The sequence below is a fragment of the Heteronotia binoei genome, chromosome 11 (assembly GCF_032191835.1).
Source record: "Heteronotia binoei isolate CCM8104 ecotype False Entrance Well chromosome 11, APGP_CSIRO_Hbin_v1, whole genome shotgun sequence".
Classification (NCBI taxonomy): Eukaryota; Metazoa; Chordata; class Lepidosauria; order Squamata; family Gekkonidae; genus Heteronotia; species Heteronotia binoei.
This window is the reverse complement of record NC_083233.1, coordinates 57,608,542-57,896,899: the sequence shown is the minus strand read 5'-3', so window position 1 is coordinate 57,896,899 and position 288,358 is coordinate 57,608,542. Positions and strand designations below refer to the sequence as shown.

The 288,358-nt window shown below is 44.3% G+C and overlaps 1 protein-coding gene across 1 annotated transcript; it reads left to right on the top strand.

The window, feature by feature from the left end:
- The first annotated feature begins 126,735 nt into the window (after positions 1-126,735).
- On the top strand, positions 126,736-266,362 carry TBX5 (T-box transcription factor 5). Its single transcript, XM_060250066.1, has 9 exons — positions 126,736-127,286; positions 189,966-190,139; positions 194,416-194,510; positions 207,336-207,455; positions 208,685-208,832; positions 235,127-235,279; positions 238,320-238,411; positions 252,159-252,385; positions 265,340-266,362. The coding sequence occupies exons 2-9, from the start codon at positions 189,993-189,995 to the stop codon at positions 265,924-265,926; spliced, it is 1,569 nt and encodes a 522-aa protein (XP_060106049.1). The 5' UTR covers positions 126,736-127,286; positions 189,966-189,992; the 3' UTR covers positions 265,927-266,362.
- The last annotated feature ends 21,996 nt before the right edge of the window (positions 266,363-288,358 follow it).

Here is a 288,358-nt window from a genome sequence, read left to right as displayed (position 1 = left end):
AGAAGCGTTCACACCGCCAAATCTTATAAAACCAGACCATAATTATAAATATGAAGACCTGTTGAAAAGAGATGACCACCTGAAGTCTAAGGAAGAACTAGAAGGTATCGATATTAAACTGAGCTGGTGATTGAGAGCACAAATAGAATCTAGATATGCCAAAGACAAGATAATAGGTGTCAGTTTGGAGCAATATCCATTTGACAAAATATTTTTGGGACCTCAAGAGAAACTGATATCGAATTTATACTCTTACTTCAGATGAAGATGCAAGATGAAATTGTAAAGAACTGTATGCTTCAGTGGGCTAAAAATGTAGGCCGCAACATTATGTTAGAGGATTGGGAATTAACCAGATCAGTAGCTTTTAAAGCAAACTTATATAAAATGTTTTATAGATGGTACGTAACTCCACAAAAACTTTCTAAAATGTACTCTAATGTGCCTAATAACTGTTGGAAATGTACAAAGCAAGTGGGGTCGTTTTATCATATGTGGTGGATATGCGAGGTGGTAAAAGATTTTTGGAAGATGGTTCATGAACTCTTACAGAAAATACTGAAGAGACAGATTCAATTCAAACCAGAACTATTTTTATTGAATATATAACCCAGTGACTATACAAAAGAGACAAGACATTTGTTGGCGCATATCAAGACAGCAGCCAGAATTTTGCTTGCACCGAAATGGAAACTTCAAGAGGTGCCTACGAAATCAGACTTGATCGGCAAAATAATGGATGCTGCAGAGATGAACTATTTATCCCAAATACGAGTGGGGAAGAAGAAGCAAAGAAATATTGGGAAAAGTTATATGTGTGGCTAGATACTTAAAAATTATATGGAGTGAATTTTTGATCTCCAGCTCCTATAGTAGATATTTAAAATGCTGTAAATATCAGAAATATAATTAAAACATGATGGTTTATAGGAGAACCTACAATCTTTATTATAAATTTTATAATCTGAGAAGTTATGGGGCATAATTGACTATACTGTATGTAATAATACTTTATGTTATGGAGTATGTTCATTCAGGACGGACTAATATTGTATTGTAAATGATAATGTTTTTTTCTTTATTCTCCCTTTTCCCTACCCTTTTTCTTTTCCTTTTTAAAACTAATAAAAACTTTATACCATTAACTAGAAATACTACATGTTCTTATATATCCAAAAACTAAAACAATGAATGTTAATAACATTACCTTATGAAAGTAGTTTTGAGCAACAATTAACTATAAGCTTGTTAAATGGGAGGTAGAAATAACAAAAATGGAACTACAGAAGAGACATAATGTCATAACCAGTGTTCCCTCTAAGCTGAGTTGGTGTGAGCTAGTTCACAGCTTTTTAGTCTCCAGCTCACACATTTTTTGTCTTAGCTGAGGAAGGATGGCCCCAGAACAAACTAATTTATTCAGTGGCCAAATAACTCACTCAAAACTTTTTTGCCAGTAGCTCACAAAGTAGAATTTTTGCTCACAAGACTCTGCAGCTTAGAAAAGTAATGATCATAACATCAAGAATTAACTAAGTAGCTTTTGTAGATGATATTGTCTGCTGTATATTCCAAAAATAGGAATCATTTGTCTAATAAAGAAGACTGTGTCTCTGAGTCGGCTATAAAATCAGCTATCTTGTCCATCAAAAATATTCCCATATCTTAGTATACCAATAATCAGCAGAGGGTAAAGAAACCTTTTTCCAGTAAGTTGCAATTAGCCATTTGGCTGCTATAAGCAAAATTATAATGAGGTCTTGCCTAATTTTAGGAATCTCTGGATTATGCCATAGATCAATTAAAATGATTTCAGGTTTTTTAGGGACCTGATAACCTGTAATGAGCTTGATTTGGTGAAGAATATCTTTCCAGAATTTGTGAACAAATCTACAAGTCCACCAACTTTCCACAACCCTTCCAGCATGTGGGGAAAATCTGAGAATTTATAGGATGAATCCATGAAGGAGTTGTATACCAATATGTCAATATCTTATATGCGAGGAGTTGTATTTTAAAAGATTTAGAATGATATGTAGGAGCTTGCAATATTTTATCCCATTGGGAATCACTAATAGTAATATTACAATCTCTGATCCACACTATTTGATAGTTTAAAGTGGTGACCTAATCTACATTTAGGGTTGTCAGCCCCCAGGTAGGCAGGGCCATAGCCAGGATTTTAAAAGTTAGGGGGCTTTTTTAAAAGTTGGGGGGCACCTTTTCCCATCCATTGCAGGGCTTGCCACTTCTCAGAAGCTTTCTCAGGTAGGGGCAAAAGCTGGAGGCTCTGAATGTGGCCAAGATGAGGCAGCCAACCCAAAAATTCTGGAGTCAAGAAGGGACTGTACATTGTGTGCAAGCAGTGGGTTTTCCTTCCACCTCCTCACACCCCCCTGGCACTTTGCAGCCAGCAGCTTCATCTGTTCCCCTTCCCTGGTCCATTTCATGCAGCTTCCTCCCCCTCCTAGGGTTGACAAGTCCAATTCAATAAATATCTGGGGACTTTGGGGGTGGGGCCAGGAGAATTTGGGGGTGGGGCCAGGAGAACAAGTACAATTGAATTCCAAAGGGAGTTCTGGCCATCACATTGAAAGGGACTGCACACCTTTTCAGTGCCTTCCCTCCACTGGAAATAATGAAGGATAGGGACACCTTCTTTTGGGGCTCATAGAATTAGACCCCCTAGTCCAATCCTTTTGAAACTTGGAGGGTGTTTTGAGGAGAGGCATCAGATGCTTTGAGGAAAATGTAGTGCCTCTACCTCAAAAACCACCCCCCTCCTCTGCCTCCCTCTTCTCTGCCTGCTGCTTTTGCTGCTGCAGTGCACTGTGCTCTGCTCAGCTCTCCTGGCTCCAGCTGCCACTGATAATGCCTCACTGGCTATGGCAAAAAGAAAAAGGGGAAAGCAGGCTATATCCCAGAGGTTCCCCTGGAAGTCAGGAGGCAGTGCCTCCACAGGTTCCCCCTGAGGCTACAGGCCTGTAGGTGGGACCTGGAGATCTAGGGTTGCCAAGTCCCCTGCCAAAGGCCACAGAGTTTTCCTTTGTGGTACCTATGGTACAATAGAATTTTCCTCCCAAATTACTAGAGCGTTTGGGAAAACCATAGAGTTTTCTCGGACACTCCTAGAGCATCCGGTGCACAATGTCACTGGCACGATGATGTAACTTCCAAGTGATGTCATCATGCTGGTGATGTCAGGGGAGGATCCCCCCACTGGCCTAATGTGGGCTGGCGGGTTGGGAACCTCCAGGGTGGGAGAACCCCCACCTGGAACTTGGCAGCCCTATGGAGATCTCCTGCTTTTACAACTGATCTCCAGATGACAGAGATCAGCTTCCCTGGAGAAAATGGCTGCTTTGAAAGGTGGATTCTATGGTATTATACCATGCTGAGGCCCCTCCCCTCCCCAAACCCCACCCTCTCCTGGATCCATCTCTAAAGTCTCCAGGTATTTTCCAACACAGATCTGGCAACCCTTTCTACATTGCAATGAAACAATGCACAACCTGAAAAATAATCCTTTTTGAATGGATTAATATTGATTTATAAATCTCTCAAATTTGGTAAGAGGTCTATTATATGTGTGAAATCAATTTGTGTGGAATCAATCATATTGTATATGTGTAGAATCAATCGATCTTCTTTAGCATGATGCTTCAAAGAGCCGCAGTAGATCTAGATGAGGACGATGGTGTCTACATCCGCTATCGCACCGATGGCAGCCTGTTCAACCTGAGGCGACTAAAGGCACACTCCAAGACAATGGAAAAACTCATCCGAGAGCTACTGTTTGCTGATGATGCTGCACTCGTCTCCCACTCGGTATCAGCTCTGCAGCATATGACGTCCTGCTTTGCAGAGGCTGCCAAGCTATTCGGCCTAGAAGTTAGTCTGAAGAAGACAGAAGTTCTCCACCAGCCTGCACCCCAGGAAGATTATCACCCTCCCTGCATCACTGTGGGTGAATCAGTTCTGAAGACAGTCCAGCAGTTCAGCTACCTGGGGTGCATCATCTCCTCAGATGCCAAGATCGACAAGGAGATTGACAACAGGCTGGCAAAGGCAAACCGTGCATTTGGCCGACTGCACAAAAGAGTGTGGAGCAACAAGCATCTGAAAAAAGGCACAAAGATCAATGTTTACAAAGCGGTTGTGATGACAACCCTCATCTATGGCTCCGAATCGTGGGTTTTATACCGTCATCACCTGCGACTCCTTGAGCGCTTTCATCAGCGCTGCCTTCGCACCATCCTCAACATCCACTGGAGTGACTTTGTGACCAACACTGAAGTCCTCAAGCGGGCAGAGGTTACCAGCATCGAGGCACTGCTGTTGAAGACGCAGCTGCGCTGGGCAGGGCATATTTCTAGGATGGAAAACCACCGCCTTCCCAAGATTGCCCTGTATGGCGAACTCTCCACCGGCCATCGAAATAGAGGGGCACCAAAGAAGAGATACAAGGACTCCTTGAAGAAATCCCTTAGCACCTGTCACATCAACCATCACCAGTGGTCTGACCTAGCCTCAGATCGCAAAGCATGGAGGCACACCATCCACCAGGCTGTCTCTTCCTTTGAGAACACACGCATAGCTGGTCTTGAGGACAAAAGGAGATTGAGGAAGAATCGCACTGCTACAGGACCAACCCTAAATCAGACTTTTCCCTGCAGCCGCTGTGGCCGGACCTGCCTGTCCCACATTGGTCTTGTCAGCCACCAGCGAGCCTGCAGCAAACGTGGACTATTGCACCCTTCTTAAATCTTCGTTCGCGAAGCCAAGCCGAGAGAGAGAGAGAATCAATCATATATGTGTGGAATCAATCAAGTGCTTTAACTGAAGGTCTTCAAACCATGGAATAGTAACTTTCAATTTCTATTCTAATTTCAATTTATCCAGTACACTACCATTGAACAAAAATGAATCTGGACAGAGAGGATTGTCTCCATACCAAGAAGGACTGTTTCTGGGAGCGAACCAGATTTGATCTAAAAAACTGGAAACTGGAGAAGTAAAGGGAATAAATCTGTCTCAGGTCTGGAATAATGGGATTAAGAAATCATTAATTTGGATTTCTTTAGTGTGCTCATTAGGTTTATACCATAGTAGACTTTTGTTATTTTGGGGGTAAATCAAGCTTTTCTCTGTAATTTTCAAGTCGTCCTGGTATTCAGAATTATATAGTTCTAGCAGAAAATATAGAATTGAAGCCTCAAAGTAAAGTTGTATATCAGGAAAAGTTATGCCACCTTTATGGATTGGACAATGAAGAGTGTTAAAATTGACCCTCAGACTAGTATTGTGCCATACAAACCAGTTCAAGGAACATTGTCATTTTTAAGTCATTCCAATTTGTGATGAATGGGGAGTGTTCTAAAAAGAAAAATCATTTTTGGAAGGATAAAGGTTTTAGTTATGTTAATTCTGTCTAAGACAAGGGCAGGCCATTCAATTTCTTTGAAATATCAGAGAAAGTTTTATTCTACTCTAAAAAATTATATTTAATTGGGTCTTGAGGATTCAATGGTATATTTATCCCAAGATATTTCCAACAAGATTTAACCCACTAATAAGAATAATGCTCTTTAATAGATGAGATTTGATCTTTTGGTAAATTTATCAGGTAAATTAGAGATTTTTCTTGATTGACCATCAATCCTGAACACCTACTAAAATCTGCCAAGGTACAATTGTTGCCTGGGAGAGATTGCATTGCATTAGTTATAGCATATCCTGTCCTGGATAGCCCAGCTAGCCTGACCTTGTCAGATCTTGAAAGCTAAGCATGGCCAGTTCTGGCTAGTATTTGGTTGGGAGTCCTCCAAGGAATATCAGAGTTGTGATACAGAGGCAAGCAATTGCAAGCCACCTTTGAACATCTCTGCCTTGAAAAGCCTACAGGGTTGCCATAAATCAGCTATGACTTGACAGCACTTTCTACCGCCAACTAGTGTAATGCCCTCTGTGATATCCTGCACAGGGCACACTGGATAAAATCCCTTATCATCCTTCATCCCCAGTTTTCTCTCAATACAAGCACCAGCCATGCTTGGTTCAGGGGTGGGTCAGAGTGGGGCCTGGAAGCGTACAGTAAAAACTAAGATGGAGGAGGGGCAAATAAAATGGTTCCTAGCAGCTAAGCACAAATCTGACTTGCAATTTTGGGAGGTGGCTGTAGAGCATCTCCAAGCTAATGGTTTCCCCCCCCCCCCGCATCTAAAAACAAAGAGGTATTTTTCTGCATTATGGAGCCCACAGGAAAGAAGAGATTCCTCCTTATCACAAAAAAACCCCTTCTGGAACCTCCCTTCCTGAGGATATCTTCTTAATCAATGGGCCACCCCCACAACTGGGTAGCCTTTTCAGCAATCAAGGATCATCAGTGGTTCATTAAGCTCTCACATTCCTAGCCACATCCCAACAGAAACGTTAATAGTCCTTTTTACACCTAGAAACCCCTCCATTTACATAGATGCATGCAAATATGACATCTTTGCCTTTCCCCTGAGAACTCCATTCAGCATTTCCCAGCACATTGTCTTACTCCTTGTTAATCCCTTCACTACGTATCGCTCTGCCTTGGGACACATTTTTTTCTATAAAAATAGCACTCAGAGCTTAGTCTCTGTGTGTTTTTCTGGATACTGGTCATTTCGCCCTCCTCCTGGGACCTGAGGCCTCTTCTGGAAAGGTAGCTATAATTCCCCCAACCCCCTATTATAATCCCTCTCACCCCTGTTGCTTCTACAACTGGTGTGTTTGTTTTTCTGTGTGCATTATTTTATTGCTTTCTATTAATAAAACAAGCTTCCCTGTTTAAACAACAGTCTGGATCATTTTGGGAGTTCTCTAGGGAAAGATCCCTATAAACTTTGGTGGAAAGATCTAACTACTACTGTCTCTCTCTACGCCTAAGGTCTCCTTTAAGAGCCAATATTCCCCAAAATATTAGGAGACCCCTCCACTTCCAGTAACACTAGAACTTTGGAGTAAATCACAGTGGAATCCTACACAGAGGACCTTTAGACCTTTCTAAATCCTTCTGAAGTCAATGAAGTCAGAGAGAGATGAAACTGGAAATGCATGCAGGGGGTTTACCTTTGTTAATCTTCCTATCTCTATTTTTGTTCCCACACTCTGCAACAAACCCTGCCCCAAATCACAAAGCCATTTTGCAATGGTGGCAGCCATGTCAGTGGGCATGGCCATTGGTCCTTTTTCCCTAAGAGCAGCAAGCCCCATGATTATTTGTGAGCCACAAATGCAGCCCAAAGTTTGGTGATGCATTTTAGGGTTGCCATGGTATTACAGCTGATCTCCAGATGACAAGCCTCAGTTCCTCTGGAGAAAATACCTACCTTGGAGGGTGGACTCTAGGGCATTACCTACTGCTGAGTCCTCCCCTAGCCCAGCCCTTTCCAGACTGCCCTCCCAAATCTGCAGGAATTTCCCAAGTCAAAGTTGGCAGCCCTATGGATTATCAATTTCAGCAGTCACCCTAAACCCATACACAGCTGCGTGCTGGCTGAAACACTACGAAGACACAGAATTTCTCTCTCTCTGGATCCGTGGAGTAACAGATCTATTATTCTGTAGAATTTAGGTTGCCAGATTGCCCCTAGCCACAGGTGGGGGATTGATAGGTAAGGTTGCCAGATCCAGATTGGGAAACTCCTGGGGATTTAGGGATGGAACCCAGATAGAACAAGGACCTCAGCAAGTTACATTGCCATAGAGTCCACTCTCCAAAGCATCCACTTTCTTCAGAGGAACTAATGTCAGAAGTCTGGAGATGAGCTGTAATCCTGGGGGATCTCCAGGTCCCACCTGGAGGCTGGCATCACTAGTAGAAGTGCCCCTTCACCTACAATCAAGGTTCATGTGTATATCTGTAAATAAAGCAAATATTGTGTAACACTGTAAGTTTTTAGTGCTCCCTTCTCAAAATGGAATCAACCCTTCTGATCATTATCTTGGAATTTCCCTCCATTTGGAGAAGTGGGGGAATATGCTATTGCATGCTTACAGGAATTTTCTTTTTTTTGGGGGGGGGGGTAGAAAAAGCCTAGCATGAACTCATTTGTGTATTAGGCCACACCCCCTGACACCAAGCCAGCAGGAACTGAATTCCTGTGCATTCCTGCTAAAAAAAAAAAAAACCCCTGTATGCTTAAAGCAGACACGCTGTGCAATCCTAAATGGAATTACACCCCTTTAACCCCATCACCAGGAGGGGATTCAGAAAGCTGCAACTCATTTAAAGATTGCATTGTTGACTGCATCAGCCTCCCACCAAAAATAGGGGGGTGGAAATAGGGCAACATAAATCCGGTGGATAACTCCACATTGCGTGCCTGCCTTAACTAAGATCGCTGAGAGATGAGGGCCAAGTGGGCGTTGGCAGTCAGACATTTAAAGTAATATGCTGTTTTGCCCTCCAAACTGGGCTTGTTTGCATGAGAGAGAGGAATGCAATAGTGAACTTGGACTGCAGGAAATCCAGAATTGCTTTGCAATGTATACACCCCATTCATGTATGGTTCTGAGCCTGTATTGAAGCTCTTGCTTGTTTGGACTTGATTTTAATGAAGATGGCAGTGATATTTAATTTCCTAAGGCAGCTCTTCTCCATGCAGTGTCTCACACCCTGATTCTTGTTCTCACATTTAATTTGTGAATGAATTGCTGTTTGTTAAAATCTTTGGAAAATATACCATTTTCTGCTTCCACTCCCCCCTGTTCCCCCCTCAAATTTTGGCAACAAGACAGAAGCAAAGAAAGATGCCTCCAAAGAAGAAGAATGGAATTAGAGATCTTTTGATTGTCCCCTTTTGGGGCTACTAAAACGTGAGCCTACATGCTCCAAGCAGGTGTACAATACTTTTGGGTAACCCTGATAACCTTGGACTTCCAGCACACTTGCCTACCAACTTGATTAATTGCATCTGGTTCTATAATCTTTTTGGGTGCCCACAGATGTTTGTAATTCGAAAGCAAGGGAAGCACATTCATTGTATTTGACTGCACCATCTTCTCTTGCGAGCTGAGTTCAGGGGAAACTAGTTTTGCATGTTTGTGGCAAGAGCCACCTGTGCATAGCTCTTATTTGTTGGAATCAAAGATGTCATGAAACTTTCTTCTAATAGGAGCATTTTTTTTTTTTACAAATATGTTTAAAATGATTGTGCTTTCTACCAAAAACAAACACACACACGCACAAAAAGAAAGAAAAAATAACCAACAGTTGTTTTTAGAAGTTTATTGTTGTAAGTGAAATCTGTGCTGGAAGTATTGCAAAATGAACTAAATAATAAAAAAATATTTGGGAGTGGAGCCAGGAGCAAGGTTGTGACTAGCATGATTGAACTCCAAAGGGAGTTTTGGCCATTACATTTAAAGGGACTGAGCACCTTTTAAATGCCTTCCCACCATTTGAAATAATGGATAGGGGCACCTTCTTTTGGGACTCATAGAATTGGATCCCCTGGTCCAATGATTTTGAAACTTGGAGGGTGTTTTGAGGAAAGGCATCAGATGCTGTGCTGCAAATTTGGTGCCTCTACCTCAAAAAACAGCTCCCCCCAGAGCCCCAGGTAGCCACTGATCAATTCTCCATTATACCCTATGGGAATCCATCTTCATAGGGAATAATGGAGTGCCCAGAAAAACAACATGGCGAAATGCAGTCGGCTACAACGTTGGCTCTGACAAATTTGGCTTTTAAAGACATTTTAAGATATTCTTAGCAGCAGACGGTGTGGCTTTTATCTGGTATTTGTTTTATTTATATTTTTTTTATCAGAACAGTGCCAATTGCCATCCAACAGAACCCTCCTAATGGCCTCGGGCAAGCGGCCAAGAGAAGTGGAGGAGGATTCTGCTTCTTTGCCAGTTTGCAAACAGTTTAGGATAGAGGACTTTTTTACCTTAAACAAGAAGTCCAAATCTGCTCTGCCGTCATTTGCTATTAAAACATCAAATTGCTTCTCCCCTCTAGAAGACGAGTTGGAGCCAGGAGAAAAGGAGGAACTAACTAATAAGTCTGACCACGAAGATGTCGTAGACTCTCAACTCCAGTCTGGGGTGGGGGCTTCAAAGGTGTAGCAGAGACAGCATGAGTTACAAATATGCTGTGATAATGAAGAAAGATCAATGTTTTCTGATGAGCTCACCCCAATTACCCTGATTGCAAGCACAGTGGAATGTATCTTTAAAAAGTTAAAGGGATTAGAAGATCAAATTCTTGACCTTCCTTTGGAAATAAATAGACTACCAGTGTCAATGGATCACTTAGCCCAGCTGGATGATATCTCTATTGGAGCTTTAGCCCCTTTAAAGCGGTGTCTGCCTGCAACACAGGATGTGGATCCCCAGAGCTCCTTTATGGAATCTAAGGTCAGTGTGGGCCATGAAAGGAACGTGCAACAATTGGTTCTACAGCCCAATAAGGTATACATCACAGTTTGTCCTTATGGCGGGAAGACCCCATGCTGGAGAAGTAAACCTTTAGTTAAATCTCATCTCTGTGAACTTCTTCATCTGAATTATCACAAAATTGACTTGATTACCAAGTCAATTAATGATTGGTCTCAAATGCAGAGGATTCTGCTTACCTTTCATTCCCCCAACATTCCTTCACTAATTTTGAGGTGAAAGAATTACTTGTAGTCGAAAGGGGTTTTCCCTGTGCGGTCCTTTATTTATTTATTTATTTTTAAACTTTTATTTATACCCCGCCCTCCCCGCCTAGGCAGGCTCAGGGCAGCTAACAAGACATGGTAAAACCATGATACAATAAAACAGTATATAATATAATTAATAATTTAAACAGTAAAACCAATAAAACAGTATAACATTATGGTACAATCAAATTATGTATAAGATGGCTCAGTGTTATTGATATTATCAGGAGTTCCATCTTAAAAAGCTAGCTGGAAGAGGGCAGTTTTGCAGGCCCTACGGAACTGGTTAAGATTCTGTAGAGCCCGCACCTCTTCTGGCAGTTGATTCCACCACTGGGGGGCTTTTGTAGAGAACGCCTGTTCTCTGGTAGTTTTTAATTTGGTTTCTTTTGGCCCAGGGATTTCGAGAAGATTTTTTGAGCTTGATCGCAGTGCTCTCTGGGGAACATATGGAGAGAGGTGGTCCCTAAGGTAGGCAGGTCCTCGACCATATAGGGCTTTAAAGGTAATGACCAGCACCTTGTAACGAACCCGGTAAACAATTATTAACTCTCAGTCTAATGCTCTGCTGCCTAACCTGTCCTTAGGGGACAGTACGCGAAGTAATTCTTATCTTTTGAAGAAGACATCAACTTCAGCGGCAAAACATCAGACTTCGATGTGTTTTAAGGTATCCAGAGCATACTCTGGACAGTCCCAATCAAACCCCGAGTTGGATAATGAGTCATCAGTACAGCCCAATATGGATGTGATGCATAGTCCTCTTAATGTTTCAATAGAAGATGACCTTCTGCAGTCATTTGGGAGCCTTCCAGCAAAAGAACAACAGGCGATCCTCGTAAGACTTGAATATACTAAGCGGCAGCTGCAAAGGTCTTTAGAACCAGATCAATCAACCTGGATCCTGCAGGCAACCCCCTGTCCCCTCGTCCCCCATCGGCTGACTTAATTGATCTGACTACAGAAGCCTCTCTAACTGGCTCAAGGGCGCCCCAACGTAATGGCTGTATTTTCACTGATGATGCCAGGGTGCTATAAAGGATATCCATTACCGATTGACTACCAGCTAGGGAAGCCACAAGGAATATCCACATTGTCTCCTGGTACATAGCTGGGTGGAAGAGTAAAGTGAATGACTCAGATTTTTTGGACTTTTTGAAATCCTTTGACTGTGTCTTCCTTCAGGAAACATGGGTGGAAGACAGTTTTAGACTGATGGATTTTAAAGTTTTTAATCTCCCTGCTTATAGAACTCATTCTAAAGGTCACAGTAAAGCAGGCTTGGCTGCTTTGGTGAAATCCAACTTACCATTTATGGTGGTCCTCTTGGATCCTTGCCCACCATTTGCCCAGGCTTTATTGTTGTCCTCTCCAGCACTGACTCTAATCATGATTAATGTTTATTTAGCCCCTTCTAATGGAGAGCTGGAGTTTGATGCTGTTTGGGAGAAATTTTCTGATTATGTGATGTCTTTGTCTAGGAAATTCCATACTGCTCAGCTCATGATTTTTGGTGATTTTAATGCTCGGATAGGCAGTAATAATCAGAAATGGATCTCTAATTTTGGCTTTGAAGCGGCTGAATCCCTTCCATTACAATTATGTTTGCCCCATTGTTCTAAAGATACTTTAACCAATAAGGTAGGTCTTAGATTAATTGAATTCTGCATAGCATACAATGGTATAATATTTAATGGTCTCTCCAAATTTCTGGCTGCAACTGATTTTACTTTTTTTTCCATACGAGCTTGCAGTGTGATAGATTTTTGTTTGGGTTCACCCAACTTTCTATCATCTATTGATAACTTTTACATTGATTCACGCACGGAAAGTGACCACTTGCCCCTAACTCTATCTTTAAGATTGGATCTGGAGGTTAATATGGTATCATCTTCCCAATCTGTGAAGGCCTCTGAGAATGTTCTTCAAAAAAATCAAGTGGTCCCTGGCCCTAAAAAGGGAGTTTTCTTCCCTCTTTGGCTCTGAAGCACTGTGCAGATTAAGGGATTCAATCATAAATTCCAATTCAGATGATACAAGATTCTCATTATTAATTGATTACTGTAGTGCTAAAGCTAAACCTGTGATTTTGTCTAGCTCCAGTTTCTCTACCTGGTTCAATACAGACTGCTTAGCTCGGAAACAAAAACTGAGAGCACTATTTAAAGAGGCCTGTCACTCCAAAGACTCAACAAAAATTAAGGCCTATATTGCTTGTAAGACAGCCTACCTGGAGCTTATTACATCCAAAAAGAAAGTTTTCTTTCAAAATAAATGGGACCAACTTTACCACTCGATAAAATCTCTATTTTCAAAAAGTTTTATTAGTTTCAGAAGAAAAAAGATATGGATAGGGGATTAGAGAATAGAAAACACAATACATTCCGGTATTATTTTACCTAGAAATTCTTTCAAAAATTATAATTCTACAGTAACTTCATATCATAAATTGTCCTCTACTACACCAACTCAACTACACCAACTCCATTTCACATTTTATAGTATGCTCCTTTTGTTAAAATTTACCAATAATTTTGACAATTCAAATAGAGACAAATTTTATACTATAGAGTACCAGGAAAAAAGAAAAAATAAGTTCACATCAGAGAATCTTAAGTCTTGTTTATCTAACCAGGCATAGAATTTAATCCAATATTTCCTTGCTTCTTTAGATTTCGCAGTTAACAACTGGGATAAGAAATCCAACTTTGCTGTTTCCAAAACCTTTCCCACTACATCCATTTTTGTGGGAATCTCCTGAGATTTCCATTTTTGCGCCAAAAAGATCCTAACTGCTGTGTTGAAATGCACCAACAAATGTCTCATCTCAGATTGGCAGTTATATTATAAAGCATCTGCACTGTTATGGGTAAGAGACTGGATACTTCTGAATGGCAGGAGACAACTGTTATTATAAGGACATGATTTGACTATGGGGTGGCATGCATATTTGTGGTATCAAAGACTTGAAGGACACTCTTATTTTAAAAACCATTGGTTTTGAAAATCTTTGTATCATACCTAGTCATGGCTGAAGATGAGAATTTATCAAAAAATTCCAAGATGGGTCTTGCCAGTAGAAGCATTTACCCATCTAAATCTTTTAAAAACAAACCAGAACTATAAGTATGATGACTTGTTGGGAAAAGACAATCAACTGAAAACCAAAGAAGAATTGGAAAACATAGATATCAAAATGAACTGGTGGTTGAGAAAGCGAGTTGAATCGAGATATGCCAAAGACAAGATGATAAGTTTTAATACAGAACAATATGTATTTGATAAAATTTTGTTGGGTCCACAAGAAAGGTTAATTTCTAAATTATATGCATATCTACTTCAAATGAAGACACAAGACAAAGTTGTAAAGAACTGTATGGTTCAATGGGCAAATTTTTTTGGATATAATATTGTATTAGAAGACTGGGAGAGACTTTGGAAATTTAATGTTAATTTAACTAGGTCAGTAACTTTTAAAGCAAAGATGTTCTATAGATGATATCTGACACCACAGAAATTGTGTAAGATCTATACTAATATGTCCAACAAATGTTGGAAATGTACCAAACAGACCGGTTCCTTTTTTCATATGTGGTGTGTGAAAGGCTATTGGAAAATGGTCCATGAAATGTTACAGAAGATCACCAAGACACAGATTCATTTTAAACCAGAATTATTTTTATTGAACATATTTCCTGAGGACCACTCGATAAAATCTAATGATAATAAGGCTTTCTGGAGAATCATTTCGGGTAATCTAAAAAACAATTCTGTTACTGACCCAAATATTTCTGCGCAAACAGGGGTTGATAACTTCTCTAACATTTTTGCTGCTCCATGTGTATCCCCTCCTATCTTAGCAGACCCCACAGTTACTGATATGCCGGTCTGGCCTCCAGTAACTCTAGAGGAAATCAGTGATTTATTGAAGAATTTAAAAGTGGGTAAAGCACCAGGCCCTGATGACCTTCCCGCTGAGGTATTCACAAAGTTTGCCGATTGGTGGCTCTTGTCCCTTGCAAAATTGTTCTCTTTCATTGATCTGCATGGCTCCATCCCAGACTCTTGGCTTGATTCTATAATTATCCCAATTTACAAAAAGGGGGGGTGGAGTTACCAGAAAATTTCCACCCCATTAGTTTATTATCTATAGTGGGCAAATTGTATGCCAAGCATTTAAAACTCCGATTAACTGACTGGATGCGCCTAGGCAACATCATAGGTCCTGAACAAATTGACTTCTCCAAAGGCAAATTTGCTATGGACCATTGCTGCACTCTGACCTTCCTTGCTGAAAAATATATGCATACCAGGACAAAAAAATTATATGCTACCTTCATCAACTTGAAGGGTGCATTTGATTCAACAGATAGAGCCCAACTTTGAATTAAGCTAGGTTACCTGGGGATGGACCCTCATTTGCTGTTTCTCTTGAGGAAACTTCATTCTAATACTTTTTGCCGTGAAATTTTCTTCTAGTGGTGACCTGATTAGCAAAATCCCAGTGTTAAAGGGGGTTAAACAAGGTTGTGTGCTGGTCCCGCATCTTTTAAATTTATTTTTAACTGACCTGGTACAATTTTTGAACCCTGTTAATGGTCATCCGCCTAAACTAGCAGGTCGAGAGGTCCTCTTATTACTTTATGCCGATGATAGTACCATCCTCTCTTGCACAAGAGTGGGCCTGCAAAAGTATTTGAATGCCTCCTATGATTACTGTAATTGTAATTCACTCTCTATCAATTATGTCAAATCTAAAGTAGTTGTCTTTTCAAATTGCTGGTGCCCACAGAGATGGTTTATTGGCAACTCAACAACTTAGCAAACAAAAAAATTGAAATACTTGGAGATCACTTTTAACCACAAGTTAAGCTGGGTTTCACATCGTAACAACACCGTCAACTTGGCTAAATGTTCAGTTGCTCAAATTAAACAATTTTTCTTTGCAAGGGGCAACCAATTAGTTCCGGCAGCAATTAAGGTGTTCGAAGCTAAAACGCTAGCCCAAATTCTCTATGGTATCCCTATATGGATCTCAGCATTTATCAGGAAAGTGGAGGGCATTCAAGCCTCATTTTTAGACAAATTCTTGGTATGCCAAAATGTGTGTCCTACTTTGCTCTCTGCTCTGAAGTGGGTCAGTCTTTGGTGGAGACAAAAGCCTGGATTGCAGTGTTTAAATTCTAGCTCAAAATTCACTTTAGAACAGATCCTAGCAGCCTTCTTGGTTGTATAAAAAGAGACCCATATATTTCATCTTGGTCAGTAGTTCTTATGTCCAAACTTAACCAGTAAGGGATAGAGGTTGATGATTTTTTTTTACTTCTGATGCATCATATATCTTCAGATGTATCAAACTGAGATTGTTGGAGTTGGAGGAAACGAAACTACATCCAACAGACCCTTATATTTGCTCCCCAGCTTTCTTAGGTCTTTATGCTTTCTGCAGCAAAATGCTCCATTATCTATCAGACTTAACCATTCCAAGTCATCACAGGGCATTTATGTTGGCTAGATTAAATGCGTTTCCCTCCATAGTTTTACAAGGGAGATATCATCAAGTCCCTTTAGGCGGCAGACTCTGTTCCTGTGGAGTGAATATTCCCGATTCAATTCAGCATATATTGCTTGATTGTTCCTTTTATCATAATCTCCGTAAAGATTTATTTTACAAGCTTTCTTTCTCCCCAGATTTGTCTATTCTGCCTTCCTGTTATTATTTATTGAACGATACTGAGGGGGAGGTTAGTGAGGCTGTGGCAAAATTTTTGGCTGACATCCTTAAATTTAAATCTGACCATGTATGAATGTATCTGTAAGCTCGGTTTCGTTTTGATTTTATCTCCAATGTTTAAATTTTATATTCTGTGTATTTTTATTCGCAACTGTTATGCCATTAAAGGTTTGGTATGGAACTCCCCATCACATTGTGAGTGCCCAGAAGATATATCCCTCCCTCCCCCACTTTATGATGACCCTGAGGTGGGGGGAGGGCCTCCAAACTGGGGGCTTCCCTGCCCTCACCTGGGGATTGGCAACCCTAGTTTTTATCCAGCATAATGATAACAGATATAGGAACCCACAGTTTAACAGTCAAGCTCCATACAATACATAACCATGTGGCATCAAAATGTTAAATAGAAATGTCTCTTTTTCAACATTTATATATAATAAATGATTCCATAATAAACAACAGTGACAGGGAGAAGCTATCCCACCCAGGAGAGTTTCAGAACATTGGTCAACTTTAATTTGGACAGATGCTTCCAAGAATAATACTATAAAATTCAGGCTGTGATGCCATAGCTGAAGAAGGTCTTAGGACTGAAACCGGTTCCTCTTGCATCGGCATTTCTGTGCACACACCGGAGAGCTTCCAGTGGTGAACTACAGCTGACTTGTGGACTTTACAAAAGGATTTTTGAACTTTGACCACAATAATTATATAGCGTTTTGTGCTTAGGAAAATACTAGACAAAGACAAATCAGTGTGTTCTGTGTAACTTGTTTATTATGGAATCATTTCTTATATATAAATGTTGACAAAGGTACATTTATATTTAATTTTTGATACCACATGGTTCTCTATTGTATTGAGCTTATTCATGTCATGTAACTATGGCCCATTATGCATGCACAGCATACCATAAATTTTCACAGTAATTGAGTCATGAAGCTTCCATTTGGATTCTGTGCTAGCATTTCAAGCCATTTTTTTTTTCCATTTTTTATTTTTGAGTTGCAGTGTATTTATTCTGCAGTCAAAACAAACAAAAAAATGGAGTTTTCCTAATTAGGGCGGGGATATAATTTGTGGCATTGTATTGTGCGACACAGCTTTAGCTAGGGAGGCCACAAGCCTGCAGAAGCAACATCTTCAAGAATTAACACTCAGGTTCGGATGAAAAAGACAGAAGAGCTAGTCTCGCAGCCAGAGCTTTTTTTGAGCAGGAACGCACAGGAACACAGTTCTGGCTGACTTGATGTCAAGGGGTGTGGTCTAATATGCATATGAGTTCCTGCTGGGCTTTTTCTACAAAAAACTCTGTGTGAAACAATGGTGATGTCAGGGGGTGTGACCTAATATGCAGATGAGTTTCTGCTGGGCTTTTTCTACAAAAAAAAAGCCTTAGCTTCAGTCAAGGCAAAGTTGACACCTGTCTTTACAGTAGACACAAAGATGGAAGACAGACATTTACCCTGACCTATGTTGACGATTATTTGCCATGAAAATCCAAATGACAATGCTGAGATTATATCCCAGCTAAATGAGGAAGTAGAAGTCAAACACCTAGGCAATGCTAACTTTTTCTTGGGAATTCAGATTGAAAAGGAACCAGATGAAAGTTGTCTGCTTAGTCAAAAGCAGAAGATACAGGAAGAATTGTAGTCTGGGCTTGAAAGGTGTCAATCCATTGCCCATAGCAATGGCATCAGGTATTTAGAAAGAAAAGGTACCCAGTGAGCCACTGCCAGACAAAAGTAACTGCAGAGCTTCCATAGGCAAGCTTCTGTACTTAGTGATGACATTGCAAAAGCTGTAAGTATATTATCCAAAAGGGTTAGCATACCAACCACAAAAGATTGCAGGTAAGTGATGAGGTACTTAAAGGGTATTGCATATTTTAAACTGAGATGCCAGCAGTTAACAATCCCATAGTGCTGGGATATGCTGATGCATCCTGGGCTGGAGAAAGATCAGACCTAAGATCCACTAGCAGTTATGTATTTTTCTGTGGGGGTGGTGCTACCAGTTGGGCAAGCTGTAAACAAGGAATTGCTGCCAACTCATTACTGGAGCAGAATTTGTTTTGCTTCCCAAGCGTGCAGAGAATCAGAGTGGCTTATAACATTGCTAGGGGATTTTGGCATTAAGGAACCTCTGCTAGTTCAAATGCTAGAGGATAACCAGAGGGGTATAGCCCTCTCTCTAGCAGAGAAGAACAGCGGATGGACAAAGCACATTGAAATCAGGAACCAGCAGGGAAGGGCCTTGCAGGGGCAAGAATAGGGGGGGGGGGTTGAGCAGGAATGCACAGGAACATAGTTCTGGCTGTCTTGGTGTCAGACGGTGTGATCTAGAATGCAAATGAGTTCCTGCTGGGCTTTTTCTACAAAAAAAGCCCTAGGCAAGAAGTTGCGACTGTCTCACTGAGAAATTGATAGTGGACATATTTACCAAAGTGCTACTAAGAAACCAAGACCAAGGCCTGCAGAGCAACCTGAATATTGTGAACGTATAGAGTCAAGAGGGACTGTTGGAGTGAGCAACTCAGCTTTCCTGGATATTGGGGAGTGGGGGGGCACTTCATCACTCTAAGTGTGTACAGGTGTCATCTTCTTGAATGGGGTGCCTCTCTTTGTCTTAGTCTGGGAGCTGCCCTCTGACTCCTCATCTCTCTCCCTCGCTTTGTCCTCTTACTCTCTGCACATGGCCTTCCATGGAGACACATCTCTGCAGGTCTCTCCTGTAGAGACAATGCCCTCATACTTCCACACACATGATGCCAGACAAGCTGGCCATTTATAATAGGGAAAGTATTCTTTAGATGAGGCTTCTTTCTCTTCTTCTTTTTTTTTTTTTACAATTTAAATTTTTTATTAACATTTTAAATAACATTTCAACAACTACAACACACCCCAACACGGGGTCCAAGACATAACCTTACATGAGCCGTCACATTCGTTGTTGTTAAACAGCTTTTACAGAAAAGAGAAATCTCTCGCAAGTGCAAATATAATAGAAAGTTAGTGATCAATGGGTTGTGTCCAATTCAGTGTTAATAGATCGTGAAGTTCACATATTTTGCCGGCATTTTCCCGAACATAGTGTCTGCGCTATTCACGTGTTCAAGGAAGTCAAACCATTTTTGTAGAAACCAATCTCCCTCTTTGGTATTGTCTAGCATAGCGATAGCCATTGTCAGTTTATCCTGTATCAAGATATCCCACACCTTTTTGCACCAGTTCTGGAGTGGTGGACTATCAGGTTGTTTCCAGTATGAGGCTATAGTTATTTTGCCTGCTAGGAAAAGCAATGCAACTAGTTCCTGTTTCAAGGTCGGGAGCTTCTGATCCGGCCATAGGTTTAACAGGACTACTGCGGGTGTGCAAGGGATACTAACCCCTATTATTTTTGATGTCGTTTCCAGGATAGACTTCCAGAATTTATGTATTTTTGGGCACTCCCACCAACAGTGGATAAATGAGCCTGGTAGCCCACACCCCCTCCAGCATAGAGAGTCGGCTTTCACCCTGGCCTTAAACAGTTTCAGAAAAGTCGTGTACCACCTTGCAAATATCTTATAGTTTTGGAGTCGAAAGTAAAGTGATTTGGATTTAAATAAAGGCGATATCCAAAGCCGATTCCATTGGTCGTCACTGATTGAGACTGAGCAGTCTTTTTGCCAGTTATTTTGCTGGGTAGACGGGCTTTTCCACATTTTTTGGATTAAGAGAGTATAGATCATAGATATAACTCCTTTTATAGAGGTGTTACCTTTACTGATTAGCTTCTCTACTGGGTTCAGTGGTCTATTATGCATCACGATGGGTATTACTTGGTGTAATGCATGGTGGATTTGTGCGTATTGGTACCATGGGATAGTGGTCTTAAATTTATTTTCCAGTTGGGAGTGAGAGCACAATTTTCCATTCATCGTGATGTCAGTTAGTTTGAAAATGTTTTTCTCCCTCCAGGCTCTGAATTGGGACTCTGAATTGGGGGAACCAGGATTGACCCAGAAACGCCATAACCGGGGATGACGCTGGTGCTATGGTGTTTCTCCATTGGTCCCAGAGTTGTATAGTAAATTTTAGAAATGGGTTTGAAATTGGATACTCCCTTCTGTCTGCCCTCGGGGACCAGATAAACTCGTGTAGATGTAGGGTGGGTAGATTTGCCTTTTCAATTTGGACCCACGTGGGTTGGGGATGTGGCGAGGCGTATAAGACAATGACTCTCAATTGTGCAGCCAGAAAGTACTTGTCTACTAAAGGGGCGGCCAGCCCTCCCAAGTTATATGGTCTAGTCAATAGTGATAGAGCAATTCTAGGTTTCCGGTGGTTCCAGAGGAAGGCTGACCACTGTGATTGCCATTTGGAGAGCTCCTTCTTGGGGATTGGGATTGGTAGGTTTTGAAATAAGAACAGTAGACGTGGTAGCAGGAAAGACTTGAGGAGGTCTATTTTTTCTAATAGGGCGAAGTTGTGTTTAGCCCAGGCAGATAAGGACGCGGTCATAGAGCTGGCTAAGGGGCCATAGTTGGCTCGGAATAGCTCCTCTATTTTCAATGGGATTTGGATGCCCAGATGTCTCCATGACTTTGATACCCATTTGAAAGGCTGGGAGGATTTGATTGTTGATTGGAGGTTTGCAGGGATGTTTATAGGATAAATTTCTGATTTAGTGTAATTTATAGAGAATCCAGAGTGTTTGCCGAATTCATCCAGGCTAGTTTTGAGGTGACGCAACGAGGTGCAGGAGTTGGTTAGGTAGAACACCATATCGTCTGCGAAGAGGCTTGTTTTATATTCGTGCTCGTCGACTTGGATGCCTGAGATTTCTCTGGAGGTTCTGGTAAGGTGGGCTAAAGGCTCTACCGAGAGAGCAAACAATAGGGGCGATAGGGGGCAGCCCTGTCTGGTACCTCTACCTAGGTACAGGTTCTCAGATCTAAAGGAGTTGGTAAGTATTTGCGTCGATGGGGCACTGTATATCGCAGATATAGCTTTACGAAAGCTTGGGCCAAAGTTCATAAATTGTAGTAGGGTCTTTAGGTAGTTGACCTCCACTTTGTCAAAGGCTTTCTCAGTGTCTAACGAGAGAATCAGAGCAGGGGATGAGGACAGCTTTGCCATGTGTATCAGATTTAGTGTTTTGCGGATATTATCCGTGATGGAGTGGCCAGGCATAAAGCCAGCTTGGTCAGGATGAATGTAGTGTGTGATGATTTTTTTAACCGCTCTGCCAGCATGGAGGAAAAGATTTTGAAGTCGTGATTTAAAATTGAGATGGGTCTATAAGATGCGGGGTTGAGCTTGTCCTTGCCTTGTTTAGGAATGAGAATCGTACGTGACTCCGCCCAGCTAGAGGGGAGCTGGCCCTCCCTCAGTACTGTGTTACAAGTCTCAAGAAGGGGATTTGATAAAGCCGTTTTAAATAGCTTATAAAATTCCGAAAGAAAGCCGTCCCTGCCAGTGGCTTTGTTGTTTTTAATTTTGGAGAGGGCCGTAGTTAACTCTGTAAGGTTGAACGGCCTATCTAGGAAGTCTGCATGTTCTGCTGAGACGGTTGAGTTGAAATTGATTGATCGTAGATAGTTTTCAATGTTCTGACTATTAGGTTTCCCAGATTCATAAAGCTTTTTATAGTATTCAAGAAAGGCCCTTGAGATCTCCTTGGAGGATGAGTGAAGGGTTCCGTTTGCATCTCGTATGGCATGGATAGAGTTAGTTGGATTTTTTTGGGCGATACGGAATTTCAGATATCTTATTGATTTTGAAGTTTTGGTTACATACCTATGCTTGAGGTATAGGGATGACTTCTGTATGGAGGAAGACTCCAGAAGTTCTAGTTGCTTTCTAGCTTGGTCTAGTTTTCTTAAAGTTTTTTCCCCCCCATAGTTTTGATGTCTATGTTGGAGTTCTGCAATGTGTAAGTTTAAGTCTACTATGGCTTTTTTGCGAGCTTTGTTGCAGGCAGCTGAGATAGATATAAGATTGCCTCTCATAACCGCTTTGAAGGCGTCCCATACGACCGCTTGAGGGGCCCCGCAGTTGGTGTTAAGCTCGAAGTATGTCTGTATTTGTTGTTCTATCTTTTGGCTTGCCTGTTCATTGGACAGTAGAAGCTTGTTTAGAGACCAACTAGGGCCCTTTCCATCAGTAGCCTGGGTGGATAATTTGCATTCCACCATAGAGTGGTCTGAAATATTTCTAATATCATGGTCTGCGTATGTTATGCTGTTGATTAGGGACTGGGATACGAGTATAAAGTCAATTCTTGAGTAGGAGTTATGTACTGGCGAGAAGAAAGAATAGTCTCTAGCTTTGGGGTGTAGATTACGCCATGTGTCTAGTAAGTTAAAGTTGTTAAGGATCGTGCCCAGTTTTGAGGTGGAGGTTTGGTCCTTTAATGCTCTATGGTGGTTTGATTTATCTAGCATGGTGTCAGCTACCATATTAAGGTCTCCTCCGATTAGTACATTGCCTTCTTAGAAGTTTTGCAATTCTAAGAGTGTTTTTTCGAGGAACTCAATCTGCCCAGAATTAGGGGCGTAGATTGAGGCGATTGTGGTAGGTGTCCCGTCTAATGTGCCTTTGATGAACAGGAATCTACCCATTGGGTCATGTTTGGTTTGAGAGCAGACAAAGGGAGTATTTTTAGAGATAAGAATAGCTACCCCTCTTGCTTTGGAGGTACCAAGAGCCTGGAATGTTTGCACAAACCACCGTGATTTGAGGACGCTGATATGTTTCTCTTTAATGTGAGTTTCCTGCAAGCACACGATATTGAGTTTCTTCTTTTCCAGGTAATTAGAAATACGTTTGCGTTTTATAGGGTTTTGAAATCCCCTGCAATTCCAGGAGGCTATTTTAATGTGTTCGGCCATGTATCTATATTGAGCTTACCAGGGCCTAGGTGCCCAGGTATTAAACGGTCAATAACAAACAACTAAACTCTAACTAACTAACTAACTCTATGCCCCCCTTTGGTTGTGGAGGGGTGAGGAGTATGTTACTAAGTTGGGGATTGTCTGTCTTTACTCTCCCCCCTTACACTAGGGTCCAGTACTCTGCCCCCTAAACTTGGAGGCAGCCGGGTCGGGGGTCTGCTAAAAAGGTTACTATACCACTTTTCGTAGCTAGTGCAAATAATCACAACCACCCCCCTTCAGGGGAGAAGTTTCACCACTCCCTGAGCTGGGAGGCCAAGGGAGAAGTACTCCGTGTACTCCCTTAAAGTGAAACTGTTTCGCTCTTATTGGGGAACAACAATCAAATTCGAATAGGTGTACACAGTCCAATCTTTTTGAAACTTGGGAGGTATTTTGGGGAGAGGGACTAGATGCTATACTGAAAATTTGGTGCCTCTACCTCAAAAAACAGCCCCCCCCCCAGAGCCCCCGATACCCGAGGATCAATTCCCTATCATTCCCTATGGGAATCGTTCATGGAGGTGCATGGTGGTTGTGGGGGTGGGGCTTCCCCTGCCGGCCAGCTGGCTGCGGGAGGGGGGAAGCTTGTAAAACCGGGGGATTTCCCACTGGGACCTGGGGTTGGGAAGCCTAATCTGTAACCAGCCCAAACAGGTCTCGCATGCCTAGAGCTCTTCTTTCTTGCATGGCGGGTAGGGGGGCAGCATATGCTAATGAGTTATGTTAATGAGCTCCACCACCTATTTTTCTACAAAACAACCCCTGCAAATGACACATTACAATTAGAGGCACCAAATTTTCAGTATAGCATCTAGTGCCCTGCCCTTACTTTTGCTTGAGATGGCCACAAATCAGCTGTGAGGGACCCCATTTCCCAAACCCCTGATTCAGATTGGGACCAGGACATAGCTGTACTTAATTGATGATGTTCTTGTGGGTTCTTGTCTGGAGCATGCCATCTACTGCCTGTTTGGACCATTATCCAGCCTGATTCCCAACATTCTTTTAAAAACAAATAATTTGATCTCTTCCAGTGCAGTTCTAAGCAGGGTTACACCTTCCTAATTCCACTGAAGTCAATGGGTTCAGAAAGGGGTAACTCTGCTAAGGATGGTGCTGATGATTTCATAGATCCAAACATTCTCATAGATCCAAAGACTTCAGTTGATTTAGGAAGATGTAATTCTGTTTAGGATTGCACTGCAAATGTGTATACAATGAGAAACAAGCCAGCTCCTAATCTTCTATTGTTTTAGCCAGTGACAGAAGTCACACTGGGTGCTTTCACACAGCGACTGTTTGCAAGTGGATTTTGCTATTCTTACACAGTAAAAATCCAGTTGCAAAGCATGTTATTTAGTGGGTGTGAACACCCCCCCTGCCGATTATTTGACTTGCTTGTTACATCACTCAGTGGCAAGCTTTACCTTCTTAAAAAGATGACCAAAATTTGGCATAAGCAAAATATGCAGGTAAATATATATATATTCCTCTGATCTTCCTCCCAGCTGTTTATGGTATCAAGAGCACAACTTGTACGTAATCTGACAATAGATGTGCTTCATTTGCATAATGAACAAATATGCAGATAGACTGCCCAGATATGAGGAACCAGAAAATGGTAATCACTGATACGGTCCTGATGACTCCTTGGGAAAAGGAATACAATTCTGAAAGCAGCAGTGTTCAAAGACACTGGAGACAAATTCCTGACTGCTTACACATTGCTGTCTTCTCTTTTTAACAACAGAGCAAGTTGAAGATCACAGCCTGGGGGGAAATCTGACAGTTCTGGAAGGATCCTGCAGGCTTCTCAGGAGGCGGCCTGCATGGGAGGGAAATTCACTTCTGTCTGAAGCCTGTCACTGTGGAGCTTGATGCTCTTTCTTTTGGCAGACGGTTTCAAGAATTGTCAGAGTTCATGAACCTGGTTTCCCCTTGTAATTTAGAGCAGGGAGAGGCCATTACGTGTCTTACTAGGCCTCTTCTCCAGGTTGTCATGTCGCATCTGACAGAAAAGCCTCTGATAAAATGGAGACAGGGTGGAGCTAAAACGTACTTTAAACTTCTCATAATTGCCACATTTGGGGAGTTACAGTACTCGCTTGTAACTGAGCCATTGACCACTAAATAGAATTCAAACAACAACAACAACAACAACGTGTGTGTTATATGCTAGGGTTGCCAATCCCCAAGTGGGGGCAGGGGATCCCCTGGTTTGGAGGCCCTCCCCCCACTTCAGGGTCACCAGAAAGCAGGGGGGGGGAAATGTCTGCTGGGCACTCCATTATTCCCTATGGAGACCAATTCCCATAGGGTATAATGGAGAATTGAGCTGCAGGTATCTGGGGCTCTGAGGGGGGTGGTTTTTGAGGTAGAGGCACTACATTTTCAGCAAAGCATCTAATGCCTCTCCTCAAAACACCCTCCAAGTTTCAAAAGAATTGGACTAGGGGATCCAATTCTATGAGCCCCAAAAGAAGGTGCCCCTATCCTTCATTATTTCCAATGGAGGGAAAGCATTTAAAAGGTGTTCAGTCCCTTTAAATGTGATGGCCAAAACTCCCTTTGGAGTTCAATTATGCTTGTCACAACCTTGCTCCTGGCTCCACCACCAATGTCTCCTGGCTCCACCCCCAAAGTCCCCAGATATTTCTTGAATTGGACTTGGCAACCCTACTATATGTGCTCAAGTCACTTCTCACTTATGGTGATCCTGTGAATTAATTACCACCAAAATGTCCTATTGTTAACAGCCCTGCTCAGGTCTTGCAAACTGAAGGCTGTGCCATCCTTGCTGGAATATTAAGTCCATCTCATGTTGAGTCTTTCTCTGTTCCTACTGCCTTCTTACTATTTTTCCTGCTGCCTTCAACTTTTCTACTGCATTCAACTTTTCCTAGCGCTGTTGTCTTTTCTAGTGAGTATTATCTTCCTGTGATGTGACCAAAGTAGAATAGCCTCAGTTTAGTTGTTTTTGCTTCTAGGGAGCGTTCAAGCATTATTTGATCTGATTGAGGGCTATGACTTCCTTGACTGAGTCAATCCATCTCATGCTAGATCTTCCTTCCCTGCTGCCTTCAACGCTTCCTAGCATCCTCTCTGTGTAAAGTAGTATTTCCCTTTGTCCATCCTGAACCTACTGCCCAGCAGTTTCATTGGATGCCCCTGAGTTCTAGTATCTCCTCTTCTGCACTGCCACTGTCCAGGTCTGAATGAAGCAACCCCTGCAGCAGTGGCTGGTAATGACTGAAGCAACATCTCATCCCAGACACTGCCAGCCAGCTCGGAGCTGAGCCTTTTATGGCCCTCTGCTGGGTTTGCAGGATTGCTCTGTTTCAAAAGGTTTCTCTTGAAGGACACATGGAGACAGCTTTTTTATATATAAGGTGCAATAGATTTGTATCAGATCTTTTTTGAAACCTATGGTTCTATAATGAGGTTGTTTGCATTAACCTGTATTTTCTTGGCTTTGCGGTCGTGTTTTGTAAAACACCTCAAACTGAACAGGAAAGGCAGGATATGAACAAATAGCACTGCAATTACTAATGAAAGCAACTCTTGCCTAGCTTCCATTAATATCAATGAGGCTTAGATGGTAAAGCCTCTCAGGGGATTTTGACCCAAGTAGGAGGCAGGTGGAAAAATTGAGGTTTTTACCTCTGGCACCAAAATGCTTCAGGCCAGCTCAGAGCAGAGCATCTCACAGCAGTTGCAAAAGTCAACACTTGCTGGGTTTGCCTGCTCCTTGGAGACAGAGTTTATTTTTGCCTTTGTATGTTTACTAGCATATTTAACTCTGCAATGTGTCATGTACACTGATAACGTTGAGTGTATTGATCAATCAGTCCATCAATATTTCTGTCTCATTTTTTCCATCTTCCAGGATCCTAAGGCAGCTTAACAATGTCATAAAAATCATACAAGTAAAAGCAGAATGAAAACAACAATATCTTTTTTTGGGGGGGGGGATTGCTATATTGTATGTAATGCAAGAAGAACTGAGATGAAAGAAAGAAACAGACATAATTCACAAAGCCTTCTGAAGTTTAACCTGCTTTCTTAGCTGCATTAATTAAACAGCAGGCAAGTCTCCTGGACAAGGCTTTTTTTTTGTAGAAAAAGCCCAGCAGGAACTCATTTGCATTTTAGATCACACCCCCTGACACCAAGCCAGCCAGAACTGTGTTCCTGTGCATTCCTGCTTAAAAAAAAAGCCCTGTTCCTGGAGAAGGGAAACCAAAATTTAAGACAACACTGTTAAGATATCCCCATATTGCACAGATATCTGCTGTATATCAAATGAAGGAAGGCTAGAAAGCAAGGCTTTGGATGGTGAAGGAGCAGGCAGGTGTCCGATCAGAATTGGCATCAGGGCTGACCTTCCCAGGGCTCCTGCAAGCTCACCATAAAGCTCTGTTTGATGGGTCTTAACTGAATGCCAAGAGTCATAAGAACATAAGAGAAGCAATGTTGGATCAGGCCAATGGCCCATCCAGTCCAACACTCTGTGTCACACAGTGGCCAAAAAAACTAAGTGCCATCAGGAGGTCCACCAGTGGGGCTAGAAGCCCCCCCACAAGCACCAAGAATACAGAGCATCACTGCCCCAGACAGAGAGTTCCAACAATAGGTTGTGGCTAATAGCCACTGATTGAACTCTGCTCCATATGCTTATCTATTCCTGTCTTGAAGCTGTCTATGCTTGTGGCCACCACCATGTCCTGTGGCAGTGAATTCCATGTGTTAATCACCCTTTGGGTGAAGAAGTACTTCCTTTTATCCATTCTAACCTGACTGTTCAGCAATTTCATTTAATGTCCACGAGTTCTTATATTGTGAGAAAGGGAGAAAAGTATTTCTTTCTCTACCTTCTCTATCCCATATATAATCTTGTAAACCTCGATCATGTTTCTCCACGCTGCTTCTTCATACAGGAAACAAGTGACACAAATGTCAAGAGGGAAGGGAGCAGAGGTTCAGAATTCCCCAGTTGTTGGTTGCTCATGGTCAGTCCACTTCCTTCCTGTGGATCTCATGTCAGAGCAAGGGAACAACCAGTACAATGTCTGCTAGTTTGGTTGAATAGTTTTATTTTAATGCAAATTAAGATTTCATTGTATAAACCAACAGAGTTCCATAGATAACCATAAAAAGAGATATGGCAAAGTTAGCACATTGTGGTAAAATAACCATTAAATATGTAACAACACTAATTTAAAAATAGTTAAAAGAGAGAAGCTAGAAAGGGGGAAACAAATTGTACTGTACATATTAGATTCATTGTATCTGAGCATGTTTGTATCTTTCACAACCATTTTTGAGGTTGAGATAGACCAATCACATGGGATTACCTGTTGATGGGATAGATATTCTAACAATGAAAACCATTTTTCATTAAAATTAGAAATCCTAGGGAAGTTTAAAGATGTATTAACTCTATCTGTGATATTCTCCATGATGTATTGGTCCCAGAGTTTGCAAAAGAGTAGGTGCCGATTTATTCTTCCAAAATGACGCTATTGTTCTCCTGGCTGCTACAATAATTGAATCTATCAGTAATTTGCAGGGATCATTTTGTAGGAAAAGAGGTACTGGAGCTCATTAGCATAACTCATTTGCATATGCCACACACCCCTGATATCACTGGAAGGTGTACTAAATTATATCAGCTCAGCACCTACCTTAAAATGCTTCTTGAGTTATAATTGTCATAATAAAACCTAACTCCCATCATACTTTTTAAATAACTTTCTCCTATGTGGCCACAGTGGCATGATAAAGATTTCCATCTGTCTGCTTTATTTGTTTTGGTTATTTCCCCATTTTTTGTAGGGGGGTGGGGTGAAATTAGAAGTTTGTCAAGAGTTCAGCAAAATTCTCATGTAAGTTTGAACAATGGAGCCCAGAAGCAAGTATTTGGTAGGGGCAGGGTGTGGTAAGAAAGAAAGAGGACAATTAAATTCAGAGGTTCCAGAGCTCCACTTCTGTGAGCTTCTGCCCAAAATGAGGCCTGGTAATTTGTGTCCTAAATAAGGTACATCATGTGGCCAATAATTTAGAAACATAGTTTCTAATAGTTTAACTGGCAAGGCTTCAATGAGAATCAGCTATTTCTCTAGGAATCTAAAAATTGCTCCCTTTTCCTATCTCTGATCTCTTATTTTTCTTTGACTTATCCTGTAAGGTAGGTTGGGCTGAGGATGAATGGCCAGTGCTGGACTGCTAGGGTTCAGCTCAGACCCAGGCTCTGATGGTGTAGATCTAGGAGATGATGGGCACAGTCTTCTACATCTATTGCCTCCTGTATTGCCAGTGACCAGGAGTGAGCTGATCCCTCATGGTACTGCTTGCAAGTCCAGAGGCTTAGATCAACCCAAGGCAGTAGAGGCATGGGTCCAGGAGATTACTGACATAGGTCACTCTGCTTGTCACCTCCTAGGCTGCTGGGTCTTAATTTGGCCAAAGAACTTGGTTGTCTTGGTTAGATAACCTTAGCAGTCAGAAAGCTGAGCTTATCTGAGGATGGAGTGGTCAGGCGGGAAGAACCAAGACAGATCCATCTCCTTTCCTTTGCCTGATGCCGAGAAGCTGAGCCATCTTCCTCCTCTCCCAGTCTTCCCTGCTCCTCTTCCTCCTTCCTCCTGCTCATGCAACCCACCTGCAAGAGAGATGACACATTCTGGGGTCCCAACCCAACATTTGTTTCAGGCATAAACCCCATTTCTGGTGTTGATTTCTGATATTTCTTAACTGGAGACACCAACTTTTTTGGGGGGCAGGGATATGATTGACTACTGTAGTAAGCTGTGCCAGACCAGTTCCTAAGTCCTATCAGACAAACATCTAAAACCTGACCACTTGACAAAGATTTGTTAGAATATAATGAAAGAAGGCATTCTTCATTAGCATTTTCTTAGAATCTGTGAATCACTTCAAGGGGCTAAAGTAACTGAGAAAGCAGATTTGTAAACAGATACTGTTGTTGTTGTTGTTGTTGTTCTCACAGTCAGATATTTGACTGGTAAAAGGTGTTCTGCAATCTGAGATCTAGCCATGTTCTTGGAAATTGTAGAAGTATTGCTAAGGTGTCACTAAGGAATGCCCTCAGTCTTATTCTGGTTTATTGCCATCATGTTTACAGTGTGTGTGCTTAGTGCAGATCACTGAGTCTTTTAACTTGATTTTAATATGACTTTATTGTTTATATCCAATTCATGTAAGCCACCCCAAGGCCTTTTTGGGAAAGGGCAGAATATGAACCTAATGAAATAAACATCTTCACAGGATTCTTGCTGTTCCAAACAATGCTATCTCCTGGAGCTGAGCTGATGTTATTGCTCAATGCCCAGCATATCCAGGTGTTTCTTGAGACTTCAAGGGCTCCAATGACAATTGGCACAATGGTCAACTTCTTCTCCCAGAGATGCTCTAGCTCTGTTTGTAGGTCTTGGCATTTTATGGTCTTCTCCTGTTCTTTCTTTTCTATTCTGCTGTCTCCTGAGATTGTAGCATCAATTATTCAAAACCCACTTCTCAATCCCCCTCAACTGTTATATCAGGGGTGTTATGCTCCAGGTGTTTATCTGTTTGCAATTGCAAGTCCCAAAGAATTTTTGTTTCATTCTCCATCTTGTCTGGTTTGTGCTCCCAAGAATTTCTAGCTGATGGTAAGCCATACTTTTTCTTGCAGGAGGCTGTAAATTTGATCCAAAGAAACAAGTTTTAAAACTCTTCCCCCTTTTTTTCTCTGATCTAAATCACATGTACTCACAATTAAGCTGCTGTTAGTCCTCAAAGGTGAAGGAGAAAGGTACCCCAACAGTACAATTAAACCAGAAGCACTGACTGAGAAAAAAATCTGCTTAACATGGGCTACAGTACTCCCATCTGGTGGCCACTTTTGAGTGTACAGCCAGCATGTTTTCTTGGCTTCCTTGGCCATTGGGATTGTTGGAAATTGATCTCCCTCTAGAAAAGAGTTCTACTACCATTTAAAAAACAAAGTTTCCCAAACAGAATCAGTTTCTTGGCCTGCCAAAAGGCCATTATGATTTTAAGATAGCATTTAAATTCTTAAATGAGAAAAAAATGGTCTGTGATTCTTTTTTGCTCCCTCTTTTTCCTTAGGACAGTGGTCCCCAGCCCTTTTGGCACTGGGGACCAGTTTTGTGGAAGACAATTTTTCCATGGACCAGGGGGGAGGGGGGCAATGGTTTCAGGATGATACAATTGTGCACTTTATTTCTCTTATTACATTATAATATATAATGGAATAATTATACAACTCACCATAATGCAGAATCGATGGGAGCCCTGAGCTTGTTTTCTTGCAACTAGACTGTCCCATCAGGGGGTGATAGGAGACAGTGACACTCAAAGTGTGTTCCTTATGTCCAATCTATTCCATAATCTCGTTTTGGTTGCTGTCACTGCAGAAAACCCTGTGTGGCTCGGATGCTAACAGGCCACGGACTGGTCCCTGTCCTTGGCCCGGGGGTTGGGGACCCCTACCTTAGGAGATGAGGGTGGGATGAGAGTAAATGGGAAGGGGAGAACAATTCACAACAACCCTGTGAAATAGATTAGGCTGAGAGAGGGTAGCTGGCCCATGATCAGCTTTATGGCTGAAAGGGAATTTGATCCTAGGTCAGTAGTAGTAGTAGTAGCAGTAGTAGCGGTAGTAGTAGTTTGACACCCTGCTGTTCTTTCATTTTAGTTTTATGCATCATGTATTGCAGTGACTGCCATTATTTGCACTGCATGAAATAAATTAATTTCAAAAGCCTTCCTTTGTAGATGGGCCAAGGCTGGAGTGAAATGGTCCCTAAGTGTTTGCATTTGCACAGCTGGCAGCACTGCTTATCCCCTAGACAGCTGCACAGTAGTGTGCTCTGAACTTATTCATTCAATTCACTAGGCCATGAAAATAATAATGTCCATCCAAGGAGGGGTTGTGGTGGCTCAGTGGCAGAGCATCTGCTTGGCATGCAGAAGGTCCCAGGTTCCGTCCAGCTATCTCCAGTATAAAAGATCCAGTAGTAGGTCATGAAAGAGTTCTGCCTAAGGCACCTGGAGAGCCACTGCCAGTGTGAGCAGACAGCACTGACCTTGATGGACCAAGGGTCTGATTCAGTATGAGACAGCTCCGCATATTCATGAACCTGTACAGAAGTCATGGCAGGGAAAGTAATTTACAGAAAAGATGGATCCCTCCCAGCAGAGGCCTGTTTTGAAGCCTGGCCTCTGGTAGCAATCCATTTGCCTTCCTTTCTAAAGGCAGGCCTCAGATTCAGCAGGAGCTCACAGGAGCACAGCTTCTGAACCTTTGTGAGGGTTCCCCCTCCTCCTCCCAACCTACCTTGTCCATTGAATAGTAGGTGCAGCTGCATAATAATCCTTGAATTAGGAGAGCAGCCAGCCAGCCACCAGGGGCACACCTCCAGCAGCCCTCATTAACCCCAGGAGAAGCCTGTGCCACCCTTTCTCTACTTATGTGATTTTGGGTGGTGGGTGGCTTGCTGGCTTTTTGACTGTAGAGGGGGAGTGGCCCAGAAGAGCCTCAGACAAGCGAGCCCTGCTTGGGCTGGCTGGATCTCTAGTCAGCCCAAGCAGGCATCGCTCGCCCAGGGCTCTCCTTTCTTGCATCCAGTTGCTTTTGGCTGGGGGCAGTGGCATATGCTAATGAGTTATGCTAATGAGCTCCGCCACCTATTTGTCTACAAAACGACCCCTGTCTAAAGGTAAGGAAAAATGGCAGGGAGGCACATGTTTTGCCGTGTGTGCAGGCACACATTTCATGAGCATCCCGTTTGCCTGTAACTCACCCCCATCAAGCCTTGACAGGGATGCTTGCAAAAGTGTTCTCAGTTTTCAGTCAAGCACAAAGCGATGCAGTCAAAGCTGTTTCTCCTAAATCAACCTGTCAACTTCCCTGGCTGCATCTGATGATTTGCTAGTCTTTAAGGCGCCCCGGCATTCGCTGTTATTTTTGCAGCAAGGGACTGATATAGTAATTCTCCCAAGATTAACATCAGTATGAACCATACCGGGAACTTCAATATGCCTTACCCATGTAGCCTCTGCACCACCTTACTTTGCAAAAAAGGAGCTCATATAATTCCACCAAATAAGCATGTTGCCTGTTGTAAAACAGGCACAATTAAGACCTGGATCTCTGTGCAAACAGATCATGATCGCTTCGAGATTCATTTGGGCTCCACCTAATAATTTAGTGTAAGCTGCACTTGAGACTTCACCATATTGCAATTTGAAAGGAAGGTGTTGAAACATTAACACAACCAACAGGTGGATTTCACAGCATTTCCCACACTTGTGAGTCCAGGCACTTCTCAGCTACTTGACTTAAAAGACGGAAGTATGCTTTGCTCTTATACCCACTGTGTGCACTGTCCCAGGTTTTTTTAGATCATATAAGTGTATGCATATTCAGCCAGATTTGAGATTCCTGCACTTATTCTCAACATAGGAAACATAAAAGCATGCCTGTGTGGTTAGACCATCAGACAAAGAAGATCCGGGTTCAAATCCTTACACAGCCACAGAACTCACTGACTAATCTGAAAGCTAGATAGTCTCTCAGCCTAACCTGCCTCACAGATAAGGTCACCAGTTCTGGGTTAGGAAATTCCTGGCGATTCAAGGGGTGGAACCTGGGGAGATCAGCATTTGGGGAGGAGATGAAGCTCAGAAGGGTACAATGCCATAAATTCCACCCTCCAAATCAGCCATTTTCTCCAGGGGAACTGACCTCTGTTGTCAGGGGATAAGTTAAAATTCCAAGAGCTCTCCAGCCCCACCTGGAGGCTGGCAACACTAGTTGTTGTAGGGGGATACAGCAAAGGAATGGAAAAGTACATATGCTACCTGGAGCTCTTTGCAAGAAGGTGGGATAAAAATATGGCAGCTAGACAACAATAAGTATAAAGCCTTTTGTGAACTGAGACCCCCTACAGCTGAAGTGACTCCTTTTCTCATCATATGAGCCTGCATGCCAATATTGACCACTCAACAGGTCCTGCTGACTGTTCAGCAGATCTACATGGTGATGGTCAGAGGAAGAAGCAGTTGCAAAAACGTTTCTCCTTGCCCTGGATGTGCCTCTGCATGGGAAGGAAGCAAACAGATGCTCACACAGATGTGACTTCCTCCTCTGCTGTGTCTTGGTAAAGGGAGTGATTGAACCATCTGGTCTCGCTTGTGGGGACTCTGTAGAATTGATCATTCTCAATGGAAGCTCTAATGCATGAATTTCTCACTTGTCCAACACATTGGGTACATTCACACAAACACTAAATAACATGTTTTGCAACTGGTTTTTTGCTGTTCCTACACAGTAAAAATCTAGTTGCAAAACGCATTATTTAGCATAGCGTGAATGTACCAGTGTGTATGTTTAAAGCGCATCAAGTCACTGCTGAGGTATGGTGACCCCAGCAAGGTGTTCTCTAGGCAAGTGATGAAGTAGAGGTCATTTGCTATGGCTTTCCTCTGCAGAGTCTTCCTTGATGGTCTCCTATGCAAGGAGACTGTAATTCCTGGAATGCATGTGGGAAGAAGAATGTGCCACCTGGTCACAATTGATTCATGGTGACCCCAGCCTGTGGTGCTCTAAGCAAGAGAGAAGCAGCAGAGGTAGTTTGCCATCCCAGCCTTCTGCATAGCAATCCCCGCCTTCTGCATAGCAATCTCAGTCTTTCTTGGTGGTCTCACATCCAAATACTGACCAGGATGAGTTTCAGCCATGATGAGCTTGGGCCAAACTGGGCTATTTAGGCTGCCAGTGTGTTGGATAGGAAGGGAAGGAGATATGGTATAGCCAATCTTGGAAGCTAGAAAACTTTCTATCAAGGCTGGCACCAGCATATGCTGAGTGCCAGCCTTCCCAGGACTTCCAGTGAGCCCAGGACTTCCAGTGGGGTCCGCTACCACTGCCTTCTTGCCAATGTGCCTGCCCTGCCATTTGCCTGTGTTCCCTTCCCCACTCCCTGCCTGCTTGGGGCTCCCCCACAGGTAGAGTTGCCAGGTCTATGTTGGAAAATACCTGGAGGGGTGGATCTAGAAGAGGGTGGGGCTTGGGGAGGGGAGGGGCCTCAGGATGGTACAATACCATAGCAGCCATTTTCTCCAGGGGTAAAAAAACTGTATAGAAGTAACAATTGCTAATATTCTATATTTTGCTATTCTATATTTTGAAACAAACTATTTAATCAGTGTTATTAACAAAAAATAGAGCCCCGTGGTACAGAGTGGTAAAGTTGCTGTATTGCAGTCCAAGCTCTCTGCTCACAGCCTGAGTTCAATCCTGACGGAAGCTGGGTTCAGATAGCTGGCTCAAGGTTGACAGCCTTCGGTCGGTAAAATGAGTACCCAGCTTGCTGGGGGGAGGCGTGTAGATGACTGGGGACGGCAATGGCAAACCACCCTGTGAAAAAGTCTGCCGTGAAAACATCGTGATGCAATGTCACCCCAAAGTCAAGACATGATTGGTGCTTGCACAGGGGACTACCTTTACGAGTAACAAAAAACACTTGATGCCAGAATTTAACAATTGGCGTTACAGCAGCAGTAATAGATTGCCTGGGTCAGGGATGTCAAACATGCGGCCCAGGGGCTGAATGAGGGCTCCTATCAGGCCCCCAAACAACTAGCTGTCATCTGCTTCCTTCTCCCCCTCTCTTGCTTCCTTCTGCATCTCAGCTTTCTTTAGAAGGCTTGCTCAACTGCACAGGAGCTACAGAGCAAAATCTCTATTTTCTCCATTGTCTGAGGCTCCTCCCCATCCTGGTCCCCTGGGGAGGGAGGGAAAGCTTCCTTTGCCCAATTCCGTTGATCCTATGGGAGAAATACAAAGAAGACCTACAAGCTAATGTTTTAAGTATGTTTTAAGTTTTTGGATTTTTTTTTTAAATCTTTAATCGTGTTTGTCTATGTCCTTTAAAAAGTTTATATCTCTGCTACCTAATCTTAAATAGGTACACACATGACCCAGCCCAACACAGCCCAGCCCAACAAGGTCTTATTTATGTCAGATCTGGCCCTCATAACAAATGAGTTTAACACCCCTGGCCTAGGTAACTATCCATTTCATTCTTCTTCTTCAGACTGCAGTACACTGAGTTCAATGACTGAATAACCCAGTATTTCCTTCAAATGTGTACTTAGGACACTCTCCAGCTTTTACAATTGTTGTGCAGATAGTTGGAGTTGGAGCCTCAGAGATCAACAGCCTTTCATTAGGGGCTACCCTTTGTCAGATTCAAAATGTCTCTGTGTTCTAGTACTCCTAGGGATTCTTAGGCAGGTGGCTGAGAAAGGAGGTCCTCAGAGGGATGGGGGGGAAAATCAAGAGGAGAAAAATCAAGAAGATGAGAAGAGATGAGTTATCGGTGAGTCATGTTGATTGGTAAAATATCATTGGTCATAGTGTATTCTAAAAATGGAAACCATTTTTCAGTAAAAGAAGTAGCAAATAACTGCTTTTTAGTAATTGTGTGGCAATCACTTATGCCGCAAACGTGGAAATGCACCTTTCAGTCACTTTCTACTTCTCTCTTGACTGTTGTTATTGTATGCAGTTTTCTTAGTGTTTCGCTTTGTGTGTGCATGTTTTAGCAAACATCCCCTCCCCAATGAAAGCATTGGTGATTAATTCAGGGTTCCTTCAAGGTAGAAGCTGCTGGGCCTAGATCCTGGAACCCTCTGTCCTCAACTGGGGATTGGCAACCCTACCTATCCTTTTGGCTGGAGATGGTAAGGACTGAAGTTGAGCCATTCTACACACAACTGCTTCAGCCTAGAAGCCTAAGAAGCTGCCTCACTCTGTCAGACAGTTTCTCCTACCAGGTCTTCACATCCTTCCATTCCTGCTACCTCTTGTGGAGAGAAGTCAGAACTGCAAGCCAGAGTGACCAGAGGCCTCTGGTTCTCAAACTCATGGGTTTCATGTCTAACCTTACTGCACAACTTGAGACCCACTTGCAAGGCAACTATTTACCACTCTTCAACATAAAATGTAGATATCTCACATCAGCTAAGGCTGCACACATCTGTATTTTTTTTCAAATGTGTACTAGTTATACATATATAACACAGCATTCCCAATGGATGCTCCGCTCCCCACCGGCATGTTCCCTCATGCCCACGGACTACAACTCTTTAACAGGTCTAGAATAACAGCAACAAAAGAACAGATGGGTTCATCTTAGTCCCTGCCAACAGACTGTCTAGCAAAACACTGAGCTCCTTCCGGACAGGCACATTGCAGCTATGTGCCCTTGGCTTAGCATAGATTTGTTTATTTATGTCATTTAGGAGAGCCAGTTTGGTGTAGTGGTTAAGTGTGCGGACTCTTATCTGGGAGAACCGGGTTTGATTCCCCACTCCTCCACTTGCACCTGCTGGAATGGCACTGGGTCAGCCATAGCTCTGGCAGAGGTTGTCCTTGAAAGGGCAGCTGCTGTGAGAGCCCTCTCCAGCCCCACCCACCTCACAGGGTGTCTGTTGTGGGGGAGGAAGGTAAAGGAGATTGTGAGCCGCTCTGAGACTCTTCGGAGTGGAGGGCGGGATATAAATCCAATATCATCATCATCTTCTTCTTCTTCTTCTTCTTCTTCTTCTTCTTCTTCTTCTTCTTCTTCTTCTTCTTCTTCTTCTTCTTCTTCTTCTTCTTCTTCTTCTTCTTCTTCTTCTTCTTCTTCTTCTTCTTCCCCATCATTGTCTCCAATGTGGTCCCAGAGTAGCCTACATCATTCTCCTCTCTTCCATTTTATCCTCCTAACAACTCTATGAGGTAGGCTAAGCAGAAGGAGAATGAAGGACCCAAAGTCACCCAGCGAACCTCCATGGCATGAGTGGGGATTCAACACTGGTTCCCCTAGATCCTAGCCTAGAATTAAGTTGGAGTCTAGTAGCACCTTTAAGACCAACAAAATTTTATTTAGAATGTTAGCTTTTATGTGCATGCATACTTCATCACACAATGAAATGGGGTACAGTGAGCAGTACTACATATAGCTGGTGGACAGTGGTTAAGCATGCAAAGTAGTACAGAATTAGAATCCAATGGCAAAATAGTGAAATTAACAAATTGAAATAACAATTGAAAGTGAAATTAACAAATTGAAAGAAGTTTGGTCTGGCACTCTTAACGTGGTCTGACACTCTTAACCACCGCACCACATTGCCTCTTTTACTTTCTTGCATCTCTGAGCTTGGTAACTTCTCCTAATGGCAGAATAGGCAGCAAATGTTCCCCCTTTGGAAATGAAAACCAAACAGCATCTTTACCCCCAAACAAGGATCAGATAAGGGGTTTCTTCTGACTCCAGTGTGGTTTGTAAGTAATTGACCAGCAACTTGGTGTGTATTCTATGGAGCACTGGTTCCAGGTTTGTGTTAAAACAGTTTTATTTGGTAACATATGGTAACAAATTATATTTCTTGCATCATTAATAACTTCTTTTATCTATCCCATATATTACTTTCTACCCATCCCTCCCCCCGTTACTTGACCCCGCCGGTGTTATTTACTTAAAGTACTAATGTTTAAAGGTACCCTTAACTAATAAAAACAAAAATTAATATTCTTCTTTTTTTCTAAGACTTAATCATTATCAAAAATTGTCCAATGTCCTTTTATTTTCCACTCTTTTTCTACATATCTTCTGAACTTTTTCCACTCCATCTTAAAAACTTCTAAATCATAGTCTTTTAAAATTCTTGTTAATTTGTCCATTTCACTCTATGTCATAACTTTTACAATCCAATCCCATTTTTCTGGTATTTTTTCTTGCTTCCACAACTGCGCATATAATGTCCTAGCAGCTGAAAGCAAGTACCAAATTATAGTTCTATCTTCTTTTGGAAATTTTTCCATTTGTAATCCCAACAGAAAAGTCTCTACAACTTTCTTAAATTCATATCCCAAGATCCTAGAAATTTCTTGTTGAATCATCTGCCAATACTTTTTTGCTCTTTCACAAGTCCACCACATATGGTAGAAAGAACCATGTTTTTTACATTTCCAACATCTGTCTGGCATCTTATTATTCATCTTTGCCAATTTCTTAGGAGTCATATACCATCTATACATCATTTTAAAACAGTTCTCTTTAATACTATGACACGTCGAAAGCTTCATAGAGTTCTTCCACAAATATTCCCAAGTTTCCATCTGTATTTCTTTATTTACATTAATTGCCCACTTAATCATTTGAGATTTCACTACTTCATCTTCCGTAGACCATTTTAAAAGTAATTTATATAATTTTGAAATTAATTTTTCGTTGTTTCCAAGCAGAACCTTTTCCATTTCTGTTTGCTCTTTTCTTATTCCTTCAGTTTTGATATCATTATCCACTAAGCTCTTTATTTGTTGCATTTGGAACAATCATATTTATTATTCAACTCTTCAGCAGTTTTCAATTCTATTTTGCCACTTTGTATTTTTAATAATTGATTATATGACAACCACTTTTCTTCACCTATCTCAGCCGTTATTTTTATTACTTCAGCTGGCACTATCCATAACGGTTTTCTCTCATCTCCATATTTCTTATATTTCATCCATGTATTTAGCAAATTATTTCTTATGTAATGATGAGAGAAAAAACCATCCATTTTCTTTTTCCCATAATACAAATACGCGTGCCAGCCAAATTTATTTCCGTGACCTTCCAGCACTAAGAGTTTTTTGTTTAACAGTGTTATCCATTCTTTTATCCACACTAAACAAACTGCTTCCTGATATAATTTTAAATTCGGTAGTTGAAATCCACCTCTCTCTTTTGCATCTGTCAAAATTTTCATTTTAATGCTTGGTTTCTTTCCAGCCCACACAAATTCTGAAATTTTTCTTTGCCATTTATCAGATTGTTTACTATCTTTCACAATGGGAATAGTTTGAAACAAATACATTATTCTTGGTAGAATATTCATTTTAATTGCAGCTGTTCTACCCAACAGTGACAAATTAAGTTTATTCCATTTTAACATATCTTCATCCATTCTACGCCATAGCTTCTCATAATTATTTTTTAAACAAATCAATATTCTTCATTGTTATCTCCACACCTAAATATTTTACCTTGGAGGTGACTTCACAGACCGTTAATCTCTGCAATTCTTGTTGCTTATTTATTTGCATATTTTTACATAAAAGTTTTGATTTTTCTTTATTAATACAAAGTCCCGCCAACTCCCCATATTCTTGTATTTTGGCTAACAACAAAGGTGTGACTTGTATGGGGTTTTCATTTATAAACATTATATCATCATTTTCATTTATAAACATTATATTTGTAAGGAAATCCTTTTGTTTTTAATCCCTCTATTTCTTTTTCTTCTTGGATCTGCATCATTGGCTGGTGTACCGACCGCCTAACGCACCGGCCAGCGCCTTACCGTCCCTGGTGGAGGCCGCGGCGGGCTGGGCGTTGGAGCACCCAAGGCTTTTGGTCTTGGGTGACTTCAATGTCCATGCTGACGACGCGGCCTCCAGCCAGGCGACGGACCTGGTGTCTTCCATGGCGACACTAGGACTCTCCCAGGTTATTACAACGCCCACTCATCAGGCGGGACACATGTTAGACCTGGTCTTTGCGGCCGGAATACCAGTGACCGATATTGCAATGGAAGCAGTGCCATGGTCAGATCACTTTGCCCTTAAGGCTCGTGTGGGAGTGTCACCCAAAACCTGTTTAGGCGGAGAGCGTATTTTAGCTCACCCGCGGAGCCAGATGGACCCGGAACGGTTCCTAACGGCTCTTCGGGACACCTGGCCTGCTGGCGACTCCCTGGATGATCTGGTAGAGTCCTGGAATGATGGGCTCTCCAGGGCCATCGAGGAGGTCGCACCCAAGCGCCCTCTGCGTTCCCGCCCGAAGCCATCGCCCTGGTTCAACCAGGGGCTGCGGCAACAAAAGCGGGGACTCAGACGGCTAGAGAGGCAATGGCGGCGTACTCGAGACGAAGCGACCCGAACATCTTATAGAGAGAATTTGAAGGCCTATGAGATGGCAATCAAAGCCGCAAAGAAAGCGTTCTTTGCGGCTAAGATTGCGTCCGCAACTTCGCGCCCGGCCCAATTGTTCGACATAATTAGAGGACTTACAACACTGCCGCAAGGCAGACCAAATTCTACTGAATTGGAAATAGGCTGTGAGGCTTTTGCGAAATTTTTTGTGGATAAAATCGCGTCACTCCGCCCCGACTCCTCTGCCAATTTTGAGACAGTTAGTGAACCCGAGGCTCCGAGCCTGTCTTCGGATTATACGCTGGATGACTTCGACCCCCTCAGCCTGGAGGAAGTTGACAGGATACTCTCAGCTGCTCGCCCAACTACCTGTAAATTGGACCCATGCCCTTCCTGGCTTATTAAATCTTGCCAGGGTGACCTTAGATATCCTATACGGGATATCATAAATAGATCCCTGAGGGAAGGGCACTTTCCAACGCCACTTAAAGAGGCCGTGGTCCGTCCCCTCTTAAAGAAACCATCTTTAGACCCGGCCCAATTGGCACACTATCGGCCGGTCTCAAATTTGCCCTTTTTGGGCAAACTTATTGAGAGGGCAGTGGCGATGCAGCTGCAGACCTTCCTGGAGGATGCTTCCATCCTTGACCCATTTCAGTCCGGCTTTCGCCCGGGACATGGGACAGAGACGGTGCTGGTCGCCCTAATGGATGACCTTCAACGGCATCTGGATCGGGGCGGCTCGGCGGTGCTGATGTTGCTGGACCTGTCGGCGGCGTTCGACACGGTCGACCATCGGCTACTGAAGGGTCGCCTCGCCGACGCAGGGATTCAGGGGTTGGCTTTACAGTGGCTTTCCTCTTTCCTTGAAGGTCGGGGACAAAGGGTCGCAGTTGGGGGGGAGCTGTCCCGGAGGTGCACACTTGACTGTGGTGTGCCCCAAGGGGCGGTTCTCTCCCCGATGTTATTTAACATCTATATGCGACCTCTTGCCCAGATTGCCCGAAGGTACGGGCTAGGGTGTCATCAGTATGCTGATGACACCCAGCTCTATCTATTGATGGACGGCCAGCCGACCTGCGTCCCGGAAAATCTAGACCGGGCATTATATGCCGTGGCTGAATGGCTCAGACTGAGCGGGCTGAAGCTTAATCCTGCGAAGACAGAGGTCCTTTGCTTGGGTCGCCGTGGTCCGGAAGGGGGAATCCCCCTACCAGCCTTTGACGGTGCGCCGCTGATAGCGGCGGACAGGGTCAGGAGCTTGGGGGTGCTGTTGGAGCCTTCCCTAAAGATGGAGGCTCAGATAGCAGCCGCTGCCAAGTCCGCGTTTTTTCATCTTAGGCGGGCAAGGCAGTTGGCCCCCTTTTTGGAGCGCGACGACCTAGCAACAGTGATCCATGCCACGGTCACCTCGAGGTTAGACTACTGTAATGCCCTCTACATGGGGCTGCCCCTGTCCCGAACTCGGAAATTGCAGCTGGTGCAGAATGCCGCGGCCCGGCTGCTATTAGGGCTCCCAAAGCGGGAGCACATTCAGCCGGGTCTTCGGACCCTGCACTGGCTTCCAGTAATATACCGAGTCCGGTACAAGGTGCTGGTTATCACCTTTAAAGCCCTATATGGCTTGGGACCTGTCTACCTGAAGGACCGTCTTTCCCCGCACGTTCCCCAGAGAGTACTGAGGTCGGGAACACAAAATCTCCTTACCATCCCTGGGCCGAAGGAAGCCCGCTTGAAGTCCACCAGAGAAAGGGCTTTCTCTGTTATGGCCCCTACATGGTGGAATCAGCTGCCGGAAGAGGTGAGGGCCCTGCGGGACCTTGTTCAGTTCTGCAGGGCCTGTAAGACGACCCTCTTCCGGCTAGCCTATAACTAGCTTGAGAATTTTAATGTAACTTGCTGGATCTCTTTTATATACAGTTGCAATATTTATTAATGAGTATTAATAACTAAGGTTTTATCTGTTTTATCTGTTTTATCTGTTTTAAATACGGATCCCTTTATATGTTTAACTATTGTAATTTTGTTGGATCTACTAGTGGAAGCCGCCCTGAGCCACTTGTGGGAAGGGCGGGATACAAATCTTAAATAAATAAATAAATAAATAAATCAGTAATATTTCAAGAGTCATTATAAACAACAATGGGGAAAGCAGACAACCTTGTCTTGTACCTTTGCTAATTATCATATCTTCTGTAAGATCTGCATTTATACAAGAGAGAAAATAAAATTATTAATAAAATTGTGGTAGATGGAAGAGAGGTGGTTACCCAAGAGGGAATAAAAAGAGAATTTTAAGTACTATGCCAAGTTGTTTAAAGGTGTTAAAATAAAGAAGGAAAAGATGGGTGAGTATTTACAAAAGATAAAAATAGAACCCTTAACTGAAAATATGCAAAAAGTTTTGAATGATCCAATTGAAAAAATAGAAGTTGAAGCAGCAATTAATGCAATGGAAAATGGAAAAGCACCTGGGCCAGATGGATATACAGCTAAATATTTTAAAACCTTTAAAGATGAGTTAACACCAAAATTGCAGAAGTTGATGAACGTGATAAGAATAAAAGGGAAAATACCAAACACATGGAAGGAAGCTGTTATTTCATTGATACCTAAGCTGATACCTGATAGAGATGCCACGAATGTAAAAAATTACAGACCAATTTCGCTATTAAATAATGACTATAAAATATATACAAGAATCTTGGCAGAATGGCTTAAACAACATTTGATAAATTTTATAAAGGAAGATCAAGCGGGGTTTCTTCCCAAAAGGCAAATAAGAGACAATATCAGAACTGTTGTAAATATTGTAGAATATTATGAAAGACATCCAGAAAAGGAAGTAGCATTATTCTTTGCGGATGCAGAGAAAGCATTTGACAATTTAAACTGGGACTTTATGTTTGCAGTAATGGAGAAAATGGAGCTGGGAGAAAGCTTTATAAGAATGATAAAAGCAATATACACTGAACAACGTGCAAGGCTATGTATAAAAATGGGACTGGGTCTTAAAAGTACTAAACTGGAGTGAAATGGACAAACTTACTAGAATCTTAAAAGACTGTAATTTGGAGAAATTCAAAGAAGACTGGGAGAAGTTTCAAAACTATGTGGAGATACAATGGAAAGTGAAGAGACATTTAGTGGTTTTTGATAACAATAACTGAACTTTTAAAGAGAAAAGAACTGTGATTATTGATATTTGATTTAATATGTAAGTTAGATGAATAAGAATTAAGTAGAGGATAAAGCATAATAACCATCTTTGAGTTAAGATAATGGTAATTTTTAGAGAAGATTCTATAACTGTGATTTTTTTCCTTTAGAATGTTTTTTATATGTTTTAGATACTCACGGAGGTCATCAATTAGAGGTATGGGGGGGAGGTAAATTTGTAATGTATTAGCTGATTATCTTTGGGTTTTGATAGGAGTATACTTTTCAATATATTGCAAAAATAATAAAATTTGGTTTACAACAAAGGCTGAGCTCTGAACCTAGTTTTCACAGTGCTAATTTCAGCAGCTGCATTTTTAAAAATTGACAGAGGTGTGTGTGGGGGGGGACGCCAAGCTGTTTATTGGAGGGGAGGTTATGGGAAAAGAAGCTTGCACAATTTTTTTAAAAAGCCGCCACATCAAAACAAGCATTTTTAATTAAGTCTTCCAATATATAGGCATCCAGTAATAACTCCGAAGCCTGTCAGCAACAGCTTTGGAATAATTTTATAGTGTTATTACAAGGATCACTGTGACCTGCATATTCACATTCTCTCTCATGCCCCAGCACAAGGAGAGAAAGTATAAGATGTGCATCTGAGTGGGCTTGAGAACAGGCAAAATGAATTCTAAGAAGGGCAATTATTAATAATATTAATAATACACCCTAGAGGTGATTTTTAAAATGTTTAAAGTTGGGTTTTTTTTCATTTGAATTGAATTTTGCATTGAAATGCTGTGATTTTTTTAGACTCTGTACAAGCCGGTTAGTCTGACTTCTGTTGCTGGAAAGATATCTGAGCAGATTTTAAATGGGTCAGTCTATGAGCATCTGAACGATAACTTGGTGATTTGAGGAAGTCAGCATGGATTTGTCTCCAACAGGCCTTCCTAGACCAATCTGGTTTCCTTTTTTAATCGAGTAACAAGCTTACTGGATTGTGGGAACTCTGTTGATATGGTTTACCTGGATTTCAGTTGGGCTTTTCATAAGGTTCCCCATGACATTCTGATGGGCAAACTGGAAGACTGTGGATTGGGCTATAGGACAGTTCAGTGGATAGGAAACTAGTTAGAGGAGCATACCCAAAGAGTGGTTGTCAATGGAATTTCATCAGGTTGGAGAGAGGTGTCCAGTAGGGTGCCACAGGGCTCAGTTTTGGGCCAGGTTCTTTTTAACATTTTTATCAATGATCTGGATGAAGGGTTGGAAGGACTGCTCATAAAATTTGCTGATGATACCGAATTGGGAGGAGTAGCAAACACTCAGGAGGATAGAGTTAAAATTCAACAAGATCTGAATAATCTGGAGAAAGGAATTGACTAGATGAAGTAATGTATTGTTTTGTATTAATGCATTTAATCAGGAATCATTTTGTAGAAAAATAGGTGGTGGAGCTCATCCAGGGATTGTTATGCAGCTGCACCTACTATTCAATAGACAAGGTGGAAAGGAGGAGGTGGAACTGTCAGAAAGGTTCAGGAGCTGTGCTCCTGTGAGCTTCCGCTGAATCTGAGGCCTGCATTTAAAACTTAATAAGTGTGGTGAAATGCTTTATATCTCAGGATCAGTGCCAAAATTTACAGCCCAAAGGGATAATAATTGGATTTGCATTCTGTACTTGCTCAGAGTTTGTAAGTATCTTTTACTGACTAGCAGAAAGAATGTGAAGTTTGCAGGGTTTGCTTCAAAGCCATCCAGTTGCATACAGGGCCAGCCCTAGACTGTCTGGCACCTAGGCACTGTCTGGCACCTAGGCAAGGCTAATTTCTCCCCCACCCCCACACTGATAATGTCACCACGTCACATGAGGGATGCCCAATTTGTCATCCCCAGAAGGCTGGCACCCTAGGCAATTGCCTAGTTTGCCAAGTGGCAGGTCAGCCCTGGTAACATAGAAATGGCTAGAGAAGAACAGAGTCAGACTGAAGTATGGACAAGAATTTCCTGCAGACTAGGAAAGAAAGAGGGTCTGCAAACTGTGGGGAGGGGGAGAAGCAGGACAGATTATAAAACCCCTGAGCACGAGGGGGGAAAGTGTCCATTCTCTCTTGGCCATTTTTAGATACCAAGGAGAAGAAAGGAATTCAACTTGTCTCCAGAAGGTAGATCACACAGGGGGGAACCCCAGATGCTGAAACTAAGTAGTGGATGATTTTGAAATGTCTGCATTGGCAAGAATTATATTGCCTATCTCTAATTACCAGCTGTAGGGATATGTATAGAGTTAGGGATCAGACGATTGTGTTCTATCGCTTAAAACAACAAAAACAACAACTTTGCTTAGTCTATTGAGCTTGCATATGACATGGGGAGTCCCAAAACTTGAACTCCATATATGTATTTTAATTTTAAAAAGGAGTGGGGATGGGTCTGGATTGCCATTGCTGTATGTTCTGTTTACGTGATTAGAAATACTATCCAGGCTAACTGAGGCTCTGGCTGGCCCCTACATTGCATTTCTTCCCTCTCCCCATCAAGTCTTTTAACTAGGGCTTTTTTTGAGCAGGAACACACAGGAAAGCAGTTGCGGCTGGCTTGGTGGCAGGGGTGTGGCCTAATATGCAAATGAGTCTGCAGTTTATTATTATTACAGTGCATGGCCAGCAGAGATAAAAACTGTTGGGTTTTGATGCAATTTCACTTCCTGTTGCCATGAGTTAATTTCGTGTTTGTATATGTATGCTGATGTTTAGCCAGTGAGATTGGTAGAGCCAATGAGAATGTACTTCCAGCCAGAGGCTAGGTGTTAATATGCATAGTGACCATTGAGGTAGAGCCTTAATAGGCTAATCCATATATTTGGATGGTGATCTGAGGTAGAGCATATGGTAACTTTTATTGCCCTTTGTGTTAAGCCCTTAGATCTCCATGCAGTTGAAGTTAAGACTCGAGAGAGTGAAGATGTAGTTTAAAAGCTAGATAGGATATTGAATCCTTTCTTTGTTTTCTAGAAATCCCAGTCATCCCTTTCCTCATTAGTAAAGTAAAGTACTTTATTCTTAAGCTAAACCATGTGCCTGGCTGTTATTTTGTGGTTCTCTCCACGTTACTCTGCTAATCGTATCTCTAAATCCTAACAAAAACAAACAAGTTTGTGTCCTCGTAAGGAATATCTTTATACCTGGCATAAAAGACTGGGACACAGGAATGTGAGATCTGTTAAGAAGTTGCTGACTGCATGTGAAGTAAAGTTTACTGAATGTGGCCAAGAGTTGCAAGCTTGTGATGTGTGTGTAAAGGGGAAAGGCACAGCGCCACTCTATGGCAAGAGAAAGCCATTGAGCAATGAGAAGTTTCTAGAGACCATAAGAAGCGACATTATGGGCCCCATAAAGGAAAGCACAGGCAGAAACAAGTATGTGCTGACCTTCCAAGAGGGGAAAACTCATTTTGTGTATGCATACCTGTTGAAATCAAAGACTGAAGTCTTAGAGAAGTTCAAAGTGTATGTGGCTGCAGTGAAAAATAAGTTTGGAAAAGCTCCAGAGACACTCTTTACTGACAAAGGGTCAGAGTACTGCAACCATGAATTTCAGAGTTTTCTAGAGCAGGAAGGAATTCAGCATAAGACAACTGTAGGTTACAGCCCACAGCAGAATGGCTCTGCAGAGCATTTAAACAGGATTTTGCTGAATATGACTACATGTCTGCTGATGCAAGCAAACCTGCCAGAGCAATGCTGGGGTGAAGCTCTGATTACTGCTGTATATCTGCACAATAGAGGTCCTTCAACAGTCACAGATAAATCGCCTTTGGAGGACTGGCATGATAGAAAGCCATCCTTAAAACACCTGAAATGTTTTGGATCCAAAGTGTTTGCACACATTCCTGAGAAGAGAACGGGAAAGCTAGATGCTAGAGCAGAAATGGGCATCCTGGTTGGCTACGCTCAAGGAGGCAAAGGCTACAGAGTGATGGATCCAAAGACTCTGTTATCTAAAGAATGCAGTGTTGTGCATATTGATGAGAGCAGTGTACCCCTGATACCTGAGATAGCAAAGTCCACAGTGCAGGAAGATCAGGAAACTGATGCAGGAATGTCCCTCACTGAAATAGTCAATTGGCTGACTGCCAGTAGTGCCGACCCTCAAGGTAGGCCAGAAAGCACCCCAGAAGCAGAAGGGGAGGCAGATCAAGCTGGACCAGAAGGGGAGACAGGCAGTACTGTGAGGCAATCACAGAGGAGCAACAAGGGAGTACCACCTGCCAGATATGGACTTTGTAATGTTCTGCAAACTGCAGAAGAATCCTCAGACAAGGGAACTGATTGTAAAATATGCCATTCTCAGAACCCTACTGAGTGTAGCAGCACAGAAAGGAGTGCATGTGCAGCACCTTGAGACTGAAAAGGCAAACCTCAAGGAAAACTTATCTAATAAAGGACTGAGTGAAGTGCTAACTGCTTTTCTGCAGAAGCAATGGTTCCAGCAAGGGAAAATAGAACCCAGCCTGTTCTTCAAACTGAAGAATGATAAATGCCAGTACGTACTGATGTCAACTGATGGACTGTTGTTATGCTGTCAATAAGAATCTGATGTGCAAGAAATAGTTGGCAAGCTGAATGCAGAAGTGGAAGTAAAACGTTTTGGGACTTTGAACCACTATCTTGGAATACAGATAGAAAGAACAGAGAACGGAGGTTTTTTTCTGAATCAAAGAACCAAAATCCTGAATCTTGCTAAGGCACTGAGCCTGGAAGATATCAAGAGAGCAAGTTTCCCACTTAACCTATCTTACCTCAAGCTGGAAGATGGAGTGCCTCTCAAGGACAATCGTCTGTACACAGAAACTATTGGGAAACTACTGTATCTAGCTCAACTCACCCGACCTGACGTAAGTGCAGCTGTTGGAATCTTGAGCAGAAAGACAAGCTAATCACCACGACTGGAATGCGGTGAAGAGACTTGTTAAGTACCTTACTGGAACAGCTGATCTGAAACTGAAGATTACAGCTGATGACGACCCAAGACTGGTTGGATACATGGATGCAAATTGGGCCAAAGACACTGCTGACCGCAAATCAGTAAGTGGGCATCTGTTCTTCTACGGAAGCAACCTGATCAACTGGACATGTCACAAGCAGAGTTTAGTAGCTATGTCCAAAACGGAAGCTGAGTTTGATTCTGCAGCAGGTGCCTGCAATGAGCTTGAATGGATCATACACCTGCTGAGAGATTTTGGAATAGAAGAGCCTATTCCAGTAACCCTGTTTGAAGATAACAGACCTTGCCTAAGTTTGATCAAGAGTGAAAGTGTCAAAGGCAAGACCAAGCACATTTATGTGCAATACCACAAGGTGAGAGTGCTGCAGCAACAAGAAATGATTGAAGTAAAGTTTTGTCCTTTGGAAGAAATGATTGCTGACATCCTGACCAAGCCGCTCACCAAGAAGAAGTTTAAGCTGAAAGAGAAGCTGAAACTTCATGACTTCAGTTCGTGAACTTGAGAAGGGGATTGTTGGATTTTTGATGCAATTTCACTTCCTGTTGTCATTAGTTAATTGAGTGTTTGTATATGCATGCTGATGTTTAGCCAGTGAGATTGGCAGAGCCAATGAGAATGTTTGCACTTACTTCCCGCCAGAGGCTAGGTGTCAATATTCATAGTAACCACTGAGGGAGAGCCCTAATAGGCTAATCCACTGTTTCCCATTTGCAAGGTCGGGACCCAGTACCGGGCCACGGAAGCCTCACTACCGGGTCACAAGCCAAAGCTAGCCCCGCCCCCAGCAAAGCATGACCTCTGCTTTGCTTCCTTCCTTCCGCCACCTCTCTGTTGTGCAGAGAAAAGCTAGCCTTGAAGACTGACACAGGCTGCAAAGACTGAGCTCCATCTGGCTTCCTTCCTTCCCCCATCTCTGTGTTGTGCAGAGAAAAGCTAGCCTTGCAGACTGACACAGGCTGCAAAGCCTGAGCTCTGTTTGGCTTCCTTCCTTCCTTCCTTCCTTCCTTCCTTCCTTCCTTCCTTCCTTCCTTCCTTCCTTCCTTCCTTCCTTCCTTCCTTCCTTCCTTCCTTTCTTCCTTCCTTCCTTCCTCCATCTCTGTGTTGTGCAGAGAGGAGCTGGGCTGCCTCTCCTTCCTTCTCCCCCGCTCCCAGTGTTTGAAAGAAAAGCTGGTGTCCACTGGCACTTTAGATCCATGAAGTGTTCTTCAAGAAATGAGCTTTCATGTGTCTTGCAGTATGTTCTTTTGGGGAGATTTCCTGGGAGGCCTGAGCAGCAAAGAAGGGGTGTGTATTTTTTTTTCAGCTGGGAGGGGCAGGGTTAGGGCATTCCAGTAGCTATTTTTTTTACCAAACGACCCCTGGGCAGAATTGTTGCTGGCTGGGGTAATCTGATGGTCAATAAGGCTTTTTTCCCCTTTGTCCCCCCTTCTTTCTTTTTCCATCTGCAAGGGATGCTCTGTCTGTATTCTTGCTGCTGAGGGTGGGGGGAAGCAACAGTGGGAGGGCTTCTAGTGCCCTGGCCCCACTGATGGACATTCTGGTGCTTTTGGGGCATTGTATGAGAGAATTTTGGACTGGATGGTCCACTAGTCTGATCCAACATGGCTTCTCTTATGTTCTTTAGTTCCATGTATTTCTTTTCTTTTCTTTTCCTTTCCTTTCCTTTCTTTCCATTTCATTCTTTCCCTTTCTTTCTTTCCTTCCATTTTTACTGGATGAAACTTTTCTGTTCATCATACTGTTGTTGCAAACAAAGGAGCTCTGTCAATGAAAAATTGGCACCCACAGTTGTAGCCAGCTGGCCTTTCTATGAGATTTCTGTGTGAGTGAGTGAGAGTTAGAGGTGTGGGGCAGAAAGAGATTATTGGATATTACTTCTGTATATCAAAACAGCACTGGAATGATGGTACTATGAAGTTGGCACCATTTTATTGGTCCTGCTTTTAACAGCTGTCTGACACCAAAATTAAACTCCTCCTGTAGATATTAAAAAGGATGAAAAAAGTTCACTGGCTAAATATCTGCACAACAGATTGCTTTTAAAGGCATGCGAAACACAGCCAGTAAAAAGCTGCAAGCCCCTCATAAATATCCTTTTTAGGATAACTGCATAAAAGCTTGTATGAACTTCATATAACTTGACATGAATTCATTAATCACAGTACAATTCTCTGCTACCTTTCATAGCAATTTCCTTGGCCGTTTTCGCACTTAGCGTTTGCTCCCCTTTTTCCGCGGCGCAATTATGTCTGGATCATTTTTCTCGTTTTCCCACTAGTGACTCTTTGCGGAGTCGCCTTCCCTGAAGCCCCGGCTCAAATCGTTTTCCCACTGGCATCGGCTTGAGTCCGATGCCCTGTCAATCATTTTTTTTTTAAGCGCAAGTCTGGTTGCGTAATGACGTACTAACGTACTAACGTAACATCGAGCTGTTCTCTCCCCTTCTTTTCTTGGACAAACCGCATCACGTGTGCTGCTGCTGCTTATGGATTGGCTGCAGCTGTAGAATCCTCCACAGCCCTTTATGTATTAACGGAAGCATTCACAGTGGAGAATCCTAGCACTAGATTCCCCCCCCCCAAATTCTGAAGCACTAGATCCCCCCCCCAAATTTCCTCCGCTCTCTTTCCCCTCCCCGGCTGGCGCTTGCAACGGGGACCTGACTGATTCCTGCTGCCAGAGCTCCCCCCCCCCCCGCTCCATTCTCTCCTTCCCCTTCTGTGGCACGTGTGAGGAGCTCGCTCGCGTCTACTTTCTAACCGAGCGGAATGTAGCCCGGGAGAAGAATGCAGGACTCCAACTTCCCATTTTATACATGGCGATTTTGTGCAGGTCCAGAAATCCTGGTGGCACAGCTGAGGGAGGCATTCCCTTCTTAAAACACACACACATGGACGCTTTGGCCCGCACCGGCACTACATCCCCCCCCCCCCCAGCAATGGTCGTTTTCGCATTATCGAGATAACGCAACAGCGGAATAACGCAACTAAAGTCAATAATAAAAAAAAATTGTAACGAAACCAATTGAAGTGCCAATTGAGGCTATTCCAGGAGGGTTTTTTTTTTCTATTTGTTAATTTCGAAATATCGCTATTACGCAAAACTGTGAAGTTTTAAAAAAAAAATGGCCGTGCCGGCACTTTGGGGAAGCGCCGCGAAAGGCTGATGATTGGCCAAGCGGGTGGATGGGGTGGGAGGACGGAAAGGGAGAGGGTGACGCCCCCAAAGCAGTCGATCCGGCGTGGATGGATTTCGCACAGGAAACTCCGCTGAGTGGATCCGGAGTGGATCCGGAGGTTTTCGGAAACTCCGGCAACTTGCTGAAAAACATACTCCGGCGTAAAATCCCTGAAGCGCCGGAGCAAAGCGCAGCGCCGGAGCAACATGTGCACACACTGGCCACTGCTGTTGAGGAAGGGGTGTGTAGGTGGTGCAGGCAATTGAACATGGGAATTAGGAGTGCTTGCAAGCTGGAGAAGAACACAGATAGGTGCATGCAGATGTGAGGGTGGAAAGAGAGGACCCCGGGAATGTATGAAAAAGTTGCAGACCACCCACTTTCCACCCCCATTTTGGCTCAGCATGAGTTTCAGAGAGATTTTTTTTTTTAAAACAAAGTTACTTCAGAAGAAGAGGCAGGTTTGGGGGAGTGCCCTGGAAGTGAAATAACAGGAAAAGGTGGAGTTTTTGTTTTGGTGGAGTTTTGGTTCAGTGTGCCTGGAAGTGACATCACTTGGCCCTTGACCTGGAAGTGACACCACAGGAAATGACATAATTCCTGTCTCCACCCCCAAAGTCTCCTGGCTCCACTCCAGAATTTTAGTGGGCCATGAAGGAGAAGTGTAAAAATAACCGGGCCACAGGAAAGAAAAGTTTGGGAAACCCTGGGCTAATCCATATATTTGGGTGGTGGTTTGAGGGAGAGCATATGGTAACTTTTATTGCCCTTTGTGTTATGCCCTTAGATCTCCATGCAGTTGAAGTTAAGACTCGAGAGAGTGAAGATGTAGTTTAAAAGCTAGATAGGATATTGAATCCTTTCTTTGTTTTCTAGAAATCCCAGTCATCCCTTTCCTCATTAGTAAAGTAAAGTACTTATTCTTAAGCTAAACCATGTGCCTGGCTGTTATTTTGTGGTTCTCTCCACGTTACTCTGCTAATCGTATCTCTAAACCCTAACAAAAACAAACTAATTTACATAAAATACAGAAAGTGCACAATGAGAGTATTATAGCATAATATACAAGAACTTAAGAAGGAGGTATTTAAGGGGAGAGGGGACCTTATAGCATTCTTGACTGGGGGGGGCACAAATGAGTTCCTGATGGAACTACTGAGTTCCTGTGTGAAACAATGGTAACATCAGGGCGTGTGGACTAATATGCAAATGAGTTCCTGCTGGGTTTTTCTACAAAAAAGCCCTGCTTTTAACAAAATCTGATGAAATGACTCTTAACTGGATAACCCAAACAAGCCTGATTTCGTCAGATCTCGGAAGCTAAGCAGGTTTGACCCTGGCAATGGGAGATCTCCAAGGGATGCTAGGACTGTGATGCAGGGGCAGGCAATAGCAAGCCACCTCTCTCAGTGTTCAAGCCCCACGAGGGGTCACTAGACGTCAACCATGACTTCCAGGCGTGTAAGCACGTGTGTGTGCACACAATCGCACACACCCACACAAAATGCTCACAAAAAAAATCTGATAAAATGGTAAAGGATGAGGGATTAGTATTCCCCAGGGCTTTTTTTGAGCAGGAACACTCAGGAATGCAGTTCTGGCTGGCTTGGCATCAGGGGGTGTAGCCTAATAGGCAAATGAGTTCCTGCTGGGCTTTAAACAAAAAAAAGCCCTGGTGATCCCCATTCCCTAGCACTACAACCTTGACCCAAATTGTTCTGTCTTCATGGTTAATTTTGAGGGCCAAATGACATGTGGATTTACAGCCAGGGAATTGTACTGTCCTGAGTAGTTGGGGCATCTAAAAGACCACAAAGGGAAACAGGATACTGGCCAAGATAGACTGTTAATAACCTATCAGGACTCTTCTTATGTTCTTCTATGAGAGAAGGCCTTTCTCCTGGAACCACTTAGGACTTTTTAAACATCAAAACCAGCATCTTGAGTTGCACACAGAAGCAAACATAAATAATAGCAAACTGATTTAAAGCCACTGATCAGTTCTTTATATGGATGAAAAACAGAACTTTTTAAAAGGGTCAGCCCTGTATACTAATGGCATGTTCTACAGACATACGATTTGAAGATTCACTGTACTTTGCACAGCAATCTCAACACCAGTTTGTGAAGAGCTTGGAAGTGTGTATGGATCCCCCCTCCTTCCTAGCTAGAGAAGGGAATCCATTAATTGATTGAGTCTGTTGCAGTGGCTTGAACTTAGGACAACTGGCTCCAAAGATGGTCTTTCTTACCACTTGACCCAAAGGGAAATTTCCATTAAGTCACATTTGTTAGCTTGTTTCCAAGGCCTCTAGAGGACAATGCAATTACCTGCAGCCCACATTCAAACCAAACGCATGAGCCTGCAAGAAACAAAAAATGGTTCTCGGGTTATGAATGCAACACCACTGAGGCTGCATTGAAATATAGCACCAGACTGAAAGAGACAGAGCTCAAATCAGGCCAAAGAATGAAGAACACGAATGACAAGCTTTTGTGGCTCAAGATTTGGGGTGACTGGTGATGTCATTGGAATGAATTGTCTGCCTGGGGCAATTGCAGGGTGGGGTGGGGTGGAAAAAAATGTGTTCCTTTTTTCCCCCTGGAGTGCTACCTATGAACTATTCCAGAGCATAACCACACTTTTCACACTAGAAACAAAACAAAACCAGCACAGTTTTTAAAGATAACAAAATCAGTGTGGTGGTGGAATGTGCCATAAAGTCAGTCAACTTATGGTGGCCCCACAGGGTTGGAACACAGGAACATAAGAGAAGCCATGTTGGATCAGGCCAATGGTCCATCCAGTCCAACACTCTGTCACACAGTGGGGAAAAAAAAAAGTGCCATCAAGAGGTCCACCAGTGGGGCTAGAAGCCCTTCCACTGTGCCCCCCCCCCCAGCACCAAGAATTCAGAGCATCATTGCCCCAGACAGAAAGTTCCAACGATAAGGTGTGGCTAATAGCCACTGATGGACCTCTGCTCCATATACTTATCCATTCCTGTGTTGAAGCTGTCTATGCTTGTAGCCGCCACCACCTCCTGTGGCAGTGAATTCCACATGTTAATCACCCTTTGGGTGAAGAAGTACTTCCTTTTATCAGTTCTAACCCGACTGCTGAGCAATTTCATTGAATGCCCACAAGTGCTTGTATTGTGAGAAAGGGAGAAAAGTATTTCTTTCTCTACCTTCTCTGTCCCATGCATAATCTTGTAAACCTCTATCATGTCCCCCGCAGACAACAGAAGCAACTTGCTGTTCCCTGCCTATTGTGGAGCAACTCTGAACTTCCTTGATGGTCTCTCAGTCCATCCAAGTACTAATCAGGGTTGACTCTGTTAGCTTCTGAGATCTGATGAGATCAAGCTAAGTTTGGGCTCTTGAGGTCAGGGCAGATTGGTCTAGTGGGCTAGCCTGGGCCGTCTAAAACTCAGTATAAGCAAGAGGCAATCCCTCTGCTTCCTGAAACCTCTCTCAAGCAGAAAAATAGCAGATTGTCTTATAGGGTTGCCAGCCTCCAGGTGGGGCCTGGAGACATTCCCACTTCTACAACTGATCTGACAGAGATCAACTCCCCTGGAGAACATGACTGTTTGAAGGGTAGACTCTATGGCACTTACCATACTGAGGCCCTACCGCACCCCACCCCAAACCTTGCCTTTTCTTAGATCCCAAAGTATCCAGGTATTTTCCAACACAGACCTGGCAACCCCATCTCTGTGACAATCTCCCATTCACTGCTGGCTGGAATGATGGAGGGGACTTTATTTTTTCCAGCACGGACAGGCATAAAGGACAAGAATAGATTTGCTTTGTATTCCCTCTTTATCAAAAAATGAGATATGACTCCTGAGAGGACCTTGTGACTGCAGAAGTCACTGCGGTATTTTTCCCCCTTTTGCAGGTAGGAGGGGGATCAAGATGAGTGGCCATGTTCATCTGTTTGTAGCAGCAGAAAAGGGCAAGAGTCCAGGAGCACCTTAAAGACTAACAACGTTTGTGGCAGGGGAGGAGCTTTTTTCCTGCTAGGTAGGAGAGGATACCCAGGAACACAGATGAAGCTGCCTTCTGAATCAAGCCATCAGCCCCATCTAGAAGTCATCCCAGACAGCATCCCAGTCAGAATAGCCAGTACAGAACTAGTAGACCCAGTGCGTCGAGTAAATATCAGACAACTTCCTGTACTTGGTTTATAAAACAAATTAAAGCAATGGGAGTAAAAACATATATTATCAAGGGTAAAGCAAAACTAAACTTACATACTGGGGTCCTAATGAGGAATTGCAGGAGATGGGGGACAGTTTAGAAAGGATCTCCATCCACAAAGTCACCTCCTCCAGGATTTTATGCCCTCCCAAACTCTCGAGCCAGCTAATTTTCCCCTCTCCTCTCTGGCCTTTGCACTGCTCTGAACTGCTCTCAGCATTCCATGACTCCAGGAGCATGCTCAGTCCTCTTTAGGCTGTTTTATGTGAGTTTCCTGGTTAATTTATATTGGGATATGTGGTTAATGTGACAGGATTCACCCCGTCACCGAAGCATGATATTACAAGCAGAAAACAAATCTCCCAAGAAGCATGTTGCAAAAATAGAACTTACATTTATTCAAGTAGATTCAGTTTACATTCAGGCTGCAGTTGAAAGGGAGAGGGAGAAGCTTAATCTAAAGAATACTTTCCCTATCACAAGAGGCCAGATAATCTGGCATCATGCGTATGAAAGTCCGAGGGCATTGTTTCTATGGGACAGACCTGTAGAGACTGCTGAGTCCACCAACAGCCATGCAGAAAACAGGGGAGAACAAAGCACACACGGAGAGAGGAGTGGCCAGAAGGCAGTTCCCAGAAAAAGTTCTGTACTGACAGAGAAAGGGAGAGAGAGAGAAATCCCAATCAAAGACGGAACACTTATCCACACTTAAAGTGATGTAGTGCCACACACACCCCCACCACCATGTCAAGGCATGATGAGTCTCTCGCTGCAGTAATTTACCAAGCCATTTTTTCTTTTGCATGTCTATGAACTTCCCTGAGTATGTAGAGAAGAAGTTATTGGATTTATATCCCACCCTGTACTCTGAATCTCAGAGTCTCAGAGTGACTCACAATCTCCTTTACCTTCCAGCAGCTTTGAGTGGAGGAGTGGGGAATCAAACCCAGTTCTCCCAGATAAGAGTCCATGCACTTAACTACTATACCAAACTGGCTTTCTGTTGTAGCCTGGAGAGACCCCTTCCTGGTGTGTGAGTTTCCTAGTTTTTGCTGCATTCATGATCATCACTGGGATCATGATACGGGTAGCAGATAAATCAAGAGCTAGAACTGTTGATTATCAGCCAAGTGCCTTGCAGGGTTTAGAAAATTGTTCTGATATACAGAAGGCCAGAACTGGTAATAAGTATTTATTGGGGAAGAGACTTCCTAAGCCCTAAGCACTATGTTAGAACTGACCTGTCCCTGATTTCAAAAGGCTTTGCATTAAAAGTGCGTTTGAACTCAGAATTCCCATCTACATTCTGAGTATTAGCATCTGAAAAGGGCTGTACTACATGCTACAGCTGAATCAGTTTTAATTATCTGTTTACTACATGTAAATGATGGACTTAATAAATCTGCCCCCCACAAGCACATAAAAAGTACAATGTCAGATCAAGGTTGTATTCTTTCGCTCAATTCATGCCACCATTTTTAATAGAACCCAGGGACTGGGACACATTCTTGCCCAGGGCAACAAAGATGGTGAGGATTCTGGAGACCAAGTCCTGTGATGAAAGGCTGAAGGAGCTGGGTATGTTAGCCTGGAGAGGAGGCAACTTAGAGGTGATGTTACCCATCCTCAAGTATTTGAAAAGCTATCCTATAGTGGATTTAGTGGATTCACTTTCTGTTGTCCCAGAAGGTCATACCAGAACCATATGGAGCAGAGGTCCAGCAGTGGCTATTATCCACAGCGTATTGTTGGAACTCTCTCTCTGGGGCAAGTGATGCTCTGTATTCTTGGTGGTTTGGAGGGACAACAGAATGAGGACTTCTAGTGTCCTGGCCCCACTGATGGACCTCCTGATGGTATCTGGGGGGGTTTTGGCCACTGTGTGACACAGAGTGTTGGACTGGATAGCCTGATCTAGCATGGCTTCCCTTATGTTCTTAACCAGTGGACTGAAATTAAGTCAAAAGAATTTCTGGCTAAAGATTAGGAAGAAATTTCAGACAGAACAGTTCCTCGGTGGAAAAGGCTTCCTCGGGAGGTGGTGGGCTCTCTATCTCTGGATGTTTTTAAGGAGAGGCTAGATGGCCATCTGACAGCAATGCTGATCCTGTGTACCTAGACAGTTCATGAGAGGGAGAGCAGGAAGGGATGAGCCTGTGCTTGGCTCTTGGGAACCTTTCTTACATGCCCAAGGTAATGGCCATCACTACTTTAGGATCTGGAAGAAATCTTCCTCCCAACCAGATTGGCCATGGATCCTGGAGGTTTGTTTTTTGTCCCCCCCCCCCTTCCTATGCATATAGTGAAGGGGGGAATGGCTCAGTGGGTGGGAAAGGTAGTTGTGAATATCCTGCGTTGTACAGGGCGTTGGACTAGGTGACCTTTGAGATCCCTTCCAGATTTCTGTTTCTAACCCAGCATGATTCTTATCCATGATCTCATCAGGGTTCTCAAAACAGACTGTTCTGTTCATAGGAACAATTTTCTATCCAGGATCAAGATTGGGGAGGGGAGCTTCAGAGGATTCTCTGAAGAATTCAACTGTGCATAACATTGATTGGCTGGTCTTTGTGTCAGCCTTAAACCCCTCCCTGCCCTCTCCAGAGTTATCCAACTTTTGAAACTTGAGTGTGCTTTTTTTTAAAAGTCAGCAAATGTGCATTTAAGGTATGCATGCCCTTGAACAAGGTGGTCTAAAAGCCCTCTTGAAGCATGTGAGGAAGGACAAGACTGGGAGCTAAACCAGCACTGAATTTCTTGATATGTACATTTGTCATTTGCACTGGAAAGGCAACAGGGAGCTGGGTTCATGTCCAAAGAGCAAAATCTGCTGCAAGTCCTGTTTTAATGTTAAATCTCCATTCATAATTGTTTTGCTTTCTGAACAGCAGAAGCTCCATTTTCAGTTTCCTAGGAGGAAAATACAAAAGTTCCTCCACCAGAGGGCACTAAAACCTCATATATGTCTTCATTTTCTGTAAAGGAATTTCTGTTACCTGTCATATGTTAACTGTTTGTATCCTGAAATTGTTTTTAAAGTACCGTAAATCAGACCACAGAATTCTAACCTCGGGTTCAGGTCTATTCTTCCACCTGCATACTTTATAGACATTAAAGAATTTATATGACATTTTGCTCGAGTTATTTGTTCACTATTTTGCATCCTGTGTGCTGGTTTTACTAGTTGGGGATGGTCAACAAACCATGCAGTACACCAAAGCCCCATTGCCAGCCACTGGAAATTTCATTCACCCACTCCTCCGGTTTTTGAGTTTTCATCTTACATGACGCACCTGAGTTTGAGCATGTTTTCTCTGCAACTAGAACGAAAGACTTGCCGACGTTCTCAGGAAGCTGTGCTGCTATGGAAATATGACATGCTCACAACCTTTTGGTTGCCATCATGTTTGCCCACAATACCACTGGTCTGCTTTCATTTTTTTTATTTCAGCCAAAATGAACTCTCCGAATGGCTCACAGTGATATTCAGTACAAATGTTCTTAGGGGAGGGGACGTACAACTGAGAAGGGCTGTCAACATAACATACATTGGTGCTTCTCCCTTTAATATCAGGTTGATCTGCGATAATTAGCAGGTATTGTTTAGCTCCATAAAAAAACAAAGAAGGGAAAGCTCCATGCCATGAAAAGTTTCAGCTTAACATTTCTGCACATTAAAGGGATGAGACACTTAGTGTACGCCCCCCCCCCCCCGCCTGTTGGCAACCTTAGGATCTAAGCTTGATGAAGGAATACCTGACATTTCCGTCCTCCCTCTGCTACTGCTCCCCCATACTCTGTTTTTTTTTTAAAGGGGGAGCCTAACCAATGGACCCTGACAACACATTATCCCCATAATGCAGGCAAGGGGTTGAGGAAAGCAGCTTTCTAGTGGGTTGCTAGCAGGTTCCAGGCAGAAACAGAATTTGAACTGGAAGCTTCTTGGTTCATTGCTTAGAAGAAGACCATAGATTTATACCCTGCCCTTCTCTCTGAATCAGAGTCTCTGAGCAATCTCCACGATGAACACCCTGTGTGGTAGGTGGGGCTGAGAGAGCTCTCACAGCAGCTGCCCTTTCAAAGACAACTCCTGTGAAAGCTATGGCTGACCCAAGGCCATTGCAGCAGGTGCAAGTGGAGGAGTGGGGAATCAAACCTGGTTCTCCCAGATAAGAGTCCGTACACTTAACCACTACACCAAACTGGCTTAGATTCTTAACTATCTGCAACCCAAATTTACAGGTGAATATATGATGACCCATCCCTCCTACCCCTTTTTTTTAATAGCATGCCTGGAGGGGGGAATTAGTCTTGCATTTTAGTAAGTACTATGCTGTCTCATTTTAGGGCCTCTTCTGATTCATTCACAGGCTCGCTCATAGATAGATTCAGGTGAGTAGTTGTATTGGTCTGAAAAGATAGAACAAAATTCGAGTCCAGTGGAACCTTTAAGACCAACGAAGTTTTATTCTTGGTATAAGTTTCTGTGTGCATGCACACTTCTTCAGATGCACGCAAAATCATATACTTTGTTTGTTGGTCTTAAAGGTACCAAAGAACACAGGCTCTTTTGTAGAAGCATTATGTAGTTCTCCGCAGTGTCCAAGAGGTGGCAGTATTCTCATTTCAAAACGCCGCTCTTTGTCGGGTTGAAAGATAACAGTCAACTCAAAGGAGGTACTTAGGCTTCCATTCCCGCTCTTTCCCCGCCCCCCATCCACTCCATAATCAAAGTAATTAAAGACACTGATTGATTGCCGCACCGTTTGGGAGTCGGACATTAGCAGAGTTGCTGATAACAGCTCTAGAAGGAGGTATGGATGGAGGAAATGGAAGAAATAAAACATGAAGGTCTCATATATTAGACAGTGGAGCTCTTTGATCCTGGATATCCTGCAGTAGTATCAGTTGTTTGGTTGGTTGAAAACAGGAAAATTAACCCAGCAGCTTTAGCTGAATTTGAGTTTTAATTGGAGGATTTTTTTTAAAAAAAAAAATTGTTCAGTTCTCTCTCTGCCTGTCTCTGGATTTGCTGGTGTTCTTTAAGTACTGCTATAAGTTGAAATTGGAGATAAATCTTTCAAATGAATATATCCATCATACAGATATTTACTTGATGATAAAGAGATGGTAAGAACTTTTTCCAAGCTGCAGCCAGTTTCAGCAGAACAACTTCAGCGGAGGGGGCAAGTTTTGAAAATGAGTCTGTGTCAGGAAAGATTGTCTTCAGTCCACTCCACAGGTTTTAACCACGGATACATATATTGGCTGTAATGCTAAGAACTACTTTCCTGAGTAACCTAGGGCTTATTTGTGAGCAGACCTACTTACAATTATTCTCTTCTATTAATACTGACACTTTTTCAAGGGGAAATGTTTATATATGATGATTTTGTCTGGTATTATTCTCCTATCAATATTAGATGCCAGGAGGCAGTATAGACATCCCAGTATCACTGCTGAGGAAGGGGCAATATTAAATGCCGACAATACCCTTCAATTCTCTACATAGGACAAACAGGTCAAAACCTATGCCAAGGGATAAATGCACACAAATCTAACATCAAGAATTACAAAATTGAGAAACCTGTAGGAGTACATTTCATCCTCCCAAGGCACTCTGTGAGGGACCTCAAAGTAGGTGGGGTTTTTTTGTTTTGTTTTTTTTTTCAAAAGAATTTCAGAACAGACTGCAATGGGAGATTGCTGAATTACAAATTATTACAACACTCAGGACAATAGAACCCCCTGGGCTTAACAGAGATAGTGGTTTCTAATTTCACTACACATGCTAAGTCGCTAAGTTCTTACTGATACCCAGAAATTAAACTTTGTTGGTCTTAAAGGTGCCACTGGACTCAAACAGTTCTCACATCTGTTGTTAGTTCCTTTATTATCTGTATGGCAATTTACTGCTATTCACATGTCTTACCAAATTAGTCCAATCTTAGCTATATTTTATGTATACTTTATGCTTCTTGACTCTATGTACTTTATGCTTCTTGACTCTAATTCCAGACAACTAACCCCCGCTACCTATATGCAGGGGTGGAATTCTAGCAGGAGCTCATTTGCACACACCTCTGATGTAGCCAATCCTCCAAGACCTTACAAGGCTGTTTTTGTAAGCTCTTGGAGGATTGGCTACAGCAGGGGTATGTAGCCTAATATGCAAAGGAGCTCCTGCTAGAATTCCACCCCTGCCTATATGTAACAGTTGAGGAAATCTATTTCAGTGGATCTGAAGAAGTGTGTATCAGCGCATGCTAAGTCTCTCAGTTCTTTGAGACTCACTGTAAATTCAGAGGACCTGGGCTTTGTTTGTAGCAGGAACTTCTTTGCATATTAGGCCACACACCCCTGATGTAGCCAATCCTCCAAGAGCTTACAGTAGGCCCTGTAATAACAGCCCTGTAAGCTCTTGGAGGATTGGCTGCTTAAGAGGGGTGTGGCCTATTATGCAAAGATGTACCTGTTACAAAAAAAGCCCTGAACTATGAACAAAGACTTGGGGGTACTGGGGGTACAAGCCTTCTCTTTATCAAGAAGCTGACAGCGTGACCCTGGGTTAGTCACCACATCTCAGCCTAACCTGTCTCACAGGTTGGTTGTGAGGATCAAACAGGGGAAAGGATCATGTTGACTGCCATTATCTGTTTTGGAAAAATGGAAGGATAACAACATAATTTTACCCTCCCCCCCCCCCAAAAAAAAACAACAGCCAACATCCTCCAATGTAAAGAGTAGATAAAGACATCAATATATCTAATTCTCAAAATGGCCCCATCTGTGAATACTTATACTTCAGTACAGAGACTGGAGCCATGAACAGACAAGACGGATCTTTCTACAAACCTGAGGAAAGCCCAAAGGTTGCAGAAAAATCCGAAACATTTTAAAAAATCAGGAAATAAGTATTTATTGAAAATGTTTCTAGGCTGTGCTTCTACACAAATTGGTGTGCTATGTGAAGCTGTGGTGAGTTTTGCGGCTGTTATTCTGGTTGCACTGGCTCTGATGTTTCCTTGCACAGCAAAGAAGCCATAACCTAAAGATTTGGGTTGCTCACCTCATGCTGTTGCCGGCGACTTTGTTGCTGCTGGGCCAAATATCTCGATTTGCTTCTGAACTCAATTCAGAGTGCTGGTATTGACCTTCAAAGCCTTATATGGCTTGAAGCCAGCATACTACTGCCTTTTCCCATATGAACTTCCTTGTCCACTCCAGTCATCTTCAGGGGCCTTGCTTTGGGTGCTCCTGCCAGCTGAAGCTAGATTGGGGGTAGGATATGGAGCCACAGCCAGGATTCAATAGAGGGGGAGAAACCTGCAGGAGCCACTGGGTAGGGTTGCCAAGCCCAACTCAAGAAATATCTGGGAACTTTGGGGGTGGAGCCAGGAGACTTTGGGGGAGGATCTGGGAGGAAGGGTGTGACAGGCACGATGGAACTCCAAAGGGAGTTCTGGCCATCACATTTAAAGGGACCCCACACCTTTTAAATGCCTTACCTCCATTGGAAATAATTAAGGATTGGGGCACCTTCTTTTGGGGCTCATAGAATTGGACCCCCTGGTTCAATCTTTTTGAAACAGAGGTTGTTTAGGGGAGAGACACCAAATGCTATGCTGAAAATTTGGTTCATCTACCTCAAAAAACAGCCCCCCGGAGCTCCAGATACCCACAGATCAATTCTCCATTATACCCTAAGGGAATCAGTTTCCATAGTGTATAATGGAATGCCCAGCAGACATTTCCCTCTGCCCACTCCGCTTCCTGATGACCCTGAAGTGGGGGAGGGCCTCCAAACTGGGGGAGGGTTCCCGCTTTCCCAGCCATTTCTCCAAGATCATCAGGAAGGAGTGTGGTTCTTGTCTAGCATCTTTTATGTGTTTCATTTGTTATAGAAGAGAACCTGGCTTTGGGGGGAAAGTCATCCATAGCAGTCCTGTAGCCTGCATCCTTTGCCCATGAAAACCAGGGACGTTCCACCAGGGTAATCAATGTGAATGGGGAATACAACCTGTCATATGTCTTCAGTTTCTCAGCTTATCCCCCAAAGCCTTCATTGCATCAGACAGTTTGCTGATCCCCTCTGGATCCAAAGACCGCAGGGGGGCGGTGGTCTCTGGAGGGAGAGGAATTCCTGGTAGCTCACTGCATGTCTTCATAATGAGCCACAGTGATAAAACACTTTGGGAAAAGATAAACAACTGGGATTCTAATGCCCTCCCTGCCATTCATCTTTAAATAACCCAAACCAGTTTGTGAGGATTAAAAAATGTGGTACTGAGGTTAGACACAAATTCCTCAAAGGTGATCACTCTGTGGAAAAGCAAAGAGACAGATTGTCTCATCAGAGAGATGGTCATGGCTTGGACCTTTGAACTCCCTTTGTGCAGAACTTTGATCAGTGATTGAAAGGTTTCTCCTTATTTTTGTTACTAGGATCAATTTATTAAAGCTGCACACAAACACACTTCTTTTAAAGAGTTGTGCAGCCTAAACCCAAAGGGAGAGACTAGAGAAAGTAGTTACCCACCAAATGTCTGTGGGATCAGCTAGTCTAGGCCTGTAGCTCACAGAAATCAGTGATGGATTCATTAAGAACTTTATATCAAAGAACTTTGGTTCATGCACTATATGTAAGTATATGCGGCTGGCTTTGACATTTTCATTGTTTTAGACTGACCTATGGGGGTTTTATTGAGAACGAAGGTAACATTAAACAGCTTCTGTATATGCCCTAACTTCAGATATCGGGCATCTTGGCAGCTTTGGGCATTTGATTTCATAAACATAAATTAGGGTTGTCAGCCTCCAGGTGGGGCCTGGAGATCTCCCACTGGCAGAGATCGGCTCCCCAGGAGAAAATGGCTGCTTAGAAGAGTGGACTCTAGGGCATTGTACCATGCTGTGGCCCCTCCCCTCTGGATCCTACCCTCTCCTGGATCCACTCCCAAAGTCTCCAGGTATTTTCCAACACTGACCTGGAAACCCTATCCTGGACTGGATCTAGACTGTCTGGCATCTTAGGCAAGACTAACTTCTGCCTGCCTCCCCCGCACTGCTAACATCACCAAGTTACATAGGGGTGCCCAATTCAGTGCCCCCAGAAGGCTGGCACCCTAGGCAATTGCCTAGTTTGCCAGTGGCAGGGTCAGCCCTGACCGTATCATGTATCAAAAGTGTAGAACACAGGAGGCATGGGGCAGGATTCAATTTCTCAGGAAACTGGACCTTAGTGTGCATTTTATTTTATTTACTTCATTGATATTTCATCCTTCTTCCCAGTCAGGACCCAGAGTAAAAAAAAAGAAAGTAAAGTGGCTCACATAATTCTTGTCTCCTCCATTTTATTCTCACAACAACCCTTTGAAGTAGGTGAGGCTGACAGTGAGTGACAGGCCTAAAGCCTCCCAGCGAGCTCACATGGCAGAGTGGAGATTCAAACCTTGGTCTCTCAGATCCTAGTCCAACACTCTAACCACTACACTATGTTGCTCAAACTTCTGCACTGAACCAATGTGTTTCTTGAACCAGGGAAGTATAAACTGGCAGCCTGAATAGCCCAAATTAGCTTGAGTGCTTCAGAGTATAGAAGCTCAGCTGGGCTGGCCAAGGTCAGCACTTGGATGGGAGACCACCACAAATGACCAGGGTTGTTTGCTATGCAGAGGGAGGCAATGAAAAACCACCTCTGTTCATCTCTTGCCTTAAAAAGCACATGTGGTCGCCATTAGTACATTGCCTCTTCATAGCACTTCATTATTGCTATTAACTGGGAACTTTGTCAATATTGATAATATCAGAATATGGCCTTTCAGGATGTTAAAAAAGGTAAAGGTAGTTCTCTGCGCAAGCACCAGTCATTTCCGACTCTGGGATGATGTTGCTTTCACAATGTTTTCACGGCAGACTTTTACAGGGTGGTTTGCCATTGCCTTCCCCAGTCATCTACACTTTACCCCCAGCAAGCTGGGTACTCATTTTACCGATCTTGGAAGAATGGAAGGCTGAGTCAACCTGGAGCTGGTTACCTGAACCCAGCTTCCGCCAGGAGTGGTTTACCACTCTGAGCCACGGGGCTCTTATTAGGATGTTAGCCTTCTCCTATTTCTTCCCCATGTTCTCATCAGGGACCTTTTTGGAGGCCCTATGCAGCTTCCTGTCAATCTCTGAAATCCTGTCTATTTTTATTCCGTTCCATGCTTGCAAATTTCTGGCCTTGCAATGTCTATAGCTGCCACAAAGTGCTGTCCATCTGGAGGACATCCAGAATGATCTAGAGAGGAAAACGCAGCTGAAATGGAGGTCCATGGGAAAGCAAGGCTGAGAGCTTGCATAGCCAAGTTTTTAATCGATTGGCAGTCCTAACTGGGGTTTTAAAATCAAAATTGTGACCCTTTGCGTGTTTTTATAATTGTTTTATTTATATTGGTTTAATGCATATTTATCTTTGCTATATTGTAAGCAACCTCGAGTTCTGCAAGGGAAAAAAGTGGCTAATATTTGTTAAAAATAAACAAATAAATAGATGTCTATCTTTGAGGGTTTGTGCTCCACTTCAAGTTGCATCTCTCCTCCATATTTCTGTGGGGTTTTTTAATCTTGTGCAACAAATGAATGGTCCAGAGTAGAAAGATGGTTGAGAAAAGACCTGGTGAGGATTTTAATGTGAGTTCCTGTATGGGTTAATAAAGAAAAGGAAAATAAATTGCAGAAGACACAATGTCCAGTGTAAATATTATAAAGGACCTAATCTAATAATGTGTGGGAACGTCTGTTATTCCATTGCAAGTTAACACACATTTCCCTCAATATAATAAAAGCAGCCTATATCGAGGCTTTGGCAATATGCAGGTGCATTTAAATTAATCAAAGATACAGTTTTTTGTTCAGTTGGCAACCCTATTATACTACATAGAGTTAGCTAGCAAAGGTTAAATGTCTTCATCCTCTTTTCCTGGCCCTGTCTAGTGATGCTGCAAATTTTGCAAATAATGGATTGGAAAGTTAAAGAAAAAATGCCTGGTGCCAATTTCATTTTTTCCCTCAAGGCAAGTGCTCTGGATGCTACCATTAACAGTGAGTGGTACAGTGCTTGGAGTCAATGTTCCCTCTAATCTGCAGTCTTGTGAGCAAAAATTCTACTTTGTGAGCTACTGGCATTAAAGTTGTGAGCTACTGCATAAATTAGTGTGCTCTGAGGTCATCTTTCCTGAGCTAAGACAAAAATGTGTGAGCTAGAGGCTAAAGATCTGTGAGCTAGCTCATGCTAACTCAGCTTAGAGGGAACACTGCTTGGAGTGTGTTGACTGGGAGACCTGGATTCAAATCCATCTGGAACAGCAGAATAGTAAAACATGATATAAAAACAGACTAGGCAGCTATCCATCTTATCAAACAAACGGATATCTAAAGATTAATATAGCACTTGAAATGTTTTGATTTTTATGATTTTATGTTTTTATGTCTTAATGTACTTTTATATTGATTGATTGATTGATTGATTGATTTGGTTGATTTATATTCCGCCCTACCCCAAATGGGCTCAGGGAGGATCACATACAGGTAAAATCAAACAGATACAGTAAATGGAACCAATAAAATCTGTAAAATCAATAAAATCAATAAATATAGTTAAAACAACGACATAGCCCAATACAGTATGACTTAGGCTGTGGACTCATAGTACAGGTTAGGGTATAGTTAGAGGCTCAGATACCATAGTAGGTATAGCCGATGGTATAGGCCACTGTTTCCCAAAGTGGGCAATATTGCCCCCTGGGGGGTGCTGGAATGATCCAGGGGGGGCAGTAGTAGCCTTGGGTGCAATGGTGGGGTGGTGAATAAAAATAAGTGGGCGGTGGAAGCATAAAAGAAGAAGAAGAAAGGAGAGGAGAGCGTGGTATGTGTCAAAACATCACGTTTCTGAGAGGTATCCAGAATTTCTAATGTAGAGAAAAATTTCCATTAACAAAGATAGTGTTCCTTTTTGTCTGCTACTTAGTGCAAATTCACCTAATTTGACTAGTAATGAGGACCAGAACTCCTTCCACTTAAAATATAAGAAAGATGCAGTTTATTTACAAGACAGAATTTAAAAATAGAGGTGTACAGACAAACAAGAAATACAGAAACAAAAAACCTTGCAAGCCTATCCTAGCCAATACTTGCTACAGCTAACAGCTTTGGTATCTAGGCCTCTAACTATACACTATATATGGGAAGGTGCCAGCCACTTTGAAACAGTAAAGTGGGATGCTCTTCAGAGACTTCCTTTGAAGCCTCTGAGAAGCTCAGACAATGTTTGCCCTGTGAAGAAAAGTGGTGGTGCGGCAGCACTTGTGTGCACGGCCCGGGGCTCTCGGCTTGCCTGCTGGCTGGCACGATGATGTCATCACTGGTACACAAAGAATATCCCCCCCCCCTTAGGAGCACACAGGGAGTCATGCCTCAGGCAGCAGAACCCCTAGCGCCAGCACTGATCTTCTGCTCCTCTTCTTGAGTTTTGATATTTTACTAATCCACTTGTATCCACTGGTTGTCAAAGTGCTAGAATTGTGCAACCAATCATTGGTACAAAACAACCAATTTAGCTGGGCCCATCTAGATCTTCTCCTGTCAAATACCTGTCAAACTAGATGGCCTCCTGTCAGTTGGAATTGACAGTTCACAGGTGTTTACTATTTTACAAGTGTTTACCATTAAGAACATGGTCTCTAAGCTTACTTGAGCTGATAGCAACGCACACAAACACTTGGAAGTCAAGTATTGTCATTTTCCAGGTAATGGTGCAGACAAACACACACATGGTTGATGAAACACTCAATTTATTGACAGGAGGCTTCTGCAACTTGTGGATGGGGCACCATGGCAGTCTAGTCTGCCCTCCCAACCCAATCCTGTAGCTATGATACAGTCATTAAAAAACTAAGCAAAGACCAACTGGCATTACATCAAAGAAACCTCTCTCTCTCTCTCTCTCTCTCTCTCTCTCTCTAGTAGTAAAGCCTCTTCAAAGAAACTTCCATATTCTTTCATGTCATTCCGGAAGCTAAGTGTTTCCTGAATTGCCTGAAGCCAGGAGCCCACTGCTGACTGCCTGCTTCATTAATTACTTCATGTTTCCCATGCTCTGACTTTACTTCCCACAGAACTGACTGAGATAAACAGCTGCTGCTTCAAATACTACTCTGTACCGCTGATGGGAAGTAATGATTTCAAAATTTAAAAAATTGCAAAGGTGGCTGTTCCCCAACTATTCATGTGGGGGTAGAGTTCCCAAGTCTGACTCAATGAATATCTGGAGATTTTGGGGTTAGAGCCAGGAAACCTTGGGGTGGAGCCAGGAGCAAGGTTGTGAGAAGCACAATTGAACTCTGAAGGAAGTTCTGGCAATCACATTTAGTGACTGCATATTGTTTAAATGCCTTCCTTCCATTTGAAACAATCAAGGATAGGGGCTCCTTCTTTGGGGCCTCATAGAAATGGACCCCCTGGTCCGACTGTTTTGAAACTTGGTGTTTTGAGTAGCGGCACTGGATGCTATGCTGAACATTTGGTGCCTCTACCTCAAAAAACAGCCCTCCCAGAGCCCCAGATACCCATGGATCAATTCTCCTTTATACCCTATTTTTATTTTAATATTATCCTTTGTTATCTTAATTTTCTGTGTGTATATCTTTCAAGTTGGAGACCTCAGGGCTGCCAATTTGTTGGAACTGAATCTATTTGAAAGAGAAGTGGATGAGCAAAACTGAGAAATAGGACTTAACTGACCACAACGTTTTGCAAGCCAGAACTAATTGGTGAATTGAACTCAGACTGCCTGTTGCTTTTCCTTTTTACTGCTACATGCATATTTTATCTCCATTGGTTTTGTTGCATTATTCTGTATGATGGAAGTGATGCATTGTATACTATATTTCAATTGTTGTTACTTGCCCTGAGCCCACTTTCAAAGAGGGTGGGATAATAATTATAAAGAAATTTCAAAAATTCTCTGTGTATGCAAATGTTATTGTGGTTGATTTTATAAAATAATTTTAGAATTTCAAGCTTCAAAGTGTCTTGTTAACAACATCCTTGTTTACCCTGTGTACAAATATGTCACTGCATCTTTTAGTCCACTTCTTGAAGGTTGATTTTCAAGGGGGGGGGGGGCGCTGATTAATTTTTTTTTCTGAAAAGGGGGCATTAGGCCAAATAAATTTGGGAACCTCCGGTATAGGCAATAGGGCAAAGGGCATCCACCCGCCTCAGCCACGCCTGGCAGAATAGCTCCATCTTACAGGCCCTCCGGAAAGGTAACAAATCTGGTAGGGCCCATATCTCTACCGGGAGCTGATTCCACCAGGTTAGGGCCAAGGCCGAAAAAGCCCTGGCCCTGGTCGAGGCAAGATGGATGTCCCTTGGGCCAGGGATAATCAGAAGATGTTGGTTTGCAGATCGTAACTGCCTTCAGGGCTCATATACATGAACATGTAAACCGCCCTGAGCCTGCTCTGGTGGGGAGGGTGGGATATAAATCGAACAAAATTAATAAATTCATACTTGCCATGAAACGGACTGGGTGATCTTGAGTCAGTCATTATTTCTCAGCCTAACTTTCAGGGTTGTTGTGGTGATGCCCAAATCTGTGCAACAGGGAGAATCAGGGATGCTTCTCTGAGCTCCTGGCTAACCATGGGGAAAGGCCTTTCAGCCTCCCATGAGCAGCTGGTTGGAAACCATTTTTGATACACTCCAGGAGCTACAGAGGAATTGATAAGGTATTTATACTTTCTTCTTTATTTCTGTTTTTATACCTCCTGGTTTTTATTATGTTTTGGTTAGATATGCTTCATTGCTTCATTTTGCCCATGATTCTTATGTTTCTTTTCTTAGCATTAGGCAGGGCAGGAGCCAGGGCTCAGTGGAAAAACATTGACTCACCATGCAGAAGCTCACAGGTCCAATTGCTGGCATCTCCAGTTTAAAAGAACCAGGCAGGAGCAGTGTGGGATTCAGCAGGTTCGCACCAGTTCTATGGAACCGTTACCTAATGCGCTATCGGTTCTATAGAACCGTTTGTTGGTCGGGCACCCTCGGATCAACGGGGACTTTCCCCTCTAAGTGCCTAAAACTCACCAGTTTCTTTTCCGCACCAGACTGCAAAAAAGCCCAAGCGAACAAGTTAGACGCGCGCCCTGCCAGGAATTGCGTCTCACTCCCTCCAGCCCCTTCCAGCTTCACCACTCCCACGTGGTATATCTTTTGATTTAGTTAAAATGGTCATTAGGACATAGAACCTGCTGTTAATTTATTTGAATCCCACCACTGGGCAGGAGGTGATGTGAAAGACCTCCAGCTGAAACCCTGGAGAGCTGCTGCCAGTCTGAGTAGTCAATACTGTCCTTGATGGGCAAAGGGTATGATAGAAGGTATCTTCCTAGAGTGCATTGCACTAGGACTGGGAAGAGCCAAGTTCAGACCCACTGAGAGGACTGGAACAAAATAGGAGTCCAGTATCACCTTTAAGACCAACAAAGTTTTATTCAGAATGTAAACTTTATTGGTCTTAAAGGCAGGGCTTTTTTTTTTTTAAGCAGGAATGCACAGGAACACAGTTCTGGCTGGCTTGGCATTAGGAGGTTTGGCCTAATATGCAAATGAGTTCCTGCTGGGCTTTTTCTATTAAAAAACCCTGAAACAATGGCAAGGTCAGGAGGTGTGGCCTAATATGCAAATATACAAAAAGCCCTGCTTAAAAGTGCTACTGGACACCTACTTTGTTCTGTTGCTTCAGGCCAACACGGCTGCCCACCTGGATCTACTGAGAGGACTGTGAGCCAGTTATCTGGGCAGAGAACTAGTCTTGCATGCTGAGCAAAATGTCCTGGTTTGTCTCTGTTGAGGATGTGTGCCGGAGTCTTCCAGGGGATGGAAAATGGAGAGCTGAACTGCCTCTCATAAGGGAGGCAGCTGGAACCTCTGTGTGGGGGGTAGAGAAGGCAATCTAATGCCTACTACCTACTTTTCTCATTCAGAGAATAGTCCAAGACACGCTTAAACTTGGAGGAGATTTACTTTGGCGGAAAGGGAGCTCCAGAGGGGGCTCCTTTGAAGCTTTGAAGAGTCTCTGGCGATGAGTGCATTACATTGTCTGCAGAGGGTCTCCAGAGTCATTAAATTGACTTAAACTCACCAGGATCCAGGATCTCTATACTACAAATAACATCTGGATTACTATCAGGATGGTGTCTACTTGGATAGCCACTGCAGAAGGTATTGATTTTTATCTTTCATTCTAGGACTAAAATAAGGATTTACAAAAATAATTAAAAGGTGGCAAAAAGACTATAACATGCTTATATAAAGAAGAGGAGGAGGGATTAATTTGGAACTATTTAATGTTAAAGAACAGAGTTTAAAAGTGAAAAAAACAAGAATGTTTTGAATACTTGTGGTTTCTGAAAAACACCCCCATCGTCACAGCATTGCTGGTCAGTAGAATTCCACAGGAAGTGACGTTTTGTACCATCGCGTGATTTGACTACCAGTGAGAACGGGACTTGGAGGCAAGAAAAGCAGGAAGTAACCATTGGAAGAAGGTCAAATTGCAAGTCAGCCAGACTACTCTAGGACTGAAAAACCATAGAAAAACATTGGCAGCCATTAAACGAGGGGCAAAATAAAATATTTTTTTAAGTGCTTGGAACTTTAAAAATTGGTGGAACTGGTATATTTGGACATTATAAAGTTAATCCTACTGGACAGTACTGTTGAAAGCAACTACAGAGGCCTAAAAAGGAAGAAGGCTATGGAAGCAAGGCTGATGAAAGGAATGAAGGAGCTCAAGAAAGAAATTAAAAAGGACATTGAAGCTAGTACAGTAGCTCTAGAGAAAAAATTTGAAGACCTTAAAAATGAAACTATAGTAACATCAAAAAAAGTGGATGAGGTGGTGAAAAAAGTAAAAGAATATGATTCCACCTTAAAAAGTGTGCAAGAGAACGCTGTATTGCAGGACTGTAAATTGATGGAAAACCTGGTACGTCTGAGAGGGGTACCTGAAAATGAACATAATCTGAAGGACTATATAATAAAAATTATTGTGGATTTTTTGAAAGATGATTTAGAAACATCAAAATACCAATATGACTATGTGTACAGAGTCAATTGCCTTTATGCCAAGAAGAATAAATTACCAAGAGACGTAGTAGTAAAATTTGTGACACTGGACATGGTGGGAAGAATTATAGCCAAAAGCTTTAAAACAAGAATGTTTTGAATACTTGCGGTTTCTGAAAAACACCCCCATCGTCACAGCATTGCTGGTCAGTAAAATTCCACAGGAAGTTTGTGGTGGAAGGCAGCGTAGTGAGGATTATGAGAGAGCTGCCAAAGAAAGTACTGTCTGATAGAGAGACTTATAAAAAATTAACAGGGAAATTACGGGACAATGATATAAGGTATAGATGGATTTTACCAGAAGGTTTGAGTTTTGAGCTCCAAGGCAGAAGGATTACAATTACAAGTGTACAAGAACTGAGAAGATTTTTGGAAGAACATAAAGAATTTGGTGACACAGTTTAAAGAAGAAAACATAATGGATTACAAATTATTATCTTGGAATGTAAATGGACTAAATTCACCTCAAAAAAGAAAAGCAACATTTCAGTGGATTACAAAACAAAAATGCAACATAATTTGTCTACAAGAAGTTCACATTAAACAATTGGACTATAAATTTTTATGGAATAAGCAATTGGGTTTGAAATTTCATTCATTGGCTAAACAAAAAAAGAGAGGTGTACTTTTTTATATTAAACAAGAATTGGAGCCAAATTCTTTTTTTTTGCATTTAATGTTACTTCCACTGCTAAATATCTCCCATCATTGTCTTTAAAAATGGTCTACTGAAGATAAAGTAGTAAAATCTCAAATGATAAAATGGGCAATTAATGTTAATAAAGAAATACAGATGGAAACATGGGAATATTTGTGAATATTTCAGAGATCCAAAGTGCAACTGGTAAAATGCTAAGCAACAACAGTTTCATTCAACAAAGAATGAAATTTAAGTTTAAGGAATAAGTCATGACCGACATGGAAACAAATTTGGGTGGCACGCATATATGTATTATGGTAAAAGTAAAATGGACGGCTTCTTCTCATACCATTATATAAGGAGAAATCTGTTAAATACGTGGATAAAATATAAAAAAATATGGAGATGAGAGAAAGCCGTTGTGGATAGTGCCAATGGAAGTAATAAAAATATATGCTGAAGGTGAAGGAAAGTGGCTATCATATGGTCAAATATTGAAAATCCAAGGTGGTAAAATCGAGTTAAAGATGGAAGAATTAAGTAACAAATATGATTGGTTTCAAATTCAACAAATTAAGAACTTGGTGGAAAGACATTAAAAGTGAAGGAATAAGAAAAGAGCAAATCGAATTGGAAAAAGGTCTGCTTGGAGACAATGAAAAGTTGATTTCAAAACTATATAAACTATTACTGAAATGATCTACTGAAGATGAAGTAGTAAAATCTCAAATGATAAAATGGGCAATTAATGTTAATAAAGATATACAGATGGAAACATGGGAATATTTGTGGAAGAACTCTGAAAATTTCGACATGTTATAGTATCAAAGAAAACTGTTATAAAATGATGTACAGGTGGTATATGACTCCTAAAAAGCTAGCAAAAATGAACAATAAGATGCCAGACAGATGTTGGAAATGTAAAGAGCATGAAGGTTCTATCATATGTGGTGGACTTGTGAAAGAGTGAAACATTTTTGGCAAATGATTCAACAAGAAATTTCAAGAATCTTGGGATATGAATTTAAGAGAACTTCAGAGACTTTCCTATTGGGATTACAAATGGAGAAATTTCCAAAAGAAGATAGAACTGTTATTTGGTACTTGCTTTCAGCTGCTAGGACATTATATGCGCAGCTATGGAAGCAAGATAAAATACCAGAAAAATGGGACTGGATTGTAAAAGTTATGTCATGGAGTGAAATGGACAAACTGACAAGAATCTTGAGAGACTGTGAGTTAGGGGGATTTAAAAGGGATTGGGATAAATTTAGAAAGTACATAGAAAAAGAATGGAAAATAAAAGGACACTGGGTGATTTTTGAGAATACCACTTAGGTTTTCAGAAGAAAGAAGATGAATTATAACAACTGGGTGGGACTTTATAAAGAATAAAAAATGGTGTTTTTTAATTTCATTGCAAAATTATATATATATATATATATATATATATATATATATATATATATATATATATATATATATATATATATATATTCTTTTTATTTCTTATTATTAAGCTTCTTTTAAAATTAAAGATACCTTTTGATATTAGAAGTTTAGGTAACTGACACCGGCGGAAGTCAAGATTTGGGGGGAGGGGAGGAGGGGAAAGTGTAATGTATGGGGAGGGTAGTAAGTGTTAATATTTTATTAGAACTGGATATAATTACCATATATTACCAAATAAAATTGTGTTTAAATCAGGATGTGTGCTGGAGTTGCCCACTCCTATCCTGGGCTTTTTCTATTAGGGTTCCATCAGGGATTTAATCAGAAAGTGAAGTGGGACCTATTTTACTTAGTCTCTATGGCAATTTTGGCTTGAGAATATGGGGAGGCGGGAACCCCTCCTCCCTCTGTGCTGCAGACCCAAGCCAAATAGGGCTCCTGCAGAAATTCACATGGATGTTTCCTGAAGCAAATGCAGAGGAAAAAAATGGACCCAGGGACCCAACTTGTGAAAAAATGTGTTTGGCCCTAAGTCAATGGGCTTAGGAAAATATAACAAGGATTGTGCTATTAGATTCCTGGCTTTTCTGATCCTGATTAGGGTCTTCTGCCCAAATGCATGTCAGGCGCCATCTCGGTCTGCACTTTGTTCTGGCTCCAACCCAAGCTCCTAGCTTCACCTCAGCTGCCCCTACCAGCATGTGACTCAGTGGCAGCATAAATATTAAGCAAAGAAATGATCTTATGTTGAGTAGAAGGGCTGGCCATGGCCTGGGTAGATCATGCTTGCCTGATCTTGTCAAATCTTGGAAGCTAAGCAAGGTCAGCCCTGATTAGTGCTTGGATGGGAGACCACCAAGGAAGTCCAAGGGTGCTATGCAGAGAAAGGCAATGGCAAACCACCCTCTGTTCTTCCCTTGTCTTGAAAACTCAATGAAGTTGCCATAAGTGATTTGACAACACTTTACATACACAGAGATAGAGACATAGAAGGACCAAGCAAAGCTACTTTCTCCCCAAGGATTTGCTTTCCCACTGCCATTCAAGGTAGGTAGCACTGAGCTAGGCAGACAGATGTGCTGACTGGGTATAAAACAGGCTCATACCATTGTCCTGAATGTTTGGTGGAGGGGCTCTGGCTCAGTTTTAAAGCAGCTGTCTTCCATACATAACTGTCTTTTTACAATCCTTGGCATGTCCAGTCAACAGACGACATCAAGTAACAGGTGTTGGGAAAGCTGTTTCTCTGAGAATTATGAACAGGGCTTTTTTTGTAGAAAAAGCCCAGCAGGAACTCATTTACATATTAGGCCACACCCCTGACATCACCATTGTTTCACATGGGACTTTTTAAAGAGAAAGCCCAGCAGGAACTCATTTGCATATTAGGACACACCCCCTACAACAAGCCAGCCAGAACTGTGTTCCTGTGTGTTCCTACTTAAAAAAAAAGAAGCCCTGGTTACAAGTCAGAGTATACATTACAGAGTAAGAAGGTCTGTTGAAGTAGATTCCTATTGGCAAATTCCTGGTGTGGTTTTGTATAGGGAAGGTGGTATAGAGAGCTTGATGCTTGTGCCTCTATAATTCCATCTATTGAAACTGGCCTCTTCCCCCTCCCCCAACATATGCACAGGCAACAGATAGGCAAAAGATGTGTCCATTATTTGATGTGCCCACCACCCCCTACTTTCAGGGGTATCAGCAGTGCAGAGAAGGTAATTTGTTTCAATATGCAGCATCAAGAGATCAAGGCTGCAAATTCCTGAAATTCACTTTTAAAGGACAGAGGACACCCATGTCCACAACTTCAGGAGCCCTGAGAGACGACATTCTTACTGTTCTTCAGATCTTTCCAAATGTCACTCTTGAAATTCAGCTTTCTGAGAAGATTTTTTTTTTAAATACACTTGTTAATTACTAAAGGTGATGGCCTTAAATGCCAGCTAGCTTAAATATTCCCCTTAAAATCCTGAAATGCAACAATACCCATAACGTTGGGGAAAGGAAAGGTCCCCTGTGCAAGCACCAGTCATTTCCGACTCTGGGGTGACGTTGCTTTCACAACATTTTCACGGCAGACTTTTTACGGGGTGGTTTGCCATTGCCTTCCTCAGTCATCTACACTTTCCCCCCCAGCAAGTTGGATGCTCATTTTACTGACCTCAGAAGGATGGAAGGCTGAGTCAACCTCAAGTTGGCTACCTGAAAACCCGGCTTCTGCCGGGGATCGATCTCAGGTCGTGAGCAGAGCTTAGGACTGCCGTACTGCAGCTTTAACACTCTGCGCCATGGGGCTCTTATAACAGAGAGAAAGGCAAATTAGATTATGAACTGAGGACCTTTGAAAGGAAATTTAACCTAGGGATATTAACTGCAGCATTTCATCCTACATTCAGTTTGTTCTAAATACAGACTAGAATATGACAGAAGTTTATCATTTAATGGCCATTTTTTTAACACTGTTTTTGGCTGTTTCATCTAAAAGTATGCCTTATGATCCCCTGGTGCTCTGCCTGTCTTCAGATTTCATAGACCCCATTACCGAAGCACAAGCTCCTAAACTTGTCACCTCTGAAAACATGAACTGCCTCTGTTATGCCCCCCCCCCAAAAAAGCCTCCCCAAAATGGCCATTCTTCTCAGCCTGTTGTATTGTTTTGAGACCGTGGCCTCTGAACTTTTGTCCTGACATTATTTTAATTTTTTTTAAATGTGAGATTTACTGTCAACCCCCTCCCCAAAAAAACTAGAACCCAAATATCGAGCTGGTTTTTGAAAGAGCCAATTGTTTGTTTCCCCTGGTACTGTGACCTGACCTGCTAATCTCTTTTTCTTCCCTTAAAGTTGTCTTCTAAATCTGAACATTAAAGGTGATTAGATACCAAAGGGACTTCCCATGTCATTAGTTAATGCTTGAAGAGCTTGCTTTGGTTCCAGCGAGCAGCAGTTGCAGGCCAATATATCACCCTCCTTCTCTACGCCTGCACAGTCTCCAGATGATACGAGCCACCAGTCTCTGCCTCTGTGAGGCTCACAGGTTGGAGGGGGCTGGAGATGAGTTTAATTTAAAGATGAGCCGCCCTTGGGCTGCCAAAGGAAATGGCGTGTCAGCTACGTCAAAAAATAGATACTGTTGTGCAGATATATGGAGGGAGAGATGGACGCTGCCAGGGCTATTCATTACCCAGATTGCCTTTAAATGTCAGTGCAAATCCTCACCCATTCCTTCTTCAAAACTTAAATCACCAAGAAAGACAAGGTCAGCCAAGTAGACTGGAAGGCTGTAAAAAAATATACATGATGCTGCTATTCAGCGTATATACATGAGCAAACATGTAAGCAAGGCTTTCTCTACTGGTGTGTTACGTCACCCTGTAAATGCTGAATTTGTTCCTTTAAAAAATCCCATGAGAATTACCCTCTGCAAACTCAAAGGTTCTCCAGAATGCTCAAATAATTCACCAAAGTTTTGATATCCTATAATATTAATTTTCAAGATTCGGTCATCATGGCTGCCACGCAACATATTTAATAGTTTACTGCATGTGGTAACTGACATGTAATTAATATTCTGTATTTGTCAGCTAAGAGGCAGTGAGATTTCATTATCTCAGACCTGTCAAAAGCAATCGAGAGAGGAGGAAGAGGAGAAAGAAGAAGAAGGTGATGGTGGTGATATTGGATTTGTATCCTGCCCTATACTCTGAATCTCAGAGTCTCAGAGAGGTGATTATCTCCTTTACCTTCCCCCCCCCCCACAACAGACACCTTGCGAGGTAGGTGGGGCTGAGAGAGCTCTCACAGCAGCTGCCCTTTCAAGGACAACTCCTATGAGAGCTATGGCTGACCCAAGGCCATTCCAGCAGCTGCAAGTGGAGGAGTGGGGAATCAAACCCGGTTCTCCCAGATAAGAGTCTGTGCACTTAACCACTACACCAAACTGGCTACACCAAGAGGGTAACAAATCCAAGCCATTTGAACACAGAGGTAAAATTTCACATCCAAAATTGCAAATTTGAGTTTTCATGTTTAGGAATTGGATGGCTGAACTGGGCACTCTGGCAGATGTTGAACATTTACCATGACTTCCGGCTATACTTGATGTGTTAAGACTTAGTACATGATCCAACTTGCTTTTCTTCCACTGGTGAAAAAAATGGGGGGGGGAGAGTCCCCCATGACTACAAAAAAAAAGGAGAAGCTATGCTGGGGATCATGAAACATGCATGGATAAGATCCATGTAAGATAGGGGGCTGTAGTAAAAAGTGGATTTAGGTGAGATTAAGAGAAAAAGTTAGATCTATCCAACACATAAAAACATTCATTATAGAACAAGTTAAGAGTCCCATTTAAAAGTTATAGAAGTTTTTGACACTGAAAAGCAATAACTCATCTGTTTCAGATGGTAGCCATGTTGGTCTGCAGTAGAAGAACTAAATTTGAAAGCAGTTGCACCTTAGAAACCAGGAGTGGCCAAACTGCAGCTCAGGAGCAACATATGGCTCTTTCACACACATTGTGTGACTCTCAGAGCCCCCACCACCCTGTTGGCCGGCTTGGAGAAGATATTGTTCTCTTTAAATCACTTCTCCAAGCAAGCCAGGTGGCAACTTGGATAATGCATTTAAGATTAAAGTTGCTTTCTTTCCACCTCCCCCTCTCTCCTCTCCCATCTATTCTTCCTTCCTTGGTCCCCACCACTGTGGGGAGAGACTGTCCTTTCCCTAGGTGGATGCTGCAGGGAGGGGGGAGGCAATGGAAAGCTAAAGTCAGAGGGGCAGATAAATCAACTTGCCAATTCCAGGTTAGGAAAGTCCTGGAGTTTTAAGGGGTGGGGTCTGGAGAAGGTGGGGTTTGAGGAAGGGTGGGACCTCAGACAGGTACAATGTCATACACTATTCCCTCCAAACCAGCCATTTCCTCCTGGGAACCACTGTTGCCAATGTCCGGGTGATGGCTAGAGATCACTCAGAATTACAACTGCTCTCCAAATGGCAGAGATCAGCTCCTCTTGAGGTGGTTGGGGGGAATGAATGCCTTCACTTGGGTGGGTGGGAAGATAGCAAGGGATGGGCACTTGCCCAGAGCCTCCATTTCTAGAGGGTCTCAGGTTTTTTTTTTTCAGGTTGATTTGAGATGGAGATGCTTGAAGGCCCAGTGGAGATAATAAGACCCAAGAATGCCAACTGACTTGCATGGGCTCCATTGAAATATATTACAGTACATAAAAAGTTGCAAAGAAAATGCAGAATGGATTTTCCATTAAGGTCTCTGGGTTCAGATAGACCACGCAGGGAATGGAATATCCATTCCACATTTTGTTCAAGGCGGGATCTGGGAGGAGCAGAGGGGGCACTTGCCTTGGGCACCAACAGAGGGGAGCACCAAATTGGGTATGGAGTCCATTGTATTCTATGGGCCTATAAGATAGAATGGGCCCAAAAGGGGGCATCTTTTTTAAATTTTGCCTCCCCTCCAAAAACATGTAGATCCGATCCTGATTTTGTTTGCAACTTTTTGTGTGTTGCAGTGTATTTCAATGGAACTCAGAGGAGCTTCCAGCCAGAGAAGAAGCCAGCAAAGACTGGCAGCCCTGCTCTCTGCTCCTTGTGCTCAGTGGCAGCTCGAGCTTGAGGACAGGTAGGGGAGGGGTGGAGGGAGTAGAGAACTGTGTGATGGATTAAAGTTCTGGGAGAATCAGTTCTGGCCTGCAGGCAGTAGGTTTACACCCCTGGCCTAAATGGTATTGCAAATGTTTTCACATGTGTTATTTTCACACTATTTTCCTGCAGCTGATCCTGTCATCCTCCCCAAATCACATTCTGCCCAACAACAACAACAAATTATTTTGCCAAAAAAGATGTATTCCTTAATTGTCTGTATCCTGCAAGTGTGGTGATGGGTTACCTCTGTGGTATCCTGGCCTTGCTTGTTTAGCTTGACCCCCAAAGCTAAGGTTGTTCACATTAACCAAGCATTCTAAATTGGATCACAAATACTTTTTGCATTCTTATGCTGCCCCTTGAAAACTAGCAGTTCAGTAAATTCTGATCAAGTGCCAGCACTGTCTGGTAGAAATGCCACCAACTGCACAGGTCCTAAAGCAGTATGTACACTAGAAAGGCAGCTGATTTTAAATGAAGCATGACCTCACCATACCAACCTTGAGGCAGAATCCAAACAAGCTGGAGTAAATCATGAGCATTGGCCAATAGTGGTTTGCCACGACTATCAAATGCCAGTGCCAAATGTGACTGTCAAATGTGCAGATGCAAAATCACCTGCAATATTGCTGGGTTTTTTTTTACTGAAGAGGGAAAAAATGGGAAGTATAAGCCAGATAAATTGAGGTTTTGAATGGCTTACTTGTAAAAATCAAAACATCACAAGTTTCCATTGGTTAGGAGGAAGTAAGTGATTTTTGTAAAATTGGAAGTATGACAGTTTTACCTTGCAAACCTGTATCCAGCATTTTTTTTTTTTTAGCAGGAACACACAGGAATGCAGTTTCGGCTGGCTGGGCATCAGGGGGTGTGGCTCTGAGTGTATCTGACGTTAAAGTAAATGGAGAAACACTGACACAGTGAGGAAAGTGGGTGCACCCATACAAAAAACCCATGGAGGTTCCAACAGAATGAGGATATAGCAGGAAGAATAAATTAACCAATAGTGTAACCACCAAACTCTACCCTGGGTGCTGCCAAAGGGTGGATGTTCAGATTGGATTATGGAAATGGATCTAAATTTTGCCATCCTCTTCAGAATATGGAATTTGAGATGGAGGAAGGTGGACCCATCTGTTAAAATGCTTCAGTGGCTCACAATAACAGCTAGTCTCTTGGAGAAGTTCTTGGTGTTTGTCTGATGCTATCAAGAGAAGTCCCTGCCCTGAGGACCTTACAGTTTGTGCAGAAATCAAAAGTAAGGAGGGAAGCAAAGGCTTAGATAAACAGGAATAATGGGTGTTCATTCCATATATTTGCTCATTTAAAAATTGCTTGAGGGAGTGTCTTACACAGCACATAACACCACAACATACAATGATATAATAAAAGATCACTGACCACGTAAAACAAGCATCACAAGAGCACTACCTATCATCATCAGTTAACACCATAAATTGAATATATTTCCAAAGCAGCAGCAGATAATTTGGTTTCTATAACCTTTAAGGTCGAAAATGCTGCTTTTGAAACAGCAGAAAAAGAACAACCCAACTTAGTGGTTTACAAAGGGCCAGGTAAATAAGAAATGTTGGGCCTGGTAACAATAAATTCAAACAACACAAGCACAAACAGGGGACATAAAACAAAGCAGTAGATAAGTGCACCTTTAAGACCAACTAAGTTTTATTCAGAATGTAAGCTTTTGTATACTCTTAAGCAGACTTCATCAGACAAAACGCTCCTCACCTTTGAGGATGGGGTAGACAGAGGAAGGCATCTGCTACATTTGCATTTGCTGGGATCTGTAGACTGGAAGAATGCTCCAGGAAGAATATTTTTGTAAAAAAAACCCCAAAAACAAAACCTTACTTCACAAAAAGAAAACCATTGTAATAAAATCATGAGTTACACACAATGAAAACAGCACCTTGGGGGCATAAGCTGCATTTCAGGGCTGTGATGACATCACGGGCCCTTCTCATCTCATATGTTAAGGCACCACTGTACTGATGGATTTATAGCTTTGTTGTTCACAGTTCCTAAGAATGTATTCTCCTTGAATAAACATCTTTGAGTGGCCTCCGATGACCTCACAGTAAACCACAAGAGTGAAGCCTGAGGAGTTTATGTTTGCACCAGGGCCTTGGGCTTTCATGATAGTGTAGCTGGCAACTTTCCATACATTATACATTGTGATTCGAGAAACATGAGTGCTCTCGCCGAGAGATGCCAACAGGGCTCAAGCAAGGAGTGAAGGAAGCTTTGAAAGGCATTCCTGGATGCTTTAATTAAGGGGTTTTGCATGGTGAATGTTAAGCAACAGTCCTATGCACAGTTAAATGGAAATAAACACTGTCCAGAGAGCAATGGGACTTGTTGGCTGTTTGTATAACCACCTCAAAGGAAGCACATGGCATTGGTGGTACAGTCTACCATTTAGTGCCATTCTTCAACCAACTAGAGCTCGTGGGGCACCATGCATTCTGTTTGTGTCACAATGTAACCTCCAAAGGAAAATGTATATTTTCCCCCTTTTAGGAGATAAGAGGAGGAGGATTTGGCATGGTCACCACCCCCCACCCCCACACACATACATACTGGTACTCTGTTCCTGATTCATTTCCCATAGCTGTTTTTTATTCAAAATACCATGGAACTGCACATCACAGGTGGCTGAGTTCTTAGTGAGTCCTCCAACCATCAGACCTTTGAACAGGGAGAAAAGCTACAAAATTGTTCTTCATGGCCTCTCTGCAGTTGTCAAACACACACTTGAGTACCACAACAAAAATCTATTCGAGTGAGCTTTTCATGGTTAAAGATGAACATAAGTCCAGAAATGTAGGGATGATTGCTTAAATTGATGTTGCATGAGAAAGCCCTCTGCTCCTTCAAAAGTTAAATAAAGCAGAATGTGCAGTTTCTTAGAAGGAGGTTCTGTCTCTACACCTACTGGCTCGGCTTTCACCAATGAGAGACATCCTTAAGGTTTGGGGGAAGGTTTGGATTCAGCCTCAATAGCCCAGTTTGACCCAAGCTCCTCAGGGAGCTAAGCAGGACTGATCACAGTCAATACTTGGATGGAAGATCACCAAAGAAGACTGGATTGCCATACAGAGAAAGGCAAAGGCAAACAACTTACAATCATCTCTTGCTTGTAAATGGAGCTGCTTAATGGGGTAGTCATGAATTGATTGATGCTTGATGGTATGCTCTTCTTCTTGGCTACTGAATGTTTCTTGGCCTCCAGATTGCTTTGGGAACACATGAGCTCATGAAGGTGCCTCATATCAAAGCAGACCAATGGTCTATCAAGGTCAGCATTGTCTGCTCAGACTGGCAGCAGCTCCCTGGGGTCTCAGCAGCAACATTAAGTTCAAACTTAAATGCTACATGAATAACATGTCAATTAAATGCTACAAACAAACAGAACTGTCAGAAAGAAAACAATATTTTCAAGACAAGGAAGAGAAAATTAACAAAAGGCTGGCTGAGTTTTTCTGGCATCTAAAACCCAGTAGAATTAGCATTCAGAAGGAGTTCTAGAGCTCAGGTGCCACAGCAAACGTGACTGAGAGGATGAGTGGCCCAAATCCACTTAATTGGCTTTATGGCCGAATGCTCCTAGGCTAATATATAGTACCTGCATTACACTTTACTGGATTTCTAGAGCCAACATGAATACCAATATCAAACCACTTAACAACAGGAGATGCACATGCCTATCTGCCTCTTTTTAACATTTTTGCTTGGTTTTAATATGGAATGTGAGGGGAGGAACCAAGATTAATGAAAGATCTTATTCAAAGTAATCAAAAGCTCTTTCCCCATCTTCTTCACCACCAACAATGCCTCTTTGGATCCTCTTTGTTAAATAAAGTAAATAAAAGCAGCAATAATGCCATATTCATGCCCACCTTTTCTCCAAAAATTATTGTATTGTAAATAACATTTTTTAAACAAATAACAGCATATGTACTTGCTTCCTTAACCAGATCAAGCATGCAGTATTTCTCCAGCTCCTCAATTTTCCTTAGCCAATATTGTGCCTCTAAGTAGAATTGCCAGCTCTGGGCTGGGAAATATCTGAAGACTTTGGAGGTGGATCCAGGAGAGGGTGGGGTTTGGGGAGGGAAGGGAAAGGAAAGGAAAGGAAAGGAAAGGAAAGGAAAGGAAAGGAAAGGAAAGGAAAGGAAAGGAAAGGAAAGGAAAGGAGTTCAGCAGGGTATAATACAAAAGAATCCACCCTCCAAGACACACATCCAGAGTTCAAGTCCCAGAAATCTAACATTGCATGATTTGGCTCTGAAATCTGTATTACAACCATTTGCTTTAGATACTATTGCCTACTCTGACCCGGCTGATGCTTTGAGATGTTCAGTGATCATCAGCATGGAGATTGGTGGAATCTCTATGTAGCCAGCAGGTGTCAGGTATGATAACTCAGCATATAGAACGGGTACTATAATATAGTGGGTTCTATGCATGGCAGAGTCTCGGCATAGTGATAACAAGCTCTTTATTAGGCATCACATAGTAAAGGGTTACAATACAAGACTGAGGATGGGGCCTGCAGGCCCAGCTTATATGCATCTCTAGGTTCCTGCGCTAGCACATCATTGGGTCATTCAAACTGTGGGGCTTGTGGTTGGTCTAGGGCTGCAGGGATTTGGATCCTGAAGCCCTTTGTTCCCATGTCCCCAAACTCAGTTTGCCTGGCTCCAATGAGCCGGGTGGGAATATCCAAGTCTTCTCTTGAGTCTACATAACAGGTACACTTGAAGAACACTTCCTAGTTGTGTTTCCCACTTTGTGGAATGGCCTTTCTGAGGAAGCACCCACACACACACACACTTCTGGCATTCTGCAAACTGACATATGGAGGCAGGCAACAGCAAACCACCTCAGAACTTCTCTTGCCATGAAGACCCCATGGAGTCACCATAAATCAGCTATGACTTGACAGCACTCAGAAAAAGACACATTGTGTGTGTGTGTGTTTGCACAGTTTCTATGTTTGTGATCTTAGTCCTACTGCATTGTTTGTTGGGTGTCTCATAGTACTCAATTGCATTGTCTTAAACTGTGTAATTTGCCTTCAGCGTCAGCAAGAAAGATGGGTTATACACAAAGTAAATAAATAAAACTTGACTTGACTAAAATAAAACTGAAAAATGTAATTGATTGTGATTTTTTGTGGGCTCTAGGCGGCCCCTTTGCTGAGGAAATTAAGAATGCAGAGCCAGTTCCATTTTAAACTGGAAGTGCCAATATGGTCTGCAGTGGTGAGTCTCTGCTCCAGCTCCAGTTGTATTTAAAAAAACAAAAAGGTATTCATGAAGCTGCCCTATACTGAATCAAAACCTTAGTCCATCGAAGTCAGTATTGTCTACTCAGACTGGTCTCTTGGGTTTCAGGCAGAGGTTTTTTACATCAGCCACTGCCTGGTCAGCATTGTCTTTAGTAATGAGATGCCGGGGATTGAACCTGGGACCTTCTGCATGCAAAGCACATGCTGTTCCCCTGAGCCACAGCCCTCCCAGACTATGCATGTTGGCTATTCCACAATAATGCAAAAGAAGATATACATCAATATGCACCCCGCTGAAAGCCATGCAGTATGGATGAATAACATGCACACACAACACTTGATCTTGGCCAAAAGGCCGAGAAGCAATGAATAGCATACATATTCAGATGTGATGTGCAACAGATGTTGGTCCATGTTTCCTGATCCAGCAAGTGATAAACACAGAAAAGACTGTTTTCACATATGCGGCCCCTTATGTAGATTGGAATGACAGCCTGGAAGCATTTCTTAGGTTGCCTTCCACAGTGGATAATCTGTTGCAAGAGTAACCAGTATATACCAGAACTAAAATCATTTGCATCCAAAACTACTTCTGTGCATGTTCTAACTTTAAACATTTACTGAATATTCTCTGAAAATTCACATTTGCCAGATTTGAGTCAACACTCATGGAATCTCTTTCATTAGCACTTTTTTGGTATAAAAAGTCCAGCAGGAACTCATTTGCACATTAGGCCACACTCCTGATGTCACCATTATTACACATAGAATAGTGGGAGCTCATTTGCACATTAGGCCACACCCCCTGGCACCAAGCCAGCAGAAAATGCATTTCTGTGCATTCCTTCTCTTAAAAAAAACCCCTGTCTTTCATTATGACTGAGATATGCTGGGGGGAGGGGGGAGAATCCCAACAGGGTTCACCAAGGGTGGAACTAGATGGTGCAGCATTCCCAGAGGTACCTGTCTCATCAAGTTTGAGTATTTGCAATTTCTGTGATATCTGACAGGTATTGTTAGCAGAAACTCTTACCAATGAGGCTCAGCTGAGCCACTCAGTATCCAGGCTAGATCATGTTGTTCCTACTGCAATCTCAGTTTGGTGACTGACATGGTGCTCCCCTCCTCCACTTGATCCTTGTAAAGGTAAAGGTAGTCCCCTGTGCAAGCACCAGTCGTTTTCGACTCTGGGATGACGTTGCTTTCACAACATTTTCACAGCAGACTTTTTACGGGGTGGTTTGCCATTGCCTTCGCCAGTCATCTACACTTTCCCCCCAGCAAGCTGGGTACTCATTTTACCGACCTCAGAAGAATGGAAGGCTGAGTCAACCTGGAGCCGGCTACCTGAACCAGTTTTTGCTGAGATCGAATTCAGGTCGTGAGCAGAGGGCTCCGACTGCAGTACTGCAACTTTACCACTCTGCGCCATGGGGCTTGTAGCAACCCTGCAAAGTAGGTTAGGCTGAGAGAGAGCAACTGGCCCAGTGAACTTCATGGCTGAACCCAAGTCTCCCCAGCCCCACCTTGACACTTTAACCACAACACACACTGCTTGTTCCTGGTTAGCTAATAGTAGATTATCTCAGCTGTATTAGACAGTGATGATGACAACTATAAGATGGAACGGAATATCAGGAAATGGCTTTTATGTGTATAGGTTATACAATGAGTATACAATGTTCAGTAAATGATTTGAACCGCCTTTTCTTAAGTGTCATATATAATACTACTATGAATTAGATCTGGCCATGGCGAAAGGAGAGGATGAAGAAGGGGGGCTGATTCTTTACACTGGCTTTTGAGGTGTCCTATTTCTGGGTAGGATGTTATAGGACAGGATGGACTAGTGAATCTTCCTGGCTCTCTTTTGCTATTCTAGCATGCCAGCCACATGTATATTGCTGTGCTCACATAGGTGGGGAGAGGAGCAACTAAAGCAGAGGAGAATGAAATGGTGTTGTACTGGTTGCTTAAGGAGAGGACCACTGCAGAGCATTTTGCCAAGGACCAAAGAAGAGATTAGATTTACTACCCAAAGGAGTCTCAGAGCAGCTAATAATCTCCTTTCTCTTCCCCTCCCCATAACAGACACCTTGTAAGGTAGGTGGAGCTGTGAGAGCTCTGACAGAAACTGCTCTTGAGCTGAACAGCTCTGTAAGAACTTGTGACTGACTCAAGGTCACAACAGCAGGTGCATGTAGAGGAGTGAGGAATCAAACCTGGTTCTCCCAGATAAGAATGCACACACTTGATCACTACACCAAACTGTCTACACCAAAGCTGTCCCTGGGACAAGCTCCACCAGCTTTCTCCCAGCCTTGGGAGTCTTCTGCACTCGCAAGACTTCCCCAGGTTTTCAGAGCCCTTTCTTCAATTAATTCTATTCTGCCTCCAGTGCAGAGGATGGTGAGACATGTCTCCTGGGTTTATTGTAGCATGTTTCAAGAGGCTCTCCCTTCTTCAAATCACTCAAACTTGAATTGGAACTGTAAAATAATTATTCAAAGCAGTTCTAATACATGCACACAAGCACCATAAATTTAATAAAGAATTCGTGAGAATCCTATGTCACTCACCCACTGCTCCTGATTTTCTTGGTCATCAGGAGCAGTGGGTGAATGACATAGGATTCTCACGAATTCTTTATTAAATTTATGGTGCTTGTGTCCATGTATTAGAACTGCTTTGAATAATTATTTTACAGTTCCAATTCAAGTTTGAGTGATTTGAAGAAGGAAGAGTCTCTTGAAATATGCTACAGTAACCCCAGGAGGCATGTCTCACCATTCGACACACAAGCACTTCAGGAACTATTGAACTGGAATTTGACTAGTCACTATTCAATGCACAAGCACTTGAGAAACTATTGAATTCAAAATTGACTAGCATTTGTAAGTCATATATTTTCTCTTATCAGAGTTCAGGAAGCGTTTCACAGCTAATGACTGTATTTAAAGGGGTTAAGTGTGTATTTAAGGGGGTTAAGAGTTAACATTTGCAATTTGACATTAATATGTAAAGCATAAGCAATATATACAGTTTTTTATTCTGTGTTTGCTCAACCTGTACACCATAATTTCTTGTTGGTCCAGCACAAGGAGGCATATTGTAGGGTGCAGTGGTTAGAGCAGCAGACTAGAATCTAGGACACCCAGGATCAAATTCCCACTCTACCATGGAAGCTTGCCATGTGACCTTGTGCCAGTCACTCTCTCTGTGCTTAACAATAGTTATTTTATCAAAGATTTCAGGTTTTCACGGCTGGCATCATCATTAGGGTTGGTAGAATCTTTCGGGCTCAAGTGCCGTGTTCTACTGGAGAAAGTTTTTCTTCCAGACGTTTCGTTCTCAGCTGCGGAGAACATCCTCAGTGGCGTTGCAGCCAGAGCAGGCGCTCAATGCACAGCAGCCAAGAAGGTCAGAGCGCCTGCTCTGGCTGCAACGCCACTGAGGATGTGCTCCGCAGCTGAGAACGGAACGTCTGGAAGAAAAACTTTCTCCAGTAGAACACGGCACTTGAGCCCGAAAGATTCTACAAACCCTAATAGTTATTTTGAGAATAAAATGGAGGACAATATTGTAAGCTGCTTTGGTCTCCTATTGGGGAAAGAAGTGGAATATCTAAATATCTAAACACATCTAGTATTAAATATCTAAATTTAATATTGGATATCTAAAATTAAATATCTAAACATAAAGCATAAATATATTCCACATTCTTCAAACCAACCACTTTAACCATCACAATCACAAGCTGTTTTACGAAGTACCTCAGTTGCTTGGGTGCAAACTTTGATGTCTTTGGATTGCCTTGGAGAGTTAAGGGCTCCAGAAATCCCAAACCTGAAAAAACTGAGATAGACTGCACTAGAAACTCATACTAGCAAAACTTGAACAAGGGAGAAAAAGGTGGGCAGTGACCAGGAACAAGAAAATAGAGACCCCCCCCCCCATGGTAAATAGGATCACTTGGAGCACATGCTAGGAAATATTAATTTTAAGTTTTTTTAAAAAAACCCAAAAACCTGGAACTTTCATACAGAGAGCTACAGATGAATATACATAAAAGGTAGTTGCAATCATTCTTAGGTCCCCTTTATAGCTGCAGCCAAAATAGAGCACAGATTAGATGCCACTGAAATAGGAAAAAAAGTTTTATGCCGCATGTACAAAGCATAGGGGCTGGGAGGGGGGAGAGACTTCTCTAGAGCCACTGATGAGAACCACAAGTCTAAGTAACTGTGCAGCAAGCAAACCATTCTCTCCCTCTTTCTGTTGGCATCTTCCCTCATAATCATTCATTCTCTCTATAAACAGATTTCCTCGTAATGGTTTTCATTTTCTTTGAAGTGTCCCATTCATTCTGTTTCTCTCTCCATTCATGTGTTCAGAATTCCTTGAAAGGAAGTCAGTGGGGGAAAAAAAAACTTCTAAAGAGCTTGAAGGATGGTGTTGGGGGAAGGGAAGGGGGAGACTTCTCTTGAAAAACTCGATTAATCAGTGTTTTTATTCCTTTTTGCAACTGAGTGCTGAGCAACTGTGAATGATTATTAACATCTCTAGACAGAGCAAAGGCCTTCAAGGCACATACTTAACTCCATCTCTGCTCAGCGAGAGCAGAAGGAAACACGCTTAGTTTTAACCACAACTTCGTTTCTGTCAACAGTTGCCATCCATAACACATTTACACCAGAGCAGTCTTATAAAAGGCCAATGGGATTTGACAGTAGTTGGGGATTGGGGCCAGGGATACAGCACTTTTTCATAGGAGTAAATTCTACTGAACACAGCTCACTTCTGAGTAGGTTGATTTTGCGCAGCACATGTCTAAGAGGATGCATCAGAACATAGGAAGAACTCTGGGGGATCCGACCAAAGTCCATTCTAGACTAGAATTAGCTTACCAGATACCCATGCAAGTTCTACAAACAGGCTTGCTGCTCAAAGTTTCCCTGTGCTGTTGTATGAGTAGGTGGTATTCTGGGGTACAATTATCATGTGCTTGGAAACTTCATTTACAGTGCAATCCTAAAGAAACTTAGCCATCATACCTAATAAACATTGACATGAGCAAAATTTAAGCTAATTGTGTCAAATCTAAACAAATTGTAACCTCTTGTTTCAGTGCTATGCATTGGAGTTAAGCATTCAAACACACTCCGCTTTCTGAAGAGCATCTGGGTTTATTTTTATTCTCTTATATCAAAAACAAATTAATTAATTATTCATTCATTCAATTTATACCCCACTCTCCCTGCCAAAGCAGGCTCAGAGCAGCACCTTAATTCTTAGGCACCTTAAAGACTATTGGATTTCCCATGGACAAGGCTTGTGCATATTAGATTAAATGGGTTCTTCGCCATAAAAGTTATGTCACATTAAATCCAGTAGTTTTTAAGGTGTCACACAACCCTCCAAATTATCATTTTGTTTATTCTAAAGCTACATCCAGGCACCAGAAACTGATTCTGGGGTTAAATGCTTGTTCAGACTAACCCTTGGCTCTTTATTCTGCCATAGAGAGCCAGTTTGGTGTAGTGGTTAAGTGTGTGGACTCTAATCTGGAACCACTGGGTTTGATTCCCCTCTCCTCCACATGCAGTTGCTGGGTGACCTTAGGTCAACCACAGCTCTCGCAGAACTGTTATCTCAAGAACAGCTCTCTGAGAGCTCTCTCAGCTCCATCTGCTTCACAGGGTATCTGTTGTGGGGAAAGGAAACGAAGGAGATTGTAAGATGCTCTGACACTCTGAGTGAAGGACAGGGTATAAATCCAATCTTCTTCTCTTTCTCCTCCTCCTTTTCTTCTCATAGCTTGCTTCACATGTAAGCACTGCTGGAGATCATCAGCATGGCCGGCATGTAGGTGGCTGCCTAAGGCACCACATGGCCTACAGGGTGCCACTAGGTGCTCCCTCCCCACACACCAGCTGGCGCCACACCACCTCTTTCCCCCACCCGAGACTCAGGTGGAGGAAAGAAGCCGCTTGGCCTCACACCCAGGCTACCTCCCCTGTGAAGGAAGGCGGCCTGAGAGCAAGGCAGAGGCCCTGTGCCACTTCTTTCCCCTGCTTGAGACATGGGCGGAGGAAAGAGACAGCGTGATTGGTAGGAGTCTTTAAATGAGAGAAGGAGGCAGATAAGCTGCTTCTGGCACTTCTCCACCTAAAGTGAGGTGGCAGAAGCAGCACCACCTCCCCCCTTTTAAAGACCCCCCACGGGGGAAAGGGGTGGGGAGGCGGCCTGGGCCAGCAAGAACCCCAATGCCACCCCTGATCATCTGTGAAAAGATCTGTGTCCTATTCATATATGACCCACTGAATAGCCCTAGATGGGATTTATATCAAACAAACTTATATCAAACAAGGCTTTCATGGCCACCAGCAATGAGACAATATCACCAGGTACCATCTAGTAGATCTCTATGATTATGAGGATGCTTTCAAACTGGCATTAGGAAGAGAGGCAGTGACATGGGAAATACCCACAATGTTAATCACAGAGGAGCTGTTTTGCAGTGACAGCAATGCTATAGAGCAATGGTCCCCAACCTTTTTGGCACCAGGGACCAGTTTCGTGGAATAGAATTTTTCCACAGACCGGGAGGGGGGGGGATGTTTTGGGATGATACAATTCTGCACTTTATTTCTATTATTACATTGTAAGATATGATGAAATAATTATACAACTCACAGCCCGGTTGCAAACAGGCCATGGAGCGGCACTGGTCTGTGGCCCAAGGGTTGGGGACCCCTGCTATAGAGGTAACACTGATATTAGCCCTGAGTATGCAGTGATAAGGATAGCCATTCTCATGTTAGCAGAACTGGCACCTGCCATCAGTGAACCAAACTGGGAAATGCCAGGGCCCAAAGACCAGAAATGGAGTCTCTGCCACCGAACTGGCACCACCCTTCTCACCTTGCAAATGGCATAAGATCAATGACACCTTCCACACTAGAATTTCTCTGGCTTAAAGATGCTTTGCTCAAGGGCCTTCAGATTCCTGGCTCCAGCCCTGTAGCTCCAAGACCGTGCCAACCATGAGGACTGGACTACTACAACCCCTGGCTTCTTCAGCATGACCTAGTTCTATTATATGTCTTTGCTTTTGATCCAAAATGGACCTGTTATCCTATTACTGTAAATCCCTATCAGCCGTTGACTATTTGGCATGTGATGGAAGTCATTACCAGGGCTCTTATTGCTACTCTTCATGCCAATAAAGGCTGCTGGAGAATTTCAGGTTCCAGACCAAGCATAACCACAAGCTCCCCCTTTGGGCCTGGTGAGATCCCTTCACGACAGGTGGGGCGAGGGGGGGGACTGGGGTGAACAAATGAGCGCAGGCCTCTGAATGTGGAATGAGGCTTGGGATTTCACTGGAGCAGAAGCAAGCAAATGCCAGAAACTGCTAAGTGAGGCAGAGCGATACTAGTCCTTTCGTACAAACCCAAAATGTGTTTTACATTGTGCTGGCAAGACTCTAGCCTCTCCTTACAGGTAATAAAGTGGCCTCTCTCTCTCTCTGTCTCTCTGTCTCTCTCTCTCTCTTTCTCTCTCTCTCTCTCTCTCTCTCTCTTTTACAAAAAGGATCTCATCTCTTTTATATATGTTTATTAGACATATGGAAAAAAAGAAAACATGTGGAGTGCAGATAACAGAGTTCCTACCAAATCTACCTCCCTCTCACCATCCTCTTTTCATTTTGGCCGTTGAGTAATGGAAATGGGGGTGGGGGGCTTCTTATTGCATCTGGGAATGGAATTGCAAGCCAAAGTCTGGAAGAAGAGGGTTCTCAGAGAAGTTTTAAGAGTGCATTCCCGCTGCCCATGCATATACCTTTCAGTTTCCCTGGTGCAGGATATTCATACAGTCAGCAAGCTGCAGTCCTAGGCACATATAAGTCCCCTGGAAATCTAAACAGTTCTGACCTGGACAGCCTAGTCTAGCTTGATCTTGTCCGATCTCAGCAGCTAAACAAGGTCGGCCCTGGCTAGTATTTAGATGGGAGGCTGCCAAAAAATACCAGGGCTGCTACATAGAGGCAGGCAATGACAAGCCATCTGTTTGTCTCTTGCCTTGAAAACCCTACAGGGTTACTGTAAATCAGCTGCAACTTGATGGCACTTTCCACCACCAACAATTCAAAAAGAGCTTACTTCTGAGTAAACATCAGAGCTTTTTTGGAACAGGAACACGTAGTGATGCAGTTCCAGCTGGCTTGGTGTCAGGGGGTGTGGCCTAATCTGTAAATGAGTTCCCGCTGGGCTTTTTCTACAAATAAGCCGTGTGAAACAATAGTGATGTCAGGGGTGTGGCCTAATATACAAATGAGTTCCTGCTGGGCTTTTCCTACCAAAAAAGACCTGCTTGTAACAATACTTAGCTTTCCCAACACCCGTTACTCGATGTCATCTGTTAACTAGACATGCCAAGGATTGTAAAAAAAAGTTGTTTATCCCTCAAACAAGGGATATTGGCTGTTTATCTCATCACATATACTAAACCCATCTTCTACTATATTTTATTGTATTTTTTTCTAATGGCAAACTAGAATGATGTATATATTTATGTTACATGTTAAAAGGTAAATTAGTTGGGCAGAAAAAACTTATGGGAAAGAAATGCCCTCATTTTGACCCAGGCTTATTAGAAATAGAATAATTAACAGACATCCTCACATTCTAACATGTTATTGCTTTATTGGTTTCCCATGCTAATGCTACTCAGATCAAAGGTTTTCTGAATTTGTTAATTTTACTATTCTGTTATTGGCTTCTAACTCTGTACCACTTTGCATTCTAAACCCCACCAGCTATATGTAGCTCTGCTTACTGCACCTCATTCCGCATCTGAAGAAGTGTGCATGCACATGAAAGCTTACATTCTGAATAAAAGTTTGTTGGTCTTAAAGGTGATACTTGACTCCTGCTTTATTCTAATGCTTCAGACCGACACGGTTGCCCACCTGGATCTTTCTAGTACCTACATAAGATTTGTCTAGTTTGGTCTGTCTTAAAACAAAGGGTTGTCTCATTTTGATACAGTAACTATCCTAAAGTCCCAAGTATACGGTGGGACAGAAATGAATTTAAGATTTTTTTTTAAAGTTTCTAAGCAATTGTATCTGGAATAAATAAAATATCCTCTAAAATAAATACATAAGGGGGTGTCAAATGCTGATAGTTGGTGGATGATGATGGCTGGGTGCCCATGTGCTAGACCCAAAGCTGCTCATATTTTTGTGAGAATCGATGCTGAATGTTCAAAAGTACCTAATGGGCATGTATGTGTGCTTGACAGGCTGCTCGCAAATGTATATGAACATGCCTTCTTTCCTGCTAGTTCATCATTCTATTCCAGTTTGGTGTAGTAGAAAAGTGCATGGAATCTTATCTGGGAGAACTAGATTTGATTCCCCACTCCTCCACATGCACCTGCTATGTAATCTTGGGTCAGCCACAAGTTCTCTTATAGCTGTTCTGCTCAAGAGCAGTTTTGGGAGAGCTCTCTCAGTCCCACCTACTTCACATGGTGTCTGTTGTGGGGAGGGAAAAGGAAAGGAAATTGTAAGCCACTCTGAGACTCCTTTGGGTAGTGAAGGGCAGAATATAAATCTCTTCTTCTTCTTCTTTTTCTTCTTCTTCTATTTTCCTAGATGCCCACAAACACAAATCTTACCTTTCCAAAGACTGGGATGAACAGTTCTTTAAAGAGAAAATGTGTTATGGCTATGGCTTATTTCTGTTTGCAATTACTCTTCCCAGCATCCTCCAGCATGACTTCTTACTGGTTCTCTAGTTACCCCAACAGAGCACTTAAGAAACTACAATTCCCAACAACCCCAGCAACCCAGGAAGTTCTAAACATATACCAGCAGCTGTTACTAGTCAGCTGCCTGTATAATGATGAATGCCACCAAATGGGCAACTGCAAATACTTGAAATATTGTTTCTTAAGATCTGTTAACAAATTTGCAATTGGAGAGTATGGGGTGTTTTAAAAAAAGAAGCCCTGAGGACAGTATATATTTGATTTTTTTTTTAATCCTTGTTTACAAGGATCACTGTATCACTAAGTTTCAAGGTCTTAGTTCAAAACTATAGTTTTCTTTGTAGAACAGACTTCCTTTCTTGGTAGTCAGTAGGGCTGAACGCAAGCAAAACTCTAGTGAGACAGGATTCTTGAAAAGTGACTCCCCATGTGCTCATTCAATCATCTCAGTACCAAACTGGATTTTTTTTTGTGTGTGTAGTGGGGGGGCATATTGAAGGTAGCACATGCTTCTGGAAAACTATCTCGCAGAAGGCAGTTTGGAATACCGATATTGCAGTCTTTGTAAATAATGTGCAAAACCCAAACTTCCTCTGCTCACAATGCCTGTTTTCTCTCAAGTCAAGTGCTCCATATGCTCACAATTCAATTTAAATGTAGTAATACTTGAGTGGATTTATGAATGCACTCTGCATGGCAGCTGGCCAGGTAGTTTCTATTGGAGCATACTCACTATTGACTGTATTATCAGGATTGCAAGCACCCCAGGATGATCATGGTCAAGTTACACATATTTTAAAATCCATAACATTTGGAGTATGTGTGCTGCTTTTGTACCTGTGCAATTGATGGCCTTCATTGATCAGTAGCATTCGTTATCCTGCTGCATGTTCATAACACGCCAGTTTGAACTACTATTCCCAGGTTGCTGTTTAAACTTATGCAAAAGTATTTGTGATCCAGTACAGAATGCTTTATGAATAGGCCAACAAAATGGGTGAGGCTGGAACATTAGTGGCACAAGCCATGCGGCTTTTCCTTCCACCCAGGAGAACTGAGACATACCAAAAAGCAGCTTTATTCCAAGTTCTTTTGCCCCATTGGGTGAGTTTCGCAGATATGGAAAGAGGATAGCTACATGCATGCACAGTGACATTTACAGGTGCAGTTTAGAACCAGAGCTAGATTTGAATCCAGAGACCAACAAGATTTTTGGAGAGTCCCTTCATCAGATACACATAAAAATGGTGACTCCTGAGCCCTTATATCCCAACCAGGTGGGAAGGGGTGTTGCAAAGAAGGATTCAAAGCATCCCTTCTTCTGCAGACCAACACAGAAACCCACTTGTAACAACTTAGAACAAGTTCAGTTTCTGGCTTGATGGTTTTAGAGTTTTATTTTGGGGGCTGATGTTTGCAGTGTCCACGAAATTGCGATTCCAAGCAGATCAGTGATTGCACATCGCTAGAATCAAAAGGGGGGGTATTAAACTGCTCTAATAGTTATTCTTTCTCTACAGGGAACTATGCAGAGATAAGGATATCTTAACTAAGCAGATTCAGCATCCACAGCAAACTCCAAGTGCCCGGATTCCTTGGATGAAGGCAGATTGGTATAAAGCTGATATGTGTTTGTAGTGCAAATAGGCCTTAAATTGTTCCACACATGAGAAACTATTTTCTTCTGGAAGGAGACTGAAAAGTAACCTACCTTCCTTGAGGCATTGCTACCTTACATGTATTTTAAACAATCTGCATAGATATATGCACAAAACATGTACAACACACAAATAATTGTTTGAGAATGCTACTTGCAATTGTGTATTGAAATTACAGTTTGAGCAGTGGGGCAAACCCCATTGATATGAGTGGATTGCATTGCCATAAAGGTGTGGAATATCCATTGTACAGTCATACATTTGTGGCTGGTTGGAACATGCTCTAGTTTGACCTATAACAGTGGTTATTATGAATTACTCTCCACTGCTGATAAATTAACCAAGAGGAATCTGAATAGTTTCACCCTCTGAGAAGGAACAGCTACTTTATGTATGGGGTCTTGCCACTACTGGTCCCTATTGAGACTCAATTCAATGTCAGATTTGCACGTGAATTCCAGGTTAACAGCATGTCATGTAATTTCATCGTACATATCACAGAATGATTATGATTTTAGTAAAATGTGGGTTTTATTATTGAGAGGATGTCCATCGGAGAAAGTCAAGCAACTTCCTGACATTAAGATTTGGATAAGAGTTCCTTTATAGAATGAGAAGCATGGGGGGAGGGGGTGGAGAAAGGGATCTGTCTTGATGCAGCATCCCATAGGAAATATTTTAAATCTGTCTATAATTTGATTTTTGACACAAGAGCACTGGTGTTTCACTGCTCAGAAATGAGTACATATAATTTTAATATATTTAAACATGAATGAAAGCTATAAAAGCTGTTTTATAAATATCCCATACTTGTTATAATGTCCAGACCTTTTCTTTAAAAATTAACTTCCAGTTATAGCTGAGTTAATAGGGTCTTTTGGAAAACATTCCCTCCAACAAAACTTTAAGTCACTGACCACTTCTTAATTTTTGAAAAAAATGAAAAAAAACGTCTCCCAGACATTATTAACTTTCTTCACCGACTGAAAAATCCTACAAGGTCTCAGATTTTCACTGCATTTTCTTTTCATATAAACCTTTCCTGTTGCCAAAACTTCAGCCCTCCCTCCTTGAAAACATCGTGGCCCAACACAAGTCCCCATAAAACATATATGGTCCCAGCCACCCTGTTTGTTTTATACAGAAAGATGGTATAATCAATGTGACGCAACACAGAGCTTCAGACTGGAATACAGACCATGCCTGATCTGTACAGCACTAGCGCACACACAACAGAACCTATTATTCATACAAAATTTGTAATATGCTCTGCTTAATTGGTTGATCAGTTTCATGTAGTGACAGTAGTAGTCAAGCTTCCAAAATATACAAAACATTGAATGTCTATGGACATGAGTCAGTAGTGTTAAGCATGATAGCCCCATTTCCCCCCCCCAGGGAAAAACAAAAACAGCAGCAGCCTAACTAGTCCAGTTTGGCCTGAGTTTCTCAGGGCTTGAGAGCTAAGTAGAGTCAGCCATTGTCAGTAGTTGGAAGGGAAGAGGAGGAGGAAGAAGAGAAAAGAAGACAAAGAAGAGGAGGAGGAGATTGAATTTATACCCCACCCTTCATTTGGAGTCTTAGAGTGACTTACAATCACCTTTTCTTCCTCTCCCCAAAACAGACACCCGGGAGGTAGGTGGGGTTGAGAGAGCTCTGAGAGAACTGCTCTGTGGGAACTATGACTGACCCAAGATTACCCAGCAGCTGCATGTGGAAGAGTGGGGAATCAAACCCAGTTCTCCAGATTAGACCACTACACCAAACTGGCTCTCCAATCATAGAGGAAGGCAATGGCAAACCTGCTCATCTCTTACCTAGAACACCCTATGGTTGGGATAGCCTAGCCATGAGTCGGTGGTGACTTAATGGCATGTTCTGCTTCTGTTACACCTGAAAGACCAACAAGTTAATGGTGGTAATAATTTGCATGGACTAAACCCTATTTCACCAGATGTATGGGGTGAAAACCTCAATGGAGAAATATATCTTAACACAGAGAAAAAAGGAAGGTATATGAGTGCGCATTCACCAAGAAGGGCTCTAGAGGCCAAAGAAATGCATGAGAAGGAAGGAAGGAAGGAAGGAAGGAAGGAAGGAAGGAAGGAAGGAAGGAAGGAAGGAAGGAAGGAAGGAAGGAAGGAAGGAAGGAAGGAAGGAAGGAAGGAAGGAGGGAGGGAGGGAGGGCAGGAACTTGAGCCAACCAAGGCCTCTTGGCCTGCTAGGCAGGTTTTGGACAGCAGATGCCAGCAGGCAGGCCAAATGTCTAATACTCTATTGTGGGGAGGGTGATTGACTGGAAAACATAGTGGTAATAATACAGACACCACTGAAGGAGATACACCACTGAAGCCAGAGTGGAAAGGGAGTCATACTTCAAGATCTGTCTTATAAGGGTCTACCCTTCAGGGTAAAGGGAGTATGTGTGGAGAGATGGTCCCAGAGGCACCAGTTCCTTTGAATTGGATAGGATCTGATCCAAACTGGTCCTGCGGAGCTCCATTTTAAAGAATAGGGAAACAAATCATAAAAGTAACAACATAACTGAAAAACTGAGCAGTGGCTCAGGAAAGCTCAAACCCTGCCACGAATTTTGCTAGTCTTAAAGGGTTACTGGACTCTTCCTCTTTTCTACCACTACTGCAGACAAACAGGGCTGCCCATCTTGATCTATCTCCATGGAAGGCACCACATTTAGTCTTACAGAATAAAAAACAATAAGGATCACTGAAAAGGGTGATCTAGTGAAAGCTCCTTTGAGCATACTTAAGCAGCTGTCTTTTCATGAACTTATGAGATGCCGAACCAAACTAGCATTGGTTTGGGAAGTAAGCTGTAGCCCCAAGCCTCACATGCCCAGTTCTCCTTCAACTTGGCTTTTTCAGGTTGGGGGATCACTCATTTGATTCAAGAAAACCATTCTGTTCAAGCCAAATAAAGCACCCCTGAAGCTCTGGATGTTCTCTGATCTGGTAATAGAAGAGATGTAACAATCAGGGCTTTTTTTTGTAGAAAAGGCCCAGCAGGGTCTCATTTGTGTATTAGACCACACCCCCTAATACCAAGCCAGCTGGAACTCTGTGCCTGTGCATTCCTGCTAAAAAAAAAAAGCCCCGGTAACACTGCTTTTTTTCACCCACCTCAAAGAAAAGGATGCTGTTAGTTATGTCCATGCTTGAGAGAAGATGGATGGAGTGTAACAACAGGTCTCTGTTAATTACTCTTAGCACTCCACAATTAAGAGGGATACATTTACACGGCTATCTCCAGTTCTGACATATATATTTGCTGCACTGCTCACCCAAATTAAATCCAAACAAATGGTGACCATCTAAACTTAGCTTGTTTTTTTTTCCTGTTTGCATCTGTTAAAACCTCTTCATTATGTTGTGTGCCAATTTGCTGTTCAACCTATACCTATACGTTTGGACTGGCAACTTCCATTTCAATGTATCTGAGGAAGTGTGGGCTTATACCTTGAAGAAAACTTTGTTGGTCTTAAAAGTCCCACTGGACTCAGGCTTTGTCCTATTGATTCAGACCACTGCCCACTGGGCTCCCTGGACTGTAGGACTACCTGGGAGGGCCTTCTGCCCCTAAATTGGGGCCAGATCGAGGCAGGTAGGAGCTGACAGCCCCTGGCTGAAGTAGGCAGTCAGTTTCAAGTGGCTGTTTCCCTTTGGGTCGGGTGTTTGCCTGTCCTTCATTTGTAAATTTCCGGGCAAGAGGGGGAGGAGGTGTGTGGAGGCAAATTAAGTCTCTTTCTAATGATTATTCCTGTGGTTCCTACTAATAGGCAGTTATTTCTGCCTCATTAGCCGGACTCAGCATATTCTGAACTTTAATTTGAAATATTAAAATTCAGCATTCAGGGTGTGTTTCCAAAAGATTCCCTTCCTGCAACGGACGCGTTTGAGGATTGTAGCGCGACTCTGACCGAGCCCCAGACCTCGCGTGCTCCTCACCCCAAAAGGGACTCGGAAGTTCTGAAGTTCGTTCTAGTTAAAAATAGGCTTCCATCGGATGTGTTGGAGAGTGTCGGCGCGATTCAGATCAGCCTAGACGAAAAGTTCCCAGCGCCCCGATTCAAAAAAAAAAAAAAAAGTGACTCGGAATCGGAAATAATCCTCGTTGCTCTCTATAGGGCTTTCTTGCAACTAAATATGTTTAAGCTTAACAACGGTGGACGGACTGGGAAGAAACGATATAGGTAGCAAAGCGAAAGGACTCCTTCTTCTTGGGATAGAATAACGGGACGCGTTACTTTAAAGTAAGTCCTCTTTTATTTATTCAGGGCAAAAGAAAACCCAACCGTGCCCTAAAATCGTTCGGTGTGAATTCGCATAATCCTTGGCACCAGCTGTAGGGCAGGGGCTTCAGTCTTCATTTAGCAAGTATACCGGGCAATAGATCCAGGTGGGCAGTAGCTCTGCTCACTGTACCCCGTTACATTGTCTGATGAAGTGTGCATGCACGCGAGAGCTTACATTCTGAATAGAACTTTGTTGGTCTTAAAGGTGCTACTGGACTCCTACTTTGTTATACCGGGCGATGTTTGTCCACTAAATTTTAATACCCGTTCATTTCGCAGGGAGAGCTTAGCGCACCTTTTCCAGTTCCCCCAACTGAGGTTACAAAATGCTTGCCTAGGGGCGGACCGTGCCCATGAATATTTCATCTTTAAACGCCTTTACACTTTTTAAAAAATTCCAAGGAAATCAGTTGCCTTTTTCTTCCAAGGGAACGATCAGTTTGCCTTCCAACTTGGCTCTCTCGGGGTCAGGGGGATGACTAAAACACATTTGACTCGGAAAGCCATTTATTTCAAACCGGACATCTGCAATCCTGAACAGAGTTCTACACTTCCAGACCCATTGACTTCAATTGCCTTAGAACGGTGTGATTATTTTTAGGATTGCGGTGCAAGTCTAGTCAACCGCTGCTGATGTTAAAAGCCACCAGACTCTGGATTGCTCCGGGCTCCCAGGGGCTTGTCTGTGCAACCGACTTCCCTGAGATGTGGGTTTTGCACCTATCGCTGTTATGGAGTTGGTTTCCTCAAATGGCAAATATATATATTACCCACAAACCAAGTTAGCCCAAAATACTTCTTTTACTTTTTTTTTTTGGGGGGGGGGGCGGGCAAATAAAGTTACACCCAAATTTTAACCACATGTACAAATGTGTTTACTTCAGTTAAACTGGCCTCCAGGGAAGTATGTGCGGATCGGTGCCTTTGGTTGCAATTTATTACTTTATTAAACTCAGGGGAGTGGGGAGATATTTGTTCCATTTCATTTAAAATGTGAGCATACCATGTTGTGGCTTCTTTATTTACTAAAATGAAAGAAAGAAAGAAAGAAAGAAAGAAAGAAAGAAAGAAAGAAAGAAAGAAAGAAAGAAAGAAAGAAAGAAAGAAAGAAAGAAAGAAAGAAAGAAAGAAAGAAAGAAAGAAAGAAAGAAAGAAAGAAAGAAAGAAAGAAAGAAAGAAAGAAAGAAAGAAAGAAAGAAAGAAAGAAAGAAAGAAAGAAAGAAAGAAAGAAAGATGCTAAGTCTCTTCCTCATTTCAAAACTGAAATACATATCGGAAAACTGCTCGTGGCCGGCAGGCTCGCTCTTTGTGTCCTTTTGTGCTATGGTCATTTACTTTAGAAATCTAAAAGCTACATTTTATCCTTGTTATTAGTCTTTTGTCAGTTCGCACCAAAGTTCCAGCTACTCAGACCACAGACCTTGTTGCATCCTACAGTCAGAAGCAACAATTTTACCATTATTCCTATCTTCTCTTGCCTCCTTTTTGCCCTAAACGCTCGCATGATCACGTATTTCCCCGTTACTTACACGGAAATGTATTTTTCAAATTACTTTTTAACCTAGAAAGTACGTGACATTAAAAAGACAGATTGTGGCGTTACTAGGCATTCATCCAGCCGACATTAAGTGTGTGATTATTTTCAATGCTTAAAATCGACGGAGATCTGGTCTGCCCACATTTTATTAAACGGGACAGGCGCTTGGAGGCGTTTTTGCTCGGATGCCAATCCCATTGAGTGACCCGGGCATTTCCCAGCAAAGAGAATTACGGTAGCAACATCAGCAGCTTAACCTTGGATCGTGCCCATTACTGGGATCGCTTTTACTGACTTGGCCACAAGACTTGACTCAACCTGGGACGTGGTTATACCGAGTCTCTCCGGACTGTCCTTCTCCTCCCCCTTCATCGCTACTCGGACCAAGTTTTCTCTCCCAGTTTACCCTCTCTCGAAGATAGGCGCCATGCCTCTGGACTCCTGCTTCATTTTCCTACCTCACAGGGTTGCTGTGAAAAACTGGCAGAAGAAACAAACGAAGGCGCCATCTTGAGCTCCTTGGAGGACCCCGGGGGAAGGCAGGAAGGAAGGAAGGCAGGAAGGAGCCTCATCGGGCTGAAGGCTGTGTATAAACAAACACATAAAACTGATTTCTATGAGAGCGGGTGAAGGCCGTTGGACTGGTACAGCTCAATCTTCAACATATTTTCTTCAGAAAGAAATTCCTCTGGGTTGCCTGGGATTTACTCTCAGATAAGTATAGATAAGGGTTAAAAGTTTGCACCTCTGCTGCTGTCTCTGTTGCTATTATGATTTCCAAAGACGAGCCCTTTAAAATATATATTTAGAATAAATAGTACCGCAAATGTACAGTAATAATGACTTAGGTGGCGCAAGGTCACCACCGGCATCCTCCAAAGGGGGCAAGTTCTTTCTCCAGAGCTTAGTTCAACTCTCCAACAAGCGCAGGGCAGCGCAAAAATTAAGCGCTTGGAAATCCTATTGGTTTCAGCGGGAACTTGAACGGCCTGCCGGAGTTTCTCTCCGGTCTCTCTCTGCAACTTAAACATGCCTCTTAGCTGGACCAGTTACTGTGAACCAGCTAGAGCTCGCCTGAGCCGTTAGTAGGACGAGGAGGAGGAGGAGGAGGAGGAAGAAGAAGAAGAAGAAGAAGAAGAAGAAGAAGAAGAAGAAGAAGAAGAAGAAGAAGAAGAAGAAGAAGAAGAAGAAGAAGAAGAAGAAGAAGAAGAAGAAGAAGAAGAAGAAGAAGAAATACCACCAAAGGGATAGACGTACTTTCCCCCACCACCACTCCTTCCTTCCCTCCAAAGCACCGTTTATCCTACAATAGGTTTGGCAATGCTCCATTCCGTTGTTGATCCTGGACCCTACAGTTGGGAATGTAGTTATATAGCGCCAGTTTGACGTTCCGACATAATTCAGAACTCCATAAAAAGTCACCCAGCCGCCCGCTTGGAGTGCCAGGAAAGCAGAGACCCGCGCGCGATCAAACTCTGAAAGTTGCAAGAGCATCTCGACCTGAGCGAGGCGGGCATGGGTTCGGCCAATGTTCCCTGAATGTTTGTAGGTGGGAGGGGAATTGTTTTAAAAAGCGAGATTTTATAGCCGCCCCAAAGTAACAGAATATAGAGTGAAGGGCTGAAAACAAGCCAACTCCAGGAAACCAGACAGCGCGCTTCAGGGAACCGTTTCCAGTCGAAAAATGCTTCGGGGAGAGCCGGGTCTCCCCGCCCTTCTCTCACCCCCCCCCCCCGCCCTCCGGCCTTCAAGAGGAGGATCGAAAATTCTGCCCCAAAATGGATAGCGATGGAGAAACGGGTTCATCTTGTGGCCAAAAGGGAGACGATGGGCGAGTTTCCTTGGGGGCGCCTGAGCCAGTCTTTGAAGGGAAGGAAGCCCCATCGGTTTCAGTAGGACTCGCTACCAAGTCAGGAGGACTTCTACAGAGGATCGCAAATACTTGCTTATCATTTTATTTAACGGTCCTTCTTTCTCGCTGAGACGCAAGAAGGACTGCACAATTAAAAACAACGCCATTCCAACATTCTCCATACTACAACCAATGTTCCCTCTAAGCTGCAGAGTCTTGTGAGCAAAAATTTCACTTTGTGAGCTATTGGCATTCACGTTGTGAGCTGCACAAATTAGTGTGCTCTGGGGTCATCCTTCCCGAGCTAAGACAAAAATGTGTGAGCTGGAGGCTAAAAATCTGTGAGCTAGTTCACGCTAACTCAGCTTAGAGGGAACACTGCTTACAGCCGACTTCACTGCAATAAACCTGGCCATGTAAAAGAGCATCGCTGGCAGTCTAAAACAGCACTCTTACTGGATCAAATCCATCCCGTCATCTGGTTTCCAAGGCTGCCAGACCGGCTTCTCTGAAATGACCACAAGTAAGGCAAGACTGGCTACTAACTGCCCTGTTATGGGACCTCAGCACCCTGCACGGTCCACAGCTTAAATAAGGAGATTCATTTCTATGTGACCATCACTTCCTTCCTCAATTCTTTCACATTTTTATGGCCACCTCAGCTAAAAGTCATTAAAAGCCACATATTCCAGTGCCTGTTTATTTACCTCTGGACTGTAGTAATTTTTTTTATGCTTGGTTGCCAATGGAGGTGGTCAACCTACACCTTCAAGTGATCAAAACCCACTCACTTTGGAGTTGGCTTTTTCAGAGCAAGTTTTGCAGAGCACCTACGCTCCCTGTCTAAAAAGCATGTTGGCCCCATAGCCAAAAGTATCTTCTATCGACTGCATCTGGTTCATAAATTCTCTTCTTTCCTAGATTAAGTCTGGACTGCACTGTGAGGGGATTTCTGTTACCAGGAAATAACTGCTTCAGAAGGCAGCAGCCTGATTATTGAGAAGGACAGGGAGATGGAAACTTGCCTTGCCCATCTTAAAACAAATGCATTGGCTGCCAGTTTGTTTTCAAGGCTGAAAGCCTTCAATGGACTAGCCTTCCATCTCCTCCCATATGTCTCCACACATTAGCTACAGTCTTTGGGCTGCTGACCAGGACCTACTGCTTTTCCAGTGTAGCTGCTGCTCTGTTGAATGGCTTCCCCAAGGAGATGTTGAATGGCTTCCCCACAGGGTGCTGCAAGGCCATTTTATTCACCAGGACTTGTAATGGGTTACAAACTTCAAGTATTTTGGGGAAGGAAGTGAGTATCTGGCGTTTTAGTCTGTTGCTTTTGAGTGGTAATGTTTAAATCATGATGAGTAAACTGCCTTAAGCCTTGAAGAAAGGTGGGATATAAACATCTAAACAAACAAACAAACAAATCCCTACATGCAAAAAATGTTTTACCAAAAATTAAGGGAAGTCTTTTTCCAACATGCAAGTTTATTATATTTTTTCATGGAGGACCATTGCTTCATATGAGATCCTACCAGTAATGGTACAATCAAAGGAACATCTCCTTAAGAAAAAAGAGGCTGTAAGAAGAAACAGCATAGTTGGAAACACACATTAGAAGCAAAGAAAGATTCTGACAGTCTATTTGTAACTTTGCATATACTGCAACATTAAATTCCCAGGACTGCCTGCAATCTCTTGCAGCATTAACATCAAGAGGGTCCTCCAGAACCTTAAAAACTGAGGCTGCAACCCTATGCCTTAGTACATGGGAGTAAGCCCCACTGAACCCCATGAATCCAGCTGCAATGTCATGTACCACTAGTGCCCTGAGCTTTCACAGGCCTCCATCAGATTGATGGACTGTGAACATGATGGACACACACATGGACATACAAGTACATGCTGGGCCAGTTGTTGAGTTTCCCTCTCCCTTTGCTGCTGTTTACCAAAATTCACATTAAATCCCTTGATAACTGGAAGGAAAGAAACACATTGGAAATGTGACTCTAGAAAAATTCTGGGTGGGTAGGGAGATGGATGGATAGATCTTTCCTGCATCTATTAACAGCAGCTAGCCAAAGAAGCTACCTGTTTGAAGAGGGAGCTGGTTCAGGTTAAAGGTCACCATGTGGAGTATGTGTTAGAGAGACTTGTCCAAAGGATTTCAGATTCAGAAAGAGCAGCAAAAATGAGTTTTGAGTTGGCAACATGCAGCCTACCTTTCATGCATCTTAATTTTCAGTGTTTGCTTCTCCCCCTCATATTATAAACTCATCAATAATGATCTTTCTAATTTAGCCACCACTGAAGCCAAACAAAGTGTCTAGACCTATTCAAAAAGGAGGTTTAGTTGGGGGTGGCATGGTTTGCCTTCCTCTCAAAATGGAACACCACCACCCACCCACCCACCCCGTCCTTTTTGGGGCAGTCTCTTTTTATTTTTACCAAGAGCAGCCTTGTTCAATTAAACAGTTTTTAAAAATAATTTTAAGAACAAATGAGAAAACATGTTGACTATCTCCATAAGAAAAAAAAAGTAGCATTGCAATCATAGCTGGAAACACAACATGTTTTCTAACATTTAGGAAAACAAATAGATGTTATTGCCAATGTTCACTAAATAGACACTGTTTAAATGCAGATCTGTTGGCTTCACTGATTTATTATGAAAGAAAAGAGAGATGGAATTAATAACAGGATATTGAGCCTATGTGTGAGCCTGGGCATCCAATGTCTTGAAGCTTATCTGAGCATACACAGAGTGCAAAGCCAGACATGCTCCTCATACTTAAGGATTTGCTGTTTGGAAACTATGAGGCAAGTAGCTCTTCATGCTGGAAGTGAAGCAATTCTTATTAGACATGAAGAAAATATTATTATTTGCTTTTTGGTGTTTGGGTCACATGTATTAAAAAGGTAAAGGTAGTCCCCTGTGCAAGCATCAATCATTTCCGACTCTGCGGTGATGTTGCATCATGAAGTTTTTATGGCAGATTTTTTTATGGGGTGGTTTACCATTGTCTTCCCCAGTCATCTACGCTTTACCCCCAGCAAGCTGGGTACTCATTTTACTGACCTCAGAAGGATGGAAGGCTGAGTCAACCTTGAGCTAGCTACCTGAACCCAGCTTCCACCGGAATTGAATTCAGGTCATGAGCAGAGTTCGGACTGCAGTACTACAGCTTTACCACTCTGCGCCCTAGGGCTCCCTGTCACATATATTACCTTGCTGTAAACCTTACAAGAGCCCCTATAAGGGAAGCCAATATTATCATCAACACATTAAAAAGAAAATGGCTTACTTAAAAGAGGTTACCTAGGGAATTCAAGACAGGTGAGATTAGAATTAGCATCTTTTGAATTATTGAATTATTATTAGATTATTAGATTGGCAACTTTTGCAGTCCTGGTAATATCTGAAATAGATTGTGTAAAATTTAAGACCTCTGTCGATTTCACCTAACCTGAAGGCATGCAGGTAACAATCTGAAGAGAGCTGTTAAGGTCATTAAAATGCTCCCTGCCATCCCACCTCTAAAACTAGATCTGAACTCACCCCCCAACTTTCCTGTTTTATGTCAGAATTCTGTACCAGGATTTTTTTACACAGTGCAGATTGCCTCTTTTTAAGTGTCTGATTTGGGAAGCACTTGTGGACCATTTCCAAGCTACATGGATTTGTCCCTCCTCCTCATGGAAATCAGCTGGCAAGAACATCCCTGCCATGCTCAGGGCCTCAATCCTTGAGGATAAATTCGTGGAAGGGAGCCAAAGGCCTATCTCCAAACCCAGCAGGATTGAGCAACCCCTTCTTTCAGCAACCTCTGCTGAAAGCTATCTACACAAGCAGAAAGATGCCACAAGTGAAACAGGAAGGAGGCAAGAATACTTGCAAAGCACACGGTTTCAGGTGACTCCAGAGGGACTTCGACCATGAGTGAAAGTACACACAGAAACTCCTTCAATGACCAGATTGCTCTTAGATAAAATTCCCTCCCCTGTTACAGCAGACCTTGGGAGAATGGCTCACACATGCAAGCAGATCAGTTGATTTCTCTATGTTTAAGTTTTAGGACACAGGAGTAAACACATTCCAAATATGACTGTGTCAGGGAAGGGGTTAAAAAACTTGCACATTTATTAGTGTGCAAGATGTCACTAGCCAGAGCCTACTTCCAGCAATATATAAAGCTTCATTTCCAGTAGCATAAATACAGACATGGGCATGAGGAGCTTCTGGGTTGGAATTATATGTATGCTTGACATTTTCAGGCCAGGGCTCAAGAGAAACGAGGAGTGGCTAGCTTCTAGGCTGAAAAAAAGGGGCTGAAACAAATAAAATGAATTTTAACAGAGATAAATGTAAAGTTCTGCAATTAAGGAAGGGTAAATCCAATGCATAATTATAAGATGGGGGAGACTTGCCTTGGCAGTAATATGCTGGGAAAGGACCTGGGGTCTTAGTGGACCATACACTGAGCATGAGTCAGCAGTGTCATGCAGTGGCTAAAACGGCAAATGCAATTTTGGATTTTATCAACAGAAGTACAGTGTCAAGATCACATGAAATGATGGCATAACTTTACTCTGCTCTGGTTAGACCTCACCTAGAATATTATGTTCAGTTTTGGGCACCACAAAAAGGATATAGACAAGCTGGAACATGTCCAGATGAGGGGCCTGGAGACCAAGTCCTATCAAGAAAAGTTTAAGGAGCTGGGTATGTTTAACCTGGAATGAAGACAACTGAGAGATGATATGATCACCAGTTTCAAGTACTTGAAGGGCTTTCATCTAGAGGATGGTGCAGAATTATTTTCTGTTGCCCCAGAAGGTCAGATTAGAACCAGTGGGTTGAAATTAAATCAAAAGAGTTTCTGGCTAACGTTAGAAGAAGTAGAAGATATTGGATTTATATCGCACCCTCCACTCCAAATTTTAGAGTCTCAGAGCGGCTCACAACCTCCTTTATCTTCCTCCCCCACAACAGACACCCTGTGAGGTGGGTGGGGCTGAGAGGGCTACTGAAAATGAAGCTTTATATATTGCTTCCTGCCTCAGTGGAACAGGCTTCCTTGGGAGGTAGTGGGCTCTCCTTCCTTGGAGGTTTTTAAGGAGAGGCCAGATGGCCATCTGACAGCAATGCTGATTCTGTGAATTAGGCAGATCATGAAAAGGAGGGCAGGAAGGTTTGCATCAGTGCTTAGTTCTTGTGGCCCTTTCTTACATGTCCAGGGAAATGCTAATTGCCACTTTGTGGCCCTCAGCGATTCTTCTCCGGGTCAGTTTGCCAAGGGATCCTGGAGGTTTTTGCTGTCTTCTGGGCATGGAGCAAGGGTCACTGGAGATGTATGGGGGAGAGGTATTTGTGAAGTTCCTGCATTGTGCAGGGGGTTGAAGGTCCCTTACAACTCTATGATTCTACAGAAAGTTATTGTCCAATGTTAAAAGTTTAGATACATTAATCTTGCTTTGAAGTCATCTCTGGCTCACAAAGGCTTTTGCCACAATAAATACAGTTGTTTTTTAAAGGCTGTCAGACTTTCGGCTGTTAGGGACACCAGCCTCCAGGTGGGACCTTGAGATTCCCTGGAATTGCAGCTCATCTCAAATCAGGGTGCAGAGGTACAATGCAAAAGTCCTTCTTTGTAACACTCCTTCTACCTAGTGATCTGAATCTTCATTCTTATTTTTATCTGACAAAGTGAGCTATGACTTATAAAACTCATCCCCTGGAAAATGCTGCTTTAAAAATGCACTTTAAAACAAGATGGGGTATTGTAGGGCAAATGAATACAGCACATTTATGAACGTACAACAATGAAGTGAGCATGTATACATGTCTGAATGGTGTAGTATAAATACAAAAGAGTGTCCCAGTTTTCACCCGAGAACTGATGCATAAACACAGTCAGAACACACAGAGAAGATCTGCATAGGCATGGGTTCTAACAAAACTGCCACACAAAATTATAAATAATGTCATCACAGCTATCTTCCTCTCCCCTTGCACAAATAGCCCATGCAGTGTCCCCTCACCACTTCCCTGCTCACAAGTGGAACTCCTTTTAAGAGGAAGGACGAAATAAAGAAGTAAATAAATGACGGTGATTAGAAAAATAAGTGGGCAAGGAGAGAATATCACTGGGGAGAGGGGAGAAAAATATTCGTTCATTATTTTTAACCTCTTTTTATTTTATTTTTTTACAAAACAATTTTTATTTAAATATAATGTTTGTATACAGAGAATAACATTGATATAGTAATGCCTTAATTTTCATTACACATACATACTGTTATATAAAATAAAGTTGTACAGCTATAGAGTGATCACAGGAAAAGAATACTCTTGTGGATAACCCGTTGGTTAAGTGAAGAAGAAAGAGTGGTGTCAACCTCTATCCTATCCAGAATTGGATACCACTTTGCATAGAAATCATTAGCTGCCTTTATCGGTCTATGGTGTTAACCTCTTTTTAAATCTGTTTTTAAGACTGCCAACCACCCGATTAATTCCCATATGCCTAAAAGATTCGTTGCTACTGTATTTTTTTTTATTTATTGCACAAAACCCGTCCTGTTGCATTATGAGATGTCAACGCTTTTATGGGGGGGGGGGGGAGGAATACACTACTGAAACTGCAGCCCACTGTCGAGTAAGCATTCTTCTTAGATGCGCTCCTAAAAGAAAGCAGCGATGGACTTCCGTAACGTACAGGGTCACTTCCGGGTAAGTGCTTATCGGCGTTTCTGTAAAGAAATATGACAGTTACGTTCATTTTGAAACGTTAGCTCTCATACAGTCTAGTCGCATCCTCCTGGCGACCGCCCGTCTCACAAGAAATTGTACCCTCGCAGACCCGATTTCGTCCACAAACCCAAGCAAAAGGGGAGGGGGGGCATAAGGATTAAATCAATGCACGCACCCAAACGGGGTTCAATGAGGGAGATGTTAACTCCAGGTTAGCTACTGTCACTTTCTTGTTCAAGTGCGGTATAAGACTTCATAACACACGACGAATAACGGTAGGAGGATGTCAAAAGTCCTTTTGAAAACCTAGCCACATTGGATAAAGGACGTTGGACGGGATGGGTTGGAGCTAGTTCAGCAGAGTGCTTTGAGGAATTACTAAATTTTTAAAAGGTAGCATATAAATGCTCCACATAAGTAAAGAATTTTATTCAACAAGATCGACCCTCTTTTGTTATTGTTTTCCTGTAGTTGATCTGAGGATACCTCTCCCTCCTTCCGCCCCCAGGTTTTGTTTCTTCAACTGATTTGCGCGTAGGGGTAAAGGAATTTCACTGATTCCTCCGGAAATGCATAGCAATCGTTACACCCCACCCCCCATTGGCCATTAGCTGTAGTTAGCAGTTAGGCAGATGCTAGGGAGAGATAACCCAAACAACCCGTCTCCTTTTATTTTAATCCGATTTACTGAAATCAGAAGCACTTTGATGGAGACCTAATGAGACAAATCCATGTGATCTGTGTACTAACCATTTGGGCTGTTGATTTTCGAGGGTCACGTGGGTCAGCTAAGTTCAAAGCGTCACTTGCTTTCATCCTTGTTTCAGCCAAATGTTGCTCTCCACTCTGCTTCTTTCAAAATGCTCTTAGCTGAAGGAAGATTTTGATGTGGCCTTGAAGTGCCTTTTATATTTAAAAGATATGTAGTCCTAAGAATATTTTCTGGCGAGTAAATGCCAATGAATAAAATTGGATTCACTTTTTGAGTAACCGCCTTGAGGCCTTGTTGTCAACAAGAGTGTTTTCTATTACAGGAATAAAAGTGCCACGATTTCAATGTGAATTTTGTGGAACACATAATGACTCAGAAGCCCCCCCCCCCTTCTTTAGAGTCTGGATTATGGAAATTCATCTTCTCTCAGAACTTGGCTTTTGTGCTGAAAAATGAAGATGGAATCCTTTATATACAACTTGTGAAAGGCATTTGACAAAATATAGCAACTGCTGTTACAAAGACCACAGCTGCTGCTACTGATAAATAATGCTAGCAGTAAGTCTTTTATTAATATGCAAAGTTAACAAGTTACTAAGCATATTACCATCAATATAATAAACATATACTAAGGATTAGCCTTTCCTGGGAAATAGCCCTCCCCCAATTAGCTAACTCCAATTAGCCTTTCCTGGGAACTAGCCTCCCCCATCTATACGTAAAGGTTGATGAAGTCTTTTTCAATGTATCTTATCTGAAGAAGTGTGCATGCACACAAAAGCTTATACCCAGAATTAAACTTCATTGGTCTTAAAGGTGCCACTGGACTCAAACTTTGTCTCACATTGTACATGTGAGAATGAATTAAATCTATATTTATTTTATTTTTATTTCATTTCATTCGATTTATATCCCGCCCTACCCCACCGAAGCGGGCTCAGGGCGGCTCACAACATAAAACTCTAACAGTAAATCAGGTTAAATACATTAATAATTAATACAGTAAAATACATAAAAACACATTTATCAATATACCATGCTACATCTTCCCTAAAAGTCGGTTCCTCAAGTATTCCAAAGTTCAGATATGCTGATGTTCATGAACTTGGATATTCAGATATCGGTCAGTTGTATGCCAGCCGGAAGAGGGTTGTCTTACAGGCCCTGCGGAACTGTCTGAGATTCCTCAGGGCCCTCACCTCTTCCGGGAGCTGGTTCCACCAACAGGGGGCTGCAATCGAAAAGGCCCTGTCTCTAGTTGTTTTCAGACGGGCCTCCTTTGGCCCAGGGATTGTAAGGAGGTTCTGAGACCCTAATCTCAGCACTCTCTGGGGAACATGTGGGGAGAGACGGTCCCTAAGGTAGGCAGGTCCTAGACCATAAAGGGCTTTAAAGGTCATAACCAGCACCTTGTACCGAACTCGGTATGCTATCGGCAGCCAATGCAGTCCCCGAAGCCCCGGCTGAATGTGCTCCCTTCTAGGGAGCCCTAACAACAGCCGGGCGGCGGCATTCTGCACTAGCTGTAGCTTCTGGGTTCGGCACAGGGGCAGCCCCATGTAGAGGGCATTGCAGTAGTCCAGCCTCGAGGTGACCGTTGCATGGATCACTGTTGCCAGATCGCCGTTCTCCAGGAAAGGAGCCAACTGCCTTGCCCGCCTAAGGTGAAAAAATGCAGACTTGGCGGTGGCTGCTATCTGAGCCTCCATAGTTAAAGTAGGCTCCAACAGCACCCCCAAGCTCCTGACCCTGTGCACCGCTGTCAGAGGCACACCGTCAAGAGCTGGTAAGGGAATCTCCCTCCCCGGACCACGGCGACCCAAGCAAAGGACCTCTGTCTTCGCTGGATTTAGTTTCAATCCGCTCAGCCTGAGCCATCCAGCCACGGCTTGCAATGCCAGGTCCAGGTTTTCTGGGACACAGGCAGGCAGGCCGTCCATGAGTAGATAGAGCGTACTGGTGGCAACCCAGCCCATATCTCCGGGCAATCTGGGCAAGGGGGCGCATGTAGATGTTGAACAACATCGGGGAGAGAACTGCCCCCCGAGGCACCCCGCAATCAAGTGGGCACCTCCGGGACAGTTCGTTCCCGATCGCCACTCTTTGTCCCCGACCCTCGAGGAAAGAGGTCAGCAATTGTAAAGCCAACCCCTGAATCCCCATGTTGGCGAGACGGCAGGTCAGCAACCGATGGTCGACCGTATCGAACGCTGCCGATAGGTCTAACAACATCAGTACTGCCGAGCCGCCTCGATCTGAACAGTTTTAATAAATGGAACTTTTGCTATCAATGTCAAAAAGGCTAGGTCTCTGAAGTAGATTTCACCAGGCCTTTTTTTGTAGAAAAAACCCAGCAGGAACTCATTTGCCTATTAGGCCACACACCCTGATGCCACCATTGTTTCACACTGGGCTTTTTTGTAGAAAAAGCCCAACAGGAATTCATTTGCATATTAGGCCACACACCCCTGATGCTAAGCCAGCCAGAACTGCGTTCCTGTGCGTTCCTGCTCAAGAAAAAGCCCTGGATTTCACCATTTAAGTCACAACCCTTTTTCTTCCAGAGCACCCCAATTGCTCTTCTTTAATTCAGGGCTAAATCCAAGCTAAGCCCCATGACAAAGCTGTTATCTAAGCTCTATTTTCTGAGGTCAAACAAAGCTCTGGTACAAGTGCAAGAAAATACTTGATGCTAAGCCAGCCATAGGGTCCACCCTTCAAAGCAGCCATTTTCTCCAGGGGATAATAAAGTCAAAAAACACCGGAATAACAATAATACTTCTACACAATATAGTGTATATGCAACCAACATTTATCAAAATACATGCATAGCAGTAGTCATTGTTAGTAACTTAACAACTTGGATCAACGCATGTAAATTGCTCTTTCTGTTTCTGGCCGAATTTACATGTGTTGATCCAACTTGATAAGTTACTAATGATGACTATTGCTATGCATGTATTTTGATACAGCGTAGGGGAGTGAAAAGAACTCTTTTTCCAGCTGCATTTGTATTGTGAGTGTTTGCGAATTTAGTATCAGGAGTGGTTCATGCTAATGATGACTATTGCTATGCATGTATTTTGATAAATGTAGGTTGCGTATACACTATATTGTGTAAAAGTGTTATTGTTAATCTGGTGTTTTTTGACTTTATTATTCACTTACATCAGAACCTGTTGATATTTACCATTTTCTCCAGGGGAGCTGATCTCTGCCAGCTGGAGATTAATTGTAACAGCAGGAGATCTCCAGGCCCCACCTGAAGGCTGTCAACCTATGTGGAGATAGTGAGACTTCCCCCACACCACATCCAGGCCTTGTTTCAAGACCTATTCCTAGGGATGCCAGCTCTGGGTTGAAAAATATCTGGAGATTTGGGGGTGGAGCCTGAGGAGGGTGGAGTTTGAGGAGGGGAGTCAATGTCATAAAGCCCACCTTCCAAAGCAGCACTTTTCTCCAGGTGATCTCAATCATTGGCAGGTCAGTTGTTATCTCAAGAGATATCCAGCCACCACCTGGAGGCTGGCAAGGCTTCCTATCCCCATTCTCCATGTTCTCTGTGCTGCCTTTTCTCCTGACTGACTGCAAATCCAGTCCTGGGGACAAACTAGAGAACTTCACCGGTAGAAGAGACAGGCTGTCTGTATGGATCAAGAGATGGATGTCACTAATAAAGATGGAGTATAAAAGGGGAATAAACCAATTTGTGGAGGGTTGATCTGCTGATGGTTTTGTTCAGAGGAAGAATACCTCCAAATCCTACATGTCAAAACTCAACAACAGCAGGCGTCTTTGGGCTCTGTTTGTAGGACTTCTGAGAGCATGTGGTTGCCCCTGTGGAAAACAATGCCAAACTAGATAGACTCATCATGTCCTTATGTTCATGATGAGAAAGCAGGGAGACAAATGATAAAGGACATAACGATAGGAGCAAGAATAACAGCTTCAGTTAACACAGACCCCATGATCACCGTCTTCAAGTACCTGAAGGGCTATCATATAGAGGATGGTGCAAAATTGTTCTCTTTTGCTGCAGAAGGTAGGGCCAGAAACAACAGGTTGAAATTAAATCAGAAGAGTTTCCTGCTCAACATTAGTGGGAACTTCCTGACAGAGTGGTTCCTCAGTGGAACAGGCTTCCTCGGGAAGTGGTGGGCTCTCCTTCCTTAGAGGTTTTTAAGGCAAGGCTGGATGGCCATCTGACAACAATGCTGATCCTGTGAACTTAGGGGGAGGTATTGGTGAATTTCCTGCCTTGTGCAGGGGGTTAGACTAGATGACCCTGGGGGGTCCCTTCCAACTCTTAAAACCAAAGTTTCAGTTGATTTTAAAATAGGAATCTTCTGGTAAGTTTTTTTTTTTTCATTTTGGATAGAATCTTTAGGAAAGTACTATGGCAATGATGGGGTATGAGTAATGTTTCATGTTCTGTCTTTGGCATCTCCAGTTTAATGGATCACAGTGAACACTTTCTTGGCAAAGATATTTCTCTGCTTGAGAGACTGTAAGGCTGTTTCCATTCAGAGGTTTTCTCCCCCTTGGTTTCTAAACTGCCACCCCTTTTTAGGATCTTCCCCATGACACTGCACTATAATCATCCTATTTCCAGGTATTCTCAATGTGTTATTTCCCATGCTGGCTTTACTTCGTTTGTGGGTGGGGAGAGAATGCAGTCCAAGTGCATTAGTAGGCCATATGAAAGAAAGAGTGCTAATTTTCTTTTCAGTGATCCTGCACACTTCAGCACTATTTTTGTGCTATCAGCCAAAAATGAATGCCATTTTTCCTTTCTTCAGCTGTACCACTGGAGGGCTTTCTCAGAACTTTTTTAAAAATTCCGTGACTGCTATAATATTATTGCTAGGATCCAGTGTTGCCACATTTATTTCCATTCCAAATGTTCACAGAGCCACTGTTGTGCTATAGCGCATGCATGAATACAATTTTTTTTTTTAAATGGCAGCTGACTGCCAAGCAGTTATGATGGCCATGGCCCCAAGAGCCAGTGCAAACTTACTGCAGAGCATATATGTAGGGGACAAGTTTGAAAAAGGTGAAGGAAAGAGAGCTCTGAGAAGACTGTGACTAGCTCAAGTTGCATGTGAAGAAGTGGAGTTGCATGTGCAGGAGTGGGGAATCAAGCCCCAAATTCTCCCAAATAAGAGTCCATGCACTGAACCACTACACCACACTGGCTCTCACAGGTATGGAAGTTCCATTGCCATTGTGCATTCCTGTGCATCTGCAGTGGTGATGAAGGCAATACTAAGAATCCTCACCCTGTGGAAGCGGCCATAGTAGACCATCTACATGGACCAATACTTATATAAGGAAATTTCATATGCCAAAACATTTGTGACTGAAAAGCAATACATATATATTAAGGGAAAGGAACGGTCCCCTGTGCAAGCATCAGTCGTTTCCGACTCTGGGGTGACGTTGCTTTCACAACATTTTCATGACAGACTTTTTATGGGGTCGTTTGCCATTGCCTTCCCCGGTCTTTTACACTTTCCCCCCAGCAAGCTGGGTACTCATTTTACTGACCTCGGAAGGATGGAAGGCTGAGTCAACCTGCAGCCGGCTACCTGAACCTAGCTTCCACCGGAATCGAACTCAGGTCATGAGCAGAGAGTTCAGACCACAGTACTGCAGCTTTATCACTCTGTGCCACAGGGCAGAAAGGTAATATATATATTAAACACATAAATAAATCCTTGAGTAACACCCCAGTGTTATATATTCTACCTATGAAGGAAGGACTCACTCCTTAGGTGAGCAAGGAGTTTTGGAGCAAGAATTATCCTACTGGCACAGGGCCTGTTTGACTTTGGTTTCTGCCAGCACTTTTCACTCAGCCTAATTGGTTTTGTCCACATGTCAACCATCCATTGTAGCAACAGCCTGGAGCATGGAAAATGCCAAACAGAAAAGCTCCAGTTGTGAAGGGAAGGCCTACATCAGCTCCCAAAGGTCATCACAAAGGGAAACATGTTGACATGGGAGAATCTACACTGAGCTATTGAAATGAACCAGTTTCAGCCATGTGAGTGGCCTTATGTAAAATGGTGTGTCTGACTGTCCATCACAAGTTGTTGCTGGTGAGGCTGGATTAACTGTCAAAAGTGGACAGGAGCAACGGATTTTCTTTTTCACACTCATCAGTGGCTTTGTCTATAAGAACAGTATCTTCTGCATCTGTCATTGTAGAGAACCAGTGTGGAGTAGCAGACAGAGCTTTGGACTTTGACAAATCCCTGTCCTACCACCAAGTGTGATGTGTGTCAGCTGAATCTATCTCACAAAGTTTTTGTGAAAATGCAAGGACTTTCCCTGCAGATGCTGCCTTTTTTTTCCAAATTCTTCTCTGTGAATTTATATTAGGGATGAATTGATTTCCCCTATTCTGTTCCTTTATTGAACACATGAAGCAGTCTTGTACCAAGTGACATCGACCTATCAGTGTTTGTGGCTGCTCTGGGTTGGCCCTCCATAATAACTAGTTGGCCCTTATGTGAGATAAGATACTGGACTAGATGGGCCACTGGTCTGATCCACTAGAGCTCTTTTTATGTAGCTTTCTGAGATATCAGGCAAAGGCTATTCACATCAGCTAAAACGTGTTCCTTTAAACTGCATATGATAAGGGTCTGAGGGCTTTTTTTGTAGCAGGAACTCCTTTGCATATTAGGCCACACACCTCTGATATAGCCAATCTTCCACAAGTTTACAGGGCTTTTAGTACAGGGCCTACTGTAAGCTCCAGGAGGATTGGTTACATCAGGGGTCAGTGGCCTAATATACAAAGGAGTTCCTGCTACTAAAAAAGCCCTGGGTGTAACCCTAGTGGCATGTGCTCTGCCACTAAGTCATGCCCCCACTGTTTAGTGAGAAAGCTCTGTCTGGTTCTTATCTTGTGTACATCTGTACTCTTTGAACCAACTAAAAGTTCTTACTTTGCAAAGGGTGTGTTAGACATCCCCTCCCCATTTGTCTTCAAGGTGCCACAAGGCATTTGGTTGTTGCTTGGTTTGCAACAGATATCTGTGTTTATGAATATAGAAATTAGGAAGAGATTGAGGTGGTGGCACTGGCATAATAGCAACAGGAAGAAGAGATACAGGCTTCAGTGGTAGAGTAGCAGCCATGTAGAAAGTCATAAGCTCAACCATTGATATTTTTATCAGTCACGTCAGTTTAAAGGGCTTTTCAGAATCTTTGCACACCTGTAAAAATGATCAGAATTTGGAATGGGTATTGGTCATGTATCATGTGACTGGACAAGAACATAGAAGATGGTTTGATGAACAAGTTATCATGGAATACAGATATTGTGCTAATTGTACATTATGCTTAATAGTGTTGCCTCAAAACACACACAGAGAGACTATACTTCACTGATGCTGAGGATTGTCCAAGGGAGTACCAATGACATGGATGCATGCAGTTTTTGAACTATGTTCCCCTTTGATGGAGCATGGGACCACATGTTTTAACACAAATTCTGATAGTTGAAATGTGGCTTCCCCTCATTCCAGCACACTTTCAATTGTTTTCTGGTATTATGTTGTTTTCTCCACAAAAGATAGGGACTGAATGTTAACTAGAACTTGACTTTAGCCTTTGGTGTTAAAACTTCCAGATCTGGATACTACTGAAGAAAACAAACATTAATGAATAATCATTGGTATGACTCAATATGGCTCAATACAGTTGTCCTTATTCTCTTGCACATAAAGCCATGAACGAGTCTTAACTCTGGACTTGGACGATGCATTTTCCAATACAGAGTTCCTCAGATTGGTGGCTTAAACAGAACTTGAATGCAGCAAGCAAAAGGAATCAGTCTGTTGGCTATACATATGCAGAAGGCCAAGCTTATACATCCTGCAGGCTTGGCCAAAACAGTCTTCATACTGCTCACCAGCTGTAAAAACTGATGTTATACACCCCTGTTCCCTTGTGCCTCTCCAAAGAACTCTTAGTCCTGAGTGCACACAGTGCAATAGCCCCACAGCTAAGACCCCATTTCACCCTTGAGGTTCCTACTCTAAGCTTTGGATTCCCCAACATTAGTTCCTCTGTACCAGTTTCCTTGGTTCAACTGTTAATTTGCCAGATATAACTGGATATTATCTTAAAGACATTGTGACCACATATATACCGTAAATACACAGTGAATGACCAGGAAAGCAAGCAAGAAAGAACTCCTTAAAGTTTCATCATATTTGTAATGTTTGTGTCTGTTGTTTGTTATTAGAATATATTCATTAGGAACACTCCAAGAACCAACCACAATTGTTGCATTGGTAGCTTTGTGAGGGGCCATTTGGAATTATTTAATCCCAGAACCTTACAGTCTCTAGTTACAAGGCATCCTTCTCAAATGCCCAATTCCTCCAGTGAGCCTGCCCTATTAGCTCCATTTGTCCATAATAGCAACCAAATGTCTTCAAATACTCCAGCACAGTTCTTTTTTTTTTTCAGCAGCACTTGCAATAAGCCTTTTACATGTTAACTTTTGGCCTCTCTGAGTAACCTCTTATTTAAAATCAGCTTAATTGACTTTACCAGACTTTGGCTATTTTTCATTTCTTCCTAGAGGGCTCATTACTAGAGATGGATGTTTATAAACGGCATCACTTGTTCTCCCACTGTTTGCTGGCTGGCTTGTACATCAGTAACAGCATGGGAGCCAACATGCTTTCTAGCATTATGTTGCCCACATTATATACTCAAAAACCAGAACTGGGCCTTCTATTATTTATGGGCTAACTAAACACACAAATGACATCTGGAGTTGAAATGAATTTGTCTCCAAAACCTCTTCTCCAATTCATGTCTGTGAATGTGGAGAGCAGCAATTTTCTGAATGTTCTGTGAATGTGTGACTATGTTATGTTCCACACTAGCATTTAACATCCAGTGATTTTTATAACTGTAGTCAATATTTAACAGTACTGAACATGTAACTTTTAAGAGAATTTGGCAGCTGACATTCAAGAACACATAGCAAAGCTCTTACTTAAAAAAACTCAAATAGATGTATTTTTTAATTTAGACAACCACTTTTAGTTCTGAATATTGGTGTCTAACTTTGAACATTGAAAGTTTGCAGAATTGTGATCCCCCTTTTTTTAAAAAATGAAGTCTAATGACAGCATCTTGTATAGAAAACTTTGTCACAAAGGGAAGAAACCTAAATGGGGCTACTGAGAAGTAAATGCCATGCTATTCCATTATTCCCAGGAACATTCTGAGGACTGCTACCAGAAACTCTTCAGAAACTGCACATGCATCCATCCTCTATGTTTCCTCTCACCACTTTCCTAAATATAGAGCCCCTGACTGTAGCTTTTTGTTTTGGTTTGAATCTTAAACTTCTTACAAATGGCTGTTACACAGCCTGAGTGAGGAGCCTCGTAGATCTGATAGATTATTCACTTAGTCCTGCTGTCCTTTGTGTCTTTCAAGGTCTCAAATAATAGTCCAGTTCCCATGTTACAGTGAATGCACATACAACCTGCATGTAGGTGTGTGTACACCCATTTGAAAGAAAGAGCCAACGTGCATCCAGTTTACAGTACCTGGTTAAATGTGGGCTTTATATCGCATATTCAGCTGTACATGAATTGAATGTAAGATCAGAATTGCTCAATGCATGTATAAAGAGTAGTCGGCTGTACGTTTCAGTCGGTCAGTAATTCTTTATTACGGTCATTTGACCAATCATGTAACACATGTTTTACTCAGATTGTATGTACATTCATTGTCACTTGTGAACAGTACTAGAGAGTTAATTTTTAACTTCCTGGGGGATACATCTTCACATTTTACACAAACTCATGGGGATTTCATACTTACTATATTATCTTGCTCTTCCCCTTCTCTCCCAGAAGGGTCGGTTGACATGAGTTGGTATCAGCACTGTAAGGGAAAGGAAGGCAAAGAGGAGGCATCCACAGAAGCAACAAGCCTTACTTTTGGAAGTGATAGGAGTTTTGATGACATCCCTAGATATAATCCAAAAATCACCACACTGTCATACAGGGGCTTCTTGTGTCCTGGCCCCACTGATGGACCTCCTGATGGCACCTGGGGAGTTTTTGGCCACTGTGTGATACAGAGTATTGGACTGGATGGGCCATTGGCCTGATCCAACATGGCTTCTCTTATATTCTTAGTGAAGGCCTGGTCTTGTAGGTCATAAGAAACATTCAGAATTGTACACAATAATTACAGCTCTGGTGCATTTTTAGGACATGTGCCTTGTGTAATAAACAACAAAGCTCACGATGCATTATAGCATCATTCAAAGCTGTTTGGAACGGTTAGAGAAAAGGAATGAGAAAAGCTATGATAAAGGCCAAGAAAGTGGCAGTTCATGGTAGACATACTTTCCAAATTTAAACTATTTCCTTTTTGAGACATAACTCAAAAGACCCTAGGAATAGTAATAGGACTAGTGTGGTGTCTGAATTTCCCAAGATAACTCCAACAAGTATACTTGGTGGAAGGAGAAGTAATGGCAATTAAATCAGTTTACAGGGTTGACATGGTGACTCTTCAGACAGAGATTTGCCACTGAAATTTGGAGGAGAGAAAATATGACTTTGACATTTGGTTTTAATTATGAATTCATCAGTGCCAAATTCTATTTTAAAAAAATCTGGAAGCTAATCTGAAATCTGATGTGCGCACAATTATTCTGCCAAACATTAACCCTTGTCTTGGATGTTGTAATTCTTTACATTTTTACATGATGAGCATTGTGCGATTTGCATGATTTCCCCATCCTTGGGCAATTTCAACCATTTTAACTTTTTTAAAAAAACATTTTCTTTTGCGTGAAACAAATTGTCTGTAATATTATCAATACCATCCAAATCTTATGATACCAGTAGAACAGACTATTAACAGATTCCTGAACAACCTATGACGTAGGGAAGCTATGAGAAAAAATGCATATGCCCAGAGTACCCAGAGTGCATTTAAAGAGTGCAATGGATATTATTCCAAGAATTTTAATGACAGGCAGGAAAATGGTGAAAATGAAACTTGTGGCTAGGTCTAAATAATTTCTTAAAGCTGGAGAGAGGGAACTGTAAATGAAATTCTTCATACAAGTCTCACATACATAGCTTGCTTTCAGCCTTCATGGGTCATCTTGGCTTGACGAAAACTTTATACTGCCTTCTGTGCTGATGTAAGAAAAGTATTGCAATTGGTAGGGTATTGGAGGTAGACCTATCTCTTGGCATCATCTTTCCTCCCTCAAGGATGTATTACCTACAGAAGAAATATTCTTGGGCAAACTGAATTATGGATGACTAGTTAGACATAAACAGCCTCATGCTGTTGCTATAGACAATTTAAAAGATATAATTCCTGTAGAATCTAGGAGGTGATAGTCAGGAGATATCTCCAGAAATTGGGGCTCAAGTCCTAAAGGTGTGGAGAAAGTATTGGGTATTCTTAAAAAAAATATTGTTTAGCAGAGTTAGAAATGAATAGCACAGCAGAAAATACACAGAGATCATGTGTGTGTTTAAAAGAATATGATTGCTTTACTTAAAACTACAGGGAAGGGTAAACTGGGAATAAAATAACAGATGCTAATTTCCTACATCTTTACAGCTTGAGAACAAAGCTAGGAATGGCTTCTCTTCTCCAAACTTAGACAAAGGGAGGAAGAGATGCTATAAAATGCAGACTAGGCAATACATTGATTTCCAATCACAACACTCAATTACTGGTCATTTAACTAAGACCTCCTACAGACTTTTGCAGGCTTTCTCTCTAGCTATTAGATAATTTACAGTAAACACATGTGACTTCCTGTTGACTAACAATAACAACAGGGTTACCTCTGTAATGACTGAAGCATTGCAGACTTGCTAACCCCAACAGAAAGTTGCATAAGAAACCTTATACCCATTGATAATCATTCTGTGCAATTTGTAGAGGAATTGGCTACCACCACAGCAATCAGTATGGAGACCTAGTGACACCCAAATGCTGGATTTCTGTTGCTTTAGCCTATGTGAAAGAATTAATCTGACCAATATTAGCTACTTTGTCTACATTGGACTGTCTTAATTAGGAGTCACAAGTTAATTCAGCCTTGATCCTCAAGTGGAAATGGAGCCTCTGGTGCTTCCAGGCTGCAACATTAACAGAAAAGAAAATTTGGGAGATTTGCTTCCTGTTTAGGATGTGGCTGTTGGAGGCCTATCCAACCAACTGTATTATACAACAGAAAAGAAACCATAGATCAGTCTCATTCTAGTATCTTGCATGTATATGTATTTTTAAAATATAGACTATATAACCTTTCTGGAGAAAATACACGCACATAACGAGTATGAAAGGGGTTAAATCTAACAGTTAAACAGAGTAAATAGAAATGTGATTATCATAACTGACTTTCTATCAGTATTCTTCCCCTCATTGGTTCTCATTTAAGACTATGGGCTTTGCTGGATAACTACTCAGGTATGAGCACTGCCCTGCCTTTTGATTTCCATACCACTACCCTAAGAAGATATGTGTGCATGCTTTGGTTTTATGTAGGATTTTAATTGACAATTTCTACAGAGATTGGCGTGTGGATCAGAATATGATGTTCCATTGTTATTGTTGTCCTTTAATGGTGATTGTTCCCTCCATGTGTGATTGTTCTCTGTGTGTGATGGTGCTCTGTGTGTGTTTGTGCATATGTCTGCACAGGTCACATTGCTTCCATTGTTGGTTTCTTTAATACCTTCAGGCCATTTTAAACAAATGTTTAAACACTGGCTTCTAAATCGCTTTCCATTTTTCCTACCTCCAGCAAACTTGTTTCCAGGCTCACCTCTATAAGGCTGGCCAAACAGAGACCTCCATGAACAGACACTGCCAAGTCAAACTTTTGTTCCGCATCTCCCAAGAAATTATAAAGAAATGTTGATATAAGATATTTAGGAAAGAAAGAAAGAAAGAAAGAAAGAAAGAAAGAAAGAAAGAAAGAAAGAAAGAAAGAAAGAAAGAAAGAAAGAAAGAAAGAAAGAAAGAAAGAAAGAAAGAAAGAAAGAAAGAAAGAAAGAAAGAAATTCTGGCAACACATTTTTATTGGCCTACTGGACCCTTATAGAACTAGGTTAACAACCAGCAGCTTGTCCCCACCGCCCAGCCCTAAACAATCCAGTAGAAGGTGTGACTTCAAAGTTGGTGGTAGGGAATAAAGCAAAAGGAAGCTGGAATGCAGGCCCTCGTGTGAAGTGATTGTTGCCAGAAATACCTCGACATCTCTTTGCTGTCCCGGAGCCGCTGCTAGAGGTCCCGCGGAGCTCAGAGCTGAGGTGCCGGCGGCGGGACTGGAGGGACTCGGCGATACCTTATCAGGAGAGCTCTGCGGGCTCCCCGAGTAGTTACAACCGGAAACAGGGCCAGTGGCCAAGCGACAGCCAGGGAGAGGCCGCTGCGACTGTCAAGGGGGGAGAGCTCGGCGCTGTTCTCCATGGTGCCTGGGCTGCGCGCCGCTCGCTTGTCTCGAAGGTAACGCTCTCCCTCGTGGGGCTTGATCAGGGGCTGGCTGGCGGGCAGGGAGGGGACGGTTACCTGAGTCGCCTCGCTGCGGCTGAGGCCTTGTTGGCAAAGGAAAGGCGCTGGAGACAGGTCCAGGCCAGGCCAGGCTTGGATAGGCGCGATGCTCAGGTCCCGTCGGGAAGGAAGCAGGGGGAGGAGGGGGGTGCATTTTGCACGGCTGTCTGCAGAAGTTGCAGAGCGATGCGCACAAATGTGGTGATCCCGCCGTGGGCTTGCAGTCCTCCACATTTGGTGCGTCTGTTCTGGCGCTGAATGGAAGCGCTCTGGCCAGGGATCTATTTCTGACTCCCTCCTCTCTGGCCGGTGGCTGATAGAAGAGAGGTTCGATTAGGGTCGCCCGGAGTTACAGCGACACAAACACACCCCAACTCGCAGGCGCGAAAATGCAAAGGGCGCTGGGGCGGCAGAGGCTCCGCGGCCCAAGTTTCTCACACTGCTGGCGCGTCATGACCGGTTATTCCGTACTAAACGCAATGAATTGTCGCCCTTTTGGTTCTAGGATTAATAACGGGTAGGTGTCCCTGGCCGGGTTGTATGTATGTTGTCTTCGTGTGGCGTTCATAAGCTGACAATCCAGCAAACCATTATAGGCTTATGCGCTACAGGCGTGGACAGAAGACGGGGAAGGGAGCGATGTAGTTTTGAACAGCAGCTTTATTAAATTCTGCCTAGGTTGATTCAGTCTATCTTCCACTCTGTTTCAGTTCTGGCTTGCGTCTGCGCGATTCTCTTCCCCACTCACCCACACCTAGGCCATCTTCTTAGAGGAAGCAGAAGAATGCCGTCGTGGTTGCTGTTGCTATCAATACTGCTCTGGATGCCATTACTATGGTTCTGTTGGTTTTATTTCATACTATGGCTGTGATGACACACACTAAAAAATGCACTTTCAAACCGCTTTCAGTGCACTTTCCAACTGGATTTTGCCAGTCCACACAGTAAAATCCTGTTGGGAAGTGCAGTGAAAGTGGTTTGAAAGTGCAGCCTAAATGTAGGGGGCGCGATGTTTGTTACACCCTGAAGAACTGGTGGGGAACAAAGTAAATCTCGAAGGGAGCACGTGCACGGGAATCCATCAGATCTGTGGATTCTGACGTGGGTGCCAAGCAGCCCACACGGTATTTGGCAAGGTTACACGTCTACATCTGAAGCTGCCTTCAGATTGCCCTGCAACACCTCTCAGTTCTTTCCCTAGAACTGATACGTGTCTCCTTTTAAAATGGAATGCATCAGACCCCGGAGTGGTGCCTCCTCTGTGTAAGACAATACGTGTGTTTGCAACTGTGCTTTTTTTTTTTTTAGAGCAGGGGCGGCCCTAGACTCTCTGGCACCCTAGGCAAGGCCAACTTCTGGTCCTCCCCCCCCCCATAATATCATCGAGTCACGTGCCCAAATTGTCACCCCCAGAACGCCGGCGCCCTAGGCAATCACCTGTCTGGAGGCAGGATCTTTGAGCGGTTAACTGCGTTCATGTTACCTTGAATAAGGCAAGCTATGCACTGCCACACATGCGGGAACTCTTGCAGGTGTGGCCCTGTGTCATTGGCACGTTCACCCTATCATTCCTCCCAACAGCTGAGGGTAGTACATGTCCTCACAGTAACCCTGTGAGGTAGGGCTAAGCTGAGAGAAGCTGAGAGATAGCTTCCTTAGAGCATGACCTTCGTTTCAATAGGTCTTTCCCACTCCACGTTGAAAGTGCTACCGCTCCCCTACCTGCCTGTTTAAGGCTGAAACACGTATCTTGACTTTGCCCGCCGGTGGAGAGAAAGGAGGCGGCTATGCTTTCACGTTTGTATTGCTACGCCTTTTCATTGCAAAGCAGAGGGGGGCACGACAATCTGTAGTGGGTGTCTTGGTAAAGTTTTATTCCTGGAGAGACAAATCACCTCCCCCTGCCGAGGTGTTCCCATTGTGGCGAACTGGGAGACTATGGACTGCTTTGCCTGTTAGTTGACATGATTCGGCCAATCTGGATGTAGCCAGAATAGCGGGGCTTCCTCTTCATACCCAATAAGTCATCCAGGGAAGGGGGGGAGGGAGGTTGCGGAGACAAGGGCAAAGGTGGCTGGGATTTTCTTACAACGCAGTTTACACACACACACACACTTATCGAGGCAGTGAAGCTAGGTGATGGTGACCAGGGGCATTCTCGGTGAAAGACCGGCTCTTACCTTCAACGATAAGTACATATAAAATTGTACTATGAAACCTGCAGTAATTTCAAAAAGAAAGAAAGAAAAACTTCTGTGGATATTCCAGAATTACCTGGTTATATGGATGAAGTCATTTGGCGTTCAGATCTGGAGTGGGCGCCTATAGTTGTGTTGATAAAGCATAGGTAAAACCGAATTTTCTATACAAATCCAGGCGGTATCTTCTTGGCAGGAACTTGCAAAAGATGGAGACCAACATAAATTGCATAAATGTTTCTCCAAAGTAATAGTAACCAGTAATAGTAGCATTGCATCCACAAAGTAATATATGCAAAGACCAGCCCCTTTCAGAAGTCATTTTTACTGTTAATAGTGAAGCAGCGGTTAAGCGTGTAAGGCTACAAAACTGTATATAGGAATCTGTAAGTATCAGCCTTTTTAGCAGGTGGCAGATAAATCCTGGGATATGAAGATAGTAGTAGCCGTGGTCATCACTGTGTATAGTTCTCTACAGAATAACGTTAGCAAAAAAAAGGAGGCTGCCCCTACGAGCTTGCATTGTAGTACGGGAAACAACAGAAAAAGGGTAGGGCTGGCAAATGAGAGGGAAGGGAGGGAGGATGGATGTAAATGCAGTTACAGGTGAATGAGTGGCAAAAAGTGTCTAATCATCCACTCTAAAATGCTAGCTGGTGTCTACAATCGTGTTCCAAGAAAACCAGCGTTAGATTGGTTATTGATTTCAGTAGGAAGAGGATTGCACCTTATATGTCATTGGAATACGTACGATTGGGCGCTTTGATCCTTTGGTTTGTCAACTAAACATTTCAAAAAGCACTTTAAACTTTTTGGTGGTTAGGGCTCTTTTTGAGAAAAAATACCTCCAAACGTTCCGAATTCTCATTTCCCAGTTGCTATAAAGCAGACAGAGGTCAGAGGATGAGTAACTGGAATCCGGAAGAGCCTCCTCTTAATTTTGGTTTAGCACTGATCATCATTTAATTGAACGTTTGATTAAACACTGGTTTTCACATTCACAATGGAAGTTGTCATTGTTCCCACCTTCTTTTTCCCCCCGGAAAGGTGCTGTGATTCATGAAAGTTCACATTGAAATAAAGGTTAGTCTTTAAGGTGCCACAGGATTTTTGCTCTATTTTGATTTTGCACCCCACAATGGGGTTCCACTGCCTCTGGACTCTCCAGACAAAGGTCCTGCGTTGAAATATACTTTCCCCCTTCCTCCTCTTTAAAAAAAGGTTAGCCTATTGAAGAGTTCTGGAGAACGAAAAAGCCTGCACATTTTTGTGTGTCATTTATGGTTGATCTGAATAAATGGCATTACACAGATTTTATTTTTATGTACTCTGGGATCTGGTTGCATCTGGCAAAGGGATTCATGAATGCTGATGCCACAATAAACCTGGTACCACTAGACTCTTTGTTGTTTTTGCGGCAAAGCTGCCCTTCCAGAGTTCTGAAAGCTGTCTCAGCTGTAGTCTGCATTTTCAAATGGAAGTGTTGGTTGTGTTCTTTAGGTGGCTCATACATAATGTTATCTGGACTTTGATTGACCAGAAGGGCAGGTGCCCAAAGGAGAACTAAAGTACCCTCCAGGTGTGTTTGGAAAGAGAATCTGAAAGTCTGATTTCTCCACATCTCAGAATTTATCCAGTGTTTTCTCCACAGGATATTTATTATTTCAAATGATAGAAAACTCTATAGTAGGCAAAGGTTGCAGTCCAAAGCAAAAAGCATGTTATATCTTTTATTAGGACCAGTTCAAATAACCCAGACCAGCATGCAGGCTTTCTATTTCTCCAGAACCCTTCATCAAGCTGGATGTTTAAAAAGGCGGGGAGATGTTTGATGCAAAGGTTGCCAGCTGCCTGGAGTTAAAAAAAAAAAAAAAGTCCTGTCTCTTGGGATATTATTGACCTCCAAGCCATGAAAACCTTCAGCTACCCAGTTCCACATGTTAAGCATTTGTTAAAGGGACAGGGCATTTTTCTGCAGGCCTGCTAGCAAGGTAAGTTTGACAACAGGCCTTAAGGTCTCTCATAAGCACCCTATGGAGGTGTGCCTAGTGGAGTCCTCCATATCAGGTTGCATCTTTATTCTTCTGGGAAGAAGGAAAAGTAAGAGCATCCAATTAAAAATCTATTTTTAAAAAGTAGATTGGATGTTTGACACCAAATGGAGCACACTAGTTGGACTGGCCCATTCAGTGTGACTTTCAGTGAAATCTTAAGCAGAACCACATCCTTCCAAGTCATTTGAGGTCAACGGGTTTAGAAGTCTGTAATGTTTAGGACTGAACTGCTGGTGAACAGTTTATCTAGATACAATAGTGGATACCTGGGTTATATATATAACCCAGGTATCCACTATTATATATATCCCACTGGTATATATACCTTTGGTATACATACCAGTGGGATAGCTGCTTTGTTTTTTTTTTTTTCAGCAGTGAAAGCCAGTGAGTGACTTCAGGCGATTTCTCATCTCTCAGCCTAAACATCCTACTTTGCATAGCTGCTCTGTGACCCTACTTAACTTGATCCTAAACTTCACTGAACACAGTGGGACTTACCTCTGAGCAACCAACCCCTGACGAGTTGCTTCCTGATTATTAAATGAAGAGTTGCCCTACCTTCTGTTTTATCCTCCCAGTCACCTTATGGACTAGAGAAAATGGTTGGCCTTGGCCACTTTGGTAGTCTCATGGCTGAGAGAGAATTCAAACATGGGAGTTGCTAGTCCAGCATTCAAAACTTGCAATGGAGCCTCTTGTATATCATCCAACTAGGACAGGCAGATGAGAATCAGCCTCTGAAAGTGCTCCCCACCCCCAGTCCTGTCGACAATGATCTTGGTGGATTTTAAATGGTCATCACTCAGCTCCTCAAAAAGGAAGTTTTGGAGTCTGAAGTGTAGGAACAAAGTCTAAGAGCTGGGGACCTTATTTGGTGGGAAAGCAGCATATAAATATTTTAAACGAATAAATAAGAATCGCACCAAGAACACAGGAAAACAATCATAGCAGCATACCCCCAAATGAAAAAAGTTATCTGGGTAAATAAATAGAATTGAAGTGTGGTGGTGTTTTATTTTATTTCAAAAAAACAATCTGAATGCAGAGTAAGACGTGCCTTGGCTTTGAAAAGCATATTTCTCTGTGCATATGTGCCGGGGGAACAATATGCAAAATATTGGTAAATTAACCATTTGGCTAAAGAGAAATATTTAGAATTAATCCAGCTGTTTTTCTCAGTTTCTGATCGGTCTGTTCGTGCAGAGACAGCGTTGTGCTGAAGAAGGGAAAGGGAAAATTAAGTACCCCGATATAACCTCAGTCCTCGGAAAGATAAGTGTATGGACTGTATAAGTGGGTTTAAAAGAGCAAATTTAATCAGTAACCAGTGTTCCCTCTAAGCTGAGCTAGCATGAGCTAGCTCACAGATTTTTAACCTCCAGCTCACACATTTTTGACTTAGCTCAGGAAGGATGACCCCAGAGCGCATTAATTTATGCAGTAGCTCACAATTTCAATGCCAGTAGCTCACAGCTTTAATGCCAGGAGCTCACAATTGTTGCTCACAAGACTCTGCAACTTAGAGGGAACATTGTCAGTACCCAGTCCTGATTTCCCCTCTCGTCTGTTTTGTGTTGAAAATTAGGTAGAAGGACAAGGACCTGATTTCCGTGGAATTTACATTCCGGAACTATGTTTCGGATCGGGGCCTAGGAACGGAAACAAGGCGCTGCAACCATATTCTTCCGTATATTCTTAGGTTCACTACGGTATATAAGAATGTAGGAGTGCATCAATACTGGCCCACTGACTTCGGGTGTTGAGGGAGGTATTCGCCAATAGCCAAGAACAGAATCAGGTTCCTTGTCTCTCCTTTTCACTTCCACGGGGTCTGGGCATGAGTGCATTGCTGGGTGAGATCGCGCTTTGCTACAATGCTTCGGAATACTGTTAAACTCATTGGCAGGTGTTGGGATATTCGTTTGAAACAGCTACCTCTATAATGTCTGAAATGCACATAGCTTGCTTTCCAGCAGCAGGGAGGCTAGCTAATCGTTTCTGCAGTGCCTGAGAAATATTCATAAACTAGAGAGAAGGTTCCTTTCCCTTGCACTTTATTTTTTAACCCTCTCTCTTAAAACCCCTTAAAATTAATAATATTTGAGGCTCTAATCCTATGTTTGCATAACTGGAAGTAAGTTCCATTGAATTTAATGGCCCTACATTCGATGTAATCGGCCTGCTGTACATCTCCATCGCAAGGCAAGAATTAAGCACGTGGCTGCCTTTCTACCTCTTTAAAAGTAGCGCGGCAGAGAAATGTTTGACTTTGGCTGGATAGTGATGTTTTCCCCCCCGCCCGCCATTGTGTGTGTGTGAGAAAAAGTGAAAGGCATTACGTAATTTTAAAAATTGGTTTTAATATTTATTTATTGCTAGCCTTAATACAGTCCGCGGTTTTTATAAAACAGTGAAACATCTGGGCGTGGTGTTAGGGCGGAGCTATAAAGCTCTCTGAGTCCTGACACAGCGAACTTAAGTATCTTCACTTGCAGATAAATCTCAGGGCGTTCAAAGAAGTAAGACCCACACTGGCTTCCACGTAAATATGCACCAATATGAATCATTAATCCCTGCGCAGTACAATTTTACTGCAGGTTTACTCAGAAGTAAATCCACAGTGGGGCGCAACGCTCAGTTGAAGGAGTGAATGGAAGGAGCGGAATTGTAAATTGGGGAGGGGGGGGTTGAAGGAGATTAAGATTCTGACTTTATCATTTAGTCAGTATTGGGGGGGGGGGGTTGACCCACCCTCCCAAAGCCTGAATTCAGTGTGCCTGAATGGTACAAACTTCCGTACACACGAGTGACAGAAAATAAAACGTGGCAAAGATTCTTCTGCGGGAAGAAATGTCACTACAGAAAAAAAAAACCCCCACGGTGGCAAAGGTCTTTATATTGTGCCCCATCCCCACGTTAAAAGGGAGGCAGGCCCTCTGAAAACCGAGCGCAGCTGGTGTAAGGGGGTCTACAAGATACAAGATACACCTTGAGACGCTCTGCGCTTTGGGCCAAATCCACCGAGAAGTTCAACCAAATGCAAATGGGAGCCAGACTCAGAGAGTGTATAGGGCGCGTTCCTTTCCAATGGAGGCACGCGCGGGAGCACTTCCAGGAGCATCGGGCTTAAGATCTACTGTGAAAGGCAGCTCGGTGTTGCCAACTGTTTGCAAAGGGAATCGCTGGCTGTGATCACGCGCACTAAATAATGCACTTTCAATCCACTTTCAACGCACTTTCCAACTGGATTTTGCCAGTTCACGCGGAACAATCCAGTTTGAAAGTGGATTGAAAGTGCATTATTTAGTGTGTGTGATCATAGCCGCTGCTTCGCTTTTCTGCGGAAGCGCGAAAACACCCGGCTCGGTTTATGCCTCGCAGCAGCTATATCGGATGTCATTTCTAGTCGAGGCGCAAAGTTAAGTCCCGCTGAATCCAACGGAGCTTGCTTTGAATAAGCATGTATAGGAGCCAGGCGCACGAGTGCTTTCTACCACCCTGCAAGCCAATCCAATAATCGAAAGTAAGTTCCGGTTTAGTTCAACCCGGTTCCCTTCGAAGAGAATGCGCATAGAACTGAATTAAAAAAAAAAACTCCGAAATTTAGACTGCTTTCCAAACGTGGAGGGGGGAGGGGAGTAACTGGAAACGTGTGCAACCCTGTTCGCGGCGCATTTACTTAGGAGTAAACTCTGTTGAGCACAGTTGCCCTTACCTGTGTAGGACTTCTGCCCTAAACTCATTTTCTTTAGGGGATATGCACCTAGCAGTTTGGGGGTGATGGTCGTGGTGACTGTTGTTATTCCTTTTGCTTTTCAAACTCGAGAAGTGGGGTAGAGAGAAACAGTCTCAGGCTCTCGGACAAAGGGTTTTGGAAACAGTTTAAAACAGAGAAGTATTCACTCAAAGCTTTTTCCTGCTAGACTTCTGGGGGTGATGAGCGGGACAGTGTCTACTCACGTTGATGGACCAGGGAAAAACCCGCTTCAAATTCCGACCGAAACATGAAGCTCTCTGGTCTTAATCCAGTAACTCTTCTCTAGGCTAAACCTACCTCACAAGGTTGTTGTAAAGATAAAAGGGGGAAGGGCAAGCAGGTAAGCAGCTCTGAGCTCCTTGGAAGAAGGACAAGATGAACATTTAACAACACTCGGGATATTTAGTGGGAAGGAAGTCTCATCGGGTTGCACCCAAGCAGGTTTTTTTGTTCAATCATGTTCATTTCTCCTCCTTAGTCGAGTTCTTGTCCCGCCACATGCAAGTCCCAAAATGCCATCATAGCTTTTTTTGTGGTCAAAGGGGATCCCTCCTTCCTTTTCCACCAGTGAAACTGCTTATTGGATCCAATCCATGGAGTTCAGTGAGGTTTTCTCCCAGGTAGCAATGCCTTTGCCTTAAAAAAAAAAGTTTAGCCATTATTGGAGGGGCTGTGGCTCTGCGATAGAACATCTGATGCAGTGTGCGTGCACACCAAAGCTTACACCCAGGGCTCCTTTTGTAGAAAAAGCCCGGCAGGAACTAATTTGCATATTAGGCTACACCCCTGGCATCACCATTGTTTCTGTTAGGGTTTACAGATACTTTTAGGCGGGAAGTACGTGCACACATTTTCATTGGCTCTACCTACTCACTGGCTAAACATCAGCATGCATATATAAACATTTAATTAACTCATGACAACAGGAAGTGAAATTGCATTAGAAGCCCAACAGTTTCACACAGGGCTTTTTGTAGAAAAAGCCCAGCAGGAACTCATTTGCATATTAGGCCACACCCCTGGCATCACCATTGTTTCACACAGGGCTTTTTGTCGAAAGCAGCCCAGCAGGAACTCATTTGCATATTAGGCCACACCCCCTGGTGCCAAGCCAGCCGGAACTGCGTTCCTGCTTTTTAAAAAGCCCTGCTTACAACCGAAGTCGAACTTCGTTGGTCTTAAAAGTGCCACTGGACTTAAACTTTGTGGCAGAGCATCTGTTTGGCGTGCAGAAGGTCCCACGTTCGGCAGCTCCGTTTCAAAGGACCATGCAGGTAGGTGGTGGTGATGTGAAAGACATCAGTCTTGGATTCTGGAGAACCGCTGCCAGTCTGAGTAGACAATACTGAACCCGGTGGGCCAAGAGTATAAGGTAGCTGCAGCCTCCATGTGCTCACGCTCAGACTTCACCTCGAGCTATGAGAGCGCTGAAAAAGAAGGGGGCTCAAAAGAATGGTGAACACATAAACGTATGAAGCTTCCTTATACTGAATTAGTCCATGAAAGTCAGCATTGTCTTGCTCGGTCTGGCAGAGGCTTTCTGGTATCTCTGGCTGACGTCTTTCTCATCACCTAATGCCTGATGCTTTCCACTGACGATGTCAGGGGAATTGAACCTGGCATCTTTTGCATGCCAAGCAGAATCTCCGTCGGCCACTGAGCTCAGGACCTTCGCAGAGACCATTTAGCCCAAGCAGCAGGAATGGAGGCCTCTTGTAACATGAAAAGCGTCAGGGGGGGGGGGGGGATAGTCTTCCCCTCCCACTATTGTGCTTCACCCATTAAGGTCTGGCAGGAGACCTTTAAGATAAGATTTTGTAAGGCGGGTAAGATTTTCCAGTTAGAAGAGAACCGTTATAGAAGGGAATGGGATGACTTGATTATTTATAGCTAAATTTCCTATAGACCCAGTGCAAGTTTTTTTTGGGGGGGAGCATATCTCCCCAAATTCCCCATAACCTCCTTCTTGACCTTGAATTCTTTTGCCAAAATAAAACGGACAGAAACCTTCTCTTTTTTTGTGCCCAGATTGAAAGCAGAACTTGTTCTATGAACTTGGTTTGGAAAGGAAAATAATGTCCCCTGTGGGGATTGTTGTATGATTTTATTAAGCCATAAATACTTGAATGCCCGCATACATGACCAGAACTTTGGGATTACGTGTGTGTAGGGAAATTTGGCTGGTGGTTGGTTTTTAAAGGGGGAGAGGAGGGGGCTCGAACGCGGCCGTCCCCTGCAGGTTCCTAAACTGTAACATGATCTCTCGACCAGTCACAAGGACCAGTTCCCGGGACATTCTCCTCCGACAACGCAACTCCGGTGCAAAGTTAGTCCAATCTAAAACACCTAGGCTTCATTAGAAGGGCGTAACTCTCTTTAGGATTGCCTTGCAAGTCCCCTAGAAAACCAAAAGGAGTTGAGCAAGAACGCTTGTTAGGTCCATTTGTTTTGTTTTGGGTGTTTCTTTCTTTCTTTTCTTTTTTTACAAATTCATTTAAATTGCGCCTTTCTCCCCTAATGGGGACCCAACGACTTACATCATTCTCCTCACAACACCCCTGTGAGGTAGGTCAGGTTGAGAGTCTGTGACCGGTCCAAGGTCACCCAATGAGTTTCCGTGATAGGAGTGGAGATTCGAACCTGTTCTGTCTCTCAGATACCGGTTCGTCCGACACTCTTCTCCGCAACATCACACAGGCTCTCAAATAAAGGGCTGCATAAGTTACTAACTGGAGTCTGTTTCCGAGCATTTCCCTCCTTGATCAGTCTAGATAGTTAAATATGACTAGCATAAATAAATAGATAAAGAAATAAATACCCATCTCACTTAACCGTCACAGGCATAGCAACCTGGGGAAGTGGGAGTTAAGCCGCAAGAAGTCATGAATGCCCCCTCCAAGGGCGCGGGATTCGAACCCAGTTTTTTCCGATCTCTCTCCAGCCTTCTGATCAACAAGTGCAAAAAATGAGATGGGAATGATATGCTTGGTTGGGAGAATAATTGCACTGCTTTAGAATGCGGTTTGAATGTTAATTTGTTGTCCTATATAATCCCTGCAGTTGGGGGGGGACTACCCTTCGCGGAGTAGGCTGAGCTAGAGCTTTTCTCCCTGATGTGCTAGGTGTTTCCTCGCAGGGAGATTTTCTAAACCGAAGGTGTGTTCGAAAACGGTGCCTTCCACCTGCAGTGTAAAGTGGTACCCTTCTTGCTACTGCTTTAGGATTCAACCCCCCCCCCCCCCCCCAATCCTGTCTGCCTGTATAGCCCTGCCTCTTGCCTGCCCCTTTGTACATCTGCTTAGTCCTGAAGGAAATGAATCCGGGAGATCCCAGCGCTTTGGCCTAAAAGGAGCAAAGGTTCGATTATGGTCTCTCATCCCAAATAAACATAAAATGTTGAACGAGGCCTACGTCTGGGTCATTTCTCTCTCCTCACCTTCTCCCTTCCCCTCCAGTGAGAACAATTATCTCTTGGGTTTGGAAGCTCGAAAGTTAAAGCCCGAGTTCTTTTTGTGTGGCCAGATTTAAGAGAGAGCAGAACCGCAACAAATAAGACTCTTCTCAAATCTCTGTTTGGAGACGAGGGCGATAAACTAGCTTGAGAGGGCAATGACTTCACTCGCTACCCGTGGGAGTCAATAGGCCCGGTCCTCCAAACCATTCAGTACCATTCATTTGTATCGGGATGTGCCTCCCCACCAACGTTCCCTCTAGGCTGTGGGGCTCTGTGAGCAAAAATTCTACTTTGTGAGCTACTGACATTAATGCTGTGAGCTACTACACAAATCTGTTTGCTCCGGGGCCATTTTTCCTGAGCTAAGACAAATATGTGTGAGCCAGAGACTCAAAACTATGAGCTAGCTCACACTAATTCAGCTTAGAGGGAACACTGCTCCCCACCGTCTCTGTGTGTGTGTGCGTGTGTGTGTGTGTGCGCGTAAACGGTATTTCTTGTTTTCCTATCTTCCTCTTGCATTTGCCCCTTTCTATCGCTAAATGTTCCCTTTGGACTGCTTTCAAAAGCGATGTTGTTGTTTTGTTTTATGTCCCTTAAATCTCTTGTTGAACTCTTTCTTCGCAATCCGCGATGAAACGTCCCTGGGTGTTTGACATTCACAAAAAGGCCGGCGGCCTCCCGGGAGACCCTCTGGAGCGGACCCTTCCTCCTGCCGCCTGCCGATCACAGGCACTTAGGTAATGTTTTCGTTTGGACCGACTTCGCCGCGGATTAATTGCTCCCTTCTAAAGGCGCCCCCTGACCAGCTGGCCCTTTATCTCAAACTTACAAGAGGACAACAGTGTTGCCGCCCGCCTCCGCCTCCCCCCGCAAAAATGTCTCGCAAGCTCCCAGATCTCTAAAATCGATCACGGACCGCCCTTTTAACAGTACAAATCAATGATCACTCTGCGTCAATAAAGATATTGCTAGTTGTTGTTACTTAGTTTTAAAACAGGAAACCGGGGGGGGGGGTGTCTGTCAAAGCCTGAGCCGGGTCTGAAAACAACTTTCCCCTAGATCAGGGGTCCCCAACGTGGTGCTCCCGGACGCCATGGTGCCCCCCACACCTTTCCTGGCGCTCACAAAGCTTCAAGATTCAAACGGTACTGAAGCTGGTTAACTTGCTCGGAGCGCCTTCTACCTTTGGATGACTCAGGGCTCATTTACTCATTTCCCTGCGAGGAGGGGAAGTAACCCTGGGAAGTGATCATGGCGTTTCTTGCCAGCCGCCTTGAGAAGAAAGGCGGGATACAAATGGCTTATAAATGACTGGATAGAATTGGGGGGAGGGGATAGGATAGAGCTATGTTCTGCTCTGAGGAAAGAGGGCGGACGATTCTTACAAGATGCATCTAGGCCTGAAGACTTCGAAATCTTCACCTGCAGATTTACTCTTCTACGGGAGCCTCTTCTACGGGAGCCCCTAACACTAAAAATTGGCTGAAATCGTGTTGCCCTTCCCTCTTCGGGAGCATTGACCTTTCTCCTGATGGAAGCCTGAGGAGCTAACCCGAACTGAAACTGGTTAACATGCCTAGAGACTAGGCTCTGGGTGCATGCACAGTACACTCAATAATGCGTTTTGCAACTGGATTTTTTGCTATTCTTACTCAGTAAAAAAAGAATCCAATTGCAAAACACATTATTTAGTCCGACAGGAATGGCCGACGGTAACTCTCCAGATTTTTTTTGCCTACAACTCCCATCAGCCCCAGCCAGCATGGCCAATGGCTGGGGCTGATGGGAGTTGTAGGCAAAAAACATCTGGAGAGCTACCGTTAGCCACCTGTACTGTCAGGGTGTTGTTGTTCAGTCGCACAGTCAAGTCCGACTCTTTGCGGCCCCATGGACAAAGTCACGCCAGGCCCTCCTGTCTTCCACCGTCCTCCGAAGTCTGCTCAAATTGGTGTTAGTTACATCAGTAACTGTCAGGATACAGGGGGGAAAGTCAACGATGATTTCTCAGTGCCCCCAGGGAATCTTCCTACGCGATATTTTTCTGGTAGTCTCTGTTGGCATCCGATTCCAGCAGAGATCTTTTCTTCCTGGCAAGTTCAGTCTGCCTGGGGTGCGGCGGGGTGGGTGGGGGGGGGAAGCATGTGGAAAAACAGGCCGCTGTCCTCCGTGCATTGATAGGGAAAGCAATCTCCTTCTACCAAACTCTGGAACATTCCCCCCACCCCTTTGCTGTCTAGTCGCAGCAGATTTATGGTTGCTGGCCTCCTAGTGTTTTCAAGGTCAGAGACGTCCAGAGGTGATTTGCCATTGCCTGTCTCGAGACCCTGGTATTCCTTGGTGGTCTCCCATCCAAAGACTAACTAGTGCCGCTCCAGTTTGGTTTCCGAGATCTGACCAGATCGGGCTTACCCCTGGGCTATCCAAGTGGACTTCCATTGTTCCATGATCGAGTCAACGTAGACTCGAACGTTTTCTTTCTCGAGTTCTTCTGGCACTGGTAAATTCGTTCTTCTCACCTGTTAGAACATAAGAACCATTTCTCAACCGGGAGTAGCCGTCAGGCAACCCTACGTATATATTCTTGGAAGTAAGTCCTACGTGTTTTAAACGGCGGATACAAACTGTAATTTAAAACAACATCTTTTTTAAAAAACCCAGAGGGTGATTAACATGTGGAATTCACTGCCACAGGAGGTGACGGCGGGTACAAGCATAACCAGCTTCAAGAGGGGATTGGATAAAAATATGGAGCAGAGGTCCATCAGTGGCTATTAGCCACAGTGTGTGTGTGTGTGTGTGTGTGTGTGGCCACTGTGTGACACAGAGTGTTGGACTGGATGGACCATTGGCCTGATCCAACATGGCTTCTCTTATGTTCTTATGTTCATGTTGCATAAATTGATAGTACAGAAGGGCAGGATTCACGGAAGAGCTCAGTGGTGAGTTCAAAAGGGCCATCTTGAGTGGTGGTGACCAATGTTCCCTCTAAGCTGCAAAGTCTTGTGAGAAAAAAAAATCTGCTTTGTGAGCTCCTGGCATTAAAGTTGTGAGCTACTGAATAAATTATTGCGCTTTGGGGCCATCCTTCCTGAGCTAAGACAAAAATGTGTGAGCTGGAGGCTAAAAATCTGTGAGTTAGCTCAAGCCAACTCAGCTTAGAGGGAACACTGGTGATGACTGCGATCTTGCGTGTACTGATACCTCTGACTTAACAACATTGTTCGCTCAAGTAAAACTTGGCAGTGCAGTTACTTTCAGGGTCTAACCGGATGCAGGCAACATCTGAACAGGCCTGCAGACCAGCAAACGCTGTAAGGAAGCTGTGTGGGACGAGAGCTGCATAAAACCCCTCCCTATCTGACCGTGAGATGCAGAATGGTCATAGCACTGTCCGATTGGGTCAGATCTCGGAAGCTAAGCGGGGTGGATACTTGAATGAGAGACCATCAAGGAAGACTCGGCAGAGGAAGGCAGTGGCAAACCACCTTTGCTTAATTACTTGCTTTGAAAACCCCTAGGAGGTCTCTACTAGTCGGCTGTGACTTGAGAGCACCTTACATATAGATACCTCACCCTGGCCCTATTTCAGTACAAAACCCTTAGTCCCCTGCTGCAACTCTGCCGACCACCTCTGACTTAACGCGTGGTTTTGCGGGGAGGATGTTGGGGTGACGGCGAACCACTCAATATCAGTTGCTGAAAGCACCAGCCTTTGGCCTTGGTGCTCATACTTGGGAGCCTCTGAAACACCTGGTTGGCCGTTGGGAGGAGAGGGGATGATGTGGGACCACCAGAGGAGTTCCCAAGCCTGTTGAGCTTGGGGGCACTATCAGGACTTTGAGGGAAAGTAGGGGCCACTACTACAGAATGACTACCATCGGGGCTGGGGCCGCCCCTAGAATATTAGGAGGTTTCAAACCAAATGTTAGAAAAACCAAGGCTGCAGTCACACACAAATAAATAATGCACTTTCAATCCACTTGCAATGCACTTTCCAACTGGATTTTGCCCGTCCCCACAGTAAAATCCAGTTGGAAAGTGCACTGATAACGGACTGAAAGTGCATTATTTAGTGTGTGTGATTGCAGCCCAAGAGCTCAAGATGGAGACAGCCGTGTTTCAATGCGCACTTCCTGCAGACCCAAAGTTGATGCTCCAGGGCTGTTTAGAAGCAGCTCCTGCTTTCCACTTAGGGGGAGGGAAGCTGGCCACGGTTTGAGCGGAGAAGAGCTATTATGGAAAGGAAACTAGAGAGTGCCAGGAAACAGGTCGGTGGGTGCCATAGTGCTCATGGGCACCACGACATTGGGTTTCACTTGGCAAGGAGGACTTATGCTCTGGTCTTTTTCTTATGTTCTTATCTGCAAGTGGTTGTGTGCGTTTATGGCAGGGCTCCATGATTCAGAAAGAAAGCGGAAAGTTAGCCCAGCACCGCAGGGGGGTATACTACTTTTCTGTGTGCGGGGATTTCTGTAGGGGAGGCATTCAAGCAGCCCAGAGACCTGCAGCAGGGGAAATGTGACTGTCTTAATGTTCTGCTTCTGCCTGAAAGAGCTTTGATCTGAATCACAGGACTGCAGATCCTTATACCTCCTGCTGCAAACCGCCAGCTCACACCCGAAATAAGGAAGAGCTCATCCTAGGGCAGAACGAATGGTGCACGCTGCTTAAACTGGTGTCTCTCTGCTTAAGGCACAGAGAGACACCAGAGGCCAATGGCTGCGATTAACCACAGACGCTCTTGGCACGTGGCTGGAAAGGCTCTGGTCCGTCCATGTGCCTTTGATCCCCCTTCAGAAATCAGATCCCTAATGGATGGCTTCCTTTGTACTGGAGAACAAAAGAGAAAAAAAGTAAAAATAAATACACGCAGACTGAGAGCCCATCTCTTTCTCCTCTCCCTTGCGAAGCATGTGTCGGCTGTTCCCGGGCACTTTACTCAAACACACACACACAAAAAACCCTCACTTCAATTCCAGCCAGCGGTAGTGCCAGCTGAAAGGAGCCCTGCCATAAGACCGCTTGTGTCAGTTTCTTGGCTCCAGCTTCTACAATTTTCGCCTTGTCTTTTCTCTCCACGTCTTCTACACTTGTGGAAGGATGGGGAGTGCTGAAGGCTGTGTTGTAAATGGCAGGGAATTAAAGGGAGATGTTTATTTTGTTATAATCTCGGCTGGCTCCTCTTTTGCCGGTCTCCTTTTGACTGCTGCTTCCATGGGATTCACTCCCTCCCACCAAATAACCACACTGGGTCTATGGAAATCAATTCAAATCCATAAATTAAAGGTTTATTGGACAGGGCAATGGCTTAGGGGTCTACCTGTACCAGGGATGGGTGTTGGATATACTTAGAGAAAAATACTATTAGCGGAGTTAGAAATCAGCAGCGCAGCAAAGAATATGCAGACTACACGTGTGTGTTTAAGAGAATATGATTGCTTTACTTAGAACTACGAAGGAAGGGTAAAACTGGGAAGAAAAATAACAGACTCTAACTTCCTACATCTTTACAGTTGACCTCTTACAGATGTTCATGGGCTTTCTCTTTAGCTAACAGATAGGTTACAGTAAACACACGTGACTTCCTGTTGACTAACATAAACAAAGTTAATTCTATAATTATTGAAGTGTTACAAATTTGCTAATCCCAACAATGGGTAAGCTATCTATATATTATATGGTTATAGCTTCTGTGTCTCCACAATGAAAGTCCAAAGTGGTGTACACCATTTCCATTTTATCCTTGCTACAACAGACCTGTGAGGTAGGTTAGGCCCAAGATCACATAATAAGCTTCCATGGCAGATTCAAACCTCCCTCCCATTCTAATGCTCTAACCACTACACCACCCTGTCTACCATGTTTTTCATTAGCTATCCTTCCTGTTGAGAGAGAGAGAGAGAGAGAGAGAGAGAGAGAGGGGAAGCAAAACCATAACAGAAAGGGTGGGTCAGGCCTACTTAGAGTGTGCTTAAACAGGAAAAAACAGAACCACTTTACCTGATGTGAGCAGAACCCTTTGGCCACCAGAAACTAAAGTGATGCTCATCAAGCAGGAACTTATCAGAAAGTCTAAGAGGGTCATTCATGAGACACTGTAGTATAAAGCAGGCTTCCCTACAGTTAGATAAGCCAAACCCACTATCCTTGGCCTAAATCTGATAAAATAAATAAATAAATAAAATCTTATTGCAGGTCAAAAGAAGTCCTCTGTGACTATATAATACGGTATGAGATCATCATGCCAGCTCCAGCAAAGTGGTGTCCCAAGCAAAGCACCCTCTCCTATTGATATAGGGAATCTATAGGAGAACTTGAGATAACACATGCGAATCTTGCCTTTGCCTTTGACTTGAAGCATCATCCAGTTTCCCACTTCTTAGCACCCAGTCAAACTCCAAGAGGGAATCTTGCTTCATGTGGCCATCGCTCCAATGGTCTCTCACAACCAGCTTCTGCTTCTTTTTACTTCTTCCCTGGCTGATGCCCATTTTCTGCTTCCAAATGCCTTATGGTTACAGGTAGGGCTTCTTATCTTTTTGAGCAGGAACACAGTTCCAGCTGGCTGGGTGTCAAAGGATGTGGCCTAATGATATGCAAATGAGTTACTGCTCTGCTTTTCTACAAAAAAGCCTTGTGTGAGACAATGATGACGTCAGGGGTGTGTGACCTAATATGCAAATGAGTTCCTGCTGGGCTTTTCATACAAAAAAAAGCCCTGGTTACAGGTATCACATGACATGAGGGAATACATTTCCACCAAGTAGAGAAAGGATGCCAAGGACTCCTTGAATGGCATAGCTTATTGTGAGGAAGTTGTTTATGGCTATGATGCTTTTCTCCACCCCACCCCCTCCATTTCTTGTCCTTTCTCATCACACACAAACACACACACACACAGAGAATGGGCCCCTTAACTTGGAAGAGGTTATTCAAACAAGTATTGCCTATGTGCTGTTATCATTATTCATTTACTTTTAGATGTTTATAGCCTCTCCACAGGGTTCCAAGTCAGTTTACAATATCATTCCCTCCTCCATCTTATTCTTACAACTACAACCCTGTGAGGTAGGTTAGGCTAAGAGTGAGTGATTGGTCCAAGTTTACTCACTGAGCTTCCATGGAAGAATGAAAATTTGAACCTGGTTCTTCCGGATCCTAGCCCAACACTCTAACTCTGACACTAAGATGGTAGTAGTCATTAGGTGCTTTCACATGGCAACTGGTTGCAAGTGGGTTTTGCTTACTGTTCTTACACAGTAAAAACCCAGTTGCAAAGTGTGTTATTTAGTGTGTGTGAACACGCCCATTGATTCTGCCTTACTGTAATATTAGGATGAATTATATTGTGTTATATTGGACATGCAAGAGAATGAGATGGGAACAAGGTGGTAAAATGGACTGCAACACTTAAGACTGAAGGTGTGGTATCACATTTTGGAGTTTTAAACAAATCTCTGCATATAGAGACTCAGTGCAACAAGCAGAGGGAGGGGATGGAACCTTCTTTCCTTCTTTGCTAATTTTCTAGTTGCAGAGAGGATTGAATTTTTTAGAAGCAAAGGAGCATTCAGAACTGGTGATACCATCCATACTACCACATCATTTTCCTGAATATGTAGAGGAGGTATTGTACTGTGGACATAGTTATTGGCTCAAGGCCTTTCAATGTGAGGCTTCAGACTTTGCCTTCCACAACCCAGGTATGAAACATTTTTAATGTTAGTGAGCAAAGCATCTACTCAGTTCTCCGCCTTTTTCGTTCAGTCTCACCTAATTCCCATGTCCCTCTTGGTGTTTGCACATGCAAGTCCCATGAATCTCAGCATAATCTCTTTGGTGATCATCTAGGACCCTTTCCTTCCTTTATCACCAGCAGAAAAGTTGCCTGCACTGAACTGCATGTACACTAATACCCTGAACTTTTTAAAGATGAAAAATGGGATAAATGTTAGGTTTTCATTTTTTGGAGGAATGTGTAGAAATCTCTGACTAGTTTCTGATTGTACAAGGACCATACCAGGAACACAAACAGAAATTGGATATTTCAGAGATCCAAAGTGCAACTGGTAAAATGCTAAGCAACAACAGTTTCATTCAGCAAAGAATGAAATTTAAGTTTAAGGAATAAGTCATGACCGACATGGAAACAAATTTGGGTGGCACGCATATATGTATTATGGTAAAAGTAAAATGGATGGCTTCTTCTCACACCATTATATAAGGAGAAATCTGTTAAATATAAAAAAATATGGAGATGAGAGAAAGCCGTTGTGGATAGTGCCAATGGAAGTAATAAAAATATATGCTGAAGGTGAAGGAAAGTGGCTATCATATGGTCAAATATTGAAAATCCAAGGTTTTAAAATCGAGTTAAAGATGGAAGAATTAAGTAACAAATATGATTGGTTTCAAATTCAACAAATTAAGAACTTGGTGGAAAGTGACATTAAAAGTGAAGGAATAAGAAAAGAGCAAATCGAATTGGAAAATGTTCTGCTTGGAGTTGATTTCAAAACTATATAAACTATTACTGAAAAGGTCTACTGAAGATGAAGTAGTAAAATCTCAAATGATAAAATGGGCAATTAATGTTAATAAAGAAATACAGATGGAAACATGGGAATATTTGTGGAAGAACTCTATGAAAATTTTGACATGTTATAGTATCAAAGAAAATTGTTATAAAATGATGTACAGGTGGTATATGACTCCTAAAAAGCAGCAAAAATGAACAATAAGATGCCAGATAGATGTTGGAAATGTAAAGAGCATGAAGGTTCTTTCTACCATATGTGGTGGACTTGTGAAAGAGCGAAACAGTTTTGGCAAATGATTCAACAAGAAATTTCTAGAATCTTGGGATATGAATTTAAGAGAACTCCAGAGACTTTCCTATTGGGATTACAAATGGAGAAATTTCCAAAAGAAGATAGAACTGTTATTTGGTACTTGCTTTCAGCTGCTAGGACATTATATACGCAGTTATGGAAGCAAGATAAAATACCAGAAAAATGGGACTGGATTGTAAAAGTTATGTCATGGAGTGAAATGGACAAGAATCTTGAGAGACTGACAAGAATCTTGAGAGACTATGAGTTAGAGGGATTTAAAAGGGATTGGGATAAATTTAGAAAGTACATAGAAAAAGAATGGAAAATAAAAGGACACTGGGTGATTTTTGAGAATACCACTTAGGTTTTCAGAAGAAGAAAGAAGATGAATTATAACAACTGGGTGGGACTTTATAAAGAATAAGAAATGGTGTTTTCTAATTTCTTTGCAAAATGATATATATATTTCTTTTTATTTATATATATTATATATATATATTTATTTTTATTTCTTATTATTAAGATTCTTTTAAAGTTAAAGATACCTTTTGATATTAGAAGTTTAGGTAACTGACACCAGCAGAAGTCAAGATTTGGGGGGAGGGGAAAGTGCAATGTATGGGGAAGATAGTAAGTGTTAATATTTTATTAGAACTGAATATAATTACCATATATTACCAAATAAAATTGTGTTTAAACAAAAAAAAGGAATAAGTCATGACCATTAAAGTCAGACTCTCTCAACAAATGCATTGCAAGCAAAGATGTTTAGCTCATTTTTATAAGCAAGTATTGAACATGCAGTTTCACTATTGCAGTACAAAGACAAAAGAATCCCAATGTAGACAATGAGATGAATCTTTAATTCTAATCAGACACCATTGACTTTAGAAGCTGCTATCCTATTTATATTTACTTAGCAATAAGGCTGATCTGTTTCTAAGTAAACATGCAAAGGATCAAGCTGCATGTTTAAATCTCAGTGCCCAAACTGAAGGCTGTTAAAATTTCTCACCACCCTAGGTCTGAGGGTCTTCTAAAGATGGTAAGACTCATACTGTTTCTCAGGAAACTGGGAAGTGTCCAAATGAGTATACCTCTCTGAACAGACTCCTAAATACAAAAATTCCATAGATCACTCCACAGAAGCCACAAACATAATTTTGGGGAAGAACTTCTGTTGACCCTGGCATTAATATGAGTACTCAAAAGGGCCATCTGTGTGCATTTGCTGACCTTAGCTTTTGACTCCCTTGCGACAGGCTGATTTCTGTCTTTAAACTTTGCAAATCTTCCACCTTGTATCCAGGTGACATGGCAGAGAACAAAAGCTGACCTGGTTGGATAGTCACCAGGGCCCTTACTGGGAGTCACTGCTGACCTGTTAGTCTGAAGCATCCCTCTGGGTTTCAGTAGCAGAGTAAGTGCTTTGCATTCATTAGGTTTCCCAGTCCAGGTGCCAGTATCTCCATTTAAAAGAGTAGCAGGAGCAGCAAAGGTATTTGCTGGAAAAACACTTTTAGTCAGAAGAATCCACTCTGGGTCAGATCTATAACTCACTGTTAGGGTACTTATGAAACCAGGGAGGTTCCAGGGCATTCCGTTTGTGTCCTCTACACACCCTTCACCAGGTATACTTTCTCTCCATGCCCGGACAGTTGTAGAACTAACCTGCACAGAGCTGGATTTATATCCAAAGTACGTATACTAATTTTTAAAAATGCTACATTTGTCAATTACAAATGAAGGGGTGGGGCTATGTGCACTCTTAAACTTGACATAGCTTAAGGCCATCTGCTCTGCTCCTGAGACTAAGGAAAGTAACCTAAGCAGGTTTTCTCAGAAGTAAGTGGCATGTTATTCAGTGGGTCTTACTCCAGGGGAGACATCTGCCATCAAAGAAGGTAATGGGGCGTGCCCCCTCACACTAAGAAGACTGGGTTGTTCCAAGTAGGTGTTTCCACCCCAACCCAATCACATGTAGTGGTCAAGACCTTTAGGTAAGGGCCGTTGACTCAGTCAATCATGGTTGCTCTTGGGGGGGGGGAGAAGTTTCAGAGATAATTTGTTACACAAGAGGACAAGCACATAATTTCATTCCACCCAGCAACCAAGAACTCTTTGATCCATTATGAGTGCCCAGTTCAGGTCCATAGCTACGAGGGGGCCTGTGGGGGCACAGCCCCCTGACTGCTAGGCAGGGCCCCCTGACTTGGGGCCCCTAACCAGCCTCCAGTGCCTCAGCTGCATCCTTCTCCATTAAGCTGTCCTCATACACCGTTGCTTCTGCTTGCTTAGGGGCTGGAAGAATTCTCTGACCCCTCAGCAAGCAGAAACAACAGGGCACTTTTGAAGCCCAGGGTTGAAAGTTAAGCTCCACCTTGCTTCTGCTTGCTTAGGGGTGGGAAGAATTCTCTGACCCCTCAGCAAGCAGAAACAACAGGGCACTTTTGGAGCCCAGGATTGATAGTTAAGCTCCACCTTGCTTCTGCTTGCTTAGGGGCTGGAAGAAATCTCTGACCCCTCAGCAAGCAGAAACAACTGAACACTTTCATTGCCCAGGACTGAAAGATAAGCTCTGTGTTGCTTCTGCTTGCTTAGGGGCTGGAAGAAATCTCTGACCCCTCAGCAAACCGAAACAATGGAGCACCTTCAGTGCCCAGGACTGAAAGTTAAGCTCCACATTGGGCTGGTGTTGGGCTAGAGGGAGCCTGCAAGAAGAGGCCTTTCTGGCCCTCAAGTGGGGCTGCGGGCTTGCTGGCCAGGAAGAAATCCGACTTGGAGGTCTTGTAGCCCCAGAAGTCAGTCCGGACTTGGTGGTGCCTTCCCTCCCCGCTTTGTCTCGTGGGGCTTGCCTAGCTGGATCATGCTACAGGTAAGGGCAGGAGACCGTGCACACCTATCTAAACTTCTGAATGTCTCCCCACCAGAGTTGCTGGAAGAGGGGTGGAAAGGGATCGCCTTGGGGCAGCTGTGGGCAGCGGGGAGGCTGTATGGCAGCGAGCTGGTAGCTTTCCTCCTCAGCAGTGGTAGGAGAGAAGGCCATGGAGGTTGGGGCCACTATGTGCCCCCTGAAAAAAATCAGGGCCCCCCAATTCTTCAAATCCTGGCTACGGGGCTGGCCCAGTTTATCATGCAGCTACTCAAGAGTAGCTCAGGAAGCACCCTCGCCACCAAATACAGAGGGGAACTTAACCATTTTGAGCCCTTAAGTACAAAAATACATTTAAGAAACATTAATAAAAGAACTGACGAGGGGACGTTCACTGGGTTTGTCTGTGACTCCTCCCTCCCTGTGAACCGATCAAAACATTAGTCCCCTACACACACACACACAAACCGTATGCTCGTATTCTCCCTTTCCCTCTCCCAACCTGGTAGTGAAGGAAACCTCTGGGAGGTGTGACTTTAAACCAAACAGATCGCGCTTCTAGCCCTCCTCCCCCCCCCTCGCCCGCTTCATTAGAAGCCTATTACATGGCTGAGCTTTAGCAGGGGCAACAGAGTGGGGGGCAGGGCACGCCGCCCAGTAGGAAGGGTCAGGCTACCCTTCCCACCAGCTCTTTGAATCTCTTTGATTCATGCCTACCCGGCAGTGACAGGGTCAATTCCCCCTTCACCCCGGACGGGAAAAATGGGGGAAGAGGAAGCCAAAGAGAGGCTGGAATGGAGTTAGAGGGAAGGGAGGGTCAGCTTTCCCTAGCCACATCAAATGTTCTGGACGGAAGGAAGTCCTGGCCATTGCAAAAAAGGAAGATTGTTTCCCTTTCAAAAAGAACCCCGTACTAGATCCATTTTTCCCACCTAAGCCAAAGAGTTTTCCCTACTAGAAAAGACTGCACCATTTTGGTCTTTTCAGTTTAGATGTGTGTGTGTGAGTGAGAGAGTGAGTGAGAGAGACAGATAGATAGATAATGGGACATTGTGTAATGCAGCTGATAGCACCAGCAGGAAAAATCACCAGCCAAAATCTGATGTGACAATAATGACCCACTAAATGAATTTAACATCTCAAGGGCTCAAAGTGGTTAAGTTTCCCTCTGTATTTGGGGGCAGGAGTACTTACTTAGTTACTCCAAAGTGTTCTTTCTAGGAAGGCCATTTCTAAGAGGGCTGGCTTTGCTTAGACTTATCCATAGCTAAGGGAAAGATCACTCAGGTGATTACTAGTCCTTGCATGTCATGTGATTATTTGTCCTTGTAGCCCTGTTCATGGTTTCCAGTGATGGCATACATGTGAACAAGCCATGCAGGACAGCCTGGGCCATGAATCAGGTTGCTCTAGTTTCAAACTTCACTGTAGCCACACACTTGATGCCTTTAGACAAGCCTTAGCTTCCCCCCTACCTCAGGTTTGCAACAAGGGACAATGCACATTAATTTACCATAGTGAGGGGCAGTGAGGTGTAGTAATTTTGACTAGGACTGGGAAGACCCAGGTTTGTTCATTTAGTGATTGATTTATTTCATTTATACCCCACCTTTCTTCTCAGTGGGTACCCAAAGTGACTTGCATCATTCTCTGTTCCTCCATTTTATCCTCACAACAGCCCTGTGAGGTAGGTTAGGCTGAGAGCATGTGACTGGACCAGGCCTGTTTCTATGAGGGGCCTGTGGGGGCCCTGCCTCCTGACTTCCCTTGTATGCCCCAACTCAGGTTTCTGCTCCTGGGTACTCCATACAATTTAAATCACAGAGGAGGAAGTGGGTGGCCCTTGGCCTCTCAGCTTTCACTCCTGCAGCCCCTCAAGTAGTGTCAGCAGCAGGGGTGGTTGGGAGGGAGGGAAGGAAGGAAGGTGCCCCCCGACTTTTTAACATGCACCCCAACTTTTAAAACCCCAAGGTTACCCAGCAACCTTCCATGGTAGAATGGGAATTCTGACCTGGTTCACCTAGTCTGACACTGAAACCACTACACTACTCTGATTCTCATTAAGTTTGAAAGCTTACTTTGCTACAAAACTCAGTTGATGGCTTTGGACTCCTCACTTTCACCTACCTTGCAGGCTTGTTCTGATGATAAATGGGAGTAAGAAGACCATGCATACTGTCTGCTAAAGGGGCAGAATAAAAAATCTAATAAATGATCACAAGGTCGCTGGAGGACAGTGTATAATATATGAGAAACCCATTGAATACTATGATATAATAGCAATCGGCGGGGTCAAGCTAATTTAAACAGGAGTTATGTTTGATGCCTCTGCTTAGGACAGTAATGTTCAATTTTAAAAATCCTATTACTTCCATGTATCCCTGTTGTGATCCCTTATTCTACAGGCTCTAATCCTTCTTCTTGAATGGTTTTCAGGAGATTGTACTTTTTTCCTGACTGCCTAACACAGGCAGACATCTTGAACCAATAGGTACACACAGATCCCTGGAAGCTGAAATCCGATTAGATCCATATTTTAATGTGAGCCATAGGAATTAATTGTGCCTGATCCATCAGTTCCAGCTTTCAGGGCTCATTTAGAACAGAAACAAGGCTTTCAAGACAACTGGATCAGCAATCCTAAATTAATGGCCCTTTCTGGCTCTTGAACAGAAGAAGAGAAATAAGGACTCTTTTGAGATGTTCCAATTCCCCAATCCATTATTTTGGAAGAAAAATATTTGGGTCAAGAGAAGTCTGTTCAGTGTTTGGGACTGCTTGAAGTATGCAGCAAATTAGAAGCCACTCCTAATTGTGGTACATAAGATCATAAGAAGAGCCCTGATGGATCAGACCAAAGGCCTATCTCAGGGGTGTCAAACTCATTTGTTATGAGGGCCAGATCTAACATAAATGAGACCTTGTTGGGCTGAGCCATATTGGGCCGGGCCATGTGTGTACCTATTTAAGATTAGGTAGCAGAGATATAAACTTTATAATGGACACAGACAAGCACAATTAAAGATTTTTGAAAAAGTAAAATAAAACTTGCTTAAAACATTAGCACTCATTGGTCTTAAGGTGCTTTCTTTGTATGTCTACCATGGGATCCAGGGAACTGAGAAGGAAACTCTGGTTTTTTCCCTCCCTCCCCAGGGGACCAAGGGAGAGGGAGCCTCAGCTGATACAAGGAAGAGAAGTTTGGCTCAGTAGCTCTACTGTGCAATAGAGAGAGCCGCACAAAGTGAGCTCTGCTTCCCCCTCCTTCCTCCCCAAGGGAAGAGCCTCAGCCAATGGAGAACATAGAGGTTTTACTCTGTAGTTCTTATGCGATTAAGCAAGCCTGGCAAAGCAAGCTGTTACGCAGAAGGAAGCAAGAGAGAGGGAGAAGGAAGGAGATGACAGCCAGTTGCTTGGGGGCCTGATAGGAGCCCTCCAGGGGCCTAATTTGACCCCTGGGCCACATATTTGACACCACTGTTCAAGTCTAGCTTTCTGTTCACACAGTGGCCAACCAGTTGCCTATAGGAGTCCCACAAATCAAGAAGATGGACTAGTTCTAAGCAAGGGATCCGAGTTTTGGTGGAGGGGGGAATGCAGAAGTCTTTCAGAAACAGCAGTGGAATGAGGTTGTAACTGTACCACTTCATATTGCTGGTACTGAAGGTACAGAACACATCCCTGAATCCTCCCTAGTGTAAAACAAAATTATACCTCAGCAACTGCAGAGCAAGGAACTGGGGGCAAAATTATTCTCCCTGATGTGAATATTTTTGCATGAAAATGAGGAATTTTTTTTATGTGGAGGACTATAAACAATGTAACCCCTTTTTCTGAAGTGGCATAGTCCAGTGCTCTATCTCTGGCTTCTACTACTGATTATGTTGCTTGCGTCTGGTCAGTGCCTACATAGGAGACTTCCTAAAACCTTTTGTACTCTACCTAGAGCTCTATGGTGGAAGAGAGGCTGAATTAGGAAAGAAGTAATATGTGATGGATTTCTGTTGGGAGTTGTCTAAAGTTGCAGAGTAAATAAGCAAAGAGCTGACACCATGCGTTTTGACCTCTAAAAGAGAAAATCTTGTTGGAGTTTGCAAGCTGCTTACATTTCAGTCACTGTAAAGTTAACTGTTGTTAGTAAACAGGTATTGCCGACTGTTATCTGTAACCACTTAGAATCAGGGGTCCTTTTGCAGAAAAATAGGTGATGGAGCCCATTAGCATAACTCATTAGCATATGCCCCCAACCAAAATATGCCCCCCCATGCAAGAAAGGAGAGCACCGAGTGAGCGAGGCCTGCATGGGCTGACTAGAGATCCAGTCAGACCAAGCCGACCTAGCTCACCTGGAGCTCCCCTGGCCGGCTGGCCCAGTCAATAGGCCAGCAAGCCACCCACCACCCAAAATCACATAAGAAGTGGAGAAAGGGTGGTGTGGGCTTCTCCAGGGGTTAATAAGGGCTGCTGGGGGTGTGGCAGTGCTCCTGGAGGCTGGCTGGCTGCTTGCTCTCCTAATCTTCGGATTGTTATACAGTTGCACCTACTATTCAATGGACAAGGTGGGTGGGGAGGAAGAGGGGAAACCCTCAAAAAACTTCAGAAGCTGCACTCCTTTGAGCTCCTGCTGAATCTGAGGCCTGCTTAGAATACAGCTTAGTCTGTCTGGGAAAATTAGTGGGAGTTGTTTATCCTGATTAAGTAACCTGTAATCTTTCTATTGGCCAGTTAGCATCTTGTTTGTAGAAAACACTTTGATCTTGCATGCATGTATTCACAAGGCTTATGGTTAATCTTCCACTGTTGGTCTCCTGAGCAAGGAGAAGAGTAGCCATTATTCTGTTTTTAGCCATGTAACGGTTAGGATACAAGTTTTGATGTTAGGATGTATTATTTATTTCTTTCAGCCAAAGTTCCCTTCCCTATAATTTTCCAGTAAACTTATATGTTTCTTTATAAAATTAAGCATGGTTTCTGGCTCTTATCTTTCCACACAGCCTTTATGTAAAGGCTAAAATCCCAGCAAAAAACTTTATCTAGAAAAATAAGGAAAGGAGTTACATTTAGAGTTACATCTAGAGGAAAATAAGAAAATAAAGATTCTAACAGAACTGGCTATGTCCTGTCTCAATTGTGGTTACAACATAATGACTACTCTCCTTGTGTTGCAGGAAACAATACAATAAAACCTGTAAGTAGACCAATGTGTATGTGATCAAAGCCAGATCTGCAATCAATATATTGAGTAGTCAATAGACAAGCTACATACCACTTCATTATATTACACCAGAAAAACTTTCTCTATTCCTAATTAGTGTTTCCTCTAAGCTGAGTTAGCATGAGCTAGCTCACAGATTTTTAGCTTCTAGCTCACACATTTTTATCTTAGCTCATGAAGGATGACCCCAGAGCACACTAATTTATGTAGTAGCTCACAACTTTAATGCCAATAGCTCACAAAGTAGAATTTTTGCTCACAAGACTCTGCAGCTTAGAGGGAACATTGCTCCTAATAGGTTGCAACTAAGCTAAGTAGCATCTTGTTTATACACATCAGTTTAACTCTATCATGACTGAAGTGTTGAGAACTTGAAGCAAATATTCCAACACCTCTTCTCAAGTTCCAACACTGAAGTAATACGGATTCAATTTATCTCATAGATACCCAAACTTCCCTTTGTTGAGTGGCTTGGTGAGTAGATCAGTAATTATATGCTTAGGAGGACAATGGTCAATAAGTCCTTGTTGCATTTCTCTCATGAAATGGCATTTGATGGCAATGTATTTGCTTCTTGATTTGGTGCTTTTATGCAAGCCTGATTGTCTTCAAACAGAATTATTGGTTTAGGTTCACCTATGCCAACATCCTTCAGTAAATGAGTGATCCATTCTAGTTCACTGCAGGTACTTGCAGCAGATACACATTCTGCCTCCATCGTAGATTGGGCAATGAGTGCTTGCTTTGGAGTAGTCCAGTTGATCAAGCTGTCTCCATAGAAGAACAGGTAACCACTGGTTGACTGTAATCAGCTTTGTCTTCACCCCATTTGGCATCCATGTATCCAATTAATCTTGGGTTGTCACAAGCTGAAATCTCTTACTTTAGATCTGTTTTTTCATGAGTTATCGAGCAAGTATCTTTATAGCATTCCAGTCATATTTAGTTGGCAAGTTGGTTTTTCTGCACAAGATTCCAACTGCTGCAGAAATGTCAGGTTACACCCTAATTACCCTTTGTATTTATAATTATTTGCAAGTAATTCTCCATCTATCAGTGGGGGTAGGCTGGTTTAAGTGGAGTACTGACTCCATTAAGCCCATAGCTTCAATGAAGTGCATAATTTTGTGGTTTTGATTTAGAAGAAAACGTCGGTTCAATTTCTATTCCAAGGTAATGCTTTACATCTCCTAGTTGCTTCATTTCTACCTTTTTGTTTAGGTCAGGGGTATTATACATATGGCCCATGGGAAGGATCTGGCCCCCACAGAGCTCAGATTCATTCCAAGAGCAACTTCCTTCTTCTGCTTCCTTTTCCAGAGCTGCTATTGCAGCCGCACTGTAGCTTGCTCTTTTCTCAGCTCTCTCAATGGCTCTTTGCTTCCTGCCTCTTGCCTCCCTGCCCCCTCCTCACACAGATAGAGCTTTTTTTGTAAGAAAAAGCCCAGCAAGAACTCATTTGCATATTAGGCCATACCCCCTGATGTCATCATTGTTTCACAGAGGGCTTCTTGTGGGAAAAGCCCAGCAGGAACTCATTTGCATAGGCCACACCCTCTGATGCTAAGCCAGTTGGAACTGCATTCCTGCTAAAAAAAAAAAAAGCCCTGCACACAACTCCCTTGGTGACTGCTTCCTACAGGAGAGAAACAAAGACAAGATATTCTCTCTCACACACACACTCTCTCCCCCTCTTTCTCCCTCTCTCTTACTTAAAACAGACATTTTACTTGTTTCTGAAATTTATCTTCTGCCCCCCTCTTACTTCAAGTATGATAGTACATATTTTGCATCTGGGTTTTCTCTTACTTTTAATACAGCTATTTAGTTACAATCTTGAATTAAAAATAGCAGCAAATATTTCCTGGTCTGACAAAAGTACACCTGCAGATTTGAGTTCAGTGTCATGAGCCCTGATGAGGAGGAGCTGGAAGAGTTGCCAGCCAGTTCCTCAGCTGAACAAACAGCAGCTGGCCCATCAATCACTCTTCAGGCACCAGTGTCAGTTGTTGACAATCAATATCCTCCAAGCTCTCCTCCTCCCATCTCAAGAGTTCAAAGCAGGCTCCAGAAAGAACTTTCAGAGCAAAGACATGAGGCATGCTGATGCTTCCACGCTCCTTCCTGATCCTGACTTGCTTGATTTCCTTGGCACCCTGACCTTGGCTTTTGGACATTGACTTCTGATTCCAGTTTGTGATTCTGCATTGGTGACTTGGCTCCTGCTTGACATCCTGAACTTTGACCTTGGACTCGCTTTGGACTCCTGCCTGCCTGCACCCTGAGAATGTGACATTCTGATACTGTAGCCATCATTTTATTTAAGTGCATAGATATGGATTCTCCTTAAATTCATTTTAAAGCTGTATAGCTTTTGTCTTAAAAGATTTTGACTTTGTGTTCTCTGGTAGTACTGTTCCTTATGTAATAACCACATTTGACATGCATTTTCACAACCAACTATGGGGGTTTTCTTGATCTGATATAGAATTCAAAATGAGCAATTTTGCCTTGGAAACCTTTCTTTTAAATCTAGTTTTTCTGCCTGGTCATTAAAAAGGTAGTCCCCTGTGCAAGCACCAATCATTGCCAACTCTGGGGTGACATTGTTTTCACAATGTTTTCATGGCAGATTTTTATGGGGTGGTTTGCTATTGCCTTTCCCAGTCATCTACACTTCCTCTCCCCCTCCCCCCCCCCGCAAGCTGGGTACTCATTTTACCGACCTTGGAAGGATGGAAGGCCAAGTCAACCTTGACCCGGCTACCTGAACCCAGCTTCCGTTGGGATAGAACTCATTAGGAAAGGGCTTATCCAGTGCATCAGTAGCATTTTGCATTTCCAATCTGGCTGCCCACATGTGGAAGTTATTTCCATTTTAAAGGGAATTTGCATATTGGAGGAGTTAGAGACAGGCATAGTTTGTTGGATTTGGTTACTCACAACTCCTGATGCTGCTTAGTTGGTTCCACTGGAACTTGCTTCCTTGTTGAATGTGCTTTTGTAGCTGGAGCACTGTTCTTAAGAAAAGAAATCCTTTTCAGCCATTTCTTTTGCTTACAGTCTCTTACTTCTGGCATAAACAAGAAGTGTGCTCCTTTATTCTGCTGGCAGACTCGAAAAGTTATCTGTTTTTTAAATCCAAGAGATTAAAAGGACTGCATCTGAGGATCTGACTAAAAAAAACCAAAAAACCCTTCTCTCCCCCCCCCCTCCCCTATTCACCTCAAACAAAAACAAACACGGGGAGTCTTTTATTTACACTGCTGCTGAAACATAAACTGGGCCCATAACCTGTTGGTAGATGCATATGTTTGTAGAGTAAATAAGCAAAGAGCTGATACCTTGTGTTGAGCTTTAAAAGCAAAGGATTATCTAGGAAAAATAAGGGAGGGAGTTACATTGGAAGGAAAATTAGAAAATAAAGATACTAAGTGACCTGGCTACATCATGTTTTGATCATAGTTATTACATAATGGCTACTCCCCTTGTGCTGCAGACAAAGGCAGGAAACAATGCAATAAAACTTGTAAACTGATGCATACATGATCAAAGCCTCATCTTCAACTAATATATTGATTAGCCAATGGACAGGTGACATATTGCAATGACATCAGTTTCTTGAGTGCCCTCCAAGTGTTTTTAGACAATGGGCATGGCAAGTTGAGGCTTTTGCCCAGCAACACTTCTCAGTGGCCATGAGAGATTTCATTGGTTGTGCAGATTGTTGCTCTGGCAGCAGCTGCCACCACAGAACAATGACCTTCCCTGTGCCAATAAAGGTCAATGGGTAGAAGAAATATTGTGATGGGCTCTGCCTCCTGTGGCATTTTTGTTGTAGCCATTTTGTGACCAAGTGCTTCAACCAGGCTGTCTTAGAATTCCAAAGATGCTTTCACTCTCAAAGTTGTTGTAAGCCAAATTTAGCCAACAAGGTTGTTGTCCTGAGGCTAAAATAAAGGAGATGATCATGCTGTTGGAAGCCACTTTGGTTAACCAGTCCATGCCAAGTGATGGTTAATAGACGTCTTAAAGGGTCTCTTTGTATGGAGTAATTCACAGGCAAACAGCATCCATTGCTCTATAGCAGTGGATGGCTCCATTACATGCCATTCCCACAGCTTCCTTCTCTTCCCAGATAAGGTTTCCTGCCACACAGGCCAGCTTGCACCTCCTTTTGGTTATTTATATCACACGGCTAGGAAGCTGCAATCAAATCTACAAAGATTTTCCCACTGACTTCAATAGGATGAAGGACTGCTGTCCAACACTATTAGAATACACCTGCTTATTTCAGCTACAGAAGTAGCCCCCAGATCAGATCTCCTACTGCTTCTGTTGTCTTTCTTCCACTCTATCTTCCAGCAATAAGGTAGAATCAGTATGCCTATTCCACATGGTGTAGTAGTTAAATGCTAATGCATAATGGGTGGTAGAAGTGGGAGGGTGAGCATCAGGCAGATATGTTTTGGAAGTACTATACGAGTGTTAATGTTTAAAGCATATTTGTATTTTGAGTAAACTGTAATATTGTTAATTGGGTTTGTCTGTGTCCTTTAAAAAGTTCATGTCTCCCATACATTTTGTGGCACACATGACCTGGCCCAACAAAGTGACATGCACTTCAGATTCAGCCCTTGGAAGAAATGAGTTTTGCAGCTCTTTGACAACTATGGCTATTCCGAAGCCCTACTTGGGGCGCCTAGTCTGCTTAGCTGTCCCTTCTCCACTGGGCCTACAGAAAATCTGGAACTCTCCCCAGAGTAACTGTTGATATCCTCCTACAGCCAGTGAAGACTTTTTCTGGTGCTCCATCAATAATCACTTCTTCCTGTTCTTGTTTAAATGGTTGTTTTTATGCAAGTGTATTCTTCCTTAACCAGATTTAAATTGTTTGAATTATGTGGGGGATATTTTTTTTTTGCTTTATTAGTTTAAAAAAAATGTTAGCCACCTGGGCAGGAAGGCAGGGTATAAATTTCGTCTGTAGCTAAATATGAACATTTACTTAAACATAAATCCATTGGGATCAGTGGGACTGGCTTCTTCTTATGATCCTGCTTTGGCGGGGAGGGCAGGATATAAATAAAATAAAAATAATAAAAATAATAATGTGAAAGGGCTTAAACTAGAAGTTTGGCTGCATACTAATGCAGACTTGGGAGCTGGTAAGATTCATTTCCATTGCACCTATTCAGGAGATCTGCTTATTGGGGTTATACCAATAATCCAAAGAAGATGGGATCTATGGATAAAGATAACTGATTCTGAGAAACATAATGGTAACTGAGGTTTCCCCTCTTTCCCATATAATCACACACATACATACTCCATGACAACCAGTAAATTTGCCTCATCCTTCTGTTGTGATTGTTGGTTTGACAGGTTTTGGCTTTCGGTAAGAAGGTAACACAACTTTCAAGTGGCACTCAATTTGAATGTAGGCGGACATATTTACATGTTCTGGGATGACAGGAGTGCTGGAGGGAATGTATAGGTGTTGGAGGGAATTTATTTATTTCACATTTATTATTATTATTATTATTATTATTATTATTATTATTATTATTATTATTATTATTATTATTTACATGTAATGAATTGCCCTATCCCAGCCAGCACCAGACTCAGGGTAAAAATACATATATATAGAATCAATTATAGTAAAAAATTACAAACCCTGATGGTGTCTTTAAAGTGCTCTTAATCAGCACATCACCGGGGGTGGGAGGATCCCCCCAAGAGGGGGTGGGGAGGAAAAGGTGCCATTTCTATCCCGCCCTTCCTGAAATGGGCTTAGGGCAGGTCTCATCAGGAATAAAACAAGTTCTAAAACAACTAGCTAAAACATAAAACCATGCAGATCAATTTACAAATTTTAAAAAGTTCAGATCGCAACCATTTCAAAACCTGGTCCCTAGCTGAGCAAATAAAGACAGATGATAATTGTCAAAATCAGTCACTACTCCAAATAGGACTCATGGATGGGCCAGCATGTGACAGGGATGCCATATTGGTGTGCAGTGATGTCCACCATCTCAACTTAAAGCCTGGTGGAACAGCTCTGTTTTGCAGACCCTGCAGAACTGCAACAAGCTATGCAGGGCCCAGATTTCCAATGGGATGTGAGATCACAGGGGCCCACCCAAGCAACCTAAGGAGAATTGCCAGGGCTGTGGGTCTTCAGCTGAGCCACAAGAACAGAATTCTGCTGGCAGCCTCAGTCGGTGGTTGGAAGTAATAGGATGGAAAGAACAGCAGAGAAGGTGCAGGGCAAATGACCAGTTAGGGAATCTTGGTAGCAGCTGGGGGAGGGAGGAGGGAACCCAGATAAGTTTTTCTTTATCAGCTTATAAGAATACCACTTTCACTATCTGTGGTGTGCTGGCTTGCAGCTGCAGGCAAAGCATTAGATGTTGGGCTGCCTGAAGCAGAAGAGGGGGAAGAGTGCTCAAACATTTGTTGAACTATTTAAATTTGTATGAAGCTCTCCCATATAGGATCTCATGTTAGTCCACCACATATAGTCTCCCACATTTATCTCCACAACAACCCTGTGAGATAGGTTAGGCTAAGTGACAGCCTCAGGATAGGTTAAGTGACAACCTCAGGTTAAGTTAAGTGACAGTCTCAAAGACATCCAATGAGTAGGGACTTACGTATAGGTGGGTGGGAGGGAGTAAAAGGTGTGCTGGGATACACTTCCTTAATCTTCAAGATGCCCCACATTCCCGTTTTGTTTTGCTGCTCAAGACAAACATGACTACAGATGCTGAAGGATTTACTCTTGAGAAATTCATTGGATGACTGACTTGGGTCAGTCAGCTGTCTTTCTCAACCTAATGTACCTCACAATACCTAATGTATTGTTGGGAGGATAAAAATGGTGGCGAGAAGAGCCATGTGTGCGATCTGAGCTTCTTGGATGAAAGGCCAGGAGTAGCTATAAAAAGAACTGCTCAACCATCAGAAGAATGATTCATCACCCCTGACCTGGATGGCCTAGACCAGCCCCATCTTGTCAGATCTTGGAAGCTAAGCAGGGTTGGTGCTGGATAGCATTGGGATGGGAGACCTCCAAAGAATACCAGAGTCCTAACATGGAGTCAGCCAATGGCAAACCACCTCTGAAAACCCTTGAAAACCCTAATGAGTTACCATAAATCAGCTGTGACTTGACTGCACTTTCCTCTACCACAAGTCTCATTGATTTCAAGAGTTCAGCCTTATTTTCCAAAGTAAGAGACTCAGGTCAGGAGCTTAAGAACCAAATAGACAACCAAAGTGTTCTTTCTTGGGCTATCTGATAATTCATGTTTACCCATCACATCCCCTGCCAGTGTTCCAGATAAATACAGTTCACAGTGGTCACTTTGCCTTTTCACAGCCCTTTTACAAAGTCAAATTCCAGATTATTCATAAAAAAAGATTCATCTTTGTGATGAGAGTTGGGTGGTGAACCTGGCCACATCCTGTGCCCAGCGAATCCAGTTTCTCTGAACACCACTTCCAACAACCAGTAGTGTTTTCCCTCTTTGCCTCCATCTGGTGTGTTCACACTATACTAAATAATGTGTTTTACATCCAGATTTCTGCTGTTCTTACATGGTAAAAATCTGGATGTAAAACACATTATTTAGTGTAGCGTGAATACACCACACGACTGGATATTGGTTTGAAAAGAAAAGTAGAGTTTTCAAAGATTTCAGGTTTTCACAGCTGGTAACATCATTAGGGTTTGTAGAATCTTTCGGGCTCAAGTGCCGTGTTCTACTGGAGAAAGTTTTTCTTCCAGACGTTTCGTTCTCGGCTGCGGAGAACATCCTCAGTGGCGTTGCAGCCGGAGCAGGCGCTCTGACCTTCTTGGCTGCTGTGCATTGAGTGAGGCCAGGGCTGCTGGAGAGCTGCTATTTCTAGGCTGGAGGGGGTGTGGTGAAAGGGCAATAGGTTTGTGGATGTGCCCATTGTTTGGTGGGGCTTCCTGGAAGGGTAGTGATAAGGAAACTGGCTGTTGAATGTGACCATTGTTCTGTGTTAATTGCTGTGGGTTTCCTGAATACATACTGCCACACTGTATTCAGGAAACCCACACACATCGACCACTATCTAAATAAGAATTCCAATCATCATCCTCACCAAAAACATACAGTTGTAAAAACCCTCATCCACCAAGCATCACGCATCTGTGAACCAAGCCAACTCCAGCAGGAAGTACACCACCTCAACCAGTCACTGCAGGCCAATGGATACTCCCTACAAGAAATTAGAAGAGCCCTCCATCCTAAGAGACCATCCACACCAAATCCCGAGCTACACACAAATGTAGGTACAGCCTTCCTATCCTACATCAAATCTGTCACCAACAGCATTGGCAAAATCCTCAAATGCCGCAATGTTGACACAGTCTTCAAACCCACATAACAGATCCGCCACATGCTGCGCTCGGCCAAAGATATGAGAGATCCACTTTCAACCCTTGGAGTCTACAAAATACCCTGCTCCTGTGGTGCAGTCTACATTGGCACTACACAACGCAGTATCAACACCCGCCTCACCAAACACAAGAGATACTGTCACTTGTTTCAGCCAGAAAAATCAGCTGTTGCTGAACATGCACTTCAAGAAGACCACGTCATCCACTTTGAAAGAACTGAAGTCCTTTCTACGGCCTCACATTATCATACCGCCTGAACAAGAAGCTATTGAGATTTACAAACACCAGCACAACTTTAACAGAAAGGAAGAAGGCATTTCCATCCACCATTCTTGGTATCCAGCTCTGCAAAACACCCTACAGACTATAAATTGCAGAAATTCACAGAACAACCAGTACATTCCACAGAACAATCAGCACAGTCAACAACCATCTTCCTTATCTTCACACCCCTTCCAACCCTCCCAGCAATTAACACAGAACAATGGTCACATTCAACAGCCAGTTTCCTTATCACTACCCTTCCAGGAAGCCCCACCAAACAATGGGCACATCCACAAACCTATTGCCCTTTCACCACACCCCCTCCAGCAAGAAATAGCAGCTCTCCAGCAGCCCTGGTCTCACTCAATGCACAGCAGCCAAGAAGGTCAGAGCGCCTGCTCCGGCTGCAACACCACTGAGGATGTGCTCCGCAGCCGAGAATAAAACGTCTGGAAGAAAAACTTTCTCCAGTAGAACATGGCACTTAAGCCCGAAAGATTCTACAAACCCTAAAGTAGAGTTTGTGGGTTGGTTGGTCGATTTCCTTGTCCAGTCTCAATCCTGCATTAATGCATCTTTTTATTATTATTCTGGATCCGGATAGTGCAGGGGATGCCGGCTGGGCCCAGGGACGCAGCCAGAACTTCAAAGGAGAAAGGCCAGGAAGCCTGTTGGAAATCTCCCCCCCCCTTTTCCCACCCCCGACGAAGGGTATCTGCCTCCCCTGCAGCAATGCAGATTTGGGGGGCAAGGAAGGTGATGAGGAACTAAATGCCAAATAAAGATATTACTTTAAACTTGTCTTCCACGATTTTTTTTTTAAAGCCCAGCAAGACTTTATAATGTTTCTTAAACTTTCATTTAAATGTGGAACAGAAGGAGCCTTATTCCACTGAAAGATCCGCATTTAAGTGGTCGCCTCCTTCCTGTCGAAGCTCAAATGCCGCACCAACTTCTCTTGAGATCCTAATTAAAATCGTGCTAAAAAAGAGCCCCCTGGCGCAGAGTGGTAAAGCTGCAGTACTGCAGTCAGAGCCACGACGTGAGTTCAATCCCAGCGGAAGCTGGCACAGGTAGCCAGCTCCAGGTAAACTCAGCCTTCCATAAGAACATAAGAGAAGCCATGTTGGATCAGGCCAATGGCCATCCAGTCCAACACTTTGTGTCACACAGGGGCCAAATATATACACACACACACACACACTGTGACTAATAGCCACTGATGGACCTCTGCTCCATATTTTTATCCAATCCCCTCTTGAAGCTGGCTATGCTTGTAGCCGCCACCACCTCCTGCGGCAGTGAATTCCACATGGTAAGAAGAAGTACTTCATTTTATCCGTTTTAACCTGACTGTTCAGCAATTTCATTGAATGCCCACGAGTTCTTGTATTGTGAGAAAGGGAGAAAAGTACTTCTTTCTCTGCTTTCTCCATTCAAGTTACTGAAAAGGAACTTCAAGAACAGAATGGAGAGAGAAATTGCTGAATTACAAAATATTATGAAACTTGGAACAAACAACTCCTCAGGACTGAATAGGGATACTGGTTTTTTTATATCCGGCTCCAGGTTGACTCAGCCTTCTATCCTTCCGAGGTCGGTAAAATGAGTATCCAACTTGCTGGGGGAAAAGTGTAGATGACTGGGGAAGGCAAGGGCAAATTGCCCCTAAAAAGTCTGCCGTGAAAACGTTGTGAAAGCAACGTCACTCCAGAGTCGAAAACGACTGGTGCTTGCACAGGGGACTACCTTTACCTTAAAAAAAAAAAAATCTAAACTGGTTTTCATCGGGGACTGGCATCCACACGGTGTGTTTAGAAGTTCCAAGTCAGTTGCTGTATATGGATATCTTCCCCTCTGCTTAAGGCCATCAACAACCGTCTGTTCTATTCCCTCTGCGTTCTGTTACCCAAAGAAAGGGGAAGCCAGAGGCGATTTCAATGTATTTGTTTGCTCGCATGTTTATTAGAAACGCCTGTAGTCCGCCTTTCCATCTGGGTTCCTCAAGGCGGTTAAAAATAAATTCAAAAGCAGTTTTTTACAAGTGAAGTATCACACATAGCGTTCCTAATGCCCTCCCATATACATTTTGGATAAACTGGATTCTACTTTTTGCTAGGAAAGAACAGGGAAATCCCCCCACGGAATCAGATTCTGTGATTATGAGAATAAGCTGGGTCAAAACCCTGCACGGCTCACTCGCTACGCTAATAGAACATGGAGTGTTTGGAGGGGACCCCTTCTCTGTACATAATTCTGTATAGTTCATCACTGCTTGTCTACCAGGTGAAAATGAATGGACTCTCATTCATTGCGCGGTTCTTTTGCCTTAATATTATCTATTCGTTATTCAAAGCAGCTTGTTTACCTCTGCATTTTATCCTCACGGCAACCATGTGAGGTAGGTTAGGCTGAGAATTAGTAAATGCTCCAAGGTCACCCACCAATCACCAAAGTCACCCAGCAAACTTCCTTGGTAGAGGTGGGATTTGAACCTGGGTCTTCCAGATCCAAGTTTAACACTGGCTACTACACACCTCTGCCTCCCAATGCCAGTTCAGTCAGCACTGTTAGAACTGCACACATTCGGGATGAGCCGAGAACAGAATATAGTGACGGCAATAAGTTAATAAGAAGGTAAAATCACATTTTAAAATATAGTCGTTGCTATAGAAAAAGCATGATACAAATCTAATGCAAATATAAATTAATTCACATGTGAAAATATTAAATTTAATCTGAAGCTATCTGACGCAAGAAGTTCTGTATGGGTTTATTCTTCTGCAAAAGGCCATGAACATCAGTGCCATGCAAATCAATAGTATTGATACCACTTTAATATCGGTAATAATAGTAAATTGATGATGTTGTGTCAATTAGTCCTTGATTTTGCGGAAAGAAAGACAAATGTTAAAAAGTACACTTCTATGCCTGAACTCTGGGTTTAACCCAACATCTAGGTCACGGGTTAGTTTCAAATCTCCATAAATAAAGTGCTTTTGGTCATGCGATAACACGCACTAGATAATGCACTTTCAGTGTACTTGCCAGCTGTATTTTACTTGTGAACTGGAAAAATCCAGCTGGAAAGTAGATTGAGAGCGCATTATTTAGTGTGTATGATTGCAAAGCAGAGTGATCGCCACTTCCACGGAGCCAGGAAGCTCCATAATCTGATTTTAGGCATTCATGTGACTGGACGCCTTGGTCTGTGTAGAGAAGAAGAAAGATTCGAGTCCAGCAGCGCATTAAAGAACAGCAAGATTTCCAGGCCAAGCTATACTTCTTTTTTTTCAAGAGTCAAAAGATAGTTTATAAGATGGAGAGAGTTTCAGGTGGGTAGCCGTGTTGGTCTGCAGTAGAAGAGCAAGATTCGAGTTAGAGCCCAACCAGATTTTCAGGGTGTAAACTTTCGGGTGTCAAAGATCCCTTCGTCAGCAATATTCCCTCTAAACTGTGGAGTCTTGCGAGCAAAAATTCTACTTGGCATTAAAATTGTGAGGTTGCTCCAGGGCCATTTTCCCCTGAGCTAAGGCAAAAATGTGTGAGCTGGAGGCTAAAAAAACCCTGTGAGCTAGCTCACACTCACTCAGCTTAGAGGGAACATTGTTCGTCAGACACCTTTTGCTGTCTGACCAAAGGACCTCTGACTCTGGAAAGCTTAGAAGTTAGAACCGGAAACTCATGTTGGTCTCTACGGTTCTACTGGACTCCAATCTAACTTTTATACCCTGGAAATCTGGTGGAGGCGCTACTGGACTCGAATCTCGCTCATACACCCCGGGAAATCTTGCTGGTCTTCAAGCTGCTGCTGAACTCCGGTCGGTGCCTTCACACTACACTAAATAAAGCATCGTTGCAACTGGACTTTTGCTATTCTTACGCATCAAAAATCCAGTTGCAAAACGCATTTGTAGTGTAGTGTGAACGCATCCTTATCTCATGCAGTGACTGAACTCTGGCACCTTTCATTTTTCACCTCCCGCACCCTAAAACCTAGCCTATTTCTAAGAGGTGGGGGTTGGTTTCCACCCTCTGCCTACCAGCATCCTCTCTGCAAGTCTGCCTCTCAGACCCGCCAGCTCTCTCTTGCAGCTTTCCTGGAAAGACTTTTAAAAATTCTTTTCCAAATATAGCAACCCCAGCCAGTGACCCCCTCCCATTTCCTCCTCTCCCTCCTTCCCATTTATTAACAAGCCAGGCTGGCGATGAGCAATTATAAAGCTAATAGTCACCCTAACCATCGTCCTTGGGATCAACGGGGTAACAAGCCCCGGCCAAATTATAGGCTTAAGTATTGCCCCACGCCTGTCAAATTTATGACCTCTGGGCGCTCTTTCCATCTTTCCCTTCCGCGTCACACGCACGCGCGCACAGCCCCGGCTTTATTCGTCGCTCGGGCAAAGCAGTCCCCAGCTGTTGATAGGTATGTAGAACTAATTTAGAAGCAGACTCGGCAAGCTCCTGGCCGCCTTCTCGGAGAAACGTCCCAGGCCAGGTTGAGCCAGAAGCGGGCAGTCGGCGGCAGCAGGGCGGGCGGGCGGCGGGGGTGGAGGTGGGGGTCTCTCCCTCCCTCGACCCGGGGGCTGCAATTTGGGGTTTTTTTCTCCCTTCGGCAAGGGGAGGGAGGTAGCCTTCCAGGAAAGCTCCCGGCCTGTCTATTAAAAATTCTTCTTTAAAAAAAAAAAAAAGTGAACGATAGTTTTGGGGACTCGTTAAGGAAATGTTAGCACTCTATATTTTCCAGATTTGCTGGTGGGGAGAGGGGAGGACCAGGGAGGGAAAGGGGTTCTGGGGTGCTTTTACAAGGAGGAGGGGTGCTGTTGTTGGACCACACGCCCCGGAGGGAGGGCCTCTCGGGATTCTACTACTTTTACAGTATTTCAGAAACAAAACAGTCCTCCTTTTGTGACTCGAGAGGGCTGAATGCGTTCTATTTTTATCCTACCCTTCCTCCAAGAAGCTCCCAGAAGCGGCGCACACAATTCTTTTTTTGCTCCGTTTTATCTTCCCCGCAATATTGTGAGGTAGGTTGGGTGGAGCGAGAGAGATTAATCCAAGGTCATCGAGAAAACTTCGTGGTTAAAAGGCGGGATTTGAACCCAGGTCTCTTCAGCCCGATTCTGACGCTTTTATGGGATGGGATGTAGGAGTGCATTCGCTTTAGGAGTTTCGACCCGGCTCAACTAAACCACGCACTGTCCCCTCCTTCGTGAGCTTTTGACTCCTGGAATTTCGGTCCGAGTTTCCTTTTGCAGCATTTGAAAGGAGGGTTCAAATGAACGCGGTGAACATTACTTTTGAGTTCTAAGTTGTTATTGGGTTGCTATTCAAAGGGGAATCTCGCTCACTGATGGGTGGGGGGGGCAATATTCCCTCTAAACTGTGGAGTTTTGTGAGCAAAAATTCTGCTTTGTGAGCTACTGGCATTCAAGTTGCGAGCGACTGCATCAATTAGTTTGCTATGGGGTCATTTTTCCTGAGCTAAGACAAAAGAGGGCCAGCCGGAGGCTAAAAAACTGAGCTAGTTCACACTAACCCAACTTAGAGGGAACACTGGTGTGTGTATTGGGGGGGGGGGGGTTGTTTGTTGAGAAACTGGGAAAGCGATACAAGTAGAAGGAGAAAGGGAGAGAAACAATAAGCCACAAGGGAAACGAATATATTTCAATGGTGGTAGCCATTTTAGTCCATTGCACCAAAATGGGAGCAGTTTTAAACACTATCTGCCTTTTCAAGACTAGCTACGTCCACTCCGGTGGACTGGAGCCCCCTTTTTCTTCTCTTTCATTTCACTGACTGCTTCGGAGGAAGGAGTATTAAACCCAATGGATGGTAGCCCTGGCACCAACATTTCTGGACGGTGACATCTGCCACGTGGCTTCCGCGTGGAACAGGTGGATCCCGTTGGAAGTTCCGCTGCAACATGGCCCGTTTTAAGGAGCAAGAGCATTTTGTGCAGCACCCACCTCGTCCAGCTTCCCCCTAGCCCGTTCCCCTAAGAACAGACCCGTAGATACCCTCCAGACCCCCTAGGACGTCATCGTCGACGCAGGTTTCGAAATCTTCCCGCAATGGTTTTAGGAAGACCAAGGAAAGACCTTGGCCCCTGGCCAGTCGTTTTGTGGTAGGACGGTGGGAAGTTGAAGGGGGCGCCGGAGGGGCCATGTAGTGGTGCTAAGTTAGTGCTGAACAGCCGCAGCCTAAAGATGAGTCATCTGTTTACAGCTATTTTGTGCATTCAGTTATTTTAATAACATGTAATTTTACTACGTTTTTGAAAGAGCTGAGAGCTCATTGCCTACAATAAGGGTGAACGAAGGGTGAAAGGCTTATCGCCCTTTTGTCTAAGACCAAGTGTAGCATCCTCTAAATAGAGCTCAATAAAAATAAGGGTGAACAGAAGAACTGGGTGTTTTGAATAATAAGTTATTGTTGCCATTGTTGCTGGTGTCGTTATTATACTAGAGGCCCCTGCAAAGAATCTCCCTAGCGTTTTAGCTTGGCACATACACAGCCACTGCTGGGAAGGAGGGGATGGAGATGTTCGCCGTCAGGGGTTTTACCAGTCTCGTTACCCTCCCACCCTAATATTTGTCCCTGAGGGAAATATATCGGCAGCAGGGGCTTTGCGGCGACAAAAACCGGACAGCTAAAGGGTTTGACCCAGGGGTGAGAAAACCGGGCATTGGGTTCGAATTTGGTTTCTAAACAACTTCTCTGGAAGCAGACCACACCGATCTGAACGGGTCTGTTGCTCTCCATGCAAGCTGGGTCTAAGTTGATGAGAACGTTCCCTTCAGCCAAACGTTTGGAACATTAGGAAGTGTGATGAAAGAGGACGGTTGATGCCAGCTGGTCTCCTGAGCCTAGATGCAGCCCTAGGTCGGCTCTAGATGCTTCTATGCAATGCGCCTTGAAAATACAGACCAAGGCTTGTAACGTCAGTCTGTAGAGTTCGGTGGGAAGTGTTTTGACAAAAGTACACGTAGGATTGGCCTTTGAGTTTCCTAGAGGCAGACCAGTACTGAAATGTATCAGGAATGTGTAGGCACAGTATCAGGAATCCGTGAAATCGACACGGGGTCTGCATCAAAGGGGCGTGTGAGGTCACAAAGAACCCAGAAGTAACGTTTGTATAGGAAAAGAACAATCGCATAGATTGCCACGAAACATCTGCTTTTCTATGGACATTAGTTAGAACTTTGCTGTTGTCGTTTTCTTTTACGCGAGCCCAGAAGCCAGTGGCTACGAGATTTGGCCAGGCGGAGAACAAAAAGAACCCAGAGGAGAACGAAGCCTCTGCGCTCGTCGATCAGTTTGGAAGGGGTCGGGGTCGGGAGGGGGAGCGTTTTCCTTCCCCTTGACTCCAAAAGCAGGTTTTAAATGGGAAATTCCCAAAGACGGTTTAAACAGGAGTTTCGCCTTTATCCTCTCCCCCCCTTTCCTTGCTATGCTTGAGCGGCCCTCTTGGAAGTTGCTCCGGAGAACCGAGATGAGGGGGTCGAAGCGCAGAGAGAGGAAAGTCTTGGCGCTTGAAAGAAATCCTTTGCAGTTCCACGAGGCCTTCAAAGTTCTTTTTATGTCAACGGGGGGAGGCTTTATGGTGCGGATCCTCCGCAAACGCCTCCCCCCCCCCACGCTTATTGCCTTATTAAAGTTGTAAGAAGATCAAGGGGAGTTTTGGGTTACCTGGTGGGTTAACTTCCCCCCCCTCTGCAATTTCTTGGGGGCATGATGGACCCCCTCCCATCCTCAGGTTTCAACCCCTGGAATATTTGCCTGCCTCGCTGAAGTTATGACCGTTGCAGGATGGAGAGAGGGGGAGAGAAAGGGGGGGGGGAGGGAAATGGCGATTTCCCTTTTAAGCTAAGTCTGGCTTCTCGTGATTAAATTTTTCCTGATGTGTAGTGGACTTATGGACAACTGATTAAGAACACGCCACCCGGCGCCAAAGAGGGCCTCCAATGAGGGGCCAAGGCCTTTAATCCTCCCCACGGCGGAGGGGCAGAGAAAGAGACACCGGAGCCCTGGCCCTCCCCCTCTCCCTTGGCTCCTATCGTACCGCTGGGAACGCTGCCCCCTCCCCCCTCGTTTACCCTGCATTTCCTGCTAAAGTCGTAAACTTTATATGATTTACAGTGATGCCATAAACCTGCTTAAACTAACATGTGTTTCGTCTTGTTCCGATGAACCATTAACACACGCACACACACACAATGGGAAACCCCAAACAATTCGATTCCGAATAGGCTTTGAATCCCATGGAATAATAAATATTATCTTGAGAGCGAGTTTCTCCGCCAGCGGCAGCTTGTTAGCGAGCTTGTAGTCGCCCAGGAGGGTCTTGTGTAGCTTTGGAGTTTGCCTACAACTGCGATTAATTCTCTCCCCCACCCCCTGTTTTTTGGGGTTTTTTTTTTTATAACGCTGATTAATCATATGGAACTTGCGGGTAAAACTTCACCAGATGGAAATGCGAGCCCAACACACCCTCTGCGTACCCGAACGCTAAACACGCCCCCGCGGGGGCGCCATTCAGGTTTCTGAACCTGGGGGAGGGTTTTAAGGGAGAGGCCCCCAAGGTCCACGGCTATATTCAAAGACCTGTTAGACGTATTCGCACAATGCAATGACGAAAAGGCACCTCACTTTAAGAATGCGTTCTGGTGACTTTTTTTTTAAAGTTTTATTACGACTTCAGCCTTTTACGCCCGCAAATAGCAACGCATAATAACCTTGCAGTAATCATATTGCCTCATAATAAGCGCTGGTAATAACAATATACAATTATTAGGATGTGCCTGAAGGCTGTAACGTCATCTGGAAGAATAAGAATCGCCCCCTGCTGCACACCCTAAATGCTCCCCCCACCCTTCTGAAACACCACCCGCGAGCACTTGTCCTCACAAATACACTTTTAGATAGATCCAGGTGGGCAGCCGCGTTGGGCTGAAGCAATAGAACAAAGTTGGGGTCCAGTAGCGCCTTTAAGACCAACGAAGTTTTATTCAGAACATAAGCTTTCATGTGCATGCACACTTCTTCAGACACACTTTAGTGAGAAGAGCTACATATAGCTGGTGGTGGGCAGTGGTTAAGAATGCAGAGTGGTACACGTTCACTTTAAGGAAAGAGTGACGGTTCTGCGAGTTACGATGGGATTCTACACGTGAAAAGTAAATACAGCTGGAAATCAATGTGAGTCCGTTTTTGTTCTCGCTCCAAATTTTTCTGCAGGTAACGGGTCAATTTTAATTAATTTGACCTTTGAAATAGCCTCGCAGAAGACAGAATCAGTACTGATCCTCGAGGCACATGTACACGTTCTTCTTGGGAGAAAGAAAGGGCTGCGGGCTGCTTCGAGACAATGCAATCTTGAAAACGTCCTCCCGGCAGTAAACCCCATTTAGGTTCTGAGCTGACCCGCTTAAGATGTCACTGTAAACTGTTGGCAGTTCTTCCAGGAGAGACTGCAGGAACTGGGTGGTTAAATAATTCTTCCATCGGCGGCGGAAGAACCATTCCTCTTGGGCAGAACAATCCCACTTGCTTCGAAAATGCTCCCTCCCGATCCAGCAGTCTTTAATTAGACTTCGCTGCAGAGGAGGGTGGGGAAGAGGGCACCGTCCAATTAAAAAGGTAAAGGTAGTCCCCTGTGCAAGCCCTTGTCATTACTGACCCATGGGGTGACATCACGTTACGACGTTTTCTTGGCAGACTTTTGTTATGGGGTGGTTTGCCATTGCCTTCCCCAGTCATCTACACATACAACAACTGGGCAATTTGAGGAACTCGTAATTTGCACTGAAGACGTCGACGAGACTGGATTCTCGCGTTTTGTCGTATTTAACTCTTGGCTGGACGGTGCCCTTATTTTGTTCCGACCCGTAGAGCAAAACTGGAGAGTGGAGTGGATTCTCTCATTTGTCAATCAGCGGGACTAGATTTTAGTTCTTGTGAGACCCTGCCCTCTTATTCATTCAGACTCCTGGAATAAAACTGGAGATGAAACAAGGGGACGGGTGACCATACACAAGCAAACACTTGACTGGGACTTGGCTTATTTATCTTATCTTCAGCCTCCCCAGCTGTCTGGCTTTTAACCGATGGATGTGTTCATTGGCCAATAAAAATAAATATAATCGCGCATGATATAAGGCAGTGGATATGGAGAGGGTATTTCATGGAGACCGCAGAATTCCCACCCTCTCATCTAGGCTCCATAAAAGAGACATCATTTATGGTTAGGAAACTTCATCTCCATTGAAACAGCCCGCGTTGGAAAATGTCCGTGGGTGGCTTTTCGCCAGAAGGCCATCGGCTGGGAAAGCTTTTCCTCTTCTCCCCGAAACAGATTTTTACAATCCACATTTTCAAGTCTGCAACTTTTCCTGCTCCTCGAGAATTAAGCGTTTGTCGTAGGGTGTGTTCATATTTAGCAGTTAATAATTTTATCTGGTGTGAATGCAAAGGGCAAGCCTGATGGCTTTCGATCATTAATGGGGCGGTTTTAATAGGCCCTGACCCTTTACCGGTCCTACCGAGTACACGAGGCTCCGAGCGCCATCTTATTCGTGTTTTCTCAACATGCCTTCAGTGGGGCGGGCTCTAAAGCGAAAGCACACTGGACTGAAACTTTAAATTTGGGAGGCTAGTATAATTCTGGGAGTTCTGCTATCCTAAACACAGGTGGACACAATTTCTTTTGGAAAAACACCCTGCATAAGTCACGATTGAAATCAGGCCTTATACATTCAGTGTAAACTTTGCATAAACTTGGTGAGCGGACTATAAATCTGAAACCAGGCGGTTTTAATTTTAGAGGTTGTGTAGCCCCTAGCAACCTTAGAGTTGTTATTATTTATTGTGCAGGAGGAAAAATATATCAGAGTAGAGAAGCGGCTTTTCAAGGCTAGAGGAGGTTCCAAGCTAGGAAAAGGTACATTGGAGATTTTACCGGAGATTGAATGCTGTGAAGTGGGAACCGACGAGGAGTTTGGTTGTTAGCAATGGAAGCCAAATGATCGCTAAATGATAACGGGTCATCACTGCTTGAATTCTTCCCCGAGGCGAGGGTGCAACCAACATTGGTCGAAGATGGCCGGATTCCAGTTGATGATTATTTTAGGCTGCTACAGGCTTATCCGTCACTGCACACTTGATGTCTGGTACCTGAATGTATGTGAACTGACTCCCTTGAAAAGCACTGAGCTGGAGGCAAGAAGAACAGAGAGGAAAATTCTAGGTGAGATCTGTGATGGCTCTGGGAAATGATAGTATGGGAAGCAATTGATGACATATTTTATATCACACACATACTTTTAATGAAATATGCAGGGGGAGGAGAGGGGAGGGGGAGAAAGAAAAGAAAGAAAGAAAGAAAGAAAGAAAGAAAGAAAGAAAGAAAGAAAGAAAGAAAGAAAGAAAGAAAGAAAGAAAGAAAGAAAGAAAGAAAGAAAGAAAGAAAGAAAGAAAGAAAGAAAGAAAGAAAGAAAGAAAGAAAGAAAGAAACCTTATGAATTTGTTCAGCCTGCAAGTGTTCTCTTGCTTTTAATGCCCCTGGGTTGGATGGCTGTTCTACTTGAAACATTTCTAGGTCAGAAGGGCTAGGGCCTTCAAGAAGAAAATTAGAATTCCATTCTCTGGAAGAGAGCCGAACCATAACCTTTAACTAAAGGCATTTAAAACGCTTTTCAACATCTTCGTCTGGGTCGTCCATTTATTTGCCTGCATTTTCATTGAGCGCGTGTTTTCAGGATCTTGACTGTTCTTGTTTAGTTGCTTTACACTTATGCTTATGCACACCCCTGGTGGCGGATATTTTGTATATGCACACATATGCCATCAGTTGCCCGGGGTTTCCCAAAGCATAACCAGGAAGATTTACGCCCCTCCCTGAGCCCTGACGGCCCTCGGAACGAAAAATTCGGCTCGAGGAGAATCCAGGAAGCCCGGCGGAGAGCTGAAGAAGCGAGGCCAACTTTCGCTCCTTTGCATTCCACGGCCTTTGGCTGAATTTCAGCGGGGACCGTCTTCTTGGCTTTGGTGGCAGCCATTCCCGACGATGGAGAGAAAGAAGGAAGACGGAGGAAACGCAGGGGTCTCTTTGGTATTGAATTATTGCGGGGGGGGGGGTTGGTGGTGGTCTTGGGTTGGCCGCTACCCGGCGCCCTCCAAGGTCATTACAAGCGAGATCACTTTCATGAAAGGAAAAGGGGCGCGAGGGCCTTTCACCCCTTCTTCGGAGAGGGCCCTTATCTGGGTTGCGCTTGCCCTCTTAGGTGGCAATCGGGCGTTGATTGACAAGCTGTTTGGCATTCAGAGATTAGCGGTGCTATTCTGGCATCAATAACAGCGCTCTCCTCCATTAGCGAATTGATTAAGGGAGGTGTGGGAGGCAGAGAAGGCGACGTTCCCCTGGGAAAACTGAGCCCCCCCTCCCTCCCCCCCGGTTGTTTGTTTCAATTCATGCAAAACAAATGAGTTCCACCAAGAGAACCCAGTTCCTGTTCCAGGGTTAGAAGCGTTAACATGCTTTGATTTATTTCGCTCAATTGTACCCTGATTTTCTCCCGCAGTGCAGATCCAAGGAGGCTTCCTTCGTAAACCTTCTCTCCCTTTGATCCTCACGGCAGCCTTGCCAGATAGATGTAAAGGCTGAATGGCGGGACTGGGCCAAGGTGAGCGAGCAAGTTCCCGCGGCAAAGTGGGGATTCGAACCTGACGTCACCCAGACCCCTAGTCAGGCATTCTAAGCAGTAGGCCACCAGAACTTAAAAACGAGAATCGCCTGCGTGTTTTGGTCTTTTTACCAGTTTCAGAATTATGATGCTTTCACGTGACACAGCACTCCTCATGGGTCAGAATGGGCGATTTTTATGATCACGAATTCAGTATCATTCCAAAACTGGCATTTGTTTTTCACCAACTTCGCCAGTGGCAACTCTGTCCCCACCACCTATTATTTTTTTCTCTCCTTTGGACCTATGTGCACTATTATTTTCAGGACATTAAACTATTTGTTTCATTTCATACCTACGGAGCGCACGGAATCTCTCTCGGAATTCATCTGTTACTCTCGCACACAACACACACACACACAATGGGAAGGTGCCTCGCAGGGGCAGTAAATACCATTGATTTTACTGGAGCTCTCTCTCCAGGAATTAGGCCTAGGATTTCAGGAAGCCCTATTGCAAATGCATACTGGTTTCCACTCTGCTTCCTTGAGTTGTGCCACAGTCGGTAGCCAATTTACAGCAAGTAGTGCTCCTACAATCTTTCCTATGGATCTCTACAGTTCTGTCGTATCGGTGTCGTACCAGGGCTTTTACTGCAGCCACGGAGACCATCAAACTGAGTCAGTTTCTTCATTCAGTGACACCCCCCCCCCAAAAAAACCCTTCCTATCTCCTCCCCTCACACACAGGGAAAACATTAAAAATGGCATGTTTGGGGTTTAACTCGTCCCCCTGAAGGGCCTTGTTCCTGTAGAAACTTAGAATCCAAGAATCACGAAGTTGGAAGAGACCTCCCGGGTCATCTAGTCCAACCCCCTACACAGTGCAGGACATTCACAAGTACCTCCCCTCCACACACCCAGTGACCCCCGTTCCGTGCCCAGAAGATGGCAAACCTCCAGGATCCCTTTTCCATACTTGAGCATCCAGACATGCACACCAAAAAACAGACGGAGGGAGGAAGGGATCGCTTTATTCTGACGGCCCATTGTAACAGAAGAAGTCGATTTGCCCTCTTCTAAACAGTCAAGATGGGGGTGTAGATGAGGGAAGAGGGTTTAGAATACCGCGGACGGGAGAGGTCCCCCCTTCCAGAGGGACATGGCCGCGAAGACAGAAGCGACCCCAGAGAATCTGGCCTGGTGCTGGGGCCAGACAGGTCCCGCTGCTCAGCAGCCAAACTCTCAACAGCCTGGCTTCTTCTGAGAAGGCGGCTTCTCTCTGCAGAAATACAATCTACTCTTTCTAAACGCGACTCTGGGACTGTTTGCGTTTCAGTTTAGTGCAGCCCTTAGACGGAGGTAGAGATTAATGGACTGCAGGAGGAAGGGGGGGGAGGGAATATTACAGGGGTTTTCATCTAAGGAAAATAAAAAAGCACCTGAAAGAGTCATTTCTTGGAAATTGTGTCCACCTGTGACTCTCGAAGGTGGAGGCGAGAGAATCCAACTGCCTCGAAGTTTCGTTCCACCGCAACCCGCTTTGGGGTCTGGACAGAGCACAAGACTGTTGGGGGGGGGGAGGGGAGAGCCTTCAACTCCCCCAGGAGAAATACTGGTCTCCTTTGGATTGCACAGTCCTGACCGCCTGCAAAGAGAAGCGTGACATCGAAAGAAAATTTGGAAAGGGGAGGGGAAGAGAATTCGAAATGTTAGTTGCTTGGTTCAGTTTGCAAACACACACACACACACAATTCTTGGGTTAAATAATGCATGGATCCAGCAGCCATTGTAATGCAATTTGATTGGCGAGTGAAACCAATTGGACAATGGGACTTTCTTTTCAATAAACAGGAACAGGACCCGAAAGTACTGCCTGTAAAAATCAGCAGAACTCCTCACCGTTCCTCGTGGCTTTTAATGCAGAGCTTAGCTTTAAAAAATGTTGACTCGGAAATAAATCACCCTGATTCAAAGATGTTTAAGCCCTTGGATCTGAGTTTAGGATCCTATCTCTAGTCTGGTTTGACTTTCATTGGATTGGGGCCATGGTTTGTTTGAGGAATTGTTATTATTATAACGTCATGTATGCTGTAAAGAAACTCTGACGTCATGTATGTTGTAAAGAAAATACGTCCAGAAATTCGACAAGAGGGAGGGGGAGATAATTGTCCTGGATTCTCTTGCCTGCAATGAAATTCACTTCCCAGAAAAGGGCATTAAATAGTGCCACAGCGGAGTTCTAAAGGTTCGTTGAACTCAGAAAATTAGTGCTGGTCTGCCAAGGAATTCTAGTTTAGGTTATAGAGATACATTGACCCGAATGTTATTTTCCATTAAATTTCGCGTGGAATACTTTCCTGTATTGGGGGGGGGGGGGCGGGGGGCGGCAAGTACTTGTACTTAAATTCTCCCGAAGGAACCGGGCAGATCAGGGCGGCTTTGAACAGAACTTCCCCTTAAAGTGGGCACCAGGCAAAGTAGCAGGGGCTAGCCCAGAGGAAGGTGAGCTCTCCCCTCCCCTCCACCCAGCCCCCAACATCCGTTGCCCCTTTTGCCTTTTCATTCCAGATTTCTTTTAAAAACACAACTATTTGGTATGCTGCTTAGTAAATTTACTTAAGTTTTCGTGCTTTAAAGAGGAACCTTAACCCAATCTCCGTAGAATCCTTCGCAGGTTTTTATTCCCAGGACAGCCCTCTTAGTATTGTGCTGTAACTCCCTTCAATCGATGTTTGACTAACTACATTTGTATACCGCTTTCCTGTCAAAGCACTCAAAACAGTCATGAATACACGAATGCATGAAATGGGGGGCGGCGGAATCCCCCAGCAGGGCCGTCTTCTTAAAATTATTTCTAAATTGAGCTGAGCTATCCAAAATCCAAGAAGCATTGCTGAAAGACAAAGGGAGACTCCGCCTCCCCAATACTGTGATTACTAATTTTAAACACACACACAGTGCCCATCAAGTGCACAGGGGAGTGCAAATAAATGCAGTTTTTGAGATGCAAATTCGATCGTATCAGTGGATTTTATTGCCCAGAAAAGCAAGACAGAATTTGTTTGCATGGGTGCAAACCCAAGTCACCTCCAGTTCAGCGGTTGCTATCCCGTTTGTCTGTCTAGCCGTCGGGTTTATTTCGAAATAGAGTCTTCTGAAATCGGTTTGAAATTACCACTAACCAAGAAACTGGCCTTGCTCTGCAATCTACGCGAGCATACTGCAAATGCGCTGTGGTCTACAGGAGGATTTTTGCAGCCTATTGGCTCGAAAGCAATTGCAGGTGAGTTCAGCCAGAGTAAGTATGTTTAGTGCTGCGTCTGTAGGTCTAAAGCCTAAACACATCTTCCTGAAACTGAACTTCATTTTAAAAATGCAGGTATTTTTCTCTCGTACAGGCGAGACAGCACCCATCTACACCTTAGGATAAATACTTGGTGCTAGGTTTCAGTTGAAATCAATGCGATTTACTTTCCATTAGCTCAGGGCGACTAACAACAAATAAGAACACAACGTAAGAACATAAAACGTAAAACCAACGAAATGCTATACAATTAAAAATACTGATGCATCGTTTTGCACGTCGCTATTCACATCCAGCGTATATTTAATACATGTAGACTTCCGTCCAAGACCAATGCCTGATTATTCTGAAGCGATCACGGCTAGATTCAAAGCGCGCAGGATTTAATTAGGGCCGCGCTTCTTTAAAGAATACAACGTCTTGCAACCGATGGGGTCGATCGAGCAAGAACTCTTTAAATTGCTACTTGTCTGTCCCTGCTGAGGAAGAATGCACGACTTTACGGCCTAAACCCAATGAAAACTGATTCACAAATAATCTTCAGTGGGATTTACCTTCAGTGGGGTTTACTCCTTAGTAAGTATTTGCAGGCTTGCAACACTGCAGTTCGAGCTTACGTTTACTCAAAACTGAGTCCTACTATATTTAGTAGATTTCTTGGAAAGTGTGCAGATTTATGTTAACAGGAAGAATTGAGCAGGACACAGTTGGAGTCCCGTAGCATCTTTAAGACCAACAAAGAAAGCTCGTACCTGGAATGAAAATTTGTTGGTCTTAAAGGCGCCACTGGACTCAAACGTTGTTCTTCAAAGCAACACGGCGACCCACCTGAATCTATCTTCAAGAATTGAACCACATGGTGTCGGACCTGTTTGCAAAGGGCGCGAAGTTGTTTTTTTTTTAATAATAATAATCTCCGGTTTGGTTAAATACATCTTCCAAGGAGCAAAGGAAGACTAAAACCTGGCCAGAGTTGAGCAGGATTTTTTTAAAAAATCAAAAATTTAAAATAAAGTTGCTACAGGACGCAGTTCTCTCCGGCAAACTTCTGCTTAGAAGAAGCAATCTATAGCTTCACCACTTCGGAAGTAGTATTTGGGCATACAGTCTTGCATATCTTACTCCTGATTAAGACATTTCTGGTTATTTTAGTAGAACTGTTTTCCTTAAGGGTCGCATCCCAAGTTTTAAGGTGGGGGGGGGGGAAGGCCTTCTTTAATAGTCTTTGAATCAGTACACGATGGTTGAAACCCCTTAACAGTATTAGTGAATGGCTGCACACGTGTATTGGAGGGCCCTCCTGGGACAGTATTTGAATCGGCAGCCGACCACATCTCGGACTGCTGCACAATTTGGAGGCGCAACCCCCGCGGGCTCCCCCTCCAACCCTACCCCTATCAACCTACATTCAAAGTTAGGCCTTAGGTCAGATCTTCAGCCAGTCTGCAGCATCCTGAAAAGGAGAAGGGAGGAAGGGCTTGAAGAAACCTCGGGAACGTCACCCTCCTCCCTCCATAAAAAGGCTGTTCTGAGCTTCAAGTGGGGAATCTGCAGGTAAATGTGGGAGAGGGGACCATAGGTGCGGAGCGCTGCTTACCTGAAGCAGATCCTGAAGCATCATCTCTAGTCCTCTCGGGTGACCTCGGCTTCCCTCCTCTCCTTCTCCTCTCTCCCTCTTTCACCCTGGCTGCAATGGGGAGAAACCATCGCAGTGCGCTTCAGCAGCATCCTATAAAAAGAAATGAGAGTTGCATGGCCCTTCACTTTGCTTTGAGGAGTTCAAGGACAGCAAACGTCCCCACTGAAATGCCCCCACCGCTTGCAAAGAGTTACTTGGGGTCGTGGGGGGGGGGGGGAGGTGAGTGAGAACGATCGGGTAGAGTTCTCCTCTCGGGCAACTTCCGCGGGAAAGAAAGTGTGAGCGGAGGTCTCCGGCGCGTGAGATCCTTGCACACCGTCTCCCTGGTCGCAGACAGAAGTCCCTCTGCTGCCCCGCCGCTGAGTGACCCGAGACATAGGAGAATGACCTGGCCGCTCAGTTTAACTCCACGGCAAGGTCATGCTACCAGGACAGAAAGTTTGCACACCGCCTTTCCTCCCACCCCGCTTCCATAGGGATCTGGCTGTCCCGCCGTTCATGGGGCACCCCTTTGCCCGCCGGAGCGTTTCTTTTCCCTCCTTCCCATCTCCCGTTTCCAACAGAGCCGCATTCTTTTGCGCTGCCCCAGCCAAAAAAAGGGGGGGGTGGGGGGGAGGGAGGGAGAAGCCTGACGGATGGCGCTTTAAAGCAGAAGAAGGCAAATTAACCTTCCATTACCGCTGCGCTCAAGCATGACAAAGGAGGGCCGGTTGCGTGTGCGGTGACGTCTCCGTGTCCTATAGGTGCAGGCTCTGGTGAGATAGGAGCGAAAGCTTTGGACCTGCTGGATTTTATTGGAGTATGGCTGGTAATAAACAGTAATATTTAATTTGTCCGAGACCACAAATCGCTCGCTAGCCGGGAGCCTGTCTCGCCTTGACAGATAACTATACAGCGCCCCGGCCAGAGATTTGGCTCCCGGGAACTGGCATTTTGGTGATCTCCCTGGACCTGGAGCAGGGGAACCGGGTTGCAGCCTCTTCCGCTCTTCTAGCCGAGTCCCTCTCGCAAAGCCCACTCGGCTTGCCAAAGGTGAGAGAAACCATTAGGCAGATCCGCCTTAGTGGAGGGCGGGGGGAAGGGTGTTGGTTTCAATCCTAGAGGTGCTGTTTTGCGCAAAGAGAAAGTGCCTCATCCCACCAGCGGGGAAACCTTTCCAGGCCGGCGTTTTTCAGGATGTGTGCCGCCCTAGGCAGAGCTAGGCCCTTCGGTGGACTGGAGTGGACTTTGAAAAGTGTCAGCCTGCTTGCGATGAGGCTTGGATAGCATTGTTGGATCGGGCCCAGGCTCTACAGGGAACCTACTTTTGAAGAAAGACACGCGTGGAAATCTCCGTCTGCTCAGAAACAGCCAGTTGGCAGGATGGCAGCTCACATTTAAAGGGAGGGGGCGTATTTATACAGTAGTGTTCCTGTTGATTGATGCAACGCTATTTATGCCGGCTCACAACAAAGGATAGTTTCATTAATTATTTAGTTTCGGAGTGCATGTGTGTATGTGAGAGAGAGACCGGCGCACACAAGCGCCCAGGTTCTAAGTTGCAACAGCACGTTTCCTCCGCTCTACCTCTAAGTCTCTCTCTGCTTCCCGGACACAGCTGGCAGAGTTCGGAAAAGTTCAGGAGGTTTTTGCAACTTTGCAAGGGCCGGAAGAAGTTTATTTTTTTATTTTAAAATAAAATCGAATGTTTAAAATGTAGGATACTTTGGGAATCTGGAGAAAATGCTGTGAAAACCATGAACGTTGGTAATAAATATATAAGCAACATTTCTTCACGGGATTTAGCTGGAAACTTCTAAGTGAAAAGGAGGGGGGAGTTCTTTGTTTGGAAAATCCTCTGGCTTTGGGTCCTAGAGAGTTATGTCTTTCTTCCGAAAGTTGAGGATAGGAAAGGGAATCCGGTTGAATTCGCTGGAACACCCTTCCAGTTGAGACCAGCGGAATCAATGGCGTTTACTTTCCACTGACTATATTTAGGCCCAGGCCAAATGTTCAGGTTTTAAAATGTTTTACACTCTTGTAGTATCCAATGCGCACACACCTCTCTGTGACATAGTGAATGTTACCTCTGGAAAACAGCACTTAGCTCTGATGTGTGCAAAGATCCAGCAGAAATATGGATTGTAATATATGCATCAGAGCGGCTGGCGTAATGATGCATTTTGAGGACCAAGAACGCGGGGCGGTTCCGATAGCTACAGTGGATATGGGTGTGTGGAGAGGAGAGGGAACTCAAGAGCTAAGTAGAGGTAAAGAGAAAAATAAAGGACAGCGATACAGCTGCAGGCAAATCGCAGAGAGGACAGAGATAGTAAGCTGAGTGAGAGTTAGAGACTGGCATCAAGCTAAATACACAAAGTCACATAGAAAATACTACACACCGTTAATTTTCGTGTATAGGGAGATCACCGGAAACCTAAGCAGCAAAACCGGACCATACTACACTCTCGCATTGTGATTGAATCTGTGCAAAGGATCGGCGCCCGTGTTAAAATATACTCCGCATTTGTAATATCTGTAATACCAGAAGGATGGGGAAAGTGTGTCTGTCTCAGTTGTGGGTGTGTCTCTTATGCACCAAATATGTTTGACCAAACGTGCCCATCTGTACATGGACGCATATTTAGACGGTTACTCCGCCAGGGATTCCGCCGGCTCGCTTGCTATTGCTTTCGAAGTCTACCCAACTCGGAGGAAACTTTGCGGCAGGCGAAGCGCAGAGCCGGCCGGGGAATCTAAGCCTGCCAGACTTTTCCCCATCTCCGCTGCAGCTTGAAAAGCGATCCGGGACGATCTCGGCTTGCACACGAGTTGAACTGGCCTGTGGCAGTGCAGAGCGGGAGGAACAAAAGGTTCGTGGATTCTCAGTGGAATCTCAGACCTTGTAGACCAGAAGACAGTCCAGGGGGCCGAGCGACGGGCTTTCTTTATGTCCCACCGAAGACGAATAAAAAGGGGAAATCCTCGCCCTTCTCCAACCTGGCTCTTTTCAGACTCCAGAACGCGAGAGTCTGTTTATTCTGCTTTGACCTCTTCAACTTTGCCCTCAAAACAATACATTTTTAAAAAGAAAGAAAAAAGGAACAGAGACGAGAAAGACAGAGAAAACACACAGAGCTCCCCGGGCCGCTCTGACGGCTTGATTATTTTGAGTGTGGCCGGCCTCTGCGGCTTGTGTATATATTTTCACCTTACAGAATTCCTTCTGCTTTGAGGAAGGTGGCTGGTTAGCCGGGAGGAAGGAAAGTTTTCCTTTTATTCTATTTCAAAATACAAGTTGCATTCCCTTTTTTTTTTTTTTTTGACAGGAAAATAACTCATTTGAAAATGAGAAAAAGATAGTTTTAAGGAGACGGTTCCTGCGCTCTGCTCAGCTTTCGTTTTCTATATATATCTCCTCACTCCCCCCTCCTCTGTCTACTTACCCTCTGCCAGGCAAAGAAACATATTCTGACGACTTATACACTCAGCCCCCATCTATTTTTCCTGATTCGGGGACAGAGGAGGTTGGGAAGGGGAAGGCATCGGTGCATGGTTTGTGTTAGACAATCCATCTCTCTCTCTCTCTCTCTGTGCATGTGTGTGTGTGTGTTTCCCCTTAAAGGGGGGGGGGAGATGATGTCTCCGGCTCTGGATGTTCCTGGTGGAGAAAAATGGATGGAAGAGAGATGGTGGGGATGAAGAGAAGCAGGGAGAGAAAGGCAAAAGGAAGGGAGAAGGGGGGGGGAGATTTTTGACGTCTCTTTGTGCCTTGTTTGGCTGCAAGAAAAATAAGCTGGGGAAGGGGGGAGGGAGGAGAGAGAGGCAGCAGGGAGGGAGGGAGCGAGAGGAGAGACAGCCTCCCGTGGCAGGGTAGGCGCTGGTTGGCCAGGCATCTCCGTGCTCGCAAGCGACGCTTGGCTGCCTCTGCCTCCGCGCATTCGACTGGAGCCTGGCTCGCCGGCCCTCTCTCGCCGCTCTCCTTCCCTCTCGCCTCGCGCCCTCCTCCTGCAGCCGAGCGAGGCGGGCGAACCTGTTCCGCCGCCGGCCCCCGAAGCCTCCTCCATCCCGCCCCTCCTTCCGTTTCTCTTTGTGCGCCTCGAAGCTTGAGAGCGACGGGGCTGGCGGGGGCGAAGCGTCTCCATCTAGTTCCGGGCAGGGGGAGACCGGAGAGGCTTCGCAGCTGCGTCCTACCGCCGGGAGTGGCGGCATCTTGGAAGGAAGAGCGAAAAGGCGGCGGAGAACGTGGCGGGTTTGGGACCCGGAGGACCCCCCCCCCCTTTAAAAAAATGCTGCTGATCTAAGGAAGGTCTCTTGACTCCGAAAGGAGCCCAGGACTGATGCGGGCGCTGCAAGAGGCTCCGGAGATGCGGTGATTGCCTGGAGCCGCGCAGGCGAAGGTAAGGGATTCGCTGGAGCGCGATCCGGAGCGAGCGGTTAGGCGGGGGATCTCTGTTTGTGCCCGAGAGAGAGAGGCGGGGTGGGCAGAGCAATTCCAGGCCCGTCCAAGAGGTTTGACCTTCCAGAGCTTGTTTCTTTAAACCTGGGAAGGTGGCGGGGGCGGGGGCGGGGGGGGAGCGCTTCCCGGGGGCGCTGGGTCAGGCTCCTAGAAGCGGGAGCTCCAGCCTGCCAGGACCTCGCCGAGTGCGTGCGGGAGGGAAACATTCCCCTCGGCAAGAAGCCCCTGCTTGCCTGCCTTCCCCGCAGAGCCCGACTCTCCTCCACGCTGTGCTTGCAGCGCGCCCGCTCCGGCTGCGTTTATCATCCGGCTTCTGCCGCGGCCTGGTTCTGTCAAGCCTGATTTTCTCTCCAGAGCTCTCGGCCGCTCGCCGACCATTCTTCTCGGCGCTGGGCCCACCGCCCCTCCTGCAGCCTTCTGTTTAATTATGTGGCGAGTGGGAGACGCAGGAGGCGGCCGAAGCGCAGAGCTCGTAGCAGACTGGAGCTCGATCGCCCAGCAGCCAGCGAGAGACACAGAAAAAACAGAGAGAGACCCCGAGAGAGAGAACTCTTCGCTTCTCGCCTTTTGTTTGCTCTGCGCCCTGCTGCATGCTCCACTGCCAAGTTTGCCCTTGTCCTGTCCCGGGGAGCAGTAGGGAGGGCTCCGCTTCTACTGGAAGGGAAGGTGACCCGGACTGGGCCTGAGGTGGGAGGAGAGGGCTGACCAGGTGCCTTTCGGGCCCCCCCCCGGTTGGGTGCCGACCGGGTTCCTGGGCGATCTGAGCCGCAGCCCTCCTCCGTTGACTGACACGGCTTTAACGCATCGCCCTCTCCGCTTTCTCCAACATTTCCCAGATGAAGATGGTAAGAATATTACAAAAAACAACCCCCCCCCCAGAGCTAAGGTTCTTAGTCGCCCCCCCCCCACACACACACAGAGAATGGAGGCATCTGATTTGTTTTCAAGAGTGGAAAAACAGCTGAGTTCTATCCATGTTAACTCAAAAGTAAGTCCCATTTATTCGATGGTATTTATTCAGATATACACACCACTCAGTAAATATGCACAGGCTTCCAATCTGCGGCCGGGGTTATTTCTTTATCCGAGATGGATTGAAATATATTTCCACACACACCCCCATTTCCCCTCTTGTTTCTAGCTTGAGTTTATAAGAAGGATTTCCCTTTCATATTAGCTAAATACTGCCAAGAGGACCTAAGTATAAGATTTCGAAAGGATAATCTTGGTCTGCAGATTGTTCGGTATTTTTAAAATTTAGAAATATTTCCCCCAAAACCATCTGCTTTGATTTATACAGAAAGAGGAATTACTTAAATATTCAGTAAATGTTATAATATGCTTAGCCTTGTTCTAAGCGTTCCTTTGGATTGCGTTTGATCCACTTAAATCTGTCGAGATAATATCTTTGAACTATTTCCTTTGAACTATTATAAAAATGCTAAAGATTTCTACAGCCCTTCTTAAATTACTGGGAACGATAATGGACATTTCCCACTATGTTCACGTGGATTTCAAGCTCATGAATAGCCAGCTGCTACGGATCCCTTCTTTATTCTTTTCCATTCAGCCGTTCTCCCATACCTCTCAGGAAAGCTAGTCTTATTTCTTAAAAATGAAAATATTCTCCAAATTAAAATGTCTCACAACTAGACTCAAACCACAGTTTGTTTGTTTATTTTGTGGGGGAGGCCTTCAGATAAACATGGCTCTCAAAACCAACATACAATCCTGCACCATTATTTGAAGCTAAATTCCAGAGCAATTAATGGCATTTTCTTCCCAACTAAATATATTTGGGGTGGGGGCTGTGAGAAGGTGTTTTGTGGTGTTTCTTTTGCTGGGTTGTTATTTTAAGGTCCCTCTAAAGACCCATCCTTAGGCCAAAAACGACCGTTAAACCGCTGACCTTGATTTCATATATCACATTGCTCTCCCTCCAAATGCTGATTCCTAACTGGGTTCCCAAAATAACTTTTTTTTTAAGGGTGGTTGCTGTAGTGCTCAGAGTCCAACCTGCGAATTTTGTAGTCTCTGCTCTTCAAGAAAAATCTATATTCTTTTTGCCGAGGAGAATGGGAACGAACCCTCTTACTTTATCCCCTTGTTTTTATAATTAAGATCAGACTTGCAGGTCATGATAACAAAAGGCAGGAGCTCTCCTCATGAAAAAAATCTTATAAAGCAGCCTCAGTTTTAGAGAAAACTTAGGCTCTGGCGGGGAGTGGGGGAGTGAGCAGAGAAAGGCCACGGAGAATCAAACCGGTTGTGAAAGTGAAGAGGCTTCTAACTGAAGGCTTCAGAGAGAGAGAAAACAGTGCCTTACGGGGACTTTCCCGGATAATTTTGACAAGCACATGAGGGTGGAAAGTGGATGGCTTAGCCCACTAATCTTGCTTCCTCTCACCTTCAGTGTTCGCTTCCAGAGTATCTGTGTGCACATATTGCTTATGTGTGTACACAAACCGCAGATATTTCAACAAATCTCTCTTTGATTGGGCTCCCTCCCATTTTTGCTGTATTTTTATATTGTGTGTGATTACACCGACATGTGTATCGGGTTGTGTGTGTGTGTGCCAGTGTATGTAAACATTCCGGCTGATGGGTGCGTTATTTGTTTACCTACGCTCACACTTCGTGTTTCCTATATGGCAGGGGGATCGAGAAACAGGGAGAGGGGGAAAGAGAGAGGCCACATTACTGACCCAACAAATAAGAACCACAATCCTGGGCACTGTTCAAGTATTGAAATCCCATTGACTGCAGTGGGGCCTGAGCATGCCCAGAAGTAAATCGAGTTGTATTCCTAGGACTGCTGCGGTCCTCTCTTGCTTAGAAGAGGGGAAGAAAGCTACATAAATAATGTGCACATTATCGGGCGCGATGATATGGTGAAATCTTGTCTTCCTAATGTATGTGTGCGTATAACAAATGCGTCGCTGTGATTATCCTATGGAAGAACCCTGGGCTCCTTGGGGGAAAGGTGCAATCCTAAATCCAGTTATTTCCTTCTATGCCCAGGGACCCCAAATGGTCTTAGAAGAGCGTTAACTCTGCTTAGGTATAGAGAGGGAGGAGGGGACAGGCGCGTCATCGATGCTCTTGGCTTTCAGGGAACCGTTAGTTTTAGGAATTCATCTATACACCCACGGGAGAAAGCGAGAGGAATGAAAGGTAGGGGCCTCGCATGTAACCGCTCTTCCTGGGCTTCTTGCTGGCAGGGCAGGGCCCGGCCTCGATTCCTGCCGGCTCTGAATGAAGGAAGTGGGACTCCTTAGACCTTTGCACCCCTGACTTCCCCCTTCAGCTTTCCCCCGGAGCGACAGAGCCTCCTGCAGCGTGAAAGGCCCCCGGGCAAGAGCGGATCGCGCTCTCCGCGGCCCCACTCGGCGCGTCGTCCGAGCCAGTGGAGAGTCTGACCTGTCTTCTTCTCTTCCCTTTCGCTCCGCATGTGCTGGCTGGCGTGCGTGTGCCGTGCAGACAGCTGGGGGTTCAGCGGCGGAGAAGATGGCGGATGCCGAGGAAGGCTTCGGGCTCCCAGCGACGCCGGTAGAATCCGAGACGAAGGAGCTCGCCGGCGAAGGCAAGCAGGACAGCCAACTGGGGGCCAGCAGCAAGCCGCCCTCCTCGCCCCAGGCCGCCTTCACCCAACAGGTACGCTGACTTGGGGGGGAGGGGCTGGGCTGGCCGGGGTGTAGAAGCAAGCCCTGTTCTTGGGGGGTTGGGATCCGGCATTCCTCTTCCAGCCAGAAGTGTCCAGCACCAAGAATGGATTGATCGTGGCAATAGGGCTGTCATAACCGTAACGGGGTTGTCCCAGACGCTGGACATCTGCCGCCAAGCACGGTAGACGGTACAGCTTTGCATATGATGAAGAGACTGCTTCAGTACAACAATTGAAGGACCGGGATTCGAATTGGTCCGAGATCCAAATGCGGTTACTCCGTAGGAAGAATAACAGGCGTCGTTCTGCGTTTTAGCAAGGCAGGCCCTACTGAAAGTGTGTGTGCAGGGGGGTGGGAGGGGTTAATTCCAAGAGAGAGGAATTCTTCTTGCATTTGGATCCCGGAGGGAAGAGGCGCCCTTCGAATGTTCCATCTCGGATATCAAAACGAGTCGAGGTATTTCTTCCCGGTAGCCTCAGCCGGCCGTCGACTGGGAATCGCCGTCACCTGCAAAAGGCCCCTTCGAATATCCCCTACCGAAACGGCCGCCTCCAGGCCTGCGGTCGCAGCCGCCAGATCAGATTAATGGCCAGATTCCCACCCCACCCCCGCCCAGCCATCTTCAGCTAGCGGAGTGGACTCGGGGACAACGGACAGTTAAAAGGAGGGAAGGATCTAGGTTAGGTCATAGTGAAGAGGCTAAAATATGAATCAAGCAATCGCACAGAGGTAGACGGGATTAGAGGGGCAGGTGTATTTGGGTACACCCAGTGCCGGTTCAAACCCTGTGGAGGCCCCTAGGCAGTCGAAATCTTGGGGGCCCCTCGCAAATTATCTCAGAGTTTGAGTGCGCACCCCCCCCGCCCCGTTCCTGCTGCAGCCTGCAGGCATCTTCTTAAAAGCCCCTTTTACTAAACTAGGGGGGAGAGGCAAACTTGGCGACAACACCAGCTGCAGCTGCACCAGGCAAGCCGGGCAAAGAGCAGCTCAGGGGCTGGCTGCTCCTGCATGACGGGAGGGCTGCAAGCAGAAGGAAAACCGGGGTGTGGGGGGAGCCAGCCCGGGGCCCATAGGCCGGTGCCTACTTGGCCTAATTGTTAATCCAGCTCTGGGTAGGCGTCCAGAGGGCCCTGGCAGAACGACTTTAACACCCGCCGGCCTGTGCGCCTGAATGAGTGTACCAGCTTTCCAACGGGTCTCGCCAGAGTATGCGAGACTTTCTGGCTAGATTCCTTCTTGTTGCACCTTTAAGACCGACCAAGATTTTTTCAGAACGTACGCTTTCGTGTGCTCTCTAAGCACGCTTCATCAGACGAGGGTCTACCTTCTTGATCTTGCAATTTGCAGGCGGAGAAGTCCTTCGAAGAACCCAGGAAATGGCTGGGGCTGTTTTGAAAGGTCGCGGGAGGATTTGTGGCGCAGAGAGTTTCCCTCTGGAAATGGGATGACGCGGCCCTTTCTTGCCATGTTTTTTTTTGTTTTAATAAATCGCTTGCAGAACAAGAGAAAGTAATATAACTGCCTTGCCTCCCCGCTCCCCCTTTCGCGTCCTCCCAGGGCTACAGAAGATGCTTCAAAACAGAGAAGAATTAAAACGAAAACATTTAAAGGTTTTGTTTTTTTTTAAGTTAAATGCTGGGAAGATTATTCAGATGGGGGCGCGGCAGAGCAGAGGGAAGGAGGGTCCGGAACCTGAAAGGGAGGCCGCGTGGTGTAGCGCTTAGAACGGCAGCTCTGGAGAACCGGGCTTGATTCCCCATTCCTCCTGCACGTGAAACCTGCTAGGTGACCTTGAGGCAGTCACAGTTCTGCCAAGAACTCTCTCACAAGGTGCCTAATGTGTGGGAGGGGGGAGGAAGGGAAGACCACTGTAAGCCGCTCTGAGACTCCTTAAGGTAGAGAAAAGCGGGGTATAAAAACCACATTTTCCTTCTTCCGGTGACCCTACTTGCCCCCTTTGGGGAAAGCCTGCAGCTCAAACACAGTTCACGCTTGCAGCCTTTGAAATCACAGCACAGTTGGGTCCTGTGCAAGCTTACTCGATAGTAAGTTCTGCCATGGGGCCTTCTGCTAGGTTCGCAGCCTCAGACTGCAAGCTTGTTTCTCTCCACTATGAGAGGGACAGGGATCTCTCTTCTTTTTCCTTAGTTTCTTTTGTGTTTAAGCGAGTAAACTTGTAGGTGCAGCGCGAAGAGCGGACTCCGAAGACTGGCTCAGTCCTGAGAGCAAACGCTCAGGGTGAAACTGACCTGGGAATGCAGTTGAAAATCTGAAGCCGCCTATTCCTCGACTGCAGAGTGACCCGAGGGAGAACCAGTTGGGGGGTGGGGAGGAGCCAGTGGTTCTTCCTGCGGCTGTTTCAGTTCTGAGTGAGGGTAAAACAGCACAGTAGAGCAGAAAAGCTGACCGCCGGCGGCAGCTTTTGTTGGTGACATTTCAGCTAGGTGGCACTTCCCTTGCTGTTGTGGTCTTCTGCAAATGGATTTAAATACCGTCGATTAAACAGCTCGGGCTGCCACCTCTGCTCACTTACTTCGGAGTAGACATGACCGCAACCATCAACGGAGCTGGGAGCTCCGGAACCTGTTCTTTGCAAATCGGGCCCGGGGGTCTGAACGCCTGGTGGGTGCCTTCTAAATGTGCTCGTGCTCACATGCGTTTGCGGGCGTGTAGATCTGCTGTGCAGGTCCCTTGGCTGAAAGCAACACAAATGAGCAGCAGCAGCAGCAGCCTAGCAGAGGGAAGTGGGAAGGACTTCCATGAACTTCTAAGTAGAATAGAGTCAGGATTGTGTCGTTGGACACCGAAATCTCGGAGGAGACTGGCGGAGTCCAGCCAGCACCTTGAGACCAAGACGATTTTCGGGGTACGAGCTTTCCAGAGTCAAAGCTCCCCCTTGCAAAAGCTGTTTCCCCTGGATGTTCTACTGCAGACCAACGCGGCTGCTCTCGGAAACTATTTTCTTGGAAGGATGACATCTCTCTGTCCCTCTCTGTGTGTGTGTCTCTGTCTGTCTGTCTGTCTCTGTTTCTCTGTCCCTCTGTGTGTGTGTCTCTGTCTGTCTTTCTCTCTCTGTTTCTCTGTCCCTCTGTGTGTGTGTCTCTGTCTGTCTTTCTCTCTCTCTCCGGTGCCCACATGGTCTCTCTGGAAGGCTTCCAGAGAGGGGCCTTCCCCCTTTCCCGCCTCCCTTCCAGGTTTTCATCCCGGCCCGATCAGTCTTTGCGCCTGCAGGGCAGAGCTCGGCGTTCCATTTAAAGCCCCTTCTATTTTGATGCTCTTGGCCCGCAGCCTATCAGGCCGGCTCCTATCAGGGAGTTACAAGCGGCTCCCACGACCGCTGGCTCTGGGCAGATCTCCGGCCCAATACCGCCGGGCTTCTTTGAGCATGAGCCGGGCTGCCTATCTCCCTCCCGCGCCGCATTCCCCTCCTCTCTTGGGGAGATAAATCCAGAGCCCTTTGTGGGGAGGGGGGCGCTTTATGACCAAAGGCAACATTTGAAGTAAGGAAAGGACTTCGTTATTGCGACCAAATGAAGCCTCAGTCCTCTCTGGCGACCTCATGGGAGTCGCTTCTGAGTCTCTGTGCCTGGAAGGATCTCGATGCAAACTTTCCAGGTCTGTAGAAAAGGGAGCTCAGCTGCGTGGGGGTCGCTTCGCACGCGATGCAGAAACAAACCCGAGTTTGCCAATAATGTAAACCGTGAGCTGCAACCAATCCCGACTTTTTTTTTTGGAAGTGCACCTATCTGATAACAGGTCTTCTGACTGCGTGTCATCGGGTTAGTAGGCGTCCATGTGCGATCTCAAACCAGGCGTTCCTGCGTACAGAGGGTGTTCTTAGATTATTAGATATTGGAGCGGGGCCTTTTAAAAACAAATATCTCAGGCGTATCCATAAAAAATGCCAGGTAGGGAAAGGCTCTGTAGACGTTCTCTATTACATACGCACGCAGCCCTTCTTTTCACACACGATTCTTTTCTTCCTTATTATCCTCCCATAACAGCCCTGGCGAGGCATGTTAGATCAATTTCAAGGAAGGATTTTTGAACACCCCCACCCCTCCCAATTCCTGGCTCCACACTCCAACCCACGGCCCTATTTTTTGCCCCAACCTTCTTTCTCTTACTGTCCTTCTGATATGGGTTTCTAAATTAAGGGGTGGAGTAGAGGGCGAGAGGGAGGCCCCCGCCCCCCGTTTCCTGTATGGTTTGAGTTTTGTCTGATTCTACGATTATTTTTGGTCTCTTCCTCGCTCCTTTTCCAGGGCATGGAGGGAATCAAAGTGTTTTTGCACGAGCGGGAATTGTGGCTGAAATTTCATGACGTGGGGACGGAAATGATCATCACGAAAGCTGGAAGGTAAGAAATGGTCTCCACTCCAGAAACTTCTTTGTCTGCTTATGGATGTTGACAAGCAGTTTGTCCCCAGGCTGGGGGCTGGAGAGGGAAATGTTATCAACAGAAGCTAACAATAGCTGACAGTTTCCCACGATCGCAAGAAATGGGCGCGATCCACTTAAGGACTTCTCTTGCAACAAGCCCGTTGAGCGCTCGCGATGGATCGCGACCCGTACCTATAGCGGGAAGCGGACCCAGAATCGAATCAAATCTGGGAAATGTTTATCTTGGAGGGGGAAATCGCAAGGAGCTGTTTCAAGGAGCTGAAGACAGGCGTCTGGCAGGTTAGGTGAATGTGTCATTTTGTGAGAGAAGCCACGCACCTGGGAGCAGGCAAAGCCAAGCTTACGCGCTGGGAAGAAAACCCTTTCAACTCCAGATTTACTTCAGAATAAAAATCCATCGTTTCATGCAAGTCCTCTCTGAGAAGTCCAAAGAGCTCTTCTAGCTTTTGAGGACTCCTAGCTTTTGCGGCGGTAGTAGTAGTAATAATAATGCCTTGAATTCAGCAGGAGCTGAACCTTTGTGAGAGTTCCACCTCTTCCCCTTCATCTACCTTGTCCATTGAACAGTAGGTGCAGCTGGATAACAATCCCTGTATTAGGAGAGCGGGCAGCCAGCCACCAGGAGCTTTGCCACGCCCCCAGCAGCTCTCTTTAACCCCTGGAGAAGCCCGCGGCACCCTTTCCCCACTTTTTATGTGATTTTGGGTGGCTTGTTGGCCTTTTACCGGGGGGGGGGGGTGGCCAAGGAGAGCCCCAGGTGAGCGAGGCCTGCTTGGGTTGGCTAGATCTCTAGCCAGCCCAAGCAAGCCTTACGCACCTTGGGCTCTCCTTTCTTGGCTCGGGTTGCTTTTGGCTGGGGGGGGGGGGGCGCGCGGCATATACTAATGATTTATGCTAATGAGCTCCGCCACATATTTCGAAATGAATAATAATAATAATAATAATAATAATGAATTGAGCAAAATGAGGGGAGGGGAGAAGGTCTATAGGCCCCGGTGTCAACCTGCAGAGCACTCCTGTTGGAGAAAATGCTCGACATTGACCCCCGGACCATCCTAATTCTTAGCATCCCTACACAGTAGTCAGCATGGGTTTCACTTCTGTTCTTAGGACAGCCCGGTAAGGTAGACTAATGCTATTATCCCCTCCATTACAGATGGGAGGCTGACCGAGAAGGCGAGTCCTTAGGACTAATAAAATCTGAGCTCGGACCTCCCAGACATGCGGGAGACTGGCGGCTGCCGAATGACAGGGTGGTAGAATGGACAGCACCATTTTCATCCACAGGTGGTGGGTTCCATCTTTGAATACGTCTTCGGCCTAACAAAGCTCCCAGCAAAGAGAAAACTAGAACAATAAGGGTAAAGATTCACCCTCCTAGTCTTTCCATGCTTTCCATGCTTTGCTGGTTTTCTACTTTCAGGGAATAGTTAAACGTAGGGGAACGTCTACAAATGTGATTCCCCCTCCCCCACGCCTTCGGAAGTGGTGCAGTCCATTTTGCCGGGTCAGCTTCCCGCCTGCTTAAACTCTTGGGCACTGCTGCTATGCCGCATTCGGAAGCAAAGGAAAGGATTTCTATTTAGATTCTCTACTGAGTTTAAAAAAATAACAACAACACAATTTCACTCTTTCCCCCTCTTTCCTGGAGCTGTTGTGGGATCATCGCACCTAACTAAAGGTTCCTCAATCCAACCGGTTGAATACCATTAAATAACATTTTCACTGATATCCATGAAGTTTAAGGCTCGTAGCCTAAGCACCTCTTACTAAAGCATGCATCCACTGGGACTTACTTTCAAGTAAGTAGATAATATTAGACTGCACAGGTGTTCAGTTTGGGTTGGATCACAGCTTTCTGCTTTTCTTTTCTTTGAAATGAACCGTGTGAGCTGGACAACAAGGGAATACTGGAAAGCAACATTTTCAGAACAGTGAATATCCCTAGCACTCTCCCCCTCCTCCATGTTTACTAAGAAAAAGGTCTAAATAATTACTTGAATTTGTAGAGGTTTGCTGAGTCCTATCTGCTGAGTATACAAGACAATATTATTACTGTATTTTTTTTAAATTCTCCCATCCTGTCGATTGTACTGACTCACTCTGTGTAATCTGCCTTGAATCCATGTGAGAAAAGCAGACGATAAACAAAGTGATAATTAATGAACTAACTAAAAATTTGCTTAGGAGTCCCAACGTTTGGTCTTTTGTGATGGCCTTGGAACTCCAAGAGATGCTTTGAAAACTAAAGGCAAATAAAAGAACTGGGAAGGATAATTCTTTCTTGCATGTTCAAGAGCCTTCCATTTGCTTCTCAAACCATGCTCCACGGTGTTTCAGATAGCCCAGAATAAGGTGTGAGGCCCTGGCTCGCCCTTGGAGCATCTGCTTGGCATGAAGGTCCCACATTCAGTACATGAGGCCTCTAAGTACAAAAGGAATATGCACATGGTAGGTGAAAGACTTCTCCTTGACACATCAAAGAGCTGCTGCCAGTCTTAATAACAGTAATTTTAAAGCATAAATGCTATTGTATGCAATCTTGGTTTCAAGACCAGTTCTTGCTCATAGGAAGTAAGTAGGTGTGAGCAAAATATAAAACCCAAGTACATATGAACATATGAAGCTGCCTTATACTGAATCAGACCCTCAGTCCATCAAAGTCAGTATTGTCTCCTCAGATTGGCAGCAGCTCTCCAGGGTCTCAAGCTGAGGCTTTTCACGCCTACTTGCCTGGATCCTTTTTAGTTGGAGATGCCGGGGATTGAACCTGAGACCTTCTGCTTACCAAGTAGATGCTCTATCATCCCTTCCCATCCTGGAATAGACCACTAACTATTGAGCCAGGCTATTGGTCACTCAAGTTCAGTATTGTCTAATTGTATTGTCAGTATTTTCAGCAGCTCTCCAAATTCTCAGATAAAAGTCTTTCACATGCCTTGTGACTTCTCCTTTTCTTACTAGAGACTAGGAGGACTGGGAGCTTCTGCATGCCAAATACATGCTATACTGGATAGCCACAGCCTCACACTTTATTCTGGGGCTGTCAGATATCTAATTCATTTATACCTTACCTTTCTCCTCAGTGGGGACCCAAAGTGGCTTGCATTCTTCTGCATTTTACTGTCACAACAACTCTGTGAAGTAAGCTCTCAAGGGTGTCTGTTTTGGGGAGAAGAAGGAAAGGAGATTGTAAGTCACTCTGAGTGAAGAGCAGGGCCCGGGGTATAAATCCAACTCCTCCTCCTTCTTCCTTTTCCCCCTTTCCTCCTCTTCCTCTTCTTCCCTTCCTCCTCCTCCAGATATTAGTCTGACACTCTTAATCACTATGCCATATCAGAATGATTAATGTTCTGGCTATGTTATCCTCATTATTGTCAACAGGTTCAAATTTCAGTGGGGTTCTTACAGTGTAATTCTAAGCTCACAAATTGCTTTGCCTAGGATCACACTATTAGAGAGACACACACTTCACAGTTTGTCTTGTGCTACTTTGAAGCTTTATTTCATGGACTGGTGTCTAGTGTATGAAGTCTGTCCTCACTTTTATAAATCTGATGGGTGTGGGGGGGTAGTTCATGAAGGCTCATCCTAATCCATTTGATAGTCTTTTAAGATGCCTTTTGGATTCTTCTGCATCCATTGGAAGCAGTACAACCACATTTGTTCATATGTTCCCTCTCACTTTAAATCTTGGGAGCTGGGTCGCCTGTCAAGAGCCGCTTAGTTTGATGCATTGGCCTTGCACAGCCTGCAGGAATTTAGGCATCTTTCTTTCAGTGTCTGGATCTGCTCCCCATCCCCGCTTAATACAGCTAGTTCAGTGTAGTGAATCAGGATCTGGCACATCCAGGGTCAAATATGCCAATAGGCTTTCTGGGTGACCTCAGATGTATACCACCTTGACATCCTTTTACCAAACAAATTGATATTGAAAAATGAGAACTGCTTTGGAAGCTCTCCCTGAGTCCAAAAGCAGTCTGTTGGTCAGGGAGTATACTGGTGGTTGTGTGTGTGCGTGGGTAGGGCACCTCAGATTTAACACTCCTGGAAGCAACTCACAATTCCTTGGATCCAGGCCCAAACTTTGAACAAAGAGGAGATGCCATTTTTACAGAACCAGGGGTAGAATTCTAACAGGAACTCCTTACAAAAAAAGAGTGTTGTAAGCTCTTGGAGGATTGACTACATCAGGGGTGTGTAGCCTAATACCCAAAAGAGCTCCTGCTACAATTCCATTACTGCAGAAATCTATTCCCCTTTTTCAGTTTCCACCTGAGTGTCCTGGAGTATCATGGTGCTCACGCAACTGGTAGATAAATTATTTAGATCTTTCTTTCTTTATGGTCTCCTTACTCTGCCTTCTTCCAAGGAACTTTGGGAGGGGTGCGGGGTCCCCTCCTACATTTTATCCTCACAACAGAGGTGGGAGAAGGGACAGGCTAAGAGAGAGAGAGGGGGGCCCCAAGTCAGCAACTGGCAGAGAGTCAAATCCAAGTGTTCCCAGTACTATTCCCATCCCCCTCATCATATCTATGCTCAGTAGATAATACCTAAACATAAATATACATGGGTATATTGATATTGCGTTCTACAAAAAAAGCCCTGGATATAAATATATATGTATGGGTATAATACCCATAAATATATATGGGTATAATACCTAAATATTATATACTTGCAATAATATCAATTTAATTAACACATATAATTGTATTAGTTCTAGTCATGATGGAAGGTGTCATTAAGTCACAGCGGACTTATGATGACCTTGTAGAGTTGTTCAGAGGTGGTTTGCCATTGGTTGTCTCCAGGGCTTTTTTTGTAAAAAAAAAGCTCAGCAAGAACTCACTTGCATATTAGGCCACACCCCCTGACACCACCATTGTTTCAGGAACTCATTTGCATATTAAGCCATACACCCTGATGCCAGATCACCTGGAATTGCGTTCCTGTGCCTTCCTGCTTTAAAAAAAAAGCCCTGGTTTTTCTCTGTGAAGCAAGCCTTTCTTGGTGGTCTCCCATCCAAAGGCTAACCTGGTCCGACCCTGTTAAGCAGCCAAGACAAAACTGGGCTAGTCTGGGCTATTCAGGTCGTGGTGTATCTGCATCCCATTTTACATATGGAAGTAAAACCCATGGAGATTGAAGAGATATTCACAAGTAGTGTTACCATCAGGTCTGGAAGAAGAACAAAAAGTTTTATACAAATTTAGTGTGGAAATGGGCACCTGAAGTTTCTCATGATGTGGAGGTAAATAACATCATCTAGTAAATAACATCCCATTAAGACTCTGTTAAAGGGAACAGGCAGGGCTCTTTTTCTAGCAGGAGCTGCTCTGCATATTAGACCATGCCCCCTGATGTAGCCAATCCTCCAAGAGCTTACAGGGCTCTTAGTACAGGGCCTACTGTACCTCCAGGAGGATTGGCTACATCAGGGGGGCATGGCTTAATATGCAGAGCAGCTCCTGCTAGAAAAAGAGCCCTGGGAATAGGACATTTTTCTCTAGATTAGCTGGCAACTTTATTCACAAGTAAAGAGTCACAGGTTGCAAATCTGCAACCTGACCTGTGCACGTTTACGCAAGAGTAAGTCCCACTGAAAACAGCACCGATATCTAGTTAGATGTTTTGTTGAATTGCAAAAGGTACTAGTTATTATTATATAATACATCTGGTATGTTCTGCAACTCCATCACCATAAATATGTAAACATGAGTTAATTTAGTCATTGCTTTATGGGATATGTATCCTAGAAAGCAAGTCCATTTGAGTTCAACTGGACAATCACAAGCAAACATTCCTTGGTTGGCAGCCCTGCAACCAGATCCTGTGATGGGAATGACAAGAAATCACGGGATAATTCAGCTTTAGGCACAGACAAAAGATCCAAGGGGTGGGGCATCATGAGGGCAATGGTGGACGCCTCATTCTGTGGCTCTGCCAACCCGCCCGAAAATCTTGCTAAAACCGACTATTCTCCACAAAAGATCCAAGAGAGATTTGTGTGAAATGATGCATTTTGGATTTCTGTAACACTTTTGGGCTTCTGAAACTGTTAACAAACAGATATAAGTATTTTGTGGGTCTTGAAGGTGCCGCTAGACTCAAAACTTCCTTCTTACATTAACTCTTGTATTTGTATGCTAATTTACTGCCATTCACACATCTTAACTCCTTAATCTAGTCTTAGCTACCTAACCCAGTTACTTATGCATCTTGATTCTAACTAGCACTTCCTAGCAACCCCCTTCCTATATGTAATGTTTGAGGAAATTCTGTTTCACTGTATCTGAAGAAGTGTGTTTGCACATAAATAAAAGGTTATACCTTGAGTAAGACTTAGCTGGTCTTAAGGTGCCACTGGACTCAAATTTTGTTCTTCTACTTCAGACCAACATGGCTACCCACCTGAAATCACCCTGAGTTAGCCACCTTTTCCCACCCCCATCTATCTCACTAATGTATGTGGGAGAGGGAGAACCACATATCACATTCTACAACTATGTAGAGGCATAGATTGAGAGTCTATCCAATGTAGCTGGTACATTTTTGTTGGTAAGGCAGTTTCACATGTGCAGAAATTAATGATTTTGTTTAGACATGTACACCATGGAAGCATTTGAGGTGCTGTTTTTGTCCTCACATTTGATTTTGATCTGGAGGCATCCTGAAACCTGGTGAGCTTCCTGAAGAAGGAAAGAGAAAAATGATTTTTTGGGGGGAGGGGTGGCCAGAGGCAAAATTCAGCCCTTGAAGTGTGAAATCCACGAGTGTTTGGCAGCTGGCAATCCTCTCCCCAGGTCACTGGTAAAACAAATAATGATTAGAATTATCCTTTCCATTTGGCATCTGCTAGGAGGTCCTGGTAGAGAATGGTTGGGTAATAAAGGGGTAGGGTGACCATAATGTCTGAAGGCCAGCCAGGGACACCTTGGGGGGGAAGGGGGGAGGCAGGGAAACAGGAAGTGACGTCACTTCCGGCGATGTCGTGCCACCGCCGGAAACAGGAAGTGACGTCACTTCCGGTGATGTCATGCCACCGCCGGAAACAGGAAGTGACACCACTTCCTGTGACATCATTTCCCCGCGTCACCTGCCGGAAACGGGAAGTGACATCACTTCCTGTGACATCACTTCCCCCAAATGACATCATTTCCCCCAAATGCCACTGCCGGAAACAGGAAGTGACTTCACAGCACTTCCTGTGACGTCCCCAAAAATCCCCCAAATATCACCGCCGGAAACAATTTTGTTCTCAAATCCTGTATATACTTCATCAGTATATGGGATAAGGCACTTTCTCAACTGTGCTGCATAATGCAGCCTATTTATTTTGTCCTGTTTGCTCTGTTGGCTCTATCTGCGCCACCTTCATCACTTTCAGGGTGTGGATCCCCCAGTGGGGTGGTCTCCCGACTCCCTCCGCCAGCTGTTTCTGATAGCCCTGCGCCCCCTCTTTCATTTGATATGTGTCCCGTGCGGGTGCCACCCTCCCGCCGGGAGATGCCGCAAAATGAGCCCCCTTGAGGCTTATGGCAGCAGGGCTCGGGGGAAGCGAGCTAGACTGCTGTTCTTTTGAGGGGTTATAGAGTGTTTCAAGCCCGTCCCTGTGGCATCGGTCCCATCATTGTGGGACCCAGGGGGCCGGCGCAGCGGCCCGCCGAAGCAGCCTGTCACTAATAACACAGGTCGAGATGCAGGACAGGAACCCGGAAGTGACCGACAGGCCGAGGGAAGGAAGGAGGGAGGGAAGGGAGGGAAGGGAAGGGAAGGAAGAAAGGAAGGAAGAAAGGAAGGGAGGAGGGAGGGAGGGAGGGAAGGAAGGAGGGAGGGAAGGGAAGAAGGAAGGAAGGAAGGAAGGAAGGGAGGGAGGGAAGGAAGGGAGGAGGGAGGGAAGGGAGGGAAGGAAGGAAGGAAGGAAGGGAGGAGGGAGGGAAGGAAGGAAGGAAGGAAGGAAGGGAGGGAGGTAAGGAAGGAAGAAAGGAAGGAAGGGGGGAGGGAAGGAAGACCGCCCCCTCCCGCCAGCCCCCCCCGCTTTCGGCCCCCACCCTCCCTGCTTACCTTCTTCCAGGGCGGGTGACGGCCTCTCCTCCCGGCGGCTGGTGCTGCTGGCGAGGCTGGCGGCGGCTGCGGAGGCCGGGGAGGGCCTCCGCTGGTCTCTGGAGGACCTCCAGCGACCAGCGCCGGCCTCTCCGCGGCCTCCGCGGGTCGGCGCTGGTCGCTGGAGGCCCTTCAGAGTCTCTAGAAGGCCTTCCAGGACCAGCGCCGGCTGCTGCACGGCCTCTCCGCGGCCTCCGCTGGTCGCTGGAGGCCCTCCAGAGTCTCTGGAGGGCCTCCAGCGACCAGCGGAGGCCGCGGAGAGGCCTTCGCTGGTCGGCGCTGGTCCCGGAAGGCCCTCCAGAGTCTCTGGAAGGCCTTCCGGGACCAGCGCCGGCTGCTTCGCGGCCTCTCCGCGGCCTCCGCTGGTCGCTGGAGACCCTCCAGAGTCTCTGGAGGGCCTCCAGCGACCAGCGGAGGCCGCGGAGAGGCCTTCGCTGGTCGGCGCTGGTCCCGGAAGGCCCTCCAGAGTCTCTGGAAGGCCTTCCGGGACCAGCGCCGGCTGCTCCACGGCCTCTCCGCGGCCTCCGCTGGTCGCTGGAGACCCTCCAGAGTCTCTGGAGGGCCTCCAGCGACCAGCGGAGGCCGCGGAGAGGCCTTCGCTGGTCGGCGCTGGTCCCGGAAGGCCCTCCAGAGTCCTCCAGAGCGCAGGGACGCTCCCTCACTCACTCGCCGCCTTCCCCGCCGGCGCCCGTGGCCCACCGCCTCTGGCGCTGGCTAAACCGGGACCTCTAAATGGTCCCGGTATAGCCAGCTCGGGAGGCGGGAATAGGGGGCCAGAACCAGGACATTCCCAGGCGCCCGGGACGGTCTGGCCACCCTATAAGGGGGAGGGAATCAATCGGCACAAACCCCTTGCACCCAGCTCAGAATGAGCAGTAATATGGAATAGTTAAGCCAACATTTTAAAATCAGGCTAAGACCCAGAAAACCTGCACGCTTTTTAGTTCTGTTCAGTTCAATGGGAGAATCAATCTTGCGCACTACTTTTACCTGTTAAAATCATTGAGTTCTACTTTGAGCTGCTTTACTTTACTACTAATTTTGAATGCTCCAATAAAGTCTAAATTACATTACCTGGAAGACAGTCACATTATCAGGGAACAAAAGGGGAAAAACACTGAGTTTTGGAGAAAGGGAAAGGTGAGTTTAAGGAACGCACAATAGTAGAGTAGTCAATACCAAATGAGAATCAGATGCCAAGAACCAAATCTTTGTGATAGCTGAAAAGCTCCTCTCTCTCGATATTTCTCCCCCTCCCCCAAGTTGTGTGTTTACCTATAATCTCACCATGTTTGTTTCAAATATGTTTGTATGGTGATGGCATGGTGTATGTAGATTTATAACAGGGCTGATAAACTCTTCCTACAATGAGACAATAATAAATTCTGCAGAACTTTAGAATGTTCAAAGCATTTCTGAGTCCACTGAAGTCAATGTCTTAGAAGGGTGTAACTCTGTTTAGGATGATGTTGTTCCTTTTGTCATCATCCTTACCATACCCCTGTACAAAGCCATCATGGCTTGGAGGCTAGTGTTCAACTAGCATCACAGATCCCAGCTTCAGATCGCAGCCTAGCCTACTTTCCAAGATTGTTGTGAGGATAAAATGAAGGAAATAACAATCATTTCTTCATTTATGCTTCACTTTTGCCCCCAGCGGGGACCAGAGGTGAGGAAAGTTTATGTGTGTGAACCAAACAGATAAATTGTAAATCAAGTTTCATAAAGCTCTGAAACTTCAGCCCAAACATTGGTTTTATTTCATGCCTGCATCCTGTCTATTAAATGTCATTGTTGTCGTTTTATTGCAAAACTCTAAGAATATTTCTATCCGGATTTCTTATGTGGCTGGAGACTTTGGGTGATAAGAGCACCTGCCAGCTGTTCCCTGGGAGTTGCTTGTGTGGGAACACTTAGAGATGGATCATGGCCAGGATTGTTACAGCCTCAATTCTAGGCACATGTAATTGGGTGGACAGCACCCTTTTACAATAATGGCTACATCAAATCTATACGTGCTTACTCAGAAGTAGGTCTAGCTCTGTTTTATGGTGCTTACTCCCCATTAAGTGTGTACAGGACTACAACAAACAATTAAATCAGGGGTCCCCAATGTGTTGCCTTTGGGTTCCATGGTGCTGGCAGACACCTTTTCTGGCCTCCACCAAAGATTTAGAGGAAGTGGGTGGGGCCATGTAAGGCTTTTATCCAGCAAGGTTATCGAATGACTGTTGGAGACTCAATTTTTATTTTTATTTTTTTTTTAAAAAATGCTGCCATTACAGCTTAAGGATGTACACTGTGTTACTGAAGATATGCAGTGGTCATCATTTTGTGGCTTGCTCCACCTCCTGCAGCAGCCATTTTGTTGCTGCACCCACCAAGTCCTGTCAAAATTCCAAATGTGTCCCCCAGGCTCAAAAAGGTTGCGGACCCCTGCATTAAATAAATAACCATTCCATATGTTCCAATGGTCTTTTGTTTCTACTGAGAGCCTGTGGGTGCAGTGGTTGGAGCAGTGGTTCTTAGACGGTGGGTTCTGACCCAAAAGTGGGTCATGATTCTTTCTTAGTGGGCCATGAGTTCAGAAGGGACAAGGGAGAGGGGAACAATGAAAGCTGTTTTTTAAAAAAGCTGTGAGAAACTTGATGGCAAATTAGATTTGCCTCTGCATAATAGCCATATAATATAGTCTATTGGTCAATAACTCTATATGCTTATCAATACTAAAAAGGAAGAATGAAATATGCACTTGTTCTTTGTTAATCAAAATTAGATTATTGAGTTTTATGTTGGTGAGAGGGAAGTAGCTCAGAGTTCACTGCAAGTGAGTCCTGAAAAGCAGAATGGCTTTAGAACAGGGGTGTATAACATGGTGCAGGTGGGCGCCATGGCTCCTGCTAAGTGCTTTTAGAAAATGGGTGGTGCCAAGTTGGGCATTTGCCTAGTAAGGCTTTTGACAGTTGTTCAGGTTTTTTTAAAAAAATTGCTGCTGTGGCAGCAGCTGCCACCAAAGTACAAGGGTCTATACTGTGTGACTTCAGGTAAGCTGGAGCAACCATTTTGTAGTTGGCTCCACCTTCTGCAGCAGCCATTTTATGGCAGTGCCCAGCAGCTGTGTCAGAATTGCAAAGTGCCTGCAGGCTTAGAAAAGCTGGGGATCCTGGCTTTAGAAATAAGTCCCACTTCACAAAGTTTGGGATCCATTGGGTTAGAGTATTGATGTTGGGTATTCTTAGAGAAAATATTACTTAGCAGAGCTAGAAATTAGCAATGCAGCAAAGAATACGCAGAGATCATGTGTGTGTTTAAAAGAATATAATTGCTTTACTTAAAACTACAAGGGAAGAGTAAACTGGGAAGAAAAATAATAGACACTCACTTCCTGCATCTTTACAGTTAGAGAACAAAACTAGGAATTACTTCTTTTCTCCAAACTTAGACAAAGGGAGGAAGAGAACCATAAAATGCAGAATAGCCAATGCATTGATTTCCAATCACAACACTTAATTGCAGGTCATTTAATTAATACCTCCTACAGACTTTCACAGTCATTTTCTCTAGCTAACAGATAGTTTACAGTAAGCAAGGGCTTTTTTTGTAGCAGGAACTCCTTTGCATATTAGGCCACACACCCCTGATGTAGCCTTTCCTCTTGAAACTTACAGTAGGCCCTGTACTAATAGCCCTGTAAACTCTTGGAGAATTGGCTACATCGAGGGCGTGGCCTAATATGCAAAGGAGTTCCTGCTACAAAAAAAAGCCCTGCAGTAAACACATGTGACTTCCTGTTGACTAACAAAAACAAGGTTAACTCTATAATAACTGAAGTGTTCCAAACTTGCTAATCCCAACAATTGGACTAGGCTACAGGAGATCCACACTGGGGTCCTTGCTCTCCGTGAAACTCAGTAGATATCCTGAGCTAATCATTTTCAATCAGTCCATCCCATTCATAGGGTTATTATTAGGGTAAAATGGGACAAGGAGAAACACATGTGCCGTGCTAAGTTCCTGTTTTTGTCTTGGGTTTGGGGAAATACCCTGTCCAACTGCAGTAAGTATGAATTACTTGTCCCTCTAGGATTCAGTGCCCTCATTGGGTGGAAGAGAGGATACATTCCATTTCCAACACACACGTATGAATGCTCTCACACATGAACATAAAGGTGACATGTAGCCTGTAATTTTGAATACTGGTGAGTCTCATTCTGAACAGTTGCAAATCACAATTTTGGGAGGATAGATGGGTTCAAAGTATATGAATGAGGCTGCAATCCTATGCACATTTGCCAAGGACTAAGGCCCACTGAGTGAAACAGCTCTTATCATGCAGAGGACTGGGCTCTTTAAAACATAACTGTAGATGGAGTCTCTGAAGAAGTGTGCATGCACACAAAAGCTTATACCCAGAATTAAACATTGGTCTTAAAGGTGCCATGGGACTCAAACTTTGTTTTGTAGATGAAGTAGAAACTCCAGTGATGCAGAATGGAGAGGACCCTGAACACTTGGTAGAAGAACAGGGATGTTACATTTGCAAGTGTATCTCTAACACCCATGGCCAGTTGCAGTTGGTTCAAGAGTTGCAGCATCCTCTATTTAAGATCATTGGGAATCTTTGCCGGTTTCTTCCTGCAGTATTACTTGTCTGCTTTCATTTGTTTGTTTTTAGGCGTATGTTTCCCAGTTACAAAGTGAAAGTCACAGGGCTCAACCCCAAAACCAAGTACATCCTGTTGATGGACATTGTGCCCTCTGATGACCACAGATACAAATTTGCAGATAATAAATGGTATGTAATGCCATCTAGGAGGGGGCATTGAGGGGGTTTTGTCCAGGATTATCAGGTGCTACACACAAAGTCACAATCCAACCTAAATGAAGTCTTTTAAAGCATTCTTGACTTTTGTGGAAGAGAGAAAACCTGCAGTCCTCTACCCATTCACCTTGATTGAATTAGCTTTTTGGCTCAGTTAGTTTGGCAGCTTGCTAAATATTGGGATTCCCGGACCTAAAGCAATCTGAGGGGAGGACAGGCCTGAACAAGAAACACATGCAACTAATTGGGTAACATTGGGTGGGACAAGTCTGTCTGAAGCAACACCAAAGAATGGTCAGGGATTCTCCCACATCTTTGACTAGGAAAGGCTATGTTCCTCTCTGAAAGAAAGTAAGTTACAGAGAGATGCTCACTCAATTTTATATAGTACCCAAATGATACAATTTCTCTCCTAATTACATATTGGCTTGTCCCCTCCTTTTCCATAGTTACAGCCTGAATTCTCAGAAATGGTCTATAAAACTGAATGAATTAGGTGCTAGAATTCAGTATTTTTATTGCTCTTCCCAGGAAAGGGGGGGGGGAGAGGCAAAGAAAACCTGTATACAGTAAAATGGAATGTGGGGGTATTGCACATCTGATGTTCCCCATTGTTAAATTAAGAGAGTTGGAAGCAATGAAAACACAATGTTAAAGCAATGTTTCCCTAGCTTTAACGATCCGGACTAGAATTCCATCACCTCAATTTTCTCCATGTGTTGAATGGTTCTAAGATTAGGTTTAGGGAATCCCTGAAAAATTAAGTGGTTGTTCCCAGAAGGTACAGCAGATTGTACCATGTCAGCTTGCATGTGGGGATGCTATTTTTAATCCACTATATAAATTCCCTCTTTCTGAAACAAAATATGAATACTTACCAGGTCCTTTCGTGTTGTGGTAAAACATTTTTTAAAAAAATATCCCAAGGCTAACCAAAATTTTATTTCCCTTACTTGCAGAATGAAATGTTCTGAAATATTAGGACCATACCACCACATTCAGCTGCGCTGTGCAATAAATATTAGTGATACAGAGGCAGGGAAAGAATAGTTCAGATTAATTTATGTGGCATTCAGAGATAGTGTGGTGAATATGGAGTATATGAATAAGACAGGGATAGAACTGGTGGTGCGAAGCTGTTGGTAGATCTTAATCTGCTTGCAAATTGCAGCTATAAAAACATTTGTTTTTCTTTTGGTTAGGTCAGTAACTGGGAAAGCAGAACCAGCCATGCCTGGAAGATTATATGTCCATCCGGACTCACCAGCTACTGGTGCCCACTGGATGAGACAGCTGGTTTCCTTCCAAAAACTCAAGCTGACCAACAATCATCTTGATCCATTTGGCCATGTAAGTACCAGTTACTGTTCAAATTAACCTTTGTCAGTGGCCATTGACATTGGAACTCTCTTTCAAGATGCTTCCTGGCTTAAATTGGATCTATGCCTCAACCAGAATTTTCCCCCACTTCTAAGACTCCAAAATCTCTGTCAGTCTTTGGATATTCTTGTTTATGGCTTTCCAGCACTTCTCACATTAGAAATGAGACACGGGGACCACTAAAAATTGGATGAAGCTCATTGATTTCACTCGTTGTTAGATTAAGGCCCAGGCAGATGGACGAGTACTGTATCAAAGTGTGCTATGGTGTATTTCAATCAAGGAGAAAAATCAGCAAAGCAGCAGTTAATTTTTCTGTTCAAAATGGGGAGGCAAATCTAGTTAGGGAATTTCATCTGTCTGCAACAACAGAAGTATGACTGAAAATAGTATTTTGCCTTACTCTAACAAGATGTAATATCTGCTCCTGTGACACTAGGCATGTTGTATTATTTATTGGCTACAGAGTTCATAATATAAAAAGAATGTATGCAATGATTATTTTATACTTTATAAAAAATTAAGAAGCAGAAGGAAGACTCAGACAGATGGGCAGAGTTTTACAGAACCTCCAAGTCCTATTCTTTCTAAAAAGAGACGTCTCAACAATCAAAATCTCCTGGAATTCACTCCTGGCACTAAACCTCAGTCTCCAAGATTTCCCACTTTGCTCAGATAAATGGGCACAGAGACAGGTTGTGATTCAACAATGAGTTCACTGTTCTATGTGTATGCTCAGAGACATCTTTTTCTGTATTATTATTCTAAAAGGTAAAGGCAGTCCCCTGTGCAAGCACCAAGTCGTTACTGACTCATGGGGTGACATCACATCACAATGTTTTCTCAGAAGACTTTTTACAGGGTGGTTTGCCATTGCCTTCCCCAGTAATCTACACTTTACCCCCAGCAAGCTGGGTACTCATTTTACTGACCTTGGAAGGATGGAAGGCTGAATCAATCTTGAGCTGGCTACTTGAACCTAGCTTCCAGCAGAATTGAACGTGGGTTGTGAGCAGAGTTTGGACTGCAGTACTGAAGCTTACCACTCTGCACATTTTATTACTTTTCTTACCTGGGAACAAAATTGGGTTTCTGAGGCTGTTTCCTAGGTCACACTAAGTTTTGTATATCCTTTAAAAAATCTTGCTATAGAATTAAACAGGTTTGGGGCCTGAAGCGCTAGTAACTTGGGCCTGGGCAATGACTGCAGGCTTCTTTGCACTCAGGACAAGAGCGTTTGATTTGATAGCTGAACTGAAAAAGGAGAGGGAATTCTGAATAAGGAAGGAGGTTTTTTTGAGGCAAACAGCATTGATCTTAATTTGAAAGATATGTGTTTGATGTGGCTTGGTGGCAGTCACAGCTTGTCAACAGTTGACTCTAATTGCTCCGCTTTCTAGGCAGACATGTGGAAGAGAGTTGTGAGATTAAATGGAAGACTGCAGGGCCTTGTAAGCCGGATCTGCCAAATGATCTAGTAACCTTGATTCAATTGGAACCCAGAGAAGGTTACAATTCAAAGTAATCTTAAAGCCTGCTCGAGTACTAATAGTCATGTCTGCCTAAAAGAAACTTCAGTTCTTCAGTCAGGACATAATTTTAGACATGTCTCCCCTTAGGCAGCTGTTTTCTGTGTCAGGACTCAGTGTCAGACGTTGGAGCTCAAAATAAACAGACCATCATTTGTTGCAAAAGTAGTAGCATTTATTTGATATCTCAAAGTTCTGAACAGGCAGTTATTGGAACTGATAGCAAGTATTGAAACATACATGGGTTTTAAGGCCTTACATCAAAGCATTTCCAAACAACCTTACATTCTCACACTCTAATACTACAAGTAACACTCTCCCCACTTCTTATCGCTTGCAGCTCCCTTTCTCACAGAGGAGCCCTGCTGGCTCTCCTTGAGGCTCGCTATCTTCAAAGAGCTATTGCTTTGTTAGTGTTATGCAGAGGAATTCACAGCATGGGTTAGTAACATTTCTAAGACTGTTTGATATGCAAGGTCTTCTGCTTCATAGTTAGTAACATGAGTTAAAAAATGGAATTAGTCATGTCAAGGAACAAGTTACAGAATACATTCAGCATAATGACACAGTAATGCTCTCCAATGTCTGACACTCAGTCCCCTCTGAGAAAACCTCTCTGTTTATAATGGAAAGATGCTATTCAGGGTTTGTAGGGCTTTTTTCTTTGGTAGCAGGAACTCCTTTGCATATTAGGCCACACACCCCTGATGTAGCCAATACTCATGGAACTTACAGTTGGCCCTGTACTAAGAGCCCTGTAAGCTCTTTGAGGATTGGCTACCTCAGGGGTGTGTGGCCTAATATGCAAAGGATTTCCTTCAACAAAAAGCCCTGCATATAAGCTTCCCAAGGAAACCCCAAATGGAAGCTCTTAGTGCCAGAATCAGTATGTGGACCAGATAAAAGTGCATTTCCCCTTGCACATCATGGCCCCCAAAGAATGCATGATTCTGGGTGTTCCAAAGTTACTTTGGGGGTATAAATGCCCCCGTTTCTTAATCTGCATTTCTCCTGGAGGATTGAATCACCAACTACCAAGACTTTCCCCCTCCCTGCCCAGGGATGGTTCCTTGGCGTGAAAGGATACCCACTCACCAACTGAATGGGGTGTGAACTGGTGGAGACTGACCAAGAGAGAGATCTTGGGGTCATGGTAATTAACTCACTGAAAATGTTGAGACAGTGTGCAACTACAATAAAAAAGGCCAACACTATGTTGGGAATTATTAGGAAGGGAATTGAAAACAAATCAGCCAGTATCATAATGCCCCTGTATAAATCAATGGTATGGCCTCATTTGGAATACTGTGTGCAATTCTGGTCACCACACCACAAAAAAAATTTATAGCATTGGAAAAAGTGCAGAAAAGGGCAACTAGAGTGATTAAAGGGTTGAAAGACTTTCCCTTTGAAGAAAGGTTAAAACGCTTGGGGCTCTTTAGCTTGGAGAAACGTCGACTGAGAGGTGACATGATAGAGGTTTACAAGATTATGCATGGGACAGAGAAGGTAGAGAAAGAAGTACTTTTCTCCCTTTCCCATAATATGAGAACATTAAATGAACATGAGCATTTCTCATAATACGTGAACATTAAATAAAATTGCTGAGCAGTTGGATTAGAATGGATGAAAGGAAGTATTTCTTCACCCAAAGGGTGATTAACTCATGGAATTCACTGCCACAGGAGGTGGTGGTGGCTGCAAGTATAGCAAGCTTCAAGAGGGGATTGGATAAACATATGGAGCAGAGGTCCATCAGTGGCTATTAGCCACAGCATATTGTTGGAACTCTCTGTCTGATGCAGTGATACTCTGTATTCTTCGGGCTTCTAGTATCCTGGCCCCACTGACAGACCTCTTGATGGTGCCTGGTTTTTTTTTACCACTGTGTGACACAGAGTGTTGGACTGGATGGGCCATTGGCCAGATCCACCATGGCTTCTCTTATGTTCTTATGGTTAAACACAATTTTGTTTGGTAATATATAGTAATTATATCCAGTTCTAATAAAATATTCACTCTTACTACCTTCCCCATACATTACACTTTCCCCTCCTCCCCTCCTCCCAAATCTTGACTTCCGCCGGTGTCAGTTAATATCAAATATCAAAAGGTATCTTTAACTTTAAACGAATCTTAATAATAAGAAATATATATATATATATAAAATTTGGCAACGAAGTTAAAAAACACCATTTCTTATTCTTTATAAAGTCCCACCCAGTTGTTATAATTCATCTTCTTTTTTCTTCTGAAAACCTAAGTGGTATTCTCAAAAATCACCCAGTGTCCTTTTAATTTCCATTCTTTTTCTATGTACTTTCTAAATTTATCCCAATCCCTTTTAAATCCCTCTAAATCATAATCTCTCAAGATTCTTGTCAGTTTGTCCATGACATAACTTTTACAATCCAGTCCCATTTTTCTGGTATTTTATCTTGCTTCCATAACGCCGCATATAATGTCCTAGCAGCTGAAAGCAAGTACCAAATAACAGTTCTATCTTCTTTTGGAAATTTCTCCATTTGTAATCCCAATAGGAAAGTCTCTGAAGTTCTCTTAAATTCATATCCCAAGATTCTTGAAATTTCTTGTTGAATCATTTGCCAAAAATGTTTCACTCTTTCACAAGTCCACCACATATGGTAGAAAGAACCTTCATGTTCTTTACATTTCCAACATCTGTCTGGCATCTTATTGTTCATTTTTGCTAGCTTTTTAGAAGTCATATACCACCTGTACATCATTTTATAACAGTTTTCTTTGATACTATAACATGTCGAAATTTTCATAGAGTTCTTCCACAAATATTCCCATGTTTCCATCTGTATTTCTTTATTAACATTAATTGCCCATTTTATCATTTGAGATTTTACTACTTCATCTTCAGTAGACCATTTCAGTAATAGTTTATATAGCTTTTAAATCAACTTTTCATTGTCTCCAAGCAGAACTTTTTCCAATTCGATTTGCTTTTTTCTTATTCCTTCACTTTTAATGTCACTTTCCACCAAGTTCTTAATTTGTTGAATTTGAAACCAATCATATTTGTTACTTAATTCTTCCATCTTTAATTAGATTTTACCTCCTTGGATTTTCAATATTTGACCATATGATAGCCCCTGTCCTTCACCTTCAGCAAATATTTTTATTACTTCTGTTGGCACTATCCACAACGGCTTTCTCTCATCTCCATATTTTTAATATTTTGTTCACGTATTTAACAGATTTCTCCTTATATAATTGTGTGAGAAGAAGCCGTCCATTTTACTTTCACCATAATACATATATGCGTGCCACCCAAATTTGTTTCCATGTCCTTCAAATGCTAAAAGTTTTTTATTTAACAACATTATCCATTCTTTTATCCACACCAAGCACACCGCCTCATGATATAGTTTTAAATCTGGTAGTTGAAATCCACCTCTTTCTTTAGCATCTGTTAACACTTTCATTTTAATTCTTGGTTTCTTCCCAGCCCACACAAATTCCGAAATCTTCCTTTGCCATTTACTAAATTGTTTATTGTCCTTCACAATCGGAATAGTTTGAAACAAGTACATTATTCTCGGTGAAATATTCATTTTTATTGTGGCTATTCTTCCCAATAACGACAAATTGAGTCTATTCCATTTTAACATATCTTCTTCCACTTTATGCCATAACTTTTCATAATTATTTTTATACAAGTCAATATTTTTCATGGTAATTTCCACACCTAGATATTTTACTTTAGATGTAACTTCACACTCCGTTGAGCTCTGTAATTCTTTCTGTTTTTCAGTTCTCATATTTTTACACAAAATTTTTGATTTCTCTTTATTTATATAAAATCCAGCCAATTCTCCATATTCTTGTATTTTACTCAAGAGCAGTGGTGTTACTTTTAATGAGTTTTCATTTATGAACATAACATCATCAGCAAATGCTCTATATTTATAGGAAAATCCCTTCAATTTCAGTCCCTCTATCTCTTTATCTTCCTGTATTTGCATCAGCAAAATTTCTAAAGTCATTATAAACAACAACGGAGATAGAGGGCAACCTTGTCTTGTTCCTTTGCTGATCATCATATACTCCGTTAAATCTGTATTAATACAAAGTCTTGCCCATTGTTCAGTATATATTGCTCTCACCATTCTAATAAAATACTCTCCCTTCTCTTATGTTCTTATGGAGCAGTTAGTAAAGCCTATGCTTTGCGACAGGGCACAACATAGGGCCCCTTGTAGGACAGAGTGTCCTGAATGTAGTATGTATGGTTTGTAGTGATCCAACGCTCATTTTTTGAGTGAAGAGGCTTTTAAAATATTATCAATATTTGTGGTTGAATTTAATAATAATAAATTTTTATTTATACCCCGCCCTCCCCGCTGAGGCAGGCTCAGGGCGGCTTACAGGACATGGTACATACCATGATACAACAACAATAAAATCAAACAATAACAATATAAAACTGTTCATACATTAATTAAATTACATAGTCTAAAATCCAGTAAAAACTAAACGGTGTTACAAACTCAGTATATATAAAGATGGATTGATGTTACTGCTAAGTTCAACTTAAAAGGCTAGTTGAAAGAGGGTGGTTTTACAAGCCCTATGGAACTGGTTAAAATCCCACAGGGCCCGCACCACCTCTGGCAGCTGGTTCCACCATTGGGATGCTATTATCGAGAAAGCCTGCTCCCTAGTTGTTTTTAACTTAGCCTCCTTTGGCCCAGGGATTTTCAGAAGATTTTGTGAACTAGATCTCAGTGCCCTCTGGGGAACATATGGAGAGAGACGGTCCCTAAGGTAGACAGGTCCTCGGCCATATAGGGCTTTAAAGGTAATAACCAGAACCTTGTAACGGACTCGGTATGCAATTGGCAGCCAGTGCAGTTCCTGCAGCCTAGGCTGTACATGTTCCCACCGAGGTAGTTTCATTAACAGTCTGGCTGCTGCATTCTGCACTAGCTGCAGTTTCCGAGTTCAGTACAGGGGAAGCCCCATGTAGAGGGCATTACAGTAGTCTAACCTCGAGGTGACCATTGCGTGGATCACTGTTGCCAGGTCGCCATGTTCCAGGAAGGGAGCCAACTGCCTCGCCCGCCTAAGATGAAAAAGGTGGATTTAGCAGTGGCTGCTATCTGGGCCTCCATTGTCAGGGAAGACTCCAGTAGCACTCCCAAGCTCCTGACCCTGTGCCATGGGACCAGTGGCACACCATCAAAAGCTGGCAGGGAGATCACCCCCCCCCCCCAGCCCGCCACGGCCTAGGTAAAGGACCTCTGTCTTCGCTGGGTTCAATTTCAGCCCACTCAGCCTGACCCAATCTGCCACGGCTTGCAACGCCCGGTCCAGATTATCAGGGACATCGTCAGTTCGGCCATCCATCAATAGATAGAGCTGGGTGTCATCAGCATACTGGCAATCTCCAGGCAATCTGGGCAAGGGGGTGCATGTAGATGTTAAACAACATCAGGGAGAGAACAGCCCCCTGAGGCACCCCACAATTAAGTAGGTGTCTCTGGGAAAGTTCTCCCTCGATCGCCACCCTCTGTCCCCAACCCTCAAGGAAAGAGGAAAGCCACTGCAAGGCTGACTCCTGAATCCCTGTGTCGGCGAGGTGGCGGGTCAGTAGCCAATGATCGACTATATCGAACGTCGCCGATAGGTCTAACAACAGCAACACTGCCATACCGCCTCGATCCAGATGTCGCCGGAGATCATCCATGAGGGTGACCAACACTGTCTTTGCCCTATGGCCCGGGCGGAAACCAGACTGGAATGGATCTAAAGTGGAAGCATCATCCAGAAAACTCTGCAACTGCAATGCCACAGCCCTCTCTATCACTTTGCCCAAAAAGAGCAAATTTGAAACCGGCCGATAATGCGCCAATACGGTCAGATCCAATTAAGTCTTTTTCAAGAGAGGGCAGACCACTGCCTCTTTCAGGGATGTTGGAAAAAGCCCCTCTGAAAGAGATCTATTTATGATGTCCTGTATAGGACATCTTAACTCCTCCCGGCAAGCTTTAATTAGCCAGGAGGGGCATGGGTCCAGATCACAAGTTGTTGGGCGTGCAGCAGAAAGGATTCTGTCAACTCCCTCCAAGCTGAGTGGGTCGAAACAATCCAGGATCAAACCAGAAGACAGACATGGGGCCTTGAGTTCACATACTGTATCCAATATGGCAGGGCAGTCGTGGCGGAGCATCTGGACCTTGTCTGCAAAAATTTTTGAAACAGCCTCACAGCCTATCTCTAATTCCTTATCATTTGGCTTGCCCTGTGGCAATACAGTGAGATTCTGAATTATCCTAAACAATTGTGCCGGGCGCGAATTTGCAGACGCAATCTTATCCGCAAAGTATATTTTCTTTGCGGCCTTGACTGCCATCTCATAGGACCTCATAAACTCCCTATAAGATGTTCTAGTCGCTTTATCATGAGTACGCCGCCATTGCCTCTCCAGTCGTCTGAGGCCTTGTTTCAGCTGGCATAGCTCCGGGGTATACCACGGAGCCAGCCTAGTCCAAGGTCGCAGAGGGCGCCGAGGTGCGATCTCATCAATGGCCCTGGAGAGCCAGCCATGCCAGGTCTCAACCAGGTCATTGAGGGAATCGCCATTTGGAACCGTTCCGGGTCCATCCAGCTCTGCAGGCGAGCCATAATATACTCGTCGCCTAAGCAGGTTTGGCGTGGAGCATCCATACGAGCCCTGAGGGCAAGGTGGTCCGACCATGGCACCGCTTCCATGGTTATATCGTCCACCATAACCCTGGCCGCAAAGATCAAGTCTAACATGTGCCCGGCCTGGTGGGTGGGAGATGTAACAAATTGAAAGAGCCCTAGCATTGCCATGGATGACACTAGGTCTGTCACCGAACTAGAGGCCAGGTCATCAGCATGGACGTTGATGTCACCCAGGATCACCAGCCTTGGGTGCTCCAACGCCCAGCCTGCTACAGCCTCGAGCAGGGATGGTAAGGCGTTGGCTGGTGCGCTAGGCGAACGGTACACCAGCCAAATCGCCAACCCCTCTCCAACCTCCCACGCCAGGCCGGCACATTCAATACCTTCAATCCTTGGGGCAGGGAGCCCTAAACGAGTTAGCCTCTCATATGAACAACGCCACTCCTCCCCCCCGCCCACTAGTCCGTGATTGGTGAAAGACTGAGTAACCCAGGGAAGCTGTTTGTGAGAGGGCCACCGTATCTCCCTCTCGAACCCAGGTCTCAGTCACGCAAGCCAGGTCCATGTCCTGCTCAAGTAGGAACACTCGAAGGACAGAGGTCTTATTGTTAATGGACCTGGCATTGCATAACACCAATGACGGAGGTGGGTCATCCAATCTGGTCCTACTGCCTGTCACCATCGGGATGGGACACAGACTGGAAGGTGGTTGAGCACTAACTGGTCTCGGCCCCCTTCCCTTATATCGTTGTCTGTTCCCACCACCATACCTCCCCCACCCCAGGAGCACTGGAATCCCTGGGCCAGTTATCCCTCGCTAGTGGTAACCGTTGTTGTAGCCACCATCTCCAATGCCGACCTCCAATGCCGACTAGCACTGCCCTCAGATAACTCCCCAATCCACTCCGCCCCACCAGCTCCCAATTTCCGAATCAAGCCCAACCCACCAGTCTTCCTTAGTACATTAATTGGTAAAACACATTATTTAAATCTGATGGCAATAATTGACTATGAATCCCTCCCTAATAAACCACCCACAAATTAATTTGCCAATTTTTTTTATATCATTCAAACCCAATCAATACCACAAAACAATCAGAACGGGTTAATTAACCAAAACTCAATTAAACTAGCAGTTCATGAGGGTATGGAGGTAGAAATTTCAGGAAAGTGCTGTCGTGCTAATCAGTGCAAGATCTTCCAGGATCCAAGTCCTATGCCCCCCGCGTAACCTGGCAGGTCTGGGGGGGGCGAGAACCCCCTTGTACCCCCCGTCACGCTACAGGACACCACAGTGCTACCTGTGGAATTGACCAGTTCGTTGAAGGTCCTTGTTCCACTTGCATGCCTAACAGCGCCCGGACTCTCTTCTCTGCCAAAGGCACCTCAGTCGTCGCTGCCAATCCCCCTTTGGCGGCGCTCCTTTCAGCGGCCGGCCGCATCAGCAGCCCAGCCCCCCACTTATCGTGTCCGTCGTATGGGTATCTCCAACCTTACTCTGCTCGATGCCGCCCAATTCCACTCAGCACCACCCAGCTCCGCTTACGACTGGCCAGCCACGCCTCAGCCCAGATCGCCGCCTCAGCTGCCTCCGCATCCGCGACAGGCCCCACCTCACAAAGAGTAGAGCCATCAGTTACTGTTTTATGTGATCGGTACTTAAAACTCAAAAGGGGAGACAGTGGGCTAATATATGTTTGCCAGTTCTGTGTTGGGAAATGTCTGGATCCTGAGGAGGGTGGGAAATGTCTGGATCCTGAGGAGAGCAAGACAGTGTGAACAAGGAACTGGGAACCAGCTCCAGACTCCTCCTCTTGGCCTCCTAACATCTGGAGTTTCCCAGAAGCATCTGACTGGCCACAGTGAGGAACAGGAGGACTAAATGGACATTGAGCTTGATCCACCAGTGCTCTTTGTATTTTTTCTCAAAAAATCAAAGAAAGACTTTTTACGATAAGCAGGAGTCATTTTGTAGAAATATAGGTGGCGGAGCTCATCCAGGGATTGTTATGCAGCTGCACTCACTATTCAATGGACAAGGAGGTGAAACTCTCAGGAGGTGGAACTCTCAGAAAGGTTAAGGTGCTGTGCTTCTGTGAGCTCCCACTGAATCTGAGGTCTGATGATAAGTATCCAAAAATTAGTCTTTGACTATCTAGGAATGTAGTGTGTATATGTGTGTGTGTGGGGGGGCGGGGGGCGGGTAGGGTTGCCAAGTCCAATTCAAGAAATATCTGGGGACTTTGGGGGTGGAGCCAGAAGACACCGGGGCGGAGCCAGGAACAAGCGTGTGACAAGCATAATTGAACTCCAAGGGAGTTCTGGCCATCACATTTAAAGGGACCACACACCTTTTAAAATGTCTTCCTTCCATAGGAAATAATGAAGGATAGGGGCACCTTCTTTTGGGGCTCATAGAATTGGACCCCATGGTCCAATCATTTTGAAACTTGGAGGATACTTTGGGGAGAGTCACTAGATACTATACTGAAAATTTGGTGTTTCTACCTCAAAAAACATCGCCCCCAGAGCCCCCAAATCAATTCCCCATTATACCCTATGAGAATCTATCTCCACATAGAGAATAATGAAGTACTCAGCAGACCCCCCCCCCCCCATTTCTGGCAACACTGAAGGGGGACTGGCCTCTCTACTCATGAGTTGCTGCCAACTTCTTCAAAGTAACACAGACACCCCATCCCAAGAGGAAGCCTTTCAATCAGTGACTGAAGCCTCCGGAGGTAGAAACGCACATGGTCCTCTGGGGGCGGAGCTCCTCCCCCCTCCGCCGGCCAGACTTCCCGAGGAGACGCCTGTAGCAGCCGGAGAGGATGCAAGGACTACGAGTCCCAGCATGCACCTCGCGAAGGGAGGCTGCTCCGTTTCCCCACCCCCACCCCTCCCGCTTCGACGTTTTTGGAGATTGGGGGAAAAGGCTGCTAATTCAGGGGTCCTCCGGCAGGGCGGGGGGGGGGGGTTGGGAAGCCTAGTGGGGGGGGGAGTATTTCCAGACAGACTTATTTCAGAAGTTAAAATTCCCAATAAGGTACAGGAAGGAAGCAGAGAGACAAGTTTAAAAGCCAGAAGTTAAGTAAGAGGTCAGATGTACATGGGTTTCCTTTTAAAAAAATATGTTCAAAAGAATACAAGTGGTCAAAGTGTTCCTAGACTGAGTCTACATGGAGCCGGTTTGTCCTGTTTGCCCTATGTAGAGAACTGAAGGGCATTGTTGGCATTTAATGGCATATATAATGTTGGAAGATGAACAAGTAAATGAGCCTGAGATGGTGTAGTCAATGCTGTTTGTGGAGAAATGCCATTTTAGGCCTGTGCTTGTCTCGGAGTTGGCTAGAGGAGTCTTAAACTCTAGGCAAGGCTTTGGCCTAGTCTATTCCTCCTTCCCTCCTGTCTGGAAGCAGCACTTCTGAGGAGGCCTCCTAGACAGACAGGAAGTCTTTCAGGCTGGTCTCCCAGAAGGCTGCAGGAGGGAAAACCAGTTCCTGGGCAGGAACTGGGTTTTATATTAGAGGTTTTTGGAGGGAAATGGGCAGTTAAAAGTTGTCAGGGGAAGCTGGCAGTGGAGAATTTGATTTGAGTCTTGGTGACTAGCGAGTTCTGGATGGTTTGGTCAGGGCCAGTTATATATTAGGGAAAGAAGGAGCATTTATCCCGACTTTCATTTATTACTTCTGTTCACCCTGTATTTAAAAATGGCTGTATATAGTTATAAATTTTAAATAAATGTTTTATTTGTTTAAAAGGTAGTCCCTCTGTCCCACATAGGTTCCCCAACCGCCTTAGACCACGCTATTGCAAGAGGGGAGTCCAGGGAAGGCATACAGTTGGCAAGGGTGCCAATCCTCCAGGGGTCTCCCGAAGAAGGACTTTGGTCTCTGTCATAACCAGGTGCTGGGTTGGCAAGAGGACCTTGAGGCCAGGCCTCAGAACTGGCAAGGGGGATTGGGAGTCCTGTTCCTCTCGGTCAGGAAACCCTAAATTGAACAGGTGATGGCAGCATGCCCTAGTGGTGGTAGGGTTGCCAAGTCCAATTCCAGAAATATCTGGGGACTTTGGGGGTGGAGCCAGGAGACACTGAGGTGGAGCTCGGAGCAAGGGTGTGACAAGCCTAATTGAACTCCAAAAGGAGTTCTGGCCATTACATCTAAAGGGACGGCACACCTTTTTAAATGTCTTCATTCCCTCCACCAGGTGCTCTCCTGGGCCTCGAAAGTGACAGCCTCGGCGTTGTGGGGGTGGTGGCAGAGCTGCTGCAGGCTGGGCTGGCAGAGGCGCGGTGGCTGGGGGTGGTGGGAGGCGGCCAGCTGCTTCATCATCAGGGCGGCGTTCTGGCGCTGCTGCTGCTGCAAGGCCGCTTGGTGCTCGGTGGGGGGCTGCAGGGGAGGTGGCTGGGGGAAGCCGTCGGGGCCCGGGGACGTGAAGTCTCCTGGCAGGCCGGAGTAGGCTGACGGCGAGAGGTGGCTGTCCAGGGCTGCGGCATGCATGGTCCCCCTGCCGTCGCTCCAGGAGTCGAAGTGGGGTCTCTTGGCCACCATCATGTAGGAGGAGGAGGAGGTGGCGACGGGGGGCCCCTCAAAGTGCTGCAGCCGCTGGCTGCCCGGGGGCGGTGGGTGGTGGTGATGGTGGTGGGGGGCACTGAAGACGGGCTCGCCGGCCGTAGGGGGGGTGCTGCGGTGGCGGCTGCTGCAGGCTCGCCATGCTCCTGGCCTGCCTCCACCCTCCCTTTCTCTGATTTCACCTCAGAGGCGGAGCGGGCGACGCCGCTGCGCTGCCGCCTCTTTTTCGCTTTACCGTAGCTGCTCCTCAGCCTGAGCCCATCTCGAAGGAGCAGCTACGGTGAAGCGGAGAAGAGGCGGCAGCAGCACAGCGGCGTCGCCCGGTCTGAGATGGGGCGGCTCGCCACACTCCTTGGCACCATTCCCCCCTCCCCCCGCTTCCATTTTTTTGGGGAGCGGGGGAAGATGCTGGAAATCCTGGGGTTCCCCACCAAGGCAGGAGGGTTGGGAAGCTTAAGTGGTGGGAAGAAGATAAGCTCCCTTCAGGAGTTGATAACTCAAAAGGGAGTTGACGGGACCAGGTCTGAAGGCAGAATCGGGCCGGTTCCGTCACACTGTTAGGTCCAGTTATTGTTTTGTCTGGGTGTATGTGACAATGTACCATTGATCTGTAGGGGAAGTTCATTGCCAAATCTGAAGTAATTATGGGTAAGAACAAAATGGCACAGTTTGGTGGCAAAGTCAGCTGTGTTTTTATCAGAGATTATAAACACAGCTGATAAAAACTCTGTCATTTATCCTTTGGCATAGGGTTTGTCCTGTGTTGAGAATTAAATGTCATTTTGGCATTTAATGGCATATACCATATTAGAAGATGAACAAATGAATAAACCTAGAAGGGTGTAGTTGATATTGTTAGGTTCAGTGACTGTGTTGTTCTAGGTGTATATGGCAGCAAAGTTGGCATCTGAGTTTATTGCAAGCTCTAGTACCAGTGTCTATGTTCAAATTAAATGTCGCATTATCGTGAGTGAGGAGTTGTTTGAGATTGGGAAGGCTGTGGTCAATTGGTTTAGTTCCTGACCTCTTGGACCATGCAACCTGAAGATAGATTTTGGTGGGTAGCCATATGGTCTGAAGCAATAGAATAAAGTCTGAGTCTCGTGGCACCTTTAAGATCAACAATATTTTATTCAAGGTATGAGCTTTGGTGTGCAAGCACAGTTCTTCAGGTACAGTGAAAAAAAATTCCTCATCCATTTTGTAGGGTGACTGAGGAACTTCTGTTTCACTGTATCTGAAGAAGTGTGCTTGAACATGAAAACTTATACCTTAATTGGTCTCAAACGTGCCACTGGACTCAAATGTTGTTCATGTAACTTGAGTCATTCTGGCTTTTCTGCTGCTCACAATGGCCCTTTTGTTTAAGGTATTTAGTTCTTACCTTTATGCAAGAAAGTCTTACAACTTAGAATCTTCCTCATGGAATCTTGAAATGAACACAGAATAAGATTCAGGTAGGAAACTTAGACACAGTCCAATATGTGAATCCTCATCTAACCCTTTGCCAGCAGTTGCAAGCTTATCAGTTCGTTTTAGTAATATTTCTATATGGATCTCTATGTTTCCATTTTCTCATAGCCTAACTGAGAAGAATTATCTAAACAAATACATTTTGCTAGTCTGGTCTTGTTCTCCATAGACCTTTCTTAATGCTTCAATCATCCTTTTCGCAGTTTCTTTTACTTTTATGTACACCAATTAGGAATTAGCCAGTGTACTAATAATCAAATATTGTGTTTTATCATCTTCATTCTCCCACGTTGTGATCTCATTTTCAGATGCCAAAGGCCTTGGAACAGTTAATGGAAAATTAGGTTCTTTTCCTCCTTGAGCAGATACTCAGTTCTAAAAAGTCATTTGTTGAAATGATCTCTGTTAAGTTTCTCTGGGATTGCATAACATTGTGTCATATTAGCAATTCAAAAGGAAGGGAGGGGCGGAATTTTTTTTTCTGTACTCAGAACGTGAGGACCAGCTGTTAAGCAAATTCTCAGCACCAGCAAGCAATGAAGCCTTGTAATTGCTCAAGCAAGAGGGGGGAAAAAACAAAAATAAGAAAAAATTCCTTTGAAATGTTTAAAATTCACTCAGGGCACTTATAACTTTATTGGGATATTTGATTAATATAGCAGAGTGTTTCTAACAAGAAATGTATTACAAAAATGGTAAACTTACATTTATTCAAGTAGATCCAGTTCACATTCTGGTTGTAGTCAAAAGGGGGGGGGGGAAAGAAACAGATTCTTCCTTTATCACAAAAGGCCAGTTTGTCCAGGATAATGTGTGTGGAAGCTTGAGGTCACTGTGTCTACAGGAGAGACCTGTAGAGATGTGTTTCTCCATGAGAGACCATCTGAAGCAAGAGTGAGATGACAAAGCGAGAGAGCAGTGGTCAGAGGGCAACTTCCAGGTTAAGACAAAGAGAAGTGTCCCATTCAAGGAGATAACAACACCTATGCATACTTAGGGTGATGTAGTCTAGAGTTGTCAATCCCCAGTTGGGGGCAGGGGATCCCCTGGTTTGGAGTGCCCCCTCTTAAGGGCTATCAGAAAAGGGGAAGGGAAATGTCCTCTAGTCACTCCATGGAGACCAGTTTCCATGTGGTATAATGGAGAATTGATCTATGGGTATCTGGCTCTGGGGCAGGCTGGTTTTTGTGACAGAGGCACCAAATTTTCAGTATAGCATATGTTGCCTCTCCTCAGAAAAAAAAAACCCTGAGTTTTAAAAAGATTGGACCAGGGAGTCCAATTCTATGAGCCTGAAAAGAAGATGCCTTCATCCTTCATTATTTCCGGAGGGAAGATATTTAAAAGGAATATGGTCTCTTTAAATGTGACGGCCAGAAGTCCATCCAGAGTTCAATCATGCTTGTCACAACTTTACTCCTGGCTCCACCCCCAAAGTCCCCAGTTGTGTTCTGAGTCAGATCTGGTAAACCAATGTGGTGCCCTCCAATGCCCAGGGATACTGAGTCATTCACCCCAACAGAAATACTAGTCACCAAAGAGCAAACGATGCCATGGACAGAGAATGTCCCCTAGTACTTTCTGTGAACTGAATGTTGACATCTAGCCACTTGTTTTTACTAATTTGTATATCTTTCCTTTAATACCTTAATCAAGTTTGACATTTCTATGCATGATAAAGACAAGAGAACCAGCATAGTAGAAATGGGCATGGTGGAGAACTGTGATCATTTTCTTACTTGCCATAAAACTCACAGAGTGACTTTGGGCACTTACCCTCTCAACACCTACTGTCTCAACCTAGCCTGTCTTATAGGGATGTTGTGAAGAGGAGGAGACAATCATGTACCAGCCCTTTGGAAAGCAGTCAGGTTAAAAAGGTAGTGAATGTATTAAATGAAAAGGGTTATTGAGCTTTTGGGGGGCAGCCAGCTTTGGGGATGAATATGCCAAGTTTGTGGATAACAAAGTATGCAGCCATCTTTCACATGAAACTGCAGTTAACGGAGAGATTGTATATATAATCTGATAGTAAAGTGACACAACAGTCCCTTCTCATCTTTCTAAGAAAAGTTTACTCCCCCACCAAAAAAGAACCCCCCTCTTGGATTTTGGGGTGCTAGCTGCCTTAACATTTGACTCTGTGGCTCCTTATAATTCTGGATTTGAGCTCATGGAGAGTCCTGGAATTTAGGAGTCTGCTTGCTGCCTTCCCACATTGACTCTGAGGAAAACCTAATCAAGCATAATTATTCAAGGACATGTAGAGACAAGCCTGTTTTCTTGGCACTCCAGCCAGACTTCTGTCCAAAATCCCCACAAGGGAACCTTCCAGAGAGATTAAAAGGTGTTGGTAGCTGCCAAGTATAATTGAGACAGCGTGGCTGGCATTTGTATGATATGCTGGTTAGCAAATATTCATCCCAAATCAAGCTTTGGAGGCATGGATACCTTAGAACAGTTGAGGGGCAAGAAGAAGTAGCATGATTTGAATGTTGCAGTCATATGCACTCATCACAGTGTTTTCAGACAAACCATCTTTTATCTCCAGTCAGTGTCAAGCTCAGGTAAAAGCAGATCTACAAGTTTATAACAAAACATAGCTGCGCATAGCACTGATTGTTCAGCGCTTGTAAATCACAGACTCACCCGTCCCATATATTTGCTTGGATTGAGCCTCTTAAAATAAAACTCTTTAAAAATAAAAACAACCCAGTTTAGGCCAGGTCTATATATGCAACAAAAATGGTAGAACTGAGAGATGATAATGTGGACTGTCACTGCACTATTTTTAATATTCCTGCACATAAAAAAAGAACACCCTAAAAGTAATTTTTAAAAATCCAGCTCACCAGTGAAAAAGGTTCATACTGAGTCCTCTCCCTACTCTGCTAAATTAACTACTAGCAAGGAAGAGGGTTGCATAGAAAAGAATTAAAAATATCACCCCTTATCTTTTCTCTTATGTGGAACAGTCCACTCCACCATCTCAGGACTCATACCACCTCATTCTGTCGCATGTGTCAATTAAACTGAATTCAACTGTCCAATGTTTCTAAGGAAGTCTTTGGATAGATGTCAGTGAAATTTTCGAGGGAACAAGTTGAATGGAGTGCAACAACTTAATTAGTGAGCAATGCCAAAGTTCAATTTGAGGAAAGACTTATTGGCTCAGTCCCAGCAAAGACAGTGTATTTCAGGCACACATGGATGAGGACTTTCCCTAAGCCACGACCAGTGCCAATGGTATCTAGTGTTTGTGTAGTGCTTGTGTCAGACTAGAAGTTGTGGTTACCTGGATAGCTTGAGACTCAAAAACCCTTAAAGTAGGAATTAAACTCAGGTTCTGCAGGCTTAGATCTTGAGATGGCATAGAATTTAATCCTTGGATTCTTCCCTCATGCACAATGATATCAAAGATTAGCAATTCAGTCAGGGCTATCAGTTGCTTACGGGGTGGGGGGTGGGGATGTACTGTCCCTTTAATAGAAGCTTAATGGGATGGAAAGCCAGGGTCTTCAGCTGGCAAGACCTGAGCAAGGCTGTTAATGATAGGTTGTTTTGGAGGTCATTAATTCATAGGGTGCCCCTAAGCCAGAAGTGATTAGACAGTACATGCACTCCACAATGGGATTTTTTAAAACCAAGTTATGTTATTTACATGCATGCCATTAAAAGCATCACTTGTCAATTTCTACACATGAAGCCACCATTAAAGGGTCAGGATACTTTTCTCTTGACCTGTTGGCAACCTTACATGGAATTTCTAAATAAACGTTACCTCCCCTGCTTTGGCATGGTAAAGAGAAATAAGCTTTGAACCCTGAGGAAATGACTGAGAATAATTAAGTCCCCCAAATAAATACCTTTACCATTTTTAACATACTTTAACTATATCTTATAGGTTCATAGTTTCTGATTAGCTTTTGTATCAGTCCAGGAACCAGTATTCTGAGTCATGCTGCCTCTGAAGTTCAGTGTAGGCATTATAACTAATTACCAGCAATAGACCCTAAGGCAAATGTGTCTAATCCTCAGCTAAGGGCCAGCACTGCATATTGTGGCAGGGATTTCCACCACTATTTTTAAAACATGGGGTGGGAAAAATCTATCTTGGGGTGAAAATGGTGACTTGCCTGGTCTTTCTCCTCCTTACTTTTGTAACATGTGGACTGATTCACTTGTGTGAGTCACCTGGGCTGCTGGCTTGCCCATCAGGCAGCCACTGCTACAGCAGCATACTTGCTCTCTGTTAGCACAGAGCAGCCTGCCTTGTGTAAGTTGGCCTGCTGAGGGCTTAGCTGGAGGGAACATGTGAAGCAGTTACCAGAAGGAGAGTACCTCTGAGCCTGTCCAGAAATTTTTTCCTATTATCAGTTAGAGACTGTGTTTTTCTAGGAAACTTTGAGTTCAACTACTTTAAGGAATGTCTTTGAACCAATTTACTCTTGGCCATTAGTTTATATGGGAGGGGTGGTCAAATTGTGGCTCAGGAGCCACATGTGTCTCTTTCACACATATTGTGTGACTCTTGAAGCCCCTACCACCTAATTGGCCAGCTTGGAGAAGGCATTTTTCTCTCTAAATCACTTACAGAGCCAGTTTGTTGTAGTGGTTAAGTGTGAGGACTCTTATCTGGGAGAACCAGGTTTGATTCCCCACTCCTCCACTTGCACCTGCTGGAATGGCCTTGGGTCAGCCATAGCTCTGGCAGAGGTTGTCCTTGAAAGGGCAGCTGCTGTGAGAGTCCTCTCAGCCCCATCTACCTCACAGGGTGTCTGTTGTGGGGGAGGAAGATAAGGAGATTGTGAGCCACTCTGAGATGTGGAGTGGAGGGCAGGATATAAATCCAATATCTTCTTCTTCTTAGCCAAGCCAGCCTGCAGTTTGGAGAATGCATTTAAAGTTAAAGTTGCTTTCTTTCCCTCCCTCTCCCCATCTATTTTCCTTCCTTCCTTCCTTCCTTCCTTCCTTCCTTCCTTCCTTCCTTCCTTCCTTCCTTCCTTCCTTCCTTCCTCCCTCCCTCCCTCCCTCCCTTCCTTCCTTCCTCGTCTTGTGGCTCTCAAACAACTGAAGTTGACATTCATGTTTTGCAGCTCTCAAGCATCTGATGTTTATTCTATGGGGCTCTTACATTAAGCAAGTTTGGCTTTTATTGAGCAGGATCGCAGTTCCGGCTGGCTTGGTATCAGGGGGTGTGGTCTAAGATGCAAATAGGTTCCTTCTGGGCTTTTTCTTTTTAAAAAGTCTATGTTATATAGCTTAAAATGATTAAATAAATCAAGGGGAGTATCAATAATTACTGGAACCACTAGCCAAAAAATTTAATCTCCATATTCAAGAGTTGCATGTCTCTGGATTTTTTCTAAAAGCCAGTTTCTTCATTTATCACCTACCTTTATCATTTAAACTCTTATCCTCACCAAGGACCTCCAAGAAACAATGCAGTAGAACTAGGATGGCAGAATTGGGTAACAGTGAAGACAACAAGCCCTTCTCTTACATCTTGCTTATGAGCTTTGTAGTACAATCCATGAGGCTGCTGCACCCCCCCCTCCCGCCTGCTTTCACATTACTAGCAACAGTGGCCAATTTCATGAATGGCTGCTGGTGGTTGTGAAAAGAGAAGACTTCTAGCTGCAGTTTAGGTAGAATCTCCATGCAGAGGAATGCATTGGGACCTTCTGTGTGATTCTGGTCAGGGAGGAGGGCTGAGCCCCCAAGAGCCAAGGGTGCAAGGCCAGCCTTTGTTGCCACTGGGTGCCTGCCTAAGGACACTCTTTAATTTTTCTCCTGTAGGAATGAACAGCAAGCATTCACTATGCAGTTATTCAAGAGGATCTTTCTATGCAGGCAATAGATTTGCATTGTACTAAATGATTCATAAAGTTACTTAGAAAAATTATTAGGGGCTGTGGTGTGTGTACTACTGCATATTGTTTGTTGAAACTAGGATCCTGCTGTGGAATTTTGCATTATTTAATGTGTCATTATACTTTGCGTCAATTGTTTTTAGACTTCTGATTGGTTCTACAGCTATGACCCTCATCCTATTGCCTTGTTTATTGAATGCCTCAACCATCAATTGTCATTGACTCCCTCTGTGTAATCCATCTGGAGTCCAAGTGAAAAAGACGGACAACAGATAATGTAAACAAACAAGAGTAAAGGGGGGGCATTCAAGGTTTGGGACTCATCTGCTCTCTATCCCCAGTAAAGTAATGGTTTTATATTTAGCAGTATGGAGATGGCTCTAAGTCTTGATGAACTTGCTTTGAGGCAGGGACCAGACCTGACACGCTTTGGGCAATTCTGCAGAAGCATTAAGCCTGTCCCAATGAAACTCAGAGAGATTCTTGGGTCTTCTTAAATACTTTCAAACTTTGAACCTTCCCCCCCCCCCCCCCCCACTCACTGTTTCCTCATCAAAAATATTCCACTCACCTCCACTTTTACAAACTTCTAATGGCTGAACAGAAGAACTGGCCTTGTCTTTTTTGCCTTGCCTGGGCTCAGGGGGGAAGGAGCTAATTTTCAAAAAGGGGAAGTGATTCTGAGAGAATAGGAACTCCCTTCCTTGCCCCTTGGCCCCTGATGCACTTTCAATGTCCTTCAGTTTGATTACACAGGAGTTACAGTCATGGAATTTATTTATGCTTTTATTTAACATTTGTACCCTGCCTTTCTCCATCATTCAAAGCGGCTTACAATTCCAGCAAGGCCTACGGTTTGCCCCTAATATCTTTTCCTTGTAAGGTCAGTGCTCTACCGGAATAAAAGCTGGTTCACCCAGATTTTCTTTTCAAAGAGAGCCAGTTTGGTATAGTTGTTAAGTGAGCGGACTCTTATCTGGGAGAAGCAGGTTTGATTCCCCATTCCTCCACTTACAGCTGCTGGAATGGCCTTGGTTTAGCCATAGCTCTCGTAGGAGTTGTCCTTGAAAGGGCAGCTGCTGTGACAGCCCTCTCAGCCACACTCACCTCACAGTGTGTCTGTTGTGGGGGGAGAAGATATAGGAGATTGTAAGCCACTCTGAGCAGGGGTATAAATCTGCAGTCCTCCTTCTTCTTAAAGACATCCCTTCCTGGAGACAAAAATATGTGTTTAGTACATTTTCATCCCCTAAGGGCCACATGATTCTCCTTAGATCCTCACCACCAACAACACTGTGAAGTGGGTTAGAGTGGGTCAGAGTGATTGGCTAAGCAGCTCCTTTGATTGCAGGGAAGGATCTCCCAGGACGGGTCTGGACACTTGGGCCCCTACCCCATGCTCTACAGGGACAAGGGGTGAATCAGAAAACCAAGCGAAGAGGACGTTGATTTGCGCCCTTTCTCTGGGGAGCGGGGAGGGCTGCAGAGGGCAGAGGCGCTGGGAGAGGATGCCCTTCCGAGACGGCTGAGCTCCCACTGGCGGCGGGGCTCTCTGCCTGCAGAGCCGAAGGCCGAGGGGGCGCGCAGGTCGCCTCTCCCCAAGAGACGCTGTAATGAAATTAAGAGCCATTAGATCGTTCCCCGGTGATGTCTGCGGCCCCGCAGGATGTCAGAGCAATTTGGCTAAGCCCTGGGGATGAGACGGGCTTTGCAAGCCGAGCGGACTTCCCGGGGCCCCCCTGGCGCAGGCCCGGCGGGGCGGCTTGCGTCTCCTTGTCGCCAGGTCCGACGGCAGTCATTGTCAGGGGAGACGGGGCGGGGAGGGGGCGCTTCCCCTGGCTGGCCTCCGGGGAGGGGGGGGCAGTTAAGCTCCAGGGAGCGCCGGAGGTCCGCCAGAAGCCTCGAGAGCGTCTCCATTCCGAAGCCGGCACTGCAGCAGGGGAATTCCGGCCTGCTCTCCGCGACTGTCGTCCTCCGGCACCCGCTCAGGGCATCTCTTTCACGGCACAATGGAGAGGTGGGGGGGGGGGGGGGCGAAGGGGAAGCCAGGCGGGGTCAGGCGACCCGGACCAGCAGTTCGCTTCAATGCGCGGTCTCTGTCCAGAGTTTCATTGAGGCGACGCTAGCGAGCGAGGGGCATTAGGCGACGTTTCCAAGCTAAAGTCGCCATCGGCGTCAGTGACTTGTTCTTTCCATTGTAATTATAGCCCGTCACGGTCATGCGGGTTTGGGCTTTCGTGAGCCACCCCGAGCGAAATGCATTTAAATCCCTCTTTAGCAAAGCTTCAGGCGGGGGAGCCCTGTTGGCCTGAAGCGGCAGAGCGAAGTTTGAGTCCAGCGGCACCTTTCAGACCAGCAAAGTTTCATTCTGGGTAAGCTGCTTTCCTGCGCATGCACACCTCATCAGATACATCATCTGCACACGAAAACTTCGACCCAGGATTAAACTCCGCTGGCCTTAAAGGTGTCACTGCACTCAAACTTTGTTCTCTTTAACAAACTAAATAATAATAATTTTCCTCCATAAGATCCGGGTCAGGCAGGGTGGCCAGCCTGTCACCCGTCTGAAGGAAAAAGTGTTCTGGTCCTTTGGAGGTGGAAAGTGCTGACTTGTGGCAAGCCTTCCGGGTCTTAAGGCATGAGACATTCTGCCTCTGCAGCCCTCCCATCCAAATACCCGCTCCACTTCGCATCTGAGATCAGGCAAGTCTGGCCTACCCAGGGCAGGTGCTCTCGGTTCCTTTAACAAAGTTTTAACAGGCTGCTTGTTGCGGTGGCGCACCGGACAGAGTTACTTACATTCAAGCCAGGAAAAGCTTCAGTCGGCCATATCCACGCATTAAGCCTCTGTTAAAGAGGTCAGGCCAATCCCCCGTTTTGCCAGTCCTATTGGTGGCTGGTTCTCCCCTTTATCCTCACATCAAACTTGCGAGGTGGATCAAGAAAGCGGAGAGTGGCTGAGTTCAAGTGAGCTTCATGGTTGACCGTGGGTTTGTAACTAGGTCTGCTTTATTGGAATGATGGCCACAGGCTCCTCACTTAATTCATATGGCCCCTGTATTTACACCGAGGCCTTTTCCCTGGCAGCCTGAGCCACTGCCGCGCATCCTCAGCATTGCCACAACTGCTTGCGATATCCTGAATGGCCTCTCTTCTCCTTAAAATGGTAACGGTAGAGGTAGTCCCCTGTGCGAGCACCAGTCGTTCCGGACTGCAGGGTGACGTTCACAACGTTTTCACGGCAGACTTTTTGCGAGCTGGTTTCGGAAGGATGGAAGGCTGAGTCAACCTCGAGCCGACTACCTGAACCCAGCTTCCGGCGGGATCGAACGCAGTGCGTGAGCAGAGTTTAGGACTGCAGTACTGCAGCTTTACCGCTCTGCGCCACCGGGCTCTTCTCCTTGATCTGTAATAAATACGAAGTGTGTGAGTGCGTGTGCTTCTCTCTCTCCCTCTCCTTCCTGACACCTACTGTAGATTTGGTTGTGCGACTGTATATAACCAGGTAATGCCAAAATGAGTGTGTTTGTTGGTGGGGCTGGATATGGAAAGCCACATCCTGGTAGGGTTGCCAGCTCTGGATTGGAAAATACCTTGAGATTTTTTTTTTTGGGGGGGGGGGTGGATCCTGGCAGGGTCTGAGGAGGGGAGAGACCTCAGCAGGGTATAATGCCACACAATCCACCCTTCAAAGCAGCCATTTTCTCCAGGGGAACTGATTCCTGTAGTCTGGAGACCGTTTGTAATGGGGGGGGGGGGGGAGGAATCGCCAGGTGCTTCCTGGAGGTTGGCTACCCTATCAATACTTGCCCTCTCCTTAGTTACCGTACCTTGCAAGACAAGAGAAATAAAGAACCATGCGGCACTGAGGTTTTATGCGGGGATTTATCTAACAGCGGCAATAGCTCCGTGTAAAACTATGACACCCATCCATCGTAAATGGTAAATTCCTTCCTATCTGAAGAAGAAAGCAGTGACTCAGGAACGCTCAAATCCTTCCACAAAATCTGTGTTTAAGGTGCTACTGGACTCTTGCTCTTTTCTACTCCTTCAGGCAGGGAGCTCTGTTATCCACCCCCCCTCCCTTTTAAAGATCCATGCACATTGATGGTACAGAATCCTGCAGCGCTATGAGTGGTCCTTTACTATTAATAATAATTAAATTTACGAGAGGGTGTCTTGTTTTAAAACCTGTTTGGAAATCAGGCGGGCAGGCAATCTGAAGGCACCGGATGCTGCAGCCTTGCTTAAACCAAGCAGGCTTCTGTCTGGATGGGAGAGAAGACCGCGGGGGAGCGCTAGGAATGCCCCCTTGCCGGGTTCCAAGAAAGAACGATGAGCCATACCCGTCGCAGAAAGAACGGGACTCCTGGGCTAAGTTTCGCTGCGGGGAACACAAGTTGTGCAGTCCTCCTGCAGAAAGGACAGCAGTACATTTTAAAGTTAATGTTGCGCAATTCCCAAGCACCCTTCAAAGCGCTTGAGAGCCTGGAGAGCAGCTACCAGTCTGAGTAGACAATACTGACGCTGATGCGGGTCTGATTCAGTATAAGGCAGCTTCATATGTTCAAAGGGATGATCTATTTGTAAACGCAGTGGAGTCGAATGGTAAAGCACTCCCTTACTATGGGGTGCCTTCAGGCCTGTGGGGCAGTGCATTATTGAAATTACCCCACGCCAAACAAGCAAACAAAAAAAAAATCAGGTAGCAAAGTTCTAGACAGCCTGTTTTCCGAAGTGCAAGGAATTTTATTTTTGCGTTGTGTAAGGGAGCACTGAAAGAGGCGTGCATGTGTGGGCAGTGAAGTGTGAGTTCTGTGTCGTTTAACTCCAAATAAAGAAGCTAGAAGCTTCCTTGAGAAAAAGTCCCTATTGAATTCAATAGGAATGACATCTGCTTTTTTTTTTTAAATCCTTCCTCTACCGTAGAAGTAATGAAATAATGAAGGATAGGGGCACTTTCTTTTGGGGCTCATAGAATTGGACCCCCTGGTCCAGTCCTTTTCAAACTTGGTGGGTGTTCTGAGAAGAGGCATTGGATACTATGCTGAACATTTGGTGATTCTACCTCAAAAAACCAGTCCCCTTCCCAATAACCACAGATCAGTTCTCCATAGGGAATAATGGAGTGCCCAGTTTCCCTCCCCTCCCCCGCTTTCTGATGACCCTGAAGCGGGGGGAGGGCCTCCAAACCAGGGGATCCCCTGCCCCTACCTGTGGATTGGCAACCCTACTTTCTGCCCCAGCAGCCTCTCAAGGTCGGACTCTGCATGGCTTGGACCTGGGGACGGCGGGGTGGGCGAGGAGGGCAGGTGCACTGAGGAGCCAGACAACCGGACTGGGAGGGAGGGAGGGAGGGGGGGCGCAAGTAGGTAGCCTCGTCTAGGGCTCCAGAAAGCCTAGCACCGGCCCTGCCTCTAGGGAACTCTAGGGAGGCATCTACCTCTAGGGAGGTAGATGCCGGGCCGCACTCCGAAGAACAATTCTCCTCAGAGTAAGTCCCGTTGAATAAAATGGAATTTACTTCCGAGTACACCTCTTGGCACTGCTCCCATACTTCTTCCCGCTGCCGTTTGAGCCTCTCAACAGCCTTACCAGGTAGGTTAGGCTACCTGAGTTTGTTTGGCCCCAGGTCACTCAGGGAGTGCCGAAATTTGAACTCGGGATCTCTTGGGGAGGCATTGTAACTGCTCTTCTGTACTGAAGAAGACGGGTTGGTTCCGATACCCCACTTTTGTCTACCTTAAGAAGACTCAAAGCAACTGACAATCGCCTTCCCTTCCCCTCCCCAGAAGGGGCACTTTGTGAGGCAGGTGGAGCTGAGAGAGTTCTGAGAGTACCATGAGTGGCCCAAGGTCACCCAGCTGGCTGCAGGTGGAGGAGGAGTGAGGAATCGAACCCGGTTCTCCAGTTTAGAGTCCGCTGCTCAAAGCTAGCCCCCACACATACAATTGCATTCATTACATCGCTGGGGGGTGGGGAGCAGCTTTTCTTTATGCAAACAAAGGAGCAAGCCTGCGCGCTCACAGGCACGGCACCCGCTGCTTTTCCTAACCAATCCCCGGGGTCTTCGTTGCCGGCGGCGGCGGCTTCCCGTCTCAAGTCTGACGCCTGCCCGTCGCCTTCTCTTCCAGATCATCCTCAACTCCATGCACAAATACCAGCCGCGGCTCCATATCGTCAAAGCGGACGAGAACAACGGCTTCGGCTCCAAAAACACGGCCTTCTGCACCCACGTCTTTCCGGAGACGGCTTTTATCGCCGTGACCTCCTACCAGAACCACAAGGTAAAGGAAAAAAGGGGGGCGGGATCTCTGTGACTGGAGACAGGGGCTGGGGCAGGGATCGAGGTCATTCCCTCCCTCCGCTGACAATAGGATAGAGCCGAGGCTGGGAGATGATAGCTGTCTCCCAGATAGTTGGGATGATCGGAGAAGGGGGGATGTATCCCTTCACTCAAACTCTCTCTCTGTGTTTAAACATTAGCTTAAAAAGGGAAAGGTAGTCCCCGGTGCAAGCACTGGGTCGATACCAACTCATGGAGTGACGTCATATCAGGATGTTTTCTTGGCAGACTTTTGTTGTGGGGTGGTTTGCCATTGCCTTCCCCAGTCATCTAGCAAGCTGGGTACTCATTTTACCGACCTCGGAAGGAGGGAAGGCCGAGTCAACCTTGAGCCGGCTACCTGAACCCAGCTTCCGCTGGGATCAAACTCAGGTCGTGAGCAGAGCTTGGACTGCAGTACTGCAGCTTACCACTGTGCCACGGGGCTCATTGAACATTAGCTTAACCACAACACTAGCTTACAACAGCCCTGTAAAGTAATGCCACATTCCCAAATCCAATCTTGTCAGCAACTAATGTGCACAGATGATCTCACTAGTACCCAGGCCAGTTGAAAATTTCACTGACTATCCCCCCACTTCTCAATTTAGCCCCTGCCCAGTTCCACTGCCCAACATTAGCAGTGCAAGTTCTCTCCCCTCCTCCCTTCCTGTTTCCAACATAGGACAGAAAGCTGGTAGGTCAGAGATGGAGCCTGGGAATTTGGGGATGGTGTTGGCAGCATATAATAACTGGCAGGGTGGCTCTGGAGTTGATTAGCGTTTCAGAATCCATGCTGGTTCCTTGCCAGGATGTGGTTTTATTGGCCAGCCTAGCAAAACAATGGTGGCTTGCCAGCTCTCGCACAGAACCGCATACAGTTCTAATAGGCAACTCCCCTACCACAGCAGCCCGGGTGGAAAAGTCGCAGTGTTGCTTGCAGACCAATAAAATATCTGCTCTCAAATGCTTATGTGGCTTTTCAAAGGGTTGGACCAATTCATATATTTCAAACGTTCATACAGGATACATTCATCAGTGGAGATTAGCTGTGATGGCTAAATGGAACCTGCATGTTCAGAGGCATTATATCTCTGCCGGCAGCTTCTGGAAAGGCAGGATGCTGATGGAGGCTTTGGCCTCTGCACCTTGCTTTGTAGGCCTTCTGTTGGCATCTGAGTGACTGTGGCGGGGAACGAGATTCTAATCTGGACAAGTCAGGGGGTTTTTTGGTAGCAGGAACTCCTTTGCATATTAGGCCACACCCCCTTGATGTAGTCAATCCTCTAAGAATTTACAGGGCTCTTCGTACAGGGCTTACTGTAAACTCCAGGAGGATTGGCTACATCAGGGGTGTGTGGCCTAATATCCAAAGAAGTTCCTGCTTCAAAAAAAGCTCTGAGTTAGTTGACCCCTTGGCCTGATCCAGCAGAGCTCTTTTCCTGTTATTCTTTAGTTGGGTAAATGGGTGGAGTCAGGCAAGGTTGCCAATGTGTTTTCCCTGCAGGGTTCCTGTGCCTATAATTGTGAGATGATAATCAGAAGAAATTCCACTGGCGAAATGTTCTCTGCTTCTGAGTTTTCTTTCAGGAAAAAGCTTCAGTTCTGAATCTGAGCTTTTAAAAGTACAGGAACCTCACTAGGGGGGGGGGGGGAGTTGACAGCCTGCATATGCTCAGATAAGTATGATGTTGCACCCACCAACAGAAGCAGGAGAGTCTGGTTACCCCGCCCCCCTCATGTCTTGGCAGTCTGAAAAGAGACTTATTAAATCCCTTCCTCCAGTAAGACTTGGGCTCCTGAACTGATTTCTATGGGGCTTTGACTGCAGTTGTCAGCAGCTCACTGGACTCTGAAGAATACTGAGGTGTTGATGCAGGTCACGTGAACGCTCTGTTTCCGTGCCAGTTATGTAATAAGGCTGCCTGCAGTTTGCTGGAGTCTCCTGTGGGATCTCCCTCTGCTGAGAATAAAATTTTTTTTTGGCTGCAAGCTGTTCTCTCCCCCGCCCCCCGTTCCTGTGTCCTGCATAAACCCAGGAAATGCCTGGGAGATCAAAAGTATATTATAATCTTCATTTCCCTTAATTTTTACACTCTTGCACACCAGGAATGGAGGCTCCATGGAATCCACCCCCAAACTATTCCGCTTTTATGATTTTTTAAAGGAACTCAAAGGAATGCAGTTCCGGCTGGCTTGGCATCAGGGGGTGTGTCCTAATATGCAAACGAGTTCCTGCTGGGCTTTTTCTACAAAACTATATATATATATATACACAAGGATGTCTATGCTTTTATAAGAGCTCTGTGTCACAGAGTGGTAAGCTGCAGTACTGCAGTCTAAGCTCTACTCACGACTGAGTTCGATCCCAGCAGGAGCTGGGTTCAGGTAGCTTGAGGTTAACTCAGCCTTCCATCTTTCCAAGGTCGGTGAAACGAGTACCCAGCTTGCTGGGGGGGGGGAAGTGTAAATGACTGGGGAAGGCAATGGCAAACCACCCCGTAAAAAGTCTGCCGTGAAAACATTGTGAAAGCAACATCACCCCAGAGTTGGAAATGACTGGTGCTTGCACAGGGGACTACCTTTACCTTTATATGCTTGTATGCTACATATATTTATACTAGAAATGCCAGAGTATTTTATCAAAAATCAGACAACTTTGCAGAGAGGAAAGATCAGCTATGTTTTTTAGGGAGTGGGCAACAGGCAATGGTTTATGTGGTGGTAGCAGAAAGTGCCATCAAGTCACAGTTGTTTTATGATGACCCCATGGGGTTTTCAAGGCAAGAGATGTTCAAAGGTGGTTTGCCATTGCCTGCCTTGGAGTCACAATTCTGGTATTCAAGTATTCATTTGTGGCAGGTCTCACATCCAACTACTAGCCAGGGCTGGCCATGCTTAGCTTTCGAGATCAGGCTAGCCTGGGCCTTCCAGGTCAGGGCAGCCCATGGTTTATAGTCAGAATAAATGAAGCCTTGTCTTTTTCATCCTTCTCTTTTCAGATCACTCAACTCAAGATTGAAAACAACCCGTTTGCAAAAGGATTCCGAGGCAGTGATGACATGGAGCTGCACAGAATGTCAAGAATGCAAAGGTAAAATCTGCAGAGATTCTCTCTAAAGACAAAAGGAGGTGATTGTCTTTCAGATGCATTCTCACCCTAAGGATGAGGATGTGACCAAATGCACACTGACTTGTTCCATTGAGCTGCTGCTGAATACAGACATTTATTCCTCCATGGCATTGCAGACTATGAAAAGTGTTTCTGCTTTTTGCAGCTGAAAATAAAGGAATATAGCACTGATTGGCTAGTGCGCCTTCAGAAACTCACATCTCCTTTCCCACTTCCAAAGCACTCTTGCACCCTCATTTTATGAAAGGAGAATTAAGTGGTGTGTAGTTTATGTGACTGCATGCTTGCACTGTGCTTCTAAACATTGTGAAAAGGTAGGCATCCTACTTGATATAAAATTCAGCTTGCGGACATATGCATCTATCCAATGCAGTGTGAAAGTGAAGGGAAGCCAATTAGTGCAGGATAAAACACTATGAGTATTATATAAAACTGTAGTTACATACATCCTCTTTTATATTTTGCGGGATATAGATTATTAGTAACTGTGTCTGCAGATATCTTAGTACTGAGAAGTCTCTCTAGGCATAGCTGAGGCTTACAAATGGCCATTCATTTGTGGCGGGTGCTAGTTTTCTCCTGCCCAAGAAAGCATTTGTGAATTGGAAAAGAATGTGTGGCTATTTAATTATTTAGTTATTTGTAAGGCTGCCATACTACATTCATAAGGATGGTTCATTTTAAGACGGAGAAGAACTGACTATATTAAACATATACTTCAAACGACCTTATATAGGGGCAGTTCTAAGATTGTGGTATTTACCTGATATTCTGGTCAGTGATTCACTCTGTTTCTGTTTCAGTTTTGCTTTGAGGGTAGAGAAAGAAGTAATTTTCCCCCTTTCTCACAAGACAAGAATTAATGAGCAGTAGGCTTAGAACAGATAAAAAGAAGTATTTCTTCACACAAAGAGTCATTAACATGTGGAATTCACTGTCACAGGTAGTGGTGGTGGCTACAAGCATATACCGTTTTAAGAGGGGATTGGATAAACATATGGAGCAGAGGTCCACCAATGGCTATTAACCACAGGCATAGATAAAAAGGTTTTGTCTAGGGCAATGTGCTCTTTATTCTTGGTGCTTGGGGATGACATAGGGAGGACTTCTGGAGTTCTGGCCCAGTTGGCTCCTGATGGCTACTGGTTTTTGGCAACTGTGTGATACAGAGTGTTGGACTGGACAGGCCATTGACCTGATCCAAGTTGGCTTCTCTTATGATTCTTATGTTCTTATTTTCTATTGCAGACCAACACAGCTACCAGCTGAAACTATCTTATGCAGAGCAACTCCTAGTCTAAGCCCACTGAACTGAATCAATTTAGATTGGAATAATTATGCAGAGGATTGTACTGGTATTGATGTCACTGCTTGACAGTGCTTGGTGCAGTACACAAGAATGGATGTCCCTTGTGCTTGATTGGAGAGGATCAGATTTTATGTCTGACCAAAATGAAATGACAGCATTTCCAGAACAGGCTTGTTGCTTGTACTCCTGACCATATACTGTTTCATAAGCCAATGAAGGGAGGGCAAGTTACTATGGAGTAAGCAAATACTGCATCCTGCAGGCAGAGAAGAGCTTTTAGCAAAGCGCAGGGCTGAGGTTTTGCGTGTGGGGTGGGGGAATTTGCTGAGGCAATGATGTGAGAATAAGAACGTTACCCAAGGGTGTCCCTGTTGCAATCTGTGGGGAATTGATGGGCATGGAAAAGATGCATTCAGTTGCTGTCTGACAAATATCAACTGACAATTGGAACACATTCACACAGGATGATAAATATGGTATCTCCATCAAGATTTAAACTGTTTTTTTCCCCATGAGGGGCTCTTAACATAGATGCCAGACCTGAGTGCATTCAGAACATTTTTTCCTGTTTTTCTCACAACAAACACAAAGCAGACTGTAATCAGAGTAAGATGTTTGCTATAACCAGGGATTTTTTTGAGCAGGAATGCAGAGGAACGCAGTTCTGGCTGGCTTGGTGTCCAGGAGTATGGCCTAATATACAAATGAGTTCTGCTCTGATCTACCAAAAAATTCCTGTGTGAAACAATAGTGATGACAGGGGATATGGCCTAATATGCAAATGAGTTCCTGCTGTGCTTTTCCTACAAAAAAAGCCCTGGCTGTAACTGAACTTAGCTAGCTAAAATGTACAATCAATTTATGTGACTTTGTTACCCCCTCCCCCCCTTTTTTTGGTATCATGTGAGAATATATCAAAGTCATGTTTTTTGTTTTGCTCTGTTGGGGTGTGATTTTTCTAGGGCTGCCACATTCCAGATGGGGCTTCAAGATCTCCTGGAATTACAATTGATTTTCCAGACTACTGAGATCAATTTCCCTGGAGAAAATGGCTGCTTTGGTGGCTGGATATTATATCCCACTGAGGTCACTACCTTCCCTAGGCTCCACCCCCAAATCTCCAGGAATTTCCCAAGCCAGAGATGGCAACCTTTGAAAGAGTCCCAGGTGTTGTTCCTTGGCTTGACAGGTTCTTGATTTGAACAGGAAGTCTGCTGCTTGCAACCCTGGCTGGCAACATGCATTTTCTTCTGGAGTTACTGCCAGTTGTATATGAAACCTGGGCTTTCTTTAAACAAACAAACTAGAATCCAGACTCTTGGGCAGTACTTCATTTTGAAGGCCTCTGTGAGAGGTTAGAAAAAACATTCTTCATACACACACAAGTCTAGCTTGCATTTCATATGCTTAGATAGTATATGTTCCTGATTACTATGCAGTGCCAGGTCTAGGGGGGAGCAGAGAGGGTGCTTGCCCTGGGTGCTGCCAGAGGGGGGAAGCCAAATTGGGAATGGAGTTCATTCTATTCTATGGGCCCATAAGGGGCATCATTTTTTAAAAAAAAATTTGCCCCTCCCCCTCAAAAAACATGTAGATCTGGTCCTGCTACTACGGAAAATCTCCCTCCTTTCTCTGATCCTGTATGAAGGCACAAGAGACCCTTCCCCCCTTGGTATCCCATAGTTCTGTTTCCTCTGTAGGTGCAGTACAGGAATCTTTTTTCTCATCTGGCCAGGATGACGATGCTCCAGCTTTCTTAGGGTTTCCCAGAAAAACATCATTTTTCTGGGCCTGCTGCTAATGTCTATGCCTCCACTGCGCATTCATATGCATGCACATGATCCCATTCCATGCATGCAATCTCATGAGTCATGAAAAGTCTCTTCCTTCTGAAATGACATAAATAGACCACATTGCAGCTGAAGTTAGGCCCTCTGGGTTCTGTTAAAATGTACCCCTTCTCTCCCTTCTACTAGAGAAGGACAGAAATCTGAGAAAGAGGCACCATAAATAACTACCAATCTGTTTTCTTGTTGGCCCTCTGAGATCTTTTGTTATTAACTTGGTTTCCTTGTCCATCATGCTCCACCCATGAGTTTCTAGGCATTGTCAACCTTTGCCCCAAGATCCCCTCCAAGTGCCCCTTGGTACCACTCCCTTTCTGTCCAGTATGCCCCGAGGTTCTTCCCTCCCCTCCCCCATCTCAGAGTCTGAAGCTACAAAATCTTGGCAAACCTACTTTGTATCAGTGCTGTACCAATTTATGGTAACTCCATAAGGTTATCAAGGTGAGAGATATTCAGAGGTGGCTTGCCATTTCCTACCTCTGCAGGGCAACCCTGGACTTCATTGGCGGTCTCCCATCCACGTCCTAACCAGTGGTGACCCTGCTTAGCTTCCAAAATCTGATGAGACTGGGCTAGTTTGGCCTATCCTGGTAAGGGTGGCAGCCATAGATCCATCACTTTATAATCCCTGTATATTTTTGACTATCTTTTCCTGAAAAACATTGTTGAGCAATAGGAGAACTGCAAATCTGTTGGCATCCCTAACCCACAGCTGTTCAGGATGGGTAATGAGAACTTGCTTTGCAGTCACGGTTTTCAGGCTGGTGGACAGGACTGACCAGCACAGAGATGTAGTTATGATTTGGTTTTGTTGCATGCCTTATTTTGTTGTTGTGAGACATCTGGAGAGGCAGCATTCACTGCAGTTGCAGTGAAGCAGCCTGGAAGATGCACTGGGCCAGGTGGTGGCTGCCAGGAGGGTTGCCAGCTCTGGATTGGAAAATACCTGGAGATTTTGGGGGTAGAACCTGGAGAAGGTGGTGTTTGGGAGGGGAGGAACTTCAGCCTGGTACAATGCCATAAAGTCTACCCTTCAAAGCAGCCATTTTCTCCAGGGGAGCTGATCTCTACTATCTGAAGAACAGTTGTAAAAGTGGGAGATCTCAAAAAAAAAAAAAAAGTGTGGTAGGCAAGCCCCGGGCCCAGCTCATCAGGGGAGAGAGGGGGTGCCCAGCGGTGTCCCCAGGCGAGGTGGTGCCCTAAGCAGCTGCCTACCCCACCTACTTCCACATGCCGTCTCTGGGGGCAGGGGCTCCCCTAGTTTGGAGACACTCCCCCTGCTTCAGGGTTATCAGAAAGTAGGGGGGAGGTGTTGAATGTCCGCTGGGAACTTCAGTTTCCATAGGGTATAATGGAGAATTGATGCATGAGAATCTAGAGCTGTTTTATGAAGTAGAGGCACCAAATTTTCAACATAGCATCTGTTGCCACTCATCTAACCCCTCCCCCCAAGTTTCAAAAAGATTGGACCAGGAGATCCAATTCTATGAGTCTCAAAAGAAGGTGCCCCACCCTCCATTATTTCCGAATGGATGGGAGGTATGGATCCGAATGGATGGGATCCGAATGGATGGGAGCCGTCCTGAGCCCGCTTCGGTGGGGTAGGGCGGGATATAAATCAAATCAAATCAAATAAATAAATAAATAAATAAATTTAAAAGGAATGTGATGGCCAGAATTCCCTTCGGAGTTCAGTTGTGCTTGTCACATTCTTGCTTCTGGCTGCACCCCCAAATCCCCAGATATTCCTGAGTCAGATCTGGCAACCCTAGTAGAGAACTATATCCTGCCAAGATTCCAGTGCTCTCCAAACTTCACCCTGAAATCTCCAGAAATTTCCCAGCCTGGAGTTGAGAACCACATGGATATGATGCTATTTTGCAGGTGGACTGATCTCTGTTTCTGTTTTACCCCCAAAACACCAATAATCCAGAAATGAATATTTACTATTTATTGACCTCTGGGCCCTGAAGAGTTTCCATACATACCAGGATACAGCCTTTTACTTGATTGGGCTTGGCCCCCCACTAACTTTTACCTTTCACTCTACACAGGGCACTGATCAGCAGCTGTTCTGGGTACTGTGAGGATGTCTTTGCAGTGTGCAGTTGTAAAGAGAAGGAAACAGTAGGTCTCTCCTTCCTTTTACATATGAATCTCCAGAAAGGTTAGATGAGATGCCCTCAAGGAATACCCCCCCCCCCCATTACTTACTGCCTCATGAGCGTTCCTTTGTACTGTGCACCCTCCCTGGTGAAAGGATAGTAAATAACTGTGATCTACTACCTCCTCCAAGTGCTTCTCCTGAGAAGGAAGTTGGAGTGAACAAAGCACAGCTCTAGGATGACCTCTCACTCCTCATGGGAACTGGTGAGCAAAGGGTTGTCCACTAGGCTGTAAGCTCCAGCAGATTCCTTACCATGTGTATGCCTGCGACTCTGTCCATGTCCACTTCCTTGCTTCCATGCCTTGCTCATTAGTAGGATCTTGTAAGTAGACTTTTACTCATGCACAAGCTGTCCCGCATAAAGGGAACTTTGCTCTGATAGGGTTGCCAATTGCCTGTAGAAAAAAATGCCCCAACTTTTTAACTGTGGCTTAATAGGATGTTCACCTCCATGCCACAAAAAAACTTCTGATGTTCATTTCCACACATTAAGTCTCTGTTAAAGGGATAGAATATTTTTCTACAAGGCTCTTCACCTTCCCATCTTGGTTACCAGAATACTAAGGTGCTGTATTGGGAGTGTCCCATTCCCCAGCAATGGATATGACCCCAAATTTAGAGCTGTCCTAGGAATAGACAGGGCTTTTTTTGAGCAGGAACGCAAGGGAAAGCAGTTCCGGCTGACTTGAGGTCATGGGATGTGGCCTAATATGCAAATGAGTTCTGCTGGGCTTATCTACAAAAAAGTGCTGTGTGAACAATGGTGATGTCAGGGTGTGTGGCCTAGTATGCAAATAAGTTCCTGATGGGCTTTTTCTACAAAAAAAGGCGCTGGGAATAGGAGTACCCATTGAATCTAGCAACAAGGAGCTAGAGAAGGTATGATAGAAATTGCCACACTTTGGATCAGAGTGCAGAATTTAAACAGCCTTGGCACAGTATGTTTAAGTCTTTTTTTTTAGCACAGATTTTATGAAGCATTGTTCATTCTTTACCATCCAGTGTGGGTTTTATTCTTCTTTTTTTCACTACAATTTTTTGTATTTTAGAATCCAGGAAATCCAGACAACAGTTTCATAAGATTACCAGTTTCTCACTGTGTTCCTGTTTCCTTTTGGGAACAGCAGTGGAAACTCTGCTTCAAGAGAATAGACTCCATTTTTGACCCTGTTTCATTTGGCAAATCACTAGATCCCACACTGTGGCAGTTTTGAGATCCTATAAACATGGGGTGTAGCTGGCTGGAAGCTGTTTTCCCCGTACCCACACCCCTGCGCATGACAGCATGGCCACAAATGGTTACAGCTGTCATGGAGGTAATGTTTTGGTTTAATTCTGCTAAAAGGTTATTTTTTTATAATGGGGCATGCTTGAATTGCGTCAGTGACAAGGTTTAAGCTAAGTTAAAGGACTAGCTCTTCTTTCAGTGTTTCTTTAACTGTAATGAAATGAGTTTTTCATGTCACTGGCTGGATAATGTTAATATGACCCAATTGTATGGGCCAAGACTGAGCATGAAAGTTTTGTCTGTGAAGGGCCAATTCCTTGAGGAAGATCCATGCAATCAGCCCCACTTGACTAAACATTTAAATGACCCAAAGAAGTGGTTTCTGTACAGTTAATGTTGAAGCGGCCTCCTTTAAAGAAAATATTTATGGAGTTATATGATACTTAGCTGGAGCAAATTAACAGAACTCATTTTCAGAATGAGCAGTAAAACACAGGGTTCCAAAAAGTATCCTGTGTGGTGGTATACAGTTTGCTGCCCCTTAATGGTACCCCCAAAACTGCTGCAGGTCAAGTCACCTCCTGCTTAAAGACAGGGCTATTTTATTTGTTTCAATTTGGGACTCAATGGAGCTTACAACATTGTTCACTGTTGTACTCTACTCACTAACCTGGGCAATCACAAACACTCCAGCATGTATCATACTTGTAGGCCTGACTTGGCAGAAAGGCAGGAAATAAATGTTGTAAATAAACTGGGCTTTTTTTTGAGCAGGAACACACAGGAATGCAGTTCCAGCTGGCTTGGCATCAGGGGATGTGGCCTAATATGCAAATGAGTTCCTGCTGGCAAAATAATGCAAACTATGGTGATATCAGGGGTGTGTGGCCTAATATGCAAATGAGTTCCTGCTGGCAAAATAATGCAAACTATGGTGATATCAGGGGTGTGTGGCCTAATATGCAAATGAGTTCCTTCTGGGCTTTTCTGTAGAAAAGCCCTGTAAATAAATAAATGCAAAGGCTATAGATATGTTTTGAGGAGGGTCTATGGCTCAGTGGTAGAACATATGGTGATATCAGGGGTGTGTGGCCTAATATGCAAATGAGTTCCTTCTGGGCTTTTCTTGTAGAAAAGCCCTGTAAATAAATAAATGCAAAGGCTATAGATATGTTTTGAGGAGGGTCTATGGCTCAGTGGTAGAACATCTGCTTGGCACACAGAAGGTCCCAGGTCCAGTCTCTGGCATCTCCAGATAAAAACATCAAATAGTAGGTGATGTGAAAGACCTCTGCCTGAGATGCTGGCAAGGACTGCCATTCTGAGTAGACAATACTGACCTTGATGTAGGCTTCCCAGCCTCCTGCTGGTGGCAGAGATTCTGCTGGTTTTGGGAGCTCCAACCCTCTGGCACAGAGCTGGCCAGCGAGGGGATCCCCACTCCCCAAGAGTTCCATTGTGCTTGATGTGCCCAGTGTGATGATATCACTTCTGGGTGACGTCAGTGTGCTGGGCATGTCGTGCAGGGGACACTCTAGCAATCTGAGCAAAAACTCTATGGCACCATAGCATTTTTACCCAAATTGCTAGACTGTCCCCGTGTGATATGCCTGGTGTGATGACATCACTTCTGGGTCTGATTTAGTGCATGGCAGTTTCATGTGTTCATATCTAGTCACATAATTTGAAACTTGTTACTATGGTTGCTACTAGGCTGGTTGCTAGCTTCTAATCCAGGGTAGCTGTTGCTCTTTCATCAATGGATACTAAAGACTCAAGATAGCTGGGAAGAACTCTCAAGTTTTTGGAATGAGAGACTCTCCTCAGTACCTCCAGTTTGAGCCAAGTGGAGGCAGAGAGATGTGGTAAGGATTTTGAATTGACAGTGGAAGACAGAATCGGGGAGCATCATTCGTAGGTTTCTAACTAGAGTTGCCAGGCCTGTGTTGGAAAATGCCTGGAGACTTTGGGGGTGGATCCAGGAAAGGGAAGGGTTTGGGAAGGGGAGGAGCCTCAGGATGGCACGATGCCATAGAGTCCACCCTTCAAAGCAACCATTTTCTCCAGAGAAGCTGATCTCTGCCAGCTGGAGATCAGTTTTAAAAGCAGGAGATCTCCAGGCCCCACTGGAAGGCTGGCAACCTTACTTCTAGCTGATGTTAGTTGAAAAGCAGAGTACAACCACAGAAGGAAGGCAGCAAAAGTGGTTTCTGAGACTCTGAAGCTGCCTCCTTCCAGTAATAACATAGCATTTTAGCATTCCAAAGTGCTCCACATATAGTTTCTTTTTGTAACCCTCACAACAATGCTGCAAGTGAGGTCAGTGCTATATTATGTAGATCCAGGTGGGCAGCCATTTTGGTCTGAAGCAGGGGTGGCTAAACTGTGGCTCGGGAGCCACATATGGCCCTTCCACACATATTGTGTGGAAGCTCCCACTGCCATGTTGGCCAGCTTAGAGAAGGCAATTGTCTCTTTAAATCACTTCTCCAGGCCAAGCTAGTTGGCAGCTTGAAGAAAGTTAAAGTTGTTTTCTTTCCACCTCTCCCTCCATCCTATTTGCTTTCCTCCCTCCCTGTCTTGCAGCTCTCAAACATCTAATGGTCGTGCCTTGTGGCTCTCAGACATCTAATGTTCATGTTTTGCGACTGTCAGACATCTGACGTTTATTCTATGTGGCTTTTAAGTTAAGCAGCTTTGGCCACCCCTAAACAAAAGTTTGTTTTGTAAGTTTGTATGAGTGTATTATCTTTGGAGGTCGGTTATCATGGAACCTTTGGGCTTTCTCCTGTCACTCTCTGCCATGATTCTCTGTTTGTTGCACAACCTCCATGTGGTGGCCAAACCTGTGTGGAAGATAGGCTTCCCAACCCTCCCGCCCTGGCGGGGGACCCCAGGATTTCCACCCTCTTCCCCCGCTCCCCCAAAAAAATGAAAGCGGGGGGAGGGGGGAAACAGCGCCGGGGAGCATGGCGAGCTGCCCCATCTTGGAGCGGGCGAGGCCACCGTGCCACTGCCACCCCCGCCCCCTCCCCACCCACCGCAGCTGCTCCTCCGAGATGGGCCCAGGCTGAGCCCATCTCGGAGGAGCAGCCAAGAGGCGGCAGCAGCGCAGGGGAGGGCGAGGCAGGCCAGGAGCATGGCGAGCCGTGAATCCGGGCCCTTCTAGGACCCAGACTCGCGGCTCGCCACGCCACGCCCCGCCTCCACCCCCCCTCCGATTCCACCCCAGAGGCGGAGCGGAGCCGGTGAGGCTGCCGTGCCGCTGCCGCCCCCCCCCCCCCCGCCCCACTGCAGCTGCTCCTCCGAGATGGGCTCAGCCTGAGCCCATCTCGGAGGAGCAGCCACGGTGAGCGGAGAAGTCGCCCGCTCCGAGATGGGGCGGCTCGCCACGCTCCCCGGTGCCGTTTCCCCCCCTCCCCCCTAGCTCCACCCCAGTGACTCCTGGCTCCACCCCCAAAGTCCTGAGATATTTCTGGGATTGGATTTGGCAACCCTAGTGGAAGAGCCATATATGGCTCCCGAGCCACAGTTTAGCCACCCCTGCTTCAGACCAAAATGGCTGCCTACCTGGATATTAGGAGGGTGAAGCCTGAGGAGGGCATGATTTAGAGAGGGAAAGGACTTCAGTGGAGTATCGTGCCATAGAGTCCACCTTTCAAAGTAGCCATTTTTTCCAGGTGAACTGATTTCTGTCTCCAGGAGATCAGTTGTAATTCCAGAAGAACTCCAGTCACCACCTGGGGGTTGGCACCCATAATATACATTGAAGGGCCACCTCTTCCCTTATTATAAGCCCATTCACCTCCAAGTAACCACCTGGAGTTTGACAACCCTATGACCTAGTCCTTCAGTTTTGGTATATACTGTCTCCTTGATTAGCAACATTTATTGAGGTTCTCAGGCTGAGAAAAATCTGTCTCAGCATCTGCCTCCAAGAGATTCTTTATCTGAAGATGCCAGGGTTTGAGTCTGGGACTTTCTCCATGCAAGCCAAGTATTTTATTTTGGGCTAGATCACGGCAACATCCACACATGTTGGGCTCACTTATGGATCTGCCTCTTGAGTCCATCTAGCTCAGTATTTGTCCCCCCTTCTCTGACAACAGTTTCCCAGAGTCTCAAGCTGAAAAAGCTCTCCCCAGCATCTGTAACTGGAGATGCCAGGGGTTGAAACGGGGACCATCTGCGCGCAAAGCATGTGCTCTTCCAGTTGCTGAGCCATGACCCCTTCCCCAGCTTATGTTGGGCCAGCCCTGATGTAAATGTAACAATAGATTTTGGAGTGCATAGTGTCTGGTGAAGAGACTGCATCTTCTTGCAGACAGTGCAAAGCATATGTTTCTAATGAGCATGCATCTTTTTCTGTACATTCATCGATTGATAATCTCAGGGTATTTCTCTCGCCTGCAAAGGGATGGTTCATCAGATATGGAAGTTTTTCAGGCTTTTCCTAGTATTGTCAGTGCAGCTGCAAGCCCTGAGATAGTCCCCTTCCCCCACCCCCCTAAACCAGATGAAATCAACCAATGACGGTACTCTTGGCTTCTCTTGTTCAGCAAACGAATGGCATTTCATTTTCCATAACCCAGTAGGTAGGGGTGCTTATTTGACAGGAGAACTTCCAAAACGAATCACCAGCTGTTCTCTGAACTGTCTCTGCTTTCTGTTTAACTGTTATTCCCTTTGTTTATACCACACCTTTCTGCCCAATGGAGACCCAAAGGGGTTTAACATTGTTCTGCCTTCTTCCATTTTGTTCTCACAATAACCTGTGAGGTTCAGCTGAGAATGTGTGACTGAACCAAGGTCACACAGCAAGTTTCCATGGCAGAGGTGGGATTTGAACTCCCCAGATTCTAGGCCAACACAAGCTTGGAGTTTGCAGGGAATTACAGGAGTTCCCCTCTCTCTCCAGGATTCTATATATGCTCAGAGACTTGAACAGGCTAAATTCTCATCCCTGAATTGTATTTATTTGTCAGCTACTCAGAACATTTTGTGCCTCTCAGAGAATGCTTAGATCATTTCTAAAATTAATTTACAAAGTTGGATATATTTTCATATCTGGAGAGTTTTCATGGCATGTAGACACCTTTAACTTGTCTGTGGATGGGTTCGTTTTGCTGCTTTTGCAGCAATAATTAGAGTTGTCTACATTTTTTGTTTAAAAGGAATGATCCTTCTTTAACTGGTATAAGAAAGTTGCCTACCTTCTCCCTTTGTCTATTCCTGATGGAGTTCTTTAAGACTCTCTAAAGATAAATGAGAGGGTTTACAAGCAGTCCATTGTGAAATGATATAGCCAGTCACCCTACTGACTTTGGGCCATTTTTTAAAGACAGTCGGATAACCTTAGCATATGGAAATCATTAGCATTATGACCAATGCATCTCTGACAGGTATCTATATTTTGGTCTCTTGTGGCTTATAGCTTAATTCTTATGCATGTTTACTCAGAAGTAAGTCACACTGCACCCCAAGGGATCTGCTGCCCAGTAAGTGAGTTTAAGGTTATGGCTTTAAGAGACATTTATCTGGTATCTGAAGAAGTGTGCCTGCACATGAAAGCTTATATCCAGAATTAAACGTTGTTGGTCTTAAAGATGCCACTGGACTCAAACTTTTTCCTATTGTTATTCAGTGGGACTTAGCCCCCTGCAAGTAAATATATGGATGCAGCCTTAAGTTGATTTTAAGAATTTTGATCAAGGAATTGATTAGATCTGTATTTGAATAAAACAATAGTTTTGCAGAGGAAGCATGCTTTTTAAAATAGATTTTTTTAAAAATGAGTTAATAAACTCACAGACATGAGACATGAACTACAATCATACAACCACCAGTAGCTCTCCAGATGTTTTTTTGCCTACAACTCCCATCAACCCCAGCCAGCATGGCCAATGGCTGGGGCTGATGGGAGTTGTAGGCAAAAACATCTGGAGAGCTACCGTTGGCCAACCCTGACCTAAATCATACACCTACAATCATCCACAACTACAATTGTCTGCAATCATCAAAGTCATACATAAAACATAGGTACAATAATCTGAATAATACAAAAAGAAACTATAAACTACAAACATTTAAATTATATAGTTCTCAATCAAATCATTTACCTGTATAGAATGTATATATATTCTTGATCTTTAACTTCTATTTAAATCTTTATTCTTTAAAATAATTTCTTTTCCATCTCTCTTCATATGTAATAATGATTTTGTAACAAACCTAGGTTGCCAATTTCTTCATTTAAATTTAAATTTATTCTTAATTTTTAGCTATATAATTAAAATAGTTTCCATTTTTCTTGAAATTCTGATATCAGTCAATTGTGTCTATAAGATGCTAATTTTGCCATTGGCACATATTCATATAGTTTGTTCTTCCATTCCTTCAGATTTGGACATCTTTCTGCCTTCCATTTTGCTGTAAATATTCTTCTTGCTGCCACCACTGTGTACTTAAATAATTCACTATGCATTTTAGTAATATTACTTGGTAAAATATTTACTAACCTATTTTTTGATCCATCATAAACATGAATTTTAATATCTTTTGCATTTCTCCAAGTACTTCTGTCCAGTGTTTTCTTGCTTTCTGACATGTCCACCGCATATGGTAAAATGTCAGAAAGCTTTCTTTCTTACTGATGGTGCTCCATGGGTACCATTTTAGAAGAAGCCCAGGGCTTTTTTTGAGCAGGATTGCACAGGAACACAATTCTGGTTGGCTTGGCATCAGGGGGTATGGCTTAAGATGCAAATGAGTTCCTGATGGGCTTTTTCCACAAAAAAGCACTGCATGAAATAATGGTGATGTCAGGGGGTATGGCCTAATATGCAAATGAGTCCCTGCTGGGCTTTTTCTACAAAAAAGGGTCCTGAGCATGTCTCTTGCATAATAGAGAAGGAATTCCTCTTCGAAGCTTCCACCTGTTTTAACAAATTTGTTCTCAAACAAATCAAATCTGCAGTCCACTTAATAAGTTTAAAAAAAAAAACTTTACATTTTTCTAATCTATGAATGGATTTAATATGGCAGCAGTAATAAGGAGCAGTCTGATCCTGAATATAAATGTGGCTCTGCTTGGGGGACTGAAGCAAATGCTTGGCGTTGCATTAATAGGCTGCCCTCTCTTTTGCATGTGTTTCCAGCAAAGAGTATCCGGTGGTTCCCAGGAGCACGGTCAGGCAAAAAGTGGCCTCTAACCACAGCCCTTTCAGTGGGGAGACCAGAGCTCTGTCTGCCTCTTCAAACATCAGCTCTCAGTTCCAGTGTGAGAACGGTGTCTCCAGCACCTCCCAGGACCTGCTACCGCCTGCCAACCCATACCCCGTATCCCAGGACCATAGCCAGATTTACCACTGCACCAAGAGAAAAGGTCAGGTGTTTTTTCCCCTCAACTCACTTCTCTTCCAGGGTTCTTTTGGTAACAGAAAGCATTTCTTCACCTTTCAAGGTCTCTACCATGGTTAATTCTTTAAACAGGCATGCATCAGCTATTTTCTTAGGATGAAGGATGCCAGATTTTTATAGGCCCTTGTCCCTGTGCTTTTAGCAGCAAGTTGTTATGCAGCTATTAGTAGGATTGCCAGTTCTGGGTTGGGAAATACTTGGAGATTTTGGGGGTGGAATCCACAGAGGGTAGGTTTGGGGAGGGGAGTAGGGTTGCCAAGTCTAATTTAAGAAATATCTGGGGACTTTGGAGGTGGAGCCGGGAGACTTTGGGGGTGGAGGCAGGAGACATTAGGGGTGGAGCCAAGATCAAGGCTGTGATAAGCATCATTGAACTCCAAAGGGAGTTCTAGTCCTCACATTTAAAGGGACAGCACACCTTTTCAATGCCTTCCTTCCGTAGGAAATAATGAAGGATAGGGGCACCTTCTTTTGAGGCTCATACAATTGGACCCCCTGGTCCAATCGTTTTGAAACTTTGGGGATACTTTGGGGAGAGGCACTAGATGCTGTACTGAAAATTTGGTGCCTCTACCCCAAAAAACAGCCCCCCCAGAGCCTGAGATACCCGTGGATCAATTCTCCATTATTTTCTATGGGAATAAATCTCCATAGGGATAACAGAGTTCCCAGCAGACATTTTCTTCCCCTCCCCCCCCCCCCGCTTTCTGACGACCCTGAAGCGGGGGGAGGGCCTCTAAACCGGGGGATCCCCTGCCCCCACCTGGGGATTGGCAACCCTAGAGGGGAGGGTACAATGCCATAGGATACATCGGGGTACATGCTACAGAATCCATCCTCCAAAGAAGGCATTTCCTCCAGGGGAACTGGTCTCTTTTTCCTGGAGATCAATTGTAATTCTGGGAGATCTCCAGGACCTACCTGGAAGTTGGTAACCCTAAGAGATCAGCAGTGCCCTGAAGTATTTTTTTTCTTCCCTCCTGCCTCTTTAGTTTTTCACAGAGCACCCAGTTTGATGGTGGGGCAACCAAAGTGACAGACTTTGAGAAGCTTTATGAGACTACCAAATAGGGTTGCCAACCTCAAGACAAGCCCTGAAGACCTCCCAGTATTACAATTAATCTCCAGACCAAATAAATCAGTTCCCCTGGAGAAAGTGGCTGCTTGTACCCCATTGAAGTCCCTCCCCTCCCTAAAGCCCTCCTTTTCCAGGCTCCAGCTCCAAATCTCTAGGGATTTCTCAACCTGAACTTGGCCACCACTAGGTCTGTGTGACTACCTGCACTGGATTTAGAGAAATTTGGGGGACTGAAGAGGTAAGAAACATTAGCTCCTGTGGCTCTTTGCTTGGGAGCAATGGGAGCCAGAAAAAAAGGAAGGAGTGGGAGTGGCAGATTCAAGGCAGGAAAATTTTGATCATTTTGTGATACTTTGGTCCTAATAGCTGTATCCACAAGTTGTTGGATATTGTGCTGTCAGTGGCAGTAGAAAGTGCCATCATCACAGCTGACGTATGGCAACTCCATAGGGGTTTCAAGGCAAGAGACATTCCAAGGTGGTTTGCCATTGCCGCCTTCTGGGGAACAATGTTAGATTTCCTTGTTGGTCCCCCATCCAAGTAATAACCAGGACTGACCCTGATTATTTGAAGCTGATGAGATTGGACTCGCCTGGGCCATTCAGGTCAGGAAGGGTTACCAGCACATTATGACAACTGAACTGAACTGCCTGCACAGGAAAATCCAACTGGAATTGATTGTCATAGCACAGTTAGCAATATCCAACGATGTGAGGATATGGGCTGCTGCTTTTACCCTTTTACACTTCCTCATTTCTTCATATGCATGGGTGCAGTTCTGGTTCTCTTGTTGACTAACAACCATCTCTATTCTAAGGATGCTCATGACCTTAAATGTCCTGTTTCATGGATCCTTGGCAGCTTTGAATTGATGGAATTGCACACTGAATCCTGCCCCATCCCTATAACTTAAGCTGCAATAGAGAACATTCCACTTCCAAAAGGCTGCCAGCATGACAGGCTGGCACACACCCAATCAGAGCTGAAGGCAGTCGACAAGACAGATCACTCTCTCAACCCGCTTTTTTCCCTGTGGCGACTATGGTTTCTGCATTGTGTACTCTCTAAGGGGGGATTCAGGTCTTAAAAACTGCCTTGATTGAGTGACAAAAAGAATCCTATGCACCTTCAGGAGTTTTCAATCAAATGCGGAATGGAATTTTGAGGACGCATTTTGTCAGAGGTTTGTGTGACAATGACAATTTGTTTCTTGGCTCTTTAAAGTGTCACAGGAGTTTTAATTTTTTAAAATGTATCTAAAAAGAGAAAGAAGACTGACATTCCCAACAGCAGCCCAACCCTACACTCCCCTCCCCCGCACACACACACCTTGAAATGTTTTACGGTTTCCCAAGATGAAGCTTTTTTCCATTTTCAGTCCTCTCTGTTCTGTCTGTTCCTCAGTTTAGGCTCCATGTATCTATTAACATTTTCAGTCCTCTCTGTTATGTCTGTTCCTCAGTTTAGGCTCCATGCATCTATTAACAAGCACGTATCATATAACTATGTTTTAAACTGAATCAGACCTGGCAGTGACTCTACAGAGTCTGACAAAGAAGGGACTTTCCCAATACCAGTTCCTACCTGATCTCCTTTTAGATGGAGATGGCAGTGACTGAACTTGGGATCTTCTGCATGCAAAGTCTGGGTTTTATCACAGAGCCAGGGCCCCTCCCCACCTTGGCCTAAAGTCAAGACAGTCCACAGTAAACAGCTGAAAGCAGGAAGGAACAATTGGCACAAAATAATAATAATAATAATAATAATAATAATAATAATAATAATAATAATAATAATAAAAATTTTATTTATATCCCGCCCTCCCCGCCGAAGCAGGCTCAGGGCAGCTAACAGGACATGGTATATACCATGATTATTATACAAAGCAATTGTAAAATACGATATGCCACAAACCACAGTCTCTACAAATTAGGGTTGCCAACTCTGGTTGGGGAAATTCCTGGTGGTTTAGGGGTTGTGCCTGGGGAAGACAGGGAGTTCAGTCAGGTTGTGATGTCACTCTAGGAATTCTCCTCAAGTCTATCATATACCATAGAGTCCACCCTCCAAAGCTTCCTCAAGGGAACTGATCTCTGTAGTTTGAAGATTAGTTGTAATTCTGGGACAACTCCAGGCTGGTAACCCTAGTATGAATTGTTTAACAAACAAGCTACAAACTCTAGTTTGGAACCTACCGGCTTTTCAACTGGTGCAGGTAGAAAGGTCCTTTTCTGATCACCTTTGCTGAAAATTGTGGAATCCAGGTGGACAAAGGCCATTTAGGATGGGGGCTTCAGTGAGGAAGGGAGTCAGGCAAAATGAAGAAAACAACAGCAGCAAAAATTAACAGGATCCACCATCCATTTGAAATTTCACTATGGTGCTATCCCCAAATCTCTATTTTAATGACTTGTATTTGCTTACATCTCAGAATAGGGGAGTCATAAAACCATGGTTTATAAAACACAGTTTACTGTAACAACTGAATGTTGCCCTAAATTGATGAATGAGCTTATAATAAGGGAAGAGGTGGCCCTTTGATGTACTATGGGTGCCAACCTCCAGGTGGTGCCTGGATATCTTCTGTTATTATAACTGATCCCCAGGGAACAGAGATCAATTCATCTGGAGTAAATGGCCGCTTTGGAAGTTGGACTCTATGGCATTATGCCGTCCCTCCTCATCTCCATCCCCAAAATCTCTGGATATTTCCCTTCTTGGAGCTGGCAACCCTGCTGTCTATGATGGCTTCTGTTGGTAAGAATCAGCATGTTGAAATGATCTGGGAGGCAAGATGAAACTGACTGAACTGTGTGAAGAAGGATCTGATAAGTGTGTGTCAAACAGTGCTGTTCAACAGGCACGGGGCTGCATCTCATACCAACTGAAACTTCTTAGTTGTCTTCAAGGGCAGCTCCACATATAGCCCCATTGAGGCTGACAGTTTCAGTTCAAATACATTACAGAAAGCAGCCAAGATGAAATACAGAGAGTTGAGCACATAGCGGTATGCAGGCTGAATCCACATCCAGGAAGATAACTGGTGCCTGGGATAAAGATAGCTTATCAGGTAGGGAGGCCACCAAAAAGGATTCAGGATTAATTCCAATAGTTAAATAGCTAATGCAAGATTATTCAGGGGGCTGAAGGGGTTTGTGTTTAAATTTACTGTTGTTCTGAGTACTTGTGCAGGATTTGTTAAACCATTTGTCCAAACAGCAAGAGACTGGAATATGCAAATAAGAATTTTTGTTCAAATGTGGCAACTTTTGCATTTTGGAAGTTACCAGGGATGATTTTAAACATTCTGATGGACAATCAAAATGAAATACATTTCGCTAGATCATTCATTCAGGGCTAAGATGCAACACGTTATCACCAAATGTAATACTATTATGCTTTTGGATTCCCCAACCTGTTAAATTTTGCAGGAAAAAAAGTTGGTATCTTGTTGGCTCATTAGAATAGCTCCCAAAGTAACGGTATCCATTAAAAGGTCACAGAACGGCTGACCAGGTTTGGAGTTTCTCAGAACTCTTCATCAGAAAAGTTGGGGGAAGGAAGGAGAAAAAAATGTTTTGGATCACGAAGCCCCACAATAGGCAACCTATAATAATCTTATTATGGCAGTACAGTAAATGGAACAGCAACTTAACTAGACTCTCAAAACCAGATTTTGGATTGTGCCAAAGACTTACTGGGAAGGTGATAATTCTTGTAGCACCTGTAACTGGGAATGGCCCAAACAATTAAGATAGAGAGAAACAGAAAAATTGTGAGTGTGTGTGTGTTGGAGGGGGGTGGGTTTCCTTCCTTGAATTTCTGTTGGTGCTAGTCAAGATGCAATGTTAGAATGCCAGATTACAACTGGAGAGATCTGGGTTCAAACTGTAGTTCTGGAAGCTGTTTTAGGTGACGTTGGGCCAATCATTCGATCTCTGTCTAATGTACCTTGAATTTATTTAAGATAAAATGGGAAGACATCTATTTATGCTGACCTGTGGTCTATGGAGAAAGTAGAATAAAATTGTGGTAAGGAATCTGAACACATGGGAATGCATGAAGTCAGACACAAACCAGGACCATACAATCGGCCATTTATGTGAAAGTGGGGAAATGATAGTGTCCCTAGAGATCATTATTGTTGCATCTTTACAGGTCATTGTTGTCTCATCTGACAGGAGTGGCTTCCAGGGTTTCAGGTAGAGATCTTTCACATCACTTGTGACTAAATAATTTTCACTGGATATTGTAGGGATTGAACTCAGGACCTTCTGTATGCAAAGCAGACTCCACCAAGCCTCATCCCCACCTTATTAGACCTCCATGTTTCTTTGGACATGCAATGGGAGAATCCCTGTCTTTTCCCCATCAGGCTTCCACATGAATGACTTAACATTCTAGTCTTGGTTTGTTTGATAGTTCTTCTGTCCCTTTTGAGAGGCTGTAAATAGAAGCTTGTGTTCAGTTTGCGGATACCAGTGGGAATTGTTCTTGTTCCTCCCAATATAAATAGGAGAATCTTCTAGTTAGTTATAACTTTAAAGTGCGAAATTGTCTGCACTTCCTTCTCAAGGAACATCATGCACAGGAACTTCTGAAATGAGGTGGGGGTTGTGTGTGCATGTGAAGTGCCATCAAGTTGCTTTTGAGTTATGGAGACCCTATGTGTTGATGACCTCCCAAATGTCCCATTGTTAGCAGCCTTTCTCAAGTCTTGCCAACTGAGGGCCATGGCCTCTTTGAATGATTCAATCTATCTCATGTTGGGTCTTCCTCTTTTCCTGCTGTTGCCTGCAACTTTTCCAAGCATGATTGGCTTTTCCAGGGACTCTTGTTTTCTCCTAGTGTGACTAAAGTATGACAACCTCAATTTAGTCACTTCAGCTTCTAGGGAGAATTTAGGCTTGACAGTAGAAGATCTTTTCTGGTATGGTTTCTTGAGACCTGAACCCTTTCCCTCAGAACCAACTGCTTGGTAATAGAGCTGGGAAGCTCTCAGCGCCGAGTAAACACATTTCTCTTTACTTGGGCCTTTTCTCAATTGTTCTCTGTGTGTGTGTTTTTTCTTTTCCCCAATCTGTTTTGATGTTGATGATGGCTATCTTGGCCAGGTGCTCCTTCCTTCCCTCTACCTAACCTATCTTGCAAGGTTGCTGTAAGGAGAAAATAGAAGGTGAGGGAAGTATTGGCATTGATTTGAGCCTCTTGGCAGAAGGAATAGGGCTTTAAAAAGTGTCCAGATTAGAGTCTAGAAGTTGGTTCCAAGGTCCCCATCCTGTGTCCTAGACATGAGTTGTGAGTTCCCTTCAGTTCCCATATATATGATGCGCAATTTGGATTGCAACTATACTGAAGATGGAGATTAAATTTCAGCCATTCCCTTGTGCCATTTTCCCAACCTGAAATGGTCCCAGGGAGGTGCTGTTTTGCTCATTGAGAAAGCCAGTGAGCTATGATAGGTAGAATTTGTACTGGCTTGATATCCCAGCTTTCTCTTGGCACAGTATGTTTGCCACACAAAATTGATACAATCAGGGCTTTTTTGTAGGGAAAACCCCCAGCAGGAACTCATTTGCATATTAAGTCACACCCCATGATGTCACCATTGCTTTGTACTGGGCTTTTTTGTAGAAAAAGCCCAGCAGGAACTTATTTGCATATCAGGCCACACCCGCTGATGCCAAGCCAGCCAGAACTGTGTTCTTATGCATTCCTGTTCAAAAAAAGCCCTGGATACAATAGAATCGAGCCCAGAAAACAGATTTTGGCTGAGTTTAGGCTGCTGTTTGTATGAGCTTGGGGTCAAACTAGGTCAGATGCCACATAATAAAAAAATGGGACCCTCCCAGAATTTTATGTTGGGCTGTATCCTGCCAGCTTTTCCAGTGGTGAAAGATGTGTGTGTGTGTGTGTGTGGGGGGGTGCTTTTTGGACCACCAAAATGTAGGTTTGCAAATTCCATCTTCAGAAATTTCTGCAGATTTGGGGGCAGTGCCTGGGCAATGTAGAGTGGGGAGTTAAAGGGGATATTATGCTATAAAGTCTGTCCTCTAAAGCTGCCATTTCCTCCATGGGAATGTAGCCTGGAGATCAGCTGCAGTTCCGAGAGAGCTCCAGGTGCGCCTGGAAAGGTGATGAGCCTACCTAAATGGCTCTGCTGAGGATCATGGAACCCATGTTGGCAAATGTCAGAAAGCATGACAGCTGCACCAAGGAGGGGAATCATAAGAAATAAAGCAGAAATGCTGGTAGGGGACAAACTTCTAAAATGAGTCAGGTGTAGGGTTGCCAGCTCTGGATTGGGAAATTCCTGAAGTTTTTGTGTGGAGCCCACAGTAGGCAAGGTTTAGGGTGAGGAGGACATCAATGGGGTATAATGGTTCTTCAAGGCAATCATTTTCTCCAAGTGAACTGATTTCTGTAGGCTGGAGTTCTACTGTAATTCTAGGAGATCTCCAGAGCCTACCTATAGCCAGGGCCAGCCCTGCCACTAGTCAAATTAGCTAGGGCGCTAGCCTTCTGGGGGCACCAAATTGGGTGCTATAATTCATCTGTTTTTAAAAATCATTGGGGGGGGGCACCAGAAGTTAGCCTTGCCTAGAGTGTCAAATAGTCGAAGGCCAGTTTTGCCTGTTGACTGCCAACTCTAGTTGAGTCAGACCAGAGTGGCATGGGAGGAAGTCAAGAGTGGGTTTAAAATCTCTCCAGGCCTGTTGCCTTTTAGAGGTAATTACAGTGCTGGGGTGGTAAGTTAGTTTCTTTGAAACCATATGGGGGCAGAAAATTAAGCTCCCCCTCTTCCCTCCTCCCATAGCCCCAGTCTGAACAGTGTCTCTTCAAGGAAAAATATTCGTATTCTTCAAACACCTGGAGGTTCTAGTGCTATGAGGCACCAGGTCAAACTAACAGTCATCCTCTCTCCTTGATACAACAGTCCAGCTCTCTCTGGCTTAACCTCCAGCCAATTCCCTCCCCCAGTATCCCATGGCATGCCTCAGCAAGAAAAGGCCCAGCCCTCTGACTGCCAGTGTAATCTGCCAACAGAGAGGCAATCCATCATCCGTCCCCAGCGTTGCAGTGTGATAAAGAATCAACAAAGGGTTTCCTTCCAATTTTGGGATTCCCACTAAGTGGGTGGTTCCCCTTGGCTCCTTTCCTCTCCCCTTCCCTTATCTAATTTCCTTGCATTGTCACAGGCAAGAGGACTGTCTCTCTCATGGCACATCTCACCTCCCCTCAGTCACTTGGTGCGTGGCTAGCCCTGTGAGGTAGCCAAATGGGGGTGGGTGTCCTCCCATTTTACTGTTTCCTCACTATCTGCCCAGTGGCGGGAGCTTTACCAGCCACAAAAGGCTCTTTTATCAAAACTGCCACATGCTTTAATCCTGGAGAAGCCGCATCCTGTCAGAAACCTTCCGGCATGTTCTGTAAATCTTGAATGGTACATCTCTGGGGCATGAATTGGCCTTTCCTTGCTCAGCTTTTCTATACTCATTCAGGAAATCCAAATTAGTTCACTGTCTTTTTGACAACAGAAGAGGGAGGGGGGCTTATCAAGTGATCCACCAATTCAGCAAGGAGCAGACACACTGTGGTTGTAGGGTTGACAACTTTGGGTTGGGAAATTCCTGACTATTTGGGGGTGGATCCTGGAAAAGACAGAGTTTGAGGAGAGGAGGGATCTCAGCAGGGTATAATGTCATAGGCTCCATTCTCCAGAGCAGCCATTTTCTCCAAGGGAACTGAATCCTGTAGTCTGGAGATCACTTGTAATTCCAGGATATCTCTAGGCTCCACTGGGGGCAAGGTTCATTGTTTGGTGGCAGAGCTCATATTTACATGCAGAAGATTCCCAGTTTAATCAACAGCTTCTCCAGTTAAAGGACATACTTTCTATTTTGTCATGTTTTTTAGAGAAAGATCCCCCCCACTCCCGACCTTGGTAAATCATTATTGTTGCCTTATTGGGGAGGGCAGAATAAAACATTTGCATGAATGAATGAATGAATGGATGGATGGATGGATGGATGGATGTTCTTAAATAAGTTGCCATTTCTTGAATGGGGTTCACTATAGGTTATCTAGAAATTAAATCTCTGAATGTGCCTCTCATTTCAAGTGCATATGGTGTGCATATAAATGCGTATGACCAGTAAGGCACCAAGTGGTACACAACCTGTTTTAATTCACTGCAGTTTAAATCCCAGTCAGGCATGCCAGCCTCCAGGTGGGACCTGGGATCCTCAAAAAGTTCATCTCCAGACTACAGAGATTAGTTCCCCTGGACAACATGGCTGCTTTTGAGGGTGGACTCGATGGCATTGTACCTAACTGGGGTCCCTGTCCTTCCCAGCCTACATCCCTAAATCTCCAGCAGTTTCTCAAGCTGGAGAAGAAGAAGCAGGGCTTTTTTTGAGCAGGAACACACAGGAATGCAGTTCCAGCTGGCTTGGCATCGGGGGCATGGCCTAATATTCAAATAAGTCCCTGCTGGCTTTTTCTACAAAAAGCCATGTGTGAAACAATGGTGATGTCAGGGGATGTGGCCTAATATGCAAATGAGTTCCTGCTGGGCTTTTTCTACCAAAAAAAGCCCTGAGAAGAAGAGTAGGCTTTCAAACCCCACTTTCCCCTATCCTGAGGAGTCTCAAAGTGGCTCACAATTGCCTTGCCTTCCTCTCCCCATAACAGGCACCTTGTGAGGTAGGTGGGGCTGAGAGAGTTCTGAGAGAACTGTGACTTGCCCAAGGTCACCCACCTGGCTGCATGTGGAAGAGTGGGAAATCCAACCCAGCTCTCCATGCTGGCTCTCCCTGGGAGCAGACTACCCTTCCTCCCCATCCCACCAGTGGCTGGGGGGGATTTGGCAACCCTACCTCCAGACTGTGGTCTTAAGCACACATGATGCAGCCATCTTGCTTAAACAAAACAGGAATGGGTTCCCTCAGTGGGGACAGAAGACCAGCTGGAACCCCATTCATACTTCCTGGAGCTCCACAGAAGCACTCTGTATTTCATGTAAAGTCAGTATTTGCACTGTGGCAGGAGCCCCTTGGCTCAGAGTGGTAAGCAGTCCAAGCTCTGCTCAAGACCTGAGTTTGGTCCCAGTGAAAGCTGGGTTTTCAGGTAGTCGGCTCGAGGTTGACTCAACCTTCCATCCTTCTGAGGTCGGTAAAATGAGTACCCAGCTTGCTGTGGGGGAAGTGTAAATGACTGGGGAAGGCAGTGGCAAACCACCCCATAAAAAGTCTGCCGTGAAAACGTTGTCAAAGCAACATCACTCCAGAGTCGGAAATGACTGGTGCTTGCACAGGGGATTACCTTTACTTTTTACTTTAAAATGTAGATGACTGGAGAAGGCAATGGCAAACCATCCCATATAAAGTCTGCCAAGAAAACATTGTGATGTGGCATCACCCCATGACTGGGTGCTTGCACAGTGTACCTTTACTTTTTTTTTTTTTTAGAATGTCTATGGAGTCTAGTCCACCTTTAAGAAAACTGAGACATTCCATCTTGGCTCTTAAATCAATGGAGAACAGACTATGGGAATATAACTGAACTGAGTCCGAACTGAGTCTGTTGTAATGCATCATGTAGCCAATATTCCCTTACCATCATGTACCAGTGATAGATTTCTATGTACAACAGAATGTTGTGGTAGACTAGATGAGTACCCTCAGAATACAAATAGAGGAGGATGTCTTTTTTTAAAAAACTATTTCCACAATGTAACATACTCCCTGTAGTACATCAGGGTAAAAGGCTTTCTCTTCTGGTTTTCTGATGAAAGACAGGTAGCTTTTAAACATAGTGGTTACCCCCCTCATTTGAAAAGTCCAGTCTATCCATCCAGAGCTCCACCATGTTATTCTTCTCCTACATGTACTGATTCGAACAATGCTACCTTGGGACCACAAAGATGGGTATCCAGCATCCTGTACCAGTGTGATTTTCTTTGTCTTAGATTGCCTGATTCTGCTTGCACTTTTTTTTTATATACTCTGCTGCATGTACACACTTTCCCTTTGTGCTACAAACCCTGCCTGTCCTATATTGTGTAATTATTCATTCTGTGACAGTATCTATTATCATCATCGTTACAAGCCCCAAGCTAGATTGGAGCATCTCTAATGCCACTTGCAAAAGAAAGCTTGGAAAAACAGTGAGAAAGGAGACTGGTTGTTGCAGTTGCAGGCTGTTCTTTCCATCCAATGCTTATAGTACTAACAGCAGGCCATTCTTGTGCTGAGATTTCCTTAGGGTGCCACTTAGAGAGGGTGAAGGAGATCTCCCCATCCACACACCCCTTGAAGACCACTGCTTGTTCTATGGCTTGATTAAAGAAACATTCATTGGTTGATCATGTGAGTTTTAACTGATTAAATCTGCAAAACCACAGGGCTTTTTTGTAAGAAAAAGTCCAGCAGGAACTCATTTGCATATTAGGCCACACTCCCTGAGGTCACAATTGTTTCGCGCAGGACTTTTTTTGTAGAAAAAGCCCAGCCGGAACTGGGTTCCTGTGCATTCCTGTTCAAAAAAAGCCCTGCTGCAAAGTATTAAAGCGATAGCTTTGAAGAGAAAAGGCTGACTTTTTTATTTGTCTAAGATTAGATGAAGGGATTTTGAAGGGGGTAGCCTAGAAGAGGCATTTTGTGGCAGCAAAGGGCCTGTAGCAATGAAAGAGGGAATGCTTTTTCTGAGACAGGGTTGTAGCTGCATTTCTACGTTGCTGCTGGCAATCAGAGTTTGTTTCAACCCAGGGTTCCTCGATTGTGCTAAGAAACAAAAGGGAAGGAGACCAGAGTGTGGCATACAAGTCCAGAAGCAAACCTGGCTTTATGTTGGCTTGGTTGTGCTAAGGCTGTGGCTTTAGAAAATAATCCTTAGGATTAATGTAGCATTTCAAGAGTTAAAAACACATCATGACAACTTATAATGGTGGTGCAGTGCTCACCTTGTGATGCAGAAAGGGAAAGGGCTAAGGTTGAGAATCTTCGTTGGGGCAGACTTAGTGATTCTGGGGGCAGAAGTACAGAATCACTGCCATCTCCTTGAGGCCAATCTCCTCCTGATAGACTTTCCAAGTCCCAGCAGGGAATCCCCAGGTTTTGCAGGCCCCACTTCACTGCTGGCCAGCTGGTTTTACAATATGTAGTGGGTTTTATAATGTGTATTTTCAAAAACTTCTTTTAATGGTTGTTGACCACTTTGGGGACCCTAAGTTGTGTGGAAATGTGGGATCAAAATGATCTAAATAAATAGATCTGTGAATAAGTAATTACGAGTAAATCACCAGATTTTAGCGAGCCAGTTTGGTGTAGTGGTTAAGTGCGCGGACTCTTATCTGGGAGAACCGGGTTTGACTCCCCGTCCCTCCACTTGCAATTGCTGGGATGGCCTTGGATCAGCCATAGCTCTGGCAGAGGTTGTCCTTGAAAGGGCAGCTGCTGTGAGAGTCCTCTCAGCCCCACCCACCTCACAGGGTGTCTGTTGTGGGGGAGGAAGATAAAGGAGATTGTGAGCCGCTCTGAGATTCAGAGTAGAGGGCAGGATATAAACCCAATATCTTCCTCCTCCTCCTCCTCCTCTTCTTCACCAAGGGTAGGATGCTTATATTGCTCTGTTGCACGCTTTTACATGGGTTGTGTCTAGGTTACACAATCTGACTTTATCAGTAGGATGTTGCCCACAGTGAGTTCCCTCCTGGTGACTCAGTTTCCAAGGGTGCAGGAGGGGGTTTGGTTTGGATTGGGGCTATAAGACATGGGAGAAGGAATTCAGATGCCCCATGCCATTTTCCCAAATTTTTCACTGTCGGTTTTCCATCCTCAGATGAAGAATGTTCTACCACAGAGCATCCTTACAAGAAGCCCTACATGGAAACATCCCCTGCTGAAGATGATTCTTTCTACCGTTCCAGCTACTCCCAGCAGCAGGGACTCAATGCCAGTTCATACAGGACTGAATCAGCTCAGCGCCAAGCCTGTATGTACGCCAGCACTGCCCCACCCACAGAGGCCGTGCCCAGCCTGGAAGACATCAGCTGCAACACATGGCCTGCCGTGCCCTCCTACAGCAGCTGCACAGTGACTGCTATGCAGCCGATGGACAGACTCCCCTACCAGCATTTTTCGGCCCATTTTACCTCTGGCCCTTTGATGCCCCGCCTCACCACTGTCGCTAATCATACCTCACCGCAAATTGGGGACACCCATGCCATGTTTCAGCATCAAACCTCTGTCCCTCACCAGCCGATTGTTCGGCAATGTGGACCTCAGGCGAGCATTCAGTCGACTCCCAGCAGCCTCCAGCCACCCGAGTTCCTCTATTCCCACGGGGTGCCCCGGACCCTTTCCCCCCATCAGTATCATTCCGTGCACGGAGTGGGCATGGTGCCAGAGTGGAGCGAGAACAGCTAACAAGGCCACGTGGAAGAGTTGCTGGGGAAATTTCACTGCAACACAGCAGGTGGTTTTGGGAGACTGAATGTTCTAACTGAATGTTCGTATCCAAGCACTCGAGAGACAGACGATGCCCTATCTGGCCAGACCATGGTATTGTATCTTCTCCTCTTTAATTCCTAAAGGTCATCAACAAACTTACCCCCATATTTTCTCCCAACAGACCCTAGATCCAGACACAGCTGCCACACAGAGTTTGCATTGCTTCTGCACCGATGTTTGCCCCATACATTTCCTTTATTTTGTTTTCAGGTGACTCACAGGATTTTATTTTTGCTGTCTTTTGACACACAGAAGAGTGCTTGAGCAACCAGCTAGAATGCATTGCGCTTTTGTTTCTTTCTTTCTTTGGTGTTGAGATTGACATGTTATATAATAAATTATAATATATATAGATATATATATTCTTTCAAGTCACTTGGGGGGAAAGCCTGTTTCAGCAGTGACTTAAAATGGGGGAGGGGGCTGAAGAGTATGTGGGGTTTCTTTTGAAAGGTCGCACTAGTGGTCTATGATCAGATCCCCAGACATGCAAAAAGGAACTTTGGGTGGCGGGGGGAGGAGAGAGACCTGTTATGGATCGGGGCCATAGTGCTGAGCAAAGATAGCATAATGCTTTTGCTCCTGGGTAGTTTGTCTTGGGGGGGGGGGGTTGCTTTAAGCAGGTGTTTCTGTTGTCCTTACCTTTCTCCTTCCAGGCCCTAAAGCAGCTTGGTAATTATACAGGTAGAAAAAGCTCCCACCACCTTTCCACAGCACCCTGGCTTCAATCCAAACTGCTCTCCCCTCGCGGCTCTTTTTTGCAGCTGAGCTAACCTTTGCGGAATCTGATCATGAGTCCTCAGTGTTGTGTGTAGTTTACCTCGCATTAAAGGGGTAGCGAGGAGAGCAAGTATTCCACAGGTAAGACCATTCTGCCTACCTCTGTCATCTGCTCCTTGATTGACCTTTCTCCCCTGTGCCATTTCGTAAGCTGCCAGGTTATGCTGGAGAGTCCAAGAACAAAAAAGAGGTCATGTCAAATTAGCTACAACCAGAGCTTTTCTTCTGCAGGAGCCCACAGGAGCAGAGCTCCGCCTGGACTGGCCAGGTCTCCGGCTGACCCGACCCACCATGTGGCAGCCACCTGCTCCCAGGCCAGGCGGTGCAGCCTCATATGCAAATGAGCTCCTGCTGGACTTTTTCTACAAAAAAAAGCACTGGCTAAAATATTGTCTCCTTTTTCCTTTTTAGCAAAAGAGACCTGCACTGTTTTTTGTTTTTTTTAACAGCTCACCTAACCATACTGCATGTTTAAATGTTAACCTTACTTGGGGCCAAGCCTGGGCGCTTCACAAAATAGCTGCTGCTGAAAATGGCAGCTGTGTACCTGGCTTTTCCTTTAAGTTATATCTCCTAGAACTTACTGTGCCCTGAGATCGTGACACTCTGTTTCCCTTCCCCACCTCTACATCATACCATTGACTACCATATGGGGTGGGGGCAGGCCTGACCCATACCATTGACTACCACATGGGGTGGGGGCAGGCCTGACCCTAGACGGTCAGGCACCCTAGGTAAAGCTAACTTCTACCACCCCCCCTTCACTGATAACATCACTGAGTCACATGGGGGCACCCAATTCAGTACCCCCAGAAGGTTGGCGCCCTAGACACTTGCCTAGTTTGCCTAGTGGCACGGCCAACTCTGGCTGGGGGAACATAGAATGCTGTGACAGCAGGATGTAAGTTAGTTCTACTGGATGGTGTTGGGGAAAACAACACACATGTAGCTGCCGTTTTCAGCAGCAGCTATGCATTTAGTGCATCTTCTTTGGCCCCTAGAAGGCCTAGATTCATGCCATTTTCTAGGAGAGGGAAACAACAGTGCTTTTTCTGCATGGCAAATGTAGCAAATCTCTAATGAGAAAACAGGAGAGGAAGGCGGGGAGAGGAAATGGGTAAAGCTAGTCTTTAAAAGAAATGATGCATAATCCAGCAGTAATATTAAATCAGATAAATATATATATGACATTGACTAAGAACCCAACAACTTTCAACAATAGCAATAGAACATACTCATATGCCAAATTACACAATGATAACTTGTAGCCTGAATAAAACACCAAAACTGTTGGTAAAGTACAGCTGTTCCACTGAACCTAGTACATCCAATAATCTTTTTATAGATCCATTTCCAATAATGTGGCCAAAAAGAGAGATTTTTAAATATATATGTATATATATATTTAATACTAAATAAGATGAGCTAACCAAGCTATGGTATGTAAAAATGCGATCTTACTGCTTTTAAAATATTGGTATTATTGCTTTTTAAGAGTCGATTTGCTTATATCCATTTCCCCTTCATCTTCTTTTAAACAACACCCCCCCCCCCTCCAGTGACAAGTCTTTAAGCCTGGTTTTGTTCTTGGAGCTGCTTCAGATGTGACATTGATGTGCCTCTGTGGGAAGGGTTGTCAGGAAAGTTAAATGTGCCATACTTTGTATGTCCCTGTTCATCTGTTTCACCTGAAACAGAACTTTCATGTCCTCCTCACTCCATACCATCCCTGATCCTCTTCTTGCTGATATTTAACTGGTCAGTAGAAAAGAGCAAGAGTCCAGTAGCACCTTAAACAAAATTTGTGGTAGGGTATGAGCTTTCATGAGTCACTGCTCACTTCTTCAGATACAGCTAGAATGATCTATTTAACTGGTCACTAACTGACAAAAACTGGTCACTAATTGATTTTCCGTGTATTCAGAGACCTTCAGTGAGGGATTTTGTCAGACTTTTTGAAAATCTAAATATATTATATTTACTGCCTCATCATTCTTCATTTTCTCAAATTAAGTCAACATATTGTTAAGTCAGGACTTCCCTTTGCAGAAACTATTCTTTCTCTTGCTTTAAGGTCCATTCCTCTATAGCCAGGGTGTCAAACCTGCAACCCAGGGGCCGAATTAGGCCCCCAGAGGGCTCCTATCAGGCCCTCGATAGGCTCCTAACAACTTCTCCCTCTCTTGCTTCCTTCTGCATAATAGCTTGCTTTGCAAGACTTGCTCAATTGCACAGAAGCTACAAAGCAAAATCTCTATTTTCTCCATTGGCTGAGGCTCCTCCTTTGGGGAGGAAGGGAGGGAGGCAGAGCTTGCTTTGCCAGACTCTCTCAATTGCACAACAGAGCTACTGAGCCAAGCCTCTCTTCCTTCTATTGGCTGAGGCTCCTCCCCCTCCAGGACCCCTGGGGGAAGGAAGGAAAGAGCCAGAGTTTTTTGCCCAGTTCCCTGGATCTCATGGGAGAAATACAAAGAAAGCACCTTTAAGACCAATGAGTGCTAATGTTTTAAGTATTTTTTTAAAAAAATCTTTCATTGTGTTTGCCTGTGTCCTTTATAGAGTTTATATTTCTGCTACCTAACCACACACGGCCCCTGGCCCAACATGGCCCAGCCAGGTTTCATTTATATCGGATCCGGACCTCATAACAAATGTGTTTGACACCTCTGCTCTATAGGCTTAATAACTCTAAGATCAGTTCCACCAATTTACCTAGATCATATGTTAGATTAATTTAGCTATAATTCCTGGGATCCTTCCCAGATTTCTTTTATTAAAAATTAGTGGTATGTTTGCTATGTTCCAATTCTCATGTAAGGACTCTGATTTTAGTGAGTCATTGTGTTATTAGACCAACAGTTTCAATATCTGAGTTCCTTAACTACAGTTAGGCATTTGCTTTTAATACCTGATTACTTTTCAGTTTTAATTTTTCAGTTACCACTTTGTTTCTTTATGTTTCTTTATTTCTATCTTGAGTTTAGGGGTGGGTAACTGTCTGCGTCATCCACAAGGTAGACAAAAACAAACAATGTATTAGCTTCTCTATGGCTGTGATCACACACACACAATAATGCACTTTCAATCCACTTTCAGTGCACTTTCCAACTGGATTTTGCTAGTTCATACAGTAAATGCAGCATATGTCTCCCAGTCTTCCATTAGCAATCCTTTCATTGCTTGCTTAATCAAGCCACTTACCCAGTTCTGCTTCAGTTTTATCAGGGTCATATCTGAAGACACTCTTGGGAACAAGAAAAAGTGTATCCACCAGGGCAACTGAGTTAAAAAGCCATATTTGCAGGAACTATCCATTGAATTAAAATAGGCATCTCCTTTTTCACAATACTTTTTTTTAAGTAAGAAGGAAAAAATGGCATTCGCCTAGCTTATAAAAGCTTTTTCTGGATTTCTCTACCCTGCTTTTTATTAGTTTTTGTAACACTTAATTGTCATGGTTTACCAGATATGTGGGGAAACAAAGTTGGTGCTGAGACTCTTCTTTCTATGATGTCTACTCCTCCCATGATAGAACTCCAATTCCCTATCAAGTATCTAATCCCTATCAAGTATCTAATCCTCCATGTGAACTTAGAGTGGGATGATGATGACAGAAGATAAACAGCTCACGGTATGGAAACAGCTAGTCCAGGGGGACAATTTGAAGTAGCCTCTACTGAGGTTGCACCAAATGTTCAGCAGTTTTAATTTGGGGAATGAATGTCACCATTCTTTCCCCTCAAGGGATCATTGAGTCATTCTCTGCAATCTTCCCATCCCCTTCCATGAATGCCGCTTAGCGCGCATAATTCCCTTGAATCTCCATTCTTTGTTCTGGAAAGATATCCTTGTGCAGGGCATAAAAGGAATCATGTCCTTAGACACTGACATCCCCCCCCCCCACCAAAAAACTATCCAATGTCATTACTCTTCCTAACCTGTGCTTCCCCCTCCATCCTAGTGAAGTACATGGTCAACCCACCCATTCAATACTATAGTAAGTAGGATGATGGCACAATGCAATTGGATTTTAATAACGATGCAACCTGTCAGCTGCTTCAGGAGAGCAGTGAGAGAAAGTAAAGGCAATTTAAACAAAGCATATGGATGAGTGCCAAAGAAGTCACCAAAATCTAAGGTAGTCAGGATCAGTAAAAAAATGGTAGGAAAGAAACAGCAGTCCTAGACTGCATGTTTCCTCCTGTTTGACCATGTTTTGTCTCCAAGCTTCTTTTAAAAACAAAAGACCTCCACAATGATGCCACAATGATGCCCAGTCTACCTAAGCCCAAGCAAGAAAGAAATCAAGATTAGAGTCCCCAGGCAAACGCAAAAAATATCTAAAAGGAAGAAGAAAAGATCAACCAGAGGGCTCCTGTGAGTTTTATAAAAGCAAACGAGTCAAGTTTGCAAAATGACCTTTTGTTCTTTTTTTTTTTTGTCATCTTGTATACAAAAGCGGGAAATGGAAAAATGTAAAAATATTATTTTTATGCATTCAATGAGACATTAAACAAATTTAGGGGGGGGTTAGTGGGTAGGAAGCCTGTGACTAGGTCAAAAAATCTTCAATTTGCAGGGTGCTTCAGATGTAATATTTTACTGGTACTATTTATTGAAAAACAGGTGTTCAAATAAGTAATAACAGGTAATAAAGTCAGCAAAGCGGCTGGTTGAAACCTTTTTTATTTTATTGATACTCAGATTGTAAGTTTGGTTTCTTTTTTTGCCTTTCCTCCCCCAAAAAACTGTACCTAAAAAAAAAATACAAATGACCCTAATAAAGAAAACAGGGTATATGTGTATGCATGCCAGAGAGGATGAATGTGTGTGAATGTCAGTATGTAAGGATGCAAATATGTCAAATGTATGTTGCTACGAACAAAAAAAAAAATCTACCTATCTATTCTTTCCATATTCTTGTGTGGCAATTTATGTCTAATAAATACCATGTGCTATGAAGTGCAAGGTATCTGGACACTCTTTTTGTTCTCAGTGATTTTGTTTTGGTATTTTTGTATTTTTATATGATGTGTGTATGTCTGCACCCTGGAAGTCATGGCAACCTCTGATGACTGACTCCTGCTGAGTGCATGGAAGATATTCAGAGAGGTGGCTGAATGAAGCCTGCCCCTGCCCCTGCCTCTGCCTCTGGTATTCTAAGGAGGTCTCCCATCTAAATACTTGCCAACAAGTTTACTCTGCTTAGCTTCCAAGATCTGATGAGATCAGGTTTGCCTGGGCTATCCAGGTCAGGGTTTGTTCTCATTTATTTTGTTGAACAAAGTCACAGTCTAAATGTAAACTAGATAATGAATTCAAGTATGCTTCATGGTACATCTCTTCTGCCCAATGCCCTGAGTCATAATAGAATAACACCACTTTTTAATGATATAGAATGTATACCCTCACCTGGATAGCCCAGGCTAGTCCAAACCTATCAAGTCTCAGAATCTACGTAGTTGACTCTGGCTAGTATTTCGATGGGAGACCACCAAGAAGGTCCAGGGTCACTATGCAGACTCAGAGGCAGGCAATGACAAATCACCTCTCAATGGAGAGCCAGTTTGGTGTAGTGGTTAAGTGTGCGGACTCTTATCTGGGAGAACCGGGTTTGATTCCCCACTCCTCCACTTGCACCTGCTAGAATGGCCTTGGGTCAGCCATAGCTCTGGCAGAGGTTGTCCTTGAAAGGGCAGCTGCTGTGAGAGCCCTCTCCAGCCCCACCCACCTCACAGGGTGTCTGTTGTGGGGGAGGAAGGTAAAGGAGATTGTGAGCCGCTCTGAGACTCTTCGGAGTGGAGGGCGGGATATAAATCCAATATCTTCTTCATCTTCAATGTCTCTTGCCTTGAAAGTCTTACCTACAGGGTTGCCTTAAAACAGCTGTGACTCAATGGCAAACAAAAGTTGTATAGTACTTTACAGTACACAGTGTTGTAAAACACTATACATACTTTATCTTATAATCCTTATAACCCTCTTAGCCGTAGGTAGGGCATTATTATACCAATGTTGCTGATGAAAGCTGAAGGCAACTCACCTAAGGCCACCTAGCAAGTTTGTGGCAGAGATCATGGTGAAATATCTTAGTCTCTATGCTATATCAGCATCCATGAGGTTTACATAAAAGTAAATGTGCATGTTTACTCAAGAGCAAACCCAATATGCATACTATTGAAGCTTTCCAGTTCTTGTGTATTAACTCAGAAGTAACTCTGACATGGATGGCCCAGGCTAGCCCAGTCTTGTTGGATCTCAGAAGCTAAGCAGGGTTGGCTCTGGTTAGTATATGGATGGGAGACCACCAAGGATGTTCTGAGTTGCTATACAGAGGCTGGCAATACCAAACCACCTCTGATAGTCTCTTGCCTTGAAAATCCTATGGGGTCAACAAAAGGCAGCTACAACTTGCTGGCACTTTACAAAGACACGGGTTCCATTGATTCTATGGGACTTGCTCCCAAATTCATGTGCTGAATCATCACCTCACAGCCCAATGCTGTGCACAAAGCTGGATCTATACCCCAGATTAGTCCTGAGCAGTGCAGAATAGAGAGTTAATATGTGATCTGAACCCTGGAGGCTAAACTAGATCTGACAGTATCCCCGTTGGACCTGTCAATACCACCATCATTTTAAAGCAGAGATGCCAGGTTCCACCTGGTTCCACCTGGAGATCCTCCAGAATTATGACTCATCTCCAGACAAAAGAGATCAGTTCCCCTGGAGAAAATGGTGGCTTTGGAGGATGGACTCTGTGACATTGTACACCACTGAAGTCCTTGTCATCCCCAGGCTCCACCTCCAAATCTCCAGGAGTTTTCCAAGCAGGAGCTGGCAACCCTAGTCCCCATCCCCCACTGGCAGCTGTAGGGTGGGGGGCTGGCAACCCTATTGGAAAGTCTAATGAGGCAAGTTTAAAATGCTGTGAGGGCTTGATCCTGATGGGGCCCCCAGCACAGTGGAATGAGGGGCTCTATGCTGTGTCTTTTCAAGCACTTAAATACTTGAAACAGCTGAAACACACACCCCCGCCCCCGCCCTGCAACTGTCAAATGTGCTGGGCCTGTGGATGCCTTCACACTCCTTTTAGATGCCTTCCATCCATTTGGAACAATGAAGGATAGGGGCACCTTCTTTTGGGGCTCATAGAATTGGACCCCCGGTTCAATCTTTTTGAAACTTGGGGGCGTTTTGAGGAGACACACAGATTGCTATGCTGAAAATTTGGTGCCTCTACCTTAAGAAACAGCCCCCTCAGAGCCCTAGATATCCATGGATCAATTCTCCATTATGCCCTTTGGGAATCGGCCTCCATTGGGTATTATGGAGTGCCCAGCAGACATTTCCTCTCCCCCCACCTCGCTTTCTGATGACCCTGAAGCAGTAGGAGGGCCTCCAAACTGGGGGAACTGCTGCCCCCAACTGGAGATTGGCAACCCTAGTTGGCCCTGAGCTATTAATGTAGTCCAAAACTGCATTAGCTCTTTAAATTGTCACATCATGCTGTTGAGTTTACCTGGGAGACCAAACCTGATACTAATGCTCGGTTAGCATAAGAATCAGCTTGGTGACTGTGAAGAGACTAAGGCCATTGACTAATATACTGAGAAGCAGAAAGAGTTAGTCTTCATGTTCAGATTCTACCATGTTCTGCCTACAGGAACACCAGGAATATCTACATCTTCTAGGAAAGGCAAAATAGAATTGGATGCGTCGTTGAGGACCGTACAATGGAGGGCTACTTGACCTTGTTTCCAGGAGGGAAATGACCCTTCCTGACCTTGTATCTGAAAGGTCCTTCCCCCAATTTGATTTCTTTGGGCTTACGTCTACCCCCATCAGCATCAAGACAGGAACAAATCTTTCATTAATTTCAACTGAAGCAGAAGTGTATTAGTTGGACTTGGGGCTTAATTTGCACCATGCCTCAGCCTGGGCAGGAAAAAAAGTTTTTAATTTCCATGCCACGTAGCATATGAAGAAATAAGATCGTGTCTCTAGCATGCACACAACATAATGCATTGGTCTTTTCTAAAACTGTAGGCATGCCTGTCTGTCCCAAGGAGTTTTCAAGCTCAACATAAAAAGCAAGCATGACATAAAATGACACTAACAATAACAATGGCAGGGACATACTTTATGAGCAACAATAAAACACTGTGTGTGTGGAGGGGGGGGGGCGGCGAAACAAATCACACACATTTTTAGGCATCTAAGGTTTGGGTATCAATGAGGACAGACTTTGCCTGGCACCTAAAAGGTATCAATGAAGGTGTCAGGAGAACATCCCTTGGGATGCAACCAGAGAAAAGGTCCCCTACCCAGGAGACTACCTTGCCCTGAAGAGAGGAAAGAGATCTGTGCTGTCTGCCATCCAGCTCCCAGTGTTCTAGCCGAGAAGTGTCCCCCTTCCTCCATCCACTGTAACTATAGAACTTTTACAGAACAGTTGGAATAACAGAATCACAGAGTTGGAAGGGGCCATACAGGCCATCTAGTCCAACCCCCATGCTCAATGCAAGATCAGCCTAGAGCATCCCTGATGAGTGTTCATCCAGCTGCTGCTTAAAGACTGCCAGTGAGGGCAGGGGGGGGACACCAACTCTCCCAGTAGTTGATTCCACTGTTGAACCACTTTTACAACAAAAAAAGTTTTCTGTAATATCCAGTTGGTGCCCTTCTAAATGATATTATTAACTGCATTTCTCTAGCTGTTGTAATATGGTGTTAAGTTCTTTAAAGAAACAGAAATGTGGGCTATAAGTTTCTAAATCAGTAACAACCATATAGACAACTGTCAAACTTCTGAAGGTGGGCTCACCTGGCAATCTCTAACGACAGGTAGGTCATGCAGGAGAAGACAGAACTGCTGTGTAACCAGAGCTAATGTGTACACACAGCTGGGGATGCTCACATGTAATATGTTCACAAATTTCTCTATAACCAAATTCCTCTGCCAGGTTTGATCTGTCTGCTCATCAGCATGATACACTGAAACAGACTGGAAAGCCCTTTGATTTCTCCTTTCCTCATTTCACCACCTGTGAAATGATTCTTTACTATATTCCTGCAAAAGGCTTTAGCCTTCGTACCTGATGTAATGCCAGAACCAGGAATGGAGGTCAGGTGTGGGTGAGCCAAACCTATCAAGATATTTCCACCTTGGGGTCTCAGTTAACCTTCTCCTGTCAGGTCTTCAGTATTTAACTATTCAACAAATTAACTATTCAACCAGATACTGGTTCTGCACATATTTTTAGTTCTTGTTTAGGGCTGCCAGGGACAGATTAACAATTAGGCCAAGTAGACATTGGCCTATGGACCCCCACGACGTTAGGGGTCCCTGGCCGGCTCCCCTCCCCCTTTTCCACCCTGCTTGCAGTCCTCCCAGCCTGCATGTGCAGCCAGCAACTAAGCCGCTCTTTGTCCAACTTGCTTGGCCAAATTTGCCTCTCTCTGCCTCTCCCCCGCAGCTTTGTCAAAGGGGCTTTTGAGAAGGTGCCTGCAGGCTGCAGTGAGGGCCACGGGTGGTGGCGCTCCGACTCTGAGATAATTTGCAAGGGGGGGGGCTGAGATTTTGACTGCCTAGGGGCCTCCACAGGGTTTAATCCAGCACTGGCCCAGGGCTACTAAATCCAGATTGGGAAAGTCTACATTTGCAGGGTAGACCCTGGAGAAGGCAGGGTTTAGGGAAAAGGTCATAAAGCCCACTCACCAAAGCAGCTACTTTCTCCAGGAAAAAAAATGAGCTTTGTTGTCTGGAGATCAACTGTAATTCCAGGAGATCTCCAGGGTGCATCTGGAGGGTGGCACCTCTGTAATAAATTGACAGCAGCAGCCTTGTGTCATCTGTAGGTAGTATTGCCAGCCTCCAGGTGAGGCCTGGAGGTCTCCCGCTTTTACAACTGATCTCCAACTGCCAGAGATCAGCTCCCCAGGAGAAAATGGCTGCTTTGAAGTGTGGTCTCTATGGCATCGTGCCATGCTGAGGCCCCTCCCCTCCCCAAACCCCACCCCCTCCCAGATCCACCCCCAAAGTCTCCAGGTATTTTCCAACACAGATCTTACGACTCTATCCATAGGAGCCTACTATCTTCAGTCTGAATCCCACCCTTGGCTTGAATGCTCAGAACTAAGCCCACAGATTGGAAAGCGGCACCTATTAGAAGTCAGTGAGTTTTTTGTTTGTTTCTCCAGTCCCCACCCTACCCTAATAAGCCCTCCCATATGCATACAGGGATGGACGAGAAGTGAAAATGGCCCTGGAAAAGGCCAAGGTTCCCCCCCCACACACACACATGGAGAGAGGGAGGAGAAATATCCTGCCTGGCCTGGCCCTGCTGTTCCGCAAAGGAGGGAGAGGGTGTCTGCCTGCCCAACCTATCAGACACCTTCCCTGCTAGGGCTGGCTGGCTGCCGCCTTTCTGCCGCTGGGCTGGCCTGGCCCAAGTGAAAGGGAGGCCATCAGCCCACTGGGAAAAGTCCTGGTGGCCATAATGGCCAGTCTGCCCCTTACATGCATACAGCATTTAAGAGCACAGTCTGCAGCGTTAATGCAGCCAAAGAGATATGCATGATGTAACGCACATATTCAAATATGTATTTGGGGCAAATGTTGAACTCATTCTAAAGAGAGGTGCGGATGGCCAAAGGAATCAGCATGGGAGACCTACCTTTGAATAGTGAGTGCAGCTGCATAACAGTCCCTGGATTAGGAGAGCGGGAAGCCAGCTAGCCACCAGGGGCTTTGCCACGCCCCCAGCAGCCCTCATTAACCCCTGGAGAAGGCCTCACCACCCTTATGTGATTTTGAATGGTGGGTGGCTTGCTGGCCTTTTGACTGGTGTGGGAGGGGGGAAGTCCAGGAGAGCCCCAGGTGAGCGAGGCCTGCTTGGGCTGGCTGGATCTCTAGCCAGCCCAAGCAGGCTTTGCTCGTCTGGAACTCTTTCTTGCATCTGGTTGCTTTTGGCTGGGGTTGTGGTGGCATATGCTAATGAGTTATGCTAATGAGCTCCACCACTTATTTTTCTACAAAACGACCCCTGCTACTGAGCATATAGCTACTCGCTATGACACAGTTTTGTATCACTTTTGTGCCATATTCATTGACATGTATGTTTTCCCACCCCACCCCAGAAGATCCTAGGTTTGATGGAACTGTGGCTTGATGAAAAAGGCCAAAGCTTCTGTTATTTACATAATCTGAAATATTTTAAAGTGCTGTAGCCTACTTGCAAAGAACATGTGAGCACATGTGCGTACACAAACAGAGGGTCTATCAGGGGCAACTAGCCATGGTGGCTAAAGGGAACATCCACATTCAGAGGCAATCAATCCCAGAATACCCATGCCAAAAGGCAATGTCAGGGGAAGGCCTTGGTCTCTATGCCCTGTTGTTGAACCTCCACAGGAAGTGGTTGGCCACTGGGTGAGATACGATGCTGGACTTGATGGACCACTGGTCTGATTTGGCAGGGCTCTTCATTTGTTCTTAAATATACAAACAACCAAAGTATCATATTCAACAATAAGACACCCAGCATGATGCTATGTTTTTCCTACAGTTTTGTCATGATTGCAAAAATATCAGATCTCCTGATTAAATTGAGCTCCAGAAAATCAATTCAAATGATCACAAATACTAAACATAACTTCTCCTCTTCAGATATGGACTGGAGAGGTGTCTATGCAGTCTGCTTCATTTCAGAAGAGCAAATGTAGACAGAGGATGTAGGATTCTGTATAGGAGGAGGAGGAGAGGGCCCTTCCAGGTTGCGATTTCTGTAACATGAAAGTGCCTGTTTGAGAATCAATCCATTTTTCCTCTTTACAGTATTAAGGCTAAAGAAATTCCTTGGAAAATAATTTGTCAAGACTCTGAGTGATCAAAGAAGCATATAAAAAGCCCCCATTTTTTCATTTTAAGAAGAAAAAACCTGGAGAAACCCCCTCCAAGCTCAGAATGAATTGGCAATTCATTTACTGAACTGTCAGGCAGAGTAGCTCAATCCCTACTGAGTCTCTAGCATGAGCTGTGGCCAGAAGGAAACAATTCTCCGGCCACCGTGTGTCCATGCTCGGGGTATGTTAATGATTAGAGTATCCCAGCCTGGGGGACACAGTAAGATATGACTTAGATTTGCAAAAACCCCATAAATCTCCCTTCTTTTACTCAAAATGTGTGCTTTATAGCTTTTTTCCAGGCCAACTGAATAAATACATAACATATCTTGATATGTTTGGCTTTTCGCTCCCCAAACTGGGCTTTATCTCTTTGTGCAAAAGCCAGAGGGAACGGCTCTAATGTGACTATTATCGATGAGAGCACTCTCTTTGGATCGCTTTGGAATCAGCTTGGTATTTATGGGTTTTCTTGGCAAGTGTTCAAAAAATAGTTCAACTGTTCCTGAGTATTCCTTCCCAGCTAATATTGAGGGCCCCTGTGTGCACATATATACCTTATTTGTTTATTTCTTTGTCTATTTAGAAAAAGTATATGCTGCCACTCCAGAGACCTGATCAAGGTGGCCTTATTGAATTGCTCCCTAGGAACTGTATGTATTCATTTCCTTTGTACCTTGCTTTTCTTCTGTTGGATGGAAGGCAGTGTGCAGAGGGTTCCCAGATAGTCTCCTATCCTAGCATTGATCAGAGCCTTTAAGCTTCAGCAAGGCTGCTTCATCATACACATCCTCTGACCATAGCCTGTGACTGTTATCGGCTGTAGGTGCATAATTGTAGTTTCTCACACCAGCAGTCAATTGTAAATTCAGCCATCCCCACTGTCAACCACCCAACAACAAGGCTTGCAAACAAAGGTTTAGAGATATCAGGAGGACACCCAAGAAACAAAACAACCCAGATAGAAGATAATCAACAAACAAAAGGTTCAAGAGGCAGGGTCCAATCGCACAGCAGGGATGTACAGAGCTGTATTTGTTATTTGTTTCTTAGTTTTTTTCTGATTATGAGCATTTTCATCCCACCTTGTTCCTCTGAGCAGCTCAAATAGCCTAGAGTAGCCTTTAGCTTGTCAGGGCTAAGAAACTAAGCTTGGTCAACACTTGGATGGGAGGCCACCAAAGAAAGCCAGTTGTTATGCAGGGGAAAGCAATGGCAAGTCTGTTCATCATGTACCTTGAAAACCTCATGAGGGATCTCCATAAATAGGTCATGATGACTTGACAGCACATCATCATCTTCATCATCTCCCCCATTTCGGTTTTTTTTTAAAATTGCATTTTCAAGCTCTTTTAACATTACTGTCATTTTGGTGCTATTTTAACTTCATTTATTTATTTTTCTATCCCACCCTCTCTGCAAGCGGACTCAGGGCAGTCAGTTCAAAAACAATTTATGATTATAATTTAAAACAATAAAATATCAATTTAAAATACATTTCATGGTGCTGCTCAAAACTTCAGTATAGGTGGGATCATAACTTTCTTCTGGCAGTGATCCTGTAGTGATCGTAATTCCTCATGAGTGATATCACTCAGCAGTGTAGGGTGGCAGTCTTCTCCCATTTAAGTGTTAAAGGCCTGTCAAAATATTTACATGCAACAGACATGAAACTAGGTTCAGCTGTAGCAATAATTTTTTAATTTAATTTTGTTTATGGTCAGGCAAGTTTTGTCCTGAATGTGGAGACCATAAAAGAGCTTGAACTTTCAATACAGCCAGAGTTCTCATAACATTTAGTAATACACTTAATTTATAACTCACAACATCTGAGTTTAGTAGTGAGGAAGAAGTTAAGATTAAACAACTCCTATACATTCACCTATGAAGCACCTAACTTTGTTGTTCTTGTTTCACAGTGGTGAATGAGAGCCTCATCAAGAGAAAGGAATTCACATTGAAGAAGCTTTGTGCAAGTGCACAGTCAGTGCAATCATCCTAAACACTGAGCAGCATGCATGCAAATTAATGTTTTACATTCTGAGTTGGAGAAGTACTTAGGGTTGAGTTGCCAACTTCCAAGTGGCACCTGGAGATCTCCTGCTATTACAGTGGATCTCTGTAAGACCAAGATCAGTTCCCCTGGAGAAAATGGCTGCTTTGGAGGGTAGATTCCATGGCACTGTATCACACTGAAGTCCCTTCCCTCCCCAAACCCCATTCTCCTCAGGCTCCACCCCCAAAATCTCCAGGTATTTCCCACCTCAGAGTTGGCAACCCTAATAGCTAGCCAGTAGCACTACTCAGTTCATAATATACCTAAACATTATGATCTGGACAAATACCTTCTGAATGACTTATGATCTTAGCAACCATGACTATTATTGAGTATGACTGAATACAGATACCCCCTCATGCATTTAACCAATTGGGGTTCCCAGCCCTAGTAATGCCAAAAGATCGGGGAGGGGGTAATTCCTGGAAAAGGTGTTGTTTCAAGAGGGAAAATTCCTTGAGCATCACCTTGAGCAGACTAGGGAAAATTCCTTGAGCATCACCATCAATGCCGTTTCTCTGCATTTTTCTGCTGTTCTGCAGATTAGTATGGGTTGGGGATTGCCTGCTGCCAGTGGACAAATTGCAAAAGGAACCTTATTGTTCCATAGCTATCCCACATTAATATTGTAAAAGTTTCCTTTCCAGTTTGCAGGATAATTCAGGTAAACACAAGGCTGTTAATAGGTCTGCAGAAAAAATCCTACCTTTTACAGAGGCTTAATTTTTCTGCATCTGGAGTTTGATAATCCTACGTGAGATTACTAATAAACAGCTTTTTTTGAATAGGAACAGAGTTCTGGCTGGCTTGGTGTCAGGGGGTGTGGCTTAATATCCAAATTAGTCCCTACTGGGCTTTTTCTACTAAAAGCCCTATGTAAAACAATGGTGATATCAGGGTGTGTGGCCTAATATGCAAATGAGTTCCTGCTGGACTTGTTCTACAAACAAAGCTAGGGCTGCCAATCCCCAGGTGGGGGCAGGGGATCCCCTGGTTTGGAGGCCCTCCCCCCGCTTCAGGGTCATTAGAAAGCGGGGGGGGGGGAGGGGAGGGAAATGTCTGCTGGGAACTCTGTTATTCCCTATGGAGATTTATTCCCATAGAAAATCATGGAGAATTGATCCACGGGTACCTGGGGCTCTGGGGGGGCTGTTTTGGGGGGTAGAAGCACCAAATTTTCAGTATAGCATCTAGTGCATCTCCCCAAAATACCCTCCAAGTTTCAAAAAGATTGGACCAGGGGGTCCAATTCTATGAGCCCCAAAAGAAGGTGCCCCTATCCTTCATGATTTCCTATGGAAGGAATTGAAAAGGTGTGCCGTCCCTTTAAATGTGATGGCCAGAACTCCCTTTGGAGTTCAATTATGCTTGTCACATCCTTAATCTTTGCTCCACCCCTAATGTCTCCTGGCTCTACCCCCAAAGTCTCCTGTCTCCACCCCCAAAGTCCCCAGATATTTCTTGAATTGGACTTGGCAACCCTAAACAAAGCCCTGCTAATAAACCTTGCGCAAAGTTTGAGAGAAACATAGCAGCCGGAAAATAAAAGCTGCACAAGGCACTTTTCAACACTTGAACACTGACAATACATGGCAACCATCAGTTAATATCACCACACATTTAACTGGGGTATGTGTAGCTTTCCCTCCTGCATTTACAGTGCACTGCTGTAAAGGACTACAACTCCCACAATGCACCAGGTGCATCCAAAACAAACATTTTCACTTTGGCTAACACTAAGCAATCAAATCAGATTCTAATCTCATCAGAAGTTGCTGAAGACAGCTGGGATTTCTAGCAGCAAAGGATAGCAAGGAAGAAGCCATTGCCACATTACAATAACATTTCAAAAACATCAGATAATTATAAGCTAATCAAAAACTCCAGGCTACAAGGAAGGCCTCTGTGGGTTTCTGGGAGGAACACCTGGAAAAGATTGATCAAGAACCAGCTGGCGAAGGGATGTGATTTATGAGGAGTAAACCTTACTTAAGTAGGAGTTCTGTGGAAATATTGCTGCTCTGGTTCTTGAGGGGGGAAAGCCCATGGTTCTTCTTGAGTTACTAGATTGTCAAGAAAATCATTTGATATGGTTCCATGTTTTTAAAAAACCTATTGCCTCAGGTTGCAATCTGCAAGGGGAAAGTCATAGTGAGTCTTTGGCCAGCATGGAATGGGAAGACACAAGTCGTGTAGCAAAGGGACAACAGTGTCCCAAGACAAAGCCATTCCCTTGAGAATTTGATTCCACTGAAATCAAATAACGTGTTTTGTGTTGAGGAATCAGATACATTGCGGGGTGAGAGGAGGGCACAAATGAGCAGAAATGAGTTTAAAAGAAAGAAAAGACCTCCAGAGATGACCTTCTGATTCTGCCTGCAGAAAGCATCATCTGCACAGAAGGGCTGTTTAACACTTTAGTGTGCCAGAAAAAAAAATGAAATCCGATTCAGAAATGTATGTCATGAAAACTGCTCTAATAAATGCCTATTTATTAAAGGCATGTGGCAGAATAAAGAAGACTCCTGAGGCATGGCATGGGCTGTAGCTCTTTGGAATACCAGTAGACAAATGTATTTTTTCAATGGTTTTTAACATTTTTTTTAAAAAAAATTTGAATAGAACCTTCTCCCTGGGTGCTGTTTTTACATGAAAGAGCATTTGAAAATTAAACACACACACACACATCATACCCTGAACAGTATCATTTGCTCCACTATTCAGACTCTACCAAAATGGAGACCTCAAGAAGGCAGCTAACACTTCAAGAATCCAGAAATCGTTACATCAGCAGGAACAGAAATAAAGAAAAAAGTGCCATTGCAGCAATGTCATCATGTGACTTCTGGTTACTTGTCTGGAAGTGTTGTTATGGTGTTGCAGCAACACTCTAGGACTGGGGTATCTCATTTGTTATAAGGGCTGGATCTGACATAAATGAGGCCTGTGTGATCCAGGCAACCGGGCAAAGAAGTTCTGACTCTTTCCTTCCTTCCATCAGCCAATAGAAGGAAGAGAGGCTTGGCTCAGTAGCTCTGCTGTGTGATTGAGAGAGCCCGGCAAAGCAAGCTATTCCTCCCCCCCCCTCTCTTTCCCAAGGGAGGAGCCTCGACCAATGGAGAAAATAGAGGCTTTTCTCCGTAGCCCCTGTGCAATTGAGCAAGCCTGGCAAAGCAAGAAGGAAGCAAGAGAGGGGGAAAGGACAGCCAGTTGCTCAGGGGACTGACATTGACAGGAAACATCTGAGGGCCTGATTCAGCCCTGGGGCTGCATGTTTGACACCCCTGCTCTAGAAATTTTCCAGATTTCTATGGTTTCACCACCCCTGCCCCATCACCCTGATCCCATCCCAAAAGCTACTTGAGGCTGGCAACTCTATTACTAATGAGCCAGAGCTCATCTACCTTCCCAGCATTTTATTGGACCCTGTTTTAGAAAACAGTTTAGAGTGAATGAATATAGCATATGGCAAATGGAGAAGAGCTTAAGAGAGCTGGGTGAGACTGAGGCTGATAAGCATTTTGAGATACCTCGATTAGGATAGCCACTTACCAGCTTCCAGTGAGCAACCTCCCACCAACATTCCCTGTTCCTCACCATCACTCAATGGAGCAGCGGGGAAAATGGAAGAGAAACAAGGTTCATTTGTGCCAAGATGTCACTTCCAGTTTTGGAACAAGAAGCAAAATCACAATATTCTAGGAATTTTCAAATGTCTATTATAAAGACCATAGAGATCTGGGGAAATTACTAGAGTGCCATAGGGATAGCTAAGAGTCCAGTAGCTAAGAGTCTAGGGATAGCTGTGACATTACTTCTGAGGTTTTGCTGGAGGTGAGGTTGCAGTGCTCATTCCCCCCTTCTATTTCCCTCCCACTGCTTAGAGGAAAGCAGCCGGGAGAGGATTGCCTTGAAAGCGAGATAATGCCTTCCACCACCTGGAGGGTGGCAACTGTAACATCAGCTCATCCATTGCCTTTGGTAGTGGTGCAGGAGGAGGCAGCTGATGAACTAAGAATAATCATTATTACCACTAAAAGGTCTAAGCCAAGTGACTCCTGCAGCTCTTGGGATATGGCTTTGCTTATACCTAGGTGTATTGGCCCTCCAGGACAGCAGCCCAGAAACTTTCCCAGTAAGTTAAATGGCCAGTATGAACTATGACTTCTTTCTCCCATTGCCTGCTACATTCAAACTGCTAGACCATTTTCATCCAGCTTTCCTTCAAGCAGCAAGGGGGTGTGAAGCAGCTAGTAGTAGTCAGCAGCCAACAATTGTTATTTAAGTGAGCCTTTTCTTGTATCGGTGACTACTGTATAAAAAACTCCCACTACCAAACAAATCCTAGATGTCATCTCACGTTACACATCCATAGTAATGTTTATGGTATCTGATCCTGAATATTAGCATGTTCCTGATTTTCCTTTTCATTTCTTGATGGGGGGAAAAAGACATTTTAAACATAGGCGAGAAAGGCAGGTAGTCATATTGGTCCACAGCAAAATCCAGAAACAAAGCCATGTTTTAACATCTATTAATGCCAACTGAAATAGCACAACAAAGTGTGCATATATTCATGTTCTCCAGACTTTTCATCAGGCTGGATGTTGGGGTTATGATAAGGCAACAGAGTAGCTGTCTTCAAAGCTGATTCAAATCCGAATATTAGCTCAAAAACAGTAAGAAAGAAAGGAAAAGAACAGGATATTCAATAAATCATTGCAATATTTTATGCCTTCTGACCTATCCCTGCCTTTAGTCAAATACATATATATGAAAAGGAGAAGAAGAAAGACCTGAGGATATTGGATCTTGCTTCTACCGGGGACTGGAGGCAAATTGAAAAAAAGGCATATAGTTACTGCCTCTTTGCCCGAGCCAGGACTTAAACCACATTAAAATAATAGCTGCATTCACTTGTGGTCACAAGAAGGATATTCTGTCCAACAAAGAGGAGGCATCCAGGATAATTTCAAGTTCAAAAAGGAAGGTAACAGAAGTTTTCCATATTAAAAAGTGATTGAATGCAACCAAACAAGATAAATGACTCACCCTGGCTTTGGGAAGGGAGTGGGAGAGAGGCTATAAAGCCAGACGGACATGGCCTAACCGTTTGAAAAGGGAGAGCTCCCTAAGAGCTGTAATGGGATGGGGGCTGCCAAGGAGATCACTTGGGCCTATATTATTAGATTACAATTTCCCCCTCCTACACCAAGCAAGCAGTAGACATTTTTATTTACCATGAGAAGAGAAACTGGGTGGCAGGCGAGGTCTGCAGGAGACGTGGCTAGTGAGCTGTTTTTTTAAAAAAAAAAAAGAGAGAGAGAGAAAAAAATCATAACTGCTTTCGATCGCCAATGGTTTTTGCAGCTGGATCTTTGAGTTCCTGATCTTGCAGCAAGTGGAAACCAGATGTCTTCTCTGCCTTTTTGACAGAACTTGCCCCACCAGCAGTAAATGCATCTTGGTTGGTATAAGGCATTTTTACAGATGAAAGAGGTCTATCTCAGTAGGGTTGCCACCTCTGGCCTTAGAAATTTCTGGAGATTTGGGAGTGGTGCCTGTTGAAGGAGGAATTTCACCTAGAATCTATGGTGTACTCAGGGCTTTTTTTGTAGCCGGAACTCCTTTGCATATTAGGCCACACCCCCTGATGTAGCCAATTTTCCTGGAGCTTACAGTCCCCTGTGCTAAGAGCCCTGTAAGCTCTTGGAGGATTGGCAACATCAGGGAGGTGTGGCCTAATATGCAAATAAGTTCCTGCTACAAAAAAAAGCCCTGGGTATACTGTAGAGTCTGCCCTTGGAAGCTGCCATTTTCTCCAGAGGAACTGATGGCTGGAGATGAGTTGCAATTCTGGGAGAACTCCAGGCTCCACATGGAGGCTGACAACTCTGGTGACCAGTTTAAGGAATTGTTCTGTGCTTCCACCATGGACAAAAATAACTGGGAGGGCTTTCTAAAATTTGGTGCAATGAGCTGGTTGGATCGGAACACAGGGCTTAATTCTACGGGTTGATGGGAAATCCTACCCCTTAAAACAATCAGCTGTTTGAAGTGACAAATAAAGTGGGACAACAAAACCCCGAAAAACCACTCCAAATATGGAATAGGGGAGGGAGTCAGCCTTTTTGAACCTTTTTGTTCTGCTTTCCTATCAAAAGCACTCAAAAAAATCTTGAAGATGGAAATCCCAGTGATAACTTGGTTCAGGCATGACGGGGAAATGCCTGGCTACTCCCTGTTCGCTTGGATTCAAGTTGTTCCTTTCCGTCTTATAGCCTCAGCAATGAAAATGGGGGAATCTCAGCTAGAATTGGGGCTAGGCATGATGGAAATATTCCTGGCTGTGGCCTCTTCTTGCAGTGCCTCTGTGTGATGGTTACTGGCAAGTGAAAGGAAGGGAGATCTCAGCTAAAGAAGCTATGGTTTTGCTTGAGCAGAACTTTAGACCTAACATCAGATGAAGAACTTCTAAAATCTGTGCTGCTTTCATGAATTTCTATTGCTTCTTCTATGTCTTTTATTTTATACTGCCATCCTTCCTGTCTTTGCCCCTATATGGGCATGCACTTCCTGTCTTTGCCCCTATATGGGCTTTATCATAATAGCATTACATCATCAGCAATGTTCCCTCTAAGCTGCAGAGTCTTGTGAGCAAAAATTCTACTTTGTGAACTACAGGCACTAAAGTTGTGAGCTGCTGGCATTGAAGTTGTGAGCTACTGCGTAAATTAGTGTGCTCTGGGGTCATCCTTCCTGAGCTAAGACAAAAATGCATTAGTTGGAAGCTAAAAAATCTATGAACTAGCTCACACTAACTCAGCTTAGAGGGAACACTGATCATCAGTATGGTTGTCTAATACAGACTGAAAATTCAGGATGCGGCATGACTAATATCATCAGTCTTGATATCATCAACCCTAGTATCAACCAGCTCTCTGGGATGGCAACTGGAGGTGCCACACTCCAGTGAATCCATTTCTGTCTCTTGGCCTGGTTCCAGAAGGGAGATATTTGCTATGGGGTCCAGCAACTTTTCTCCCATGTCTTTAACATCTGCATGAATCCACTGGGGCAGATCATTCAGGGATCTGGAATGCAATGTTATAACTTATCTCCTGTTCATCTAACCCAGATGAGGCTTTGGACAGATTTTTGGAGTCTGCAATAGACTGAAAGGACATCCATAAATGGAAGCTGAATCCAGAAAAAAAACAAGGGCACTATCACCAGAATGTAAATGGCTTGTTCATAATGGAGCTGCATTCTCCCTAAAAAGCCATATTCACAGTTCAGAATTCTATCAGATCTGATTTTGCAGATTAATGCTTTATTTATTTAAAATATTTATATAGTCCCTTTTGCCTAAGGTAGTTCACAATTTAACAATAAGAGATTCATAAAACAATTAAAAATGAAAAGCAAAATCAGTCTGAAAACCAATCACTATTAGCAATAAAAATAAAGTTATTCCAACCAATAAAACCTCAACATTGGGGGGACAAGCAATCAATAGAAGGATCATTGTCTAATTTACAGCCTGTTGGAATAAAAAAGGTCTTGGCCAGACATCTAAAGATGGACAGTGACTGAGCCAGGAAA

Bases quoted from the DNA above. Each gene is read 5' to 3' on its own strand.
- TBX5 (XM_060250066.1), top strand. From the start codon at position 189,993: ATGGCGGATGCCGAGGAAGGCTTCGGGCTCCCAGCGACGCCGGTAGAA. The intron at 194,511-207,335 runs GTAAGAAATGGT...GTTTGTTTTTAG, and splicing joins ATCATCACGAAAGCTGGAAG to GCGTATGTTTCCCAGTTACA. The intron at 238,412-252,158 runs GTAAAATCTGCA...ATGTGTTTCCAG, and splicing joins AGAATGTCAAGAATGCAAAG to CAAAGAGTATCCGGTGGTTC.